General features: G+C 40.6%; 5 protein-coding genes and 1 long non-coding RNA gene across 7 annotated transcripts; 3 read left to right on the top strand and 3 right to left on the bottom strand.

Moving 5' to 3' along the window:
- Positions 1–23,405: 23,405 nt before the first annotated feature.
- On the top strand, positions 23,406–66,256 carry RNF17 (ring finger protein 17; the record flags this gene model as incomplete). Its single annotated transcript, XM_084260170.1, has 32 exons — positions 23,406–23,482; positions 24,113–24,204; positions 24,871–24,929; positions 29,592–29,672; positions 30,925–31,025; positions 31,815–31,986; positions 33,125–33,201; positions 34,873–35,156; positions 38,300–38,452; positions 39,357–39,546; positions 39,984–40,149; positions 41,553–41,743; positions 42,731–42,869; positions 43,342–43,495; positions 44,209–44,324; positions 46,315–46,435; positions 47,126–47,243; positions 49,683–49,904; positions 50,932–51,082; positions 52,027–52,145; positions 52,891–52,981; positions 53,750–53,865; positions 54,177–54,469; positions 55,657–55,820; positions 57,341–57,460; positions 58,448–58,528; positions 59,186–59,311; positions 61,112–61,222; positions 62,478–62,628; positions 63,608–63,743; positions 65,608–65,797; positions 66,158–66,256. The coding sequence occupies 32 exons, from the start codon at positions 23,406–23,408 to the stop codon at positions 66,254–66,256; spliced, it is 4,461 nt and encodes a 1,486-aa protein (XP_084116296.1).
- A 2,494-nt stretch (positions 66,257–68,750) lies between these two features.
- Positions 68,751–85,910, bottom strand: CPAP (centrosome assembly and centriole elongation protein; the record flags this gene model as incomplete). The annotated part of the gene is made up of 16 exons (XM_084279581.1): positions 68,751–69,072; positions 69,392–69,512; positions 69,611–69,695; positions 69,773–69,913; positions 70,013–70,108; positions 70,780–70,874; positions 71,793–71,892; positions 72,464–72,703; positions 74,479–74,644; positions 75,269–75,401; positions 76,706–78,323; positions 78,972–79,077; positions 81,078–81,222; positions 82,366–82,581; positions 83,387–83,510; positions 85,533–85,910. The coding sequence occupies 16 exons, from the start codon at positions 85,908–85,910 to the stop codon at positions 68,880–68,882; spliced, it is 3,957 nt and encodes a 1,318-aa protein (XP_084135707.1). The 3' UTR covers positions 68,751–68,879.
- Positions 85,911–88,125: 2,215 nt separating this feature from the next.
- On the top strand, positions 88,126–115,682 carry PARP4 (poly(ADP-ribose) polymerase family member 4; the record flags this gene model as incomplete). Its single annotated transcript, XM_084260184.1, has 20 exons — positions 88,126–88,157; positions 88,340–88,430; positions 88,853–88,945; positions 94,250–94,336; positions 94,648–94,812; positions 95,641–95,687; positions 97,814–97,895; positions 98,312–98,449; positions 100,078–100,273; positions 100,529–100,599; positions 101,852–102,039; positions 104,262–104,361; positions 105,600–105,770; positions 108,041–108,121; positions 109,941–110,021; positions 110,727–111,069; positions 111,264–111,291; positions 112,349–112,433; positions 112,904–113,005; positions 115,590–115,682. The coding sequence occupies 20 exons, from the start codon at positions 88,126–88,128 to the stop codon at positions 115,680–115,682; spliced, it is 2,274 nt and encodes a 757-aa protein (XP_084116310.1).
- A 566-nt stretch (positions 115,683–116,248) lies between these two features.
- MPHOSPH8 (M-phase phosphoprotein 8) lies at positions 116,249–143,960 on the top strand. Of its 2 annotated transcripts, none has more exons than XM_084272351.1 (13): positions 116,249–116,538; positions 122,934–123,086; positions 126,437–127,267; positions 131,110–131,206; positions 132,981–133,106; positions 133,193–133,281; positions 134,350–134,490; positions 135,268–135,354; positions 136,770–136,924; positions 140,991–141,145; positions 141,929–142,056; positions 142,752–142,835; positions 143,621–143,960. In XM_084272351.1, the coding sequence occupies exons 1-13, from the start codon at positions 116,305–116,307 to the stop codon at positions 143,660–143,662; spliced, it is 2,322 nt and encodes a 773-aa protein (XP_084128477.1). In that variant the 5' UTR covers positions 116,249–116,304; the 3' UTR covers positions 143,663–143,960. The 2 variants fall into 2 exon arrangements, with proteins under 2 accessions (XP_084128477.1, XP_084128478.1); XM_084272352.1 differs by lacking the exon at positions 143,621–143,960 and adding an exon at positions 143,294–143,314 and having other exon boundaries at positions 116,250–116,538.
- Positions 143,961–147,438: 3,478 nt separating this feature from the next.
- On the bottom strand, positions 147,439–153,966 carry LOC311200680. Its single transcript, XR_014617839.1, has 3 exons — positions 153,735–153,966; positions 148,426–148,655; positions 147,439–147,768 (listed from the first exon to the last, which is right to left on the bottom strand). It is a non-coding gene; the product is annotated as an uncharacterized lncRNA (long non-coding RNA).
- An 18,734-nt stretch (positions 153,967–172,700) lies between these two features.
- PSPC1 (paraspeckle component 1) lies at positions 172,701–210,804 on the bottom strand (the record flags this gene model as incomplete). The annotated part of the gene is made up of 9 exons (XM_084274955.1): positions 172,701–173,160; positions 176,215–176,384; positions 180,325–180,382; positions 198,031–198,139; positions 199,142–199,226; positions 204,309–204,505; positions 205,673–205,768; positions 208,252–208,553; positions 210,418–210,804. The coding sequence occupies 9 exons, from the start codon at positions 210,802–210,804 to the stop codon at positions 172,975–172,977; spliced, it is 1,590 nt and encodes a 529-aa protein (XP_084131081.1). The 3' UTR covers positions 172,701–172,974.
- Positions 210,805–247,432: the final 36,628 nt, after the last annotated feature.

The raw sequence follows: 247,432 nt of genomic DNA on the forward strand, positions 1-247,432 counted from the left end.
TGGCCAGCTGGTTTTACTGATTTCATGATCTTCTTCAGCTTTTAGACATGTCTGTCAGTCCCCTTGCAAAGAATACCTCATGGAGGGGAGGTTGCCAACTTCCATCTCAGACCCTTCAGGACTTTCTGACAGATTTCATAAAGCACAGATATGACCAAAAAGCTGCTTGCTGAAGTCTGGATGGGGGACTGTCTACCGTGGCAACTCAACCAAGTAAGAAAAAGGAAGGCAAGCACCCTATAGACTCAAAACTTAACAGGAAACAGCATCCTGAAATCTTTCCCAAGGAGCCTGGGCCTGTTCCTGGCTGCCACCGTTGCCCAGGCAATACCTGCAACATGCCAAACCCCAAAGCCCTCCCAGGACTGCATCTATGGGAAGCTGGCTTTGGAGGTATAAAATATTTGGTTTGGAGGGACTTAAATGTTTTTTTCTCAAGTATATGTCTGACTAGAGGTCTCAAAAAACCTTATTAGCTCCCTTCCCTTCAAGAACACCATGACAGGAATAATGTGAGTTCCCATCTCTTTAAGGTGTTTATCTGAAGAACACCCAGGTTGAGTTTGTTCTCCCCTTTAGCACAGAAACCCAAGTATGAAGGTACATAGATCTAGGACAGGACATTTGGGGTTTATTATTGTGACCGCTGATGAGAGGAGGTGAACTGACTTGGGAAGCCCTGAATCCTATGCTGCCCATCCCCAGGGATGACTTGTGGCAGTCTAGGGCAGGCTGTACCAAATTTATGCTGAGTCACAATGGGTGACACATCACAACGTTGTGTACACATCACAACGGGTGGTGCCAGGCTAAAGACTGGGACCTCACACTGGGCTGTGTGGCTGACACGGGGTCATGCACTATCCTTTTCTTTGGCAGCATCTGGAAATGTAGCTTGTGGAGTAGAAAAAGAGGCAGGGCAGAGCTGCAGCATGACAGTGTTCAGCCCATGGCGGGGTGTTGGAACTAGATGGTCCTTGAGGTCCCTTCCAACTCAAATCAGTCTGTGATTCTACGATTCTAATGCTTTGGGTCCAGAGGGAGACAGGTCCTCTGGCTTCTCTTCCTGGCATGGTATCTGCATGTTTGTACAAGTATCTGAGGTGAGGCTGATGCTGGTACCTCTTTGCAGTGCGTTTGCTGTCTGATGAGAAAGGGGCAAAAGACCTGAGCACACACTGATTGCAGCTACGTACAGTAGAAGCTGAAAGACCCAACTAAATACTCACAGTACTGGCAAAGGCTATCCAAACATGCTAGGACCACTCCAGGGTCTGAGCTGGCTAGTCACTAGGCACATTTGGGCCATGCAGCAACTCTACCTCAGATATCTCACCAGGGATAACTGAGCCAGGGGATGTGTCATTTGCACACAGCAGCTGATGAGTGTGTACACCATCTGCAGGGCATGCCTGGGTGCTCTGGACCTGGCATTCAAAGTAAACAGCTCAGGATGTTGTCAAACACTCCCAGAGCAAGGCCCTATGTATGCTCAGGGAATGGGGTTATAGGAGCATGTAAGCAACACAGTTATTAGAAAACAGGCTAAATCATTTTAGTATTTTTACTTTTTGGCAGTTTTACTTCCAAAAGGTACAGATTTTCAGCATTCTTAGTTCTCTCTCTCTTATAGGTAATTGAAACATGAAGCCAAATTAATAGGTGCTACTCAGAGAAATTCAGAGCAGATTCCATGCCATCTGAAATCCCTTGTGGTGTTCTTCGTCCTTTACTTTGGACCTTTTTCCTCATTACAGATTGCATTTCTGTCTTTAGAGGGTTGACAGGTAATATGCAATTTTAAAATGTGTCCATGGAGACATTTCATTCATTAAAACATACTGTATTTGCCACACTGCCAACAAATTGACAGTATCTAAACTAATTCCAAAAATAATAATTACACCTTTCCACAGTGTCAACAAATAGATGACTATCAACATCCCCAGCCTCAGATAATTATCCAATTCATTCCTTAATTTTGTTCTAAAACTAACCTCCTCCAGTAAACATTTGAGTGACTCTAAAGCTCTGTGCCACTAAAAAGTCACCAAACTAAGCGCACAGTGAAGTAAGAAATAAAGCAACTATGAGAACTGTGAACTCTCTAGCAAGAATCTCAGGCTCACATTTCAAAAACAACATCAAATGTCTTCTTACAAAAGCAGTGAGGCTGAGTTCAGCCTTCTAACACATTTATATAGTTGGAATAAACAGCCTCTTCAGTGATATACAGATTAATATTTACTTTCTTGGGCTATTTCTACAATACCAGTGGGATTTATGATGCCTCTAGTGATAGCATCATTCTCAGCTAAATAAAGGCTAATTGCATATGATGATCACAGAATGTTTTCTTCATTTACTGCCTTATGTTTTGGATCCTTCTCAAACCTTGCATAGCCCAGTGGTCCCCTCTAGATTAACTCAGTATATACAGGACTAACATACCACTAATGCTTCTAAGTCCTGCCTAAATACATACTGCCTCCCACATTCCTGTGGGAGCACATCTTACCTTTTTCTTGGAAAGCATGTCAGCACTGTTCCCAGCAGCAGAGTGGCTTCCTTGCCAGGTGAAGACAGAGACAATAATCTGGTTCTTGTTGGAAAGATTTGGTACAAATTAACAGATCATCAGTGGAACACGTCAATAAAACATAATTAATTCATGTCCTGCTCTACATGGATTTTGTTGCCAGTGACTCCTAAAACTGGAACAAACTCCATAAAACATTCTGTAAGGCATAACCCTTCATCTCACAAGAAACTGGACATCCTACTACATATATCCTAGCTGTGCTAGGCTTCAGCACATGTAGCCTCTCAAACATCAGGCCAGGTAGAAAGGTGTCTAGTATCATCTTGAAAAGTGTATTAATCTTGTATACTAATGAGGTTGGAGAGATCTGATGTATAATTCCAGTCCATGCCTTCAAGATAAATGTGTGTGAAGCGGTTCAGTCATCCAGAAGAGATGATTAAAGATACTGACTAATTCTATCTGCCTCTCACCCATCCTACCAGCCCCATTCCCATCTCTTTATTAATGAGTGAACCATTGGAAAATCCATTATCAATGTTCTTATTATGCAAAGGTCACAGACTGAATTAGCATTTGCTATACTGCAGTTTTTCTAGAGGTTATGCAAGTCAGTCACTTGCCAGACAAGCTACCATGTAAAGGACCCATCATCTTTGGCACACTCACTCCTGCCTAGGCTCGGAGCAGAATCTATCAGAAGTCAAGAATTTCATGAGCATTAGAAGTCAGTATTACCCATGTTTCTCACATCTCTCTTGTGACACCCATTTTCTACAAAACATCTGCCTACAGAGATCTGAAAAGCAGCGGAGTTGAAAATATCTAGCTGCCAGCATGTCTCAACAAGTTTCTGTTTGTTTTCAGGATGTGATTTTGTGCCTGCTGCTAAGTTCTCAACTAAATGTCAGTGCTGTTCCCAGAGCAGCAGAAACTCCATTCAGGAGACAAATGGGACAGAAAGCACAACAGCTTTTTTTTATAGTTACCAATCTTTACAGAACACTGAGGTCAAAGGATGTTGACATTCAGATCTTGATAATGAACATGACATTTTCACAGTTACATTATCTTCTCTAAATGTCAGAAGGGAGTACTCCAATCACAACACATCAGTGTACTCAGAGGTCTTCCATTCCCTTACACCAGTTTTATACCAGTTTGACTTCACTTACATTAACAGAATTGGAAAGGAAAAAGAAAAACGAATGAATAAAAAAAAAGAAGAATATAGCAGAGGGTTGTACCCAGTAATGATTCTTTGGAGAACATTTCCCTAGGTAAGGTATCTTGGCCATTGTAACAATTATAAAGATGATTATATTCCAGGAAGAAATAACTCAGCTGTTCTCTAATATTGCACATGGTACAATGTCTGGAGCTTTTCTCAGATATAAACCAAAACTGACACTCTCCCTGGTGTTTGGTACCTTTATAAATGACCCTGAAAATTTGAACTAGATGCAGAAGAACATTTACAAACTGGCAAGCAGAAAATGAAAAGACCAAACAAAAAAGAGACAATAAACCTCAAAAATATTGATGCACATTCTTCAGCACAATCAATGCAGAAACTTTAGCCTTTTTTCTCAGAATACTTGGTTGAAAATACCAGGCAGATAGGAGCACACGGACAATTAGAGGATCTGTACTGCTAGCACAATCTGTCATATCACTTTTTGTGACACATGCAAAACCTTTTAATGAAGCTAACACAATCTCTGGCTCCTTATCTCTGTCTTGGTACATCACATTACTAGATTCAGAATCTGCAGTACAAAAAGAAGGAGTAATAAGAGAGCACTTAAAATTTAGATCTCTGCTTGACTCCCCCTATACTCTCATAATGATGTTCATACTCTCAAAGTTATTTTTTTCCTTTAAGTACCTTTCAAAGATATAATAAAATACATAGATATATACACAGACACATAAATAGCTTTGACAAACTCAAGCACCTGCAACCTTGAGCGAAAAAACAAATTTATGCAGTTTGGCAGATAAGAAACTTTAGAAAGCAGAGAAAAAACCCCACAACTTTGCAGCACATTAACAGACACTATGCAGTAATCATTCAGTACATAGCATTTTGCCTGGTCCTCACGTTGCACAGGCAAAGGTACAGAAAGCTGTTCAAATGACAGGGGCACATCCAGATACAGCTTTGTTATCAAAGAATTAAAAGCATGGTCTATGCAGTCCCTCTAATGGAAGGTGAACACAGAGCTTGATCTGTGTCTAGGTATCTACACAGCAGAGAAATTTCTGAAAGTAGATGGATCATTAAGCTAGCAGGATTTAATATGTAGATGTGGAAATGGTTAACAAGGAATTTAACAATTTAAATGTAATGAGCTTCCTTTCAATTACAGCCTTTAAAGCAAAACTAGATGCAGTTCTGAAGGCTATTAACAGCTAGCACAAAAGACAATGAAGGATAGGGAGTGATATTTTTAATAACTAACTAGCTTCAGCACATTTAAATCATGACCACCATAGCCAGTAACAAGTTGCAAGACATAAAAATTATTGCAAGCCATCACCTCTCCCAAAGCCAGTGGCTTTTCACCATTCAAGGAAACTCACACACTGCAAGAGTATTTCCCACATTCATCTGCTCAAATATCTTTTCTCTGTGGATGCTAAGCACTGACAACACAAAATAAGCAGTCCCATCGTGTACAGAGAGTAAGAAGAAAATTTTCATTTTCAGATCAGGAAATGGAGCAAATAAGAAGAGGGAGAAACTTCACAGAATCATAGAATGGTCTCGGTTGGAAGGGACCCCAAGGATCATAGAGTTCCAACCCCCTGCCCTGACAGGCAGGGACACCAACCTCAGGCCTTGATCTACACAAGGTTGCCCAGGGCCCCATTCAACCTGGCCTTGAACACCTCCAGGGATGGAGCATCCACCACCTCTCTGGGCAGCCTGTTCCAGCACCTTACCACTCCCTCTGTAAAGAACCTTCCCCAACTATCTAATCTAAACCTTCCCTCCTTTAGCTTCAATCCATTCCCCCTTGTCCTGCCATTGTCTACCCTTTTAAAAAGCTGATTCCCCTCCTGTTTCTCTGCTCCCTTCAGGTACTGGAAGGCTGCAATGAGGTTCCCCTACAGCCTTCTCTTCTCCAGGCTGAACAAGCCCAGCTCCCTCAGCCTCTCCTCCTAGGGCAGGTGCTCCAGCCCTCTAATCATCTTTGTGGCCTCCTCTGAACCCTCTCCAACAGTTCCACATCTTTCTTGTATTGGGGGCCCCAGATCTGGACACAGGACTCCAGATTGGGCCTCACTAGGGCAGAGTAGAGAGGGACAATCACCTCTGTCCCTGCTGGCCACCCCTCTTCTGATGGAGCCCAGGATCCCATTGGCCTTGTGAGCTGCAAGAGCACACTGCTGGCTCACGTTAAGTTTCTCATCCACCAGAATCCCCAAGTCCTTCTCAGCAGGGTTACTCTCAAGGAGCTCTTCTCACCACCTGTATATCTATTTGGGATTTCTCCAGCCCAAGTGCAAGACCTTACACTTTTCCATGTTGAACCTCATTAGGTTCCCCCGGGCCCACCTTATCAAGCCTATCAAGATCCCTCTGGATGGCTTCCTTTCCTTCTATTGTGTCAACCACACCACTCAGCTTGGTGTCATCTGCAAACTTTCTGAGGGTGCACTAACCTTGGTCTGAGACAAAACCTCACCTATCCAAGACCTGAACACAGCTCAGCAGGATGCAGAGACACCAGAATTCAGGCATACTCACCACCAGAAAAGCAGGAACCATGGGTAGTAACTTCTTGCTTCCTTAAATAAAGTGCATTTCTCCTATACAACCAGCCTGATATGTCAGACCAGTTCTGCTTGGAGCAAATGGTAGTTCTGATAGATGAGGCCTTCTATTAGCATGACAGAAAGAAGTAAGCATTACCTGTTCAGAATCTTTGAATTTTAATATTCTTTTCTTTAAGAACCTAAAGTTACTGGTATCTGCAATTCAATCTACAGCGACGAACACAGAAATGAAACAACTGTCAAGTACAATATTTATTAAAATGCTTTAATGAATAATTCCCTAGCATATTAGCCAATTAAATCTTAATGGCATTGTTTTGAAGTGTTTGGATCACTGGCAGGTATGCATCCTCATACAGTTCCAGCCTCCTCTTAGCAAAACTTTATGGCAAAACTGTAGATCCAGTTTAGTGCTTAACCACTGCACATCCACCAGTGAGCTCTTGCTGACATGATCACATATCATTGCTTAGCTTTGTGCAGTTGTGTATGCATTCAGTAAAACTCACTTGTTAAGACTGTCTTCATTGTGGATGCTGACACTCAACCAACTCATTACCAAATGTATCATTTGTATAAAAGATTTTGTTCTAAATTCTCAAGTGTATGGGGAATGCTTTCAAAATGTTGCATATTAAGATTGCAAGAATAACAAGCCCACAGGCAGCAGCCTGCTGTGACGGTGACAGATGACATTAAGCTGGGAGGATGTGTCGATCAGATTGAGGGTATGGAGGCTCTTCAAAGGTCTGAACAGGCTGGATTGATAGGCTGAGACCAATGGGATGAGGCTCAACAAGGCTAAGTGCAGAGTCCTGCACTTGGGACAAAACAACTCCGTGCAATGCTACAGGCTCGGGGAAGAGAAGAGTGGCTAGAAAGCTGCCTGGCAGAGAAGGACCTGGGGATGATGGTTGACTGCCAAAGGCATCTTGGCTTGTATCAAAAACAGTGTGGCCAGCGGGTCCAGGGAAGTCATTGTGCCCCTGTACTCAGCCCTGATGAGGCTGCACCTTGAATACTGTGTTCAGTTTTGGGCCCCTCACTACAAGAAAGACAATGAGGTGCTGGAGCGTGTCCAGAGAAGGGCAACCAGACTGGTGAAGGGGCTGGAGAGAAACCTTACGAGGAGCGGCTGAGGGAACTGGGACTGTTTAGCCTGGAGAAGAGGAGGTTGATGGGAGACCTTATCACTGCCTACAATTACATGAAATGAGATTGCAGAGAGGTGGATGTTGGTGTCTTTGCCCAAGTGAGAGGTGATAGGACAAGGGGGAATGGACTTAAGCTGCACCAGGGCAAGTTTAGAATAGACATTAGGAAAAAGTTCTTCACCAAAAGGGTTATCAGGCATTGGAACAGGCTGCCCAGGGAGGCGGTTGAGTCACCATCCCTGGATGTATTTAAAAGAAGGGTAGATGAGGTGCTTAGGTTTAGTAGAGGACAGGTACGGTTGGACTCAGTGATCTCAAAGGTCTTTTCCAACCAAGTGGTTCTGTGGTTCTGTGATTCTGTGACTATAAGATATCTAATTATGCACACAAATCCAATGCTCCTCACAAATCTGCTGGGGACAGCTGCAGTTAAACTGCTGGAGGCAAATCCCCTGCTGGCTTTCAGAGAGGCAGCTTTACATCAGTAGATTAAGAACCTGCTCCCACTGGACTGTCTTCTGCACAGCCTTGATCTGACAGTATTTTGTATATCTTTGAGCACTGCACACTTTTCTAAAGGGCAGCTGTTTGTTCCTGAGTGGCTGGTACCCTCTGGCAGACCTGATGTTCCAAGAACTTTTTCACCTTCATACAGTAAAAGGCATGCTATCCATTTTGAATTAATTTATTTATGCTTCTGCAGTCATTACTTAATGTTGTCTGTCTGACAGTACAAGGATTTATACGGAATCTTCTCTTTATTTGCTTTTCTTCTTGCATCTTCTCTCTCTCAGCCCAGCCCAGTGTTAATTTTTTACCTTGAATTAAACAGTTTCACATGAGTTACATAAGATGACAAAAGATACCATAGAGAATAAAACATAGGAAATCTCTTAGTAGAATAAGAAAAAATAACCCAAAACTCCTTGGCAGTAACAGTGAAGACCACCTTACCCAGTCCATCCTTGCATGTTTGTTATTGTCACAGTAAAGGTAATTTTATTCTTCCTGTGAAGAAATGAAAACTCCACGTTAAAGGATTAGATTAGATTTTGCTAGCTGCTGCATTTTTGATGTATGTTTGTAAGTGAGGAAATGCATTTATATAAATACATCTCCTTGGGCACTGGTTCCCTCTCAGCTGAATGCTGTAAGTCCTCTGTCATAGTGTGCCGAAGCATAACAATGCTTAAAACAGTTCCCAGAGGAAAGGCTGCCAAAGGGGCAACTGTTCAAAAGCTTCTGACTTTTTTTTCTCCTCAGAGACATAGTGGAAGGACTTCTCTTCACAGGTTTGGGTTTTTTTTTAAATAAAGCTGTTAAAGAAAAAAAAGAAGTGGGTTAATTCTCAGTGCTAGTCCCTCCTAACATATTCTATGTCCCACATAGCCTAAAATGTCTTCTTTTCACAAGGGTCTTCTCCAGAGTTCTTAGGGTATGCAGTGCACCTTTCTGAACTACAAGACCACACTGAGGACCTCCTACGTGAACCTGTCAGCTCTGACAGAAGGTGCAAGTGTGTTGTTGGACCTGTGCATGCTCTCCCCTTCTCTCTGTCATAGCAAGCTGGTCTTTCTGCTCAGTCCAAGCAGCAAAGCTCCCACAGGAAAGGCTGTCTCAGTGGAGATGCTGAAAGATGCTTTCTGACCTTCATACAGACAGAGAAGGAGAAGTACTCCAGCCCTTCCACATCCCTTCAAGCAGTGCCATCTGCTTGAAGTCCATGACACATGGGAAAGCTATGTTCCCTGAACACTCTTCAGATTCCTAATTTATAGACTCACAAAGGGGCAGGAGGAGCAGAAAGAGGAGTGAGGAAAGGCTCTTAGTGCTCCATGACTCAGCAGTGTGTTGGGTTGCCACCTCTGCATCTGGTTTTGGCTGCTGTATGTCTACCTCACGCCTTTGTTAATGCAATGCAGGGAAAGGTTTTCACATGAAAAATTCCTAATCCCAGCTCCCCTGATTCCATAGTTTATGCAAGTTAAACCTTTTTTCTCCAAAGCTGCCTCTACTGACATTTTAATTTTGTGAGTGGACTGTGCTGATGTTGAAGCGCAGTCCTGGGAACACACTCTCCATCTTACTCTAGAGTAACTTGCTCACACCCAGGCCTTTCTGCCTGCCTTTCTGCTGGCCTCAAAGCGAGCAGAACCAGCAGTCCTGTGTGTAACAAGGAAGGAGGTGAAGCAGGTCTGGTATCACACCTCCAGCCCAACTTGTGGGAACATGAACAGCCAGCTGAGACAACCATGCGGGGAGAGGCAGGGAAACCTATGGTGTCCAGCAGATCAAAATGGCCTGAACCACACAGGCCCATGGGAGCTGTGGAAAAAGAACCGTGTCCCAGCTAAAGGCCAAATGAGGAGACTTAATTTCCACAGTCAGCCATGCACCTCCTACAGAACAAACTGAACTTATTCTGAATTGAGCCTTTCTAGCACCACTTCTCTGCCTCTACTTCACACCTTTGTTTCTGGTTTTTCTAATTTTTTTTCTAAAATGTGGGTCATTTCAAAGTTACACACAAAAAAAATCATTAAGTTAAAGACAAAACAAAATCTAGGAAACATTTGCCCCAGAGTATTCCTGAGAAATGAGATAAAATTTCTACATTTTAAGTAGTCTAACATTATACTGTTCTGAACTAGTGAAGACAAAAGCAAGAAATTTGGTTGATAACGGTAACTCAGTTTAAAAAGCCATGTGGATTACATCCAATATAACTCAAGTTAATCCTCAATCAGGTTCTTTCACACAAAAACAATCTTTACTTCAACTGGATCAGGACCAGTTACAAAACTTTGTTATTTTTGGTAGTGATAGTAGTAACCATAGCAGTAAAAAAACAGCTTTAGTCATTTAAATGGCATTTCAAGCATTTTTAAAAGCACAATTTATTTTTTAAGTTATTGAAAATTCATTAGTCATTCATTTGGTACTGCCTGAAGAAAGCTTTAAGAGTAATTTTCTATGATTGTAACTCATATGAATTAGATGGTGTTGTCAAAGCATAAACATACTCTCATATCAGCCTTTGCACTGTATCCTTTTAAGTTCACATGGCTCTAGAGAAAGGCACTGAAATGTGTGATGGCACAGTACAGCTACATAGCCATAGAGATATAGAGATCTCCAGAACTCCACCCATTACCTTTTTCAACGTGTTAGCCTCTCCCATGGCTGCAGAGACCCTTACAAGCATGAGGCAAGTTCGTCCAACATTATCTACAAAAGTACACAATCATAACTCCTCCTTCACTGGAATATCTGCTTTAAAGCACATAAAAGTCATCTGGAACAAAAACCCATCAAGAAGCAATTATATCTTTATCTTAGTGGTACAGATAGAGTTTAGATGGTGAAAATAACTGTGAGACAGAGTTGAGAGTTGCACCATGGAGGGAAATGCTGCAAAAAAAATGACAGAAGCCTTTAAAAGATGGGTAAGGGAAGGAAGGAAGGAAGGAAGGAAGGAAGGAAGGAAGGAAGGAAGGAAGGAAGGAAGGAAGGAAGGAAGGAAGGAAGGAAGGAAGGAAGGAAGGAAGGAAGGAAGGAAGGAAGGAAGGAAGGAAGGAAGGAAGGAAGGAAGGAAGGAAGGAAGGAAGGAAGGAAGGAAGGAAGGAAGGAAGGAAGGAAGGAAGGAAGGAAGGAAGGGATAAAGGTGAACAAAATACAGCAGCAGCCTAGAGTGGATCAGATTTTCTTAGTCCACTGCAAATGTAAAAAAAAAAGCACTGAATATATAGAATCACAGAATCATCATAGAATGGTTTGGGTTGGAAGGGGTCTCAAAGATCATCTAGTTCCAACCTCCCTGCCATGGGCAGGGACACCCTTACTAGACCAGGTTGCCCAAAGCCCCATCTAACCTGGCCTCCAGGGATGGGGCTTCCACAGCCTCTTTGGGCAACCTGTGCCAGTGCCTCACTGCCCTCATAGTAAAGAATTTATTCCTAATGTCTAACTAAAACCTGCCCTCTTTCAGTTTGAAGCCATTGCCCCTTGTCCTGTCACTACACCCCATGGTGAACAGTGTTTATATACCACAGAACATCACATTCTCCTTCTGATCCCCATGTAACCTTCCTACGATATCAATAGCCAAGAGTTTTCTGCTTTGGAGAATTCACTGGCCTGACTTTATAATTCTGGCCACATGAACTATGTTATGCCTAACTGAACCGTGGAATTCATTATCACAACGTACCAAAGAAATTATATGCATAAGTAGGTTTAAAATAATTAAATGGATCTATGCAGACATCTATCAATGACTACTAAACATGATTAATATTTAACCTACTGACTCCAGAAGCTAGAAGGACAAGCTAGAGAAAGGAGTAATCTGTACCTATGTCTCTCTGCATCCACTGTTCACAAATGGGTTTTGGGTATCTTCAAAGAGAAAGATTCTACAGCCACTCTAGGCAACCTTTTCCAGTGTTTGAACACCTTTACAGTAAAAAAGCTTTTTTCTTATGCTCAGAATTACCCATTTTTCCACTTGTTCACACTGCCTCTTGTCCTGTCACTGGATACCACTGAGAAACCTTTGGCTCCATCTTCTTTACTCCCTCCCATCTGGTCTTTATAAACTTTGATAAGGACCCTTGAGTCTTCTCCAGGATAAACAGTCCCAGCAATCCAAATCTCTCCTCCCATGGAAGGTGCTTCAAGCTCTTGATCCAGGCCCCCATGACCCTTCATGGACTTGTTCCAGTGTGTCCATCACATTCCTGTACCCCCCCGCTTTTGTCTTCCCAGCTTGTCTTTCCCATCCACTGCAGCTATCCTACCATGTTGCTGTGATCGCAGTGAGATCATAACACTGCAGATACATACATCTAACTCTTCCTGTTTGCTCCCCATGAGGCACACACTAGCATATAGGCACACCAAAGAAGGACTTGGTCATGCTGATTAAGTGGCTTTGTTCATTCTTTGGTCTGAGCCTGTGAAGTCATGGTTTAACCCCAGCTAGCACCACATGGCTGCTCCGTAACTCCCCTGCCAGTGGGATGGGAGAGAGAATTCAAAGGGTAAAAACTTGTGGGTTGAGATAAAGGCAGTTTAATAATTGACAAGTAATATTAATAATAAATTATAAAGAAAAGGAAAAAAAGGGAGATAAAAGGAAACCCCAAGACAAGTGATGAAAATTAAAAACAATTGATCACCATCAACTGACTGATACCCAGCCAGACCCAGTGCCCTGCCAACCACCTCCCCTAGTTTTACTGCAGAGCATGACATCATATAGTATGGGGCATCCCTTTGGTCAGTTGGGATCAGCTGTGCTACCTGTGTCCCCTCCCAACTTTTTGTGCACCCCCAGCCTACTCACTGTCTGTGAGGTGCAGAAAAGACCTTGACTCTGTGTAAGCACTGCTCAGTAATAACTAAACCAGCCCTGTGCTAGCAACTCTATTTTCAGCACAAATTCAAAACACAAGCCACTGGTGCTCTGAGTTTTTACCTTTTCAAGGTCAATTTTGTAGGTAGTTACCATAAAAATCTAAGCAAAAGATAGAGAAGGAATATTATAAGGTTATGGTCCAATGCCTTATTCTCAGCCAGGTCAAATTTTGTTTCTGAGAGATGTTTTTTGAATATATTCTTAAGATGTCCATGAGTTTCGTATATCAATTATCTCATTAAGTGCTTATCTCTCCTTAACATTTGAATGCTTTTCCATAGTATTTAACCTAACTAGTATTTGCTTCAGCTGAAGTCCAAACTTTGTTCAGCTAAAGATCTGACAGGGGATCCTGTTCCTTCTTAGTGAACATGGAAGGCAGTCTATTGATTTCTGATAACTTTTATGCATTCCAAGACAACCCATCCCACTCACGTTCCTTTCATTTTCTTTTAATTGGCTGTTCTTTCCTGTCCCCTGACAAGTTTGGCTGCTTTCTCTGGGACTCCATCCAATCAGTCCAACTTTTTCTTGATGTGCTTCCTCAATCCTGGCATAATAAAGCAGCGAGCAAGGCCTGCCAAACTTTCTCTGTGCACTAAGTATCTTTCAGGTAACGCTTGCTTTGTTCACAATAACACACCAGTATGGACTCCAATTTACTTTGTGAATTCTAAATGACATAATTTCAAAATCCTTTCATAGAACATACACAGGCCCAATTTACAGCTTAGTTCAGGACATCCACAACACAGTGGTGGAAGAAAGTGACAATGATGGTCTTAGGACGTGACCTTCCCTCCTAACAACGTCTGAAAAAGGCTGCCATTCAAAGAACAGGTGGATTGTCACAGTCACAGAGGAGATACGGCAAAGTCACGTGAAGACATTTTACTTCTATGCAGCAAAGCATTTGTCTTTCCCAGAAACCTACAGTACAATTAAGTACCCAATCCCAAAGACTTCCTGCCTTTGAAGTGAATCTCAGTGTATCACCTTGCATGACCACAGTGTATAATATCTATTACTTGCTATGTTATTAAAGATAAAGCCTGCAAGAGCCACCCCTGTAAAAAAACCCTGTATGTTCTTATGTGTTTGTCACAAATTAGAGCAAACAACTTCTCTTTATGCATAGCCTGCTTACTACATGACTCTTTATTGATGAGGCAGCTCCTCTGTCTCTTTCAAAAACAGAATGTGTCTTTCTCTGGCCCAAACTCCCACTAATCCAGACTACAAGCAATGTGAATCACAGACCCCGTGTCACAGTGGTATGCAGTGACCACATAGTTTATCAAATGAGAGAAGCCAAAGGGACCCTTTGATACAAAAGCAGGGTCACACTAGAAGCTGCATGGAAATGACACTCCTTATTTCGAGGGTTTCAAGCACACTAGCCAATTAAAAAGAAAAAAAGGATTTAACAACATTTCTTTAAAGTCTTCAGGTTGCTTTGTTTATTAAGTAGATCCAGTTTGAGATCAGAGAGCAAGATAAACTTTGTAAAGTATAAATACATATACAGCTCCATAGGACCTATCAAAAGCTTCTGTTCCCACATGCATATAGGCATAGGAATTGTTTTAGGAAAGTGCTAATGCCACTGTCTTGTTCCAGCCTTCTGGATGTGTAGCACTTCTGAAAACCAGACATGTTTAAGCTATTTTTAACACAGTAGATTAATTACATTGTTAGGTCACCTTGTCTTTTAATGATCATTTTCATTTTCTCCTTTGATGCAGCCTATAAGCCAAACTTTCCATCTGAGTGGAAGCTTAGATGAATAGCAGCATTATAGCTAGAGCAAGGATAGAAGAAATAAAGGGGAATATCAGCTATGTTTGGGTTCTGAGGGGAATTACGAATATTACCAAGATACTGTACTATTCAGGCCTGGAACCTGGAACTGAGTAGCTCTGCTCTTCCTAATGATTTGGTAGGTAACCAAGGTACGATGTTTACAAATTCAGGTGATCTTGGAGGGAAATCCTTCTAGGAAATACAGTCCTCCGTTCCCTCTATTTTACTCTTTCCAATAAGAACTATTACAGACAGCCACCTGCAGATTTTTCTGTTGTGGACAAAAGAAAACAAAAAACCACCTAATTTTAAAGTATTACAGTTGATACTTTATCCTAGGGAGAGAACAGACAACAATATCCACCAATCCTTAAATCCTCTTGTTTACTGTACCACTAGACTTTACGTAATACTGTTTTTCTTCCTGGAGTGCGCCTGCCAGTGATATGAAATGATCACAATGTAATATCCTAAATGTTTTCATCATGTGTAATTATTTATTTTCATGCCATTCTGAAATCCTAGGCAGATTGCCGACTTGATGATCATGTTTTCCCCCACAAAATACTTAATAGACAAGAGACAAAAGCCTTAGAAGGATCAGAAATAGAAATGTTTACATAACCTGCCGCTTGAATCATCAGACAGAAAATGCTATATCTTATTAGAAAAACCACAACAAGCTTTTTTTTGTCAATGGCTTTTTCTTAATTGTTTGCCATAAACCTTTATCAGTTAATTACAGTAATAATTACAAACAGAAATTACAATAAAACATAGAAACAAAGAAAATAAGTAAAAGCCAATCTGACTGAACTAATTTGTACCATCTTTGCAAAACCTGGCAAAAGACTGACATGTAATTTCAGTTAATGTTATTAATTCAATTGAATGCCTCTAGAACTGCAGTTATATTAATTCAATCCACAGTAATCTGCAAATAAATTTACAGTGTAGGCCCTAGTTTTTAAACTGGATGGAGAGAAAGCATCAATAGCATCACAATCCCCCCCCTTTTCTAAAAAGATAAGCTATTATGTTGATCTTTCAAAAAATAATGTTCAGTAAATTCTTGTACCAGGTTGACAATTCTGAAACCTGCCATCACATATAATGTGTGGATAAAAACACATGACTTCAGGAGTATGGAGATGGTCTCTTTAGTACAGCAGCATGAAAAATGCACTTCTAGCTATTCTTCTAAAAGAAAGATATCCTGCATGTGCATTCCCTGAGGTCAGTGCTCTTACCACTCTCAAAATCTGAAGACAAAACCGGAAACTTGATTTATTGGATAAAACATTACAAATAACCAAAACAGGCAAGAGGAACTTATGACCAGGTAACTAACTAGCTCAAGGTCATACAAGAAGTTAGTGAAGGATTATGGTACTAAACTGTCATCAGTTTCAGTACCCAAGCTCATAACCATCAGACAAAGCCTTACTAACCATAGGAATAATCCACACTCTGACTTCATCAATCCCCATTTTCAATGCACTATGAAGAGTTCTAACTGGTAAATCCTCTAAGTGCCTTTTTAAGAAATCAACTATCTTCTATATTTGGTTATCAAAGGCAAAGAAGTTGGTGGTTTTATCTTACAGAGAGGTCCAGTAAGGGACATCCAACCTGAGCAGCCCAGTGGGATGCTGAGAGGCTTGTATAGACTCACATAGCAAATCTTGTTTTTAGCAATCTTCTGGCAGGGGAATCTCATTGTATATTTGAATCTTGTAATGCTGAAACTTCATGTACATGCACTGAAAGAATACTGCTGATCATTTCACCTTTACCTCACATAGGTGATTCCAAAAAACACTCTAATAAATTTGGCTCCTAACAGAACAGGATGATTTCTTGGGAACTATTATTTATCCCGGACCAGACCACTGCATTTACCTCAGCATCCATAGTGCCATACATACAGTTCATGACTGCTGGCTATGAAAGACCCCAAAGGAGAACTAATGAAAGAAATGTCCTCTCTGTCCATTTCAGACAAGTTGCTCTGGCTAGCTATAGCCTTTGCATATAAAGCCTCAATGCAGGTGATGAGCCAAACCTCCCTTCAGCACATTTTTCATATATAATCTCTACAGATATGAGACCATGCCTGTTTTCCAGAGCAGTTATGCTTTTCCTAGGCCTTTGCCTCCAGTTTATGACTGGCAAATAATTTCCATCTTTGAATAATACACATACTACAGTGATGGATGTGGTTGCAATATGCATATAACTAGCTTGACTCCGGTTAGTATGGATGGCAATACATGAAAATATGACACTGCAAGCCTCAGTGTACACTGTAAAGCTTAACAGGGAGTCTGGTTGCCCAGGTTACAATGTCTTCACTCTCTTCCAAACAAACTGCATAAAATATAGCTGGAGTTGATCTTTCCATGCATGAGTAGATATATATATGGCCATCAAAACTATGTTCAGACTTTGCAGCACAGTGTATTATACTACTTTCTTCAATATTATATTCCACACACTTTGGAATCCCTATTAGCATAGTCTATCATCTCATTTGGTTTCTGAAAGCAACAGCACAGACAGCCATTCCATCTCTTTCCCAGGGAGTTTATAGCAATTCTGGAGTACACAAGCAGGTATGCACTTGACATACTTGCTTCCAAAATGCATTCCTTAGCATTTGCACTGCTGGGTTCACATTATTCAAATATTGCTATTCCTTAGGCTCTAATAAAGTCTCCTGAAGGCTCCATGTATCTTTAGTAGTTTTGAAACTGTGTTTTAAAATTGCCTAAGCAATAAAGGATAAACTTAACATCATATCATAAAGTAAAAACAAGTAACAAGCCCGCTCACCAGCACATTCTTCTCAGCTATGCATTCAAACCCAAAAAACCTAGATTTTTCCCCCCCCCCCATTGTACTAACTAAACAATAGCTTATGGTCCAAAAATCTGAACTAAAAAGGATATTCCATGAAGAATTTCATATGGAATTTTTGCTGTGAAACCAAGTATCTTAAAAATTTGGAAAACAAAAGAGAAAGCTTGATTTACCTAGAGAGAAAATTTAATCTTCAAGGAGCCTAAGAGTGGAGGATCTACAACATGCATTTCAAAAGATTTCAACATGTTTTATACATCCCTGTACACACAAAGGGAGACCCCCAAACAAGCTTCAGTGCCTACACAGAGGCACCTAGGCCAGACTCCACAGGTCTCTTGATGATACTCATTTCTGCATCGCTAAAACATAGTTTCAGATGTTGAAAGCTGAACTCAGAAAAAGGTTTTCTGCGTGTTTAACAAGTCGTTATATCCAGATCTCTCTATTTATACTACGCGGTCAAGGGACATCATAGTCTTTTCAAGTTGCCAGATTGGGCAACTGAGCACAATGGACAAGGCTAACTCACAATCCAGCCTCTGGCTTCTGTTGCCCTACATGTTAAAAAATGACAGAACTTAAACAAAAAGTACTGTTGCCATGCTCACAGTAAAGAGCTTGCAAGAGGAATTTTAAAGGATGAAAGCTTGATTCATGCATTAAAGGTGTCTTATAAAAATCAAAGTAACATTTTAAATTAAACACTTTTACATCTATGAATTTTCATGTCATGTTCTTACTATTTATATACCTAAAGACAGACTCAGAAAAGCTCTTGAACTGTGCTTCAGACAGAAAAAAGATTCTGTAGAGAAAAGAAACTAGTGTGAGTTCAACACCAGTGCCACACAAGTAGTTAGGATCAAACTGTCCATCATTATATTTACAGATAGTTTGTTGATTTTGACGAGCAAGGTGGGTAAGAAAAAGTATCTGTCTTACTTTGTAATTAATTCATTAGTAGAAAATGATATAAATAATAGCTATTGAATATAAGCACCCAACAACTGCTAGTATGAAGACATGGTCCATGTAAGAACAGTCACTGACTGCATTGTTAAATGTAATTAGTGTGAATTATGAGGGAACTTAATGGTTACTGAACAGTAGTATATACATCCAGCTCACTGTATGGCTCCAGAAACACTAGTGGCAACACAAGCGCAGGGTGAACACACACCTGGGACCAGAAAAATGCAAGACCTACTCTTTCAGCAACTGCACAGGTTTAGATCAATCTTAAACAGTCATAAAAGATCATTTCAGGTACAGTGATAAAAGCAAGATATTAACTGAAGATGAGTGAACAATAATGTTTACTTGAATGATTGTTGCCAGCTACTACTGTTGTAAAAATTAACTACTTATAATAATAGAAATTTCACTGATGAAAATACCAACAGTAGTGTTAGAGCAGAAATTATACATGTTGGCTAATTCTAGAAATCACAAATGTAGTCAGTGGCTAACAAAAAAACTGATGATATTGAACATTCTGATCCCTTTTGTAGTATAAGTAACCTAAACCCAGGGTACTTCAGAAAGATAATTATAAATATTATGGGCCAGAATGTGAGTGGAGTTGAGACGAAGTACAACAATTCCCTCAGGTATCAGTGTCTCTAGTATACCATCACAACATTTTGAGATTATTTGTCAAATCTGTGCAAACCTTAGAAACCGGATAATTCAGTGGCAAATGATATGCAGTTAGCCTTTAATTGATGAAATCATACTTCCTATACACCTACACACCCCCTACCTACAAACTTTTCTGAATCATTGCATTCAACACTGTCTGCAGTTACACAGAAGGATGTCCTTTTTTCCCTAAAGAAACACACAGCCCCTCACATAAAATTTAGGGGGAAAATATTTTTCTAATTATTGTGTAATGACATGGCCATACTATGGAAAAAAATCCAATAGCAATTACATACCAAATAGCCAAGATATATATTTGCAGAATCTATCATCTAAATAACAAAACAAAAAACCCCAACAAAAGAACAAAAACCAGTAAACACCAGCCAGTTCAAGTGCATTTGCATTTTTAAAGCAAAAATTTTTAGATCACAGAATCCCAGGCTGGTTTGGGTTGGAACGGACCTCAAGGTCCATCTAGTTCCACCCCCTAGCTATGGGCAGGGACACCCTCCACTAGATCAGGTTGCCCAAAGTCCCATCCAACCTGGCCTTGAACACTGCCAGGGAGGGGGCAGCCACAGCTTCTCTGGGCAGCCTGTGCCAATGTCTCACCACCCTCAAAGTAAAGATTTTTTTCATAATATCTAATCTAAACCTCCCCTCCTTCAGTTTAAAGCCATCATCCCCTTGTCCTGTCACTACACACCCTGATAAACAGCCCCTCTCCAGCTTTCCTTTAGGCCCCTTCAGGTACTGCAAGGCTGGTACTGGGTCTCCCAGGAACCTTCTCTTCTCCAGACTGAACAAGCCCAAGACTCTCAGCCTGTCTTCATAGCATGGGTGCTCCAGCTTTCTGATCATGTTCATGTCCTTCCCCTGGACTTGTTCCAATAGCTCCATGTCCTCCTTACATTTGGGGCCCCAGAGCTGGATGCAGTACTCTAGGTAGGGTCTCATGGGAGATGAATAGAGGAACAGAATCACCCCCCAATTCTGCTGAGAAAGGGCGAGATACAGACAACGAGACAGGAGGCTGCATTTGAACAAACACGCTCCTGGCTGGAAAGACGATCCAGACTATATATATATATATATATATGACTTTTAAACTTACATTTGGCTATGTTTTTAAAAATGAACCACACTGTTCACACCAATGACACCGTTCAGCATTATCTTTCTAGTACAGCCTACTCTCCACCACAAACGTGACTGACATCAGACTTGTGGGAGAAGTCAGCAGGACGTGTGAGTCCACCGACGGTTAACACATGCTGCCATCTTGTGGTTACCCACAGGAGAAACACTGACTTTACATTGCGTTTTAAATACTACGAGTGAAAATAATACACACTGGTAATGTTCTCTGAATAGCTAATGGCACATACAGAAAGTGATCCTTGTTTTCTGGAAAAGTTGCCTTTTCAGAAACAATAAATCAAGTTTCCGGTTTTGTCTTCAGATTTTGAGAGTGGTAAGAGCACAGAACTGAAGGGAGTGTGGTGTATGTTCTTTCTTCCATGGAGAGGCTGACAGAGCTACAAACCACAACATAACATAACATAACATAACATAACATAACATAACATAACATAACATAACATAACATAACATAACATAACATTAACATACATAACATTATAACATAACAACATAACCTGTGTATGTTTTCTAGTTCTTTGTAAGCATAGAGAACAGAATGTCCAGCTGTATTTTTATGAATTTCGACAAACGACCACGTGAGCATTTGTCACTCGTTCACTTATTTATGAAATAGAGCTACAGCTGAAATAAAAGCAAGAATGAGCTGTCCTCTCACCAAAGAGCTGGTTAGGCCTAATCAGGCTTCTCTTCAAAGAGCCAGTTGGGCTACTTTCTCAACCATTCTGCACACTGCTGGTTTTAATTGCATTCAGACCTTTAACCAAGGTCTTTCCCTTTCTCCGCTATATCCACAATGGGTCTGCCATCACCTAGCCTACATTTTTACCCCATAGTCTTTATTCATGATGTTCTTCAGTAATGTTTATAAGAGCTCATTTTTAATTTGCAAATAACATAAAATATGGAAGATAAAATAAAATTTGAGGTGCATAAGCCCTTCCTCAGTTTTGAAACAGAAGAAGCAATTTTCAAAGTTACACCAGTTGAGAGAGATCCTGACATTTAACTTCATCACAGAAACTGGTGGGACAATCTGCAAGAAAAGATGGCTGCTATTTGCAGAGCAGAAGAAGGCGAGGGGGGTTAGGTCTTACAGGACAGAAAAAGATCATTAATTGGTTACCTGTGGAGCATGGTGTAGCTAAAGACAGGAAAATGATAATGTGCCATAGAACCAGTGTCTAACTTGAGTCTAAGAAATTTAATTTCAAGGAGAAGTAAGTATTTCAGTTCCCATCCTTGTTTTTTGACAGTATTTTGTAGGACTTCATGGGAGACTGTTTCTGAAACACGCTACTGCTAATGGGAAGCTATGTTATATGAGTTCAGCCTGACACATGCTGATTTTCAGTCTCACAAACAGGTTTTCCTACAAACTTTCACCAAACAGAAGGAAACCCAGAGATTTGACATCTTCACAAGGATTTTATACAAAGCCAAGTCTAATCAGGTCCAGCTTAACCATGAGAGCTTCCGAGCGAAGTTACTTACAAGCTGAGTCAGTTTGAGGATAACTTCTGGAAAGCTCTGGCTCTCACAATCGAATCATGCACATTAAGTGTACATCAACAAAACCAATGCAAGCTTGCCTGATTTTGGTGTTTTACCAGTGAGTAAATAAGGACATAGCCCCATAGAATCACCTCATTTTTTAACTTTACTGCTTTCTTCCTGCTTTCTTGCCCATTATTCCTGAAATTCTTCTGCCCTTTCAGTACTTGTAGTTTTCTCCTTCCACTCTTTTCTCCAGAGTTATTGTTTGCCTTGGCCACATCACTTCAGATCTCCCTCTTGTTAAAAAAAAAAAACATCAAGAGACCTTTCCAACTCTGCCTGACTACCCCAGCCAAGCAAACACTTACTTAGTACTTTTAAAATTAAAAGTGTAGGGTAGAACCTAGTTTTACTGTGTGAATGGTGCAGAAATAGGACTAAGGCTTTGTTAGGAAACTTCTTGGAAAGGTAGCCATGAATTAGGGTTCATGATTTGGCAAGTGTCTGAATTACAGGGGGAAAATTCAGTGTACCTTTAATTTTAAAATTTAAATGTGTTTTAATAGAGGTGGTTTAAACAGCTACATTTATGGCAGCCAAAACGGGAGTAGTAGAACACTGCAAAACACCTCTCTTACTTTCTCTGAAACTAATGAGAACACATGTAGAATAAACTAATGCCAAGGGATAGACCGAGCGTCTCGGGGCACAGTTAACACCCTATCTTAAAACAAAAAGGGAGAGAGGAATAAGCCCGGGCGGAGCCTCCCCTCCCGCTGCAGCCGGGCAGTGCCTCAGGCAACGCCTCAGGCCGTACCGCGCTGGCGAAGGCTACGTGCGCGGGAGCGCAGCGGCCGCGGCCGCCTCCCCCTCCTTCCCTCCCGCCTCGCCGTGATTGGCTGCGGTGGGATGTTTTGGCGCGAGGTGGGTCCTGCCTGGTTGTTCTCGGCCCTTCGCGCTGAGGGGGGTTGGCTTGGGGCCTGCTCCGGCCGGGTCGGTCCCCGGCTGTCTCGGCGCGCCCCTGCTTTAGCCTGCTCATTGGCCACCTCGAGACGGCAACAGCAGCAGTAGCGGTGGTCCGGGTGCAGGCTGAGAGCCAAGAGAACCACTCCTGTGAAGTAGCAAGAAACGCAGGCCACGAGGAAAGGAGCCTTCCTCGGTAGGCATGGTGGATTGCCCAGTGTGAGCCTACAGCATTGAGGTGCTGCAGAGAAGGGCAAGTGTGTCGAGGATATATGATTAAGAGGGAGGCTTGAAGACCGGTAGGAGAGTCTTTCTGCTGTGGTAAGGTCGTCGTGAACTGGCCTATCTAGTGGAGGAGCTGGCTAGTGCAAAACAGGCCGGTGTTCTGGAACAATTAAAAGGTGCACTTTTCAAGGGAAATAGAGGTTTATGTTCTCTGTGAATTTTGGATCCGTTCATTTTACTCGTTGTCAAGTGATATAAGTAACGTGTAGTGTCAGCTCAGGTGATGAACTGCCTATGTTACGGAGAACTCATCGCTTGTTTTGTTTTTAAGCCGGACACCATCATGAGTAGAAAGAAGGAGTTACCGTTGGTGGAGAGCAGTGGTGAAGAGCTTAATAGAAGAAAAAGGGAAGCGATAAGGTACGTGAGTTTTGAGATGAGTGGCTTTAATGTTTCTATGTTCTGATAGTATTGTCAGGAAATAGTACTGAGTAAATGTGGAAAGTTATGTTTGTATTTTGTGGTGTTTCAGATGAGTCCATTTTTATGTGCTATAGATGTCTAAAACATGCTGTTTATGTCAAGTTTCAGTATTTGGAGTAGCTTCAGGAAAAAAAAAGACATTTTAAATGCATTTTTGAAGTTGTCAAATACTGAGTTACTAGGATACTCATCTCTTAGCGGTCTGTATGTGTATCTTGCAAGTAAATAACTGCTAATACATTTTTAGTTAAGTACCTGTAGAAGTGATTGAAGTTGACTATATAGCAATTTACTAATGCTATTTCTAGTTACCTTAAATGCTGTTTCTTCATACCTAAAAGCTCTAGTACCATCTTTATGGATGATGAATTCCATATAGAGGTAAAGCTCTTCTTCTCCAGTTAAAATAACGGTTTTGTGTGCATGGTGTGCGTGTTTCATTAACTGCACCCTTTTTCTGCATAATGTCATTTGGTAAGAAGTCGACGAAATTAGTTCTAAGAGAGCTGGAAATCACAATTTGTGTTTGGTTGATATCCCTAAGATCTTACACCTTTACTTCTGAAGGCAATGTCTTAGGTTCCTAGAAGAGGATTTTGCAGAACTAATTCAGAGAAAGAGTGATTTGTGCCACATACCAAGAGATACAAATGAGAAAGGTATGGCTTTTGGATCTTGTATTTCTGGAACTTTTGTGGTGGGCAGTATTCACTGTTAATTTATATTTTATGTGGTGTTTTAACAATAGGTTGGTTAGCAGGTTTGATTAATGAATTGTTTAATTACTACATTTCTAGGACTTAGAAAAAACAAGCAATGTCTTTCTCTTCCCCTCCTGTTGTTTTTAACAAAAGAAAAGTTTATTTTTAAAAAAAACCTTGGGGGTTTTTTTCTGGGATTTTCTGCAGGAGTGTCTTTTTTCCGAGAGGTGTAAAATTGTGTGTAATGCATAGTATGTATGAGTGTTTTATGAAACAGTGTTTTTCCTGTGCTATATGAAAAAATTTGAATTTGTGTTTGCCATCCTTTCATATGTTTATCCTGTTCTGAATATAGCAGCTACATAATAGAGCTAATCATGCGGATAATACCCTAATAATTAAATGCTAAAGTAAGTTTTTTGTCATTTTAAGATAACTCTCATATCTTTTTCTGGACTTGTATTGTTAGCTTTCAGATTCTGTCATCATAAAAGTCACTGTCCTGTTGAGTTGATGAGTGCTATGTAGAAGACTACTCCTGATCATGTATTCCCATTTGTCTTACTGATTAATTAAGATGCCCTGACATTCTCAGTCAGGTGTTTCCTTTGCTTGCTTTTATAGTGTTGCATGATGATGTGAAGGATGAAGACACTGATTTACTTGATTTGACTTCTACAAAAGTAAGTTGATATAAAGCTTTGTTCAGTAGTCACTGTGGTGGTCAGAAATAGCAATATTACAGGATCTTTTCCTCTTTCATTCTAAGTGATGAAAGCAAGCTTGTGTCCCTTTGGAGATAAGGGCCTGCACTTTATAACCACCTGCTCCCCAGCAAGTCTTTGTGAACATTTCTCCTTAGGGAATCTAGCTGTGCAGTGTGCATCCAATGTCCAAAGCCAAGTTTTAGGAAAGTTTAATTTACAGTTCTCATTAGTGCCCCATCTTGCAGCTCGGTTCCATCCTCTTGTCTGCACATAATGTGCAAGAAGGCGATGGGTGCATATGTACTGGTATTCAAAGCAAAATTAAATCTCTTTCCCTGTCAGCTCCCAAATAAAGGGAGTTAAAAGATTAAAAAAAAATAATAATCATTTTGCATGGTAGTGCAAAACTTAGGAATATATTCCTATTTCCTCACTTAAAAATAAATGCCCTGCTTGTGAATGTTTCCTGTTATGACATGCTAATGATGTTTTACTTCACAGAAGTCTGTATTGCAGAAGATAAGTTTATGCAAAAGATAAATGACCATTCTTGGGTTTTTTTTCCTGTTAAGAAATTCAGATTTAGCTTTTATTGCAAAATACGAGTGAGTCTTTGAATTGAGTCCTGCCATTAAATTAGTGAAAAACAGAGTTGTAATTAGGTTCTGTAATACACTATGTTAGAAGCTTGCGTAGCAGTGGGGGAAATCAGCATACCTGTTATTTGGAATGCTTTTTACTTACACTGATGGCTACAGAGCTGACTGGAAGCCATTTTCTTATAGGTCTCCATGCTCAATTCAACAGCATTTGCTTTGAAACTTGGTTTCATTGAAGGCAGGGGGGGAAATGTACTGAAGATGGAAACAGGCTTATAGAACTTTTTTTTTTTTTTACTGGCACTTGGATTTATCCCTGTATTTGACCTTGCTCTCCTTTTCCTTCTGAATTTAGACCAAAACTGATTTTAGACTTGGGCTGTGCTATGGCAACTCACAGAAACTAGCAAGGTAAACCTTTAACTCAGCTGGTTTTTATATATTTAGATACCAAAATGGCAAAGGATTTGACTGAGCAAGCATTTCCAGGTATTGGGATTTTTTTTTTAATGTGTTTTTTAAACTTCACTAATGGATTCTCAGTATGGGTGTCTAGTACTATGGGAACACAACTTGCTTGACATCTGAGTACAAATGACAGTTCATTGAAAAGCAACAGGAAACAGATTGTTTTGGCATGGAAGCATTTGGAACTGAAAGTTATAAATTCATGGTAACTCCCTGACAAGGGTTCAGAGGGAAAGCAGAGACCTAAAGGGCTGTGTTAGGAAGGACTGTGCTGTTCAAGTGCCTCCTTCCCCTCCATCCCTCTGCTGTTCTCTGCACCCTCTGCTTAGATAACCTTTGTATCTGTGACTGGTTAAGTGCCAGCAATGTTCTGTGGTGGTGTCATATCTAAATATGAAGATACGTCCTATCTCCTATGAAGACAAGCTGAGAGAGTTGGGCTTGTTCAGATCGGAGAAGGCTCCAGGGAGACCTTATTTATAGTGGCCTTCCAGTACCTGAAAGGTGCCTATAAGAAGGCTGGGGAAGAATTGATCACAAAAAGCCTGTAGCAATAGGACAAGGGGTAATGTTTTTAAAGTAGAAAAAGGGAGATTTAAGTTGGATATTAGGAAAAAATTCTTCAACATGAGGGTGGTAGATCACTGGAACAGGTTGCCCAGAAAGGTAGTGGAGGCCCCATCCCTGGAGATATTCAAGGTCCAAGATATTCCAGGCTTACTGCTGGGGTGTTGGACTAGATGACCTCTAAAGGTCCCTTCCAACCTAATGCATTCTATGATTCTGAATTACATTAACTTGCTTATTTGTCTAGCATATGTGAAATTGAAGGAAGTCTTGAAGTGGGTGTCTGCCCCCATTGCCATGGAGAGTCACATTGATACAATTGAGAATAGGCCCAGATAACTCCTAAAAATGTGTTACATAAGGAATATGTCTTACACAGATTAGTTGTGTAAGGGAGGTTGAGGAAATTAATCTTGTGAGGTTGGTGCCTGTAACATGCATTTCTAACCTTGCCCAAAGTAAAATAGAAACTGGGGATTTCATGCATGGGTGCCAGTCTGCAAGCAGCACTGTCAAAGTCTTCTCATGGTCCATCAGAAGAACAGGCTGAGCACCAGAACAGCACAGTGCTTCCTTCCTGTAATCAGGTTGGTGTATGCACACTGCTTCTGTGAGAGTCGTGACAGCTCTTTAGATCAGTTTGTACTGTGGAAGACCAGGGATGGATGAGCATGCAAGAGAATTTAAGAGCCTTCCCAGCAGATTTTCAGTAGATACAGTATAATCTGTCCTGTATTCTAAAGATTTTAATAACCTGATCAATATCTGATGGGATATCTAAAAGATAATATTTAAGCGACAAATTAAAAATCAATCCTGGAATGTTAATAGTCCGGCATTTTAGTCTGAGGATAAAAATCACTGCCACCTACTGAGGTTTTGTTCTGTCTTGCCAAAATTGTCAGATGAAAAATCATTACTGAAGATTAATTTTAAGATAATGCTAGTAGAAAGGAAACTTTCAAAAAAATCTGTAATATATCACTGTGTGAAATATACTGCCTTAAGAAAAGGGGTGTGTGTATGTATTTAATGACCGCTTTGGGAGTATTGAAATTGTGTCTGAAGTCCTTTTGGGAAGTTTGATAGTATATTTAAAATGGGAAGGTTTCTTTTTCCTTAGAGGTTTGTTTTGCAGACCCTTCAGTCACAACACTGAAAAGAAAAATGTTCACCGCTCGGTTTCTTCAAGTGATGGGCTGAGGGATAAACCAGCTCGAGCTCCATCAGCAGACATGGTGTGTTAATACGGAATTTCTTTATAGTATCACTCATAATGTTGGTATATGCATAGTTAATACTGCACTTCTAAAAACAAAACCTTGCAGTCTTAGTAGTTATGTGCTATTATTCCATCTTGTCATAGAATGATGAACAGCTACAGTGTTAATAAAGTACCGTGACAGAATGAGCACAGACAAACCCAACCAGATCATACCTGAGGAGTGCTAGTGTATTCATCTAGCTGTGAAACTATGTACTTTGAATTTACCTTTGCTTAAAAAACACCTTGGGTTTCCTAGTATTTGGGTTTGAGGCTTTTTTATTTTTTTTTAATTCCAGACATTTGCAAGGTTCACGCACTTTAAACTTGTCATTCATGGCAATAAGGTTGTTGGTCAGATGCATCTCTCCTGAAGCATTCTGTTAAGTTCTCTAACCCGATCTTTCTGAATGAGGTTTGTGAAGTTTTAGGCCAGGTGACCTAATGTGGATATTTTAAAATGACAAGAGGAAATAGCCTGAGGTTGTCTCTTAAGTGTTTTTCAGACTCCTTTATTTTGTGGTTGATGATTGCTGGATCTTTGGTAGTACCATTTCTTACATCACTGAAGGAGCATATCTGTGTCTGGAGTTTTGGAAGGATTTCTATTACTAATCATAATGAGAACCACAGAGTAGAGGGGGGGAGCAATATAATTCCATGACATTTTAACCTATTATGTCTCCTTGCATCTGTTCAAAATAGCATGGGAATAGTTGTCATAGGAGAACATTCCTAACACACATTTAGCATCCAAGTCATAATAGGAGGGGGATTTTCTTACTTTTTCTGCTCTTAGGAAGGAGATGTAATTAGTCTGAAATGTTCAGATACGTTAGTTGCAATGTTATTCTAGAGCTGAAGGTGACAACAAACATATTTGTGTGTGACTGGCAGGCCCCTCCCAACTTGAGAGCAGCATTTCCTTTCCCTTACACCAGTGTTTGGTCAGAGGCAGAACTATGTCAGGTTTTTGAACTCTAAGCTTTCATTTCTCTCTAGTTTGTACTTGTTCTCAAATCTAGTGAGGAGGCCTCTAGAAATTGGAGAGATCTGCATGTTTGTTAAATTTTATTTTGGCAAGGTTAATTGTTTGGTTAATAGTGACAGACAGCACCATACCTGACCTTTTGGGGCATCCCCAGCTGACGATGTTTTCATGTTGCTTTTTAGCAGAATACCAGTGCACTTATTAGTGTCAGTGGTGAAATAAGACATCTCTGTATGTGCACTTGCTTCTGTGCAGATTCATGTGCAAGTATTTTACTGTCTTTTCTTGCATCAGCATAACAGAGGAAGCTTATTACATATCATATTTACTTGCTTTCCCCAAATTATATTCCTAAATATCATACATTTTTCTAGGCTGCAGTATTACCAGTCTTCAATCTTACTAATACAGAGGGGAAAAAGTGTAACTTCACTATACTTTCCCTTCATCTACTACCTTTTCATATGTTTTTTGCATGTATGTGTGGATGCAAATAAATTGCCTGTGTTTAACAATCATAAAATGTAGAATCCTTGTTTCAGAAACAGTGGTGTGTAAATGTTGTCGGTGTAATTCAGGTGAGCCAAATGTTTTGGCCATGTTTGCACTATAGAGCTGCTCAGAGCCTTACACAGATAATCAGTCACCTGTATCAAGTACCTTGTTGTCAACATGGCAAACGGGTGTTGCCCATCTTGTCCTCCAGTCATACATGCAACTTTATATTCATTGGAAAAATCTTTTCCCAGGACAGCAAAACTGTTGAAGATATTGATGAAGCTTTGTGCATAGGTCTCTCTTGTCTCAGCCACTTACATGATACAGATGAGGTGAGTGTAGAGAAGTTAAATAATGAAGTATTAAATCTTGGCCTTTACTGTAAAGAGTACATGAGCCTATGGATAATTTAAAGCTGCTAGGTGAATCCATGTATTTAGCAGAAGCCAGTCTTTAAGTACAAAGCTTGTGTTTCCTTGGATCAGCATACAATTCAGCATTTGGTTTTGCTCTAGCAGCTGTGCTAACTTAATAGTTTTCACATGCTGCTTTCTGGATTTGAAGGTGGAAAATAAATTATCTAGGCAACAGAAGTAGTAATTTTAACAAACAGTATCCGAAATGTGTAAATCAGCTAATGCATCTTTACGTAAAATACATATAAGAAGAATCTTAAAATACTGGATAGATAATGCTATTAATAGGTATTAATAGTTAAAACCTATGAGTAACATGTGAACTTCATCAATGATAATTATTTTAAAACTGTAACTCCTATTAAATGTTCTGTGGAAAAGATTGCAGTTCTGTTTTCTGCCATTTGTTTACATTTTGCACGTATTCTAAGATACGAAGGCATAGAAGCATGGAATGATCAAAAGCTTCAAGCAAATTCATTCTATTAAGTGTGGCATGAAGTGTCCTTATTGATTGTTTTCCATTCTCTTTCTGGCTTGTTTTGTTGTAGTGGCTGATCGGTCAGTTAAGCAGTTATGTTAAATACCTGCTTCATATACTAATAGTATATTGTTAAAACCTACCATTTTATCTGCTCTAATATAATAATGCATGCATACAACTGTGGTCTTCCAACAGCCCTTCAACAAAAACAGAATTGCCAAAGCAATGTTGCATCACTGAAATTTTTTTTCCATAGCCTCTTCACTAACTGCAACTATAGTGACAAAACTGATGCTTAGTCAGAGGAAGAATATTTTTTTTTCTTGGTGCTCGAAATGAATTTAGAAAACCAGTAGAAATCTGTGTGTGGAACTATATTTGAATGTCAAGAAGGAAAACGAGGCAGTAAGCTCAAGACCTATGTACTTCTTGCCTCAAAGACCTGAAGGCTTCAGTTGACATGAGGATCCAGGCAGTGTGGAGCTGACTAGAAGCTAGAGAAAACAAAGGGATTAATGAGGTATAATTGGTTAAAGCGTCATTCAAGTTGTTTACCATCACTCTTTCTGCTGGAGTATTGATCAGTATCTTAGTGTTCATTGCTCATGTTCTGCATTTTTCAAAAAATGTGAGAATAATGAAATAATAAAATAATGAGTGCATGTTTGCTCCACGTTTCATTAGATGCTAGAATTCTTGGAATTGAAAGTGAAGCAGGAAGGAGACAAAGTTGCAGAAACTGCAGAGAGAACATTTGATGAGCTTATTTCTTCTCTTATCTCAAGGTAATAATTTGTTTTGTAGGATGGTGAGTGTGAGTTGTTTTTATCAAGAAGTTGTTGCTTATTTAGACAGAATATTAAATAACTTTAATTTCCCTTGTAACAGTACTTTCATAATAGCTGCTTTAATTGGTGTGCACTATTTTTGCTTTTTAATAGTGGCATTTTGGAGCTGGCTTGCGTGGTTGGAAAACACTAGTATATGCAGCCTCTGCTCTTAAACTTTGAAGAATCTTAATTATGTTAGTTTTCTGAAATAGCTCAATTATAAGGGCTTTTTGATACTGCCTTTAGTGCATGATCAGTTTACAGCAATAATGACTTTTTTTAAAATTGGCTTTCTGCAAATTCTCAAGCTGAGAGAAGCCCAAGGACACTACTACTTCATTTTTTAAAATACTCGTGTTTTCAGATTTAAGTGGGGTGAGGGTGTGTCATAGGTTAGGATTCCAGAAGAAACCCTCTGATACCTTAGTAGGCTGAATTATAAAATCCATCTGTTAGGTTTTCAGTTGGATGTGCATGGAGACATTAGGAGGCATGAATGGAAGAGCACTTTAAACTTTCATTTAAACAAAGCGGCTTCTCAGTGTGAACTCTTAACTTTTGTGGTTCCTCACATTTTTATATGGGTTTTTCATGCTTTTCCCTGTTTGAAGGAAAATTATATTTCTGTCTGAGACATATTCACGTGGTATTGTGGTGAAACTGGCAATGGTGTGTTACAGTTCAACTTTGAGTCTGTATGGCTGAGTGCTTATTGAATTCTGACAAGTAATGTTTTTGATACAGGAAAAGGAGTTTGTGTGCGGAATTAGAAAAAAGCATCAACAACTACAGTGCTGGTATTGCAAAGGCAAAGCAATTCATTGCAGAGAAGAGAAAGTGCTTGATGGGAGCCATTAGGATTGCCAGGGAATTAAAAATTACACCTTCTGTAAGAACCTATTGTGATATCACTCAGGTAGTTACATTCTTACACTGTGAAATAATTTCTTCTTGACAAATACATTCAAACTGTGATTGAAAGTTCCTGTCATCTCTCTCAGTTTTCTGACTAGAACACTGAGATTTTTGTGGTAATGTGTCATTACTCTACCTCTGCACACAGTTTATATTTGGTCTTGGTTATAAATTAGACTCTGGTGACTGATGTGAAGCAAAAAAGATTGTTCTTGCCTCAAAGAGCTTGCTACCTGAAATAACAAATGGAAAGGGAGGACAGGAAAACTGTGATGTGGTACAGACCAGTGAAAGGGCAGTGTTTTCAGCACTTTATAAGTCTCCCAAGCCTTCCCCATTCCAGACTTTCTTACTGGATGACTCAAGATTAATAACTTGTTGAAGGTTATGAAGTTTATCATCACTAGGGTACATCAGGGTCAGTATACAGAGTAAACATTACCTCGTTGTGTCATAAACTTGTGTAACACTTACTTAAATGTCTTCCTAATACTTGTGGCAGTGTGTATGCATGTCTACATGTGTACAACATGTGTGTTTGTATTTAGTGGCAGAGATCCATGTTTTTATCCTTAAAATGAGGTGCATATAAAATAGCTCCTTCTGTTACCAGCTATTTCATTTGGAGTCTTTGTAGTCCTTGTAGTGAGAAAAATTAGTAACTGGTCTCATTGTTTGTTGAAGTAGTGTGATTTTTAGATGATCATGTTCCGTTCCTCGCATCTAGTTGTAACTACACATGCCAAGAAAGGGTCTTTCTCATCTGACCCAGGAAAGAAGTCTGAAATCCTGTCTCTTTTTTTCTGACTTTTGCCTTCATCTTGTCCAGTATGACTTTCAGGAGTTAGTACCCACCACTGTACTCCTGTAGGTCTGCCTTCTTACTTAGAAGTCACCTTCACTGTAGCTATTCATACAAAGGGAAACTCTGAGGCTTGCTTCTAACATTACAAAATCCCTACCCCTTAGGTCTTAGCAATGTTGAGTATTGGCTATTGACTGTTAAATAGGAAATTCCTAGGTTTTTTCTGCAAAATTAAAAGATGTCATACTCTGGCTTTGTCATGGTGTAGGTAACAGATGCCTGTATAATCTTCTTTTTGTATAATAGAATATAAGACTGTGTTTCTTACTTTCAGATTATTTATAACTTGAAGTTGCCAATTGAGGCTGAGCTCTCAGGAATTAATATTTTGAAGGAAAAAAGATTTCCAAGGTAAATGACTGAAGTGGGAGGCATATTGGGAGGTAAATGGATGTGTTGGTTATCTTAACTACAGAAGCTATTCTTACTATGGTTAAACAGCAGAAATCTAGCTGCTTCACTTGCGTTTTACTGAAAAACTGAATTCATCACTAGCAATGCACAGTAAAGGTCATCTGAGGCAACATGGAGAAAGCACATGCAGTTTGCAGCTATGTAAACAAATGGATATGCATTTAAAAAATTCTTGACAAACTTCTACCACTTCTGAGCTTCCTTTCCACACCTTATAGCTTCCAGGTGGGGTCTCATGAAAGCAGAGCAGAGGGACAGAATCACTTCCCTTGATGTGGATAATCACACTGCTTTTGATGCAGCCCAAGGCATGGGTAGCCTTTTGTGCTGTGAGTGCACGCTGACACCTCATACTGAGCTTTTCTTCAGCCAACACCCTCAAGTACTCCCCAGGGCTCCTCTCAATCCATTCTCCACCCAGCCTGTAGTTGTTTTTGGGGTTACCCTGACCCGTGTGCAGGACCTTGCACTTGGCTTTGTTGTTCATAGAAGTGGAAGAATGAAACTGGAGTAGGTAATGAATCTCTTTTGCACCTCCATGAATATTATGCTGAAAAGTACTGTGCATCTCAAACTCAGTGACTTGGGTATTCATGTCACCTTTTGTAATGTTCCTTCTCTTCTCTTGAGATTCTTCTTGAACACTGATGAGATTACAGCTTTGTTAAAAACTCTGGGCAAGATTGAATGGGAAGCAACAGGGCAGTAAGTATTTTTAAGGATAGGTACAGTAAGTTAACCTGTTTTTTTAATGTTTAAATACTTATTAGAGATTAAGTTGTAAAATAGAAATACCTGCATATGCTTAGGGGTTTCTAAGAGTATAATGAAACAAAGCAAAATGTCAGAATCCGGTATTTCAATCAGCATTCCAATTAATCCAGTTAGTGTTTGAGTTCTGACATCCCAGTTTTTCTTGTGTTTCTCCCAACAATAGTTCACTGTTACTGTCAGTTACCAATTTATTTATTTATTTATTAATTACATGTACTTTTCAGCTTTGGCTGGCATTTAATAATAAAACCATAGAAACATTTAGTTTGGAAAAGGCGTTTAAGATCATTGAGTCTGACCATTAACCTAGCACTGCCAAGTCTACCATAAATTCATGTGGTCCCTAAGCTCCATGTCTACACATCTCAGCACACATAATAGAGAATTTTGTTTTCAGCATACAAAGATAACTTCCTATATTTCCACTCCACAGTCTAAGTGCTGATTGTATCAAATGCCAGAAAAAATTACTTTATACGAACTAGGAAAAAAAATCACTTTTGAAAAATAAAATTTCTTCATTTTATTAATCCCCTTTATTTATTTTTCCCTGCAGTCTTTGACAAAAGACCACCCCTGTGGTCTCTGGTCATTTAAGCAGGGGTAGCTCTGTGCTGACTTATGACCAAGAATATGTGTCACTTCAGTGCCAATCCTTATCAGGTTTCAGAGATCATGTTACTGTTTTCATTGTCTTGGTATTCCAAAACATAACATGGTTTATTTCAACCAGCTCTCACAAGGTGTTTGTAACATAATGTTCTTAATAAACCTTTTGCTTTGACTTGTGTGTTTTTCTGAAAACAAACTGGTTTATATTAATTTTTTTCCAAGTAACTATTACAGTGAAGGTAATGTAGAGCACAACCCAGTCCTTGATGATGCAGAAGAAATGCTGAGCTGTGATACTCAGTCATCTGTGGAGAATATATTTCCAGCACTTACCAGAGCAAGTAAAATAAAGGTTCTTGAAAACAAGCCCTCTGCTCACAAAGTGAAAAATACTGAAGTACAAGAAACAGTTTCTGTGATGTGTCATCAGAGTATTCCTGCTCTACCCACGTCTCCACCTAGCCCTGATGTCATAATAGAGGAAGTATTTGAAGAAGACCTGGAAGGTAAGTCTTTTAATACCTGGTGCTTTCAATGTTCCAATGTCCAGCATTATGTTATTGACGGGTTTTGTGTTCTGTTGTGTGTTCGTAGTTATACTTGGCTAATACTAATTCTTTAATGAAGTCTGGATTTCACTTTATCTTTCTTTGGGATGGTAAAGGATGTGTTTCTGGCAGTTCCTTTAGCCTCCTGAATCTTCTCCCAGGGCATTGTCCTGCATCAACTGGCCATAAGAACTAGGCCCTTCAGCTTGTCAGGATGTTTCCTGTACTCTATCAGAGCGTAGCCAGCAGTTCCAGGAAGTGATCCTTCCTCTCTGTGAGGCTCTTGTGAGACTGAATGTGGAGTACTCTTTCCACTTTTGGACCCTGCAGTACTGAAAGTCACTGTTACACCGGAGTGATTCCAGCAGAAATAACCAAGTTGGTGACTAGGAGGTGCTCAAGGATAGGGCTGAAAGCATTAGAAGCAAGTGGGAACATGGAAATTCCAATTAGATAATAGGGGGGAATAGACAGATGCATCCCACAGTATAACAGATCCTTAACTTCACAGGGTGACATCAGACAGGAACATTTTTGCCTTTGCATTACCCTTACAGTACATCTAAGTACTTCATTGTGTTTGCTCCATTACTACATATACATATGAATACTTTAATAACATAGTTCATTGAACTTCTCTCCTAAAACAATAGAGTCTCCCACAGAATGTCATGCTGATGAACAGAGGAAGCAACTTTTCAAGGAGGAAGCACCTTTTCAATATGAATCTGGTTAGTGGTTTTCCTATCTGGTAAATGGTTTGGCTTACTAAAAGAGACCTAGTCCTCTAAACAGTGATAGAACACACTGGAATTTGTTGTAGAGTTGGACACATGCATTAGCATTCTAGGTGGGATCATGAATGTTCTAAGAAGCAGATTGGAAGATTAGAGATGGATGTATTGGGAAACAAGGAAATTGACTTGAAGTTGGCAGAAGAAGCAGTTGTGGAAATACTGCTGCAAAAAGATTTGCCTTAATCTGGGAAACAATATTAGCAAAGAAAAAAGATTAGGGAAGTGGCTTTTCTTTGTTTGGATTTTTTGGGGGGTTGTTTTGTTTTTTTTAACCTCAGAGTCATGTAAATGCATCCTGCCCTGACAGTTTCACATCCACTAGCTTCTGAATTCACTGACCGCTCTTAATGTGACTTTACAGAGTATGTGGGAATTTGAGTGTTGTAAGTTCATAACAAATCCTGTGGAAATAAGTAGCTAGCTGAGAAATCCTTCGAGTCTATTAGGTTACAAAGGCCCTGTATTAGGTTACAAAGAGTTTGCATGGAGAGAGAAGTGCCTCACATCTGACAGTTGTGTGGTGTTTGAGCCATTGCAGACAGTCGAGCATCGCTCACATATACACTAGAACAAGCTCTTAAGACATTAAATGCTTACAATTACTTGATGTCATTCTTTCTATCAGTTATGTGCTAAAATACCTATTTTGTGCAATGCTAGATCTTTCTGGATTATGGGAAGCATAATTTGAAGTATCATGTAATGAGGTTTGTTTTCTTGCTAGTAGGGTTATTTATGAAGTGAGTATTTGATAAATTTTTCAAGTCCTTTTCAGGCAGCTGTGGTTTGTTAGGATTTTTTGTTTGCATGTAGGTTAAGGAACATTCTTAAACAGCCTAAAGACATCTCTTCTGAATCCATCTAGCTCTAGGGATCCAGAACTGGTCCAGCTCCTGTTACAGTCAAAACCAGTATCAGCCTCCACTGATCTAGTGAAGTGGCTGTTAATACATGCTTTTCCTTGTCTACTTAAAACAAGATAGCTGGCTAATCCCACATTGGAGGTGGTGACCAGGTGTGATCCAAAAGAGTTAGTGTACCTATAGCTAGAATCTTAGGCATACAGACTTCTTACGCTGATACCATCTCTTCCACTGGAAATCACAGAATGACAGGGGCTGTAAGGGGCCTCTGCAGATCCACACCCTCAGCTAGAGCTGGATCACCTAGAGCACATCGCCCAGGATTTCATACAGGGTGGTTTTGAGTATCTTCAGAGATAGAGGCTTCACAGCCTCTCTGGGCAGCCTGTTCCTGTGCCATGACACTCTTAGAGGAAAGAAGTTCCTCCTCATGTTTAGGTGGAACTTCTATATTCAAGTTTATGCCCATTGCCTCTTACGCTGTCACTGGGCACCACTGAAAAAAGACTGACCCAGTCCTCCTGAGACCCACCGCTCAAGTATTTACAAGCATTGATAAGGTTCCCCCCCCCTCAGTGGTCTCTAGGCTAAAAAGTCCCAAGTCCCTCAGCCTGTCTTTGTTCTAGTCCTCTAATGCCCAAGGGTAATCTTGCATCTATTTTGGACACTGAATTTCCTAAAGTTCCGAGCACAGTTTATGTTCAGAATGTTTCAGATGCCAAATTCTTTGTACCAGCTTTAGCCAACGATCAGTTGTAGTTCATAGATGGAGGCAGAGATGGCATCACTCTAGAATGCTGCAAAACTGTCTGTTTGTTGTGCTCTGTGTGGTCACATAGGTGGCATTGGCTCTAGATGGTGCTGTTCAATCTGATGGAAGTTTTTAGGTGTAAAATACTTTCGTAGGAACTGAGTGGCTGTGCTTCTAAAACTTTCTGACCCATCCACCACTTTGGTGAGTAGTATCAGGAAGAGAAGCCTGCATTTTGCATCCCAAATCAAGGGAGGTACCTGCAGTACAAAGAATTTGGATACTTGGTCAGAAGTACTCTTAGGGTCATCTGTTGGCAAGCTTTAGGCTGATCCTTGATCTTCATAAGTTACCCCTGAATATGTGAAGTGCATAGCATATCTGTTCTTAGAGGTCGGGGACTTAATCTTTCTTAATTTGCTTTCTAGAAGCTTCCCATTTCTCTGTTAAATGGAGGGAATACAAAATCTGAATTCAGGCAACTACTTTGGAGGCAGCCTTTTCTTTTGCAGGTAGCTCAAACAGAGCAGAAACACTCAGAAAGCAAACATGGTAATTAGAAACAAGTGTGAAAGTGTGAGCAGGCTTGTGAGATTAAAAGCTATTTGAGGGAATGTTAATTGTGATTAATGTTGGTGTCACTTGGAGGCTGTTAAATAATCTGTTTGCTGTTTTACTCTGGCTCAACAGAACTAGTGTTTGTAAGCCATGTTATAAATCCAGGCCACTTCTATATTCGGAGATACTCCCAGAAGAAAGAAGCTGTGGTTCTGGAGAAGAAACTGCAAAACTTCTGTTGTAATAAGAGCTCATATCTCTTGCCTTCAGATGTTTTGGAACTAGGTAAATTATTAATTTCCAAAGGTCTATATTAGTTTAAATACTGTCTTGCAGTATGTCTTCCTTATTATACTAATCTTTTTTTTTCTTACCTCCTTCCTCCCCCACCCTTACATAGCAAAGCATTCCATGTATGTTCTGGAATGTACAGTTAATGCTTTTTGGGAAATACTGTACATGTTTGGTAAAGTAGACTTTTATGAAAGCATAAACATGAAAATGGTAGAAGTAAACTAGAGTTCTTCTCAACCTCTGCAAATTGAGTGCTTAGAGTAACCAGCAGTTGAAACACCTGGCTGTAAGTTTAATGTTTTCCAGCATTAGGTGGCAATTGATAACTGACAGTTCTTTATCAGTATGGTGATTTCAGTGACTAACCTAGTTCTTCCTAGTTCTTCAGCAAATCAGCTTTCTCTCATACAAGCAACATTCCATTCAGGTGGACATAAGATTTTTTTTTTTTTATTAAATCACTAACTGGATGAAGCCATCCTGGAAGTAAAAATGAAATACAATAATACATTATTAAATCACTAAAATTATTTTCTAGCCCACATTTTGACAATATTACGCGCTTCTAGAAGGTGTTTAGTAAACTAAAAAGTATGTAAGAGCCCTCAAATTCAGTGGGCTTTTTTGGCAGTTTACCAACTTGTGTAGAAAGTTTGCCAGAAATTACTCCTTAATGCAACCCAATACCTCCTAGCCTTATAGACACTGTGTAAATGAATGTGGGGAGAAACTTTGGGTGGCTGTCAAGAAGAGGTTTTTCATGTCTCTGTGTCCTTATTTTAGCAGTAGTGGAAGGTAGGCAACAGTGGAATATCATGCAGAACTTTAATAATACTTCCAGTGTCAAATAGCTGCAGAACTGAATTTATTCCTTTGGTTTTTTCCTTCCATATAGGTGCTAGAACTTTGATTAAGCGTAAAGAAACTGGAATGTGGTGCCGTGGAACTATCACTAAACTAATTCCCCTAAGAAGTAAAAATGAGAGGAAGCTGTGTATTCCAACAAGATACCAAGTTTGTGATATCGCACTGCTGGAAGCATTCCTTACTGATTTTGGTTGCTCTGTAGTTCTAACTTGCTCAGGGTATGTTTACTGAGAGAGGTTTTTGTCTACAATTGTTGTCTTTGGCTGTTTTAACTCAAGAGGATCTCTGCTGAGAAACAAGTCCTCCATCAGCTTCACACAAGCAGATAACCAGATACCCAAGTGACACTAATGGTCTGTACACAAGTATTTCCCCAGGCAAAGTGGCAGTGTGTGTAGTGCACAGATGTACAAGCCTTCACACATCCAAATGTTTACCTTAGACTTGCATTGCAAAAGAGAACATGCAATTCCTCAATGTTTAACAAGAAAAAGAAACTAATTTCATTGAGGCTTTATGGGTTTTTTTCAGTGATATGATATTATGCCAATTGTTGCAATAATTATTTTAAGTCTTCGGTTTTGGGGTTATTTTGAGGGGTTTTTTGTTTTCTTTCCTTTAAAGACAGTACTGCTCTTATTCCCATTGACAACAGGTATGTTCCCACTGAAGGGCCTCAGCCTGCTGTTCAGGAAACCATTGAGTCCGATGACATTTCTTCATTTCTAAGGAAGCCTGATCAGCACATTGAGGCAGAGCTTGCAGCTGTTCCTCCTTTAGCAGTACAGTGTTCATTGAAGGATGTTGTTCCCAAAAGTGCAGTAAGTAAAAGCTATTTACACAATTTCAGGATTTTTTTTTCTTTCTAAGAAGTGTATTAAAGAACTTAAATACTTAATTTACAATGATCTTAGTCCAGTATGAACAGAAGGAAACATGCAGGCAATATTTTACTTTATTTTTTCATTTTTGTAAGAAGATGGTTTGCATTGCCTTCATTGGAAAGGAGATGAGTTTATAGCAGTCTGGCTTAAAAAGCATCAGTTTACAAATATGTATTTGAGGCTTAAATCTCATTACTCTTCCTCTAGACTTGTTCTTGTATGAAATTTTAAAACTAATTGCAGAGCTGATATTCTGACATTCTTGTTTCATGTCTGTCTTGTAACTTTATGCAAGTTGTAACTTTCAAAAAACATCCAAGCAGAGAAGAAATGGCTTCAGAATTTTTAAGAGAATATTTTGGGGGATTGTCCTTGGTTAATTTATTTTTTTTGCCGCATACTGAAAATTTTCAATTGGTCTCTTTCACTATAATAACGAACTTTTAGCCTTTACTCCATCACACAAAGGGAATATTGGAAAAAAAAATATAGCATTTTCTTCAGTATTTACTTGTATTAGGCTTGCTTTATTTTTGCCATATTCCCATGGGAATGAGCCATGTCCAATGCAGCTATGCATTCTTTTACGGTATAACTGCTACTTGGATTTGGTTGTTTGGGTTTTTTTACCAGTATGATGTTGCGTGAAGTAGCTTCAAATAGGAAAGATCTGGAACAGTTTCCACAGGTGTGGGTAAAATGCTTTCCTTCTATACGCTTGCTTCTGCTTCCCACCTCACCACCTCCACACACACCCCCCCCCCCCCCCCCCCCCCCCAAAAAAAACCCCATAAATTTACAGTATCAAATGTGAAATGCTTTAACTTGATCCAAGATAAACAAATTCAAACATGCATTTTTGAGAGAGATAAAATGTTAATAAGGATGCTGTGGAGGGGAGGAATGTGTGTGAATTGACCAAACTATCTTGTACATTTGAATAAAGACACAAGAAGATAAGAATAAACTTGCAATTAATTGGGAGAGCATAAATGTAAGTCATGAGATGAAACAGGGTATGATAATACTGGTTTATCTATCAGAATAATCAGAGGGCATGAAATCTTGAATCTTTAAAAGAAATGTGGTGGAAACTGCAGTATTTCAATCTGAGCTGTGTACGGTTAAAGCACTTAGAAATCCATCATAGAAGAATACTGTTCAGTGCTGTCCTGACTATGGAATAGACTGTCTAACAGTGTGTTCTGTATTTTTTTTGTTCAGGTGTGTCTGCGCTCCATTCCTTGTTTTGATTTTATTTTCTTTTCAATGCTACTTGTATTTTTGGTCTTAACATTCCCCGACATCTCCAGTAACTTTTTTTCTTCTCCCTGACACAGAGTAAAGTCTGGGAAGAAGAAGCAAAGACAAAATTTTTAGGAATGGTAAATAATAAAGTTGTTTTAATGATGGTATTCGGAGAAGAGGATGGTGTTCTCATTGTGGATTTAAAAAAACCTCCATTTAATAAAATAAGCAGTAACATGCCAGACTCTCTCAAGGATGCATTAGTTCTTTTAGACTTGGCAAGGTATGTGTTTTCCTTTTATTTTATGCTGTTAGGCCACAAATGATAATAGCATAAAATTTGTAAAGTAGTTTACCAAGCAGGTTGTTTTTTGCAGTGTTTGATACATTAAGGTGTGTTGTATTAATCTTCAGTAATATCTTGATGTTCCTTTTTCATTCTCAGTATCAAGCGATGTGGCATAGTAAGGGCTTTATTTAAATATGAATTTTAGTGTAGAAAATTGTAGGATTTTCATTTCTGTGCAAGTTTCAATAACAAGGGGGTGAAAGGAGAAGCCCTTAGTGTCTACCACAGACCAAAAAAATTTACAGAAATCAGCCTTGTTTCTGTTTGATTTGGCTGGTAGGTGGTGACAGGCTGGTCAGCACATCTGAACCAGCCTCGTGACATGATGCATCTAGAACAGGGAATAGGAGAAACAGGGACAGGGCATGAGGAGGAGCGTGATACTTGATTTAGGATAGAGAATTGTTTTGGAGGGACCAGTGGAAGAGGCAGGAGATGGAGAACAACAGGAGGGTTTTGGTGTTTGGATGCAGGGGTATGACATGGAAATCCATAGGAAATAGAAGTTCCTTTCGCTGCACTCTGAGATGGGCCCTCTGGTGAGAACAGTGGGAGATAATTTTTACTGCATCTGTGTTAATGAAGTAACTGACGTTTCTCATAAGTGAGAAAAAAGGGGTTGTCAATGTAGGTGATTCTAATCTCTTTTTTTAACAATTTAAATGTAAGCTACTGCATCTTTTGAGAAGCAAGCTGCCCTATGGAATTCTCATATGTTACATTTGAGGTGGTAGAAGCACCTCAAAAGGTGACTGCTTGCACCAACTGAAAGCAGGAAAGTTCAAGCTATTCATACAAACGTGAATCAAGAACATGAATGAATTTTTTTATGGAAAGCTTGACATCTGAATATAAAGGAGTTCCTTCACAGTTCATGTTGACAGAATGAATGTATTTAAAATTCCATTTTGTTCACTTTAGGTTCAAATCACAGCTTCCCAGTCAGGCAGAAAACAATACCGTCCTGCGGTACAGTCCACCTAAGATCCCACAAGAAAAAGAAGATGTCTCTGTTGTAGTTTGTCACATTAATAGTCCAAGTGATTTCTATCTCCAGTTGGTAAGTTTAGAAATAAGGTCTATTTAAAAAAAGTTGAACAAATATTTTAATGTTGAGCTACTTGTAGTTCACGTTATATAATGTACCAAATTAATTGCCATTAATGTTCTTCTCTTGCTACTAGTTTCAGGATTCCCAGAACTAATAGATATTTTTACAAATGTAAATTAATTTTGGGAAATCTCAAAGTTGCAAAGTTAACAGTGTTTTAGTCAGTTTTGTTTTATGGTTAATTCCTATGTGGGTAGGTATTGTTTTACTGTTAGAGATGTTTGAACAGGGCAATATTCAACAATTGTTCAGTTCTAATTAATTTTACATATTCATAACCACTGTTTAAGTTGGGAAGAGGAGGGAAAGACTAGGAAGTACACTACTAGAAAAAATATCCCTTAAAAGAGGAAAAAAATGCCTAACACACACAAGAAAAGCCCCCAAACATCTGGTATGTATGTACCTTTTGTTACTTTAGAAGGACAGGCTGGATTCTTCAGCACTTCCAAGGAAAATTCAGGAGGCATATGAACACAAGTATAGAAGAAACTTGGAAGTTGTCTGCCCAGTTGAAGGCCAGGCCTGTGTTGCAAAACATGAAGATGGGAATTGGTATAGAGCACAGATAATAGGTGAAGTATTGATTCTTTCACTGTAATGCTTGGTTGCAAAATCAGTCATATGCTGCTTAATATGGTAATAGTAATAAACAGCCATTGTTTTTACTGGGCATTCTTACACTAACAGGTTCATAAAGTCAGTAGTACTAATTCATGTTGTGTTCCTTTGCTGTCAGTGGACTATTTAATACATTTTAATTATTTTTTTATAAAGAGAAGCTGTATACTTGATTTTCTATATATTATGGATTTATATAATTATTTTTACTAGTGTTTCACTTACGATTACAATTTGAACTACGGATTTATTTGTCTATATATACCTTTGGGTGTAATTAGTCTGGCTTAATAGTTCACCATAGCAGTTGCAAAGGGGGTGGATGGTGTGCACTTGTGCTCACCTCTGTGTTGCTGTATATATCCCTACTGTATGGGCAGTGTAGCATGCCTGTGTGCTTACATCTTGTCTACTTGGCATAACTTAAATGTGCCAGTGTCTCATAAACAGATGAGGTAGAAGGGGACAAAGTTGCTAATTGTCATGGCAGGAGCCTGAAAGAGCTGGCTGGGTCTTAAAGAACACAGATTTTGAATTTGTTTAGAGAACACTTGAAAACGTGGTATTCTGTGATTATATGGTGTGAATGTGGATTTTGCTCTTCAATTCTGGTGCTTTAACCTCTATCAATCACTTTTGTTTTAATAACTTCTTGTTTTTCTTGAAGGGCTGCCAAGTCACCAAGAAGTTACAGTAAAATATGTTGACTTTGGTAATGTTGCTAACTTAACTCTTAAAAACATACACAAAGTAAAAAAGGAGCTTCTGAACTATCCAGAAAAGGTAAATTAGTACTTGCCTGGTTTAAATAATCAGTAAAATCTCAGTGGATGGAAGGGGAAGAGAGGGTTGCTAGCATTCTGAAGTAAATAAATGTTAAGCAAGTTACTTTTCACATGGGTTTATGATGTGACTTACCTAGTATGCTTTTAGTGAGGAAGGAAATGGCAGGGTATTTCCATCAAATAGAAAACGCACATGACTAGAAAATAATTCTTCAGCTATTTATTCAGTACTTCTGGTTGCCAACCATAATTCTGATAAATTTAAAACCTTCATATGTTGATACAGTTTTTTTTTTTTATACCAGTTGTAGGCACCAGAAGTAGTGATGGTTATAACTAAGTTTGGCCAGCATCTTTTACTGAAAATACAGTTTAATTGTTTATATTTGTGCAGAAGCTTCTATGGACAGTTTCATGCTCAAATAACTGAGCTTGTTTTGACAGCAAGGGAGAGGAAGCAATCTGAAAATGGCAAAAGGTTCTTGCAGTGGTGATGCGTTAATCTCAGATCTGAGTGGCTAATGAACAAGGGTGGTGGATTTTTGATGTGTGTTATCCCATCGTTATCCCATCATTATCCCTCAGGAAAACCTGTGACAAGTTTGTCAGCTCTTGAGCTTGTACTGCTGGGCTTCCTCTCCTTGAACATAAAGGAGAAGGGGCTAAAGAATCACAAATGCAGATGGGTGTATGATTGCTAGAGAATGGTCTAAAGAACCTGAAACCTGTCAGTTTCTCTCAAATTTCAGCACGCTTATGCTATACATAGGTTATGGTGGAAATGCTCTGGCACGGTGTTTCCTGTTAGTTTTAATGCAAGTAATAGATCAGCACACTTGAGTCTGCTTTTTTGTTGCTATGACTTCAAATATGTTCTATTAAAAGAATTACTTTTTAAGGATTTAAAATTCTTGGAAACATGAACAAACACAAGATTGCAAAAGCAAGCATGCAGGAGGTAAGAGTATCAGCAGTGAGGCTGCTTGTGCAGCTCTAGCCTGTTGCAGTACAAGCCTTGGTAATTCTTTACATGTGATCACATTGCATTGCCTCAAATGTAAGTTGCTTGAAGGCATTTGAATCAGGCTGTTATAAGAGAAGTCAGACTTTTTTCAGCCCATTAATACAGTTTGCAGCCATTTTAATGAACCAGGATAGTGCATAAATACTGGCCAAGACTGGAATGAGCAGTGCTTAATGTAGTGTTGATTTTGTTATCCACAACCCTTTCTTTTAATGGTTCTTTAACCTGTCAGTCTGTCTCATTTTCGTATTCCTGACTGTATACTAAGAATGTCTGCTTAAAATATTCTCATTTCTATTGTCTTTATTTCCTTTCTCCTCCTTTCCCTCACCTGTGTTACTCATCTCTATTTCAGTGCAGCAAGCAGGAGGAAAAAATAATAAGTGTTAATTTAAAATTGAGCCATGGTGTAGCTACCAAATCTTGCAGTACAGATGCTAAACAAAAACTTCTCTGATCAAAGTACTCCATATCCTCTCAGTCCATGTTTAATGTCTCCTAATTAATACCTTTCAAAAATCTGCCAGGAGTTTTCTGACATAGATACTGTGCTGCCTTTGTGTTTAGTCCTTCAGACTTCTGCAGTGCTATAGTCACGTTAATCTCAGATGCTTTGAGTGTGGGTTATTACACTGTAAGCAAAACAGGATGAGGGCATTCTTTTATCACCTCTCTGCAGAAATCTTTCCTGATCTCTGCAGCCAGTTCTATGCCTAACTGCAGAAGGCATCAGGGAGAAGTAAACTCTTTCTATTTCAGTGAGAATTTATCTGAACCTGAGGTTCAGTGCTCAGCAGCCAGTGGGAAGGAGGGATCATCTTAAATCAGATAGTAGCAATGTGGAATCATAAACCAAGGTCACACTGTCTTGTCCTGCATGAGCATGAAGCAAAGGCTGTGACTTGGCTGTAATGAGATGGTCTTGTTTTGTGATGATAGATAGGTAATTTGAGTTATTCTTCAGGCAATCGCATGCAGGCTGGCTTGTATTGAGCCTTATAAAGGGGCAAAGGAGTGGAACAGAGAAGCCAAGGAAAGGTTTAAAGAAATGACTGAAGATAAACTTATGCTGTGTTCAGTGGTTGGTAAGTCATCAGAAATTTATTCATTCATATTTAAATGTTACAAAATTAACTCATGTAAAAACACCTCTTTCATATTTTAAAGAGTATTCATTTGAAATGCTTATGTTAATACTTGAAATACCTAAACATGAACTAATTGGAGCAGATGTAACAGATACAGCTTCTGACAGAAGCTCTGTTTATGTCTTTTCCAACATACCATAGCAGCATTAAGTGATACAAATATCCTGGTTTATTAAGACTGGCTTGTTTCCAGAAGCACTAGTTATCCTTGACTGTCTTCACTTCCTGAGGTGTGGTAGCTTAGAGTGTGGTTGCTGCTAGGCTGAAACATTAAAAAAACCAAAAAGAATTTTTGGTAAACACATACATGCCTTAGTAGGATTTTGCTCCATATCATTTATTCTTAATACACAGCTATTTATTTTCAACACTGGTGGAGTAGTGGTTTGGAATCCAGCTAAGAAAATGCAATTTACGTGTAGCAATCCCTTTCCTTGTACAATTATATTTTGTAATTGCTGGCAAGTTAATTCTGCAGAGCTGCAGATTGCTGATGTCCAGAATCAATTATTTTATAAGTCAAATGTAACTTTACCAAATGTTACCTCTTCATACCATTTGGTGTGTCTCCAAAACTATAGTCATTATGCTGTCATTGACTGGCGCTAATTCTGTTTATGTTCACAGAAATTTTAGATGGTAACATCTTATCTGTTGAACTCTTTGACTCCTTCACTGTTCATGGAAGAAGCTGTAGTATTAACTCCCAGCTGGTTAAAGAAGACCTAGCATCCTACATACATGGGTAAATACACTGTGCATAACTTTGAAGTGTTAAGAAATACTGGATTTCTGTAACAACATTACTGGCCTTAGTATGTGACCTCCAGTGGCTGGAATTTACCACAACCATGATAAATTCATTATAAATCACATTCATCAACTGGCTTAAGTTACAGAGTGTAACTCTGCAGTTTGTCACAGCTGACTTTTCAAACTAAATCTTAACTAACATAATAGATCGCAGTGGATTCAAAAGTTGGAGTTCATGTTTGCATCATGCTTGTAATGTATGATTAGGTGCTAGATCTTTCCAAACTGGTTATCATGAAGATTTCCACTCCCTTGTAAGGCAAAAAATACAACTTCTGTGTGTTAAATCTGCACCTAAAGTTAGTCATCTCTTTGGAAGGTCCGGTGTTAGAAAACTGTCACTCAGATAACCTGCTGCAAGCGACAGAAGAGTTGGGAAGCCTGCTGGGGAAGATAGGGCTGATGAGGGGGATAACACCGTTGCATTATTTTGTTTGTTGGCTTTTTAAAAAGACAAGTCACAAGTTTTGTGAATGAAAATCAGTAATTATTCTTTTGTTCCTAGTTTTCAAACACTGATGAAAGGGCCAGCAGTTACTCAGGCTCACTGTCTCTTTTTGTCAGTGACATATACAAGAAACCAGTTCTTGTGCATTAACAGTTGGTTTTTTCAAGCTTCAGTGTCTTAACATCTCTAGTTGGCATAATTCACAAACTTGTGCTAAGCAGAGCTCAAAATACATACCAGCCAACTCTTGATTGCTGTTGGGCTTTATTTTATCTAGTTCGCACAACTTGAGTCAAGGTATTACCATGACTGTACTCATTTAGTTATGTACTTGGGGAAAGTACTAGCACCAGTTTTGTTGTGTTTGTATCCTCAGGGAGTGCTGGAAAGGTAAATGTTTAAATAATGCTAATAGTGTTAATTTCTGAAAGGAATATTTACATATAGTGATAGAGGAATGTTGAGCTTTCACTTTGAGGCAACATTGCTTTCCAGAAGCATGATATTAGTAATTTCACAGAATAACAAGGTTGGAAGAGACCGTTGAAGATCAAGTCCAACCATTCCCACCCAAAGCTAAACCATATCCCTAAGTACCTCATCTACCCTTTTTTTGAACGCATCCAGGGAAGGTGACTCAACCACCTCCCTGGGCAGCCTGTTCAACTGACAACTCTTTCAGTAAATTTTTTTTTTTCTAATGTCCAGTCTAACCCTGCCCTGGCACAGCTTCATGCCATTTCCCCTTGTCCTATCTCCTGTCACATGGCTGAAGAGACCATCGCCTCCATCTCTACAACCTCCCTTCAGGTAGTTGTAGGTGGTGATAAGGTCTCCCTTCAGCCTCCTCTTCTCCAGGCTAAACAGCCCCAGCTCCCTTAGCCGTTCCTCATATGATTTGCCCTCCAGCCCCTTCATCAGCCTGGTTGCCCTTCTCTGCACTTGCTCCAGGACCTCAATGTCCTTCTTATGGTGGGGAGCCCAGAACTGGACACAGTACTCGAGGTGTGGCCTCACCAATGCCGAGTACAGGGGCACAATCACCTCCCCAGACCTACTGGCCACACGGCTTTTGATACAAGCCAGGATGCCATTGGCTTTCTTGGCCACCTGGGCACACTGCTGGCTCATGCTCAGCTTGCAGTCAGCCAACACCCCCAGGTCCTTTTCTGCCTGACAGCTCTCCAGCCAGTCTCCCCCAAGCCTGTAGCGCTGCATGGGGTTGTTATGTGCCATGTTCAGCACTCTGCACTTGGCCTCATTAAACTTCATCCCATTGGTCTCAGCCCATCGGTCCAGTCTGTTCAGATCCCTCTGAAGAGCCTCCCTACCCTCAGGCAGATCAACACTTCCTCCCAGTTTAGTGTCATCTGCAAACTTACTGAGGGAGCATTCAATCCCTTCATCGAGGTCACTGATAAAGATGTTGAGTAAGATCTGGACTGAGCCCTGGGGGACACCACTCGTGACCGGCCTCCAGCTGGATTTGCTTCCATTCACCACCACCCTTTGGGCTTGTCCATCCAGCCAGTTTTTAACCCAGTTGAGGGTCCACTTGTCAAGGCCAGTGACAGCCAGTTTAAGTTCTTTTAAGACAGATACGAACATTAGTGTGCAGCAGACCATTTGTGTCAGGCTTGCTTTTCTCCTCGCAGCCTGTATGTGTAGTGTTTCAGCTGACAGTGGAAAGTGCAAGGATACCTTCTGAAGGAGAACAAAAATGTTACTATCATGAGCATTTCAGAAGTAGCATTTAGAAATGCTTTTGGCTTTTGTTGGGATTTTTCCTGCTTTTCTAAGTTATTCTTTAGTCACTCTTCATGTTGAATGATGCTAGACATGTTGAAATCTGGTTATTGAGCTCTTTTTCACTTTAAAATGTGTTTTAAACTTTCCATTGTAATTATTTTATGCTCTTCACAGATATGCTGAAAGTACTGCTGTGTGGCCTAATGAAATATGGGATGTTCCTCTAGAAGAAATTTCCGAACCCTCAGAAGCTTTAAATCCTGCAGACATGGAACCTGTGGATGAAGTAGACTATAGATCACTTTCTAAGAAAGAACTACAAGCAAGGATTAGTCATGTTGTGTCCCCTAGTAAAATTTTTGTACGATGGCTGTCATCAGAAACTATACTGAAAAGGTACTAAAACTCAAAGAATTTTTCTCAAGCATTCTTAGGACAAACTGATTAAGTATAGTTAGAGCAAACTCTGATTAGGGTTGTATTTGTCACTGAGTACTCTTTTTGAATGCTTTTGCTTTGTTGAGGAAAGTACAGAAACAGAAGACAGATGGGCACTAGGCTGTGGTTTATTACATATTGTGATCTCAGATTAAGTTTGTGATAACTCCTATTTCAGTTCATGTTTCAAGTAGTAAGTATTGGGGGTGTGGTAAATGCAAAACTATCTAGAAAGGATCTTTCTGTTCCCTCTTTTCTCCTCCCCATTCCTTCATTAGAAATCTTGTTAAATAATACCGGTATCCTAAGTCATAGAAGTTCAATTGAGTTATTTTTTTCAGATGATTCTAATATGCAGTTAGGCAGGCTTGAAGGCAGTTTCTAGACACAGTTTCAGTCTTCCTTTCGTTGATACTTAGGTAACATTTCGGTAATAGGGCCTGTTGTTTGAAGACAGTTAAACAGAAAAGTCATTGCTTAGTGCAAGTTGCTTTTCTTCTGCCATTTCTCCTTTCTTTCATCTTTTTACATTCTTGCAAGTAGCTACCAAGAGTATGACTGAAGTAGTCTTGACACCACGTAGTACACTCTCAAGCTGAGTTCTGGTTCTGGCCAGGACAGATTAAATTTCCCTAAACTGCCAGCATAGGTGAGCAGAGTTGCCTGGCCAGAACCAGGACAAGCTGTTAAGAGGGAAATAGCGCATCTTTCTAATAGTGCTTTGCAGAAGGGTCAGGATCACTCAATTCGTTCCATTCTTTAAGAAAACATAATAGTTTTACAGATTTTTAATCAGGTAGCATGTGTTTTGAAGCTCTATTTCGTGTATTTCTAACATATCACAAAGAAAATCTACTATACTGTGTGTCTGTTGAACAGTTACTAAAACTTCTCTGTATGCTAGTTACACAGTGAATGACTAAAATAAGCCCCTTACTCACGGTATAAAACTTTACCACTGGAAAGGTGTTTATTTGAATGCTAGTTTACAGGAGAAGATGGCTGCCAACTACAGAGAAACCCAGCCCCAGAGTGTGAAGTGGGAAAGTGGTATGCGTTGTGCTGTTCATGTACTTGATTTGAAACAATGGCAAAGAGGTCAAATAAGCAGGATTGTCTCTGAAACAAGTGTAGAGGTAAGCCTATTAATCGTAACAGGATTCATCCTTCTAGGTTTGTAAGCATTCATTGATTAAAATAATGACAAATATTTGCTGCTTGCTTTTGTGTTAATATATTCTCATTCCGCCTTTTGCTTTCATCGAGAGTTATAAGCTACATTATACATCACTGCAAAAGAAAATTATGGTCTGGTCAAAGCTCAGATGCCGTTAGCAGTGAACCTGATAGCTGAGGAGGGCTCATGAGGTTGACTTTGTGTAAATTTACACTACATTTTGCAACACAGAGCTGTTCTAAACATGCTTTTGTTGCGCTCACTGGAAAAGAATACAGGGCATTTGTGAGTAGACAACTACTTAAGCGTAAGAGTGTCTTTTTAATCGTACAAATAATCCAGGACTGACTGGATTAACACTGGTGTTCTCAACTGTCATCTGATTATGAATCAGATCATAGGCTGGTTTGGGCTGGAAGGGACCTTGAAGGTGCAGGCACTCCTTGTGGGACACCCCTCAACAGGAGCAGAAGTGGGACTTCCTATACTTCTCTTTTGCATCATCTGCTTTCTAAGGCTAAGAGCCCTGGAATAGCTATCTAACCACGTCAAAATAAAAAACAAGGAGTGGAGAGGAGCTGTTTCAGTGTTTCTAGGTTTACAAATTTAAATATACTGACATAACTGAAGAACAGGAAAAGAAATTGTCTTACTCAAGCAACAGCCTTTGTAAACTTGTTTGACCCCCTTTGAGCACACTTACGTGTTTTGTCCTCTTGGAACGCTGTGGTAGCCATTTGTGTTGTGTGTTGCAGTACTGCAGTGCAAAGACCCTTGGTTGAATCCTGGTTATGTTAGTTTGAATTGTATTTAGTTATTCAGGCACACTTTGAGTTACTGTTTGTTACAGATAACACTGATAGAGGTTTTTTAATGTTTCAATGTGTTTTTTCTTTGTAACAGGTAATACTTTATGATTCTGGAGCTGAGAAAGTAGTGGATATCAGCTGTTTAAGAAAACTTGAGGAAAATATGAAGACAGTGAAGGCATTAGCAATAGAATGTTCCTTGGCAGATATAAGGTAGCCTTTCCCTTAGAAATTTAACAATGACATAAGTTAATGTTTTCCTGTTGTTAGCACTGGTTATCTGAGATTTGGATGTAGTTTTCTTTTAGAGTAAAGAAGTAGGATGACAGCTGTGATTTGTTTTATAACACATTTTGGGGAGGGGGGTCTAAGAGTTACACTACAGACCAATAAAGCAGCAACTTTGCTACAGAAAGAAAGAATGTTTCTATGAAAAAATATATTATGCAGATGATAGAAGTTTTTCTTATTTTACGGAATACTTTTTTACATGGCTCAGAACTTGAGTTTAATCAAATCTTGTTAAAATGTATGGTAGTTTGTCTTTTCTAGACTGTATAAAAGAGAGAACTGGGGTATTCCTCCATACATTTGTTTGCATGTCTCAACTGTGAAGAAAAAATTACGACACTTGTAATACTTGTTCCCTTAATAAATACAGAAAGCCTAATTTACAGATAAAATAGGGATTTTCCTTTGTTAAGTCAGGTTTCATACTTCAAAATGATAAGGATCATGAGTTCCAGAAGTTCTAGGGTTATATTTTTGAATTCATCCTGTCATACACATCCAGAGACAAACAACTGTTTACTGCTGACTGTAATGCAGGATGTCTTTTTTTCCTGACCATTCAGGCACTTTAAAAAAGAAATACCAAAATTTCAGTGAAGGCTTGTGGTTAAGCTCAGGAGATGACAATTTCTTTTGTACTAAAGGAGATTACAATTTGTTCTGTTAGACCAACAGGTGGAAGCACACAGTGGACAGCAACAGTTTGTGAGTGTTTATCCTACTACCTAACCGGAGCGCAAGTAAAAATAATCATACAGGTCTGTAATGAAAACTGCCAGTATTTGTAAAATTTCTGTCAGGTTGTCTGTTAATTTAGCTTTTTGCAAATAGCTTCAAAATGCCCTTAGTGGAACTCACTGAGATTGCTGTTTGCTGTAGGGAAAAAGGTGATTTTTCTTTTTCCTGCATTACGGTTACTGCTGGAGCATTAGAGCACTTTGGCTGCCCTGTGTGGTAAGTACAGAGTCTGAGGTATATTTAGTTACTGAAGAGTAATATGTACATCTTTGGGATTACTGGATGCTGACAACTTTTGTGGGTGGATGCTCATGTTCTTGATGAGAATTTTCAATGACTATATTATTTTTCAAGGCTCAGAAACTGAAAGGACGAGTGTGATGCTGTATGAACTTAGTTAGTAATTGATTTCTTCCACTAGTAACTACAAGTTTTGATCTGTTTAGTGTTTGTGGGCACCTGCCAGTGAGTTTTTGCAATGTGTCTGGAAACAAAAGCACTGATGAACAAAGTTATGAGTGAGTTTCAAGCCCCTGCTGGAGAGAAACAAGTGTGTGGCAGTTTACTCTAAAACAGCTAAGGGAAGAAGCAAGATTTCATTCAGTTACTCTTTTTAATGTCATGTTTAGAACGCTTGGTAAAATTATGGGAACTGTGACATAGATTAAATAAACTTTGTGTCTCCTGATAGGTTGTTCAGTGATGTCAGTTCCAGTAAAATGAACTATAGGCCTGTAGTCCAGAGGAAATGCCTATTGTAATATGTTGTCCAACTCTCGTTTTTTCAGGACAGTGATGTGGCTTGTGCATTGCCTGTGAAAATTCTTTGCAAAGATGAAACAGGACAATTGATGGATATTTCAGAACACCTCGTTAAGAAGGGTTTGGTTTTTAGGAACAGAAGGTTTGGATGCTTTTATATTCTTTCAGACTCTATATTCACACTGTGATAAGCTAATAAGTAAACTAAAAATTTGGATTGAGTTTTATAGCATATGTAGCCACATTACTCCATCTTTACAGAACTTATCTGAGTACAAACATTATCAATTGTATCCATTGCATATTTCTGTTCTTTAAGCTGGTAGATGAGATGTTTGACAGTATTTTAACAAGCATTTGCTGTCTCTGTGTTTGATTTCTTGCTTCTATTATTTTGTTCTTTTACACTTTCCAAGTTGTTTATCAGTCAATATGTTTGATTGCATCTGCTAGAACTGATACAGCTGGTGAGGCTTGCTCAGTCTCCAAGGAACATCCAAAAGTACATTTACACCAAGAGGACACACAACTGGATGATTGCCATTCCAAAACTGCATGTGTGAGAGACAGCACTCCTCCAGAGGAAAAAAGCATCACTGTTTCCAAGGGTGCATCGAAGTCACTGCTTGCTTCAGGAACTGGTGACATATATAAATGCCCCGTTATACCTGAAGCCAAAATTTTTCAAGCTGTAGTAAGTTCTGTTGGACATGATGGAACTATCTATATAATACCAAAATCATTTGGTAAGATTACACTGAAGAATATACGTTAATGTCTATGAATCTGAAGTCTTTGATATGTCAAAATACAGCTGATCTGTGTGTTAGTGTGCGTGTTCTGTATCGGAACACCGTTCTAGAAGATTCCTGTTGGGGAGGATTGCAGCTGGGAACTCTTGGGGCCTTTGGTGTAGGGGGAAGAGGGGTGCATGGCCATACACCCCTTTCTCCACAGCAGTGGGGAGAGGTCCTGCAGCTTCTCAGTGAACAAAACAAAATCCCCAGGAGGTGTCACTGTATCCTTAAACTACCAAAATCAGCTCTCCTGTCCTTTATGCTCCCAAGAAATCAAAAACCCCAAGCGCTTGGACTGGCAGGTTACTTGCCTTTCCTCTCTAAGTAGTATGAGTAAAGCCACAAGTGCTTTATAGTGTTGAGATTGTAGTACACTTTACTATTGTGATGCTCAGAGGTTAGCCTGGTTCTCAAATATTACTAGGTTCTTTTCCTTCAGTTTAAACTCAGTATGTAGTTTCCTTGAGCTCTTTATCTGTAGTGTGATAGATTCAGTATCTCTTAATAGTTTGTACTGTTCGAAAGAGGTACATGTGCAGCTGACAAATGCAGTGTCAGTCTTCAGTGCCATGATAATGTTGTGCTTTATAGAAATGTTTACAACTGAGAACAGTCATTTTTCTTTACATTTAACTATTGGATCATATCGTAAAAATCTGAAATTCAAAGAGCAGTCACCCCACTTGCCCAAGACTATTCTTCGTGCAGATGCTGCTGTACACTGTGCACATAGTAGAAGAGGATCTTTTGGGCACCTGTTTAGTGTTATTTCATGGTGTCCTGCAACTCTCTGGGAATCTGTTTTGTCCATGGAAAGTCTCTTGCATTAGAGCTGCCACAGTCTGTTGCAGAATTTATAGACCCATCTTCTCTGAGATAGGAGTCCAAAATTACTGAATGGCTTCACAGTTGGAGATGCAGTTTATTTCTTGTTCAAGCAGTAGCTCGTTTGTGTATACTACAAGTTGAACATACATATTCTATCAGAATATATAAATTCTACCATTTTTTGGAGCAGCACATGTATTTTATGTTTATATATGTCTTCAATAGCTAATATGCAGCAGATTCAGATGAAATAGTTTGTGCTAACCTGTAACAAGACAAGTTTGAATTATTTTATATCCTCCCCCCAGAAACTGAACTAAAAAATCTAATGAGTGAAATACAAAATACCTTCAGATGCCTTGGTTGTCTGGAACCCTACCCCTGGAAAAAGGGAGAAGCTTGTGTTGTAAGAGGATCAGATACCATGTGGTATCGAGGCCAAGTTGTAGAACTTGGTTTTGGTACTGTCCAGGTAAGTTTGATTATGGGGCAAGGGGGTGGAGGGAGGGGTGTGTGTTCATGCATGAACGTGTGTACATGTGTGGAGAAGAAAAAAAAAAAGTGGGTGGGAGAGTTGGGAGAGACTGGTTGGAGAGCTGTCAGGCAGAGAAGGACCTGGGGCTGTTGGGTGACTGCAGGCTGAATATGAGCCAGCAGTGTGCCCAGGCAGCCAAGAAGGCCAATGGCATCTTGGCTTGTATCAAAACCAGCATGGCCAGTAGTTCTGGGAAGGTGATTGTGCCCCTGTACTCAGCATTGGTGAGGCCACACCTTGAGTACTGTGTCCAGTTCTGGGCTCCTCACCATAAGAAGGACGTTGAGGTCCTTGAGCAAGTGCAGAGAAGGGCAACCAGGCTGGTGAAGGGGCTGGAGGGCAAATCCTATGAGGAGCAGCTGAGGAAGCTGGGGCTGTTTAGCCTGGAGAAGAGGAGGCTGAGGGGAGACCTTGTCACCTACAACTACCTGAAGGGAGGTTGTAGAGAGGTGGACAATGGTCTCTTCAGCCAGGTGACAGGTGATAGGACAAGGGGAAATGGCATGAAGCTGTGTCAGGGCAGGTTTAGATTGGACATTAGAAAAAAAACTTTTACTGAAAGAGTTGTGAGGGCCTGGAACAGGCTGCCCAGGGAGGGGGTTGAGTCACCTTCCCTGGATGCGTTCAAAAAAAGGGTAGATGAGGTACTTAAGGATATGGTTTAGCTTAGGATGGGAATGGTTGGACTTGATGATCTTCAGAGGTCTTTCCAACCTTGTGATTCTGTGATTGTGTAATAATCTTGTAAAACAAACTTATGATCACACCTTTTTTTGTTCAGCTGACTTGACTATCCAGATACTTGTTTTGCTTAGAAGTGTGACAACTGTCCTGATTTTTTACATCGACTTTGAAGATAAATTCTATCTGCCCATTTCAGTTATTAAAATTTTTCCCATAGTTTTCTTTGTGATTATCAAATGTTCTTAAGTAAAAAGCTACCCTTGATCACCTCTGTGTAATCCCATTTAGGTTTTTTCTTCTCTTGCTGTTGTTACTGTATGTGGAATGCTTTGAAAATGCTTTCCCCTACCCTATTCCCACCCAAAAAATAGTGGCTGGCTGTTTGATTTGAATTCTTTGTGCTGCACAGCTATAGAGCTACTTTTTCTAATTAATAGTGAATCTTACCTAAACCCTGTGAGTCTCCTTCTGCTTTTTCCAAGTCTGGCCCTATCCTAATACACAATTTTTTTATTTCTTAAATTTAGAGCTGGTGTGGATTAGTACAGAAAATGTAGGCTGTCTTGCAAAGCAAGTTTAGAGACTTGAGTTCTAATCTGCCATACCAGTTTTTTTAATGCTTTCCTTCAATTTCCACTTGGTCACATCACATATTCAGAAGCAAACCATTACTGTTTCCTCCAGAAAAGGGAATGCTGAAAATGAATGCTTTCTCTTATTAAACTTAACTTTAAACCAGGAATTATTACAGGAAAGCTTTTCTTTTTATATAGGTACTATACATAGACCGTGGTTGCGTAGAGAGGATTCTTCCCTGTCATCTGTATCCAACTACACTGTATACTGGTATTCCTCCCTTTTGCATACCATGTCAGCTCTCCAAGACAGTGCCAGTGAGTAATGATAAATTTGAAGATTGAGTAGGTAGTTATTCAGTTTGATACACTGTTTAGTCAAACAAAGTTTGAGATGAGCTGCTGCTGTTTTTACCTTGTGGGTGAGGATACAGAGAATGCCTGAGGATCACTTCAGCAAGGCAGCCTTTTATCAGGAAATGCCAGATTGCTTTATGAAGTGACCATGCTTCAAAAGCAGCTGTCACTGGAACTGAATCTTTGTGAGACAGGAAACTGCCATTGTTGGCAGGATCGTACTGTGACTCATAGTGAATCCTGTAATAGCAGCAACAAGAAGTAGGGCCTGGATCTGTTGATGCACAGTGGCCAGAAAATTGTAAATCTTCAGGTCCTGTGAAAATATTTCTATTGCTCTGAACTAAGCTGTGTAGGTAACGATCTGTCATGCTGAACTGATACAAGGGAATTGTATTAGGGGGTTTTGTTAGTAACTGAGGTGTAAATAACATCTTCACATGCAAATAGTGCATTTACTAAGTGTGAGCTACTGAAATGAGGATCTTACTGTACAACTTCTAAAGAAAACTTTTTATTGCTGGAAGCAGTTCAACTGACAAAGACAGGCAGGCTTATAATCCTGTGGGTTGGGAGCAAACAGATGTTGCAGGGAATAAAAGAAGTATTTAAAATATCTTGTGTTTCTGTTGTCTGTTAGGTTATCTTTAGGTCTGATTCTGTATCTTAGGTAACTCTGCACACATAGGTTATTGGGTACATAGTAAAGGTTTGATTTGGCAAGCAGCATCTCTTTCTAAGCCACTCCAAGATCTGAACACTGCTCGTTGACTTTGCACATTCAGTGTCAGTGCACCAGATAATGTTTAAACTGTTGTAGACAAATCTAATTATGTGTTTTCAAATAGTTTTTTTCAGTCATAAGCATGTATTTTCATCTTAAGAACAGTAAGACTGTTACTTGTCAGCATCTTAATGTGTGAGTGTTTCTTGCTTTTCTCCAAACAGATTGGAAATTCTTGGCAGCAGGATGCAGTAAACTGCCTTCAAGACCTTCTTACGAATGAAGAGGTTGAAATACATGTTCAGGTAGCTTAATTTACACATCGATGTGCAATAAGTCTTACATTTTGCTTTCTTCTCTGTTTTTCTTGGCATTAAGAATAACAGGAGAAGGACTATAGCAGTACATGTATTTCATAGACAAAACAAAATCAGAAGCTAAAGTATTTATCCTATGGCTTTACTTTTATTATAGTTTTCAGGTCTTGAATGTGTCCTTTAAGATATTAATATTTGTTTTGTCTCTTTGTATTCTGTGTTCCGTTCAGACAAGCAGCCTAATTTTTTCTAAGCTGAATTTTTAAGTGATTAGACTTTTGCATACTTAATACATTAATATGTCCAAACTTGACATTATAAGGAAACTTATTATCTGTATTATCTGAAAATATGCAGCTTCAGGTAGTTTGATTCATAATGATAAATTGTGAAAGAGAAGTTTATTGTTGAGTGACCAAACGTGGGATAATGTCTTGGTGTTAGACTGAGTAGTGGCTGCAGCCATTCCATAGCTAGGTTCCTGTTCGTGTCACAGCTATTTTTAATAGCCATCCTTGCTGGTTTTGTATCTTTTGAGTGAGTATGGTACATGTAGGAATGATGGGTTTGAATTTCCTGGTAACTGTTTCTAAAACCTCAGTCACACTATTACTTTTATAATCTTACTTGGTCTTGTCTAAGTAGGAATTACCAGATAACCCATGGGGTAAATTATCCATCAACCTGTACTTTGGTGGAATGTCACTGTCTTCCTTCATGGCGTACCAGAAGTACTGTGTTACTGAAGATTCTCAGGATGTACAAGAGCTGGTGAGATTTATTTTGTATTTTTAATGTCAGAATAACAACAGAAAGAGACACACATTAAAAAAGGTTACTCAGTTGCTCGTTGTCACCTTTGATGATTTGTTAGAAGGTCAGCATAGACTCACCAAGGGTACTGGAAGGCTGCAGTAAGTCTCCCTGGAGCCTTCTCTTCTCCAGGCTGAACAAGCCCAGCCCTTTCACCCTGTCTTCATCGGAGAGGTGCTCCAGCCCTCTGATCATCTTTATAGCCTTCCTCTGGACTCCAGCAGCACCATGTCCTCCTTATGCTGGTGACCACAGAGCTGGATGCAGTACTCCAGGTGGGGTCTCACGAGAGCAGAGGGCAGAATCACTTCCTTTGACCTGCTCTGACACATAAAAACACTTCATTGCAGACTACAATTTAATTGGTTTGGATTAAAGTATATGGTATGATGTGATGTGTAATAATAGATTAATATTAGATATTAAAGATACATAATTTCAGCTGTGGCTTTACAGATGTAATAAGGAATGTAAGGCATTTTTAGATGTTTAGAGAATAGATATGACAGAAGAAAAGGCAGGACAAGTGTTTGAAATAGGGAATTCCTAAAGACGTTTTGGTAGTGTCACTGTTTACAACTGGACTGCCTGTGCCTAAGTTTGGTGGATTTAGCAGTAACCAGTTGACTGACTATGAGAAAAGACAGTTAACAACAGAAAGGTGAATGAAGGGGACACAGGGGAGCGAAGATACCCAGCTGAGCTCCGGGCAGCACTCCGTGGGAATGTGCTAGAATTCCAGTTGATTCTTTAGAGCCAGGTTTAATGAGGGGGACTCTCACAATGTTCCTGATTGTTTTGCAGAAATGTGATGTGTAGTTTGTGTGTATCTATGATACAGATCTTTACTAGTATTTCTCCAGACAGGTTGCGGGCTTTTAATCTTAGGAGTACATACTTGCAAGGAGAAAGCTGTTTTTTCCTATTTGAGTCTGAGTTGTTGGGGTTGGGTTTTTTTGTTCCATATCCTATGTCAGATCATGCAGGGGGAGGAAAGCATCAGAATTTATTTTGGTTTGCATTTATATATATGTCATTGCTTCCTCTCTTCTTCTGGGCATAAGGAAAACTGTTCATCAAGTAGATGTATATAACCAAAATACATTTTAGAGAAATTGTATGGGGGTTTATGTGTCATATTAAAGTACAAGAGAGAAGAGGAGCTTTATTCATCTATATACATCCTTACAAAGGCATAATTTGATGTCATGAACCAAATGCATTAATGACACGTGGAGCTCAGACTGTAAAATACATGGCTCTAGAAAAAGAGGTATCTGTACTGCACAGAATCCGTTAGCGTTTGAAGGACTGATTATTCTGGTGTTTAAGGAGTGAAGTTATCCTTTGCCTTTATCTTATGGATAACTGGCTCTGGCAAACCACATTAACATTGGGCATGGCATTCAGGTTAATCTGTGCCAGTTAATTGCTATTCTTTCAGGCTTTCACTCCCAGTATTATCTCTCCTTGAAGAGAACTATATATTTAATGCATTCTTTAAGTTAGGAATTCAGTATGTTAGGACCATTTCAGAGGTATCTATATTTTAGAATTTAGAAATTAACTAGTTCTTTTCTGTTAGTAAACAAAAGGTTTTGTTAAAATGTAGGAAATACTGTCAGGAAATGTTGGGGGGAGGGTGGGCATGGTTGATCAAGAACACACTGTATATTGTTAGAACCAGAAATCATACCAGAGATAGCTTGTATTTTGGTACTAAATATTGATGCTTGACTAAAGTCTGTCTTGGTTTAGGAGCTACATGAAGGAGTCTTTCCTGTTTTGTCTTCATACAAGTTGCCACTGTTACCTGTTCCAGGAGATACCTTTCCTGTCAGAGTTACCCATTTTGTGTCCCCTAAGGAGGTACGTTCTGTAAACATCTGAAATACTGCAAACAGGAAATCACAGAATGTTAGGGGTTGGAAGGGACCTTGAAAGATCATCTAGTCCAATCCCCTATGCCAAAGCAGGATCACCCAGACTAAATCAGACAGGAACACATCCAGGTGGGTTTTGAATGTGTCTACAGAAGGAGACTCCACAACCTCTCTGGGCAGCCTGTCCCAGTGCTCCATCAAACTCACAGTGGAAAAGTTCCTCCTTATATTCACATGGAACTTTCTGTGCTCCAGCTTGCACTTTAAGGACATGGTTTAGTGGTGGCCTTGGCAGTGCTAGGTTAACAGTTGGGTATGATGATCTTGGGTGTCTTCTCCAACCAAAATGATTCTGGAATGCTGTAATACACAACTGTTTTGACTAAATACAAGATGGAAATGTTTGGTATCATGGAAAAGGGCTTTTCTTAAATTGTGTATTCTGCTTCCTCTCTTACAGGAGAAGCATACTGAATATTTTTTGTTTCCTTTCATGCAATTCACTTTAATTCTTGCTTTTTTGTGAATGCTAAATCCTGCTCTGGACTCCTGTACATTTAAGTAGCCATTGCACGATGGAGTTACAGCTTAATTACGTTGTATACAGATGAGAAAATGAAAACTGATTTTCTTTCTGGCTAGTAAATTACAATGCTGACTTAAAAAATAATAAACTACTCAATTTGTTTGGACTACTAGTAGAATATTGCAATGTTCTGCAATGGCTCCCTTTTGTTGGTTGTTTTTTTTTTTTTAAAGAAGGCATTTCAGTTAGGAGCTGTTGCATAGATTTTAATTCACCTATGCAAGTTGTTTAGACTTACAGCATTAGACTGATGCTCCAGTTATAAATGAGGTGAATGGGATGTCTTTGCATAGCAAACAAAACCCCATTTCAGAATTTCTTGTTTCGTTAACTGTGGTTTGATACTACGAAGTAGCAGGAGGGAAGAATCCTAATAAGGTGCAGCTGTGAAGTCTTATCTGGGTTTATACTCTAGTATGTGCATTGCCTTCATTCTTTCTTTGCAACACTGAGATGTGTTAATGAATTACAACCCTCTTCTGCTTTTGAAAATGAAAAATTGTAAATATGAAATTACTCATAAACTGAGGAAAGAAGAAAGGGGAGCATGGAGGTGCTGAAGCTTTCTGAGATAGGAACAAGTGATCCTCTAACAATCTTTGCTCACTGATGGAATGGTGCAAAACTTGTAACATGAGACCTTTTCTTTGAGTAGTTGTACGTTTGCCTTGGTCCTTGGAAGAACCTCAGGCAGCAGTCTGCCCCTGAGGGAGGTGCCAGCTGTGACTTGGAGAGCCTGGATAAAGCCCTGAAGACATGCAATGAGAGTGTGGAGACTTTGCCTCTTCTAACACAGTTCCAAAGAGGTATATTGATGTGTGTGTTTTCCCTGTTGTTTGTATGGATGTACAAAAGCCTGAAATCCTTTTTGAACAAAAAAAAATTTCTATTTCTATGTTTCTTTAAATAAGACTTCTGTAGAGTAAGGAGTAACACTACCCTATAATTGTAGGATATGCTATAGTCGTATGGTGTTACTTTTCATGAAATTGAGACTTCTGTGTCACACTCTTCCACTGGAAGATGAGGGAAAGAACTCAGATTTCTGATGCCTGCTGAAGTGGATGAACTGAGGTTAAGCTGCATATGGCAAAAATAGAACTTTTCCCCTTAAGGTTACTGCCCCTGAAGCTGTAACTGTGAGAATCTTGTTATTAAATAATCAAAAGACAAGTTACATACAGAAAAACATGATACCAAGAGTTAAAAGTTGAAGCCTAAAGAGCATCAGTTCACTTTAATTCTGGATTTCTGGACTGTAAGTCTCTTGTCCACAGCTATTGGCCCTGAAATACTATGAACGATGTGGGTCTGGAATTTGTGAAGAAACCAGTTATTGCTGGTATTGATGTGAAGTAATTGCCAGTATTCACGGTTCTACCAACTAGTAAAATACCAGTTGACATCTGAGGCAGCATCTGCCTGGGCTCTTCCAGACTGTTGTCTGTTCTTAGAGCTCAATCTGTTCAGTAGCTGCAGTGTGCAAATGAGGTAACAGTTCAAACGTTGAACAGTCCAGATCACTGTCTGTACAAAGCAGTTCTCTGCTGATTCCTGTCATTGCCACATGTGGTAGAGAAGCTTGAGTCAAACTTCATACTAAGGACTGTGAATGGGAGGATGTGCACAGCAAAATGGTACCATGAGTTAGAGATGGAAGAAAAAACTTCACCTTGGTTAAAGAGTAAAAAGGATTTTCAAGTTCAGTTAGTTGGTACTGCACTGTGGGTGTATTTTGGACTGGTTTGTGGTGTTGGGGGTTTGTTTCTTTCTTTCCCTTTGCAGGAATGCCGTGCCTTGTAGAATACCAGGATGGCCTGTGGTATAGAGCAAAGCTCCTGTCTGTCACAGAATTTGACCCTGTTATGAGCCTGGTTCAGTTTGTTGACTACGGTAGTTTTTTAGTTGTGCCAACAAACAGGTAAATACCCAAGAGAAAAATCTGCATGTAAAATATGTGTGTGTGTGTGTATGTATTTATAAAAACTGTATTTAGCAAATAGGTGTGATTTTACATTTATTATTGTTTTGTAATATAACTACATATACATTATAATAACTTAACAGCAGATTTCAGCTGGAGAGAAAGGTTGGCTCGTTAAATAATTTCTGTCTGCAGTGTAGTGGGTTGTGCACCTGCTTCTTTTTCTCAGGTTGTTCTGAGATGCTTGTAACTATGATAGCAGATTTCTCCATCCTCAGGTTTCTTAAAACTGAGCCTACCTCACCAGTGATAGTCTGCTTTTTGCTTCCCAGAAGCTTTACAGAAAATAGGGACTGAGCCCTGCGGGTATACAGACAAAACCTTTGGTCCTGTGCAACTGCAGCATGCACAAAAACACCTGGGGAATAAGATAAGGAAGTATCTGAGGGGGACACACACCCCATTATGCTCCTGTGGGAAATAGTAATTAAAATGCTTGTTCTGTCTGGTGCTGGGCTCCTCCAGGAACTACTGCTGTGCTGGCACACAGGTGGGTGCCTCAAACACCCCAGGCTTTTAGGCTCCCCTAAGCCTGTCTGAGTTCTCTCCCTTGAAGCACTTTCACTTAAAAGATTAATTGAAAAGTCACATTGACTTGCTTGTCAGCTCTTTGGGGAATCTGCAGGTCTTGCTGAAGATGTGGGAAAATGGGGATTTGAAAAGATTTCCTACTTCATGGGCTTGTAGGGTCATGGGTGAGCACCTGTTTTACTTCAGGGTTGCACTTCCTAGTCTGCTTTCCCCACTGCCTTCCTTCTAGGATAGAAAGCTAGGAGGATGGGGACATGATCATAGGAAACCAAGATACCTATTTCCAGCAGTGTGCCTAGAGCACATCCATATGTGGAGCACCTTGGGCTGCCCACAAAGGTCTGTGTCATCTTCCAGAGGCACCAGGTGTGGAGCCTGCATCGTACTGATGTGCACTTGCATTCCTCTGTTCAAGTCTGTATTACACACTCAAGACTCCTCCCCAGTGTCGTGATGGGGAGCCAGTGTCCCTGCATGATCCCAGCCTGCTTCTCCATCAGCACTGTGCCAGAGTCCTTCCGAGGGCCCAGCCCTCCCTGATGAACTGTCCCTGGCACGTGACTGTAGAACAAGGACTCTGATCCCAGGTTCCACTCTGCAGATCTACTGCACAAACCATGAAGCTCTCCTTGTGCCCATACAGGGAGGTGATTGTCCCTCTCTACTCTGCCCTTGCAAGGCCCCATCTGGAGTACTGTGTCCAGATCTGGGGCCTGCAGTACAAGATGTGGAACTGTTGGAGAGGGTTCAGAGGAGCCACGAAGGTGACTAGAGGGCTGGAGCACCTCCCCTACGAAGAGAGGCTGGGGGAACTGGCCTTGTTCAGCCTGGAGAAGAGAAGGCTGTGGGGGGACCTCATTGCAGCCTTCCAGTCCTTGAAGGGAACATACAAACAGCAGGGGAATTAACTTTTTAAAAGGGTAGACAATGGCAGGACAAGAGGGAATGGATTGAAGCTGAAGGAGGGAAGGTTTAGATTAGATATTCAGGGGAAGTTTTTTCCAGAGAGAGTGGTGAGGTGCTGGAACAGGCTGCCCAGAGAGGTGGTGGATGCCCCATCCCTGGAGGTGTTCAAGGCCAGGTTGGATGGGGCCCTGGGCAACCTTGTCTAGATCATGGGGTTGGTGTCCCTGCCTGTCAGGGCAGGGGGCTGGAACTATGTGGTCCTTGAGATCCCTTCCAACCCAGACCATTCTGTGATTCTATGATACTGACAGGTCAGCTCAGCAAGTGGATTGTTGCAGGCAAAGGTTTTTCATTTCTCTTTCAGAATGCGTCACATCCCTTCCCACCTGCTGCAGTACCCCGTGCAGGCCGTGCGAGTGGTGTTGGCCGGATTTAAACCTGCTTCATATGACAAAAATGTGCGAAGAATCCCTTACTCCCCGGAGTGGAGTGTGGAAGCCCTGTGGGCTATGATGGAGTGTGTTGAAGGAAAACAGCTCTCCGCTTCTGTACTTGTGAGAAAAACTTGCTCTTTTTTTTTCTCCCAGTTCTTGCTCAACCTAAAGTTTTTACTGGCACTCCGAGTAGTTTCTGTTTGTTTTACTGTGAACCACCATACTTCAAAATGCAGAACCATTTGCTGTGAGGGAATGTTGCACGAAAACATGCAGCGCTGCTCTTAATCCCACAGACCAAGCTTCAGAGCATTCCTTGTACTTTAAAACTGGTTTCCTTTACTTAAACCCATAAATACTTGCTGTATGTTGACAGCTCCATTTAGGCAGTGAGTGTAGCCAGTAAAATAACTTTTACTGCTGGTTAACTTAAAATTTAAATCTGTTCCTTTCAGAGCTCTCTCTGTTTCTGGTTTTCAGACTCTTTTACCAGAAGTCACCATTTATTTGTATGACGATGACAAAAATCTAGTTCATATGAAGCTGATAGAAATGGGACTGGCAGAGTTGGATGAGTGACATGTCCCTACAGTGAGTATGACCTACAGATCCATACTGTGGCGAAGGTACGGTCCCAGCAGCTGTAAGCGAAGTTTGAACTGTCAGTAATGTTGACAACTAGAACTGATTTCTCTTTTAAAAAGTCCTTTCTACTCACACTTCAACTCTTTTAATAAAATATAAAGCAATTTTTTTTGATTGTTTTATATACATGTTACTGAAGCCCATGGTACAACTTTAAGAACTAGCAGGTACTGAAACAAAGAGCCAGCCCTAAGTACAACAGAAAAGGCTTTTGCTGCTGGCAGCTGAAGGGGGTAACTTGCTGTGTGGCAGCATACTCTGCCCACAGAACCAAAAGTAATGGGGTTCTTGTTTGTTTGTTTTCAGCATTTGAACGTCCTGTGGCAGTGGCTCTCAGACAGATCCCTAACGAACACGTGTCCATACATCTAGTCAAACAAGGACTGTTTGCTTCACAGTATGTGTTGTCTGCAGCAAATGCTGGAGACTTGGATTTCCAGATTTCTTGTCCCACTCTATGTTTAAGTAGTTGTTCTCCTTCATGTTTAACAAACACTCCTCTAATTGACACTTACAGATAATGTTCCAGACTACTCTTTACGCCTAGAGTAGTGAAGCTGTTTGGTCACAGCATTAGCTCCTGACCTTACAGCCTTAAGCATTCTTCTGTGATAGCCTTTTTGTAAGAGTAGATGGAATTAACATGCTAGATAAGAAGTTGATGCTGGGCACAATTGTTCTAGTGCCTTGTTGGAAGAATTGGAGGGAAGATGATTGTTCTGATAGTGTGATGTAACACTTGTTTGTTTCAGGCTTTTGTGTTTCAGGTAAATCTAGTAACAGACTTCTCCATGAGTCTGGAACTGGGAGTGAACAGTTGGGGAAGGGGGGGGTGTTGCTGTTTCTGTTCTGGAACATGTTTGTGTTGCTGCTGTGGGTTCTGTTTTCAGTCATGGTGAGATAGGTGTGTTTTAGGTGTCCTTGTACCTTCTTCCTACCCCTGGAACCACAGTGTTCATTTGGCAGTGTTGCAATAAACAGCAGCTTGCTCAGCCTGTCTGAATGCTAGTTTTCCTTTACTGCTATAAGGGTTCTTTGGAAGTTTCTAGTGCACTAGCACAGTACATCATTTACATCTAAAGCCCAGGCCCTGTCCGACTCCCTTGGAGAATTCAGTCTAGGTTATCAAGGAAAAAACATCCACGATGAAGACTCCAGAAGCTGTCCAGGCAGCCAGTGCCAGTACTCAGTCACCTTCACAGGGAAAGTTTCCTGATCAGCAGAAGGAAGCTGCTGTGCTGCTCTGTGTGCCCATGTTTGTGCCCCTGCCCTTCAGTATGCTTCTTCCCTCAAGGGCCCGTGACAGCACCTGTGCAGACCTTCCCTCAGCAGCAGTACTGAGGCGCACTGCGCAGGCAGCTTGCCTATCTGCACGAGCAGCAAAAGATCCTCTCACAGTTCAACACCTACTCAGCTCAGGTATTAATCAGACAAGTGCTATATGCTGTCTAAACTATCCTGTAGAGCTCTTATGTACAATCTTCAAAGTGTGTCTGTTTCCTTATTTTCATTGAAATAAAAATAAAAAAGCTACAGAAACCCTTAGTCGTCACAACCAGGACTTAGCCCTGAATTACCAAAGAGCTGCTGTTTAAGATTGTCAGGACCTGCTCTTAACCCCACCAAGCAACTTAGAGTTGTGAGTGAGCAGAGTTCCCACTACTAGATGTTGATTTACCCCTTGAGTAAACAAGGTCACAGGCCCAGTAACTATGGAGCTTGCTTTCACCCAGGAGAAAGCAGAAGGTGGGGGTGACAAGGGGAAGAAAGTCATTTCCACTGTGCCAGAGAAGGAAGCACTATTGGGCATCTGCTGGAGGGGAGGGTTACACTGCAGCAGCATCGCTCTGCTTATAGGTACTGCAGAATTTTAAATAAGACTTTCAAAGTCGAACTTAAGAATGTCTCTTGGGTGGAAGAGCTGTATGAGGTCACCTATGTTAATTCCTAGGGCTTCCTCTGACACTTCCACGTAGCCTGGAGCACTGCCTGCCCCACAGCCTCACCTCTCCTAGCCTTGGGAATACAGGAGAGCACTTCACCAAACAGACTTGGGGGGTCTGCTAATGGTGCTGCCCCCTAACTGAGATGAAGAGAAATAAGATGATGAGGGAAGGACAGCCTAAGGCTAACTGAAAAGGAATCCTGCCACTTGCCTGCTCTCTTAAGCAGTAAGTAAACCAATACCCAGGCACTGTGGTATACACCCACTTGCTGTATTTCACCACATCTGGGTTGCTAGAGCACAACTGCTTATCTTGAATAGAAGAGTCCTCCTTCTTGATGTTTAAAATAAGGTAATTTAGGGCTGTTGGAATTAAAACCCCCCTCCTTTAAACTCTATATGACAGAAGACTGAGGCAATAAACTGCTGCTTAAAAGCAAAAACAGGGAAAAACTAGAAAAAACTCTGATGTATTAACACCCTCTGAAAAATAAATTTATTTCAGGAAAACTATAAACAATATGTACACAACAGGCATAAAGGGCTGCTCTTGTTTACAGGAATGTACACTTATTGCTGGTGTGCCAGTATCTCTAGCAGTTCTGATGTTACCTACAGCTTTGTGTCCATGATAATATTCCCATCCTTGTCCTTTACCCTCACTCTCCCAGACACATACTTTGTTTCCTGCTGGCCATTCACATACACAGTCTTGACAGTGCCATCCGGATACTCCCGTCGCTTGAACTGGGATGTGTGCAGTTCTCTCTGGCCATTATTGAACTCTATAGTTTTGCTTCCATCTCTGCATTAAATAAATGCAAACAAGTGTTTAAATAAAGGAAAATCCACCATTGCAAGCGTTATATTTAGGCTTAAGCTTAATCTCAGAGCAAACATTAAACTTGCAAACCTAAATGAAGAACTTAAGAAAAAATTGCTTGTAAAAAGCCTGTTTGTTTTGTTAAGCACCAACATTTCAAACAGTAAATACATGGTCACAGTGCAGTATGTTCAAACAGAAGCTTCTAGAAATAAAGTGTCACCACATGCTGCCTCTGCCCACATGCCCTAACTGCTCCCTTCCCACCAACAGGCCAGGGAACCCCAGGGGTACAGCTTACCGCTGTGTACGAATGATGGTACCGTCTGGAAAGATACTTTCTTCTTGCCCGTCTGTAAACAAGTTTTTGATTGTTTGATCAGGGAAGGTAATTTCCTTCTTGCCATCAGGATAATGCTTCTCTGAAATGTAATTTGAGACAGTGTGCTCGTTACTTAAGTACAGGTCTGTATACATGGGCAGCAGCTGGAGAGTTTGTTGGGGTGGAGGGTTGCTTTACCTATTTGTCCATTTGAAAACTGCAAGATTTCTAAGCCATCAGAGTACGTAGTGTGTGTGGTCTTAGCATCAGCATAATAATAAACCTGCAGAAAACAGCTCAGATTTAACAGAACTAGTGAGACATTGTGTCCGTGCGTGGGCACAGATGCAGGATACGTACCACCGTTTGATCGGGCGTCACTTGCTTCACGTCCCCATTGAAGAAGGTTATAGTTACAGTCTTCCCATCAGAGCCCACTTTTTTCCGTGTCCCATTGGGGAAAAATATGAGGTGAGAGCCGTTTTTCAAAACCTTTTCAACCTAAGGACCAGAGAGCAGCAGTGAGCCACCACACTCACATACTCACTCCTCTCTCACAACTGCTGTCGTGTGGGATTTCACAGCGCCGAGCTCTCGTACCTTCCCATCGGGATAAGCGGTTTCTCTCTCTATCTCTTCACTGTCTGTGTATGCAGGTCCAGCTGGTAGTGACACCTGAGCCTCACTAGAAGTGTCCTGAAATGGCAACAATAAGCTAAGCAGCATCCCAAATCGAGCTCTATCTTTATACATGTTGGGTTTTTTCCTAGACTGACAGGTATTTTAAGAAAGGAGCATCAGGGGAGAAAGATGAGTACAGGAATGCATAAAGTATCTGGGTTTCAGGCAACTCAGTATAATTCAGGCAGGAAGACAGAATGAGACTGGGCAAGAATCGGTTGTCTCTGGTCAGCTGCAGTCTGGAGTAAAGTGGGATTCAGTGGTACATTGTAGCATAGTGCTCACCCACCTTAAATCGTATATATCAAGGTGGGAAATGACTGATGAAGTTTCATAAAGCCTGAACGCTGTCTACAGCAATTAATGTAAGAACTCATTCAACTACATACAAGACTTGTAGAACATACAAACATTGATCTTTTTCCCCTCTCCCAAAGCGAACCATCCTGCAGAATTCAAGGGAGCAGGAGATAATTATTTTATTCTCTGTCCCCAGCCAAGGAATGTTGCAACTACTGGACCCAGGTGAAACATTCTGCGTTGACTACTGCATAGCCAGTCCTGGGAGTAGTGACAATAAAAGAACCTAACAGTTGAGTCAACAGCTTCACCAATCACCCACAAGATACTTCAAGTTTTATTTAAGTTTTACCCTCCCCCCTTAAAAGTCAAGATGCAGGACTTACTACCATAGAAGTCCTGGAAGAATCATCTGTCATAGTCTCAGAGTTGCTTCTGTCATGAGCTGGTGCTGATGTGGGTGTTCTGGACAGCTTTCCTACTGGGACAGAAGTAACATGGTAACTTTGCACAGTAAAACTGCAGTTCAGTTTAAGTGTTGTACAGGAGGTCGAGTTGTGCAGGACCCCTATGTTATGCGAGCGCGGCGCAAACGGAAAGCAGCGCATTTCTGAGAAGAGGCAGTGTAAGCCAGCTCCCTTGGGTAGATTGTTGCTTCACAGGTCAGCGAGAAGCTACAACCGAAGAATCCCTGCAACAGGCATAATACTTGCACTTTCTTGTTTCCTCTCTAGATTTACAAAGGATTGCCCCCCTCAGGGATCTCAGGCATCATTTTTACTTGTGCCTTGTAGTGAAAAAAAGAAAACTAATAAAACCTTTAACAGGAACTGACTGACAGACTTTCCCCATGTGTTTCCTAGCACACCAGAGAGATTATCAAACCCAGCAAAGGCTTCAATTCCAAACGTACTCCTCTAGCAGACTGCACAATGGGTGGTTGAGCTGTCAGGAAGTACCCTCCAGTTGCTTTCCCATATGCGATTATTTGCTAGGAAGGGGTGTAGCTGCATTTGCTCCTAACTGTGAAGGAATACCCACTACACTGGTGCCCACATGATCACAGATCCTGGTAACAGAAGGTTCTGAAGTGACACAGCAGTTCCATTGCTATCAACAGTCATCAACATCCGTGGCTTGGACAACATCAATAATAAAAGCCTTTTTTGGATTGATGAACAGAGCTTCCAGTATGTCCCAGACCACCAAACATGACCACAAGACCGGAATGGTCTCACAGCTTTCTCCAGAATCTTACCCTGGGAGGTATCTATCCATCTGCCCAAGTCCACTACCACTGTATCTCCCTGTGAGGCATGCTTTTTAATAAGAGCAGAAATCCAAGTTAGTTTTATTTTCAAGAGGCAACAGAATGCTCTGATGACATAAATGTTTGTACCTTTTGCCTGTGAGTAACTTTTGCCACTGATCTTGCTGCTCTTCTGTACTGGAAGAAGTGGAGCAGCAGTGTCACTTTTTGGGCCTCTATTCGGTGGACACTACAAGAGAGGAAGTCATTGGTGGGTTACAGGACATCAGTTCATACAGCAGCAACAAAACTTATATGCCACACAGCATGACATCCACTGGAAGCTTTCTTCACAAACTCTTCAGTCAGCAGAAGTTTGTGTGATACAGCCCAAGGAGCTCTTCATCTCTCTGCCAGCTCAATACCGACAACTGCAGAACGTGACTGTGGGCAAGCAACCTGAAGATACAGTTCTGAAACGAAACAGAACTGCTTTAGACAACAGGGAGCTGCCTGGGCTGCCTGGTTGATCCTTAAGGTGCAGAGGTTCACAGGTTAGATCCCATCTGGGATTCTTCTAATTCCAGCCTTTGGAATGGCTAAGGCGAGTTCCTTGGCAGAATGGATGCTGCACATTGTGAACATTCACATTTGGAGAGAATGTGACCTTCACAAAATTCTGTGCCTGTCACCACTGTGGGAGTTTCAAGATCAGCAAATTAAGAGCAAACATCTAGGCTGTAGCTACTGGATTCTATGTTTATGATCCAAGCCTGAGTGTTTACACATAGGAAATTAAACCCCCAGGATTGACAACTTACAAATTCTGCTCTTTTTAGAGCCATCCCAGAGTTTTCTATTTTCCTCTTGCTTCCAGCAGCTTCTACTTTCTTCCAGGCTTCCAGACGAAACCTCTCCATAATTTTGACTTCCTCTTTTAGCTCCATATTCTCGTTTGCTAAAGCTTCTAATTGATCCTTCAGGCGTCGATGGGTGGTTGACCATTTTGCCTCTTTTCGTTTTAAATCTTCCTGTAACTCTGTGATCTGCTGTTTTAAAGCCTTAGAAAAACACATCTTTGTAAATCAGAGCTTTCATTTTTAAGTAGATTTAATGTTCAAATAGAAATACAAGCAAAGAAAAAAAAACCCAGCCCCACATAAGTGTGCCAAAATAAATAAGACCAGCTTAATGGGGCAGAGTGAAAGGTGGGAGTTTCCTTCCTTGAAAGACGTATTACTTGCTTTACCAACTTTATATGCTCAGATTCCCTCACAGGAAGCGTCTTTATGGCCCTCTTGGCATCCTTTATGCTTCACAGATTGGCCAGCACAAATCCACTCAAGACAGAAACATGACATCTTTAACCTGAGTGGGCCCTTCAGAAACCTTGGTGCAGGAGACAGGGAGGACATAATGAAACCACATGTGAATCTGTCCAACCAGATCAGCAAATGGTACTTCAATCTCTTGGAGTTATGTAAGGAAAATTTGTAGTGAAGGAAGAGGGAAATCCACGTGTGACATGTAACAGGACCTGTCTGTACATCTCCTGCACCATACTCCAGGCAATGAAGGAATGAACAGATCACAGAATGTTAGGGGTTGAAAGGGACCTCAAAAGATCATCTAGTCCAACCCCCCTGCCAGAGCAGGACCACCCAGACTAAATCACACAGGAACACAGCCAGGTGGGTTTTGCATGTCTCCAGAGAAGGAGACTCCACAACCCCCCTGGGCAGCCTGTTCCAGTGCTGTCACCCTCACAGTGAAAAAGTTTCTCCTTGTGTTCACATGGAACCTCCCATGCTCCAGCTTGCACCCACTGCCCCTTGTCCTCCTGGCTCTTTAAACATTAACAAAGTCACCTCAGTCTCCAAGCTAAAGAGGCCCAGCTCCCTCAGCCTGTCCTCACAAGGAAGATGTTCCACTCCCTAATCATTTTAGTGGCCCTGCGCTGGACTCTTTCAAGGAGTTCTATGTCCTTCTTGAACTAAAGGGCCCAGAACTGGACACAATATTCCAGGTGTGGTCTCACCAGGGCAGAGTAGAGGGAGAGAAGGACCTCTCTTGACCTACTAACCACACCCTTTCTAATACACCCCAGGATGCCATTGGCCTTCTTGGCCATGAGGGCACATTGCTGGCTCATGGTCATCCTGCTGTCCACCAGGACCCCCAGCTCCCTCTCACCTACACTGCTCTCCAACACGCCATTTCCCAACCTATACTGGTACCTGGGGTTGTTCTTCCCCAGATGCAAGACCCTACACTTGCCCTTGTTCTACTTCATTAAATTTCTCCCCACCCAACTCTCCAGCCTGTCCTGATCCTGCTGAATGGCAGCAGAAGCCTTCTGGTGTGCCAGGCACCTCTCCCAGTTCTGTGCTGTCAAGAGCAATGATGTTTCTTACATCTCCAATACATTTTGTTTAGGAAACTGAATGTTGTAGAAGATGACTACATTTACTGTACAACAGTTACAGACAGGATACAACTCGAGTCCAGTTGTAGCCTGCACTTCAACCCACTATCATGGGCAAAACCTCATAACTTAATATTAACCATGGTAACTTTGTATCAAAGTTGAAGATCAGGATACATCGTCATCAGTTCTTAGTGTGGAAACGTCACAAAAAGATCAGCCCATCAGGAATTTTCACCTTAAAACCATCAAAAACCATCATTAAGACCATAGGTCCTTCCTCAATTAAGCCACGTCTACTAACAGTTCCCATCTTGAAATCACCTGCAACCTTTCAGTCAAGTTAGAATTGGGTTCTTGACTGCCTGTAAATGGATTTACGTGAACCAGAAGAATAAGGGATTTTTATACCTGAATTTCATCCCGTTCCTTTTTATCTGGAATGGCTCTAGCTTCTGTGGTATACTTTTCAAAAACTTTACGCTCCTTTTGCAGTTTTTTCATTTCCTTTTTTTTATATTCTTCTATTTCAGCCAGTTCTTGGGCTTTCCGCTGTTGAAAGTCTGCAATTTCTTTCCTATAATTATGAAGCAAAATTGTTGTTTTAGCACAATACTACTTTAAATCTAGATTTTAGGGAAGAAAAGGAAGACTGAATTTCACAGTTGTTGATTCCAGTCCAGCACTCATTACCCACAGGAAGGTTTACCTATAAGTGGTATTACAGGCTGCTGTTTCCAAACAAACCAGAACTGACTTTGTTAGGAATAGGTGTGCTGTGTTTAAGTCACCTGAGGAAAACTGTCTGCTCTATACATCACTTCTAAGTCGCCCACTTCAAATGAAAGTATTCCCCAATCCAAAGGAAGAGCAATCAATCGTGGTAGCATGAAGATCATTTTTGCAAGACCAATTTAGGACTGTGTTACCACTCAGAAGTACACAGATTCTCCCAAGAACAGCCTTTAGGGTTGTCACATGAAACTAGAAGTGGCTCTTAGTATTATAATTTGAGAGTAATAGTTATGGGTTTTTCCATGTATATATATACACATATATAATACACACCCCCCAACGGCAACAACCAGTTTCTTGACCTCTGTCTCCAATGATTTACTTGCACTGTTGGCAACTGGATAACCCAACAGCCTGGAACATACTACATAAGTGAACCCACCAAAAGGTTTCCATTCCAAGCTACCTGATGCTGGCCAAGGCACGCTCTCGCTCTTCACGGAGTTTAGTCAGAGTTGTGTTCTCAGCTCGGAATCGCTCTATTTCCATTTCCAATTCGATGATTCTCTCCCTCAGTAACTGGGATGTTACAGTGCTCCCTGTTGAAGAACAGAAGATGCAAGTTATCTAAGCAGCTTCCATGAGACTGAAGTAAACAATTATCACACAACGGTTTAAAACAAGCAATGAAGTGATACGATTTTAGAGACAGCAGTAATACTGTAAAAATGCTACTAGTCAGATAAGACAGAAGTGATACTTGAAAGCACTCTGCACTATTTACTGGAGTATCCCAAACACTGTATGTTGTGGTTTTAGCCCCAGCCAACAGCCAAGCACCATGCACCTGGAGTACTGCATCCAGCTCTAGGGTGCCCAGTACAAAGACAGGCATGGAGCTGTTGGAGCAGGTCCAGAGGACGGTCATGAAGGTGATCAGAGGGCTGGAGCACCTCTACTATGAAGACTTGTTCAGCCTGAAAAAGGCTCTAGGGAGACCTTAAAGCAGTCTTTCAGCATGTAAAAGGGCCTACAGGAAAGCTGAAGAGGGGCTGTTTATCTGGGAGTATAGTGGCAGAACAAGGGGTGATGGGTTTAAGCTGAAAGAGGGGAGATTTACAGTAGATGTAAGGAAGAAATTCTTCCCTATGAGGACGGTGATGCCCTGGCACAGGCTGCCCAGAGAAGCTGTGGCTGCCCCCTCCCTGACAGTGTTCAAGGCCAGGTCAGATGGGGCTTTGAGCAGCCTGGTCTAGGGGAGGGGGTCCCTGCCCATGGCAGGGGCGGTTGGAACTAGATATTTAAGGTCTCTTCCAACCCAAACCAGTCTGGGAGTCTATGATCTCACATAAACACAACACCATATGGTCAAAATCAATTTGGGTAAAGCAGAAAAATTAATCCATGTTTCCCATATCCCATGGGAATTCTCTAGATGCTGTACTACTGTCAGAAATCAGACAGGGCTGCCACCTCCTTTTATTTTTTCAGGGGAACAAGCTAACCTAACCATGCACAGCATTACCCTACTGTAGTATGAACACACACTGTCGCTAGAAGGGGGAGGTACCACTTTGTTTTCAGGATGCTTTTGACACTTCATTTGGAAACAGTGATCAAGCAGCTCCAGATCAAGTTAGTTCAAGGAGCTGGTCTGACACAAAACTAGCCTGCAGGAAAAATAAAATTAAAAAAGCTTTCCCTGGTCTTACTCATCCTTCACGCTGCATAACTGTTGGGTGTGACACCAAGCATGTGACAGGGAGCAGAGGAAAGGTGAGAACAGGGCCATTCCCTGCGGCAGAAGTCTGTACTCACACCCTCTGGTGTAATGTCAGGTTGCAGCTTAAGCATTAGAAGGAAAAACTTCTTCAACATTTCTTACCAGCTGCTGTTCTCTCACCTCCTGGCTCCTCTTCCACGTTGGATTTGATCTCACGCTCTGCAGGACAGCCTTTCTTCTGTTTCGCTTTCAGTGAAGGAAATAGTTTCAGCATCAGGTTTGAGACAGGAGGCCCATTTGAGTGACTGTCCACTGCAGAGTCTTTGGACATTTCATCTTCCCTCTTTAAGGCAACTTTTCTCTTTATTAATTTATCTGGGACAGCTGTATCATTACTACTGTAAAAGCCTGTCTGTAAAGGTATTTTAGTAGATTTTTCAGGTAGAACACTGTTAACATAATTTTCTTCAAGATCACTCCATGTTCTTTCATCATCAAACTCAAACTTACTCCTGCTTATACAAGACATGCTTCTCCGATGGTCTGAAGCTTTGCTGATCTTTTGCTTTGACACTGCACTGCAATCTTTGTCTGCCAAGCCAAGGTCAGCATCTCCATCTTTGCTTTCTTTGCTGATGTCTGTAACAGAACCTCCACAATCAAAAGATTCTGGATCACTTTCCCCGTGGCTCGTAAAAGATGTCTTGGCATCGCCACTTTCATGCTTTAATGTGGTCTCAAATTCACTCTCAGAATCTGTAGTCCTATCACTAGTGTCCTCACCTTCACTTACAGCCCAGTGATTACCTTTTAAAGCAGGAACTGCTGTCATGGAAGAAGCTGGAAATACTGCACTATCTGCTTTATTCAATGGATCCTTCATTCTACAAGCTCCTCCTGAATTTGAGACTAGAGGCAGAAGCACTCTATCATTCATATTTCCTTGTGTCACACAGTCTGTCTTTTTATTTTTCATATTTAGAAGTTCAACAGCCAGAGCCTTTACTTGCTGCTCTTTTGCCTTGACAGGGGTAGAAGACATTCTACGGCCTTTTAAAATTTGCTGATCTTGATCTAAGATCCTCAGCACAAAGGAGGAATTACTTGAGAACGATATTTCATCTGCAGCTTGTTCTAGAAACAAAAATTCATCTAGTTCTAGATTCTCTTTTTCTTTTTCCTTTTCCCAGTTTTCCAGCTTATTCTGAAATGAAACTTCAAAAGACAGTTCTGGATCCTTCGTGGAGTGACCTGCAGGACATTTAGAATTAGAAAAGGCACCAGCCAGCTCATGAGACAACTGAGGCTTCTCTGTGCCAGGTAATTTGTTTTCAAACTTGCCAATGTTGGGCTTGGCAAATTCTACAGTGTTCTCTTTATTTTCTATTTTGTTGTTAATTTCTGATGGGACACAATCCCTCACCTGTCCATCATGATTTTTTCCTGGTTGCATTCTTGTTTCTAATGGTGAGATATTTTTTCCATTGTGATTCCCAAGTACCAGGGTCTTCTGAACAGGACAATGTTTAACTTTATCAGGGTGGTTGTATTTTTTATGTGGTACAAAAGGGTTCTCAGGAACAAGCTCTTTGCCAGGAGTCACAGTTTTCTTCTGTATTCGCAGTCTCTCTACTTTCATAATGTTTCTGTCATCTGAAGCCCTTTGTTGAAGTTTCGGGGTGTTTTCTCCAAGTTTTGTAATTTTAGATTTGGCATTGGTAAATCTTGTTAAGCCTTCTCCTCTCTTTAAGAAGGGTCGCTTGATCACTGGTTTTTGAACAGCTGATCCACTTGTATCCTGAAAGGGGGCAAGGAAAAGTAAAACACAAAGTGTTAAAAAGCCTCTTACACAGTTTAAAAATTTCTTCAGATAACCCCCACGTACAAACAGGAATCTATATAGTACATTTCTACTGGATTTCTAAAGACACAGAATCATAGAATCATAGGGGTTAGAAGGGACCTCGAGAGATCATCGGGTCCAACCCCCCTGCCAGAGCAGCTCCCCAGCTCATATTGCACAGACAGGTGTCCAGACAGTTCTTGAATATCTCCAGAGAAGGAGACTCCACCACCTCCCTGGGCAGCCTGTCCCAGGGCTCTGTCACCCTCACTGGGTAAAAGTTCTTCCGCATGTTGGTGCGGAACTTCCTGTGCTCCAACTTGCAGCCATTGCCCCTTGTCCTATCCCCACAGAGCACTGAAAAGGGGCTGCCCATTTCCCCCTGCATCCCCATACTTAAAATATTCATAAACATTAATAAAACATTAACATCTTAAGCAAGTGAAGTATTTGGGGCTTATTGTTTTATTTTGGAGAATGTGCATGTTGCATTCAGTGTCAGCTTTTGATGCTAAATCTTCCTTGTAAGCTTCCTTAAAGCACCTATCGCATCGTGGCACAATATCAAAAGAACAAAAAGGGTTAAAAAAAAAAAACCCAAACCTGTAGCTTCTGGGTTTGCTCCAGACGCTGCTCTTCTAGTTGTAGCTGTTCTTCCAGGAATTCTTCAAACGTCTGTTTCTTCTCCTGAATCGCAGTTTTGATAGGTCTATTGTAATTAAAAAAACCCCAAAAATCAAGTCTTATTTCTGTGTACAATAACTGTGTTTACATCGTTGCTATTCAAAGACCGACGTAATTACACAGAAAATGAAAAATTATGAGGTACATTGGTCAAAGTTAATCTGAGAAATGCATTGTAACACTGTTTCTTTTGAGAAATGATTTCTCATATCCCCACTACAGTTAATAAAGAATCATCACATCATCAAGGTTGGAAAAGACCATCAAGATCATCAAAAGCCCAACCATCAGCCCTATACCACCATAACCACTAAACCATCTCCCAAAGCACCACATCTACCCGTTTTTTGTGAACTGCCATGGGGACAGCAACTCTACCACCTCCCTGGGCAGGCTGTTCCAACGCTTCACCACTCTTTCAGTGATTAAATTTTTCCTAACTTTCAATCTGAACCTCCCCTAGCACAACCTGAGACCATATACATATCTAAAAGCTTATGCAGGTTTTGCCATTTCTTCTTTCACTACTTTTCTCAATGAGCCTTTCTTCTGCCCAGAGCACCAAATTTTCACTCATGTTTTAGTCACACTGCCAATTTCTCCAGTGTCACCTTCCAACTCAGTAAAGCTACTGAGATCACATTCCTTATCTCCCCCTTTGATACTCTTCCTCCTCCACAGCCTGGTACTGGGTCTGGCTGGGATGAAGTGAGCTTTCTTCATAGCAGTCCACATGGTGCTGGGTCCTGGATTTGTGACTACAACAGTGTTGCTAACACACCAATGTTTTACCTATTACCAAATGCTACTTGCACAGCATCAAAGCTTTCTTGGGCTTTTCAATTAATAAGGCTGAGGGTGGGCAAGAGGCAAAGAGGTGACACAGCCAGAACAGATGACCCAAACTGGCCAAAGGGACGTTCCATGCAATGTAACATCATGTTCAGCAGTAAAACCTGGGGGCTTGGTTTTCCACAAACCAGAAAGCAGGTGAGTATCGGTCTGCTTGTGGGAGGTGGAAAGTGACAGCCTTTGCATCACTTGTGGTTTTTCCCCTCTTTCTTTTCCTTATTAAACTGCTTTTATCTCAACTCACAAGTTCAAGTTTGCTCCTGTGATACCCTTTCCCATTCTGCTCTAGGGGCCAGAGTGAGCTCAGCAATTGGGTGGGTGCATTGCTGGCTCGGCTCAACTCACTGCAGCCTGGAACAAGCATTTCTTGGTTTTGTGATTACCCCACAGGCAAGGCAGAAAGAAAAAAAGGCAACCACTACTTTTATTCTATCAACTCCATAAATAAAGCTTTCACTACACATGAGAAGGCTTCTGCCACAACTACTATCCTTACTTTTAGCTATATACAGATGTTTAGACAAACATAACTCCTGGTAATAATGTGACCTTACAAGCTACATTGCTACTATTGCCATGTAACAGTGGATAGGAGGTTGTGAAAAATCAAGTTTGGCGCAGTAACTATAACCACTTCTATACCAAGCCTACACTAAACAATCACTTAGTGATCTGGTGACAGGATAGGACAAGGGGAAATGGCACAAAGCTGCCCCAGGGCAAGTTCAGATTAGATGTTAGGAAAAACAATTTTCACTGAAAGAGTTGTCAGGGCCTGGAACAGGCTCCCAGGAAGGGGGTTGAGTCACCATCCCTGGATGTGTTTGAAAAAAGGGTTGATGAGGTACTTAGGGATATGGTTTAGCTTAGGATGGGAATGGTTGGACTTGATGATCTTAAACCTCTTTTTCCATCCTTGTGATTCTGTGATTACCCCAGGTTTTGTACCTCTTTGGCCAATACACCACATCTTTCCCAGCATGAGCAATTTCAAGCCAGACCTTCTTCCCACAGGTCTCTAGTATCTAATAAAATGGAATCCTTGGCTGAGAAAGCTGTACAAATTGAGAACCTTAGAGTTTTTCAACCAGGACTCAGAATTCAACTGAACTTGTGTTATCTATTTGATAAAAAAAAAAAAAAAGAAAAGAGTATAATAATGGTCTGAATTACCTTTCTTCTGTCTTAGTCCACAAATGTTTTCCTCCAGTGGACTTTTCAGAGAGATCTGCACTTTCCGTGCATAAAGGATCAGTGTGAAGATCTTCACTCTCTCTTAATATTTCTGGCTTTTGTTCTGGACACCACATGTGTTTTCCTATGAAATTAGAAATTTTAATTGGTTCCCCCCCCAACAACAAATCAATTTTCAGCTCATACTTTGAGAAGCATTCAGGGCAGATTAAAACCAGAAGGGAGCTTTGTGATAATGTAGTCTGAATTCCTACATGAAGTAGTCCTAAGATTTCCACAAATTAATTCTTATTTGAATATGAGCTTTCTTTTTAAAGCAACATCCAATTATGCATTAAAATTTTTCCATAGGGCTTAAATAACTCATTTTGCTATCGTTAATTTAGGGCTTAAAAATAAAATAACTGAACAAAACTGGACATTTTCTGTACTGAGGAACTCTCTTACCAAGCTTCTGTTTCCCATGTATATATACATATAAATGAACATCAATTCAACCTTTCACATCCTCTAAGACCAAACTGTCTGATTAAGAGCTTTAAAGCTGGTATGAAGGATGATGAAATGCAATCTCAAACCTTTCCCTAAAACCTCTACAGGTTTTCAGCAACCTTAAATTGCTATCCAGTCATAGTGGCACAGCAGTGATGCTGGTGCCAGCGATAAGACTGAGAAGAGGAGGAAGGATGAAGAACTCGAGTGCACTGCTTCTGATTTACGAACAATTTTTAGTCATATGGTGGGATCTATTTGTCACACAATCTTGATTCCCAACTCCAGTTCAGTTGCTAATCCTCACAATAGAGCAGGTCTGAAAGCATTCTGTATCCCTGGACAGATTGTTATTTGCCACGTGAAAATAGCTGAATTGTTTGGGCTGAACTGTACCACTATCCAATATCTGTCATTATTAGTCCTTTTCTCAGTCTTTATCATATATAAACAGTGATATTTATTTCCCTAAACAGACAAGCATATGATAGAGACAGAAGAGACTGACATTTTCCTTTTGCTGCTTTTAACAACACTCCCTATGGACAGGAACACTCTGAGGTCTGTATGCTGTCAGTAAAGCAAACAAAAAATTAAGTAAATCAAGACTTGTATAAAACCTTCACAATAAGTAGCAGAAAATTCAGCTTGGTAACTATAAGGGGAAAAAAAACCCACCATACACCAAGTTATCTTTCTACAAGTGACTAACCAGTAATGTCTTTGTCTTCCTTGTTTTTCAAACCGTTCTGCATTTTCAGAGGCACACCCAGACCTTGTCTCTCACAGGGAGACACTTCTGGGATACTGTTCATCAAGGGTGAGGTGCCTTCTTTATTGCTTAGCTTCTGTAAAAAATCCTTGTCTTGGTCTTGCGTATGTGGAGAAACAATCGCAGCACAAGCTCCATCTTCAAAGTGATTCTGATAGCCAGAGGATGGCAATTGGTGCCCAGGCCTCAGCTTTTGACTTTCAGCCACTGGTGAATAGCCTTGAAATGAAATGAGAAGAAAAAATGGCTTTTGTTATATTATATTTGTATTGCAACATCACTATTCCACAGGAGAAAAGAAATGGAACATAATGGCAAGATGGATCACCCAGCCTTCAGCCCTATGTTACTGATCAAGAATAACTTATTAGACAATCTGGATTTTATTCTCCTAATGCTAAGCCCTAAATTCATTATCTCAGATAGGCAAAGTGAAAGAAAGATTCTTAAGTCAGGTTGGACTGATACTGACGACACACAAACATAGCCCTGCTGATCCGTAAAAGCTTTTTCCAGCCCAGCACTGTCCCCTCCCCTTGCACACAGCAAATGAGACTGGAAAAGTGATACCAGTTACAAGTGTTTGTTTTCCAGTACAGATCAGCTTCCCAGGCCAGTTCATCACCTGAACAAATCTGTGCTACACGAACACGAAGAAGGAAGAACCACTTCATTTGGATACAGGGACACAAAGCAATCAAAAGTACTGCAAGATACAGCTAATCAGAAAGGAAAGCAACTGCTTGTTTTTAACTTTTATACTTAAAATACATTCTTCAAAACAAGGGCTGCCATCACAACACATACTGAGTAAGTTACAATGACAGTTGGCATTTTATAAAAATTCCTTCCAGAGTAGCAGTCAACTTTCCAGCACTTAAACAATGCAGCATTTATCTTTGACTAATCAAGTAGCCTTAAGATGAAGAATACTGAATACAGTTCCAGATTTTAACTGGAAAATGAGATTAAATTCTTCAGTTTAATCAAAGTACATCATCATATGCTTGTTTTCTCAACTTACCAAGAACTGCTGTCTGGGCAGATACCATGCTAAGTAGCTTCTGCTGCTCTTCCATTAGCCTTTGCAGCTGCTCCATCTGTTGTTTCTTTAGCTGTTCCTGTTTCTGTTGTTGCAATTCCTTCAGCTTTTTTAAAGAAAAACCCAAATGCATTAGAGGCTAGGTTTACTTAGAACATACCACAGGATTAGTGTCATCAAGGCAACAGGTGTTTCAGCTAATGGAACATCTTTAAAATAAAAAGTGTAGCACAAAGGAACTTTGCTAAATAACATTTTCAGGTGTTTCTGTCTATGAATGCAGATGCTATTTTCCATTTTTCCCAATTAACAGTTCCACTCTTATTCTTAAATTGACTAATCTGCAAACAGTAGGAATCAGAACATTCATTTGTACTGCATGGGAAAACCATTCAATTCTGCTCTTTTCACATTAACGTCTAATATGCCATATTTTTAATAAAATGTTAAATACTTTATAATATTTACAGCTTTAGAAAAAGCGTGGGTTGTTTGGGTTTTTTTCTCCCCAAGATCTCACATTTAAATAGTACTAATATAAAGGACCATAAGAGGAGGAAAACAAAATCAGAGTACTTAAAGCTCCTGAAGTGGCCTCTCATGTAGTATAGAATGGTTTGGGTTGGAAGGGACCTTAAACATCATCAAGTTCCAACCCCCTGCCGTGGGCAGAGACACCTCTCACTAGACCATCCAACCTGGCCTTGAACACCTCCAGGGAGGGGACCTCCACCATTTCCCTGGGCAAGCTGTTCCACTGCCTCAGCACCCTCATGGTGAAGAATTTTTTTTCTAATATCCAGTCTAAATCTTCCCCCTTCCAATTTAAAACCATTGCCCCTCATCCTATCTTATGATCTTCTTATCACAATAAAAAAGCTGCCAAAAAAAAAAAAAAAGATACTGATTAAATTCATTTATCCAGCCTTCATTTTCTTGTGTAGCAGCAGTCCTTGGCCCTCAAGACCAGCCTTGTGCCCTACCAAACTACAGCAATGATGATGGGCCTCCATGCCCACCTCTGTCTCCAACATATGCGCGTGTACTAGTTCCAGCTCCACCCAAGGAAAGACAGGAGACCTGACGAAATCCTTCCATAGATCAACAATTGAACCACACCTGTCATCCAACAGGAAAGAGTAACTTCCCTTGAATTCTTCTGGTAGTCCCTTAGAATTCCAGTGAAAACACAAGTAAGGCATTAATGCAAGAAGGCACTTCACTTGATTTATTAAAGCAATCATACCTCTACTTGTTCTGATAACATCCTCAGAAAACAAACCTGAAAAACATCTCATACACACAAAACTACATTCGCTACTACAAGCATCAGATTTATTTTTATATATTAGATTGTCAATAACTTTCCAAGGCAGATTTAACAATTCCTTTTCAGATACCATTAATACAAGCTGATATCTGTCAGCCACAGTTTGATACCGCTGATGATACTGAAACAGTTGAACAGACATAGGTATTTGTGCTACCAGAGCAGACAAGGAGGTGAGTTCTCAAGGATTAAGAGCAAGATTTAGTAAAGTGCATCTGAAAAGTACAATTTCAGCTAATACAATTTATATCTAGTAACTGGGAAGAGCATTGGAACAAAGCAATAACATCACAGCACTGTAATTACAGGCCCTTTTGTCCCAGTATCCCAGACATTTCATCACTTTCAGAGCCAGGTATATGAGTTCACACGCCTACACTGAGAACAGAAGACGTTGCTATAGATACAACATACAACTGCACAATGTTGTGAGTGTGGTGAAGTATTACCACTGTAATGACCAGTACCCCATTTCAACAGCTTCAAGTGAAGAAAAAAAGGAACACTAAAACTGCATGCACCTTTCCAAGGAAAGGGATTCTGAGAATGTAAGTTCATTTTCAACCTGAAACTGTGCCAGCTGGAATCAACTCAAGTTGGACTCTTAATAACACATCATGAGGACACCAATTTTTATGCACACATAACTGTGGCTTAGCACTTGCTCTTTAAGCTTGCTCTGCAAGACAAGCAGACAGTTTGCTTACTTTCAGGTACAACAAATCATATGCAGGAACAAAAGAAAAAACAAACCCACAACCTTAAATGCTGTACGTAAAGGAACTCTAGAACTTTTACCTGTTCAAGCTTTTGTAGGAGTGGATCGCTGTGATCAGATTTATTCCGACGATCTACTTCACCATGAGCAAAGTCTGTCTTGGAGGCTTCTACATTACATGCAGCCACTGGAAAGGATGTTTCAGTGGTATATTGCTGAAGTGTAAAAGAGCTGCCAGACCCTTCTTCACACAAGGAGTCATCACTTATGGAACAGCTGTCTGAAAGATATACTTCAGCAGGGAAAGCTCTGACGTTTTCAGGTCCAGAAAACAAGTTCTCTTTGGTGATTCTCAAACCAGTAAAACTAGGATCTAATAAGACTCCAGCACGGGAACTATCTGACATCCAATGTGCAATGAAGTTTTGTTCACTGCTCAAATCTTCAACAGTCGGCATCTTGTGTATTGTATCCAATTTATTTGCTGATGTAGCATTAGCACAGCAATATTATGTTATGCAGCGTTAGGATAGTAAAACTTTCAAAGTTCCAGGTATTTAATGTGGATGGTTAACTACTTTTAGCACCTAGAAATTAAGCACAAAAACAAAATAAGAAATCTACAGCAATGGACTCCTAATAAAAGAAAGTTATTCTCCTATAAAAAAACCTAGTGTATTTATAAAAATAAGTCACATTCTACCTTTCCCTAGGCAGTACAATGTGGACAACTAATAACAAACACTTCCTGTGCAGGAAGTTAACATAATCCAACTTTTAATCTTCATACTTGAGTGCAGCTAGCATTATCTCAAACTTCATAAGAGCTGTGTATAATATTCCCCTTGGGATACAGAGAAAGAGATTCAGTTTTTTAAAGTGCCTGTAACAGAAGAAAAGAGGTGATTCAAGTAGCTGGAAGTGACTTCCCTCACAGGACCTTCACAAATTAATGCAAAGTTTCAAATATATCCATTTAAATAGAAGCATTTTACTGGACATATTTCTATGCTGCACTTGTTATTTTCATGTCTTCCTTAGCCATGCTGGCTGTCGATTCTTCCTCCCAACCAGCTTCTTGTCTTTAAAAATCCATTAAAAAAATTAAAAAAAAAAATTGATGACTCAAGCATCATAAAACACGAATGAATTCAGGTGATTTCCTCATTTAGGAAGGAAAAGAGACAGAGCTGCTGCTGATGTGGCAAGCAAGACCTGACCATTCAGGCACAATACCTCACACTGGTCCCACGCAATTAACTCTCTGCTCACACATGTGGCATCATGGGAAACACAGGGGAAAGAAGGGGCCTGGGGACACAGGTCAGACAACCAGAGCAGCCCAGGCACAACAGGCTGGCCGATCAGGAAGCAGCCGCTTACATCTCCCTCATGCCCAAGAGATCCGCTTGTGCCAGCTCTCGCCAGAGTAGAAGGGCTTATGCTTTCAACCAAAGTCTGACACTTTGGCTAGGAAAACTGCCTACCTCCCTTAGAAAAATTGTCGTTGAGGCACCACTGGAAGCTTCCCAGCGAGGCAGAGATCCCTGCATGGGCGAATTCAAGCAGGATTCACATACTACATCTCTAGCCGTGTTTTGAAGACCCTTTCGTAGAATTTTAAAGCCTCCCCTAAAGCCTAAGGGCAGCAGCACCTTCGTGCCAACGGAAAGAGCTGGCAGGGCTGAAGCCTCGGGAAGTCGAGGAAGGACGGAGGGATCCCCCCCCCCCAAAGTCGCCCGTGGGGAGACCGGCACAGGCACACTCCTCAGGCGAGCCGAGAGGCCAGGCCCGGCCCGGCGCCTCCCTTCCCCCACGGACACTGCCCCAGCCCGCGGCTCCACGAAGCCTCACAGAGGCTCCAGCCCGCAGCCGGCCCCCGCCTCTCCCCCGCCCCTAAGGCGCTCGAACCGCGACAGCTCCGACCCACGGTCCCTGACAGATACCGGAGCGGCAGCGCCAACACCGCTACTCACGCCACTTCCACAACAACACCCCACTCTGCCCGCCACCCCTCTCCTTCTATTACAAACCTGCCGCCATCGCGGAGCCTCCGGGCGCCTTAGGCAGATCACCGCCCCAGCGCCGAGCCTGCTGGGAAGCGTAGTCGCGAGACGCTGCCTTCCCCGCCCAGCTGCGAGGCTTCGCTTCGGCGCTCGAACTACAACTCCCAAGAGCCTCAGCGGCGAAGAGTCCGTTGACGGGCATCAACAGGGAAGTGGTGCGCCCACACCCGCCGTTGCCGCGGTTCCTACGCGGTGCTGCCAGGGGCGGGAAGAAGTGGCGGGGATCCTCTCAGGTACCCGGGCTTGCCCCGCGCTCCTGAGGACAGGTAGAGGCGGCTCCCGGGTCCGCCCCGCGTCGCCGCTGGTGGCCCTTTTGGGGGACGGAGTTTCTGGCCGGGCAGCGCCTCTCCTCAGGGGCCGGAAGACCGTGCCCGCGCTGTCGCGACACGGCAAGTGGGGAGAGCTGAGCTGTCCGCGGGCCATTCCGCAAGCTGAGGCTTTGGACTTCTAGTGTGCTGGGAAGATAAAGGGGCAAAAAACATCCCCTGGCTGTCTGATGTTTCGTGCTTTAGGCGTGCCCTGCCTTCCCGAGCGAGATTAGGGTTCTTTCCTCTAATCTCCGGCAAGTGGCAGAGCATCACACCGCAGGAACTTGTGGTAAGTCACGATGTCGCCTGTTTTTGCAGCTGTTGTGGGCAGGTACAGAGCGGAGCTCTAGGCTGTGCAAACCCAGGACATACATCCCCTTCAGTTGCCTGCTGATCCTTTCAGTTGCTGCCGTTGTGCTCTGTAGCTCCACAGGGCTCCCTCCTCTAAACTTCCCATCATCTTTCTTGCACCTTCATTTTGCCAGTTACGTTGTCGACAAAACTGTTCCTCAGACCGGGCTCTGCCTTAACACCGATCAGCTGCTGTGCCAGAGAACACGAGGGTTTGCCCTTGGGCTTTGTTAAAGCACAGCCTGCTGGGGAGGTTTGTTGTCTGTCTACCTGCATGCTGAAGGCCTTATGGGGCTATAGGTTATCCTGTGTTGTTGGACAATCATTTTGGCTAACTCTGTGCTGAAAATAGAAGCCGTTGCTAACAGTGGTGTGAGTTTGTGGTCTGATCGTGAATGCAGCCTTGTGTGAAATCCTTTGGAGGCTACTGGGGCCTCACAGATCTCCACCAACAGAAGTTAAAATTGTAAGGGTTCAACCAGTGATGATTGTCAGCAGGTCGGCTTTGTGTAACGATCTTATCTGGTGCTGCAGTAACACAGTATTCCAGTATTAAAAGCATTTAATTAATTCTCGACACACAGACTAAATGCAATAGTTTTCCAAAATTCAAAATCAGAATAGTAAGTTTTGACATTCAAAAAGTAAAGCTAACCGCTGATAAAATTCTTTAAGAAGTTTTATTCTCTGGAGAAAGAGGAGGAGAGAGGCTACTATTCAGTGGTGGTATTTTTCAATAATGAAAGAGAACGGACTCTTCACTCAAGGGTAAGAAGAACTTCTGGGAACAGACTTTGAACAGGCTTAAACTCAGTTTCTTGCTCTCTGTCAGGTATCCCAAAGTTCACTTGTGCTTTAACAGTGGCATTTCCTCCTTCCAAGTGCATTGAGGGTTACTGTCTCTTATTGGGCAATAGACTGCATCTTGTTTGTTATTTATTTCTTTGACTGGGTTGCTGTCCTGTCTGGCATTTTACAGAGAGGTGTGCAGGTGTCATAGCCTTTCCTACCTACAGCGCCCATGCTTTCCAGTTGTGTCGCACATTGTTGGGGAAGCAGGAAGGTCCCTCACAGAGGGCAGTGGCCTGAGCAAGTGGGTGTAGATGGTTTGTCACCTTCCAAATCTAAAGAGAGGAGCAGGATCAGGGCATTTTAATACCTCTTGTGCTGGGAACAGAGAAGGAAAGGTTTTTTTGCAGACTGACTTGGGGGAAATGGATCCCTCAGGTGTACGCATTCCTTTCTGCTTACTGACTGACCTACAGTTTATTTACAGATCAGTTCTCACAATAGTTCTTTTCTGTTAGTTCTTAGCAGCCTGATTTTCATAAGCAAATGTAATATAAAATAATTTTGTGGAGTTTTGCACCACATAGCTACTAATTTCAGTTGCTTCTGTTGTTTTCTAGTTAAGATACGGGTGTATAGGCAGAGCCAATGCTTATAATTGGTTCTATGTTTTTTTCTGCCTTCTAATAATTTTTTGGTTTGGCTGTGCAAAAGGAGCTCATTAGTTTCTGAGGAGACAGCTTCTGGTGATACTTCAGCAGAATCCAGAATCTGCTTTAGAGAATATATTGGGAAATCTAGTGCTCACAGAGCTCTAGTGAAGAGGGGGCAGTGCACAGATCTGTGCTATTGTTACTAAAGCCTTTGACAGTGGCACGTTTGCCCTTATATATGCCTCAGTTTATCTTGTTTGTGACAAGATTCAACACAAAGTTTATTAAAGAAGCTTTATATAAGCCTTTATACCACAAAGTAGTGCTGCTTAAAAGTATGGTTTCCCACAGACCCAAGTTATAACAAGGCTGCTTCATAAAAGATTTGTTCCTCACCTCAGATAACGTTGTATCTTATGAAAACCTCTTAGTTAAAACGTGTGAGGTGGTTCTTCTGTGTGAGCAGAGAGTACTTCCATTAGCGTTGCTGATGCCATAAAAACCCAAAACAAGCCAAAAAACGTAGGTATATAATGATGTCAGGCACCCTTTGATCTGCTGTCTGCCTATCCTGAACACATATATTACTATTACAGAATTGCCAGTTCTGTCAGGTGTACAGTGCAGTACATGATTTTGGCTCTTCTATAGATTACTATTCTGAGATAAAATTATACAGACATGTATAAGATTGTGCCTGATAGTGTTGTTTGTCTGAGTTTTCATGAAATCCCAAATTCAAATGAATTATGTTGATCTCTCCTTGACTACTACTTACTTTTTAGCTAATAATTTAAATTATTCCACAGTAGGTGGCCATGTGATGCCTTTTTAACTGCACTGAAGCACAACTTTACTTGCATACATTGAAAATCAAATAGGTGATAGAGAAAGAACATAAATTCTTTAAATGTAGTAGAAATCTCACCCTAAAATTGCCTCAGGTTAATGTGGTTTTATTGGGTTTTTATCTGAAACCTTATCCCAATCATTGCTAAAGACTTGTCTCCCTGATAAATGAATCAAACTATATCTTATATTAGCTTGTGAAGTGCTGTTGTCAGTGCTGTTTAAGAGTTTCCTCTGCATTTTTACTGTCTCTTTGTTTATTCTCTCTCCACCCATGATCTATTGGGTAATTAAATTCTTTGGGTTTAGTCCTGCAAAACTAGTCAAGAAACTGTTCTGATGTTTCCTTGTTTGCTCACACATATTGCCAAAAAAAAAAAAAAAAAGGAATTGCTGAATGAACACAAGTAGTTGAAACAGCATCTGCTTTCCTTTTTGCAGCCTTTGATGTAGGTGGAGTTTCTGTACAGAAATAGGAGGACACTTTAATCTGAATATTTAGTCAGTGTGGGAGCTCTCGTTAAGTTGGAGGAAGGCCACTTTTGCTCTAAATATTCTCCCCAAGTGAGAGGACACTTAATATCAGAATTTTTGCCTAATGCAAGAACTGCTTTCCTTCCCCAGTATTTTTAAACAAGTAATTTCTTACTTGTTCTGCCTCATCTTCAGAGTCCAGGATGAATTTGGGCGGGGGCAAGTATTGTAGAGTGTTGGCTTTGTCCAGTTATCTGACAAATAAACTTAATTGGCCTTGAGCCACTATGGAAAATTAACATCATAAAGCAGCTTTTCCAGAAATACGAATGGACTAAAACCAAAATCCTTACCTGTGGCACTGATACTAACCCTCCAGATGAGATGGGGACATGGTGTACTGGGATCCAGAGAGTCAGAGGTAAAATTAATTCATGACTGAATATTTTGTTTCACAAGCATATGTTGTCCTTGTGCCAGTCCCTGTGGTGTAAGCAGTGTGGCTGCCTTAGCAGTTTGGCTTGGAGCAGCAGTGCGATTTTAAGCCAAATCATCTGGTTGTCAAGAGCTGCCTTATGTCAAGTTCTCAAAGTGGTTTTGAGGAGTAAGTACCCTCTGAATGCCTTTCAGAGAAATCTAAATTGGGTGCAGTGCTTCAGATTAGCTTAGTGGGGGGCATTGGTTTTGGATTCTGAACCCACACAGGTTTAGATTAGATATTAAGGGGAAGTTTTTTACAGAGTAGTGAGGGGCTGGAACAGGCTGCCCAGAGAGGTAGTGGATTCCCCGTCCCTGGAGGTGTTCAAGGCCAGGTTGGATGGGGCCCTGGGCAGCCTTGTGTAGATCCAGGCCTGGAGGTTGGTGTCCCTGCCTGTGGCAGGGGGGGTGGAGCTCTATGATCCTTGGGGCCCCTTCCAACCCAGACCATTCTATGATTCTATGATTCTTAAGGTCCTCTAGCTCACACTGAACACTTACCACTGAAGGGCTGTGAAATCTTAGAAAGCCTGTGACATGCTGAGGAGGAGCTCATTCATATGTGATAGGAAGAGCTCAGTGCACTGTATAGTGTCCTCACACTGAAATTGTCATCCTCATCAGGTTTTAAAATAACCTTACACTCCTAGGCACCCAGGAAAACCAATATACGTTGACAATCACTTTTTCAGTTCCACCTTCTAAAAGCACAGGAACAGGCAATTCCAGAATGTCAGAAATCAAGCAGGCAGGGCAGGAGGCTGGCTTGGCTGAACAGAGACCTTCTCCTAGAGCTTAGATGGGGAAAAAAAAAAAAGGTCAGGCAGTGTGGAAGGATTACAGGGATGCTGATCATCTTTGTAGGGAGAAAATCTGTGCAGCCAAAGCTCAGGTAGAGCTGAGGCTGGCCAGTACTGTGGCAGACAATTAAAAGGGGTTTTTCAAATACATTAACAACAAAAAGAGGACCAGAGAGAACATTGGTCCCTTACTCAATGAGAGTACTTACTAACAGGTACATAGACAAAGCAGAGACGTTTAATGCCTTCTTTGCCCCAACACAGCCAATGGGCTCTGGGACTCCACATTTCTCAAGTTGGAGGACCTTCCAACCCATGCCATTCTATGATTCTATGATTTATAGCACTTTTCCATAACTCAGACCCCCAAAAATTGTCCATTTGTTAAATTGTGTTTTAGTCAAAATGCTATTTAGTGTATAGTTAATTGGAAAAAAAAAGGCAATTCAATCTTAAATGAAGAAAAGTCCTGAAACTGAGTGGAAACAGTTATTTTTAGAGATGTGTAGTCAAACAAATGTCAAAATCTCTTTGGTCAGTGCAAAGCTTTGGTTTATTTCTAAATCTGTTTTCTGCCTATGTGTAATCAAATTGCCACTGTAGAGAAATTTTCTGCAGCACTGTACACATTCTGTTCACTTTAAAAGACCTTCTTGGTGATCTCTTTGCCAGATGAATTATAAGGCAGTGAGGAATACCTAGGAAGATTAAAGGTCTTTGGAAGTGTATTTGTTTTGGTGTTGACCTTAGTTAGACAACATAAATTAGCTGTCACCAGTATCAATCAATACAGTAGAACTTGGCATTCTGTCTGAAAATTAACTAATAAAAGGTAGTCAACCAGGCTAAAATAAGGGCCCACCATGTTTTTTAGTACATGTAATCTTAGAACACATTCTGTCAAATCACAGGTCTTCCCCAATCCTGGGATGTAATCCCCCTTCAACTGCATCCTGTCCGGAGCAGTCTTGCCCATGGCTTTACTGGGTTTTGTCACGTGTCTGTCTCTGCATGAGATTTATATTCAGGGGTTTCCAGTGCCAAAGTAGCTTCATAAAAATCAATAATGGTTTTCATATGTGTTTGCTAAAGCCTTAGAAAAGAAAGCAGGGGAAAACAGGAGAGAAAAGCAGTTTAAAGAATTGTCTGCAAATGAGTTTGTGCTTAAACTATTTGGACACCACTATTGCTGTCTGATTCTTTTGAACAACTTTTCCTCTCATGAGGAATTGTTGGGGATTTTTTGTTTGCTTTTCAGTGTTTGGATGGTTTTGTTTGTTTGTTTGTTTTATTTTTGTCTGGTTTCCTATTGAAAGAATTACTCTCCAGTGGCATCTGCTCTGTGACCTAGTCCATCAAAGCAGAGAACAGAGGTACAGAGCATAAACGAGAAATGATCAGATGACAAGGGACAGTAAGAATGACAGCAAAGAGGAATGAGGAATTGCTGGAGTTTTGTTATGACATGTGGGAAGTAAACAGAAAAGGAGATGTGAGAAAGTCAGATGTGATCTGCCACCTCGGAGACAAATTCTGTCAGTAGAAAATGGATACTATACAAATAGAAGTAACATAGGCTTTTCCAAACACCCCTTTCATATAAATAGACTTCTTTTTCTTTTTGTTCTGTATTTCCTTCTTGTTTAGTCCTTACTGGCTTGAAACTAATACAATAGACCTATTGCAGTGGTGACTTCTATTGTAGGCAGTGCAAAAGCGCGGAGCTTGACAGTTCCAGCTCTGCAAAGATATCAGATAAACTTTAGGTCATGGTTTGCTCTTCCAAAATACAGGGTAGCTATCCTGCTTTTTGGCTTGCTTCTTCCACCCAGGATCTTGAACTCTATCATTTCATGGTCGCTTTGTCCTTAGCTGCCCCCGACCTTCACCTCCCTAACGAGCCCGTCCTTGTTAGTGAGAACAAGGTCCAGCACCTGCCTTTTCAAGGAAGTCATGCCATTTAAAAGAACAATGGTTATGTTTTCTGTCTATAGAGATGAAATGACTGATTTTGGAACATTCTTTCATAGGTTAAAGAGAAGAAACAAGCACGTAGGGAGTATCGGAAAGCTATCAGTCAGGGTCATGGAGCTTATCTAATGGACCAGGATGCACTGGTATGTGGAATATCGTGGTTGAGAATTTTGCAGATGTTCAGTTACAAATTCTTTGATGAATCATGTCTTTGTTGGGAAGCTTTTTTTATGACAACTTATTTGGACCCTACATTTGATAATTTTTTTAAAACAATTATTGCTTCTTTAAATATGCACCAGGGTTTACATAAACCAGGTATTTCTCTTTCAGGTAGTTTCTCTTACACTTCACCAAAACCAAATAGTAATTTCTGTTACCAATAAAATTACTGTTTTGGAAAACAATAATTAATGATATCATTAAAGCTAGTTTTGTTTGGGGTTTTTTTTAGGATATCTTTGTAATAAGTGTTGGAAACTTACCTCCAAATTCTACAGTTGTGATCAAAATGACCTATATCACTGAACTGAATTTTCAGCATGGTTGTATCACCTTTCATCTGCCTGCTTCTGTGTCACCATGGCAACAGGACAAAGCATTAAATGAAAACATGCAGGTTTGTCAAAATAGAACCTTAAAATAGCATCTTCTTGTTTTGAAGCAAAAGTTCTGTGCCTAGGGGACTGGAGTTACACAAGAGGCTTCTGTAAGTTCATGATTGTTTTCTTTTCTTGTATTGCAAGATAATTGTTTGTAACCATTCTTGTCATAAAGCAAATTGAACACAAACTTAGGAATGCTGTGATTGGCAGAAAGCCTCTAACTGTCTCTGAGGATGCATTTGCTTCTGCAGGACTTAGAAAGTTGACATGAGTTGGCACGTGTTGGATCTCATATTTTGAGTTACCTGCTGTTTCTGTCCTGCTGCTCCTCCTTTGGCTTGCAAAGACATTGTATTATCTCCATCATGAAACAGCAACTGAGCATCTGCTGAACTCTCTGCTGTTATCCTTCTCTGCTTCAGGGACAAGGTTGCTCATCCGTTTCTTTGGCATTTCTTCATGCCCTTGATGGCTCCTGAATTCTCTAGGTGGGAGGGGAGGTCATCTCCATGTTTAAATGTTGGCAAAGAGCCTGAGATGGTCCTTATGGTCGCAGTCCCTGTGAGATTATATAGCTGTATCATGTCTTACTGTTCAGCAATCGTGCCTTCTGCTTCACAGCTGAGTTATACTGAGTTCTGAAGTTCTCTGTGTCCTTGGGAGAGACATGCACAGGTTCATCTGAATTTTAGCTGCTGTGATGCTCAGATAATGATTAAAAGAAGTAAAGAGGGTTCCAAGCAATCCCAACACAGTGATAAGAGAAAGGTGCTCCAGCGCAGTAAGTGTCAGGAATGACATAAAAATACTTCATAACTGGCTGTTTTTCTTTTTCATTGTAGGATACATTAAAAAAGGTTTGCGTTAAACAAGTACAACCACAGAAAAAGTAAGTCACTTTCATTATATATTATTTGCTTTATTTTATCAAGATGTGAAATGATTAAGTTAAAATTTCTATTTCTATGGAATATTTGTTGGTAAATTACGTTATCAGAAAACCAACTTAATTTCACTCTTCACTATAATCTGTTGTTATGCTTAAATAGATATATATCATAGGGGAATAACTTCTAATTATTACACTTCACTAAATGCTTGGTTTTGTTTGAGAAACATATCTTTTATTAAGGGTTATATATAAATTCCCAATTCACAAAATTTAATGGGACCATGATCTTCATCTTTTTCACTTAATCTTTTAGCCTGTCTTTTCATTTGCATTTTAAATAAAAGTTTATAGTTAGCTGAAACTATGAAATTGCTGGTAAAGTAAGACTTGTTGGAAACTGAGTATTATAGCTATATTCCCAGTATTTCTGCATTCTCAACCAGGGTAGGTAAAGCAGGTAGTAGTAGCAGTGAAGGTGTCAAAACTTAATGCTATGCATATCTCCATATTAAACCCATGAAAAGTGCTCTTCATGACCATGTGCTAGGTTCTTCTGTGCAGGCAGAACCCCTCATGTGTTATAATTTTCTAAAGTTATATTTAACTTGAAATAGTGTTTCGTATTATTAATTTTTTGTTCAGTACAATTCCTACTGCTTAGTGGCAATATTGTACTGATCAGCTAAAGAGCTGATGCCATATATCTCCCATATATCACAAATAAATTAACATCCAGTTGTGGAAAAGGTATTTAAAATGATAACACAATTTAATTTTTAATGTTAAGGGAACCTAGAAAATATTAATAAGAATTGGGAAACACTTAAGAATAGTTATTGTGTGATGATGGAGATCGTGTATCTCTCACTCTTTGCAGCTTCACGTTCTAGAGAGAGCAGCACAAAGATGTCCAAGTTAGCTGAAAACTCGTTAGTATTATATTAATAACACAATATGTTTTTCTGGCAGGAGACTGGTTCTCTCTGCAGATACTTTAGGGCTGTGCATATGTACTGCATGTTTTATCCACAAGCCTCTTAAGGATAATGGGGATGTGGCTGCAAATAGAAGTGATTGTTCTTATGATATGCAGTAAATACACAGATTCATGGTACATGAAAAACAATTGAGGTTAGGACTCACAGTAGTCAAGAATATGTGTTAAAGTGGGCCCATGTAACAAAAATGCTGCAAGACTGACAAATCCAAGGCTTACATGTAGGTGAAATGATTGCAGCCCTACACATATACGTCTTGGGAGGTTAAATCCTGGAATATCACAACTGCCAGTAACTCAGGTTATTACTCACCTAGTGAGTCAACAACCTGGAATAAACATCCATTGTGGCAAGAACAGCTGATGCAGTCCCAAAATATGCAAACCAAGAAGCAGTGAAGTGAGAAGATCATTTTACTTTGTCACGGCAAGACAGACTGAAATTGGCAAAATGCCCATCAGAAGACCTTAAAAAATAGAAAGCAAACCAAAATATAGAATACACAAAACCTAACACCACCATCACCACCCCAGCCTGAAATCCACTCACATTGACCTGCATCTGCAATGTGATTCCATGACATTATAAAGTATATTTTATGTATCTTGTGTGATAGCACTTGCCAACTTGCTTTTTAGTGTCATTACAGACCGAAACGAAGAAGCAAAGTCTGGAAATTAAGGCTGAACTTAAGAAAAACAGACATGCAGTTTTAGCAGTGAGGTTTGGAACAATTAAGACAGGGAAAACTATGAACTTTTCTTCTCTGAAATCCAGTTTGTCTCTCTATTATGAAGCATTGTTTTAGAAATTAAACATTAGGTTAAATGAAGTGATAATTGGCTAAAATATTATGTAATATGTTATAGAGGAGATCATGTCAAATGACCTCTTGATCACTTCTAACCTTTTACACAGTGAATACCCATAGTGAATCAGCAGGGTTATTCCTTGGGCACCCTAGGGACAGGACTTGTCTCACTAGTTCACTATTCTCCACTTTCATTCAAAGAAATAAAACAAACAGGAAACATAGTTCCTTCTCATGGAGATGTGATGGCATGGGCAATAAAAATCACCTTTGCTGGCCTGCCACTCAGTTGTTTTTTTCTTTTCTTTATTTAGTGAGGTTTCTGTGACTATGTCTATTGAGATGCCATCAAGTATTGAACACATACATAGTTGCACACATGAACTTAAAATGAAGGTAAATGAATTGCATTGTAACTGTGCCTTTGCCCTGGCAGTTCTGCTGTGTATTTGCAATGAAACTTTTCTCCTAGGAAACACTTGTGCCAGATCTGTCTGACTTTCTGCCCTGCTCATTCTGCAAATAACTTGGTCCTCTGTTTCCCTCAGATCAAAAATTCTGTTGTGCCTGAAGCCCTTCTGGTGTGGTTGTCTTCTTATGTAAAAATACATTCAGAAAAGTGCATGATGTTTTAAGGAATGTATGTAAATAGAGCCTGTGTATTGTTAACTTTCTGTGACCTTTTTGGCAAAAGCCTTTGGGACTACCCCTATTAAATACACTGTCGTCATTCCCTATCCTCACAAAGCAAATAATATTCACTGTATTGTTATTAAATAAATATTTAAATGCCTATTTCCCCCCTTTCCTAGAAAACAGACTGCAAGGCTGTAATTCAGACCATGGAGAACAGCTGCTTGGACGTTAGTGGCTTTGTTCTAGATATCTGGATTTCTCAGGTCTACCTACCTCGAATGTGGGTAGAGAAACATCCCAACAAAATGAGTGAGGTACTGCATAACTTGTACTGTTCATGAGGTAATACTGAATATTCTAAAACATAATAAACAGAAACAGCTTTGTTTTGATGGGTGAAAAATGGAGAATAATTTCACGTCGTGACAGTAGTAATTTGATCTGGTTTATTAAGCTGGGTATTCTCCAAGAAATGAGTTTTGTTTTCAGCTGTACAGAATCTTGTTGCTTTTGTTTTATCCTCTGCCTTGTAAAATGTTTCAACACAGTGTCCAGTGATGTCTGTTAAAACACTTTTTTTCCATCTGTTGTGACACTGTAATATGACTACAGTATTTAGTACAGATGTTGCATTTGCTGCAGTGGAAGTGACCAAGTAAATCACGGGTGAGGCTGGAACTAAGTAGCTTCAGAGTCATGCAATCGCTGTTCTAATTAAAAAGAAATACATTTTTAGGGCTGTGTTCACAACTTACACACAAATGTCCATAGAATCTGTCAGTGGTTTATTTTAAGGCATTTGGCCTTCCTAGAAGATTTTGCATTCTGATGTAGTTATTACTGCTGCTGTGGTTATTCCCAAAGGCATTAGAACCTTTCTTTTTTTTTTTTTTTTTCACTAATAAGTGAAAAAGGCGTAGCCAGCACTTCTAGCAGTCTGGATCAGAAACAGAGTCCAGCTGTGGTGATGTCACAGATGAGCACATTATCAACACTGGAAAACATTAATAAAAGGTTTGGTAGGAAAGGAAGGGTCAATTCAACCATTTTACCTTCATGCACAGTAACTCCTTGTCTGAGAAAAAAATTTAAAACTAAGTCTATTTTAAAACACGTGATTCTTGGTTATTAGAAGCTGTTTCATTCTCCCATATTTTTTGTGAAGTCCTTGGCACTTTCAGTTATTTTCAGCTCCTTTTTTATAATTCTTTTTTCAATAAGATAAAATGCTGCAGAGATGAAACGTGAAGTCTTGGTGTTTTAATCTGTCAATCCAATGTTGAAATTGATTAAAGACAAATGGCAGACAAGATTGTTTTCCTTCCTACAATGATGTCTTTTATTGTTCTTCCTTTTAATCAGAGTTGTTAGTTTAAATGTATTCTTTTAGGGATTTCTTTCTGTATTCTCCCAAGGAAAGGTGAAAGAGATTCCTATTTGTGTTCCAAATAGCAAGCCTTTTCTTCCTTATTGGAAGCACTTTCATACCTTCAAATTCTTCTACTTTTGAAAGCCTTTGGTTTTTATAGCACCTCTGTTCATGGCAAGGACAGGATGCACTTCTGGTTTACATATTTTTTTATTTTGGTACTTCTCACAAATGGATGGTTGCAGTAATGATTATACTTTTTTTTTTTCCTTTTTCCTTTTTTTTTTTTAACTTCTTGAAGAGAATCCAATGCTGTTTGCAGAACAATGAACTACACAGGAATATGAAACCACAAAATTCCATTTTCAGTTTTTCATGTCAGACCTGGCATATAGGTAAAGGACAGGGAAGTTGGACTTCTGGGGCATTAAATGATGAACATTTGTTAGAACTTTGTAATATGGCTGTGCCTGCTTATTCTGTAATAAGAAAAATTAAGATGCTTGGGTACACTTCTAATGAAACAGTATTTATCCACTGCATGTACTGATTATTTTGTTTCTCCCTTTATAGGCTTGCATGCTTGTATTCCAACCAGAGTTTGAAACAGCATTTGAAGAACAGCAGCTGGCCAATGAAATCATTATTTTATTAGACTGCTCCAATTCTATGGAAGGTTCAGCCCTACACCAAGCAAAGCAGATTGCTTTATGTGCTTTGGAACTACTTTGGGTTCGACAAAGAGTGAACGTAGTCAAATTTGGCACAAGTGAGTTTCTCTATTTCCATTTGACCTGAGAGTCACCTTATACTCCCTTGTCATGGATGAATTTCATGCATTTCATTATCAAACCAATGTAATACACTGAACTGCAACCAGAAATATGTGGCAGTATGGAGTACTTCTGCTTTGATAATCCAGACAAAACAAGTGTTTCCATATTGTTACTACATTCTTAATATATTAATGCTTTGTAATATCAAACTTTATTCACAGAATGCTAATATGAATCTTTATTGCCAGATTTCACAGAATTGTCTTCTTTTTCAATTAACATGGTAAATGATTTGGCATCACTGAAGGAGTTTATTGCAGTAAGTAATAATGTTGAATCCTTACACAGTAATCTCTTTTCCAGGATAAACAGAGGAAAAGGGGGATACTTACTTGCTGTTTCTTACCTCTTAAGGGTCACAGGACACTCAGCAAAATGAACAGTCAGCAGATTTAAAACAAAAATCAAACAGTCCTTTTCATGCATAATAAATAGCAGAACTTGTTTTCATGCTTGATGTAGAGGCTAAACTGTAATTCAGTTCAGAAAGTGGGTCAGGCAGATTAAAAGGTGGAAGTATCTTTTAGATCTAGCAGTCTAGATGAAAAACCCAAACCTCCGATTCTATGAAAGCTCTGAAAATAATGTAGAAGTTTACCGTTTTTTCTTGTCTGTTTTGCCTACGCCTTTTGCCTGAGCCAAAAGATACAGGATTAGATGGATCTTAAGCCCTATCTTTAATAGTAGTTATAGAAGAATAAGAGGAAATAAAACTTGAGAAGCAATCATTTATATTTGAAAATGAGGAGTCATGTACAATGAAACAAATATTAAATTATACATTATTATGTCGTTGATGACAGGTTGGCCATGAGCCAGCAGTGTGCACTGGTGGCTAAGAGAGCCAATGGGATCCTGGGATGCATCAGGAAGAGTGTGGCCAGCAGGTTGAAGGAAGTGATCCTCCCCCTCTACTCTGCGTTGGTCAGGCCCCACCTGGAGTATTGTGTCCAGTTCTGGGCTCCCTGGTATAAAAAAAAAAACAGGGACCTTCTGGAGAGAGTCCAGAGGAGGCTACGAAGATGATTAAGGGCCTGGAACATCTCCCCTATGAGGAAAGGCTGAGTGAGCTGGGTCTGTTCAGCCTGGAGAAAAGAAGGCTTAGGGGGGACCTAATTAGTGTTTATAAATATCTTAGACTTGGGATGCAGGGGGAAATGGCCAGCCCCTTTTCAGTGGTCTGTGGGGACAGAACAAGGGGCAATGGCTGTAAGCTGGAGCATAGGAAGTTCCGCACCAACATGCGGAAGAACTTTTACCCACTGAGGGTGACAAAGCCCTGGGACAGGCTGCCCAGGGAGGTGGTTGAGTCTCCTTCTCTGGAGATATTCAAGTCTCGTCTGGATGCCTATCTGTGTAATGTGAGATAGGGAGCCTGCTTTGGCAGGGGGGTTGGACCCGATGATCTCTTGAGGTCCCTTCCAACCCCTACAGTTCTGTGATTCTGTGATTATTATGTTATTTAAAGAAAAAACAAATTCAACTTAAAATTTTAATATTTAACTTTTCAGTCTGCTACTGCAACATTTGGAAGCACTGATTTATGGAAGACCTTACATTACTTAAGCCTGCTATTTCCTTCTCAAGGACACCGTAACATTCTTCTTATATCAGATGGACACATTCAGAATGAGGGTGTGACCTTCCAGATTGTGAAAAACAATGTCCATCATACAAGGTTATTCACATGTGGTGTTGGGTAAGTACAAAGTTAACTGGCAATTGCACTTGTTTAAAATCATATATTCAAAGTGTTAATGAGCTGAGAACTGTCAGATTTTTGAGTGCACTGTGTAAAAGATATATATGTATGTTTAGAGTAAATGTAGAAATGTTTATGTGCCTTTAATAATGGAATGGAGATTATGTAAGAATTTTCAATGGTCAGATACCTACAGTAACATTAATTCCATGTCCAGGTGGTCATACCTATTCATACCTTTCCTCATGATGACAGCTTTACTATTTAAGAGTTTAATTGGGAAGTACAAGAGTTAGAGTTTCAAAACTTTGTATTTCATGTTTTGCTATAGTCTCATTTTAATAGTGCAATTTGAATGCAGTGTTAATAGCTGTATAATTTTATTTTTTAATTGCCATTTTGTTTGTAAGGTACTTACACAAAGTAAGTGCTAGAGGAACAAGCCAGACCTCACTGAAATGCACTGTAGTGCGCAATCCATTGTTTGACTGTTTTCAATAACAACAAACTGGAAGGACATGCACATGACTGAACTTTAAAAAACGCTAACCTGGGTCACACTTACATATTGTAAGTTGTGAGGCATAAATGGGAAAGGGCCAGGGAGGTCCTGCCCATATCCTGGGAGGGTTGGCAAGGATACATCAAAATAAAGAACAGCGGTGAGGATTGTGTTGCTGTGGTTTAGTCCCATTCAGCAGCTGAGCACCTCACAGCCACACACTCGCTTCTCCCCCAGGGTGGGGGTACAGAATTGAAGCAAGGGAGTGTGGTGGTTCAGCCCTGAGCAGTGGGCTCCCAGCCTCCTGGGTGCTGGGTGTCCCTGCTTTCTCATTAACAGGGCAATATGAGAAGCTGAAAAGTCATCGGCTGCTTGGCAACAACTAAAACATCAGTGTGTTATCAGCACTGCTCTCATCCTAAATCTCAAACACAGCACTACAGCAGCTGCTAGAAAGAAAATTAACTCTATCCTAGCTGAACCCAGGCCATTATTGTACAAGGACGATGTGGGGTTTTTAATTACACCTTCACTATAGCTCCTGTGACACGGTACGCGTCCATTGGCAGCACACTGTCACTATTTCCAACATATTTACATTCCTGTTTGGCATATTTACCATCTTTGATTTGGTTATTAATAGGATGGAACTATGCATGGCAGTGGCTTACCACAGTGCTGGCAGTCAGACAGGGCACAACGTTAATGGTTCCTCCTGACGACTAACATTAATGTGCCACTGTGCAACAGCCTGCTTTCAGTAGGCAGGATCTGCATTTAACATGTTACATTGGTAAAGTAAAAGAGAAGTTCACTGTGGTTCATGCTCTTGTGCAGACAGAGTTTTCTAGAAGGCTGAATTAATAGAGAATACTACATCTGTTTTGTCTCTGTTACTTCTCTGCAGGTAAATGAAAAAAATAGTGTAAGGTTTGTACTTTACAGAGTTGTACAAGGCAGCAAAAATCTGTAAAAAGACTTTAAAAAGAGCTGTAAACATTATACCCCAGATGTTACGTGCTCTTAGCACAGATACAATTGTACTATTTCATTTCACCTTGAGGAGTTTTTGGTGAGGATTCATTAGGTCACTAAGGCGTATGGTCCTGCTGAGGAATGAGTCTACTTCCTGTCTGACAAGGATTTGAGACATACTGGTCTGCTTCTTGCCCAGAAGAATTCTCATCTGCTTAAATTTTCTCCTTTAATGCTCTATGGGGCTCTCATTTCTATATATATGTATGAAATAGTTTCACAGCAGCCAGACTGTAGGTGAGCAGAGCCTGCTGTTCTATCAGGCTGACAAGTGTATCCATGGGGTAGAGATGGTAACGTTCCCTTGCTGACACCAGATTTGGCTGGTAAGATGCTTGTGTCCATGGTAAATAGCTCTGCTGAGATTGAGGTTAAATATTTCAAGATCATTTTAACGCAGTCTTACTGGTGTTTGAAACTGAGTGAAGTTCTCTGCCCAGCTCTGCACAGTGACATGTAAAAACTTGTGTACCATGTAATTTCTCCTCATGTTGTTAGGAAATCTGTAATACAACAGCACATGAAGTGGCTCAGTTGCTTGCAGTTGGTCTGTCCCCTGAAAAAGGGATAGAATTTAAAAATACAGATTCAATAAGCTTGCAGTGTTAATTAAAAAAAATGATTAGAAATTGTATCAGGTGAACAATTTAATTCAATAATTGCATAAAGGGTTTTTTGTTAGTTCCACAGCAAATCGACACATGCTGAGATCTTTATCTCAATATGGTGCTGGAGCATTTGAATACTTTGACCCAAAATCAAAGTATAACTGGGAGACAAAGGTACATTTATAAATTTTTATCATATTCAGTATGTGATCTGTCTGATATATCAATTTCTTATGCTGTGGATCTTCAGTATCTCCCAGTGGGAACTGCTGCTTTTCACGGGATCGCATATCTTTGCTATCACAATAAAACAGTTCAAGAAACATTTGATAGAAGGTGGAAGGAGAGATACTTGTGCATGAAACCTTATTTTATTTTAAATATGAATTGATAGTAAATGAGACAGAGTAGTATTTAATTTGAACATTATAAAGTTGCCTTATTTTCAATAGGAACACATGTGCTATAGGAAGGGGTATAAGAGCTGTAGAGACCCCTTAGTTCTTTACTAAGTTCTCTGCCATTTCTCACTGCAGTTGCCCTACCTTCTCATTCACATTGGTCTCTGCATGTGTAAAAAAAAAAAAGCAAGCCATGACTTATTTTATTTTTCTATTCTTTTTGAGATACCTCCTGTACTTTTCTTTCTAAGTGCAATACCACCAACTTGGAAGAAGTTTAAAAAATGTCAAGCTATATAAGTAATTGTCTCTGAATGGAAAAATATGGCTTTACTTCTGTCATATGTTACAGTCAATCCACGTTGTTCATGTATCCTGACCAACTGTGTCCTGTAACATTTTGACTGTTGGTGCATTGAGGAGTTTCAGGCAATCCAGTCTCCCTCTATAGTTATGTGTCATAGCTCTGTCCTATGCCTTAAATCTGGTCCCTTCTGGAACAGTAACAGTACAGAAAGTGCTGCAGTGGGGCAAGAATCTGACATGTTTGCCTGGAGGAATGAATGAAAGCACAGATTCCTCCTCTTCTGGCAGTCATGTGAGGGATACATGCAGAACTATCCAGAGCAGGCCATGGAGATGTACAGAACTCTTCAGGTATCTCAGAGTTCACATGTAGGAGATGGTGCTAAGTATAGCAGGCCATGCTCCCCAGGCTGTTTGGCAACCCTGATGAATAGAAACTTTAGTCTCAAATTTCAGCTTTTATTTAAAAGAAGTCTCATTATTCCAGAAGCCAGTACAACCATGGCTGAGTGGTGCTCCTTATTACCTCCAAACATTAGACTAATTTTTATGAGTAATAGTATGCAGTTTGTTCTAGTTGGTTTAAAAAAAAAAAAAAAGGAAAAAATTAGTTCTGTGCACATGGGAGTTTTCTATTGATAGATTATGTTTTCTTTTAAAAACCTACTAACAAACAGGGGTAATTTATTTTGTTTCCTTGCACAGATACAGAGCCAAGTATCTAGAATATTTTCTCCAGGATGCAGTTCAGTCTCTATTAAATGGCAACAGTTTAATACAGGTGCACCAGAGCCCATGCAAGATCCTGCCCAAATACAGTCTTTATTTAACAATGAAAGACTTCTTGTCTATGGATTCATCCCTCACTGTACTCAGGTAAGACTGGAATAAAACATGCACTACTGGATAGAAGTTCACACATAAACCAATGACAAAAGAAACGTTATATTGTATTATATATCCTCTACGCTGCATGTACTTGGCTTCTTTTTCATTGCTAAACATAAGTTGCTATTTAATGGTCATTATTTGATTTTCCTCTATTAGGTTGTTGCATTAAAGGGCAGAGAAGTTTGACAGAAAATAAACCCCCTTGCTTTCCAGATTGTTCTCAGATATCAGAGGGGCTGTGGAAGCTGGATTTCGGGTGATACCCAAGTTGGCACTATAAGTTCAGTTGCATTCAGTATGTTGAAGTGTCATGATAAGAGGCACTAATCATAGAATCATAGAATAGTTACAGTTGGAAAAGACCTTTAGGAGCATCGAGTCCAACCATCTATCCAGCCCTACTAGAGCCAATACTAGACCATGTCAGCAAGTACATCATCTACTTTTCTTTTAAACACCTCCAGGGATGGTGATTCATCTACCTCCCTGGACAGGCTGTTCCAATATCTAACAACCCTTTCAGTAAAGAAATTTTGTCCTAATATCCAACCTAAACTTCCCCTGATGCAATTTAAGACCATTTCCCCTTGTCCTGTCACTACCAGGGTGAAGAGACCAACCCCCACCTCACTTCAACCACCTCTTAGGTAGTTCTAGAGAGCAATGAGGTCTTCCCTCAGTCTCCTTTTCTCTAGAATAAACAATTCCAGCTCTCTCAGCCACTCCTCGTAAGATTTGTCTTCTAAACCTTTCACCAGCTTCATTCCCCTTCTCTGGATGTGCTCAAGCATCTTGATGTCCTTCTTGTAGTGAGGGACCCAAGACTGAACACAGTACTCCATGTGCGGCCTCACCAGCGCTGAGTACAGAGGAAGGATCACTTCCCTACTCCTGGCCACACTGCTCCTGATGCAGGCCAGGATGCCATCGGCCTCCTTGGCCACCTGGGCACACACCTGGCTGTTGATAAACACCCCTAGGTCTCTCTCCTCCAGACAGCTCTCAAGCCACTCCTCTCCAAGCCTATCCCTTGTTGAATCTCAAGTACAAGGTACAAGGGAGGCCCCTTCAATCTAGTCAGGGTCAGTGGACTAACAGCCATACTTAAAGAATTTGATTGCATCCAATGAGAACTCTTTGTGGCTAAATTAATGAATGGTGCAGTTAACTGAAGCAACAGAAGTCCAGATTCTTTTGGATTGCTGGTAATAAATACACTGTCTGCAAAGTACATGCAAGCACCAAGAATATGAATAGTGTCACCAACTGCAGATGTATTACATTAGGAAGCAACTCCATGAGAGATTTCCAGGTTTCCCAGGGAGGCACTTGGTATAGCCAAGTGTTTGAATCTCACCCAATAGGCATCCCTGTAGGGGGAAGAGAGGTTCAGCCTGTCAACTGATCCCAGAAGTCAGCAATGTCCTCCCAACTTGTCTGCAATGGTATCTTCCCTAATATCCCTCTCAAGCCATTTTTAGACTTACTGTTAGGTGGAACTTGAGTGACTCTAGGCATACATACCTTTGCTATGATTGGTGTAAGATTTTCTTTCTTTGCTTTTAAAGGTAAAGGCTTAAAGAAATTCAGAGCACATGCTCAGTGAGGAGTGATTGTACCTTGGGGGTGGGTAGCCTTTGGGAATGGAGGCATATTTGGGTAGTATTATGAGATTATAATGAGCAAGGTTCAACCAAAGGACATGATTTCAACCAAAAAAATGAGAAACTGCTGGCTCATGGTAATAACTATGCAGTTTATCAGTTCCAAAGTATCATCAGTACCATCAGGTTCCCGTCTCTGTGGTGTTATCACAGAGCCTGACTGTGGTATCTCCACTCCACCCTCTGTGCTGCTTTCTCTTGGAGTTAGCACACCAAGCTCCCCCGGTGTTGCCAACATCTAAGGTTGCAGGTTATGTTGTGTATGAAACAGACTCCTTGCATATCAACCACATTCCACCCTGAAAGTTTTCCTAACACTGTACATTCTCTTCAGTAAACTACCTCCAGTAATTATCCCACAAAAGCAGAGAGGAAAAAGTTACCTGATTTACTGTTCCTTGCACTGTGCTTTGCTAAATACAGGATTCCTTCACTTGGACTGTCCCCTTGTTTTAAGGGGAAATAGTTATAATCCAAGACATGCAGAGACTATGTTTTTGAGTCATATTTGGGAGACAGAACAGCATGCATGTGTGCTGGTAACATAGCATGAGAAAGAAGGAAACAGTACTATTTTTTTTTTCCTTTTAGGCCACCCTGGGAGCAGTAATAAACAAACATGAATTAGAGACCGTGGTTTCAACTACTGAACTACAGAAGACAACAGGAACAGTGAGTTCCCACATTATTTCTACATGTGATAGTGAGACCAGCTGCTTTAAACATGCTCCTTCATGCTCTTTTGAAGGAGTTGAACCCCCTGTTTTCAGCAGCTCTTGCACTTTTATTATTGCTTCTGGTGTTTTAACACAGATTTTCAGTTTTCAGACTTTTAAAGGAAAGCTGTTTTATGTAGATGTTTAACATAGAAGGCACCATTCTCTGTGCTTTCTTGCACAAAACTTAAGGTTCTTAGAATAGGCAGAGCTGCTGCTTCATTTGGCATCCTGTTTGGGCTCTAGCTTTATCCTTGGATTGGCTGTTCTTCAGGCAACCTCTCTGAAGAAGCTGCTACAGCATTCTCTGCCATGTAAATTGATGCTGTGTGGAAGATCTCATCATTGCTAGTCTGTCTTCTCTTGAAATGTATGGAAGAAGAGACAGTAAAGTGTTACTAGCCTTCCCCCTGCTTCAGTAACAATGACATGAAGGCATCTCTATGCAGAAGAAAGCACAAGACCCATTTTGAAAAGGAAAGCAAGCTAAAAAAGAACCATTTAGTAAATCTTAACAGGTATCATCCTTCAATAATAACTCTGATACAACTGTCACCCCTTCCCCGCTGCGAGGAATGATTTTGTTCCCTATTTAGTGTAATCTGCTTTGAAAGCTGCTGTTGTGGGCTGGTTTCCAAGGACATGTCGGTCATGTTGGTTTCCATAAGGACAGTTGCTTCCCAGGGACGTGCCCTACTACTGGCAAATAAAATCAGCAAACAGAAGCAATGTACTCACTTGCCATAGTGAATTTTTGCTTTTATAAAAATGACTGTACTACAAATTCCAGGTGCAGTTAAAAAGAAAAAAAAAAGTAAGTTGTGAATGGTGTAAACCAAAATGGCAAAATGATTAAAACAGGATCAAAATTAGAAACAAATTAGTTATTCTTGATGCGTTATATGAACTCTGAGGATTCCTACCTGTTTCTTTTACCAATTTACCTTAGCGCAAAAAGTAACTATTTACCTAAGAGGGTTTTTACCTTCAGAAATGACTGTCTTTGGCATCTATCATATTCTTCCAAAAATGAGCCAGTGGGAATATTTTGGAAATTGGAACTGGAACACAGCTGAACTTTACCATATTACCCCCACAAAGCCCCCTCTCTTTGTTAGCTTTAACATATTGAAGAGACCAAAATTGGTTTTTTTCTTTTCCATGAAAGACTGGTTTAGATCATAAAAGTAATATCTGGTTAGTACAGTTTATTTCCATTTTCTTTGTACAATCCCTCAGATCAAAAATTACTTGGCTATGGTAGACCTAATGGGTTTTTTTAGAGTTGAACACTCTAGACCAACAGGATTAATGTACTTCACCTGTACAGATGTTGGTTTTAAATTTGAAGCAGCTGTCCAGTCTCTGTTTACTGCCACTGGAGAAAAATATGTACACCCAGAAGGGGCATTCTTCCTACCTGTTTTAGTTGGCTCTTTCAAGCTGAGAAAAATGGCTTGGTGGGATTTTTCTGTTTTTCACAGGTTTGATTTACTTTCTTATTTCCTCACCCTCAACTCTAGAGACAATATGTGCAACAAGTAAAAACCTGTTTGTTTTTTAATTTTCTGAAATTAAGTGAAATAAAAGTGTACTTTGGGTGCAGGTTGTGATTGCTTTTCAAATGGAAAATCAGCTTGACCCTGCCTTAGAAAATGGGATTCTGTATAATTATGGAAGCTAACTGCCTGAAGCTCGACCTCATGAATGAAGAATATACATGTATTTTTAAAAAGTTGCTACTCTTTTTTTCATCAATTTTGTTTTCCTTCTAGGTGCTGCACAAACTTACAGCAAGAGCTTTCATTAGTGACTATGAAGATGGGATTCTTCATGAGAATGAAACAGAACATGAGGTTTGATAATCAGAAATAAAAAGTATATCTTTAAAATGCCAAATAGAAAATATTTCAGTGTAATAGAGAAGATTTTCTTGCTTTGTTGAACACAACTAGCAGGCTGCAATCATAAAATTTTAAGGTTAAAATCACAATATCTTAATAATCTCCCAGATAAGATTTTGAAATATTTTGGGACAGTCTTTTGTCCTTCCCCATTAAAAGAATATCATCTGTTGTCATAATGTGTGCCCATTTTTCCTAATCTGTACCCTGTTATTGGAGGCCATTGATGATTCCTCTTTTCCTGTGACATTTAGCCTTTTAGTTTAATGAATTTCTATGCATATCAGTCCATGGCTTTGTATAGGTTTATTTTGGTTTAATAATATCAAATACCTCTCTGGACACATTTCTCACAGACAAATTTAACTCTCAGCTTCTGCAGTGTAAGGTAAGAAAATTTTCATTTCACTAATATATTACATTCATTTTGAGCATATGAATAACAGGATAATGATAATGCACAAAATACAGTAAGAAATAGTGTTTTGATTAAAAATAAAAAAGTTATCGTACTAATTCTGGAATTATTTTATTTCCTTGTGATTTAACTCTACAGGTGTGCCCCCAGCACCAGGTGGTTCTTATTCAGCTGCTTGCCTGAGTGAGAAACCTGGACCTGAAAGCTTCCAATGTCAATCTGAAGTTCCTGTCTTTCAGAACAGGACCTCACCGAAAGCCATGGCAGAGGGCTTGGCGGATGTTTCTGGACTTGAACAGAGCACTTGCAGTCTCAAATCAAGTTCTGGTTTTGGTAGTAGTGTCCCCATGAAGAGATGCTCTGGAACAGGGTCACCTGCACCATATGACTTTCAGGTGCTGAGAATGGGTGAACCTTCCTCGTTACAGGGTTTTAAACCTAAGCCAGGAGGAGGACTTGATCTGACTCAACAAAATTCACTTCAGGTGCCTGCACTTAAAAAGTCAGATGCTTGGGCGGATGTTCCTGAGACTTCTCTTCCACTTCCTATTCCTCCTTCTCTCCCTCCCCGGCTTTTTGGAGGCACAAAACCTGCTGTTTCCTGATGTTGCACCAGTGCAGGGCTTAGGATTTCTTGGTTCACCTGCCACGTGTGCAATATCCAAAATGACTACGGTTGAAACACAAGTTACTCCAAAATCTTGTGATGCACTGCAACAGGTGGAGTGTGAGAAAAAGGCAGCACCTCAGCATGATAATGTGGTTCTTTTTAAAAGGAGTCCTAGTAAGAAGTTTATGGCCACGGTAAGTCTTCTATCAGTAGTCTTTTATATACCAGGTGCTACACGTCATGTTGGAATCCAGGCTGCATTCAGCTAATACAATACAAGAGGGATGTGGAACTGTTGGAGAGGGTTCAGAGGAGGGCCACAAGGATGATTAGAGGGCTGGAGCACCTGCCCTACAAAGAGAGGCTGAGGGAACTGGGCTTGTTCAGCCTGGAGAAGAGAAGGCTGTGGGGGGACCTCATTGCAGCCTTCCAGTACCTGAAGGGAGCTTATAGGCAGGAGGGGATTTGACTTTTTAAAAGAGCAGATAATGGCAGGACAAGGGGGAATGGACTAAAGCTAAAGGAGGGAAGGTTTAGATTAGATAGTTGGGGAAGGTTCTTTACAGAGGGAGTTGTAAGGTGCTGGAACAAGCTGCCCAGAGAGGTGGTGGATGCTCCATCCCTGGAGGTGTTCAAGGCCAGGTTGGATGGGGCCTTGGGCAGCCTTGTGTAGATCCAGGCCTGGAGGTTGGTGTCCCTGCCTGTGGCAGGGGGGTTAGAGCTCTATGATCCTTGGGGTCCCTTCCAACCCAGACCATTCTATGATTCTAATGAAAGATGCCTTTAACGCTCGTGTTTCAAGGGTCTTGGATGTCCAGCCAAAAGAGATCGTGATAAGGCTGGTATTGGGGCTGCTTCCCATTCAAGATATTGGAACCTGAAACACAGAAAGCATTCTTCTTCTTTGGTTGTTCTTAAGGTTATGCTTTTTCAAAGCAAGAAAGCTTACACTGAATTCTGACCCTTGTTCCTCACTAGTCTTTTACATGGAATTACTTTGTATCATGAAGCAGTAGTGGTATGGGTCAGGGTGGAAGAAAATCACTGGAACAGGTTGCCTAGAGAGGTAGTGGAGGCCCATGGTGATACTCAAGGTCAGGCTTGATGGGGCTGTGAGTGGCATTATCTAGTGAAGATGTCCCAACTTATTCCAAGGGGGGTTGGACTAGATGATGTTGAAAGGTCCCTTCCCACCTAATACAATCTGTGATTCTCTGAATATTCTTAAGGAACATAAGTTTATCTGTTCAGGAACAGTCTTTCTGTCTTACGACAACACAGAAGATTCAGAAAGACTTTGGTAATGAGGAGTAAAATTCTTGAACTCCAAAATCAGGTGTGGTATTTAAGGTAAGGTATGATTAGAAGGAAAAGCTATCTTCAATCCTCCCCTGAGCTGAATGTTTTGTAAATAATTATGTTGTCTTTGATTTAGGAATTGTTCCCTTTTGTTCCTTTCATGAGCAATCCATTATGCTTAAGAAACAGTGTAAAAATCAAAGCCAACAAGTGGTGATAACATCTCCAGAGTCAAATTTAGCTCTGGATTAAAAAGAGGAAAAAATGGCTAACTCTGAATTACATTCCTTGTAATGCTCCTAAACAGGAGCTTTCTCCAGCTTTAGTGCACGTTTGTGGAAATACTTTTACTAAGTGAGAGAGAATGAAACTTTTTCAACATGAAAAAGAGGTTTCTGTTTAAAAAGAGGATGTTTTTAAACTTTTAAATGTAATTACTTTCTATCATGATGTAGTAGCTGCATGGGCAGTGTTTGTAAGATTCTTAGTGAACATTATCCTCTCCAGGAACAATCAAGGTCCTTCAGAACAACAGAAAAAGAAAAGATTCAGCAGAGAATTGATACATCTTCTGCTAACTGGAAGGAAATGTTTGCACTCCAAAATCAGGTACAGTACCCATAGTATATTTGTGCATTACTTAAAACTGAAATATAGGTAGAAGAAAAAAATATTTTTAGTTTAATCCTGTCCTGAGAGAAGGTAAAATACATTTATAAAATGTTTATAGACAGGTTTTATAACTGTATGCTGACAGCAGTCATGCTATATTTTATTGCTTTCATGGGGAAATCCAGCAATGAATATATAAGGAACAGCATAAAATCAGGGCCAGCAGGTAGTAAGTAATACGCCTCCAGAACCTTTTTACAGCCTCCATCAATTTGCAGCTTGGGGGCTTACTGGGACAAGTATAAAAACACACAGGGAAAACTCAGTGCAAGAAGTAGATGGAAGTAATGCACGTTATGCAAGAAAATTAAAATTAGTTGGGTTTTAGAGAATTGGACTGAGAGATGTTGCAGCAGGATCTTCCCCTGGACAGTCAGACCAATTGCTAGGGAAACTAAACGAAACTGTAATGGCCAAGAATCCTGCAGGAAGGAGTCAGAGCAGGTGCTGCTTAGTTCTGTTGTTTTTGGTGTGTCTCCTGTGGTGGGAGAAGTCCCTGTTCTGCATAACCTATCTCTAGTTTGGTAAGCTTTCCAACTTCAGTGGTGAGGTTGTGATCAACAGTCAGATTGGTGCTCAACACAGTATCTGTAAGCAATAAACAGAAGCAAGTTTTCAAGAGTTTTACATGATTCAAGTGAAGAAGCCACCATGGGATGCCCTCAGAGGAGATTCCCCTTGTTCCTTGGCAGAGATTGGTGGTTCAGTATGGGATACACTGAATCTTCTTTTGGTGGGAGTACGCTCTGTACACTATGCTCAGTGAGTCTTGAGCTGCCCCAGCTTCATGTTCCTTTGGGCAGCAGAGTCCACCCACTTCAAGTCTCTTTCTACTTGAAATATTTAATCACGTCATACTTAAATAGCAGAGTTACCTTTCCTTGCACTTTTGCATAAAATCTTTAAATTGAGGACACATCTTACATTATTCTAATTCTGATAGTCACACACTTTATGGAAATAATTGGTCTTAGAGTGCCTTGACTTTACATGTATCTAATATTTTACTTACCTGTCACTTAAAATTACTTTAATTTCAATTTTTTACATGAATCTCTTTGGCTTGTTGCATACTCTAAAAGGTCTTTTATAATATCCTTGATTTGATTTATTCTAAAATCTTATGTGCTTCTTTAATGGCACAGTAAAGAAAGCATATTGTGGTAATTGAGTTAAATATGGCATGAAAGATTTTAACAGATACAAGAATGTGATAAATAAAAAATTAATAAATATCTTCATAACGTGTTTTCAATTGGCTAGTTTTGTAATTCCTACAGTGCACCTTGAAATGCTAACAGCAGAGTAGTTATTTCTCTCCTGCACTGCTTTTCTTATCAGTCTCAGCTTGATCTGTGAACATATAGGTCAGTTTTGTTAGGAGGAATGAATTACTCTTTTTTTTTTTTTTCCTGCTGTTATCTGTATTATGATTTTATTCTGACAAAACCCCCTAACTGATTAGTTTTATTTTATACTGGACCAAACACTGAAGCCTAATAACAAAATAATAACTAAAAATGATTTAATTTAATGGGCTTTTTTACAGGTGTGTTTGAATGAACACATTCTCTTTTCTAAATTAAGGGGTTTCATGTAATCACACTTTGTCATCTGAGGAAGTGCAGTTAAGAGACTGGGTACAATTGCTCCCACCGAGGCAGAATGGAGTTTTGTACCAATCATTCTCTATGTGTGTTTGTCCAACCACTGAAAATATTCAGCAGCAGGAGATTCCACAGCCGCCACAGGTAACATGTTCCACTCCCCGAGCAAACAGAGGGTGCTCCCTAGCAGTAATAGAGAGGGGTGTAAGTTTTTCCTGAGAATTTAAGCAAACATCTGCCAGGGATGGAGTAGATACACTCGCAGAGGAGGTTACGAAGAGGGATTGTGGAGGTGCTCTGAATCCCTTCTCACATGTGTACTGGCTCTTTGTAGGAAGTAATACAAAGGAAATAATACAAAGGGAAAAGTTATTCTACGCTTTCTATTTAGAAGAGCTAGGGGGTACAAGTTTCCTAAGAACAAGGAAGATTCTTTAACGTAGACCATGATAAACTAGCTTCTAAAGCTGCTCTTACATCTTTGTATGGTCAATTGCTGCATTACTGAAATTACCTTTGAAAGTAACTACTGGGAAAATATGAATGAAAAATTATGCGTAGTTCTTTCCAGCGTGGCACGGTGCATACCCCGCAGGGGTGTGTACAAAGAGCACACTCTCAGCCTGAAGCCCGCGATTTCTTTGAGCGACGCGTGTTCCTCACGCTGTGGCTCCAGCAAAGGCAGCTCCCTACGCAAACAGGGCGTGGTTTATTTGCTTTTCCTTACACCATTGTCTTTTTCCCTCCTGCACTTACGTAAGGAAGGTGTGCTTGCCCGCGGGCAGTCATTTTGGCGTACAAAGTAGTGTGAAACGTAGGATTTAACCTGCTTTGGCAGGGCGGGTGGACCCGATAATCTCTTGAGGTCCCTCCCTTCCAAGCCCTAAGACTCTGTGATGATTTTTTCCCAGCAGGACCCCCACTCCCCGGCAGGACCCCCACTCCCCGAGGTGACTGTGTCCATCCCCACAACGCGTGTCCCCAGACCCTCATCCACCTCGAAGTGACTTAACACCGGGACATCCCTCACGCTTTTATTTGGGCCCGCCCGGCCGCCGCATCTCCTGGCAGAGTTCCGCAGCGTGACGGCGCCTTCCAGTGCGGCCGGTAACCGCGCCTCTGCTCCGGGGAAGGGCCGCTGCGCCAGGCAGCGAAACCTCAGGGGAGCCGAGGGGGAGCTCGGTCACGATTTCCAGGAAGAGGTGGCCGGGCCAGCGGGCAGCTCCCGCGCTCACCCTACGCTCGCCCCTCGCCGAGATGACCGGGGTCTCCTGGCAGCCGCAGGGCCGGGACCCACGACAGGCGCCCGGCGGGCGGCTGGAGCGTAACGGCACCGAGCTCTACGCTCCCCGGCAGCCACGAGGCCCGCGCCGCGGCGAGCAAGCCAGCCGCCCGCCCAGCGCGGACCCGGCGGGAAGCGGCGTCCCCTCCGGGCCCTACTAAGGCCCCCCACTGCCACCCCCACCCATTGACTGCTGCGCTGAGAGCACGAAGGCCTCGAGGCCCCGCCCCACTGCGTCATGGCTTGGCGAGGCGCCGATTGGCTGCCGACGCTGCCTCACTCCCTCCTCGCCCGGCGGTGGATGTCGCAGCCGCTTTTTTCCGTTGTCGTTTGAAATTCGGCCCAAAATGGCGGCGGCGGCCGGGAGCGGGGCTGAGGCAGCGGCGGTTAGGGTGGAGGGGGCGGAGGAAGAGGAGGAGACGGCGGCTGCGGCGGAGGAGGACGAGGAGGACGTGGACGTGGAGGAGGACGGCGGCGGGGCTGGTAAGGCGGAGAGCGCGGTGACTGCGGGCGGCGGCGAGAGCGAGGAGGACGAGGACGTCTTCGAGGTGGAGAAGATCCTTGACGTGAAGACCGAGGGGGTGAGTGAGCAGCGCCACCGCCGCCTGTCAGCCCGGCGCTCCCAGCCAGCCTCCGGGGGGGCGCCGCGGGACCCCGGGCGGCGCGGCGTTTGCGAGCGCCCATGAGGGGAGCCTGCCGCGCCGTGCGGTGGCCAGGCTGGCCGGCAGCCCGGCCGCCCCCAGACTAGGGCCGGCGGTTGCCTTAGGGTCGGGTTTCGCCCTGCTCCACGAGGAGGTCGGCGGCAGCTCGGGAGTCGAGAGGGGGGTGTGCCGAGCGACCCGAGCCCTGCTCTTCCCGCGCAGGTTTCCTGCTCCATCCCGCTGGACTTGAGCGAGAGCCACGCGAAAGCAGTCGGTCCGTCAGAGCCGCAGTTAGAGCCTGCTGGGCGTAATTCTGCGAGCAGGCCTTCTGCATCCTGCGGCTTTGAATAAAGGGACCTCCAGGCCTGGAGGTTGGTGTCCCTGCCTGTGGCGGGGGGGTTGGAGCTCTATGATCCTTGGGGTCCCTTCCAACCCAGCCCATTCTGTGATTCTATGACTAAACCTGGAGTATCTTCCCTAAGTTATTGTTACGGTCGGCGTTGCCAGGCTGTTTGTTCTCACGGCTGAGCTGCGGTAGTGTTCTGTTGTAAAGTGTTTGAGCGCAGAAATAGGCAGCGTAGGGGTACAGTGGAGAGCTTGGAGGTGGTTTCAAGGCGTGTTTACCGAGACTGTGCTTACTGGCTTATAAAATGTGTTCGTGAAGTTCTCCTAAAGTAAGGGAGGCCTGATTAAAATCAATAGCTGTATTGATCTCTGCTTTTTTTTAGACAGAAATATCATACCTTCTTTCTTTGAAAGCAGTCTAGACTGGTTTACAGTCTTCTAAAATACTCTAAACCTGAAACAAAATGAAGAAATTAACACAGCTTTTAAAAATAATAATAATTTTGTGTTTTAAAATTGTTTAATGCATGGGTCTTATTTTAGGCTTCGGTCAGGGATGCAATGGTATAGAATTCTGCCTGTTCAGTGCAGAACATCTGGGGTTTGAAATCCTTAGGTTGGATAATCTTCAGATCCATAATTTCTTATGTGTTTGTGGTGCTCTATCATGATTAGGCTGTCTTTTGGCTGAAATGTATTGATGACTTAAGAGTGTTAGGCTCTCGAGGTAATACAGTATTTATAGCTTTGTGTGTATGAAGTGTTGGTCAGAATACTAGGACTTAAAAACAAGAGGACCCTTTGTTGTTGTTGTTGTCTTGCCCCACTCCACAATACTGGCATACTGCACACTTCATATAAAATGCACCAGAATACATAGAGTACTGTCTCCTAAAAATGTCATTGGCATGTGCTGATAAAATGTGTGTTAGACCTTCTCTTCCTTACAGCCTTCTCCAAGCAGCCCATTCTGTGGCAGGTTCTGAGCTCTGTTTCCAGCCTGGGTCAGTGTGGGTAGTATAACATGTGCCTTTACCCAGTGTAGGTAGTATAACATGTGCCTTTACCCAGTGTATGCTGGTTTTAGCTTTCTAGCACAGGCTCTGGGTGCAGCAGGCCATCTTTCCATTGCTCTTCAATGGAGGCCATGCTCCTGTGCTACAGGAATACAGGGCAAGACAGATACTTACACCCAACTCTAACTTCTGAAATGGCTGGGAAAAGCTGTGTGTTGCATGCAGTGGAGTACATTTTATGTAGTCCACTTTGGACTAGTTACCAACCTGCAGATTCCCAAATCAGATAGAAAGTCCAGGCAGATTCACCAAGCTGGCTGCTATTCAGCACAGCATCAGACCAGTCGGCATGTTCCCTTGTCACAGTTGCAGAAGTGGGAGAACTGGAGAGCACCACACAGAGAAGCTCCTTTCATTTGCTTCCCTGATGATGCCAGAGCTGGTAGTAGTAGTAGTAGCAGCATGGGAGACAGCACTCCTGGGTTGGGATTTGGTTGGAGAGTCAGGTCTGCTGATAAAATTGTGGAAAAATCTGTGTCTAAAAATGCTTCACACTGCACTATCATGAGGCTGAAACAGCAGGCTCCAATGCAAGTTGTGATGTCAGCCAGCAGAGGTGGGTAGCCTTAACTGCTCTTAGTGACTTGGTGACCCACCCCCCTTTCCATAGGAGTTTGTTCTGGCCCATTACTAGTTCTTTCAGAAGCTACAGTAGCGTAAAGATGCATGGAAGTGTTCTGTTATTTGTAAGTGATAGGAAAGAAATAACCAAATTGAGGAAAATGAATGCAAGGCTGTGTATTTATCTTTAGTAAGATGATCAATCTCCTGTCTTCACTTAAGCTGCAGTTTTGTGTCCGTCCCCATGTACTGGATGTGCAGTCACTCAACAGCCAAATTGTCTCGCGTTTGCATTAGACTTTATCCTGCTTTCTCGATTCATAAAGAAGGATTTCTAGCATATTTTGTACCTGAGCTACAACAGTGTAACAGTAACTCTGCAGTTAGTCCTGCATCTGAAATGGCATGACCCTGTACCACCAGACAGAATCAGAATTGATGATCTTTTCCAACCAAAAAAAGCCCAACTGTTAACTTAGCATTGCCAAGGCCACCACTAAACCAGGTCTCTTAAGTACCACATCCACATGTATTTTGAATACCTCCAGGGATGGTGACTTAGTCATTTCCCTGGGCAGCCTGTTTTTGTGCTTGACAGCCCTTTGGGTGAAGAAAATTTTCCAGATATCCATCTAAACATCCCAGCTGGCTAGGAAGCAGATTTGTGGGAAAGGAGCTGGGAGTCCCCATGGATGAGTAAATTGATCAAGAGTCAGCAGTTCTTGCAATAAAGAAGGCTAAGATATCCCAGAGTGTAGCCAGCAGATAAAGATGCTTCTTCCTCTCTTCTGAGCACTACTGAAATGCACCTGGAGTAGTACTGTGTCAACTTCGGAGCTCACCAGGACAGAAAGGGTATGAAAACAGTTTAGGGAGCAGGAGCCCAGGAGGCTGAGAGCTGGATTTGTTCTGCCGTAAGAAGAGAAGAATCAGGCACGATCATATTGATACCTGTATCTGCTTAACGGGAGGATGTAGAGAGGACAGTGTTAGATCCTTCTCAAAGGGGCACAGGGAAAGGATGAGAAAGTGCGGACACAAGCCGAAACATGGAAAACTGGACAGATATGTTTGGGTGGATTTCTGAGTAGCCTGATCTAGTTGGTTCTGCTTTGAGTATGGCATTTTACTTGTTAGTTCTGGAGATCCCTTATAAGCTAAATTATTTTGTGACTGTGATAGGAAAGTTACTAGTCATTTATTTCATGTCTAACACAGAATCACAGAATTGTAGGGGCTGGAAGGGACCTCGAGAGATCATCAGGTCCAACCCCCCTGCCAAAGCAGCTCCCCAGCTCATATTGCACAGACAGGCGTCCAGACGCGTCTTGAAAATCTCCAGAGATGGAGACTCCACCACCTCCCTGGGCAGCCTGTCCCAGGGCTCTGGCACCCTCACTGGGAAAAAGTTCTTCCACATGCTGGTGTGGAACTTCCTGTGCTCCAACTTGCAGTCATTGCCCCTTGTCCTGTCTCCACAGACCACTGAAAAGGGGCTGGCCAGTTGCCCCTACATCCCATACTTAAGATATTTATAAACATTAATAAGGTCCCCCCTTAGTCTTCTTTTCTCCAGGCTGAACAGTCCCAGCTCACTCAGCCTTTCCTCATAGGGGAGATGTTCCAGGCCCTTAATCATCTTCGTAGCCCTTCTCTGGACTCTCTCAAGGAGGTCCCTGTGTTTTTTTTATACCAGGGAGCCCAGAACTGGACACAATACTCCAGGTGGGACCTGACCAGGGCAGAGTAGAGGGGGAGGATCACCTCCATTGACCTGCTGGCCACACTCTTCCTGATGCATCCCAGGATCCCATTGGAGTGCACACTGCTGGCTCATAGCCAGCCTGTCATCAACCAGGACTCCCAGGTCCTTTTCCACAGAGCTCTTCTCCAGCAGGTCATCCCCCAGCCTGTACTGATACAGACAGTTATTTCTTGCCAGGTGCAAGACTTTACACTTGCTTTTGTTGAATTTCATTAGGTTTTTTCCCTGCCCAGCTCTCCAGTCTGTCCAGGTCTCTCTGGATGGCAGCACAGTGTTCCTGTATGTCAGTCACTCCTCCCAGCTTTGTATCATTGGGTACTTGCTGAGGGTGGATGCTATTCCCTCATCAAGGTCGTCAATGAAGATATTAAACAGGACTGGACCCAGCACCGAGCCCTGGGGAACACCGCTAGTCACAGGTCTCCAGTCAGACTCTGCTGCACTGATCACCACCCTCTGAGCCCGGTCCGACAGCCAGTTCTCAACCCACCTCACTGGTGGGTTGAGACTGGTGGGTTGAGACCAGGGAACATGATTTTGAAAACTGATAAACTCTGATAAATCAAGACAGTATGTTTAAGCTAAACTGTAAGATGATAGGTATGACACTAACGTATCTGAATACAGGCTACTTTTAATATGTCGCTGAGGCAAAATGCCCAATATTGTAAATGAAATTGACTGCTGAAGTTTAATGGCATAGATAGGCATTTGGTCAAAGGTTAATGGTGCTCAGGCAGAAATGTAAATTTATAGATAGAAGTACATTCAGTAGCATCAGTGATTCTTTTGAAGCTTTCCTTCTCTGGGCTTGATGGGCAGTGGAGGGCATTTCAGATTCTTTTTATGTGCATGTTTACATTTAAAGTTTTTAGAAAATAAGTTCAGGAATGGCTGTGTTGCCTCGTTGTCGTTATTAGTTATTTTTATATGGGCAGTGGATTTTCTTATGTTTGGTTCTAGCTTTTGCCATGCCTCTGTTTAAAGTGACTGCAGGTTTAATCAATAAAGGTGACCGCATTGATTTCTTAGGCTGTGTCTCTGCTTTTCAGTTAAGCTGGGTGCAGGAGGCCGACCTGCCACTTGTCTGGCTGTGTCAGCAACATGCTGAGTCCAAGCTAATAAGCTCTGCCTCTCAACAAGAAAAGGAGTCCATCTTGAGAAACATTAGGATTTGGACTACTTACTTTATTTAGGAGAAAGGCAGGACATAATTTTCTGGAAAACTTTCTTTTTTAATAGTAAAAAAATTTTCTAATCTAGTGAAAACCAAGATGGACACTAAAAGGTGCAATTTCATCTCACGGTGAAGTTACACAGTTGAAACAATTCATCTAGGGGGTTGTATGTAATCCTTTACTAAGATCTTAGTAACTAATTCCACTAAGATACACACATTCAGGTTTTTGTCTAGGTTTAAGTTAATCTCATTGCCAGGGGTGTTTTTTGCTAATTGTTGGTATTTCAGGTTATCAAAAGCGGCATTGGTTGCAATTCTAACGTAAGCTATAAATTCCCAATTTAAAACTAGGTTAATGATGCTGATGTATTATAGATCTTAGGATTTTATATCAACCTCTTCAGCAAAGAGAAGCGATTCAAACTTGACATTTTTTATAGAAGAAATACTGAAACTTGAGAAAGAACTAGGTTTTCTGACAGTTGCTGTCTATTTCAGTAAAAGGTCTAGGAATTTGATTTGTGTGTTGTAGTTCTGAATATGTCTTAGATGTTACAAATATTTTGGATAAAACTACTCCAACTATTGAAACATTTTACAACCTAGTTAGTTTAGTGTGTGATGCAGATGGAAATAACTCTGGGAATTCTTATGTCAATATTTGGGTTGAATTGCCATTTCATTCATTTCTGTATACACAAAATCCTATATCCACTGAGATCATAGAATCACAGAATCATAGGGGTTGGAAGGGACCTTGAGAGATCACCGGGTCCAACCCCCCTGCCAAAGCAGCTCCCTAGGACATATCACTCAGATAGGCGTCCAGACGGGTCTTGAGTATCTCCAGACATGGAGACTCCACCACCTCCCTGGGCAGCCTGTCCCGGGGCTCTGGCACCCTCACTGGGGAAAAGTTCTTCCCCATGTTGGTGTGGAACTTCCTGTGCTCCAACTTGAAACCACTGCCCCTTGTCCTGTCTCCACAGACCACTGAAAAGGGGCTGGCCAATTCCCCCTGTGTACCATACTTAAGATATTTATAAACATTAATAAGGTCCCCCCTCAGTCTTCTTTTCTCCAGGCTGAACAGTCCCAGCTCACTCAGCCTTTCCTCATAGGGGAGATGTTCCAGGCCCTTCATCACCTTGTAGCCCTTCTCTGGACTCTCTCCAGGAGATCCCTGTCTTTTTTATACCAGGGAGCCCAGAACTGGACACAATACTCCAGGTGGGGCCTGACCAGGGCAGAGTAGAGGGGGAGGATCACCTCCTTTGACCTGCTGGCCACACTCCTCTTGACGTACCCCAGGATCCCATTGGGGATCCCATTTGGGATTGCCAAAGAACTGAGTGGATGATGCAGTACAAAGCTGTATTCGATTAAATGTTGAAGTGTTTTCTTACAGGGTACAGTTCTCTACAAAGTACGGTGGAAAGGATATACCTCTGATGATGATACCTGGGAACCAGAAATTCATTTGGAAGACTGCAAAGAAGTGCTGCTTGAATTCAGAAAAAAAATTGCAGACAGTAAGCCTAAACCTGTTAAAGACATACATGTAAGTTTCACCTTCCAGTATCTTAAAATGAAACGTTATTCCTTATCTAGGTTCTGTTGATGGGGGTGGGGAGAGGAAGGAAAGGCATTTGGGATATGGAATTAAGACAACTTAAAGAATCTCTTTACGTTTCTAAAAGTGTTTTTGTTTCATGTGAAACAATATTGTTGCTGCTCTCTGGCTAGGGACTTTTTTGTTGACTGACAAACTTACTTGTAGAGTCTAAATCCATTTCAGTTGTTAATGGAAATATACAAATGGTGTGTGGCCATTTTAATCTGGTTTTGACAACATAAACAACTGTCTTTGTCTACCCTCATGCCTATTGTCTTGTCTGAAGCTGGGCAATGCTCAATCCACCCTCCTGCTGTATGTTGCAGATTGAATTTTTTGCTTGTTAATCATTCAATTTGGTAAGACAGATATGCAAAGAAATTAGCTGCAAGAAGGCAGCATAAGACTTTTCTTTTTGAACTGCTCAGTCAGTTTGAAAATTCAGTGTAAGAATCTTTGAGAACTGGTACCCTGCTTGTAGAAAACCTGTAGGTCACCTTCATCAGTGGCCCAACTGAACTGCCTCTATGCAAACACAGGTAGCATGGGGAATAAACGAGGTGTTGAAGAAGTGCACCTGCCTGCAGGGCTGTGATCTTACTGGCATCATGGAGATGGGATGGGATGGCTCCTGTGACTGGAGTGTTGGGATGGAAGGATACAGGCTCTTTAGAAGGCAGGGGAGATGAGGAGAGGGTGTCACTGTCAGTGACTGTCAGTGACCAGCTGGAGTGCATGGAGCTCCACATGGGGATGGAAGAGGAGCCAACTGAGAGTTTATGGGTCAGGATTAACGGAAGCACAGAGACAGGACATGTTATAGATGCCCCTTCACCCAAACAGGAAGACTGAGCAGATGAGGCCCTCTATAACAGGAGCAGCCTCACATTCACAAGCGCTGGTCTTCATGTGGGACACCCTGACAGCTGTTGGAGGAACACCTTCCTTATGAGGACAGGCTGAGGGAGCTGGGCCTCTTTAGCCTGGAGGAGACCGAGGGGTGGCCTTATTAATGTTTATAAATATGTAAAGTTGAGTGTCAGGAGGACGGTGCCAGTCTCTTAATGATGGCCAGACCAAGGGGCAGTGGATGCAAGCTGGAGCATAGGAAGTTCCATGTGAGTATAAGGGGAAACTTCTTCACTGTGAGGGTGACGGAGCACTAGAACAAACTGCCTGGAGAGGTTGTGGAGTCTCCTTCTCTGGAGACATTCAAAACCCACCTGAATGTGTTCCTGTGTGATTTAGTCTGGGTGATCCTGCTCTGGCAGGGGGGTTGGACTAGATGATCTTTCAAGGTCCCTTTCAATCCCTGACATTCTGTGATTCTGTGATTGCTCACAGAATCATAGACTGTCTGGGTTGAAGGGGGGACCCCAAGGATCATAGAGCTCCAACCCCCCTGCCACAGGCAGGCACATCAACCTCCAGCATGCATCTGTACAAGGTTGCCCAGGGACCCATCCAACCTGGCCTTGAACACCTCCAGGGATGGGGCGTCCACCACTGGCAGCCTGTTCCAGCACCTCACCACTCTCTCTGGAAAAAACGTCCCCCTAATATTGTAGGGTATTTCCCTACAATCTCGTAGAATTTCAGCATCCCCAAGCCCTTCTCTATCTCATTGAGTTTCACCCTCTTCATCCTTTTAATCTAGTATAAAGTTAGAGGCTACTTGCTCTACCCTAGCAAGCCTCACTATATCCCTTCCCCCCTTCCTAACTAGTTTAAAGCCCTGTCAGTAAGGCCTGCCAGCTCTTGAGCAAGGGTTCTTTTCCCTTTTGGAGGCAGGTGTCACCCATCTGCTGCTCTCAGGCCAGGTGCTGAGTAAACAACCCTGTGATTGAAAAACCCAAAGTTCCTAAGGTGGCACCAGCCCCTCAACCACTTATTCAACACCTCTCCTTTCTTAGCCCGCTTCATCTTCTTTGCTGCCCCAAATGGGATAGAATAAAACACCACTTGCACTCCCCCTCCCTCAATCAGCCTCCCTAAACCCCTGAAGTCTCTTTTGATACTTCTCAGACTTCTTTGAGAGATTTCATCACTGCCTGCCTGAACAATGAGTAATGGGTAGTAATCAGAGGGGTGAACCAGATCCAGGAGTTTTCTAGTTATGTCCTTGATCTGCACCCCAGGGAGGCAGCACACTTCCCTACGGGTAGGGTCTGGCCTGCATATGGGGCCCTCTGTTCCCTTGAGAAGGGAATCCCCAACTAAAATCACCTTTGTCTTTCCTGATAGAGGCAGTCCTGAGGCATGGAGGTAACTTCCTCACTCTTGGCCTCCTATTAGGGGGATTGCCCCCCACATTCCCATTTGCCTCTTCAACTCCCAGCACCTCAAACCTATTGCTTAGGGGGACCTGGGGAACCAAGGTAGGCAGGGAGGAGTCCTGGCGCCGAGCCAGGACTATCTTCCAACCCTCTCTGTCTTTGTGGTCACCCACTTCTCCCCGTTCTGCCTGATAGGGCTGGGGATCCATCATTTTGGGGGGAAAAGTTCCCTGGTGACTTTTTTCCTCTGGCATGCCAGCGAGTTGCTCCACCAATCAGTCTCCCTCACACTCCCTAATGCTCCTCAGTCTCTCCACCTCTTCTCTGAGCTCTGCCCCCATGCTGAGCAGATCTTCCACCTGCGCACACCTCACACAGGTGGAATTGCCACTGCCATCCGCCAGCAGGAGCAGGCTCAGGCACTCCCTGCAGCCAGAGACTTGCACAGCCTCACTCCTGGGCAGGCCCCCGGACTGGGTCCCCATGCTCTTAATGGGGCGAGCCCTCTGCCTGCTGGAGGCCGTGTTAATCTGTGGTCTCAGAGACTGGCAGTAGGTGAGACAGTTCCCTGGGTGTTGAGAGTCAGAACTTACCTGACTGTCCACACGAGCTACAGGGTCAGCACTGCACACATGCTGATCTCCCCTCTGTGAGTCAGGTGACTCAACCTCTCTGAGGCTTTATCAAGGTGATGGGCGGTGCTGGAGCGGCTGTTGCCCTGGCAATGCCTACGCCACATCAGCCTCTCTCACTAGAGAGCTACCGCCTGCTGTCTGGTGTCTCTGCTTCACAGGGGCTTCTCCTGGCAGGGCAATCACTCCAAACACTCTTGCTGTTCACGATCTATCGCTACAGCTCTGGCTGTGCTGGTTCCGAGCAGTCAACCGCGTGGGCTTGATGTCCACGTGGCATTGCTGTTCAAAACCTTACTTGTCCCGTGCATTAGCACTACTGTCTCTGTGTCGTTTACACTAAACTGATGCAGTTTAATGGAGAATAACATTTTTTCCTATCTTACAGACACTATCTCTAAATGATGATGTATTTGAAGCAGAATCTGACAGTGACTGGCAAAGTGAAACAAAAGCTGATGTTTCACCAAAGAAGAAAAAGAAAAAGTCGAAGGATGGTGAGGATAGAAGTCCAGATGATGCGAAGAAGAAAAAGTCTAAGTCTGCAAAACCAAAAGAAAAACCCAAAACAGAATGTGAAAATTCCTCAGATAGTTTGGTTTCAGATTCAAAACCAAAAAAAAGGACTTCAGATAGCAAGGAGGATTCAAAGGACCCAAAGAAGCAAAGGAAAGAAGATAGTAAAGAAACAAAGAAAAAGAAAGGAGACGTTAAAGATGTAAAAACAAAGTCTAAAGAAGATAAAAAGTCACGGAAAGAAAAGCATGGAGATGTTCTGTTTGACTCAGAATCAAGTACTCTGGATAATGTATTTTCTGAAGGAACTGACAATGAAAATTCTGAAATAAATTCTGAAAATAAAAATGAGAAGCAAAAGGGTGGAGAAGAGAGGTTGGAACCAGAAATTGCTGAAAAAGATTCCGTTGCTGATAGGTGTCTCGATGGATCAGCAAGTAATGAAGATGATAGCATTGATGCTAAGGTTAAAAGAAAGAAGAAAAAATTTCAGAAAGCCGAAGATTATAAAGAGTCAGGCAGAAAAGTGGAAACTCAAGATTTAGAGAAGAAAGGCATGCTGAAAAAGCAGAAAGGTCAAGAAAAAGTAACAACGGCCATGGGAGAGTTGGAGAAAGTGTCAGCCGCTCCTTCACCAGTGCAGAAGACTTTGAAATTGAGTGCTGATGAAAGAGGGTGCAAGTCCATTGATTCAGTGGGGGAGGTAAGCAATGTTAAGGCATTGGAGTGGGGGCTGGGGATTACATCACACATCTTTGTGGTACAGATATCTTAAAAGGCTACTGTTGATGAGAGCAAAGAGAAGACTACAAATGGGAAAGTTTGAGCTGGATGAAACTAAAGAAAGCCCCACTGCACAATTTATAGGGGAGACTGAAACATTTATGGATTTTGAGCACTGTAAAGGAGGGAACACTGCAGGACAGCAGGTTGTCTTCAAATGTGGAAATGTGAATGTCTTCTGTTTGTTTATGTGTACTTAGAATGAAATGTGCTGTTCCTCCAGAGCATGCTGTCATTTTTAGCTTTGCTCCCCACACCTTCAATAGTTGCCTGAGTTTGCCTTTTTTTCTACCTTCAGTCTTGAGCAGCTATCCATCCAGCACTGCATGATGAAGTGCACTTTTGAGCTAAAACACGTACTTGATCTCTAAAGCTTTATGTGTGTGAGCATCTGCCTGACAACTGGAATGCTGAAATTGCTTGTAAACCCAAGTCTCCTGGATAACTGTGTGACTGGCTTGTCTTGTTAGAATTCCTGGGGTGATTACAGAAAATGCTTTGTCTCATATTAATTACAAATGTTATACTGGTTCTAAGGAGTGAGCTAAGCAAATACTGGAGTGTTACTATTATTGCATACAGTATGTGTTAAGAAAAGGAAAAAAAATGGGAAAAAACCCCAGTATTTCTGGAATGTTTCTGAGAATACCCTTTCCTTCAGCTGTTTCAGACCATTCTAGTACAGTGTACAGCTCAGAGGAACCGCTCTCTGATTTGTTACAGGATTGGAGCCAAAACACATTGATATTTACTGGATTATGTCCCCCTTCTGAGGCCATAATTCTGTGGCGACAAGTTTCTCCTGTAGGTTCAGCTGTGTGTTCTCCCTCTCACGGTTGTTGTATATATGGAGTAGGCCACTTTAAACAAGGAAGTTGATTTTTGGGATAATTACATGGCATAATCTCAGAGTAGAACCACACAAAGCAGTGTGTTTGCAGGAGCTTAATGGTGAAAGCCCTTGTAAACAAGGTTAAGCAATTACTGTGTGGCATAGCCCCATTCCAAAAGTTACTTAACTAACCAAAATGATAGGGCCCTTTAATTACTCAGGTGGGGTTTTTTTGGTAGTTTGAGGCTATAGCATTCATAAGAGACATCAGTAGTGGTATTAGATAATCTTTGGATCTCTGTTTTATTAACCAGTAGTATAAAAATCCTGTCATCCCAAACATGGAGACATCAACAGCAGATGAAAGTTGGTTTGCTTATGGGTTTTCAGCCACCACTGTCACTAAGCTGTCTGTATGCCTTTCTTGTGGTTGTGCTCCATGGAAGGTCATGCTCTGAGGTACCAAGGAAGCAAGGCAGGCATTCTGCTCTTCACTTCTTGTTTTTTCCTTCCTTAGTTTGGGAGGCTTAAACAATGTTCTCTGTAAATGGTTATTCTCCAGAGCAGCTGTGGACTAATTACATGGGTGGGTTTGGTAGGGAGTTCTGGAGGTTTTTGGCTACGTTAAACTGCTGGCCCAAGCAGGTTATTCCTCCCCAATAAAACCATTGTGTGTTTCAGCTACCTGTCTGTCTTTATATAGCTCTGATTACATAACACTCTGTATAATACAGCAGCCTCTGTTCGGGGTCAGTCTGCATGCTGAACCATTCTTTCCATTTGATTTACCTCCAAAAATAAATGTGCCTTGTGCATCTGATTGGTATTGGATGTCTGGAGTAGAAATCAGGATTACTGATTTTAACAGCCTCTCAGTTGTAGCAAATACCTGGTAAATCCTTCAGTAAGTTGCCCATCTCCTCCTAAATCCTGGGCATCTGCTGGGATTAACAGCTGTATGTGCTACCAGTTAACCCTGTCAGTGATCAAAAGCTGAGGTTTTTTTGGAGAGGTGGGAGGGGGTGAGAAGATTAAATCTCAGCTCTGCTAACACGTTTTTATACAACAAGTTAATCTATTTTAATTGAAGTGAGTGGAGTTAAATCCAGATGGCAGCAGATCCCAAGTGGTGTTCCCCCAGGGCTCAGTACTGGGATCAGTCTCTTGAATATCTTTATCAGTCAGTGGTCTGGATGGGGAGATCAAGTGCACCTTCAGTAAGTTTGTAGATGACACCAAGTTGGATAGGTATGTTGATCTCCCTGAGGGTAGGAAGGCTTTTACAGAAAGGCCTGGACAGGCTGGATTAATGGTCTCAACCTGCATGAAGTTCAACAAGGCTCAGTGCTGGGTCCTACAGTTGGATCACAACAACCCCATGCAGTGTTACAGGTTTGGGGCAGAGCTGCTGGAAAGCTGGCTGACTGAAAAGGACCTGGGGGTGTTGGTCAACAGCCAGCTGAATATGAGCCAGCAGTGTGCTCAGGCAGCCAAAGAAGCCAGCAGCATCCTGGCTGGTATCAGAAACAGTGTGGCCAGGAGGACTAGGGAAGTGGTTGTGCCCCTGCACTCGGCACTGGTGAGGTCTCACCTTCAGTACTGTGTTCAGTGTTGGGCTCCTCACTAAAAGGAGGACATTGAGGTGCTAGAATGTGACCCAAGAAGGGCAACACATCTGGCAAAGGGTCTAGAGCACAAGTCTTACGAGAAGTGGCTGGGGGAACTGGGGTTGTTTAGGCTGGAGTAAAGGAGGTTGAGGGGAGACCTTATTGCTCTCTACAACTACCTGAAAGGAGGTTGTAGTGAGGTGTAAGTGGTCTCTTCTCCCAAGTAACAAGTGGACAAGAGGAAGTGGCTTCGAGTTGTGCCAGGGAAGGTTTAGAGTGAATATGAGGAAAATACTTTTCACTAAAAGGGCTGTCAGTCACTGGAACAGGCTGCCCAGGGAAGTGGTGGAGTCACCATCCCTGGAGGTATTTAAAAGATGTGTAGATGGTACATTTTAGGACATGGCTTAGTGGTCACCTTGGCAGTGCTAGGGTAACAACTGGATGTAATGATCTCAGAGGTCTTTTCCAACCAAAATGATTTTATAGTTTAGTGATAAATTCAGTCTGTAGTTCTTGTGGGTACTACTTCTGGGGCAGCTTTTCAGAAAGCCAGTGCTATCCGTGTACCAGGTTAGTGCCAGGGGCTGGTACAAAGCTGTGCTAAGCCTTGTCCCACTGTGCAGTGTGGGATTTCCTGGTTGAAAGGAGAGGGAGGTTTAGGAGGAGAAAGGCAACCTTTGGTGGAGGCAGGTGAATGTTATTTTGGTGAATTTGATGATATAAGCATTCACCATATTTCTTCTGTGATACTGAATTATTGCTAAACTCAGTCTTCTGTGTGGATACAGCAGGTTTGGGTGGGTTTTCTGAGAGTCTCTTTTTCCACCAATGACCATTACACATAAAGAACATTATGGCATATTGGAAAACTTGGAACCTTCTGTATGCAGATGTCAAGTTTTCTCAGTTAAGGTTCAAATCAGTGCTGCCATAACTGTGTGGAATATGGTGCTGCAAAGGTGGTAAATACTTTGAAACAATCCCATTCTATTCAGGTTCAGTATTTGGAACAAAAGAAAAGCTCAGAGTTTTTAATTTCCTCAAAATGCTGTTTTTGGCATATCTGCACCTCATGCATGGCTGGGATGAAGTAAATATGAGTTGAAGTTGGTTTATTTTGGAAATAAATCTCTCCTCTTAACACAAGAAGCCCTTGCAGACTTAATTCCTGACTCACCTGTTTCATTCTTTTCTTAGGAACGTCCACAAGTCTGTTACATGCAAGTTTCAGTAGTATAAAACTAATACTGGACAGGTGAAAGGACTTATTTTCTATTCTTTTCTCAACCATTTTAATCTGTTCTTTGCTGTCAATACCAGGAGAAAGAAATAAAGAAAACTGAAACAAAAGAGAAATCTCAAAAAAAAGAGCCTGAAAAAGAAGACAGGAGCAGAAAAGAACAAAAGGGCCTAAAAAGTAAGTGCTCATTGCTTAAAAGAGGGGAAGGAGCAACCCTTCAGGGGATACTTCTATTCACATCTGGAAACTACATAGCTTTGTAACACAAGAATTTTATACTTTTATTTTAGGAAGCGAAAGTCTGCTGTTTAATGGCTTTGTTGTTACTTGCTTCATGAGAGTGGTGTCTGTACTTTCATGTATGAAGCATGGGAGCATGTAGAAAGACAAGGGAAGGTTTTGCCCTTTTCCATTTACTATTATCAACTATGCTTCTGTGTGGCAGGTAGAAGTCATCTTTTTTAAGAGGAATTCCTCCAGCTGCTGGTCATTTCCAAATGTGTGCTGATGCTATGAGTATACACTTTGTATGATTAGAAAAACTAGTAGAGGTTCCCCTCAGACAAACTTCTTGCCTCTTCATTAGCCACAGTGACAAGCTGTATTACATAACCCTTTGGATATCACCAGAACTGGATGGTTTCCTAGATGGAAAAGATGTCTAGGTTTTATTTCTGTATTCTGGAGTATTAATGTTGCTACTCTTCTTCTCAGTAAAATTCAGGGTGATTTTATTCAGGATAAATTTCCTCACTACTCTGATGAGGATGAACTGAGGTTAACTAGGTAATTTCACCTTTGATAATCAAGAATCAAGGAGGAACTGTGATGCTTTAGGTAGCTGTTGCTAGAGACACTTCTTTCACTGGGAGTAGCATAAATGCTTATAATGCTTAAGAAAAGTAACAAAATTCTTGATTTTCTTTACACAGCATGTGTCCTTCGTCTGTTCATCACAGATACTGAACCTTATTTACCAAGTAGTAATTTACACATCACTCAACACTCCATTTCTTAATAAGATGGTATCATGTTGAAAGCAATCAGGACTCAGACTTGCCAGGATAGTTGGAGGTGAACTAGCTCACTCCAGTTGTCGGCTGATGTTGAGTGTGCTCCTGTGCTTCAACAGTGATTAACTTACGGAAAGAGATGAGAGATCTCCTAAATGGACTCTGGTCACTCACTTAAGATTTGTGATGTAACAGCTTTTAGCAGCTGAAGTAGTTGCTGTTGGTAACTGCCTTAATATTACAGGCTTTAAGGACATCAAAAGTACATTTGACTTGGTTAATGTAACTTCAAAAGGAACAAATAAATATTCTGATAATAACTCTGTAAGAGAAGAATCTTTTCTAGAATATAAATTCATAGAACAATTAAAATGAAAAGACAGCAGGGTATACAAGGAAAGGAGGAATTTAGGAGATGAAACAGACACGTGGACTTCCATTGCTGCAGAAGGTGATTGAGAATTAGTGGGTGTGTGTCAGATGGGGAACTGCTGAGCAGTAGAAACAAGTGCAGCGAAAAGCTGAGCACTTTAAATGAGTTAACATTTTCTCCATTCCTGCTTGTATCTTTTAATGCTGCAGTTCTTGTCTTCCCAGGAGGCTAAAACAATGTTTTCTTCTGAAACTTACTGATAAATTCTCAGTGTGCTTCCAGCATCTTTCAGTAATGGAGCGTGCACCATCTCTTACCGCTTCAGCCTAAGTTATTACAAGAAATACACAGCTTGTTTCAAGTAAAAGCATTTTATGTCTGCTTGTAATGTAGCCTTCATTCTTTGGAAGCATTCCATGCTGACTTGCAGAGTTCATTTGAATGAAAAGTAGTCATATTTTAAGCTACTGATCATTGAAGCAGTGGCAAGCAGTGAATGGTTTGGAAACTTACTTATTGCTTTCTTTTTTTTTTTTTTTCTCCCATAAAATCACATATACAACAGATGGCAAGCAGCAAGTCTTGAGTTTGGGTATGGACATGCAGTTAGAGTGGCTGACACTAGAAGATTTTCAGAAGCATCTTGATGGAGAAGATGAGAATCACATCTTAAGAGAGCCAATATCAAGTAGTGAGTAGTTGCTTTGAGAAAGGGACATTTCTTACCTGGTCTGTCAAAGTGAAATAGCCAATAACTGCATTAAATTTATTTTCTAGCTCTCCTGAGGGATGCTGTTAAAAGTGGGGATTATATGACAGTAAAGATGGCACTTTCTTCAAACGAGGAATATAATCTGGATCAAGAGGTAATTTTTCTGCAGTGGAACCGTTGGAGGGGTGTGGTGGGGGAGAAAGTACAAATTTGGATTATTTGAAAAGTCTTCTCTTACACTAGTAAGTAGAAGATTTCTGTTTCAACTTAAAAAAAAGGCACAAGGTGAGAAAAGGGAGTATAAAATACTCAATATTTGTTATCAATTTCTTCCAAAATGAAAACAAGTTTGGTAAAGTTTGATGGAAGCATTCCAGTAGCTGGGCTTGCAGCAGAGTTCCCCCTGGGTATAACCAAGTATCAGAAGCTTAAATGCTGTAAGGAACAATCAGAGCCATTGGCTCAAGTGGCCACACTATGTAACACACCTGTACATTAAAAGCCAAAAAAATTTTATTTTCTGTTTGACAGACTGGGACCACTTCATGAATAACTTGTTCTCTGCCAGTTCTTCATCAGCTGTGTTTTTTCCTTACAAGGATCTATTTCCCTGTGAAAGAGACTGTAGTTCCGTTTGTGAGGACTGAAATCTCTGACACCAGTATTTTCACTGGTGATCTTGTGTAGTTGTGTTACATAGCATTTTCAGAACTACACCTCATGCTAAGACTTCTGATGCCAGATGAACTACTAGGGCAAGCATGTGGTCTCTGAACTGTGTCTGGTGGAAAACACAAGAGCAAGTGAGGAGCCTGCCTGCTCACAGAAGGCTTTTCATACACTGAAAAAATCTAAAAGCAGCCATGTGGTGGCAGCTGACAAGCCACTGTGGTTTTCCTCTGGTGGCAGATGATTTCTTTTTCCAATGTTTTGCAGTATTCCCCGCTACCAAATACCTTGTTGCCTTTTGTTTCTGGCTCGTTCTGGTTTTCTGCCTCCTTGCTCTGGCCCTCAGAATGTTATGGGGTTTGCACACTGTGGAGCTCAGAATGTGAAGCCTGTGGACTAGAGCAGTGGGAGGTGATAACTTGTTGGTATCTGGCAACCATGTATGTGTGAATCCTTCTGCCAAGGAGGGCAGACTTTGTGAAACCTGTTGACACACTTGCAATTTGTGTCTTGTGGCTTTATCTTTTTTAAATGACAGTGATTCTTGTTGCAGGACTCCAGTGGAATGACCCTACTAATGCATGCTGCTGCTGGTGGGCACGATGATCTTCTCCGGGTCCTACTCAGGAAAGGAGCTAAAGTTAATGGTAGACAGAAAAATGGAACAACTGCATTGATACATGCAGCTGAAAAGGTTGGCTTGGTTATTGTCATATTTGTGGTTCTTGGTTCTTTTATTTACCTTTTAAAATGGTACACAATTCTTTTCCTTTGGGCAGTGCTTAAAATAGTTAGCAGGATATAACAGGGTGACCCTAACAGCCTAATTCCATCAGCTGAAATCACTGTATTGCAAATACTGATTTATAAACTCTGATTCCAAACCCTAGCCCAACTAGAGAGTATTGTAGGGCTACCTAGGGGAAAAGTGGAGGCAAATGTTACCTCCTAGTTTGTCTGTCGTTGGGGGCTGAAGTTCTTGTTATGCTTGTTATGATCTCTGGCTGCACAGGATCCAAACTTGAGAAACTCTGAGAGCAAGTGTCTGATTAAGCAGAGTTTGAGAGCTGGAAGATGGAGATAGTGGCAAGCTCTTCTCTAACTAAAGCCAACTGGACTTGTAAGTTAGAGGGTGTTTCTTGGGTTCAAGTTAAAGTGTTTTCCCATGTACAGTAGATACAGGGCCAAAAGAGAGTATGATTCCAGTTTGGTGATAGGTGTAATCATACAGTTTTCTTCCTGTGGTGTTAACTGCTGCAACACAGAGGGGAAAAAAATTGCAAATGCTTGTTGCAATCTACTTGGCTGACTCTGAATTGTTCTTTATCAGCAGTGGCTGAGAGTGATGGTAACTGTGTCATGCCTCATGCTTTGGATTTTACTGATGGATTTTAAATAAACCTCACTTTGTATTCTGAAACAAAACCATAATCCTTCCTCCTTAGATGTTTTGTGGCTTTGATTTTTTCAGAACTTTCTAACGACAGTAGCAATTCTTCTGGAAGCTGGGGCGTATGTGAACGTGCAGCAGAGCAGTGGTGAGACCGCTTTAATGAAGGTAAATTTACTGTATGTCCTGACACAGTTTAACAGTGAATTATTTTGGCAAACTAGTAAAACTGAGAAGCATACTTGTAGAGTTGATTTAGGGAACATGTACTGTACTTGAAATAGTTACCACTCTCAGTTACTCTAGGCAGTGGTTTAACAGTGGGTTTTTTAATGTCCTTATCAAGTGGGGGGGGTTCACGTCTTCTGTAAAGAAAATGGTAACACACTTGTGATTTCCTCAATCACTTCAATCCCAAACCTCTTCATAATTTGGCTATCTCCACGAGCCTCAGGTTTGACCTTTGTTGTTTTTAAAGATTTTTTTAATATTTGATGCACAGCTGTACATTCTTTCTGGTTGGCAGCCTACAGTGACTTATTCTGGGTATTTGCTCTGCAGATAGAAAGAACAGTAACTTACTGGAAAAAAGCTCAGCCACACATGGATAAACACACAAGTGTGTTTATCAGGTCACTCCTTTTTAACCTTAGGAGTTGGATCATACTTTTTAAGGCGGGGGGTGGAAACCAGTGTCTTGGCACTTTATTCCTTTCTCTTAGGCAGCGTGTGTGTGTTGTGGATATTTGGGGGAGGGGGGCAGGTGGCTTTGGGTTTTTTTAATGGAAGATTATGGATTGAAAGCACAGATGAAAGTTCAGACCTGAGGCACATTTCACAAGTTAACTTCTGAGATGCCTCATGAAGATAGAAGTTTATTTCTTGTGCCTTTCCCTGATTTTCCTGAATGAAGCCTTTGAAAACAAATGACCAAGGGTATGTGTTTGACTTCTTCAAAGCAAAACTTTCTTTAGTTTTGTTTCTTGTACTTTTGTCAAGTCTTTGCTTGACATGCCCTGAAATTTGTTGTAAGTAACACTGATCAACCTTGGACACTTAGGCAGTTGATAACTATGACTGTCTAGCATAGCTGCATGACATTTTGGGGGAAATTGTATTAATTTGCTGCACACTGAAGGACCATTTGAACCCCAGCTTCCTAGAACCGGACACTTGGCAGCCTTACTGCAGTCATTCTGAACTTCTGCAGAAATCCGTTTATTTGGGTAAATTACAAGGATACAGTTACTGAACTCCAGCAGATCAGACACTTTCACAGAACTTCTGGGGGTTTTTTTCATCTTCCCCTCCCTGCCCACCAATTAAGTCCACTTGGTAATCCTGAGAGCTGCAGCTTCTGTGAGATCAGCTCTGCAGTGTTGCCTGGGTAAAGCTAAAATTCGGATTGTGATGCTGAGCTTTGAGTTGTATTAGCATTTGCAGAGCAAATACCTAAACTCACTTTCCTGAGTTGTAACCAGTGTTGGATTTTATTTCTGCAGTTGTGCTTACTCCTGTATTGTGCTCTGTTCTGATGGGGGATTGTCATTGTCCATCCTTCCATCTTCTCCCTTTCTTCACAGGCGTGTAAGAGAGGGAATTCTGACATAGTGAGGCTTATGATTGAAAGTGGAGCAGACTGCAACCTTTTGTCCAAGCACCAGAACAGCGCGCTGCATTTTGCTAAGCAGTGTAATAACATCCTGGTGTATGAGCAGCTCAAGAGTCATTTGGAAACGTGAGTAAACTGTACTTTGAAGTTTGTTCTGGTGAAGTTTGTAATACTGGGATGTCAGTTTCGGTTTCAGTGAAGGGGAAGGGGGGCAGATTGCAGGGAAGAGAACAGATCTGATTAGGGAGAAAGCTAACTAGTAAGTGAAACTAAAAGAATGTGAGCTAACAGAATTAGCAGGCACTTTCTTAAACACTTTTAAAAATGCGGAAAGGAGGAAAAGGGAATTCCTAGAAGTGAAAGATTCTTAAACTAGAAGTAACAGCAGTTGGGAAAACTAAAATGTGTATAAGCACTGGAAAATTGAATGTAAACTCTTACTAGTGTATGCCAAATAAAACAGACCTAAAAAGCATAAAGTTAGAAACCAACAGGAACACCAAACAAAAACACCACAAAAAGTCAGTGCTGGTAGTTAAGGTGTTGTTGGACACTTTAAATGTGAGCTGAGAGTGCTGGAGTAAAAGCTTTCCTGCTGGTGGATGATGAAAATAAAAATCTTCTTCATGCAACAAAACTGAAGAAAGAGCAGTACAGTGTGTGTGGTGTGTGAAACATTCACATCATATGGTCATGTAAAAATGCCATCCATATTCATCAGCTCAGTATAAAGGGAGACAAAGAGGAAGAGTAAGCTCTTTAATAGTAATTTGGAGGAATACTGGTGGCTTAAATATCAGGGCAGAAAATTATAACCAGTAAACTTGGAGAAGAGTCAAGGAGGGTCTCGAGCTGCTGCAGCGGGTGAAATTTTGCCATGAATGCATAGTTAGTGGTAGAAGAAAACTGTATCAGTTCAAGATCCTTATAGTTATTTCATCCTAATGATTTATCTATTTAATTTAAGACAGTGTACCAAGTAGTTTGTAGTCCAAGCTCATTCTCTTCTAATTTAGTGTTTAGAAAGCCCTGGCTGTTTTCTGTCTCAGTGTCCCTGATCTCTTGTATTTCCCGTCAGCTAATACCCTAAATCTAACTTGACAGGACCTGTCTTGTAATGCTTACTGGTATGTGCTGTAGTACTACCAAAATTCTTACTCTAATAGCTGTTAGTGCTCTTTTCTTTAGAACCTTATTAAATACTAAATTTAAGTATATTAAGTCTCAAAAATAAGTTATATTGAAAAACCATTATCATTGCAGTGGTGGTCACAGTGGAGGTTAGGGAGCCCTTCTAACTAAGACAGACAGAGAAATTTGTGGAACACTTTCAAAGTGAAATGTCAGGTAAATGCATTTTAGTGCAAATGTCAGGTAAATGACAAAAAACACATCTCCAGGGTGAGGTTGTGTTGGCCTGTGCATTTGAAAGGAACTCAGTTATGAAGTTACAGAATCACAGACACAGAATGGATGAGGTTGGAAGGGACCTCTGCACGTCATCTTGTCCAGCTCCCCTCCTCAAGCAGGGTCACGTAGAGCTGTCTGCCTAGGACCCTGTCCAGATGGCTTTTGAGTATCTCCAGTGATGGAGACCTCAAAGTCTCTCAGGGCATCTCTTTCCCCCCTCTTTTCAGGTGTGCACTCTCAGAGGTGATCCCTCTGAGCCTTCTCTACTCCAGGCTGAACAGTCCTAGCTCCCTTAGCCTGTCATCTCAGGAGAGGTGCTCCAGCCCTCTAAACATCTTTGTGGTCCTCCTCTGGATTCACTCCAGTATCTCTATGTCTCTCTTGTAGTGAGGTCCCTGAACTGGACATGGCACTCCAACTGTGGTCTCACCAGTCATGACTAGATGGGGACGATCCCCTCCTTTAACTTGCTGGCAATGCATTGGCTAATGCAGCTTAGGATATGGTAGCCACCTGTGCAGCAAGGCTGGTTGATCTTCAACCTGGTGTACACCAGGTCCTATTCTGCCAAGCAGCTTCCCAGCTGGGTGGCTCCCAGCATGTCCTGGTGCCTGGGGTTGTTCCTCCCCAGACACAGGACTTTGCACTTCTTTTTGTTGAACTTTGTGAGGTTCCTGTTGGCCTGTTTATTCAGCCTGTTGAGATCCCTCTGCATGGCAGCACAATCATCTAGTTACTAGCTAGTCCTCCCACTTCTGTCTCATCTGCAAGCTTCCTGAGGGTATGTTCTGTCCCATCTTCCAGGATGAAAATGTTCAGTAGGACCAGACCCGAGGTTGACCATGGGAGTACACCAGTAGTGACTGGCTTCCAGCCAGACTTTGTGCTACTCATCTTTGCTGAACTAATATGTTCTGATCCAGTTCTGTACTGGGAGGAAAGTATTGTGATGGCAGTAGTTTTGATGCACTGTAAAGCTTGTCTGAGATACTGTAGGTCACAGCATCGAACCTCTGTCCTGACCAGATGGAAGCCAGAAGGAATGTTTTCTTATACCAGGCTAGATGGGGAAACAAAAGTGCTAAAAGCATAAAAACCAATAAATAAATTTTCAGACATAGAAAACCTTCTGAAGTGAGCCAGGGCAGATGAAGTAGGTAAATTGAGTATGCTGGTTCTTCCCCAGGGAAGGAAATCATGACTTTGAAGGCAGCAGCAAGCCTGCAGATACAAGTGGTCTGACACCTGCTGCTCAGCACATTGAAACTCGTGTTGCTCGTTCACTGTTTGGTGCCTTTTCCAGTTCGTTTCCTGTTTAAAATCTGCCACCTTCAGTTTTGGCCACTCTGAGCAGTGGGGTTGGGAAGCCCTCGAACGTGTAGTTTTGCCAGTGAAAGGAAACTGAATTTAAGTCAAAAAGGAAAATAATACAGTTGTAGTGGAGCTGAAAGTGAGATGTAAATCCACAGTGTCTGAATGCATTAAATAGTAGCATGTCCCTTTCTAGTTGCCTTGTTTTGAAAGCAGATGAAGCAAAAGGAAAAGTAGAGATGATCCAACATGCAGAGCAGCTCCTCTGAGGCAGGCTGAAGGAGGTGATGCATGTTACCTTGGGACAAGTTAACAGGTCAAAACTTAAAAGTAAAATCAGAAAACAGCAAATAGCCTAAAGCCATGGGGCAGGTTCTGCAGGTGATCCTGTGGAAGGATTCTGTGAGAGGAATGCTTTTGCACAGACAAGTGGAATCACGAGTCTCATTGCCGCAGAACGCTGCGGCCACAAACGCGTGGGATTTTAGAAGGGATTAAGTGGATCTAAGGAGAGGTGCAATTTGACTGCAGTCTTTAGTTTTGATGCTTCTAAACACAGGAAACTAGGACAGTGTACAAAAAAAAAACCCATTTAATTTCCTGGATTTAATACAGCTTTGTCCAGCATCTGGAAACCGGGATAGATGGGTTTCCAGGCTTGCTTGGCAGTGTGGCAGTGCTTGTGTTTCTGATCAAACACTGAACTTTAGCAGCTAGCAGGAGGGTGGGTGAGCCCAAATAACCTCTGGAAGAGCTGTAAAGCTGCATGCCAGGACCTTTGCCTTGCAGAAGCTTTTAAAGCCCATTTGTGTCAGAACAGCATGTGAAGAGGAGAGGATTGGTTAGTAACCTGCTTGTAGTGGTGTCGGTACTGTTGGTTAGTGTGGTCTCTCAAAGGTTAGGCTGCTCACTTAAATTAAACCCCACCCCTCTTCCCCAACCCCCAAAAAAACCAAACAAAACCCACAATTGGGCTATTTAACAGGAGCATCACTGCTTTTTCACTGCATTATTAGTAGAGTTTAACTGGGAACTCTGTTTTTCCTATAGTATCACCAGTAAAATTATTCAGTGGTTTACTTACTTGTACATGGTAAATAAGGTGGTGGGTCTGGTTTTGTTTGGCCATGAGGTACACATTGATGTTCTGGGGACATCTTTCTACATAAAGAACCTTCAAAATACATGGATAGTTGGGGGGTTTTTAATTTGCTGCAGTGCATGTGTCTTGACTTCTTTATTTTTGTGGATGAATTTCACAAACAGATTGCTGATAAAAAGGTTTATTAATGAAGTATTGGGACCTGGGGTTCATCTGTGTATGTGCTAGTGGTGAAGGCGTTCACTCCTGAAAATGGGGAATCCAAAAAGGTGATCTGAAATCCTTTTTTACATCAGCTTTCAGTAGATCTATGTCTGCTAAAGCAGTTTTACTATGTGAAGCACAGGCCTCCCTTGTTTGGTCTTTCAGGCTGACGAGAGTAGCAGAAGATACCATCAGGGAGTACTTTGAAACTCGTCTGGCTTTGCTGGAGCCAGTCTTCCCAATTGCGTGTCACCGTCTCTGTGAAGGGCCAGACTTCTCTATGGATTTTAACTACAAACCCCCACAAAATGTGCCAGAAGGTAGGGGGTTCATTGTTGGGGTGGGTTTTTTGTTTGTTAAAAAAACAAAAAAAAACAAAAAGGGGGGGAGCGAGGACAACAGTACATTAAGAAACTGCCTTTAAGTGTGTCTTGAAGTATCTGCTGTGCTGCAGAATGATTTCTGTATGACATTGCATTAAGGATGCTCCAACTGTGGGGCATAGGGAGAGCAACACTATGTGGATGCATCATGGGTGGGGTTTGATAGGATCCCAGACGGGGTTGGGTTGGAAGGGACCTCGAAGACCAGCTAGCTCCAACCATGTAGTGGGAGAAACGTTCCGATTAGGAGACCTTCTATAACTGTTTGTATTAAAATGAGGCATTTGTACCCACAGATACCTGTTACTGAATTTCAGTGTAGTTCATAAAGATGTATAATTGACTGGGCTCATTAGTCCTTACCAAGAGAATAGAAACCCACATAAATTTAGACTCCCTGATTCTGTTTAGGTAAACCTAGAGCCGCGGAGGTGAACTCTACTGAGGGTGGCTGTAGCCATTTTGCTTTCCTTTTTTAACAGCCCCATATTTCTGCTGCTGAAAGGCATTAACACAGTGCCCAAGTGAGTTGAGTTCTGTGCTGGGCTCTGTGGACTGGATTTTTGCATGTTGCTTTGGTACTCCATTGGGGTTTAATATATCCTGTGTAATATTTACATCTGGTTGTACCTGACTGTCTTCAAAGGTTCAGTGCATGCAGTTGTTCCAAATAATGGTTCTTATTTCAAACTCCTGTAACTGAGTTGCCTTCCCTTTCAGGATCTGGAATTCTTCTCTTTGTTTTCCATTCAAATTTCTCTGGTAAAGATGTCGTTGCTCGGCTCTGTGGACCATGTAGTGTACAAGCTGTGGTTTTAAACGACAAGTTCCAGTTCCCTGTATTTTTGGTAAATATTTTCACCTAATTGACTGTAAAACAACTTTAGGAAATCTATATGGAGCAGCCTGAGAAATCTTGGTGCCTTAACTTGCATTTCGTGTATTGTGATAAAGCTTTCTTCTTCCCAATCGTGATAGCGCTCTCTAAAGTTAAAATTAATTATTTCTTGTATATGGAGAGAGCTACAAACTCTGTGTGTGCTACACCCTGTAGTAATTAGTGACTTAAAAGGCAGATGTGTAGTGCTGGACAATGTGCACCTGAGTGGCCCTGCTCGGGCAGGGGGTTGAACCTTGCGGCCTTGAGAGGTCCCCTCCAGCCTCAACCCTCCTGTGATTTGGTGACTTCAGAACGGAGGGTTTGAGCAGGCAGGTGAGAACTTAAAGCTCTTTCACTTGTTGCCTTCACCTGGCCTTCCAAATTTTTAACCCAAGTAAGTTCTTACATGCTGGTTTTAACAACCTGCCTCATTTCTAATGATTATTTTCTTTATTAATATTTTTTTAATCTATTGAATGCATCACTCTGCACAATTTTCAAGTCCTCTTCTTTTCTCTATGGCTGCACCAAAGGTTCTTTACAGTATACACAACTTTCTTCCCAAAAAATGCATAATGAAAATGTCCTGTTGTGTCTCTCCACTTGCAGTGTGCTCCCAGCCAGACCCTACCATTAATTGTCTTGTTTTCTTTTTCCTTTTAGGATAGTCACTTTATTTATTCCTTCAACCCTACTGCAGGCCTTAACAAGCTTTTTATACGGTTGGCAGACGCTCCTACTGCCAAGGTACAGATGTTCTCATAACTCTGCTAATTTGCTGTCCAGTAACTCTTGCATAGTCAAAGGGGTCTGTTGCAAATGTAAAACTAAGGACTTCCCACCAGTGCAGTTCCATCCTGTGACGTCACCAGAACTCAGGAAGCTGCCCTGGGTGTTAGTTCTGTCACAACTGATTTTGTGCTGCTGTCAGACTAATTCATGCACCAGGATAAAGTAACGTCACAGCTAAACATCTTCCCCTGGGTAACAGCTAGTGGGTACATTGAGGCCCAGTTGGTTTTTGCATACAGATGTTTCTGCTTGTGTGTTTAGAAGTTGAAAGCATTTACTGTGATTTGCAGTCTGCTTTTAAACAGCCTGCGTAGCCTGTTGTATTTTGCAGGTGCTGTGGGCAGTAATCCCACTACAGGTTGCAAGATGAGTAACAGGTTCTGTTCTCATAGTATTTATTTTATCCTTGGAAGACATGAGACATCCCAGAAAAATTTCTAGGTAATCAGATATAAAACTTACACTCCTAAATGTTTTATTGTGCATTTCCCTCTCTTCTTTAAGGGGAAAAATAAAGACCCTGTATTCAGGTGGGAGTTACGTGTAGGTCTGCTTCAGACTTGGGGTTAACTTGTTCAGTAGTGTTCTTCTCATGGCCTTTTAGAAGCTGTTTGTATTTCAGTAGGGCTGTTCCAGACTGATTGTACTGAACACAGGCTGTGACTGCCTTTCTCCTCCTCCTCTTCTCTCGCGGTCACCACTAGCCTTTGCTCCTGTGTGAAACCTGTTTGCTTTTACAGGTAAAGCTGCTAATAGGAGCCTACCGAGTGCAGCTGCAGTGACCTCACAGCTGCAATCGTGTGGAGCGGACTGAGGCTCTTTTTTTTGGCTATACTTCTGATTCCTCTGAGAGACTGAGAAAGCAGTTTGGAACTTCCTGGCACCACACTCTGCAGACCGAGTTCCCGTCTCGCTGTCACTCGCTGCCCGTCCTGTCCCGTTGCGCAGGAAGGCGTGTGCTGGGAGCGGCTCAGCGCGCTGCACTGGTGGGACAGGGCTGTCAGCTTTTTTACTTTGTACAGATGTAGATGTAAGTATTTGTGCCAATACATACCATTCTGTCTGTTTACCTGTGGAGTCCAGACTGCGTATTTCAGCTTTTCCACAATGTGGAACGGTGCATATAAGAACTATTTAAGATAACTACATGAAATGTCTTTTTTAACAGAAAGATCTTTTCCATTTTTTAAACTAATCTTTTACTTACTCTTAACTGTAACGTTTCTATGTAAACTGCAGAACTGTTGTGTTCTTGGAGCTGTGGGCAGGCGTTACACTTGGAAGTCACCACGTTAGATTTAACTTTGAACTGCTGAGGGCTGTGTTCTGGTCTGAAACTCCCCCTGCTGCTGTCTCCTGGCAGGAAAGCAGTTACGCTTCAAGGGGGAGATTCCCTCTGAACACACACGGTGCAGTCTGCAGGTATGAACCAAGACAGCTGAACAGGCTCTGCTCACAGAGGGGTCACAGTCAGGTTCTTAGTTACATGTGGTGGTTTAAAACTACTTGTGGAGTAGAGAAGCAACTGATAGTTTACAGACATCTTAGCTGAGTTCTTAGCCAAGCGATAGAGGGGAAACACATACAAGGTGAAAACAGCAAACCAGAAGACTTGTAACGACCTGAAGTGTGCAGGCAATGCTTTCTGTAGACAAGATTGATAGAGGATTTCAGATGTGACTGCTGAGAAGATACGTTGTCCTGTAATTCAGTTCCTCAGTGCAAAGAGCTGCTATCTTTTTTCTATTCTTATTTTATTTTTATTTAAATGACCCATTTTATCAGATGACAGCAGTTCTGTAATGGTCCTGTGCTATACAATACAAATGTAATACTTCTGCAGGAAGTAGAAAGTATTTTTCTTTGTAAATTAACCAACATCTTGTGGGGGGGGGGGGGGGTGGGGAGAGGAGAAAAAAAACAACCTCCAAACCTCCAGATTGTGCCTTTGCTGTTCTGGTTGCCACGTGTAGTTTACATGCCACTATGTGCCTGGATAATTAGCAAAACTATTGTGGATAAATTCCTATGTATTGGAGTGCTCACCATCAAAATGGTGCAGCTGTATTAAGTATACATGTAAGAACTGTGACTTTTTAATATAAAGTTCAATTAACCAGTTTCTGCTTTCTGATTCTTGAAAGTTTAAAACTTTTTATATTTAAGAGATGCCAAATGAGTAGCAGAAGCACACGACTTCAGCTTTGTGGAATGTCACATTAAGCTGTGTATGACTAGAACAGCAACATGACTTAGTACTCCTTTCTCTTGACGTAGAGTAGTTGCCTGTCTTTTGCAAGCAAACAGTATTACCGGGATGTGGACAGGCCTGGGTTCCAACAGGCTTGTTCCCTACACCTCTCCGAAACACAGTGTTAGATACCTCATTTTGCAGAGTATGCACACCTGAAACGCATGAGAAGCACTGCCTGAGGATCAGGTACGTCACTACTGGCACTTGGGACTTTGTGTAGCTGTGTTGTTGAGTCACTGTGCATACCCATGGAGGATGAATTGCTAAGGGGATATTGGTAAGCGTTGCCTCATGTCAGAGCCATAGTTTCCGTGTCCGTGGCCACCGCGTCCTCAGCCACCCCTGCGCTGTACGTGTCCCGGTGTCGCGTTGTGCGACACACGGGCACAGCACCTGCATGTCGGTGCTCAGTGTTTGAGCGGCTCGAGGTGGGGCCAAAAGGCTTTTGAACAAATGTCTGTGTAATATAGATGCTGTTTAGAAACTGTTGTACAGTCTTGCCTAAAAATGTCTAGTAATGCTCCAAGAGTTGACATCGCAAGTAGTTTGTCAAAGGCTGTTCGTTTGAGGGGTTGTTTTGTTTGGGGTTTCAGTTGTTCATTTTCTTTCAGGCATTTGGGAGAGGGAAGTTTTAGAGAACCTGGGAATAAAATTTTGGTTCATGATGTTTTTATTAAGGGATGGATTTTGCAGCCATCTTTCTCTTTTAGTTGGTGAACCCAAAACCCCTATGAAGATGCATAAAAGGCATATGAAAAGATGTTTGAAGCTGGTTTTTGTCTGATTTTATTCTGTGGGTTTTATTCAGTTGCAAAGAAAAACGTTGAAGAGTCCATAGTTACAATAAAAAGCACTTGTTGAGGCCTGGTGGAGAAATCCCATTGGAAGTACTGGCTCAGTTTCTGGGAGCAGCTGGGGTTACCCCCTTCTCCTCCAAGCTTGGATTCATTGGCGTGCTGCTACAGTATCAGCTCTGGTGGTCCTCCCTGAGGGGTGGTGGGTGATGCAGTTGGCATTATCACAGGTCCCTGTGCTTTCGAGCAGGGGGTGCAGAAAGTAAGAGGTTTTATTATCAGTCTGGCTGAAGAAAGCTATTTCAATGTATTTAAGAGACTAGAGTGCAGCTGCCACCCTGGCCAGCAAGGGTCACTCCCCATGCCTGAGGGCTGTTCTAAAACACCATCTGTACCCACTATACTTTTGCTACCACCATTTGCCAGCCTGTGTTAAAACCTTTTGTGCCAGTCTTTCAGAGCAGTGGCAGTCTGGTGGCATGGGAGTCTATCAGACAAGGTCTTCAGCTTTGCTGTCATTTGCATGTCACTGCAGGCCTGTTGCTTTCGAAGTCTTCAGCTTGTCTGTGTCCCATGTACAGGGGAAAATGTTTTCAGATTCCAAAATGTTTGAGTGAAAGAGGAAAAAAGAAAAAAACAAACCCAGACACAAGGGCTGGGGAGTAGCAGAGCTCCAGCTTGGTGTCTGTTCCCAAGCCTTTCTGTAATACTTCCTCCATGGCTTGCAGTGTGAGGAGCTCCAGGGTTTAGTCTCTGCTGGCACTGACTCAGTTACTGGCACTGGGCCAGCCCTTACTGGTGCCCAGCTCCTCTCAAAAGGATGCTGGGCCCAGCACTGTGCTTAAGCCAACCAAAAGATGTGTGTGGGAACTGGAGCCACAAGTCACCAGACTGGGGCCTGCTCCAGAGCAGGATTCATTGCAACTGTGGGCATGTGCCAGCAGCACAAGTGTTCTCAAGCCAGAGCATTACCCATGTGGTGACATCTCAGTCCTGTGTCACAAACACTGTTTCTGACCTCTTGTTCCCTGAAGCTGTTGTGCTCAGTGCCCACAGCCAAGGGGAGGGAATGTGAATTTTGGGAAGAAAAGCCCAGGTAGGGCTGCACACTACAGCAGTTGCACATGATCATCATCTTACAGGGGAAAGCTGCTCTCCCTGCCCCATGCTTGTGCACACACCTCTCACTTTCAAAAGGCTTTAGCAAGCTGACTGAGACATCCTGGCTGGAAAGGCTGGCACGAGAGAAGTTTCTTTTCCTTTCCAGGAGCTGTCAGCTCTGCTCTCTTGATACTGGAAGAGTTGATATTTCTCTGAGCAGCAGGGAACATGACCCCAGACAGGGCCCCTGCATTCACCGGTCCTGGAACAGAAGGGGCACCAGGAACTCCTGGCTCTACAGTGTGGGGAGGCCAGTACAACAAGATGCTGTCAGGCACCACTCTTTATTAGCAGTATGATGTAACACTGACACACACTGGAAATTACAGGACGCCTCATTTCTGTGCAGTGCTAAGGTGAGCCTTGGCTCCATCTTTTCTCCACCCTTCCATTACACGAAGGACCTGACAATTCCTACCCCTGAGCTGTTTTCCAGACTAAGCAACCCTGCTGCCTGTCCTGGCCCGATGGCTGCTGAGCTCCAACCTCCTCAGTGTTTTGGTGGCCTCTACTTGACTTGTTCCCATGTACATCTGGTCTCCAGGAGCCCGGGATCTGTCACAGTGCTGCAGCTGCACAGCGGCGTCCAGGCATTCGGATCCACTGTAGGACTTTGCCTTGACTGAACTCAGTGAGGTTCCTGTCAGGCCCCTGGGTCACGTTTGCTGCCTTGCTGATTCTGGGAAACAGAAAACAAGCATCCTGTTACTCACAGAGCAGTGTGGAACAGTTCTGTAATAGTTACAGAAACCCTGAAAACTGATGCTGCCAGTTCTACAGTGCAATGTCACAATGGCAGTTTGTTTTCATTATTTCATTCATGGGGCTTTTTTAATCCTTTCACTGGACTACACTAGGCCAGCAGGTGCCTCTGCTGGAACTTCCAACTCAAACTGCGCTGCCCAGACAGTAAAATCCTCCTGCAGCTCCCATCTCCCTGCTGGTTACCATTTCCTTCCAGTCTCATACAGCTTCCTCTAGGTAACTGGGACTTCTGTGCTCTTTCACACTCTACTGCAACTTAAGCACAAGCCCCACGGTTGTGGGTTTTTTTTAATATAAAATGGCCACTTTGCTGTCTTGTGTCACCTATTTTAGTGTTGTAAATAGTAAGGCAGTTTTAGTCCCAAGCCAATCGTTTAGCCAAGGAGCAGTCTTCGTCTATCTTTAATTCTGACTCCTCCTATAGCATGTGCAAATTTTAATCCCTTTATCAAGGTCACTTCCCAGAACCCCACCACTGGAGATGTGGAAAGAAAAATCTCCTGGTACAGTCTAGATCAAGAGGGAGTCACAGCCTCAGTTACACACTGAAGTTGGCCAACATCAGCCTTACTCTGAAATGCTGGGCTTTGCTTAATGGTGGGAGCCACGTCCTCTGCAGCAGGCTGAAGAGCACAACGTCACAGAAGCTGCAACTCATCTTGTACAGGAAAAGGCACCTTGGACACGGCGAGCAGACATGGCATTCAGATTCCTGGGGTTGTCTTTTCCAGTCCAGGGCACTGGTGCCCTTCCCATGGCATCCAACAGCCCTATTCCCTCTGGCCTCCAGGGCAGACCTGGCTACAAGCAGAAAGAATACAGCTTAATTCATCCCTGCCCTTAGGTTTGGTCACAGCATTATTCCTGTGCCTGAGGGCACAGACAGCAAGGAAGAAAAATCCCACCAGGTGTTAAGGACAGAGATAATACAGAGACTGGCAATCAAGCACCCAAAGGGAGCACCTAATCACAGAAGTCACTACCGCTGTAAGTGCTGTAATGACTGACACACCTTGTCTCCTCACCCTGATGGTCTCTGGAATTGAACTTGAATAGCAGCATTTTGTGCATGATGACACTATAGCAGAAAGCCATCACCTGAGGGCCCACAGCCACCAACACCTGACACTGAGAATGTTCTCAGGAGTTGGTACAATACGTGCTCAGGAGTTACAAGAGACACTTGAGAGAGCACTGCCTGAACACCTGCTTTTGTAATCAGAGTACAGCAAACAAGGATCAAACAGCCAAGTACAGAGCAACGTGTTGCAAGTAAAGGTGGATAAAGAACTGGGAAAAGCCACCACTTTCCTAGATTGCCCTTCCTTCCAGGAGGTCACCCAGAGTCCTGCACTGCACAGGAACCCCTGTAGCAGGCAGCCTGAAAGGACGTTTTGACCTCACTACAAATTGAGTGTGTTTTCTGGTGTGACACAGTTGCAGGCACAGTGACAGGCCAGGGCCAGTTCTGATCTCTACAAACCCTGCTGAGCACCGAGTATCAAGGAAGATCAAACCCAGGAGGTGAAACTTTTGTGTGCCTGGCTGGAGTGACTTTGTTCCCCCCCTCCCCCCCAGTCTTTTGCAACTCTTTCACAGTCTGCAGTCCATTCACTCGTTTATCTAATCTCCCCCACCAGGTTTCAAAGCCGTTTAATTAGGCTGTTAGGCTCTGCCAGTCAGGTTCCCACTGTCAGCCTGGAGTGCACACACACACAGATGAATGATGGGGAAAGAGAAAGGAAGGGTTCTATCACCCCGCTGAGACAAGGAGTCATTCTTCAGGCAGTCAAAGAAACACTTGTATCTCCAAGGAACCTCGTCCATCCGCTCTTCCCTTCACAGGAAGGAAACTGTAAGTTGAGGACAGGAGGATCCTGAGACACCCAGGGAACCCAGCCAAGCGTGGGGGTTCCCAAACGGCTCTTTGGCACAGGGGCAGCTGGTGCGTCAGGGCAGGCGAGAGCCAGTTCCCAGTGGCTACCTACACGGTGAAGACAGAATGTCAGCTGCAGAGAGAAACCTCTCCTGAGTCGAATATCAGGAAGAGCTGGGTTTGTGTTCCTCTTCTGGCAGTTTCAGGTGTATTGCCCTTTTTCAATTTTATAAGTAAATGCTTGTCGCTTGCTCGTGTCCATGGCTGGGTGCTTATGACACGCTGTTGTGTGACTGTTGCGGGGTGAGAGGTGATTATGTGATTATTTCTATTACAATTTTACTGTGGTTTTACTACAACTAGAAGGTAACAGGGCAAGGCAGAACCACAGAGCACTGGGCCTGTCAGTTGTCCCACATCCTGAGCACCCACCAGTATCAAACAGATAACAGGGTCCAGCTGAGGGACCACTGAAATTGGGCACAAGTTGCTTGCGTTGGGCCTGATGGAAGGCAGCCAGGAGCACACAGGAGCTGGCTGCTGGCACCACAGGGCCACATGCTCTGGATGAAAAGACATGGCAGCTGGGAGAAGCATGCAGTGACTGGGGGGAAGCAGGCATCACCCCCATCTTCGAGAAGGGCAAGAAGGAGCACCTGGGGAACTACAGGCACCAGGAAAGTGATGGACCAACTACTCCTGGAAACCATTTACAGACCAAGAAGGACAAAAAGGAAAGCAGCAGTAGTCAACATGGGTTTGCAATGCAATCGCTTGCAAATCACTCAAGATCCACTCACCTGATACCCTCTGTGGTGACCAAGTCAGTGGATCTGGGGACAGCAGTGGATGTTGTCTACCTTTGACTTCAGGAAGGCTTTTGACACTGTCTGCCATGGCATCTCCACTGAGCAGCAGATAAAGTTCAGGGTACATAAGCAGCCGATGCGGGGTGCTGAAGCCTGCCTAAAGAGCTGGGCAGGCTGTGAGGAGGGTGTGCTCAACAGTGTGAGGTCCAACTGGAGGCCAGTAAGGAGCAGAGTACCCCAGGAATCAGTGCTGGGGCCTGACCTTTTCAACATCTTCATTTACACCTGGTTGGTGGCACAGAGCACACCCCCAGCAAGTCTGCAGGTGATGCAGAGCTGAGAGGAGTGGTTGATATGCCAGAGGGTCAATGATGCTATCCAGAGGGACCGCCACAGGCTGGAGAAACAGGCCCATGGGATCTCATGAAGTTCAGCAGAGGGAAATGCCAAATTCTGCACCTGGGGAGGAACAGTCTCAGGCACCAGGATGGGCTGGAGGCCAACAGTGGAAAGCAGCTCTTTACATGCCAGAGGGACAGGATACTATGCAGAGGGATCTAGACAAGCAGAAGTGGACCCACGTAAACCTCATGAGGTTCAACAAAGCCAAGTGCTTCACCTGGATCCATACAGGTTAGGAGCCTATGTGCTTGAACGCAGCCCTGATGAAAAGGACCTGGGAGTACTTGTGGATGAGAAGCTGGACATGAGCCACCAATGTGCATCTGCAGCCCAGAAGGCCAACTGCATCAGAAGAAGTGTGGCCAGCAGATCAAGAGAGGCGGTTCTGCCCCTCGGTTCAGATGAGACCTCACCTGAGTAATGCGTTCAGCTTTGGAGCCCTCAACACAAGAAGGACATGGACCTGTTGGAGTGTGTCCAGAGGAGGCCACAAAAATGATCCTATGAAGGACATGTCTCCTATGAAGACAGGCTGAGAGAGTTGGGCTTGTTCAGTTTGGAGAAGGCTCTGGGGACCTTCCGGTGCCTATAAGAAATCTGGGGAAGAACTGCTCACGAGGACAAGGAGTAATGGTTTTAAACTTGAAAAGGGAAGATTTTGGTTGGATATTAGAAAATAATTCTTTAATGTGAGGGTGATGGATCACTGGAACAGGTTGTCCAGAGAGGCAGTGGAGGCCCCACCCTTGGAGATATTCAAAGTCAGGCTTGATGGGGCTCTGAGTGACCTGGTCTAGTTAAAGGTTTCCCTGCTTACTGCAGGGGGGTGGGACTGGATGATCTGTAGAAGTCCCTTCCAACCGAATGCATTCTATGACTCTACACGAGAACCTGGGGGTCCTGATGAACGCCAAGTCCAAGAATCACCACAAAAAGAGCATGACCTGGCCACAAAGGTAGCCAACAGCATCCTGCACTGCACGAAGCTGCCAGCAGATGGAGAGGGATGATCCTTCCCCTCAGTACTGCTGAGACATCTGAAGTGTTGTGTATGTCCTGTGTTGGGCTCCCCAGTACAAGAGACATGGACACACTGTATTGAGTCCAGCAAATGAAAAATGAAGGACTGCAGCCTCATTCACGTCACAAAAGGCTGAAAGAGCAGGGACTGTTCAGCCTGGAGATAGTGGGACAAAATCTTACAAATAAACATTTATAAACATCTAATGCAATGGTGCACAGAGGATGGAGCCAGGCTCTTTTCAGTGCTGCCCTGGGACAGGACCAGAGGCACCGGGCACCGACACAGGATGTTCCCTTGGAACATCAGGAAACACATTATCACTCTGAGGGTGACTGAGCACTGGCACAGGCTGCCCAGGGAGGCTGTGGAGTTTTATCCTTGGAGACCAAACCCAGACAGACACAGTAGTGGGCAACCTGCTCTGCCTGACATGCTGCTCTGAGCAGGGGGCTGGATCGTGCTGTCCCCACAGCACCCTTCCAACCTCTGATGCTCTGCGATGCTGTGAAGAGGCTGCCTCGAGTTCCTCTGCAGAGGAGAGATGGGAGTTCCCACTGCAGGGCTCAGGAAGAGGAGTCCTGAACCAAAGGTAACTAGCGAACAGGGCACCTTACTGGGGGGCCCTGGACACTTGGGACAGGAGCTTGGTTCCAGCTCTTTCTCTGAAGCATGCACAAGAGTAATTTTTTTCCAAAGAAAAGACTCTTCTACAAAGCAGCACTAAGTTAAAGACACAAGACATAGTGGGTAAAGGAGAGAAAAAAAAGAGAGCACTTCTGTGAAGAGCTTAATCGGATTCTGCCAGTCTTGGGTAGAAATTCTGAACTGTTTCAGTGCTGGGAATCAATCAAAGACCACACAAGCAATTCCTTGGTGTTAGCTGCTGCCCACAGGACAGGCTGAGCTGTGTTACTGCAGAAAGACTTCTCTGGCTTTGCCCTTCCCACGCTTTTGACAGAAGGACAAAGGGCCCTGTTGTGTCTGTACTTCCTATGCATCTCTCTGAAGTGTCACTGCTTACTTCCCATACTTAACTTACCATCTGACTTGGATTTATGTAAAAGGACCACTCTAATTAGCAATAAATCACACAGACCACTACTGTAGAATCTCAGAATGGTTTGGGGCGGAAGGGACCTTTGAATATCAACTAGTCGTACCCCCTGCCATAGCAGGGACATCTTTCACATGTCATTAATAAACAGCTCAATATATCTTGTGCTTTGTGTATCTACTTCTCTGTTAACACAACAACTGCACAGACAGCTCTCAGTACATTACCAAGGTAAAAACCACTCACACAGCTAACCCAGGTTCCTCTTGCTTTAGCAGTAGAACCTGCACACCTCAGTCAAATCCCATCAGCAATTACCATTATTTTTTGCTTTATAAAAGAACTGGCTATTTGGGAATTTCAAAACTACTGACCCAAGCTGCACCAACCTCCCCTTAAAACCTTCCTGTCAGTCTTGCAGGGACGTGGCTCAGACATGACATCGTATCAACGTGGCATTATGGTTCTGGATGTCAGACACCTCAGGGCTCACCAGGTTTTGTGCTGCCTGTGGGAGGCTGTGTACAAGTATTCCAAGTCCTTTAAAACCACATTAAGATATGACAGGAATTATGCAAAGAGTCCCATTATCTGAAAGCAAGTATCAGCTGAAGTGCAGAAGCAGATTTGCTCTCCATCACATCACAAATGTGAACAAAAAGAGGGCTCCTAATTTCAGTAAGTGCTGCATAAAGCCAAATATCCTAATACATACCTCGGACTAACACCTGGTTTAGGATTCCCTGCTGTATGCAAAAGATAGCAGAAGGATTCTGCACAAGCCAGTCTTCATCTGCATTCTAAGATTTTAATAGTAACCTAAAAAAGTAAAGAGAAAGTAAATAACTGTGACATGTCAAACAAACCAGAGATTTCAAATACCCATAAGCATAATGTGGAAATAAAACATCATAAAAGTTCACATTACCAGAAAAAAAACAACCCATTTATTCTCTACCCATTCTTACCACTTAGTTGTTACTACACAGATTTCTCTTTCAGTTTTGAATTTAATTTTACTACCTCAGCAGTTAAAAAACAGCTGTCCCAGGAACAGCAACAATTTCCTAATTGTTCTACTGCCTGATACTTCTGCTTGGAATAGATTAAGTGCAGTTCTGCTCCAAAGAGCCCCAAGTCATTTTTCTTTGGAGGGTTTTCAAAACACACTACCAAACACAACACTGTCTTCATCAGGGTCTGCCAATGCACATGGCAAAGTGACCTTTCATCCTTCTATTATTGCCACCACCACAATTAGGATCCCTGCACACAATGCAGAGCTGTTGATGAAACCTGAGGACTGCAGTTGTAGGGCGGGTATGGGAGCAGAAACAGCCTCCTTCCCACCCCAGCCTGCTGCAGTACAGACACTGAACCAGTACTTAAAAGGGGCAAAGTATGACTGAAGTGTTGCCCTACCTCATACCAACACCTCAGAACTGCATACAAGCCTCATTAAAATAACACATTACTAAAGTGTTAAAAACTGATGAAAAAGTTTAAGGTATTTGTCATTTTAAAACTTCTGCAATAGATCTGTTTGCATTTGCAGCTGGGAGAACAGCCAGTCAGAACGTAATCTTACTCCTATTACATTAATTCATCATTACTGTAATTATATTGAAAAAGGCCTAAATAACAACTGAATGTGTAAATAAGGGTATCCCTCCCAAACTCTGCATGTCTCCTCCCAGAGTCCACATGCAAAACAGTTATCCAGAGCGTTTAAAACTGAACAGCTCCCTGTCCCTTGGAGCCACACACACACTCCCTCTCACACACAAACACACACTCTCTCTCTCTCCCCCTCCTCCCCTGCCCCCAACCAACAGCACCTCCACAAACCCCTCTCATTTGACTGCAATGTTTCATTGGTTTAACATAATCCACTACTGGGAAAGGAGACACAGAAACACAGTGGAGCCCTAAGGAAATCTCCTCTGTGAAGACTGCCTAGAAAGCCCTGGATCACAGCAGCACAAGGGGCTGAGGAGCTCTGTATGCTCTCAGCTAAAGACTTCTTAAAACAGTTTACCAGCATCTTGATCAAAAACCTCAGCACACCCTGTAAGTCACTGCTACAGGAAGAATTCCTCTGGAAAGCCAGTAGCTTTCAGGCTAGCTTTGCTTCAGGAACAGCCCCACGAAGCCATTCAGTGGTGATGTCTGTGCAAACTACAACACACAACCACCACTATTTCCAAGAAAGGCAACATTTACTGTGCCAGGTACGGCTGAGAAGTGGCTGAGGCCAATAGCTCAATAAACATGATTTCAAAACTGGGACAATTTAATGTCAGAGTCCTATTCAAAGTGCTGGTAATTCATCAATGTTCCCATTTCCTTCCATCTTTCCTCTCCCTGTGTAGCTTGCTCTATGTCTGGTTTCAGAAGTTCTGGTATCTATTCCCTAACAAGATGGATCCTTTCTTCCTAAAGCAGATATAGAACCACAGAATCATTTAGGTTGATGACCTTAAATATCAAGCCCAATAGTTAGCCTAGTGCTACCAAGGCCACCATTAAACCATGTCCCCATGCACCACATCTATACATCTTTTAAATACCTCCAGGGACGGTGACAGCCTGTTCCAGTGACTGACAACCCTTTCAGTGAAGAAATTTTTTCCTAATATCCACATAGGACTGAGCACAGCCCATTAACCCTTTCTATAGAGCTCTAACTCTGCAAGTACTACTAATAAAGTCATTTAGCAGATCAAATACAATAATGGCTGCAGCGATGACTGATGGCCTTACAACAAACAGCACAACAATTAGGCTTTTCTTCCTTTCCCCTGCCATCCCTCCCCTAAGGGAGGTTTCCTTAGCAGCCAGTGTACGTTACCTTCTCTCTCTTGGCCACTCTGAATCATCACAGAGAAAGCAGTGAGCCAGATTCCTTCCAACTAGTATTCCAGCGACAAAACCGCAGCCAAATAAATCTGGTGTGATTTCAAAGACAACCCCTGAAACCAGCCAGGAAGACCATATGGTAGTATTACAAATTAATTATTTGCTGTATCTTAAAGTGATAAGATGGGGGAGGGTGTTTAAACAGGATGTCTCTGCACCTGCACTATTTCCTCAGGGTTCTCTCTTTACAGGAAGTCAAGATTATTCCAACACCTGAACCCTACTGTTTATGATTAACAGCAATTAATTTGTTAGACTTGAACGTATCCTAGCAGTCTGTGCTGGAAAAGGGGATTTGTAAGAGTGAGCAGGAACATGGCAATTAGTTAATTTCAAAGTAACTCTTCAAATCATCTTCCTTCACATGATACAGCTTTTCTTTAAGGCTCAAAGTAGGCATGGTGCCAACCTAAACGAATCCAAATTATTCCACAAGACAAACAGCACGATGCACATGCCTATTCTGAAGAGAACAAATGGACCACGCACAAACTAATACTGAGCATGTATCACCCCGTTATTGAGGAAAACTGAAACCCAGCTCCTCAGCACGCTGTATCTGACATAACACACATGCAGCTGAACCCGGCACTCGCCACTACTGCTGTCCCAATACAGAGCTGCTATGTGAGACAAGCTCCAAACTGCCACAGCCACCACAACCTACAATGCTGAGGAACGCCACACGTTCACCTTGCACACCAACGCCACGCAGCTCCGCAGGCTTGACCGACCGGACAGGTTGTTGCTGGTTGGGTTTTTTTAAGCAGGATTTTTGGTGACTTCTGTAACAAAGAGCTTCCCCTCCCCCACATTTCCCTCCATTTCTCCATTTATTTTATGTCTACTTTAAAAATTACCTAGCAACCCAGACAGCAGCCTGGGTTAATTCTGCCTTCCACTGAAGCGGCCCGTGCGGCAGTGTGAGCTGCAGGAGCAGGGATCGTACCCAGAGTAGCAGAGCCACTATCTGTCACCCAGAAAGGAAGAGCTCCAGTGCCGAGCTGTTCTCAGGAAAACACACAATCCCTTGGGGCCATTTATTTGGGGTTTCCAAAGGGAACCCAAGGTGATCCACAGAGCTGTGTTCATGTCTGCATTTTTTCAGGTTCTCCTAACAAAAGGCAACAGTGCAAGACATTTTTACATGGTCAAGCAACCTCCCCCCCGCCCCCCTCTCCCTTCTTCTCTTAGTTATTACTCAGGTTTGGGCAAACCTGCTCATCTTAATCATGAGCAGCCCCCGCTGAAGACCAAACTGTGTATTTGCAGTAATGAAACCATCAGGAAGTGAAATCGTCACCAGGGCATCACCACACGGCTGCCAGGGACTACAGCACACTGCTACCCCCTTTCCCAATCTCATGCTCCCTAAATTTTCTCAACAGGACCAGATACGTGCAGACAGCTAGAAGCAAGTATGGAAGGGAAACAGTGAATGTTATCAAATTAAGGCTCAAAAGGAAAATTTAAGTTCCTAGAAGCAAAAGGGCAAGTAGTGCTTGACCTGAGCCAGCAAGGCGTTCCATTTCCTTGAGAAGACTATTAACAACTATTAACAACATCTTACATCTATTTCATGATCTTCTGCATGTAAGGTTAGCATCTCACACAGAATGAGGAATGCAAATGTAGCAGCATTCCTCTTCCACAATCAGATTTCAAGAGAGAAAAACAGTGCCTATCATTAGTGGCTGGGTAATAAACCCACTGACCATCAAGGGACATGAATTTTTCTGGTTTGCCTGGATTGCAAAACTTCATGGGTATTAAAACTACTTCTTCAGTATTTGAGGAATGATGAGCACCAGGTGCAAAACCATGCATTTAATAGGAGAGGAGGATTCTTCCCCCCCTCTTCCCCAAGAAAAGATGCACTAATTTCACAGAGGTTGGGATTTGAGCAGCAGACGGAAGGGACATCTTTTAACTTCTCAGCACTCAGGCTTTTATCGCACCATACAACTTGTATTTTTTAACATATCTCATACATAAATACATTGCATTTTTGCAAACTCTGTGAAGCTGTAGCTGAAGTTATTCAAATAATCCTATGTGAAAGAACTACACCATCCCATATTTTTTAATATGTCCCCTCCTGACTACCATTCCCATATCAAGGTGAGGAATGGGCAGCACCAGAGTAGCTGCATAATCAGTGATTTTTTTTTTAATTATCCATGTTGTCATTACTGCAGCAGAAATGTCTTCAGATTTCTACTTTATGTGACTGTGTTCACCCTGAGCAGCTTGTAGAAACACTTGAGTAACAGATACCACTTCTCCATTCAGGGCTGGCATGCCCTGCTACACAGCCACAGAGCTCCTGGGCATTTCATGACACTTCATCTGGGCACCCACAGCTAAGCAGTACAAAGCTGTGGAAGGAGCAAGGCAATAGCCTTTAACCCTCTTCTCTTTCCCCTACAAATGCTGATGCATAGATGTGACTTCAGCAATTACTGAAGAAAACTTAGAAACCTGACAGATCTAAAGTATCTGAAACCATTGCATCACTCAGCCCTGGCAGTTTAAGTTTCACGAGCTTGTTTTATGCCAGGTTCTAGACATTTTCTGAGGTCACCTACCACAGACACTTACAGCTTGTTTATGTAGAGTTTGGAACACATTTAGGGAAGTCTGCTGTACCAGATGTGGTAAAACTAGCACAGTTGGGTAGGATGGGTATTGCTCTGCTGCTACAGCACAAGTGAGGACACTGTGCTGCAGACCAAGCAGACACGGTTCCAGTTCTCCCACTGGAGATGAGACCACCACTAAGGAAATTCTGGACACATTTAAATAGCCAGTTTTAGTCAGACTTTGATTTCAAAATAATTTTTTAAATTGTTTTAAAGTAGCCAAAATGTGTATATGCAAAACCTGGAAGTTTTTAAGACTACAGAAAATCAGCATGAATTTTGTATTATGAACACACATATATAGGGTTCTGATGCGTTCAAACTTCTCCAGTTTGAACACATTTTGGGTCTAGTTTCAAGGGAAATTTCCTAGATTGTGCATAATCTAATTTTCTCTTTTCCAACACTCAGCATTCCCGAGGGACTGTGACACTCGCCCATCCAGAGCACATTTATTCCTGACACAGCAGCAACACTGCCGCACCCAACTTCACACAACACCCCCCGTTGCCCTCCTGAAGGATCCTTACCTGTCATTTCTGCAGCAGGTGCCAAGTTAGGGCAGTGTCCTAACCTCCTCTTCCAAATTAATGACAGCTGAATTGATTATCTTTGTGGGGCTAAAATCTCTGAAGGCGTTCAGACCACGCTGGGGAAAGGGCAGGGCAAGCTCTGGTCACATGGGCCTTATAAAAAGCAACAACTCAAGATTCACTCAAAGAGCTTTCATCTTTGAAATGAAACCTGGTCAGGAAGGACCCAAATACCTAAGCATGTAAGCAGCTTTTCATGCTAGTAATATGAAGTTGAATGAAGTCAAAGCTTTATTTAGATGACAGGATCACAAAAGGATTAATGTTGGAAGGGACCTCTGCAGCTCATATGGTCCAACCCCCCCCTCAAGCACAACCACCCAGAGCTGGCTGCAGGTGGCACTGGGTATCTCCAAGGATGGAGCCTTCACCACCTCCATGGGGAACCTGTGCCAGAGCCCAGTCACCCTCACATTAAATGTGTTTCCTCATGTTCAAAGTGTTTTAAGATTGGGTCCACTGCCACCAGTCTGGTCAAGATTCGGCAATTCATTGTGCAATTAATTTCCTTTCTATGCTAACTCTGCTGGGTGGCAATTTTTATCTCTGGTAAATTCATGACAAATACACAATGCCAACTTCTAGCTTCCACCATGATAAAGCCGCATTTGCTAGGAAAAAAAACCCAAACCCTTACATTAAATACACCAGACATGGAATTTGTATTTCAAGACACCACCAGCAGAACAGCATTCATATGCAGCAGGGCACCCTGTTAATGCTTTAGCACATACTGCTCTGCTATATTGACTTTAAAGACTGACTTACCTGTTTCCAAAAAAACATGTGCAATATAGGTACCATTTCTCATGAAACTTGTGTTTTGTAGAGATTAAGGAGTTTACAGATCTGTTTCAGTAAGACATGAACTAGCCCTTGCAACAAACGAAGCCTGCACTTGCTCAGTCTAGGCAGATGACTCTTCAGACTTGAGCTTACAGTTGTGCCTACCACCACCAAGGAAGCTGTGAACGCTTTCAAGGCAGAATACACAGTGAACTCAACCACATGGAACTGAAGAGCAGAGATCCTCTACTTGCTGATGTTGTACAGTCTTCACCATCTGGCAAGCTGTGACTCAAACTTGGCTTTTTGTCCTTTACTTGCACAACTGGACAGATTACTGATGCTGCACTAAGACTTCCCTCAACTTTCTATTACCACTTTATTTTCCTCGGTTTAGTAGAGGTGGTTACTGCCTGTGAGATAGTTACTGTTCCTATGCAAAGTGAGAGAACTGGTTATCAAGCATTAAACCAGCATCAGGCCTCAGCTCACCTATGTGCAGAGGTAAGTAAGCACCCACTACCATGTAATGAAGATGAAAAGCATGACATGAGGAATTTCAACTCTGAATTGCCTCAGGGTGTGTTAGGAATACCATTAAAATTAACCCTTCCACAATGTTACCCCCCCCCCAAAGACACTTAGTTGGCTACAACTTTCTTCACTTGAAAACCAAGTACAAATGCCTTAATGATAAAACCATGTTCACACAGGACTAAGGCAAGACCACATGGTAAGTAATGGGGAAGCTCCTTTTGGCATCATCTGATGTACAAAGGCAGTCACAGTTGGCCCTGTATTTGAGACTAAAGTATCACACATCAAAGAGACTGTTTGCACTGTTTTTCATCATGGGTCACACAGATTTCAAGATGTGACCTCATTCTCACATTAAACTTCTTTTTAAATATATTTTATCAAAATCATGTCAGGTGACAAATTTGTAAAGATCAGCACATTAATGAGAAAATGATTATGAATGCAGACCAGAACGTAGTAACTTCAGTTACCTGTGACTTTTGGTTTACACAGAAAAGTCCATTCCCACACACTGCAAACATCATTTGCTACAGAAATTCCACACAAGCAAGCAGCAGCTTCTCCACTGAAGTCCACATGGAAGTGAAGTTGTCTACTGGCACATCAATTTCTTGGAAAGGTTAACAGAACATTTACCTGTGATCAGATTCTTCCACTACTTTTTACGGACCATCTTCCAAGAGCTCGACGATTCTCTAATTCTTACTCTGCTCAACCTTGTTCTTGGCTTCTTGTAACTTTATTTCCATCTTACTTAAGAAACCTATTTTGGTCAATTTACTTTCATTCTCTGCTCTGCAAAATCTCACATCTGATCAGCATTGGATTGCTAAGCATGCTCTGACAGGGCACGCTTGTGCAGACATTCTGAGCAATTCTAGGTTACACCACACTAAAAAACACAGATATCCAAATAAAGATGAACCTCAGCAGCTGGAAGCAGACCAGGTTTTTGCATCTTTATTACAAGATCAGAAGGAATAATCCAATAGATTAATGTTCCATAAGTGCACCCTGAGTTACCAAAGGAATTTGCTGGTGATAGTACAAGTGTAACAGGTTTGTATTTTTTGGAAATTTGTATCTAAGTCTCTACTCAAGGTTGCTCAAACCAATTCCTTACTGAGAATGCCACACTCCTAAGTCATCAAAGGTAGCATCTGGAAGGCAATGACTGAAAAGGTGTCAAATAGGATGACTAGAGCTGGCAAGAGCACATGCTTACTGAAGTACTCCATGCCTATACCACCCTCAACTCCCAACTGGGGGAGGTGCTACTGTGCAGACAAAATTTCCGAAGAAGAGCTGAAGACTTTGAAAAGCATTTGCATAGCCATAAAGGAACTTCATTAACTGAGGCAGGTGAGGCAACTGCTGAAACAACTGAAGGCACTACCAAAGTCCTGTGCAGGTTACAACAGCTGTGCAGCTCTACACGTACCCAAACAGCAGACAAGCTACCTCAGGTACCAACTCTGCAGCTACTCAGGTTTATAACTTTGGCAAGGTAACTGTTCTTCCTAAACTGAAATCCCAACAGTCTTACTCTGGTTTTGTCACAATCACAGCAATGATGACATTTTCATACAAAAAAAGCAGGACAAGATTTGGGCAGCCTTTGATTTCAAGCAGGAGCTCTCGACACCCGTGACAAGTCCTCTATTGGAAGCATCAGGACACTAAGTTACACAAATCCAAACTTCAGACATTTCCCTGCACAATTTTGTCTTGCATATTTAGCCTTTCCCTGTATGTCATTAATAAAGTTCCACCTTTGTTCCTTTAAGGTTATGTAGGCAAAAACTGAAATTCGGAGAAAATATAGCCCACTCCCCAGTAAGATTACTCTTCTCCATACCTGAATGAAACACAGGCTTTCAGATTTATCTTGTCCATTATAGAATATATTTTAACTGCATGTTTACACTGAACTAGTTTCATTTATAGCAGAACTCTGAAACAAAATTAAAGAACTTTAGATCAAGTTTATCAAGTAATATCTGGGGGGTGTTAATGCTATGTAGCGTGGTAGCATCCACGTTTTTAGAAGGAACAAATTGAAAGGTCAAACTGCATCTTCATGCTTTTCCATATCACTATCTCCCCCATCTGTAAATCCATGAAGAACATTTACCCACTTTACCTTTTCCATGTTAGTATTTTTGCACGCCTCTGAGGCGAGACAGGATACCTTTTTAAGTTCTCATATATTGTCACTTAATTATTGTGTATTAGTTTACAGAAAGAGAAACTTTAAAATTGAATTAATCCAGAACAAAGTCTTTCCCCACCAGAAGAGTTGTAAACCCTTTTTAAAACCACAACAGGTTAAGAATACATACACGATATTCATATTCCAAAGTACATATGAACAGGTAGGTGATGACTTGCCAGCTCACATCAAGAACTGGTTTTGTTGTGCATCTGAGCTGACTCTTTCCTTTAACCCATTTCCACCAAGTTCAGTATTACAATACAAAGATGAAGTTTTATACAGCTCATATCTTCCACATTCTCAGGAAAAGTTAAAGCCTTTCACAAAGAAAACCTGGAATACAGAATAGGAAACAAATCCCTACATGGAATGGATACAAGCACCCACAGCAGACCAGTGACTGTCTTCAAAGATGATGATTTGCCCCAATCCCACAGTCAGTGTGCCACACTATGAGCTCACATCCTTTCTAAAGCTTTGCAGAAGCTTGTTAAGTTTTCACCATAACACTAAGAGAAGGTTAGTGTTGAGCCACAATGTCCTCCATCTCAGAGCAGTGAAAGATTTAGAGCTCAAACACTTAAAAAATATGTAAGATCTCCAATAAAACAAAGTTTTCCCATCTTCTTTAAAGATACATCATTCAGTTTTCTTGGGTTTGTTGGGGTGGTTTTTACAATATGAGGAAGATTCTACATTACCATTTTTCTCACCTGAGGCCTCAAGAATTAAGCAACACACAATAATCAAGCCCTTACCCTCCCCACCAAAACTAGATGAAAGCTTTCAAAACTGTGAGTACTTCTGTGACTACTCCAGCAATAAAGCTGAAAGCCAAACGTAGTGTCAAGGTTCTGGGCACAGAGTTTTATAATCCGTATTTATTTTGCCAAAAATGTAAGACAACTGGAAAATTCAGGTTTATGGTTAACAGGAACAGGAAAAAGATACATAGAGAATTCATTTCAAAGGTAGTAGCTCAAGATCAGTTTTTATACAACTAGGCTTAGAGGCACAACACATCAGTCTTTCCGTAACGACCGCCACTTGAATTAGCCCGTTTCTGATACTCACACTACACTCCATCTCCAGTAAAGTACATGCGCCCAGTTCTATTTTTAAGATGCTAACAATGAATTAAAAGTTATAGCTGGATAACATCAAATTGTATTTCCTAAATCTTTGTAGCAGACTTTTACACAATGGTCCAAATTAAGTGAGTGGGAAAAAAAAAAGAATGCCCAGTAACATAATGAAACTCCAAAGAGCACGATTTCTCCACAGATTTTACCCCACTCCCAGTGTACTGGCTTCCCACTCAACACAATTTTTAAAGTTTTACTCTTAAAATGATGAAACTCAAACTAATTTTTAAATATATATTTAATACAACTTGGGGAGGTACAATACTATTCAGAGCAAACATGAAGTCATTTGGGGTTAATTTACTGTCTTGTACACATACCTGTGATCAAAATGAGATAATCTGTGGCAACTCAGAATTTTATCATCTTTAACACTAGTACTGAACTGAGATGTAAGAAGGAAAACAATATTGATGTAATCATGCATGAAAGCATACCAAGTGATTTTATTCCTGAGCCAGCTGTAACTTTAGAAGCAGTAAGAGGCATCCAGGACTTGTTGTCTTCCCTAAGAAACACGTTTTTACGGCTTCCTGTTTTTTCCCCATATGCAACAGAAAAAGTGTATTTTGCACAAAACATGCAGAGTGAACACAAAACAGAAAGCAAGCTGAGCAATGGAAAACCCTCCTGAACAGCTTATATAATACTAAAACAAATGTTCTAGTACTCCCTTCTACATCCACACTCAGCAGTGTGGATGAAATACAAAACTCTACACAATTGTGATGGAAGAACGATGCTGAACATGCATTAAGTGGTATTACAAAAACTACACAAAGCATAACATAGCAGTGATAAACTGGCACATACACCAAAATGGTTCTAAAAGCATCCCCACTGCCAAGTTCACATCATCTTCACTTTTAAACCAGTAATTCAATATATGACAATTATTTCATACATTCTTTCAAAACTGTGAACATTCAGTTTTTGAAATGTCAAGACTGCATTCTTCACACACCACAGCAGAAACTTTATTTGTATTGCTTGGCACACCTCTGGTTCTGAAAATGTCACATGCACAACTGCTACTGATACAATGCTGGAAGTTCTAGAAGCACAACGCTCCCCACTGCAACAGAGCTGAAGAGAAACTACTGTTTTGTTATTAAAGTTTTCCTTCTGTGCCTCCTGGCTTTTAACTTGAAGCAGAAAACTGGAGCTGCAGCTTACCTTTCATATGCTCCATCCCTTAAAAGTGGAAGGTAACATACAGAACAATGAAGTGCTATTGTATCAAAGAATGAAGAACGTTAGCATTTTAAAATGCAGTATTTCCCATCTTTGTAACTGCACTTTACATGCATAGTCTTGCTTCTTTAAAGCAACTCTGCTTTAGAGGAATAATCTTTCCTGGAGAAACCACGAAGAAACATTTTTAAAACTTCCATATTTTACTGGCTTGCATGTAACCTTCTTGGAAACTGCAGAAAGTGAACAGACAGGACAAGCTCACATAGAATTTGGCTCAACACATCAGCGTACATTTTTTTCTTCATTGCTTCAAATACTTGCCCTCTTGAGCCAACTATCACTAAGAATGTAAAATATAACCACACTGTTCAGACATCTAAAGCCCTCAATGTATTTCTTACCTATTCGGTCTAAGCTATATATTTCTTATAAGTACTGAAGAGTCATCCAAACTCACTTAATGAGAATGCATGTATAAGAACTACATTGTCTATGTGGCATGTAGACACAGTGCAAGTTAACCTATGTCTGCAGTTATGAGGAGTCCCGCTCTGCTGCCCTCCCCTTCCTGTTCTCTCCTTCCCCACAGAAATAAGCAGAACTGGCATTTTCACTGGGTCTCCTTTACTTTGCTCACTGCATGGGCACAAGACATGCAGGAAGGGCACAAAGCAAGGAGGAAATGGGACCAAGCAGCAAGGTGGCCAAAGGGCTATTCCCACCAGCAGCAATACGTGTAGCGAATTATCACTGCAAATATACAAAGATTTTACATTTCCCACTAGCATACAAAGACACAAACCATTTGTAAGCAGCCTGAAAGACCGCTTCCAGCTGGCAGCCTGCACTCTACACTACTGCTGGGCTTTTCCTGCAGTTTTTCACTAGATAAAGATATTTAAAGCTCAGTAATAGCACTGCAGAATGATACCTTTAATGAGCAGTAATGGAGCTTTTCAAAAAGCAGCACATTAAAACGCCCAAAACAACAAGAGCAAACAGCTGCAAAGAGAATTGCAGTAAGCCCTTGGGGGTTTTACATCTTTTCAGGTTTATCACACCTCCTCTTCCAACCTGCTGAAGCATATGTGGTTTTCCACCTTAAGGATACCTGGTTATTTAAAGAGGGAAAACCTGTTTTGCTTCGGGTAGGGTGAGGCATTGCAGTGTTACAGGTTGGGGTTTTTTTTGAAGGATGCTTTGGTTTAGTGAGGTTTTTTCTCTTTAACATTCTCTGAGAATAAAAATACTTTCCCTTAGGTAAAAACCTAATGACAATCTTAACCCTATTCCATAATTACTTATAGTCACTATTTCATTTTGCTTTACACCACTTTGTTTCATGCTTTTGTGGCTACAAGTAGGTGCAAGACTACGTTATCACTGGTTTAATAAGAGGAAAATAATCTTGAAGTCAGCTGTTTCATACTTACAAGGTGTAAACGCTATATAGAGCTGCTATATTCAGCCACAAAAATCAAATCCTACTGAACAATTTTGTAACGCAGAAGAGACATTTCCAACTGCAGTGACCACACCTTACTTCCCCTGAATATTAAAACTTTTTAAGAACACTGATTCATTTCAGTTTTTCTGATATTCCTTAGCCATCTGCACAAACATTAAATTTAAAAAATCAAAGACATTAATGGAACTGGTATTTCCATCTTTTCCATTAAAAATTAATTAGCTTGTAGTTTTCACATTTAACTAGCTTTGAAGTTATTTCTGAGAATCTGCTGCAGATATAAAATTAAACCACATTTCTCCCATTTTTATAATGTTACTTTATTCCCCCTTCTCCACATCTTTTTTCAATTTACATACAGGACTCTTCACACTTATTCTTGAGCAAGGTTCTATGCAATTTTTTTTACTGAGAAGTTAAAGGCAAGAACAACATCTTTATTCTCACTGCACTTCTTTTAAGTCAAGCACTTAATGTCCCGCATACAGATAGCATGTAAACTCAATTTACACAGCTATGCTTTACTCTACAAAAATAAAGACAGAAAAGCACACTAGTAAAACTAGGAACAACAGAAGCTCTAGACAAACCATTTACCATAACAAATGGAAAAATCTTATCAACATGTGTAATAACACAGAAGAGTTCCTTTTGAATCTCATACCTCTTAATATGAGCACTGTCCCCTATTCGAAGGGCTACAAACAAATCAGTACCTTCGACCCATATCTACAAAGGTTTTTCTTCTTTTAATGTAATTTGGGTATAAAATAATCAACATGTGACAGCAGTTTTAAAAACAGTTTTAGCTGTAAGTATGCTATGTTTATCTCTGAATTTAAAACCAAGGTTTTTTTCTGAGTAGTTCCTTCAAGTAGAAAAAAAACGGCCACTGTTCCATACTGCTCTGCTGAGGAAACCCATCTCTTACTGCTTCCAGAAGTCAGGCTGAGGTCACTAATACCACCAAACTGTAATGATATTAATTTTCATAGTCACTTATGGAAGTTCAAGATGGAAAAGACCTATTAAATCTATCCCACTGAAAATGAACACATCAAAGGCTTGTTTCCATGCATTTAAAATCATCAAAAGTATTGCTTTCATTTAGGGGAAAACCCCTAAACTGTTAACAAACCAGATTTCTTCATAAGAGCAAAACACTAAATTGGTGAGACCATATACTAGGTATATTTTTGCAGTATAACCCAAAAGGCAACAAAAAGCCAAACCAATGGGGAAAAAATTATACTTGATATTAAGTTTTGCAAGTTTTTAGCCAATCCATTCATTTAACTAATTTTCAAGAAAACAAATGTTTTGGGGGTAATATAATCCATCATTTGCCACTAAACTAGCACTGAACAGCCAGTACACTAAAGGAATAGTGTCCAAACCAGTATTTCCTTTAGGCCACCCTCACTATTCAAGAGTAAGTTAAGTTGTCGCATGACAGAGTATCAGTCCAATATGAGCGATAAGCTCAAGGAAAACACTTAATCCCAAGACAGTTCTGCATCTAAATGACAGCACAATGCCCACATTGATAAATTCAGGCCTTCTTAGAAAACAACTAAATTACATCTGAAATATGTGCTCTCTCAAGACCCCAGTCTTGGTCCCAAGCAAAAGCCAACAACAGATGCTGGATGTGGACTCTGTAAAACCATTCGTATTTGTGGTTCAGTCTTCTTGCCATCTATAAACTAAACTATCTATTAACTAAATAAGTCTCCAGCTGATCATATCTTTGTGTACAAATGGATAAAATAGATGTGCACAATAAAGAAAACAACTTCGGGTTAGTAATTTTCTCTATAGACAATCCTTAGTAATATGCAGGTATCTCCTAGGAAAAAGTTAAGTACACCTGAATTGCAACAAAGTTTCCCAAGACAATGTGCTTTATCTAATGCGCACATTAGACAAAGCTACAAAGAAATTAACTCAACTGAAAATAATTTTTATGGTTTTACAGAATCACAATCATAGCATCACAAGGTTGGAAAAGACCTTTAAGATCATCCAGTCCAACCATTCCCAACCCTAAGATAAACCATATCCCTAAGTACCTCATCTACCCTTTTTTTAACACATCCAAGGAAGGTGACTCAACCACATATCCCTGAGCAGCCTGTTCCAGGCCCTGATGACTCTCAGTAAAATAGTTTTTTCTAATAGCTAATTTAAACCTGCCCTGGCACAGCTTCATGCCATTTCCCCTTGTCCTATCTCCTGTCACCTGGCTGAAGAGACCATTGTCCACATCTCTATAACCTCCCTGCAGGTAGTTGTAGGTGGTGAGTAGGTCTCCCCTCAGTCTCCTCTTCTCCAGGCTAAACAGCCCCAGCTCCCTCAGCCACTCCTCATATGATTTGCCCTCCAGCCCCTTCACCAGCCTGGTTGCCCTTCTCTGCACTTGCTCAAGGACCTCAATGTCCTTATGGTGAGAAGCCCAGAACTGCACACAGTACTCAAGGTGTGGCCTCACCAATGCCCAGTACAGGGGCACAATCACTTCCATAGACCTACTGGCCACACTGTTTTTGATACAAGCCAAGATGCCATTGGCCTTCTTGGCTGCCAGGGCACACTGCTGGCTCATATTCAGCCTGCAGTCAACCAACACCCCCAGGTCCTTCTCTGCCTGACAGCTCTCCAGCCAGCCTCCCCCAAGCCTGTAGCACTGCAGGGGGGTGTTATGTCCCATGTTCAGCACTCTACACTTGGCCTTGTTAAACTTCATCCCGTTGGTCTCAGCCTATTGGTCCAGTCTGTTCAGATCCCTCTGAAGAGCCTCCCTACCCTCAGGCAGATCAACACTTCCTCCCAGCTTAGTGTCACCCCTCATACTGAGGGAGCATTCAATCCCTTCATCGAGGTCACTGATAAAGATGTTGAACAAGACTGGACCCAGGACTGAGCCCTGGGGGACGCCACTCGTGACAGGCCTCCAGCTGGATCTGGTTCCATTCACCACCACCCTTTGGACCCGGCCATCCAGCCAGTTTTTAACCCAGCTGAGGGTCCACCTGTCAAGGCCAGTGGCAGCCAGTTTCTCAGTCAGAATGCTGTGAGAAACTGTGTCAAAGGCTTTACTGAAGTCCAGGTAGACACATCCACAGCCTTTCCCTTGTCCATTAAGCAGGTCACCTTGTCATAGAAGGTGATCAGGTTAGTTTGACAGGATCTACCTTTTGTAAACCCATGCTGACTAGGCCTGATCCCCTGGCCATCACGCATGTGCTGCACGATAGCTCCCAAGATGACCCTCTCCATGATCTTCCCTGGGACTAAGGCCAGACTGACACGCCTGTAGTTCCCCAGATCCTCCTTCCTGCCGTTCTTATATATGGGTGTCACATCTGCCAGCCTCCCGTTGAGTGGAACTTCCCCAGTCTGCCAGGATTGCTGGTAGATGATGGAAAGGGGTTTGGCAAGCACATCTGACAGCTCTCTCAGCACCCTTGGGTGAATCCCATCTGGCCCCACTGACTTGTGGGTATCTAACTGGCCAAGTAGGTCACTAATCAATTCCTCCTGAACCATGGGAGCTTTATTATTCTTCCTCTCCCTGTCAGCCAGTTCCTGAAGATGAGTACACAGAGAGTATCCATCTTTACTATTATAGACTGAGGTAAAGAAGAAATTAAGGACCTCAGGCTTGTCTTCATCTCTTGTCACTAATGTTCCCTCTGTATCCAATAAGGGCTGGAGATTCTCCTTGACCCTCCTCTTACTGTTAATATACCTATAGAAGGACTTTTTATTATCTTTTACAGAACTGGACAGTCTGAGTTCCAGTTCAGCTTTAGCCCTTCTTTCTCCTGACACGATCTCACTAAATTCCTATATTTGTCCCAAGACACCTGCCCCTTCTTCCAAAGCTCGTATTTTTCCCTCTTTTCCCAAAGATCTTCCTGGATCTCTGTATTCAGCCAAGCTGGCTTCCTTCCTCGCCGACTCCTCTTCCAACAGACTGGGACAGCCTGTTCTTGTGCCACCAAGATTTCCTTCTTGAGGAGCAACCAACCCTCTTGGGCTCCTTTGCCCTCAAGGGCTGCCTCCAAAGGAATCTTATTGAGCAGCTTTCTGAATTTCAATTAAATATTTTAAGTGTACCAAATTCAATTTTTCAGTATTTTTTAGGACTTAAAAGGCTTGATTCATTGATACTTAAAAAGATTAGCTGATTTTCTGCAATAAGGACAGCAGACAAATCAACTACTACCATGCAGCAGAGCCATCCAAGTGAGCTTTACAGGAAAGGTAGCTCACAACTGTGGAATGAGATATGCCAGTATTAAAATCTACAAAACATTCTAGTGGATATATACCTCTGCTTGCCAGCAGAAAAGCAGTGCAAACAACATGCATTTAAACCAGCACGAGGATGGCAAAGAACGAACAGTTTCTTCAGATTTGGTATGTTTAATGCATTTCCAAAACATACATAATTACACCTTCACCCTTGTGGTTATCTACCTGAAAATGACACAGCCTTTTTCTTTGGAAAACTGAACAAACCTCTTGATCCTAGATCAAAGTTTTATTTAACATGTGTTCCCCTTACACCTGTACAGTTCAGAATTACAAATTCATACTAGTACTTTCTCAATCCCCATAAACAGTGCCATATACAAGGGCAGAAAAGACAAAATTAATCTAGAATTTAAACACCAATGCAAACTACATTTTAATCTGGATGCAGTACGTAAAAGCAGGGGCCTTAAGTAGCTGCTATAAGGAAACACTAGTTTACACCTAGTGAAAAAACCGCAATCTTCCCAAATGTTTTGTTACAGGAATAGTGTGCTAAGTAAAACCAGTTGCAGGGGTTTTTTTTGAAGAATGAGTACTGTAACTTGATATAGCTACCAAGAGGATGAAATAGTATCTCAAGCTTTAAACCTAACTTACTACTGCATTACAAACTATGAAGCATGTGGCATGTATCTCAAGTCAATCAAAAAGGGCAACATTCAAGACAGTTTAAAGGAAAATGCTCAGTAATTACAGATGTCATGAGGACCTACACGTGGTAACTCCTGTAGTGATGAAAATTCTTAAAATCTCTATCTTAAGGCATGTAACACTAGCAATTTAAGTAACAGTGTACTTCCAAAATGCCATCACCGCTGCTACTTTTCTATTACCCATCTGTCTCAAAGCAATTTATAATCATTTTAGCAACAATATTCATCCAGCTTAATTTCAGTTATTTCTATTTCTGAAAACATGAGTGAACTGATGAAAACAGAACACTAATATTTTACAAGTATTTTGCACAGGAAAAAAGCAATAGTAGCCCAAAATCCCACTACTTTCTTGCCATCACAGGAATAAAACCAATAGGCCTTTTCCATCATCTTCCACAACTGACTAAATCCGAATCATAAGCTACGCAATAGTTTTATCATCAGTTTTATCTTAAGACCCAATCAAACATAGCCTGAGCTATCTTGGAAATGGGCATTTTTAAAATTCAGCCTTCTGTAATACATTTCTCAAGACTACTTATGTGCAACAATTCTAAATGTATATTACTCCACTATAAATCAACAATTTTAACACATATTTGTCTGAAACAGTTCGTAATTGGAAACAGACTTGTTTCTATTCAAAACAAGCATTGGGGGAAGTATACTTAAAATGATGCATTACACAGTGGAAGGCTTTAAACCAGCTTGCACGAATGTCTCCTTCCTTGCAAGATACACAGATGTCAAAAAACAATTTTTCTTCTGTAAAGGTATGGTCTAGGTAAATTCATTCATACTGTTACGAAGCATACATACAGATTGCTTTTCAAAGTTGTTCTTTTTCCCCAAATTAAATTTTCCAGTAATTTGTAATGGATACACTGTGTTGATAAGCCTATTGTGACTAGAGTTTGCAAAGGGAGACTGAGATGCAAGTACATGGTATCCTCGAGAACACTTTGTATAAAATCTGACGCTCTTCAAAAGTAAAAAAACAACAAAAGCAGTTATAAATCATTCATAGTATGTACTGCAACATGCAGTTTAGCTAAACAGATTCACTATTAAGAATGAACTTTCCTGACACATAGTAGAAAACGTAAAAATGAAAATGATGCCATTTATAATTAAGCATAAAATTATTCTCACCCAGTATTAGTAATAACATTTCCAAGATCCTTTCAAGTGTTTGTTGTATTTTATTTTAATCAGATAACCGCATGTTTTACAGCATAGTCACACATTGTATTTTGCTAGTCACAAACACATTGCCTTACATAATGATCCGCATCATTTCTGCTCTATGCTACAAAGCCTATGACTGAATACAAAAAAAGTTTTACAAAAGAAACTGTTTTAAAGACTACAATAACAATAAAACCGTTTCCAGATAACAGCTAAAATTATAAAGGCATATCACCGTATAGTTTCACTGGAATTTCTAAACAGTAAGGAATGAAGTTAAGTTTTAGTATCTGCGACGCTTGTTAGGTCCTTCAAAGTTGCCCCCTGGGTTTCCTCTACCAAAGCCACCAGGTCCACCACTCACGGCACCTACACCACTCATTGGCGGCTGCGGAGTTTCAGAGCCCGTTCTACTAACCAGAGGCGAACCCATCTGTGATGGGCCTCCTTGAGGGAATCTCTCATTATGCTAATACAAGTCCATTTGGAACGTGCCAAATGTGAGTTACAACAAAAACAAGTGATGTTGTCATGAAGTTCAGCAGATAGTCCAGCAGAATCAGGATCACACATAGAGGGAAGAAAGGAGCAATTCAATTAGTTATTATGGAAAAAGAGCTGGAAATTAAAGAGTGCTAATGTTACGCTCCAATTTTGTAAAGTGAATACAAAATTTAGAACTTAAGACCAACTCTGGTGCTGAATGTAAATTCATCCTTTCAAGCACATCTGAAGCAATACATGTTTTCTATGTAACAGAAGAGAAAGAATAATTTTATACCTGAGCCCTCTTCTGCCTTACATACCAACTACAAAGATTCTTCTTTAATTAAATTAAAACACAGAAACATTGACAAACTAGAAAAAAAAAAAAAAATCAGCTTTTCTATCTCTAGAGACTGCAGGTTTATTCTAGCCTGAAGACCTGTATACCCACTTCCATACCTGTAGATAGTTTAGTTCGTATTACCCAGTCAGCATTTTATATGGCCCTTCAGAAACCTTTAATTACACTTTGAAAACCCAGTCCAAAACCTGGCACAAGGTGACAAAACGTGTAACTGAACTACGCTTAGCTAAAAAATAACCCCAACAACTTAGTATGTTATCTGAAGCTTAACCTGAAATATCAATATAAGATGAAGACCCAGTTAATGTTCCATTTATTGGCCCTAGTTCTGTGCTAGTATTAATAAAAGTATAAGCTCTTACACAGATTAATCTGGCTATTGCAGTTAATACCTGAAACAGAAAACCTGCATCTGAGCACTTGTACTTCAGTATTTAAGCAAATGTTCAAAAACAAAACCCCACATGTTGAAACCTAAAGCATTAACTCATCATAACAAACCATTAAAAGCATTGCTACATGGTACTGTCAAACCTTTAAACTCATTTAACTGTTGAGAACAGTTACACTTTCAGAAGAAATTTCTTCTGTACAGAGACCTGCATTAACCACCCAGATATTCAGAGTTCAACAACAGTTGAGATAGATACCCAAATCAGACAAGAATTCTTCTGAAAGTCTAACTCCAGTAATAGTAGTGGAGCTCAACAGTTCTGAAGTCTGCTAATTCACATATTATGCTAAAGCAGCATTGTAACTATATAAAAATATATGCAACTTAGATCACAGTTGTATATATATATGTGCATCATCAAAATTTGACATGGAATAAGAAAAAAGTTGCTGCAACAGCTGCATAAAGATCTACTACTGCCCTGAAGTACCTTAAAATCTGCAGCATGGATTAAAAATTGTTTTTTAATTGTCTAATTTAAAAAATGAAAACTGTCTGTAAAGAGGTATTTCCATTTCCCTCCATGGAAATTGAAATTAAGTCTTACAGTGTTTTAGTAGTGAGTCCTCCTTTAAAGTGTCTTTTCAACAACAGGAAAAATATAGTAAGGTTATGCCTTTCTGGAGGGGCCTGTCTCCCAAATTAAAAACCTTAGAAGTTAAAAAAAGCATCTAATTTGTCCTTCAGTATCATGCAGAAAAAACAGGAGTTAAAAAAATTAAAACATGCATCTTTTGATATGTCAGTATATATTCCCTGTATTTCCAAACCTGGAATGACTTTTTGTAGAAAAACAACAGTTTAGGATCAATACCATTATTTACAATACCATGTTCTTTTCCTTACACCTCTTTATCAGTGTCTATATAATCAAAAGAGAATGGAGACATTCAAGGTCAGGCTTCATGAAGCTCTGAGTGATGTGATATAGTTAAAGGTGTCCCTGCTTATTGCAGGGGGATGGACTAGATGACCTTTAAAGATCCCTTCCAGCCTAACTCATTCTACGATTCTATGAATGTTCCAGAGGTGACCAGTAACAGAGTGGTCTCCAGGAAAAGCATCTCTGAAAACAGTACTTTGTGAAAAGCCCCCTGCTCACCTTGTGAGAAATGATACAAGTGGTAAAATGAGCCAGATCCTATAATGTAAAGCAAGATCCTTTCCTTCAACTGGTAAAAACCAGATTTTTGGCTAATCTAATTTTCCTCTAAGGAACAAAGGATTTTGTCCAAACTCCATTACAGATTGCTCAATCGCAGGCAGATACTTTGTAGAGGGCATATATAAAACAATACAGCTAGAAAATGCTTCTACATTCCAGTACTACTGTAATGGAGTCATTGTTTAAATTATCTTGTCCTCTGTATCACACCACCACTACAACATCCCAAAGACTGAGATTGAGAAATGTGTAAAAATGATATAGTTGTTTCTCTACATAAGACATTACAGCTAGGAAAAGTGACTGGCTATGAGAACAGAGCAAAAATGGCTTGTGCTTTAACTGCATCCCAATGGATATCTTGCTCCTAATAAAAACATTCCAGATGTATACAAGTCATTCCCTACTACCACCCTCGGCAGCTGGGCAATCCTATTTTTCTTCTATTGATGAGATAGTTATCCCTAACAGCTGTTGGCATATTTTCCAGGTGATGTAACTAGTGTCATAACCTCATGCTTTCAACAGTGTTAGAAAGGAAATTCAAAAAACCCACTAAAGTCACGTTAAAAAATTGTTTACACAAAGATATCTTCACACTACATGGCTTCCAACATTTAGCTGTTCACCAAAAACCCCAACAAGGTAATACATCAGCTTTAGTCTTGCAAAGAAGAAACAGCAAATGCGTAAATTTACAAATTATGCCTGTCTGTTGCTGTATGTGATTTCCTTCTATCAGTGGATTCTTTGTGACAGGTCATACATGCAAAGTTTTACCACAAGTGCTGTACATTCTAACCTCAATTTGAATTCTTGTTACTGATGAAAGAACTCACCCTTTTCCTAAAGGAAGTAGGATTTTCATAGTAATACCAAATAAAGATTTCCCTTCTGTGCTGTAAATTATTTGCATGAACAAGCTTTAGAAATTACTTTTAGTAGATCCAAAACCTGTAACATTTGATTACTCAGTGTGAAAATATCTTTGGTAACAAATATGGGCCATAAGACATGACAGCTATTCAAAGTAATTAAATTTGTGATACATTACCACTGTTCCATTATCTGGCATCATTGGTGTTCCCATATTTGCAGCTCCTTCTGGTCCCATGGAAGGACCAGGACCCATTGCAGGGCCAGGTAAAGTTCCTCTGTTGTTCATATTCATACCCATCATTGGAGGAGGGCCTTGGTTACCAGCAGGTGCTGGGCTAAACGCATCTATGCAAAACAATCTATACTTAGAGCTGTCCTATCTGAATTTTACAAGAATAAACAAACAACTTACAGTATTTTAAAAGCCAAATGTACAAGACTTCCAATGCTTGAAATAAAAAAAAAAATATACATTCTTTGAGACTGTACATTTACCTCAATCATCTGCTTTTAAACAGATTTAGATATTAATTTGCAGTAGTTAATCTGCCTTGTGTAGTTAAAAATCTTGAACTATGTATTTAAACATAGCTATACAGTTTCTATCCAGGAATTTAAGTGTTTATATAGCACACACACACATATATATGGGCAGTATATCCACCACAAATTACCAAAAATGTCAAGTGATTTTGCAGTAATTGGCAGTTGTAAGGCAACTTGGATCTTTTGGGATCATAACATATTAAATCTACATTTGCAAGAACTGTTCTACCAGCATTATGTTAACTATATATCCTTTTACAGTATATTCATCTAACATCAAAAAGCAGTAACAAAAATGGTACACAACTTCAAAATCAATCATCTGTAATTCAGCATAAGTAGAATTTAACATTTAAATGCTATTTAGTATAGTGAAAGTACCAGAAAACTACAGGAAGTTTTGTTAGAACTGGAGGAGACTGTTCTGCCACTTTCAAAATTCTGATGCATTGTAAGATGTAGAAGAAAAGCTTAAAAACCTTATTTGAGGAGATCACTTAGCTGTAATATTGCATTAGGAAACACCATTCTGCCTGTAGCCACTAATATACATAACAGGTAGATAAAACTGCCTTCAGAACATTTTCTCATGTTATTAGAAAGAAGTCTGATTATATAGAACATTTACATCTGCTATTATAAAATACTGTCAACTTTAAGACTGGTGGTGATGCATTACCTCCCCCATCCCCAACAATGACGCAACCTTTTCAACCAAAAGCACACATCCAAAATTTGACACTGGAAAGAGATATGCCTTTGGAATCTAGCCTACGTTTTAAGTCATGACAACATACAAGACTATTGAGGTACCTGACGTTGCTAGACTTAATAAGCTTGGTATTTTTACTTTAAAAATCAATTCTCACCACAGCAGTAACTTTAATAATGAATATATAAATGTACATCATTGTAAGCAGGCCACTTAGCACAGATACAGGACTGTGACTATCTGTAGGAAAGCAAAACGCAATCTTTATTACTTGCTCCGTACCCATAGCACAGCAGTCAGTGAAACCACTGCATCCAAGATACTGCTGCTGAAACTGTAGAATCTGGACTTGATCTTGTTCTAATCTTGGATTAGGCCAACTGCAAGCTGTTTAGCAAAAAACAACCCATGCAACACAGTAGCACGTGTAAAGTTCTAAACATGGGGGGTTTTTTTTGACAAAAATCCTGTAATTTTGAAAAGCAGAAGTTATTCGATCTTAGTAACTGGAAACTCCAGGACCTACTGGTAAGACACTAAGCAAAAGCAAAGGTATGCTCAAGTCAGATCCTTCTTACCTACCCATGAGCATGATCCATTCATCAGCAGGTAGACTGTGCTACAATTCAAGAGAATTACAGTTGAATATGCTCTAAAGCTGGTTTTCTGTGTCATCCATTCAGTGACCAAGTATGGAAGGAAGGAAAGGTCTAAATTGCCAATATAAGGAGAAACCTTTCTTTTCAGAGCCTCCAAGTACTCTGGAGGACTATCATGCTGGCAGCACTAAGTGCTGGGTGGTAGTGCCATTAACTAAAAGCAGTCAGTGCTTAATTATTGTAACTGGCTCACCAGTCTAATTAAACTTAGCCAGCTGGCCACACACATCTAGTGTTCACTTAGACTGTAACAAAGTTTTTATCCCGTGTCATACAAATGCACCGTATCGTTTCCATGGTGACATACAGCAATCTATACTATAAAACCCCTGTATGTATGAAGCCAGCTTCAGGCAGTCAGGTCTGGCAGGAGGACAGCTAGGTAGTTAAGTACAAGGGAAGAGTGGGGTCTTGCACTGTTTCAGCAAAAGGCCACTCTGGGAGGTTAGCTATCCATCAGAGGTGCTTCTAGCTCCAAAGCAGCCCCACCCCCCCCCCCCCAAGAGCTAACCACCTGACCACCTTTTCTTTTTGGTGAGACACTGATGTTAGCAGTTAATTCACTGGACCAGCTTCAACAACAGGCAGAAAGCAGTCATCAGTGTTCATGCCACAATTCACCAACATTTAATTTTTACTTTTTTTTTTAGAAGTCTTTTTCTGAGATCTGGAGGGCTGAAAAAGTATACTCTAAGTGTCCAAACTGTACTGTCTGGTATGGCCATAGTTAATAATCCTCATCAATACAGAAACAGGATTTCCCCCCATATTGAAAGGTTTATCGGCTTCACTCAGCATTACAGATCTAGTTAAGCACTATTATGAGGCATACAGATTCTCTCAGAATTTGCTTGCCACAGAAAACACAATAATGAGCAGTGCTGCACAAATCAGCTCAACACCAATTAAATCCATCGCAGAGGTACCTTATCTTGCTTTCTAATAGCACTACCATACAGGTTATCTCCATTACAGATGATACTCCAGATCCCCACGTCCCACACTATCTATTGCTATAGATATTTTTTCCTTTTTAAAAATAGTTCACTCTTCCTAGAACTTTTTCTTTCTTTCTAAAAGCATTTGTTTCAAATTCAAAATCAAGTCATGGCACAAAGCTTATAAAGCAAGACTATGATGAAGATCACTGTTGAACATTAAAACCTGAGAAGAAAGGGGCGGTGCTGTAAGTAGTCATGTAAAATTTGAACATAAAAAGTGTATCTTGTGGATTTGGACAACCGGCACAGTATCAGTATATACAAAGTTTCCCAATTAAATGAAATTTTCAATCAGATTACAATCATATGTAAAAGTACCACTACAAAATACTAATAAATCTATTCACAATTTATGCTTCAGCTTATTATTTGGTTATAACTTCAGAATTAGATTTTTAGAGCTTTAGATTTTTAAAGCTCTTCTTTACTTAAAGAAAAAGCATGTTTCCATTTTGCGGCTCTAAATCTGTCTCAGTAAATGCAAGGAAGAGGTGGAAAATGTATTTTAAAATCTGGACCAAGCAGATTCATTAGTCTATAAATTCAGATTACTCAAAAAGGTCAAGTAACACTGTCTACTGAGTTTATGTTCTCTTAAAATACACAAAAATAGTATTAATTTTACTTTAAACTATCATCCCAGTCTATTTTAAATGAACATCAGGAAGTTTCCAACAGATACGACAGTTAATACAATTTACTAAAATTCAGTTTTTTAAATAAAAATTTTAGTCTTGTTTAAAAGCAGATATTCTGGATAAGCAAGGTTCCAAACTCTTTCAAGTCTGGATATAAAGAGTAAGGCCTGATTATGAAGGAACAGTTTTTAGCAGTGACAATACTTTAAAAATCTCAAAAATGAACTGAGAACATTTGCAAATACAGATTTGCAATAAATTAGTTAGAATATTATTCATTAACCCTCTGTCAGGTATGTCAAGAAGAATTTACCAATTTAAAGCTCAACCTCTTTTCACTGCCTGCAGTGAAATAGTCTCAAATACTCTGAATAGGTAAATCCCTCCAAAAGAATGCCAAATAGCTCCCAAACAGAAAATTCCTCTTTTGTATGAATTTCTAAAGCATCACCTTTCCCTGCCTTTTTGTTTCTCTTGTCTTGCACATCATCTCCCACAGGTCGTCAAAACAATAAAGACACACCAGGGTAGGGGAGCTGAGAGACTACACTGTTTGGAAGCAAACAGGAGGGTTTATTTCCTAATACGGGTTACTCCTTTTTACAGTAGTTGTCACTAATTAATGTACATGTACATTATGTGCAACATATGTAACATATGGGTAACATGTACAGTCCCAAAGAACAATACATTTTACATTATAGAAGCCTTTTTCCTTCAGATCCCTACCTCCCATGTTTATTGCTCCACGAGGACCCATATCACCCATTCTCATTTCCTGTTCTCTCTGAAAGTAAACATAGTTTTCATGGTCAACCTATCATTCTTAGAACTCAAAAACATTCCCATTTACTCCATGAAAATAAAAATTTTCAAGTTTTAGATGTTTTCACTGATTACAAAATATAAAAGGAATAAAGTTAAGTTAAACTATACTTCCCTGTACTTATAAAATCAAATGTAACAGTAAGTTCAATATTACAATGCTGAACGTTTCTGCATAATGCTAAAGGTTAAATATCACAAGTTTTTCTCATCAGATGCAGCAATCAAAAGCTCCCAAACAGTTACATGATCAACTGCAAATAAATCTGTCTTCACAGTCACATACATAAATTAGTATATTTATATTTATCTGCACAAGAAGAGGTCTTATTACTGTATTGCCTAAAGGCCGTGGTTCAATAATACAGTCAATCTGGCTTAACAACTCAAAAATGCTTGTGTTGATTGGAAACCGAGTTCTCACATGTTACATTATGGTTTCTAAACTCAATCTGCCAGTTCATCTTTGTTCAAATAGTTATGACTTAATTCAGTGATAAGTACTTTTTTGATAAATTATATCATGCTATTGATGCATTAATTCAGATACTGACAATCCTTCTGAAACCGTAATAAAAATGTAGGATCAACAGAAACTATACAACATGCATTTATACTGAGCAGACAGACAACACACCAAACAGATCCAACTGCAAGAGTTCTGACATTACTGATCATGAACCACGGCCTGCTATGAAACAATACCCAAGAGGTGCCCAGTGGCAACCATCATCACTTAAGGGAAAACAAAGTACACCTATCACAGATAATTCCGAGACATTTTAGTATTACTGTTTGCATCAAAAGGATGAAATAGAAACAAATTCACATTTTAAAATGAAAACTAATGAAAAATAAATACATTCTCATGACTTGTCTGCAAGAATGTTAACCTATACGCCACTCTTAGTGAACACACCTGCTGAGACAAGCATATAAAAAAAAATGTTTACCTGATTCTGAAAATCATTCCACTTATTATTTAAGAGTATAAGTTCAGATGCACTTTGAAAACAATTCCATATACCAGGCAACTGAATCAGTCTTGCTAAAAGCAATCTTTAAATGAAAATATTAATCACGTTGCAACACTTTCATAGTATTTTTACTGTTTAACAAAACTCCTTTTCATTCATTCATGTTTCAGATGTCAAATGAGTCATCACCTTCAGAGACAAAGCAGCAGACACCAATACTGAACAGTTAATAGCTTTGTAAAAATAGGCTGGTATGGGAAATTGTCCTAAGATACATGACAAATGGCCCTCAAGTCAAGTTTTTGATATATCATATTTACCTAGCAAATTTACTTAGCATCAGCAGATTATACACCAATTTTGAAAAAAATATGGAGAGGAAAAGTAAGGCCTCATAACAGACACGGGCAGGTTTTAAGGTCCAGCCCTGAAAAGCCATTGATGAATATTAAGGACCAAGAACTCACATTAAAACTTTGTAACAGAACATGCACCTGCTCTTTCTGTCAGACATTTCACAATAAAGTCAACTGACATTTTAAATCAAATCAGCAGCCCTATTAGAATTACCCATACCCGCAAATCAATACCAGTGAGTTAATTACAAAATCAGCATACAACCTTATTGATATTAGTCGTCTTTCACAGCTCAGCCCTGACACAAAGCAGCAAGGTATATCATCCCTAACGTCAACCCCCACCACTATCACAGGACACCACGGTGACTATCAGTTTATGTTAAGCAGACTGCGCATACGTGCATGCGTGCATGTCCTGCTTCCACACATGCACATGCCACACACAGCTGAGACAGATACTCTTTAGCTGTGAGGGAAAGTACCAGATTTTGAATTACTGCACATAACTAATTTGATGCATCACAGCTGTAACTGTAAGGGTTTTTTAATGTGAGATGTACCACATAAGGCAAGGCAGAGTACAGTACCATCTAGATACAAATGTTAAGTACAGAGCAATAAAGCTCTGAAAGTTACTAGAATGTAACTTTAATTTGCAAAGGACAGAAGCATTGGCATGCTACAATGCACGCTCTTTTAAAATCATATGACACTTCTGAGCAATAAACTGTTTTTTTCTCAGCTTGAAATGCTTAAGTACAACAAAAGAGAGGTGTAGAACTTACACTTTAGTCTAATCTAACTTCCGTAACGAAAAACACTCAGTAGTTATTTGCCATTTTGTAGCTTTAAATTTTGTGTTCAATTATCTCCCTATAAAAATATTTTAGCTATAGACTCAAGATCCATAAATGCACCCTATGATCTCTGCTACCTGTTTATCTGTCAACATGCCTACAAGAATTATTATTACTCCTATCGGTGCATATTAACAACTTATCGCATGCTTTTGGATTTTCAGCATGGGGAAATCCTTCTATACTGTTAACACAGAATTAGCAAGTTTAAAACAAATTCTCTGTGAAAGAAAATACTCAATTTCAAACATTAACAGACAGCATATATCATTAATGTAAGTGAATGCTTGACATACTAAATATAAAAACATTTACTGGGAGAATATGCCAAAACCTGTAGTTGCAGCAGTCCAAATGGTAACAAAAATCCAGTCCTATGCCATACAAACCATGTCCCAGATAGCTACTTACTATGTGAGCACAAACAAGTTACTGCAGGTAAGTCAGGTCAACTATTCAGTGGGGCTTGCCCAAAATATAACAGAAGGGAATACCAACACACAGTTATGAGAGCAGGTGAACCAGGGCTGGCTGATATTCCAGCCCACCAGAGGGCTTTGCTCTTGGCTGCTCAAGCCCTTTGCAGAACACAAGGACAGCCTTATCTTCTCAGAGCTTCTTTTCCTCACTACGCAACTGCGCATTCTTCTGTTGAGTAGCAGACTGCTTCAGCCCCTTCCCTGAAGCCACCCATAACTACCAGTAACAGGGAGTTAAAATTGAGCAGCCAGAGAGAAGGGCTAGTTTTTTACTAGGTAAGTATGCAGGGAGGCGATTAAGAACCTCTGAAGTCACCCGGTACCTGGGAAAACAACTTAAACTGGAAGAGAACATGAAAAACGGATGATATGCAGTAATAGGGGAAAAGAAAGACATAAGACAAAGGACGTATAGTAAAGTGTCATTTAACCTTTGGGAAGGTAAAAAAAATACAAAAGGAAGCAAACATAGAGTAATATCCTATTGTAAGAGAGTAATTGTTTACACAACCCAAAAGAAAGCTTTCTAAATTACTTCTATGGCAGGATTCTTGCAAAATACTTCAGAGCTCACTAATCCAAACAAACCTCAAGAAGGTCCAATTTATCTGATGAATATGATTCATCATTTGTTTTTAGAAAAAACCTGCTATGATGGTAAGTACTGCATTATTCTTGCTAACTGTTTTAGATATGAGCATGACTTTAACATCAGCTGTTAAAAGGAGATCTACACAAAAATAATGTATATGCTGCATATTCAAATTACATACACATTGGCCATTTAATATAGTACGGATTCTCCTCTTCTCACACGTATCAGAACCAAGAATTCTTGGTCGATTCAGGTACACAATGCATGATGTTCTTGCACTTCAATTACCACTGATACCAGCAGTCTAAGCATGCAGAAAACTGCCATGCTGATTATTCTAGGTTTGATTTTTATATTCACTCTATAAAACCGTGAAACTGACTGTTTTGAAAAGACACCTAAGAATCGATACGGGAGAATATATCTGATGCAATTTCCTTCTTACACTGAAAATAAAAATACAAGCAGTTATAAAAACTGGGTTTTTTAACTTACAAACAAATACTACTTTTTTCCTCAGAAAGAGGCCTGGTAGTTGCAGCAGCCCAAGGAAAATTAAAAATGTCACCAAAATGATGCAATGTTCATGGTAACAAAAGTGTCAAAAAAATTATAGTATGGAATAAATAGAGTATTTTAAAACAGCAAAAAGCAATGTATCAACAGAGAATATTAAGACAGATCATACAGTTGCCCTCAAGTGTTTGTGGCCAGGAGATGCACTTCCCAATTAACATCGGACTATTCATTGCTCTTTCAGCTAACGAATAGTGACCAATATACTGCTAAGACATAGCATCAAAAAAAGCCTTTAAAAAACCCCCTAATACTTATCCCATAAACATTAAACATGCACATCAAAATGTAACTTAATTAGCACTTTACCTAGGTTGCGTGTGTAGAGCAAAATGTAATCCCAGTGCTGTTGATTCTAACCTTTCATTAACATGGAAACTGAATTATATTCTCTAAAGAGACTTAATATTTGTCAAAATACATTTGATACTTCTGTACCTCTTTCTAGAATTCGTTTCTCCCTTCTAGAGTAGTTTGTTTCATTAAGTTATTTCTAGAAAATAAAAATTTCCAAAGGCCTCTCCAGGAGGGTTAAAACCCTTCAATCTTATACAGAGTTGTAATTTACTCCTGTATTTTTAAGACATAAATCATACAAGTGGTTAAAACTGCTAGTTTGGCAATCAAAAGTAGAATTTGGGGGACAGTTCTGATTGTGCATTATTTGCCTTTTCCTCACAATATTCTATTAGTTCACAACTAGCTCACTGGAAGTTAAAACTACCTCTTCCACCAGCCCTTCTTGTCACCTTTTCCTTTTTGGTTACCCAACAAGTAAGAACTATATATAATATCCAAAAGTTACAACATTGCAAAATAGTTCATTTTATTCCATCACATGCAGCAGTAATAAATATTAGTAGCAAAAAATACTGATATTTCAAAATACCAAGATTTCTTTGTGCTCCTGAGCACTGCAACCTAAATCCAGAGCTAATTCCTCCTCTGAGCTGGGCGTCATACTAGATGATTCCAGAGATCTCTTCCAGCTTCAACTACTCAAGAACTCTATGAACTTAATAAGAGCTCCCACTCAGTGGTTTGAAAAAAATAAAGTTCTTTTCTCTCACACAAAATTACACATGAAAGTGCATTAAATTAGTTAACTAATGTAGCTATAAAGCACGTAGCATACAGAAAACTACACAGGCCTATTTTTAAATCAGAACTCTAATGAAAAGAATTTTCATTCAGTTTAATAGCTGCCAGCAGGAAATGGTCTTTGAGAAAAACATTCTAACAGGGCTAAAGCAGATAAAGCAAATTTCCTCCTTGGTGACTCAAGAGTTGATGAGGATGACTCACTAAATCACATCATTAAAAAAACCCTAACCGTTGCAACACTTATCATATCAGTTAAAACAGGAATAAGCATTGCATTAATATATGCAGATACATATATTCCAATATATGCTGCAAGTTGGGAAGAGATTCCTAGTGGTAGTAACAGAGATAATTATAGCTGTTGAAAAAAAAATAATCCCAGTTTTCCTTATGGAAAAAAAGATTTGTAGTCTAATGCTTTTCTTAAACTTTTCCATCGTTTCAGTAAGACTGTAAAAGTAGTATCAATGTTATTAAAATAGGGGAATTTATTTTAAAACTATTTAACAGGAGAAGCATAGGAATGTATTTGGGAATTTGTTTTGAGTTTTTAAAAAAAATCTGTATTTGCGTTTTGTTTTGCAACAAGAAAGGTCTTGACTTCTCTAAAGTCCTTCTCTCATTTCCCTTAACACTGGAAAAAGATTGCAGTTTTACATGAGAGAAGGACACACACAGCCTCAACACTTCCACCCTACAGAATTAGAAGAAACTTTCCAAAAGGAAGTTGCATTTTCTCTCAAAGCCACTTTTATTTTAATACCAGCCATTTCTGGTCTTTATAAGATGGAATACAATTTAAGATCCTTGCTTTGGTAAAACTAGCTTCTACTTTCCAAAAACCTGCAAGTTGTTAGGTATTTTTGGGAGACTGTGGTGTTACCTAACTTTGTTTCTCACACCATCCTCCTACAGCTGCATGCAAAACGCAACCTGAAGAAGAGGTGACTTCCTTTCAATAATACATATGATGTTTAAGTCAGGTCTACACTGACAGTTTCTGGAAGAGAAAGCAGTTCAACTGCACTAACGTTACTCACATTATAAAGACATTTAGGAGACAGCTCACTAACCAGCAACATTTAATAATGCCCTGAAAGAAAATATTCTTTAATACAGAAGAGACAGCTGCTAGATTAATCTAAAAAAGGTAAGCCCACAGACCACCTGTAGGCTCCTCAAATTTCTAAGCATCAAGGAGACTGAAAGATCCTAGAAAGCACAACACATTTCTACTTAAGACTATAATGTAAATCTCACCATCTTTGAGTGCTAACATGCAGTGTCATCTACAGCAGCTGCAGCTCTTAGTAACGTAATCTGATTTACAAGTATTGACAATGCTCAAGAATAATCATTACATTATTATTATTCTCAAAAGATAGTGCTACAAGTAATCTTTTTGTCTTAAGACTAGTTTCAACATGACTTGCAAGATTTTAAGCTTTTATCAAAACCTGTTATCTACCAACAGCAGAGTAGATTAATTACTTGCTGTTGTAGCAATGGTCTGGAAAAATCGCATCTCATATTTCCAAATATGACTGCTGTTTGTAAAAGACAGCAGACCACATGTTCTTTCCTTTGAAATGCAACAGAACCATTATCTACCCGACTGATAGACCTGGCTGAAGTTCTTTCGAGGAAAAAGTTAACTCAAAATGCTTAATAACTTAAGAGTAAAACCTGTCTGCAGTATAATCTTAGTCTCAGTAAATTGTTAAAATACTGTGAAAAACTGGGGTTTTTTCCTCAAACTACACTTGGGGTAGAAAGTAAACTAGATTAGGAAAACAGTCTAAAATACTTGCAACAACTGTTATACAATGGAGACTTTTTTTTCACTCCTATGTCATGAAAAGTAGGAAGTATCGACTGCTCTGAACTACAGGAGTAAGACAAACTAGAAAAGACAAATTCAAATTTATGTGAAAAAAGTGTGAATACTCATTATTAGTTTTCATCTCATATCAAGTGAATAAAAGAATACTTACTGTCTGAGACAGAAAAGGCGGTAGTGTAATCCTTGGTGAAACGACACTTTATCAGTCACTTATTTAGATGCAGATATTCACCCACCTCCAATATTAAAAACTGACCAATGCTACTACAGAAGTTGTCTACATGCCTATAGAGATTTTCTCTGAATTTATATAGTGATCTTAAGACACTCAACTTGAGAACTGCAATAATTACAGAAAATATCCAGAAGTTAGTACCTTCAATGAAAGCATAAATAAAAAAATTTCATTAAAAAGCTTATGTGCTTTTTCAAGACCTTTTAACACAACTTCTGCAGCTTCACTTTACACAGAACTCATACTTTAGCAATGCTGTATTACAGGACAAAATTTCAAATATCAATCTAACCTAACAAAAAAAGATAATAAATTAAGCCAACATTTACCACAGAACCTACTCTGTCGATTCTGAACTTTGCTTCATATTGAGATTTAGGTCTTTTCTGCTTCATTATTTTGTCTTGTAGTTACTTACTGCTTCTTAGAATTTTAATTCTGTATTTAAGACACACTAATACGTCATTATTTCTGAGGCTTCTTCCCCACCTCTCCCATTTCCATTTGTTATAATACAGTAAAATATTATATATACACAACATCTACTGTATGACTAAAAAGGTTCCTCATTTTCTCACAACCTGTAGAAAACATTATTCACCAGCCAAAGAATTAAGGTACACAAAAGGGACAAATTGCACATAACAGCAACCAGGAATAAAATTAAAATACTTTAGTTCCATGCCTCTACTCAATCATCTTTACATCATTTCAGGTAAAGGAAGAGCCTACCATGTCCCTTCACTGTCTATGGCTCTACAGATGAAGCACTCACAGTATAGCTTTTTTTTTTTTTCAAGTGACATCATTGTTATTCCTGTTTGCTCTCAAATAATCAGAGGTACTCTGTCAAATTTCGATCTAACACTAACACTGTAAAGGAAGGTAAAACTCTTATTCTCAAATACGTTAAGGTAGAACTAAAAAATTCACCTGATAAAGGTGTTTAGAGAAGATAACCACTGGAAGTCCTTTAGAAACACAGGAAGATTATCTGAATACCAACTCTTCTAATAGTAACTTCTAATAGTCACTTAATGTAGTTCCACTGGAGTTGAGACACTTTAGATCCATGGAACTAATACATAGAAACACTTCTCCCATTGCCTACATTTTTTGAATGACTTGATGAAATTAAAAACAAATACGGTTCAACAGCTGAACATACTGCAATTTTTTTCATCTGTAATCAATTTAAGGCATTAACCTGTTAACTTACCTGCAAAACTGTTTTCTGAAAGTAATATCCACCATATCACTAAGTTTACAATGGATACATGTAATATCCACAATATATTAACATCTTTAGAGGCCTAATAGGAAATTTTATGCTGCATCTTAGAATACTCTGGATTTATTTTAGCTAAAGAAATGTAATCAGTGGGAGCATGGAGAATACCTTACTTTCAAAGAACACATTGCAATTTATTTAAATTAAGATGTACTCCCACAATTCACTTGGTGGGTGTGGAGTTCAAGGGCTGTTTAACCAGTAACAAAGGCTGGGCTAACTGTAATTGAGTGTTATAAAATAATGCTGCATTTTATATTTCCCAAATATTTTCTTTGCAAAGGAAACAAATCCAGGCATTAAAACAATGTAAACACTGAACGGATTCAAAACAATCTTCCCCAACTGCAAGATCAAGAATGAGATGAAGTGAAAGTCATCAATGTTTACTTCAAAGAAAAATTAACAACCCAGTCCTTTATCACCAAGTGCTTCCTAAATTGGAATATCAAAAATAACAGCACTAGTTATAGCCACAGCACACAAAATATCACTCTTTTCCGGACTTCTGTATTAAGAATTTTTCCTCACCGTGTAGATATTTTATATGTAGAATGAACTGCAATTGGGGGGCGGAAATAGTAACTGTAGTTGCTATCTTATAATCTGAGTTACCAAGTGATTGGAATATGCAAGTATTTGCCAAAAGGAAGCTGAAAGCCAAAGTCTTCCTTGCTACACAGAGGTCCTCCAGGAGAAACTTCTAACAAATGTAAGTCTTTTACACATGTTATAAAAGCTGCGTACAATCAGAATAGTACAAAGTCAATAGTTTAAGATTTCCCCAACAAAGTTCTGGCCTGTCCACACATACAGCACTTAAATTTACAAAACATGAAGAAAGAGCTGTTAATGAAACTTCCTGGCATGAAACCAGGCTCCATAGTTTTTCAGTTTTTTACAGTTTTCCAGTTAGTACTTTTATACAACCTGGAGGCCATTTACAGTTGAACAGGAGCAAGATGAAGTAGACTTCAAGTCACTTATTTGAATAAATGGAGTTCTAGGAGAACCATATACACTGTACCTAGCAATTCTAGTATTTTAATAAAAAAATTATCAACTGAACGAATCAAAATGATTAAGAAAAATTGCTTTCTAATTCAAGCTTTTGACCTAAGTCCACTCAGAGTAACTCTTATGCTACAGTGACTGCTTTCATCAAAAGATAATCTAACAAAAATTATTTTTTTAAAAGTCATAATCATGTTAGGAACATAATGGGCATGACACTGCATAGAGACATACAAGAATAGCTGGTTCTTACCTGAAGAACACTAGTTCCTCTATAGATACATTTGTATGTTAAACAAATGTTTAATAATTCAGAAAGGACAGGGAGAACAAGCACAAAGATTCTTTGAGTAAATATAAAATGCTTAAAAGATTATAAAACCCTGCACTATATACTGAAGAGAAATAATGCCTTAAGAACCTAATTTTGATGTATTGTCTTTTTCAAGACAATTCACTGCCACAAACTGCATTCAGCAATGCTAATGAAAGCCTCATGTCATGTACGAAACAGAACTAATACAAATACTCTGTCATCCTACACAATACAGAGCCTGTGTTAGTGAGCCATTGACTACTTTAAGAAATCTTCACAGGGACAGACTTTTTAGTAGGGCCTGTCGTGACAGGGCAAGGGGCAAGTAGTTTAAACTAAAAGTGGTGATTCAGACTAGATACAAGGTGAAAAAAAATTTCAAGGGTGGTGAAATGCTGAAACAGGTTGCTCAGAGAGCCGGTAAATACTCCATCCGTGTAAATGCTCGAGGCCAGATTGGACGAGGCGTTGAGCAACCTCATCTAGTTAAAGATGTCTTTGCTCACAAACAGCTTTTTGTTACTAAATGACCTTGAAAGGTCCCTTCCAACCCAAAATATTCTATAATATTTGGGAAAAAAAATCTTTAAGTATATTTGACTCCTTAAATGTTAATTTCTCTTAACCAAGATATTAAACTCCCAATACTTTGTAAACAATTACAAAACAGCTCTAGAGAAACCAAAAATGCTAATTCATCTATTGAGAACACCTAATATCTGGCAAATCAAAGCAGAACCTAAAGGAAGACTTGATGGAAGACAGAAATATCAGACTTAAATTCAATATTCCCCATGGAAGACTTAACAACCCCTAACAAGCCTTAGGTCTTGAAATGAGATAAATCAATGTGGTGCCTACGCTACAGAAACGTAGTTTAAAAAAAGGGTAGATAAGGTACTTAGAGACATGGTTTAGCACAGGACAGGAACGGTTGGACTCAATGATCTTAAAGGTCTTTTCCAACCTGTGAAATGATTCTTACAAATTATTCATGAGAAAATCCCTAAGCATTTTAATTTAAAAACATCATTTAGGCTGGTATCAAAAGACCAGCAATCTCACCAAGACAAGTTAATTTCTGTGGCTTGGTTTACTGTGTGACTACTATTAAAATTTTCCACTCAGTGACAATTACTGAAATAAAAGGTCAGAGACTTACTGTTTGTGCTAAGAAAAAGACTACTTCTCTTCAAAAGAAACCAGATCTATAAATACACCTTCCTTACACTGAGGAACAGCTTCATTAACAGGTTTCCTCCTATCAAAAATTGTTATTTCTACAGAAATTTCACTTACTGCTTCTTGGGTGTTTTACACTTTCTTTAAACAGAGACCCTTTAAATAACAACAAACTTTTCTAAGTAGAGGAATTCATTTTGGCTGCAAGTCTCAATGCTACCAATTAAGATCTCAGTATTTTGACAAACAGATGAGTCCAAAATTGGTCCCAAGTAGACAACTGAAACTGAGAGTTAGTTTCTTCTTAGTCTGGATAAATACATGTACATACTCCAAGTCAAACTTAAACTCCAGTAGCTGAGGAAATAAAAAATGAAAGTTATTAAGGCAAACATTAATTTTAGCTTCTTCAAGATACATAGGGCATTTATCAAACACATACATTATCACAGGGTTTTTCTAAATTATTTATAAAAGCCTCATTCGTATTTGTCAAAAGATGAAAAACTAAAGAACTCAGTTTTTGGTAAAGTCAGGTAAGTATATTATTTTTGTTAACTTGTGAACAGTAAGAATTTTGAGAAATTGTATTAGAAGTACTGAATACAGACTTAGAGTAGATTTTTCATTTTTATCTGTAAAACCTATTAAATAGGAGAAGCTATGTATGCAAATTGAGCATTCTATAAACAAGCACACCAGGAGCATTTCAAGTCTTTCCATTAACAATTGGAACAAAAATGGCATCTGCTAAATCTGAGGCCTCATGAAACAGAGTGACAAAAGACTGATATTGTGACATTTCATATCAAGCATCTGGAAAGTATTCTTTCAGTTTCTTGATCCATCAGACTTACTGAAAGAAAATTAAGTTATAAACAAACCCAGATGATCTGAAGAACAGAGACAAACAGAACCCTTAGCAATTACTGGAGAATAAACCTGGGAATGCTTACAAGCAGTCCAACCACACCACCTAAATTCATACTGGAAATCTATGCACATTTGATAACGCATTAAAGGACAAAAATTACTTCTGAATGTCATTTGTTCTGTTTGTAAGTTCACATGAAGTAAATAATAGTATATTCTAAAGCATTTTGTCCAAATATTAGGTGATGGCAACAGAGTAAAAGGTTTTAGTCTCCTAAATATCTGCAAAAGTTATCACATTATATATTCCAAGTTCACATACACAGAAATAAGTTATAAATTATAGTAACATCGTAATGAATATTTGTTCCATTATTGGAAGTTACCTAAAGTACCATCCCTGATACACATAAAAACAATCTAGAAAGTCAATTATGAACCATACTAAAATAGTCATGAAATACTTACACCAGAAAAATATGTTCTACAAATAGCTTTGATTTGTGCATACAGACACATAATACGCTACAGAGAGAGGATTTAAATTCTGCATTGGTTTTTATGCAATGTCTTTTCATAGGAAGAGCAAATAGGACACTTAAAATAGTTTTTATACCTGGCTATATAATTAAAGCCTGAAATATATAGTTTCTGAAAAGAATGTATTTTATGGCTTGTTAAGGAATTATTGTTTTGCCTAAAGCACCAAATTTAGTATCTGAAACACTGAGAAACACAGGAAAAGCAAGATTTAAGTATCTGTCTATTACCATGTATCACTGCAATCCTGCAAAAATAACAAAAAATTTAGCAGTACTGGAAAACTAAGACCACCCACAAAACCACAAACTACCTATTTATAAACTGCTTGCTGACAGGACTAGCTTATGTTGCCTTATACAGAGGAAGAAACCTGATCACTGAAGTAAAACCACTGCCAAGAGAGCACAAATGTTTTGTCAGGTTGGGTTTGACTTTTTTTCCATTCTATTTAGCAATCAGCCTTTCTCCAAGCTAGTTTTACCTTATAAGGCTTTTAAGGTGTCAAATGCACTACTTCTTTCACAAGTACCTACGCCAAGCTGCAAGGAGACAATTCATTTTCCAAAGAGCCTTTATGAACTCCTATAAAGCTAAGCTGCTTGAAGAAACAGAGATTTTATTCACACAAAGCTTCACTGCTATCAGCTACCTCAAGGCTAGCAAGACACCCACGAATTTTTACTAGGACACAGATCAGATTTGAAAATGTTTTGGAGATTTTTATTCATTTATGTATTATTGGCAATCTGCCTTAGCATAGTTTAGTCTTTAGTAAGATAGGAAACAATTCTGCATTCAGTGAAAATTCAAACTGGAGTTTTTTAGCATAATGGAACCAGAAGACAAAAAAAAAGTGAAGTTATATTCACTTAAGAGCCAAGTTCTGAATTGCAGAAGTGTAAGGAAATCTGATGTCTATTTAACTTGTGAGTGGATTTAGAAGTTGAGGCATAAGATACACCTCAGTAGGCTCAAAACAACGAACAAATAGGAAGCTACATTTATAAAGTGCTCCAAACAACAACAAATTTCTTAGAACAAAGACTAAATATATGGGACTTTTTTAAAAATTAAATTTCTGGCATTCCTGAAGCTATGAATTTTGTTGCTATTTTGGGATGTGCTTTTTTTTACTCCTGTATTCTCATCTGCCAGAGTTTTTCAACTTAAGGCCACTACAATCTCTGCCGCTGAAGCAATCTTCACTACTTTAGTGGCTGCCACTCAATGCTGATACTTACACAGCACAGTTGAGTTGCAGTGCTTCTGCGTAAGAAAAATTAAAGGAAAGCAAAGTAACATCCAGAAGTAATTCTTGGAAAGACTGAGATATAAAAAGTTTAAGTACTTCATATACAGTCTTACATGAAAGAACAGTAAGCATTCAGAAACTGAAACAGATGAACTCAAAAGAAAGAGTTTTAGGTATGCAAGTTACACTTGGAAAAGGGAGAGATTCCTTGAAAGTAAGAGGATGAAGACATCCAAAATTCTCAACTTCCTCTTTAAACCATCAGTAAGAAGAGCTGTAAGCTGTAGGCCAGCATCACAGCTATTGTTTCATAAAGTACAAGAACACCTGACACTATTTTGCAGTGTTACTACAGAATTAGATACAAGCACTGTAAAACTAAGACTACAATGCCGAAGTACTTTGGTCTCCTTTGTAGACACAGGAAAACTATTTCAATAAAGTCAAAGCAAATCATACTCTTTTCACTCTTCCAAGTTGGCAGCATCAATAAAAGTAGTTCTTAAAACTGGAATTATTTGGTAAAAAGGCTCTGGTTGAGATTTGACAATGTAAATCTATGTAAGGCATTAACTGGATAGTAACCATTGCACAGTAATTAATGTGCTACTAGCATTTAAATATTGTATTTTTAAAAAAATTATGAGGCTGAAAAATAAAATACTGCTTCCAATCACCATCAGCAAGCTCCTCTTGCTGAAAGAAACAGGTATGCAAAATAAAAGTCAATAAAATATTACAGGAAAACAAGTTTCCTGATCAAGCTACTGTGAAATTGGAATGCATATATATTGAGCCCTAACAGCAGATTTCAATTAACCCTATTTTACAAAGCAAGTAACCAACACAGAAGTGTTTATCAATAACTTATCTATTAAAAATCACACAACTCGATTGATAAATTGTTTAGGCATCCCTAGGCTGCCCATTAGATTAACAATCAATTTTTTAATATACAATGCACCACAAACAAGAATGGTTCAGGAAGAGAAATATTCACACAGAAAACATTTTTATCATCTGTCACTGAACCAAGTAACTAATAGCTGCATTAAACTTGATTACGAGATGTTTTTGAAAAGCATTGTATGGAAAACTCAAAGTTTAACAAGTTAGCGAAATGTTACAGAAAGAAACTTCAAACCAGAAAGCCTAATACTGCAGCTTAGTATGAAAAGTTCCAATTCTGGTAGTCATTGCACTTACCATTTATGTCCTCCTTTTATACTGAACAGTAAAAAGGGGTAGGATATAAGTGAAGGAAGCTTACTTTTCAAAGCTTTTAAGAAACAAGAACAAGGATTAGAAACAATTATTATTTTCCTTCTAAATACATGGTTCGCAGAAGACTTTAGTATGTTACAAGGTTTATGCCAAAAGAGTTTATCAAGACCTGATATAGTAAAAACTATTCACCAGTATCATGAAATTTTCACCAAGAGGCAACTTTAAAACTCTTAAAGCAGAGAATAACTTTTTTCAGATTACATACAAGGCAATCTGATAACAAATTACCAGATTCTACTCACAGAGAACAAGTATTACTAAGAATAAATAAAAAATTGTGTTGTATAAGAAATTCTATTTCTTAAAAACAAAAAGGTTTGATGTATCATTTTGCAACCTCCAGAAATGCTTTACAGTTCTTCTCTACTAGAAGTTGCAACGGCTTTTCCAATTCCCCTTCACACTATACAACTTAAGCACAGTTAACTGAAGACATATTACAATCAACACCTATGAAGTTACAGGCCACACTTAGTTACATAGCTGCTCTGATCAGAAATACTTGCTAAAGAAAGTAAAATACAACACTTCCAATTTTGTTACAACTCCTCCCTTTAAAGTTCAAAGGACATGAGAAGTAAAGCATAAGCAAACCAGTGACCAGACTATTAAAGCCTAGCCTGAAGAATAGAGAAAACATTTTTTATATTGTTGAATATGACACTGCAACTTCAAGACATTAAGACACCAACTTTCATGTATATTCCTTTATATAACTTGTAACATTTTTGGTAGGGTTGTCACTGCACATGTACATCTATATATTCTTGCAGTGTGTTAATTAGTTCCAGAGGAACATACAATACCAGTAATGCACCTCAATGGGAAAGCTACACTCTACCAAAGCATTCGCCCATCTTTACCTTTCCTCAAAAATCAATTCTCTGCATAAAAGCCACAATAATTATGCATAGTGATTGAAATGCTGTCCATATGAACCATTCCTCTTCCTCTCTTATGCTACCTTTTTGCTATGTCCAGTACACAAATTTGAAGTTACTACTCACACAGAGATTAAGCATGAGGATGGCCAAACTCTGGCAAGCAGTTCAAGCACAGAGGCTAAGTAACATTATCTCAAGAAAGCTGCAAGAAGAAAACCAGTAAAGGTTGCTGTGGACAACATTATCTAGCTTTCTTCAGCATCCCAAAGCTGAAGGATAGAGGCCACAATCTTCTAACAGCAATGTAATCTGAAAGATCTACTGTCATATCAAGCCTGTGGTTTGGCTCCCCAGCTTCCCATTCCTTATAGCAAGCAGCATGGGTCAGCCACACAAGGATCTGGACAGATCGTTTATAGGGTCAGTCAGGCCACCCCAAAATATACGTGAGGATACTAAGGTAAAATGAAATTTCTTATTTGGCACCTACGGAAGTCACAATCAGCAAATGTGATTTCTAAATAACATGACAATTTCTTAAATGCTATTTCATAACGTACGCTTAGTAATACACGGGAACGCAAGAAAGGACTTAAGTTTTGAATTCTTAATCTTCATCACCCCAAAGAAAAGATATGTTGAAAGCAGGTTTGCATTACAATGTGAGCACATATGGAAATAAATTATTGTTTTCTGCTGCATGTTTCTCAAAACACAATCAAGGAAAGTCAACTGATAACTGTTAGTAACATCAAATGAACGATTTTGCTTCCTCCCCATATTTACTAAAAGCACTAAGGGGCAGAGGAGGCGAATAAAGATGTCCTACTGAGAACAGGAAATCTTTTGTAACTTCTCTTAGGATGTCTCAGAACATACATAATATATTCTTCTCAATCCTACAGAAAATGTTATGAAATAGAACATAAAATAGGTATCTCTCTCACCAAACCAACATCAGAAAGTAGCTGAGAAACCAGCAGTTTACTTTTGACTTACGCATCAAGTTGTACCTGTGAAGAGGAGCGAAATTCCCTCCTACAGACTACAGCTGCCATGATAATGTAAAAGAGCATTTTTTTTGATTATTCATTACTTCCTCGTTAAGAATAGCTGTAACAGTAAAAGGTATCCCTCTCATGTGAAACTAAAGCATTCACAACACAAGTTGCATTCACTAACTGCTTTGGTCGTAGTGAAAGAAAAAAAACAAATTATCATACCCTTGACCAAAACAGGTCATCCTAAAAGTTTAGAAGCTGACTCCTCTGATACCACCATTTGCTAGTCCTGCATGATGAGTCTTCTGAAGGAGAGTACATCTAAATTACTAATTTAAGTAACATAAAAATTACAGCGAAGGGCAATTTTTATTTTTACCTGTATTATTTTTTGGTCTCCTTTACTAAGAATGTTAAGGTTTTCCTCATCTACTTTTATAACAGGGTCAAAGGGGAAAGTGATTTTAGGCCCCATAAGAAGTTAACACTGCCCAATTTGTTTCTGAAGTATTTTTAATAAGTTAACGCATAAACCAAACCAAGATATTAAAAACAAGCTGAACAGCCTGAACTGGTTTAAGATTTAAATCTTCAATCAAACTAGGACACCTCCACACAGAAACACCATTTATTCCCATGACCTCGCACTTCAAAAATAGTTATTTTGTAGAAAAAATAATTTTCTGAATTAAAAAAAGCAACAATAACTTCTCAGGCAACCTCACTTAACTGAAGTGTTGCATTACCAGCTTGTAGGAAAAGTAATAGTGATGCCATCATACAAGACAATAATTACACTACTAAATCTGTACCACTCATGAGAATGATGCAATGGCTGAAGGAAAAACTGTAAACAGGAAGGCAGCAGCTCAATCCTTAGTATATAAAAATATTTTAAAAATTCTTTTACAATTTTAACTTTTGATATGAAATTGTACTTACATTGTCCATGAAATTTGGCTTAAATCCTCCCTCCTGTTGTCGTCGTAATTCCTCCTGTTCCCTCTGGCGCAGCATCTCTTCTTCACGACGTCGATGCTCTTCTTCATGTCTGGAACATTTTTCAAAAACTGTGTCAACTTAAGACTCCTGACCTGTTCAGTCCTGTATTCCATCTCAGGAGATAAGCCCAAGGATATGGACAACAAAAGAATATTTTGTTTTATTTTTTAAACAGCGTAAGGGGGTTGAATATTGCTGAAGGTTTGTTTGGGGTTTTTTTGTTGTTTTGATGCAGGTTGGGTTGGGTTGGTTGGTTGGGGGTTTGTTTGGGTTTGTTGTTGTTGGGGTTTTTTTTAATTAGAATACAGGTAGTTAGAATAGCAGTAGATTCCATACCTGTTCTGCCAGCTATAAATTGGTAAGCAGGTTAAAATACTCCAGGCTTTTAACAAGTCACTATGGGTTAGAACGTTTCAATAGTGCCAATGTCACATTTTTAACTCAACAAGACGTTTGCTCTTTTTTCTTATCTACATTACTTGTGATATTTAACATTAAGAGTGTGAACTCAATCAACTATTGTCTATCTTACATTTCAGCAGAGGCATAAAAACAAGCATTCGTATGAATCTGATCTTAAACAATGTTTGCAACATACCAGAAGATCAAGTAAAAATGGCCTGAATAACCTCATGTCAGACCATAAATTTACAATGCTACTATTCCACATGCAGTTCAGGAGCCCATAAATCTTAGAAGCACGCTCATATCTACTACGGTTCTACTACAGTCATGCTTCAGTCACAAGGCTGAAATAAACAATATGGAAGAACTTAAAATATTTCTACACTACTTAGGAAGCTCCAAAATTTCCAACAAAACTAGTGGAGCTGAAATAAATGAACAAATTCAATACATACATAAAAGTATTACTTTGTATTTGCGTAAGTGATCACTTTTCTGTTCAAAACATGAACAGAAACATCTCACAGCATGCTTTGAAAAGCAGCTCTTTAGCAGCAGAAACTTTATTTGATACCAAAAGCAAGCACTACATTCACAGAGGCCTGCAGCTGCGTGCCACACCTTTGGAGAGTAGAAGACAAAATACCTCAATTGTATCTGCTTGCGTTTTTGAAGTTCTTGATTTCGGAGTTCTTCCAAACGCCTCAACTCTTCTTGACGCCGCATGAGATCTAACAGGATTAAAAACGTATTTAAGATTAAAACTGTCAATCAACAATGTGGCAACACAAAAAATTGCTATTAATGTCAGATTAGAGTTCTAACATTCCATTTTAAAAGAAATTTCTCAACACGTTTCATTAGCTTCTTCCCACAAAGTCCGGTTTAGTTTATGTAAAAACACACTGGATCCATAGCTCTCAAACATGGAAAAGTACAGGAGTGGCAAAGCCTCAAAAGCAGGCTACAGAAACAGAAGTCTGAAGTCCCCAAACAAAGGAGGAAAAGCTCTTAGTCTCCTAAATCACATCCTGGTTTTACATCAATTTTATCACAACGCAGTGTGCTGAAGTCACACTAGCATAGAACTAGTACAATGTATACAGGCTTATACCTGACCTCCTGCAGACCACTGCATGGCACAGATCAGAATGAAGTAAATTTCAGGTGCATTGAGTATGATTTACCGTGACTCTTACAGCAACTTACAAATGGCAAACCTTTCAATGCTACCAGCAAGGAACAGCTAGATCCTCTTAAAAAGCAGGACACAACTAATAGCAACTACTTTTGCTGTACTAATTTTTTACTAGTCACATTATTGATTTCTGCATGGAAATTTATGTTTTCTTCAACTAATTTTAATTCTACCTTTTTTAAGAAAGCAGTTGTTTGCCTTCTCTGTCTTCACAGGATATACACCCCATGACATTATGTATATACACCAGGACAGACATCCCAGTGTATCAACTACGCCATTCTTTTGATGCTTCTGTTAACTGCGCCACACATTTCTCTATGCATTTCGTTATACCAATTAAAGCACCATTTTATCTATGCAAATCACTTTCCTCAAACTTGTATCAGCATATATTACTGCAACTTAACCTTCTACTTTAATACCCAAAAATAACTAGAATCACCACTTCACCAAAATATCACCTATTTATTTTCTTTTCTTACACAGAAGATTATCAGATTTTTACTCTCACGGCATCTTTATTGACATTAGAAGTCCTTTCTCAAGCATATTTTGGAGGCTCAATTTTTCCATCTCTTCTGCAAAATTAACAAATTTCACACATCAAAGGAACATGATTACACTGACAATCCACTAAAATCTAAGTCTGAGGGCTGCTTCTTTCCAAGCATGCTCCGATAGAAGGCTTGGCCACTATAACCCTGATACTCAGGAAGGACCACAAGCACAGTTTACTTTTTTAAATAACCTTTAGATTATTTCAGAGTACAAGTGCACATTTTTCTTTTAAAATTAACTTTTAAGTTGTTTCAGGAGATAAGGTTCCATTCTATGCTCAATGTTGTCCACTGTGGGAAGAGATGTTTCCTTTTCAGTTCTTCGTTCTTTGAAAATTAGGTAACATTCCCTTCTTTTAATACACTGATACAGAATCTCCTCCTTTCTCACTAATTGCTAAAATTTGTCATTTACTCCCCTTTATTCTTAAAGTGACAGTCCTATATTTTCCAGTGTCCTTTTTTTCTCCCCCACAACATAGTTCTGATTAAAATACTTAAAGAAAGGTAATAAAGTTCACCATACCAATTTATAATCCAATACCATTTGTCCATGGAAGAATCTTGGCACAAAAGCTCTATTAGCCAGATGAAAATACAGATCTACAAGTTTGGGCTGTGCACAGAGCTATCCATATTAAAAGACTGCCAGTTCTGGATTGGTATATATTGCCACACAGGCCCTTTCCCTGAATAAAGCCACAATAAAGCAGCTGTGAAAAAAACAGAAAGCCTTATTAGGTTCAGCACTTTCTTGTGCTTTAAAAAAAGGGCAAGGTCTTAATTTTACCGTCAACCTTCTGCAGGGCAGAGGGGTAGAAGGTGAAAATGTATTTTCACCTCAGGTATTAATCCTACAAACAGGAATACCAAGTCCAGAGAGATTTTAAAGTTGGTTTATCTGCTGATTTTTCAGGTTCTAAAAACAGAAAACACATGTTCATCTTACATATAACTGATAAAGAATGGAAGCTTCTGGTTAATTTTAGCCATACTTTCCAGCATCCTCATAAATTCCTTAACCACCATCATGATATAATATTTACATAAGTCTGATGCACACCACCAATAGGTAGATCAGAAACTGCCAATTTACTTACACACAGAAACACATATTCTGCTTTACAAATTACTTTTGATTCAATCTGTCAAAACATGACACTTTGAAGTGAAAAATTACACATATCAAAAGAATGAAGTCTACCTTCAGTATTAATATCACAACACAAAAGCCTGAGTACCTAAACTAACACGTCCTACTTAAAGTCCTATTAACTCACACAGCAATTTCTGTAAAACCTTCACCTGCAGGAATATGGACTCTGGTAAAATTACCCTTGTCATCATCTTTTTAGTTCCTGACAATGTATTGCATTTCATATTTTAAGAATAAATTCAATACACCTTTAAATCTGTAGTTTGGGTACCAGGTATACAGAAATACGGATTCTAAGTTCTGATACCTCTGAAGTTTAATTGCATCTTTCTTAAAAACCCAGTGATGCAATCTCATTAATAAAAATTAATATGCTTGGCATGATGCCAACTTATACCCAGAGACACTATTCAGACTAGCATGATTTTGAATCAGCTAATATCTGAAAATAAATCCAACAGGAAAAGAACCACCTTATTTTCATACACCCTAAAGCTGGAGAATCTGCAAGATTAAAATAAGAGTGTTTACTAACCCTCAGAGTTTGGGAAATTAAACATCTGCAGGTGAATAAGCAGAAATCTAATTATCTGGTCAAAATTCCAAGTTACTTGGTACCAAACGGGGAAGGAAAAAACCTCTCCCTCCCACACTAAAAGCCTGTTTTCTCACCAGAATATCAGCACCAAAAGCATTCATATTCTGGAGGCTCTTTAATGGAGTAATGCTCTTCATTTTCCATATAAAAGTGGAGCTCAGTAGATATTGTAAAGGATTTTTTTTCCTTCAATTTCCTTACAAGAAGCCCTTATACTCACAAAATTTACCTAAGCTGTTCTCCTATGTTTTACCATCAAGACTTTTTCTATACTAATTAACAGGCCACTGTCATCCTGTCTCATTTTCAAACATGATGAAAGCAGGGTAATTCAAGAAAAGGTGATCTCTAAACTTCCCATCAAGTACAGGAAACAGGCAGATGAACTCTAAAATAAATTAAAGAGCCTAAGTTATAGAACTGGATCATAAGCACTGTCATATATTAACAATTAGTTAAGTCAATGGTAATTGATCCAACCTGTATTTCCAGCACTGAACCATCTTTACCAGTATCAATCACACATATACATCAAATGAAAAATGTGTGTCTAACTGAATAGGAGGAGCTGTACTGTCTATTATAGGCATTGTTCTTCTATCACACTAACATTCACAGTCTTCACCTGTAAGGTATACATGCAAACCAAATGCTTTAACATTAAACCAAGAAACAACTTGAGTTGTAATTTCAAATGCTGCAGTAACTATTTGACATCTCAAAACAGCTTTTTTTTTTGTTACACTATTTCAGTACAAGAGCTTACATAAACAGTATGGTTTCACACCAACAGCAACCATGCCTATTTAGAAGAAACAGGCTAAGTAAACTGTTTCCTAATGCCAATTTGTTGCAGCAGATTTAAGAATACCATATAAAAAATAAGCTTCTCCTAATCTCTTTTTCAGTTATGAAAATGTTTTAAACATATTTTAAAAGACTACGTGTCTACCTTCAAGATATTCAAGCACCGGGTGCTTTAATTCCACTAACCAAGCGAATACTCTAATCCAGCTCTTACAGATTTTTTTAACATGTTCAAGTCAGTAGGAAAGATTAAGATAAACCAGTCTCATTCTAGAAAGTTGCATTACCAAGAAAAACGTCCTTTCTTAAACACAAGCATTAAGTAAAGCCAAGTAATTGAAGCAGACGACTATGTGTTACTTGAGTTTAAGTTTTGAAATGTATATCCACTAATACTTAAAATCTCAAGTAGTCCAAATATGTTCAAAATTACAAGGCACTCATTCTGCCTATAAAACTAGTTATTGTACTATCTTTTGATCTAACACTCTTAAAGATAAGAATTTTTTTAGGTAGCCATGACCTTCCTCCTTGAAGTAAGATGTAAAAAAATACTTTTGTGTTTCACTCATGCAACAAACCTCGAGATTCTTTCTAACCGATATGCAATATATTTAAATTTTACCCACTCAAGACCTGCTTGCAATTTAGCAGTCATACAGAGGGAACTAAAATCAAGTACTGTTCAATAGTTCTGACCTGGAAAGCAGTGATTACATGTCCCCAGCATTTTGAGAAAAGCCTGTTTTGGGAAGAATGCCATCAAGCAGAAATTGCCAGACACTCACCCTCCCACTGTCCTCACTGCCCAAGAAACACAAGCTCTACCCAGCTCCATTCCTAAAGACCATGCTTGAAAACAACTGCTAGAGGACTCTTTTTCCCCACAAGACCAGTTGTCCAAACAATTACAAAAGAAGGATATACAAGATCTTAAACATTCAAGAACGACTGAAATTCATAGCAACTGTCAGTTATTTTAAGTTGTTACATACATGTAACACTATGTACAGGTCATACTTCTCAGCTGGGTTTCAAAAGAGAAAAAAGTAACATCATCTACTGGAACATTTAAATTCATACTAGAGGTGCACAGAACAGCCTTAAGTACAAACTGTTCTGTACTTTATTATTTCTCCCTGCACGTGGTCCACAAAGAGTAGTTAGTCTTATCTAGTTAATATCTTAAGCAACGCCAAAAATGCAAATAGTTTTACTGATGAGTGTGAAGCTACTATTCAGTTTCTTTAGATGTACTACTTACACAAGATAAATTTAAGTGAAGGAAATAAAACCAAAAAATCACCTCTTTCTGTTTCTTAATCCATCTCCACAAATTATCAAGGAATACATGGTAGAAAAAACAGTATTTCCTTTTTCTCAGTTTAATGTACTTAATTAAGTATCTCACAAAATTTCTAACACACAGCTCAAACTACACAAAGAAAATCTGTGACAAAACAAATTTAATACTAGTAGATTATCTCATTTTACCTTGCCTCATCAGCATTAGCTGATGCTCATGTCTAGCTGCTTCCATTTCTGCCTCTAGTTTCTCTTTGGCTTCTCTAATGTTCCTGTCAACCTGTTCACGCTGTTGCTTTTCCATTTCATCAAGAGCCTTCCACCGTGAAGCATACTCAAACTCAAATGTTCCAGGCTGAGCAAAACGTGGAGGCTGTTCTCTTTCCCTAATAAAAATTTTGCAGTTAAAATGTACAGAAGGACACATTTAGATCAACAGCTGTAATAGCCAAAGAATTTATACACAATCAGTCAAGTTTGATCTGACTTTAAATCAACCTGTCTCATAACTACATTCTAAACCAAAGAATTCAGCTGTTAAGACAAGTAATACGATCAGAGAAATCACACAAAGATCTGTTCAACTTAAATATTTAGAATAAAAATTCCTATTTACATTGGTATAAAATACTAAGCTGCAACACTGGATTAACTGTGTTCAGCCTTCTGAAGCAAATAACCTATTTTATTAATGGACTGCTTTAATAAATACCAAAGCTTACTAGGCAGCTGCAAGCATTAGCCATAATCTCTTAAGCATGAAAAAGGTGCTAACATTTTTTTTCATATTTTAAGACTAATATTGTAACTACCACCAAACCATTTTAAAAAAGTGGTACTCTACAGCCGCATCAGAATAAGCATTTTAGCTTTAAGCAGTAGTATTTCTAAATGGCAAACAAATTTCAATATTAAAGATTACCAAATATTACAAATTAGTATGATTGGGTTAGGTGACTTCTCTTCCACCTCATGACATGCTCAAAGTTTTATCTGAATCGTGGAAGCTGCAAAGATTGACACTCCCCTGACTTCTGCCCAGAGAAGCTGTGGCTGCCCCCTCCCTGGCAGTGTTCAAGGCCAGGTTGGATGGGGCTTTGGGCAACCTGGGCTAGTGTAGGGTGTTCCTGGCCATGGCAGGGGGGTGGAACTAGATGGGCTTTGAGGTCCCTTCCAACCCAAACCAGTTTGGGAGTCTATGACTTCACAGGTATGGAGCTATTCAGAGAACACTAGAAATCTCTGCGGGATTAGAACACACCCCCAATCCATGAAATACTATAGGTTGGTTGCCAACAAGCTCCAACTGATTTCAGTGTAGACCAGGAATCTATCCCCTTTAGTAAATGCACACAATAAAACAAGGAATTCTGAGTTTTACTATGACTAGGAAATCTCAGCAATGTCCTCTTTTAATCCTTTGACACAAAACAGCACAACATACAATACACTACTTCCTGTCACAAACTCAAAACCTAAAAATCAGCATGTATTTACCAAACTAACTAGGTACATAAGTTGTGTTTTATAAAATAAAGTTAAACACAACCTACTTGTGATACTGTTGTGTTTTTTGCATTAGCTTCTCTGGGAGCCCATCTTCATCATCAAATTGCTCCATTGGTTCTACAACAACAGGTCGAGGTGTTCTGGAAGACAATTTCAATTTAATAACTGAATCAAATTAAGCTGTTAGAAGTATTTTAGCATTTTGAGGAAACACCCCAGAAAGCTAACATGTTATCTTTAATTCTTGTCTCTCACAAATTCTTCTTAAATCATAAAATTCCAATGAAACCTGTACTGGAAAATTATCTTTGAGAATTTTTTCTATACCCAAATCCAGCTATTCTGTCAATAAAACACAACGTGGTACACTTATGTTTACTATGAAGTAAAAAAGTTTAAAAAAAACCCTCAAAACCACCTACAATTACAAAGTATTTAGCAAGGAACTACTTTTTTATTTTCACCAGTGAGGCAACACCAGGGCCGTGCTTATATTGGGAAAGCATCAAACAAACCCAAATCAGAGCAACACAACCTACTTATATTCCCAGAGAATATTAACAGCTACTTTTGAAAATTACAATTGAAAACATCTTGCTAATTTGGCATTTGTATTCCAGTGATAATTAAAAAAACATTTAAAACCCATGCTTTGAACAACTATAGTCCCACAAATCAGAATGGTGTTTTATCTTTGAAAATACCTTCCTTGAATTTTCATTATCTGTAGCAATCAGAGGCAAGTACTAGACAGTACTGCCAAGGTTAGCAGTATGAAGATCCCGAATTGTGTAAAATGTTCTGCATCAGTCTTGGGAGCACAGCCTACAAACACACCTTAAAGCAGTAAGAGAAGAGCTAGAGAGACTATTTTAAAGATGTCAGCCCTTATTTATTGTGTTCCACAACTTTATTTCTCTCTGTAGATATTTTCACAGAAAAAAAAGTTAACACCATCTACACCTAAAAAAGAAAACTCTGGATGTCAAGGGCAGATTAATAAATGAAGTCTGGAATCACAGAACAACACAGCAACTGTTTCTTCTGATGGTATTCTGCATGGCAGTTGCTGATAATTCTGTTACTTGAATACATCCTAACTCTGGTGTTAACAAGTTCTGACTTAATGAAGTTTTAAAGATTTTACATCTCTAGAGTTTAAAATGCCTAGTTTCTATGTACTTAGACCATGAAATTAAAGATTTTCTTCTGATCGGGCAGAGTTTTCAGTTAAAAGCATAAAATTTATGATTCTAATGCAAAACATCAAAGTATTCATGCTAATTATCTTTGCAACTGGGCATCAGGGAACATGTCAGCCACCTAAGCAAGACAGAGACCAAGTGCTTTTTATTTACTCAGGCCCCAAGTAGATGGTCAATTCAATCCAACTCATCTATCCAGCTGGTAAAACAAGAATACCCTCCCTCATATCTTAGCTTCTGTTTCCCTGCCATAACCCTCATGCCAAAAATAGCACTGATGTAACACTGAACTAGATTAGTCGTTTGGCTCACTGTACTTCCATTCAAATACTAATGCCAAGAAAACTCAGGGGATAAGAATAAATTGCTGGCACCTAGAGGTAACACTATAAAGATGTATTCAGACTCAGTTTACTTCACAGCCACCAGATCATTTCAGATTTATGAGACTATCACAAGAAAGGACAAACTCCTGACCCTTCCCCCACCCACATTCTCCTGGCTACATTTTTTCCTTCCTCATCCTCTGCTGGACTTCATGGTCACAGCCAGCACATTAGGAAGCACCTTCACATGCTGAAAGAGCCAGAAATGAACCCAACAAAAGCAGGTGAATACTCTTCTGTTTCAGCAAGATTTATGAGAAAGTTCTCAAGCAGACAAAAGATCAACAGCACACCCAGGACAGGAAAAGAACTGTAACTTCCCCAATTTGATGGCAATCAAAATCCACAATACCTACTGTACCACAGTCTTTAAGAAAGTGTTCAAAAACATGGCTAGCAAGTGTGGTAAATGCAAAGCAGTTAAGTCTCTTCAGCAAGTACAGCACTGAGATATGCAAGAAAGAAGAGCTGTTATTTGCAAGTTTGCTTGCCCTTGAAATGTTTTCCAGAGATCAATGCCATTAACTTCTGCAGAATCACAACCTTCAGTCAAGGAAAAAAAAAAGTACTTCTGGCCTTCCAAGACATAAATAACACTTGAGACAGAAATAAATACAGGAACACTTTCCCAAGTTTACAGGGGTGTCAGTAATGTAGTACATTGTTCTGCTGATAAACAGATGAGTATTGTTTTGTTATTCTCTTACTGGGATCAAAAAGAGTGCAGTCAACAAAAGTAAGTCTCACTAGAAAAGCAATATTGCATATAGACAAGGAAAAGCAAAATGTTGCTATCAGACTCTCCCATGCTAATTACAGGTCTTATGAACAGCAAGCAGAGAGATCCTTTTCCTCAAAAAAACCCCAACATCAGCAATATTTGGGGTATTAATGTAAACCACCTTAAACTTCTCACCTCCCAGCTTTCGTAATTTGAAAATAAAATAAGAACTAGGGAACACCTATGAATGCAGTTCTCTTTTACATCAGGAATATATACACACAAATTCAAATGAAAGCCTGTGAACTTACGTTGTTAGCAAGAATGCCCCATCACTGCATCTTTCTAGAGCTTTCCGTGCTGGAGGTTTTGCTGCAAACTCTACAAAACCTTTTCCTGTAGCTCTGCCACGGTCATCTACTACAACAACAGCTCTTTCCACAGGCCCAAATTGAGAGAATGCTTGTTCCAGCAGCTCATTAGAAACAACAGGTGAAAGATTCTTGACTGTAAGGGCAGCTCCATGGGTAGCAAATCGAATTCGAAGTGGCCTGCTCTTCAAAATAGTACCATCAAGTTCTGCCTTTGCTATTTCAGCCAGTGTCCTAGATTCCTTTTTCAAGATAAAAATATTTTATATATTTTATTTTCAAAGACAACACACATAATTTTTTTGTTTCCCCCCCACCTCCCCACCAAAAATGTAACTTTTCATTCCTTATTTATTTATTTATTAACTTGAGGACATTAGCATTAGGGTCATTCAGCTTTGTTTTCCCCTCAAAAAAACCCACCGAAGCTCTTGTCCAGTGACTGAAGGGGGGGAGGGGGGAAACAGCAAGCACTCATCATCCCTTATGATTTGTTCTAACACACAACATAAACATATATTTCTGTTGCACATTAGATTTAACAAATTCACATAATGATGGATACATTTGTGCTGCTCTGTAAAGGCTTTCAGTAGAGTTGAAAACTTGATACTTTTTTAAATTTATTTACTCAGATGTTTGTATTCTACATCCCTACCTCTATATAGTAGGAAATAGTTTTCTCCAAGATCACAACATAGGATCTAAGGTGCATGGGGTTTCAGTTTGTTAAGTAAATGAAAATAGCACATTTGCTCATAAGGACTGTTAAATGAACTCTCAATTGATGTCCAATTTGAATTTCATCAACAAACGATGAAATTACCTTCTTTGCACATGTATTTGTTCTGCTCACATTTTGGGGCTCTCTACACCCATATTCATGACACATGCTGTACCAATAACTTTCTTCCCTCGCTTCAGAGCTGTTCACTGAATTAGATACCTGCAACCCCTTACATTTAAAGAAACAGTTCTTTAGATCATAGCCATTTTCTCCACAGTTTGACTAGGTAAATTGACCATACTGAAAAGCGAATTTCAAATAAAAACTATATCTAATCTGTATGACATTCAAAACTGAGTAATGACATGTAAATACAACCCATTTCCTCCAGAAAAGTGCTTTTTCGGGCTGGGGGATTCTCAGGGTAAAACATGTATGCCACAAGCACTTTAGGATGACAACCAAAAAGAAAAAAAAAATCCTAACCAGTAAAATCTATGGAAAAATCCCAACTAGAAACAACCCAAATCACTCTAAAGCTAGTCTCAGAATCACTCAAAAGCTGTTCTACATCCCAGAGATAAATCAGTGCATTCCAGACATGGCAGGCATGAAAACTAATCCTGCACATTAAATTGGTATTTAAATTCAGTATCATAAGCTTTTCAGACGATTCCTTTCTTGCATGTTCAACTTGAGCGTATTTAATCAAATACTGTATTATCACTGAAAATCTAGTCTTGACTGGAAACAAGTAATTTAAAGCCAAGATCCCATTTCTTTGCAATTCCGGGATCACGTTCCGTTTTCACGATGTGAGAGCGGTGGTTATTCAGAACAATCCAGTCGAGTCTCTTAAATTTTAACTCTGCTTTCATAGATAAAACCTATATTCGTCATGTACAGGCTGAAATTTGCGTCAGCACAAAAAAGGACTTGCCTTTATTCGTAAAGTAAGATAAATTTTCCCAGTTAGTAAGTCTTTATACAGGTATTACACGAACAAAACAGATCGCGCAATCACATCTTCCATTCACTGAAAAATCACAGTGGAGGGGGCATGAAATCAGCGGAGTACAGCGTAGTGTGGAGGGAACGTAAAACGTTAGGGGCTGTGAAAGCGGCTCACAATGCAGCCTTGGATGTACAGAGGCAAAAAGGGGGGGGGGGGGGGAAGGGAAGGGAGGGAGGGAGGAGAGGGAAGAGGAAGCAGAGGAAACAGCGCTAGCGGCAAGGGCAGAGAAAGAAAGAAAGAACGAGGGGCCCCTGCTGTCTTTTTACACCCACCCGACAAGGAAAGGCGAGGGACCGAAGTCTCCCGCTCGCAAAAGCAGCCCCTGCGTTACGAGGCAGCCAGAGAAGCTCGCGCGAATGCTCACCAGGCGAATGAAGCCAAAGCCACGGTCCCGATTGATGAAGACCTCGCTAGGCTCCCCGTAGCGCTCGAAGAGACGCTTGAAATCTTCCTCGGTGATATCAGTTGGCAGATTCCCCACGAACAGCCGGCAGCGCTGCGTGTAACTCTTCTCACCGGGTTTAAGAAAGCTTTTGATATCGATGGTGAATCCAACCTCCTGTTCTTCATCTCCACCTTCTTTGCTCGGCACCAGCGCCATGGCCGCCGCTGCCTCATTCTCCGTTTCTAGGCCCCGCAACCCTTTCAGGTTGCCGCCGCCGCCGCCGCCGCCACCCCCCACCATGCCCAGCGGCGCCGCCGGGGAGCTGTTCTCGATCCGCACTTGCTTCAAGTTCCTATTCGCTGCCATGTTCAGACCTCGCTCCTTTCTCTCTAGAGAAGGAGCCCGCTTCGGCAACCACCGCTTCCGACCCTCAGCTAATTCAAAATGGCGCCGCCGCCAACCTCGACGAGTTGTAACGTCCCTGAGGAAAGCCCCGCCCACCACCGCCCGCGCTGCCTTCCCCGCCCACCACCGCCCGCGCTGCCTTCCCCGCCACTGCTCCTGCTCGTTGTTGGCTGTTGGGAGGGGTTCGCGCCTGCGCCGCTCTGCGCGGTCGAGGGGGCGCCCTGTCTGGTTATGGTGCCACGGCCCTGGCCGCTCCTTTTCGGCGCCGGCGTACGGCCGGGCTTGGTGCGCCTGGTGAGAGGTCGGTCTCCGCGTCTATGCAGACGAATGTGTACCGGCGGCGGCATCGTCTGAGAGGGTGACCCACCCAGAAGCTGGATAGTCCAACTATATTGTGTTAGAGTACTGGCCTCGGGAGCGTTTGGGTCCTGTGGGCTCCGGGACAGGCTGTCCCCGGGCAGAGGAATCCCTTGCTGGGGTCTCCCATGAGGGAAACAGGCAGGCAGGCAGGCGGGGAGCCCTGCAGCGGAAGGGTGAGGCAGGCATAACCTGAGGGATGCTGAGGGTCACAGCCTGGCGAAAGGAGCGCCTGAGGGCTGTGGGAGATGGGCGGGAGATCCCCGACAGCACGGGAGAAGCGTTCACTGAGTTAGATGTTGGAGACAAATCTGAGCGGAGTGAGGCCTTGTTATATCTGCTGCACACTACGCGATTCCTCACAGAGCAACAGCCTTCGTTATAAAGGTGACTTTTATCTCAGAGCTGCGAAGTCAGACATTGCCTTCCTTGGGCACTCTTCTACTTGGGCAACATGTCTCACCCACAGCACAAGACTACACTTTTCTCTCCTCCTTGCCTGCTAGGTGCTCAGTTGCTTTGTTTCACCTCTGTGCTTTGGTGTGTGGATTCTCAAAGAACCCATTGGTCTGCCAGAGGCCTCACAGAAAGCCTGGTAATCGGTTCTTGGCTCTTATGCTGTAGTAGACTGCATGCTTCAGGTGCCTGTGCAGCTTTGCATCATACAGGGGAAACTCCAGAACAACAGAGCAAGACTTCAGGAGAAAATTACTGCACTCTTTGTTGTATTAATACAACTATAGCACTGAAGAGCTCCAGATAATCCCCTGTGGTTAATAGTTACTGGAGCTAGAACACTGCAGGTACAGTTCTCTTGAGAAATCAGCATCAAGCATGATATTAAAGTTAATTCTGTAACAGGCCTAAATCCATGGTATTTCCTTGTCCATCGAGGAATTTTTTTAGTTCCTCTGCCTTGTTATTCCATTTGAGGCACAAGACACTTCTCAGTCCTTTTCTTCTTATCTCTGAGCGTGTAACAGGATCTGGAGAAAACAAGCTCCCAGACAGCACGTGTTACTTTATCAGCCCACCTGCTCCTGAAACAGAACTGTGGGTGTACAACATCGATCTGAACCCAGATTTAAACCTTTGAAAATCAGAGAATACAGATAGCAGAGGAAGCAAAGACACGAAGTCAGGCGGTGGCGGAACATGAGGGAGGTAGTAAGAGTTACGGTTTAGGACCTCTAAAGCTTAATCACCTTGACTGTCCAAAGAGCTATGCTTTGTAGTGTATTTAGGATTCAATATCAAGTCTAGACAAAAAAAAAAAGGGACAACTGAAGAGCAAACCAATATTTTTTTAAAACTGGAAGGCATGTAAAGGAAGTGAAGTATGTGTTAGAAATTATGTGACTATTGTAGAGAGTGAGAGTGCAGTAGATGGGAAAAGGGAGATGAGTAGTAGTCACGTTATTGTAAATGCTGTGTAATAAAATTGCTATTGTTTCAGGCAGAGCTTTCCAAGCCAGGTTAGTAATAAAACCTACAACCAATCAAAGACAGAACCACAACTTCCTCTGTACTATAAAAAAGTTAATAGGAGGAGCAAAGAGTATTTGCGAATTCCATACTATTCTTGTATTTCCGTGGCTGTAGCTAAAAATAGTAAATGAAAGTCCAGTAAAATAGATAAAATTCTGACTTCTGGAAAGAAGAAAATGATACATGTATCTGAAAAGAAAAAAAAAAGATAAACGGGTATTTAAAATGCTCATGCATCCATAGCTTGCCATCATTAGTCAGACTCACAGTATAGCCATAATGTGTATACTCGCACTGGTTTTAGACTTTGTTGAGCTGTCAAACATCTTAGGGTGATGTACAAATGAACCTGATGTCCACTCAATCACTTCCTCGCATTCGTTGACATTATATTATTTCATGTTTTTCTCATTCATCAGGACAACCCCAGAGAGTTACTCTCCTAGCTAACTGCCCAGAGTCTTTGTGACTCAATGATTGCTACACCATGCCAGTGATACCAGTTAACAAAAAGACACTTTAAAGCAGACAAAATGGATCCCCTGAAGTTCCTCTTCCAGTGCCTTCCGTGTGGTGGTTTGACCCTGGCTGGAGGCCAGATGCCCACTAAAGCCACTCTATCACTACCCTTTTCAGCTGGACAGGAGAAAATAGATATTAGGAGGCTTAGAAGTCTAGATAAGGACAGGGAGAGATCATTCTGCAATTAGCGTCACAGGTAAAATAGACTCAACATGAAATAAAGAAACTATCTAATTTATTAGAATACACTACAGACCCAGTGACACCAGAGTAGGATAATAAGAAGTATACACTAGATCTTAAAACACCTCCCCTCATGCCTCCCTTCTTCACTGGATCATTTTAGGGTTTCTCTTCCTTCACCCTCCAGGTGTTACAGGGAGGGGACAGGGAATGGGGGTTTTGATCAGTTTCTCATGAGTTTTTTCCCTCCTTGGGTCATTTTCCTCCCACCCTTCCCCTGCTGCAGCGTGGGGTCCCACCCACGGCAGACAGTCCTCCGTGAACTTCTCCAACATGAGTCCTTTCCCATGGGGCTTCAGATCCTCACCAGCTGCCCCAGTGTGGGTCACTTCTATGGGGCGTAGGCAGAAATTATAGAATGTCTCTCATTGTCAGTCCCAGCCTGGATCCCCACAGAGTCACAAGTTCCCCCAGCAAACCTGCACTGGCGAGGCCCCTTTCTCCATGCGCTGCAGGTCCTGCCAGGGGCTTGCTCCAGCATAGGTCACAGTGTCTTCCATATGTCTCCACCTGCTCCAGCAGGGGCCTCCACAGGCTTTAGGTGGGGGTCTCTGCTCCCTGTCATTGTCCATGGGCTGCAAGGGGACAAACTGCTCCACCACAGTCTTCTTCACTGGCTTCAGCAGACTCTCTCTGGCACCTGGAGTGCCTTTCCCCCCGTTCTTCACTGACCTTGGTGTCTGCAGAGTTTCTTACATCTCACTCCCTTCTCTGGTGGCAAAAAGCAGCTGCTTGGAATTTTTTTTCCTTCTTAACTATGTTAACACATAGGTGCTATGACTCGCTGTGGTTTGGCCTTCGTCAGCAGCAATTCCAGCCTTGAACTGGCTGGTATTTACTCTGTTTGTCCTAGGGGAAGCTTTTAGCTGCTTCTTGCAGAAGCCACCCCTGCAGCTTCCCCTCCCCCCGCCCCCCACACCCTCCCTCCCCACTCCCCCACCCCAGCCATGCAAAACCACAACATTATGTTATAAACATCCACTTAATTTTTGATTATTTACTAATTGCAACACCTGGGTTTATTCAACTTGGCATTCAAAAGGTCACAACAGACAACCCTAATTTTGTACTAACAAAGTTTCTTTTGGCCTGGAATTTATTTTAAGACCTTAAAAAGGTCACGACTTCTTGTATTAGTAATATACTACCTTTACGTGTACTAGCAGACTCTTTTCTGACTCCTGCATAGCCTAGGATCTTGCAAATGGTTGTGTATCTAAATTTATTAGCATGGATACAATATTCTGCATATGCACAACTGTCTATAGTACAGTCGCCATTCCCCTAAGGTCAAAAACATTTTAGTGGCAGAAAACAGGAACAGAATTGTGAAAATCACTGATATGTTTAATTTTGTGTGTTACAGAGAAAGGTTCTGTTTGGTGGTATATGCTAACACCATCAAAAGATTTGGGTGTATTTCCAAAACACACACTATCCAGCAATGTGCCACGTAAGACGCAGTCAGAAGCAACTGTTGTAGCTTTTAATTGTCTGTATTGCAGCATTATTTCCCTATCAAATACCAGGATCCTGCTGAAAATCAGTGTGGCATCAGACCTCTAGAAGAAAGTCATGAGAGGTTTTTGTGCTGCAAACTTGTAAATGCTACACATCTTGATCTACAAATGAAAATCCCAAACTATTGGATTGAACAGCTTCTCAACAGAGGCAATCATGGCTTATGGCACAACATTTCTCTAGCCTCCCAGGTTGATTTCTTCTTACTTCCTAGAATCTGCAGCAAGTCATGGTTAGGATTGGTACTGTTACCTCAAGCCACAGTGGTAGATCATGACAGAATATATCAGGGCGCTCTAGAACTGAGAGATAAATTAGGGCATAGAGGGGGTTGTTCCGTTTGGGAGGAGGAGAGAAACAAGGGAAAGCATGAAATTCTGCACTGAAAGTAGGGATTGCAGTAGGCAGTGGATGATTGCCTGAGGTGGGATCCCATTCAGAAGTGCAGGGGCAGGGAACTGAGGCACACCTCTTTGCATGACCTGATACGGGTGGGAAATGCTGCTGCTCTTCATCTCTTGTCACTGAAGATGCGTTTGCCCACAGAAGTACTCATAGCAGTATCTGGACAAATTAAGATTAAGTAAGGTTTTTGTCTCACAGTTGAATTGGCTATGAGTAATAAAAAATCCTAGCTGTCGTTGCTCTGCCAGCAAGCCTGGTGGCATAAACATAATGGTGTAGAGAAAGACGTGCTTAATGCAATCTGCAGAAGTGATGCCTATTTCGTAATGATCCGAGGATGACCTCATTATGCTACTACCCAGGCATTAAGAGTATGCACGTCATTGCACTGCCATCTGGTGACAAATATTGGAATTATACGTAGAACCTTTAATAGAATTAACTCAAGTGAAAATAAAGATTAAAAACCTACAATAAAATATTATCTCCGGTCCCAGATGAACAGGATGACTTGGATTTTCTATTTTTAAACCTTGTGGGCAGGCCTTCTTTCTCTGTTCTCAATATTATCACAATTCAACAAGATATATTCATTGTTTTTACATGGAGAGAAATGTATATGAATCACATTATAAAATAATCTGTAAAACCTAGCCTAATACGGTTAGTAGTCACATATGTGCATGCCATATTAATAGAATTTTTTTTGCATGAATGAACACCACTATTACAGAATTATCCAAGTATGAGAAATCAGTATTAGTCAGAGAATCAGAGAATGGTGTGGATTGCAAGGAACCATAAAGATCATCTAGTTGCAACCCTGCCCTGCTATGGGCAGGGCCACTCTCCACTAGATCAGGCTGCCCAAAGCCCCACCCAGCATGGCCTTGAACACTGCCAGGGAGGGGGCAGCCACAGCTTCTCTGGGCAGCCGGTGCCAGGGCCTCACCACCCTCACAGGGAAGAGTTTCTTCCTAATGTCTAATCTAAATCTCCTCTCTTTCGGTTTAAAGCCATCACATCTTGTCCTGTCACTACATTCCCTGATAAACAGTCCCTCTCCAGCTTTCCTGTAGGCCTCTTCAGGTACTGGAAGGCTACAATGAGGTCTCCCCGGAGCCTTCTCTTCTCCGGGCTGAACAAGCCAACCCTCTCAGCTTGTCTTCACAGGAGAGGTATTTTAGCCATCTGATCATCTTCATGGTCCTCCCCTAGACTTGCTCCAACAGCACTACATCCTTCTTATGTTGGGGACCCCATAGCTGGACACAGTACTCCAGGTGGGGTCTCAAAGAAGTGGAGTATAGGGGCAGAACCACCTCCCTTGACCTACTGGCCATGCTGTTCTTTATGCGGCCCAGGATATGGTTGGCTTTCAGGGCTGCAAGCACACATTGCCAGGTCATGTTGAGCTTCTTGTTTATTTAAAACACTGCTCTCATGGAAACAAGGACTGCAGTTAGATGAAAATATATTTGTCTGTGAAAATGTCCTTTGTCAGATGGACATTTAGGCTCAACAAAGTTACCTAACTTTTCCAAAGCTGCTTTCCTCCCTAGTAACACCAATGCATATAGTACACTTAATTTTTAATATTTTCAGTAGACTCTCTTTGCTTATTCTTTAGAAGAGTGACAATTGACTACTAAGGCAAGCAGGAAGTTAAAGTCGTAAGGAAGCATTTCCCAAATATCTTCATGCACTTATCTCTAAACAACCACTCTGTGTGCTGTCAGCACATCAGGCAGTAGAGCTTCCTGACGGGCTAGAATTAGGTTAGAAGAAGGAGCAGTTTGTGTGGAACAGTTAAAGTGACTGGGAGACACCCAAAAGGGCTGAGCTCCTAGCCCTGGAAGAAAGCAGTGCCACAAATGTGTGTTACTCAGGCCATTTTCTTCCAAGCCATTTAACACAAACTCGGGCAGTTGCAATTTACCACCAAGCTGGGCAATTAGCCCAACCAGAACAACCCACAGGGCCCAGAGAGCTTCCCCTTCACACTTCCCACTGGGTGTATTTGTCTTTCTCTGGCCTCAGGAAGTCTCTCTCTTCCTCTGAAGTCCTACCACAACACATGGTGTGCAGGCAAAATTGAACCACTCTCTGACACTTTAAGCCTGGTATGAGCAGATGAAAACTGCTCTGACAAATCACAAAATGACCTGCTATTCTTCATCCCATACTGTGTGCACCATGGAAAGGGTCCACCACCAGTCTGTCTGTGGTTATGCCTCTACACAGCAGCTACCACCCAAATAACTACATGCTAAGGTCATGGAAACAATCTTTGCTGAACAATCAAAGCGAAATGTACAGATACTTTTAAAATACCTTCTCATTCAACCACTGTGGAACTGATGAAAGAATTTACCCATGCCACAAAAGGCTTTTAACAGGATAAAGTCTAAAAAGCCAGTAACACTAACAACTACGTGGCTGTAAAGATTTCTTTTCATTCACAGAATCACAGAATCTTTAGGGTTGGATGGGACCTCTAGAGATCATCTAGTCCACGCTCCATGCCCAGCAGGTTCACCTAGGGAACAAGGTGACAATTCCAGGTGACAAATTCAAGGGACAATTCACTTGATGTCCAGTAGGATGTGGTAGATGGCAAATGATTGGTTGTCTTTTTATTCCAAATCATCTCTTACAATCTGTAGGAAAATGTATTTCTTGCATTTGGTTATTTGTATCTTCTCTAACTAAACTAATCTCTTCTGTAAATTTTTTTACATGATTCATAATTTCTTTTGATTTTCCTTTCAAATTGGGGCAGAAGAATATTTCTCTGTGAATTGACTTACTTATTTTTCCACAGTACCACTGGGGCTGAAAATGTTCTGTAATCTGAACAATCTAAGAACTCTTGCAATAGATTGTGACTATGATCTGGAAAAGTATGAGACTGAATTAGAAACTTGTAAACTGAATTTTCAGTACAATCTAATACTTTTACCTAAACCTCTTTAATTTCAGTCGTATCTGTCAATCACCCTTACAGCTAGACAAGAAATTGTCTTTACAATGGTTGAGCATTTTCTACAGGTCAAAATATTTTGCCACCCTGAGAATTCAGTAACTTAAACATTTTATCTAATCAAGGTTATGAAACAATGAACAAATTAGGTGAATTGAGATATTGTTTTGAAATACTTTAAAAAAGATTTTATTTCAGTTTTATGTTATTTAATTCTTTTTAAGGTAGCATGTGGTTTGTCTCCAGTGTAGTTCATGGAAATTCAGGAGCTGCCATAATAGAGAAGCCCTAAAGCCCATCCTAGTTCATCATGCTACCTTTGACAGGTAGCTGATGCCAAATGTATAGGAGAAAAATGAAGACCTGTCTAGGAAGTAGATGCAGGTAGCAAATGTACAGTTTTATCATAAACTAAAAAAAACAAAAAAATTAAAAAATAATGCAAGATGTGCAATCTCAAAGCAGCTAAATTAAAATTTGTCAGAAAATAATTTCGTTTCATGTTGGGCAATGTGGTATTAAACTGGTTTCAACTTGTTATAGTTTGTATTCAATATTTGTTAACTCAGCTGTTTGTCTAAAATCACGCCACACATAGATTTTAAAACATGTATTTTTATTATTTTTGCAAAGCTCGAGTCTTGCGAGCATGGCTGTGCCCAGCAGCGCCGCCGACACTGCTCTGCAGAGCCTCTGCTCCTTGTTTTCCCCTGACTTTTCTTACTGTCCCTGTCTTAGTTCTTTAGCCTACAGGGCTGGTTTTTTTAACACGCTGCTCAGCTGCTTGTACAGCTGCATGTGAACGGGATGGGGGAACTGATCCAGCTAAAAGAATAAACGGAGGGAGAAGAGAAGCAAGTGAAGGGTTGTTTAAGCCAGTGTTGATAGCAAATAAATGTAGAACTACATTTCATCCTAGTCTCAAACAGCATCTGTTAGAGCTTTCAGCTTCCCTGAGGCAAGGGAAGAAACACTCCTTAAAGTACAATCTCCTCAGATATCCAGAATTTGGAGGTATCCACCTGTGTGAGCATGACAAAGAGTCTGTCCCTTAACAGCTACAATTTGGGGATTTGAGGAGGAAGCCTAGCAGATCCTGCTGCATATAAAGCTTTCCTATCCCTATGTCAGCCCTCTCTCTTGAATGAAGTCTTGCCAGCTTCCTGGTACACTGCTCATCGAAGTGGCCTTGATGTAGAACAGCAGGCTGAACTGGAGCAAATGAGACATAAGCATGTTTCTTGTTCCCCGCTCTTCTTGAGATTAAGGTGAAGTTATCTTGGCAAGGAGGATGCTCAGCTAGAATGCAGGCATCTGAGAAATGTAACACATTGATTTGTGATGGTAAAAAATAACTATAAACTTTTAGCCTAGTCAAAACATTAAATGCAGACCCACTTTTTTCCTCCAAAGTTAGTCTATGTAATAGTCCAATATAGTCCATTTTCTCTCTCCAGACTTAAATAAAGAAGGACACAGGCTCCCCAGTTAATCTCTCAAACAAGCTTTAATCCCAAAATATATGAAAGGGTGGTGTAGCTCATTCAGCAAACAAATACAACAAACTGTTGTGCATACCTGCAGGTCAGGCAGCCTCACAGCTACAGCCTGGTCTCAGAGAAAACCTTTTGCACTTGAAGACAACCTCCCTGTATATAGCCAGCTCCTACTTCTGCTGGGATCCCATTTCAGCAGAGAATTGTTGCCCCAAGGGCTTCGCCACACGATGGAGTGACTAGTTACTAGGCAGAATAAGCTGCTCCCACAGGCCCTCATGGTGCTATTTACACCCTGTAAGAGTTACTGCAAGTCACTGATTAAACCTGTAGCATGGCAAGATTGCTCCGTTGCCCAGCGATGGAGAAATCTGTTAGGAATGGTACTGCCTCATATAGATATTTAAGGCATAACATTGTATTTTGCCAGTTTCTAGATAAGACTACATGTATGAGCTCTTTTTTGTTGTTGATTTTTTGTTGATTTGTGGGGGTTTGGTGAGGTTTTTTCCTAGTATTAAAGACTGTAAAGGGAGCTAAAATAGAGTTTCTGTTTGAATGTCAGACCAAGCAAAGGTAGATTCTTCCTGTGAACACATTAAACACATGATTCTGTGACCCAAGGCAATATTTAAGCCAGTATCTTCAAAAGCAGGTGACAAAAGCCAGAGGCTAAAATCAGCAGAAGCCATCAGTACTTACCATCTTCAAAAATAAGCCCATTTTTATCTTATTTTTATATAGGTATCTATGGAATGTAGAGTCTACAATGTCTTGATCTTCTTAATATCTCATTTTCGCACTTGGGGAAATGTTTACTTGCTTCACAAAGGTAATGTAATGTGAATTAACTTTTAAGCACTCTGAATCCTCAAGTGGAAGGAACTCTTCAAATACAAATTCCCAATATGAATAGTGTATTATCACACACAGAATCTCAGTTACCCTATGGCAGAAATCCATGTGAGCAGGACAAATCCCCAAAGCAAGTGATGCTCATTAGGTGTTCCAATTCTGAGAAAAATTGGGACACCATGGTCATTTTTTTAGTCAGGCAAAGGACTGAATGTACTTCCTGTAGGAACAGGACTGGAAAGAATAATAATTTAAAAAAAGAAAGCCAGATACCCCTACTACAACTCTGCAGATCAGCTCATGTGATCACCTGAAGTCTTACAAAGAGGAATCCCAAATGCAACCTACATTGCTGTGTGCCATGTACAAAGCAGCCCCCATAGAAAGCCAACAAACATTTGCACACTGGGATGGACGCATATGTGCCTGAGCCTATCTGGGGATAACTCATGTAGTGTGTTTGAGAAATACTAGAAAATAAATATACACTTTGAAAAAAAGTCATGATCCAGAAGCACCTCTGCAGCCCAGTGGCATTCCAGGGCCTTGTGCTGTCCAATAGTCTGTGTCCAATTCCTTCACAGTGAAACCAAACTAGGACTGTATGGTCAAAAAAGTCACTAACTCAGCTTTTTGCAGATGAACTTATTTGGTGGCTACTCAAGAAAGAACTGTGACCAGAACACCGAAGAAACTTTTTGTCAAACTAGCCCAATCCTGACACACTATGCTGAGCATGATGGGGTGCAGAACCCTGAGGAGAGCGTCCTCAGACATGTGCACACACTCTGAAGACATGTCAGGCTTATGTGAAGCCTTAAACAGAGATGCCAACTCAGTTGGTGGGGAGGGAGCATAGACTGGCTGGGGTATAGCTGTTAAGGGATACCGCTATCTCTGAGCCTGCGTATGGAAAATAGGTCTGGTGAGAGAATAATTTTGGCTGAAAAAGGCCTTTAAGATTATCATGTCCAACTGTTAACCTAACACTGCAAAGGCCACCACTAAACCACACCCCTAAGCACCACATCGATGAGTACCTGCAGGTATTTATTTGTCTACCAATAACTTGATGAATTTTGCCTGAGCCCTCTGTGTCAAAGATGTTTTCTTTCTCAGTCTATCTCATAGCTAAAAAAAAAATTAAGAAAGAATTATCTATTTGTGTTGATTTCTACTTGCTTTCTCACATGACATGAATCTTTATGTGATCCGGTCCTGGACCAGGTCACCTCTACCTGGTTGGCATCAACCTTCAGGCAAGGTATTACTATGCATTGTAGCAGAATTTAAATGGTTTTCAACTTAACAGAATTTAAGCACAGGCAAAACTAGTTATAAAGACAACTGCAAGACTTACTGTCAAAAGCTAAGTAGAGAACTGAAGCAATTTTTAACCATCAAGATGCATCCTTTCACGGACTAAATATTAGCTTTGACTTGGTAATCTATGGACTGATCAGAGGACAGCAAAAGAACCATGATGAGTATGTCTGAATTAAAAGAAGATAAGGCAAAGGAGACACACTGCTATAATCAGAAACAAATACCGTATGTTACTACACACAGTCAAGTTTGGTGAGCCCAGACATCAGTTTGTTACGTTGTGTGGCAAAAGGTATCTTTCCAAACTGCGTTGCCATATGAATCATAAGAGGAAGTTATAGATACAGGTCAATAATAGGCACAAAATGGAAAATAAATGGGGAATGGTGGCATTCAGGTCACATAAGAAGACAGGTAAGGCCAAGTCTAGAACATGGATGATAGAGAGCCAAATGCAACATCATCTGTCCTGATGTGGAAGGAAAGAGGAAAGCGTGTGTGACCAATGCAAGGAACCAGCATGTGTCAACCTGGAGAGCAAGTGCACTGAAAGGATCAGACCTTCATCTATCAGCATGGCAATACCACCCTCTCTTTAACTTTGTGTTTCTGCTGGTGGTGGGAGATGCACAAGCCTAAGTGCTACGAGGTTGAAGAGACAGTTGGTCAAAACACCAATGCACATTGCAGGCTGCAGCTATTAGCTCTGGCACAAGCTATGCACAGTACCCCCCACCACAGAAAGCAGTGGGTGACGGAAGCTTTAAGAGTGTTAGAAGGAAAATACGTTGCAATCAGCACAAAACTTTGAGGTATTAGAGTAGGCAGTGCTTGGTGAAGTAAAAATGACCACGGAGAAGGAGCTGGTCGATGCAAACAGCGAGTGGCCAGTTTTGTTTCTGAAGTGTGACTTGCTTTCATGAAGTTACTCTGTGTACGCTGCAACACACACATTTTTGTTATGTATACGGTAATTCCCTCCATTATTCTGTATACATAGAGCCTTGCTCAGCATCACACATTTCTTATTCTAATGTCTCACCATCTTTTTAGCAAATGTGCTTCCATAGGTTGTCTTTTAAAATACTTATTTAGAACTGATGGTCTAATTCCTTTTTAATTATTACCCTTTTTTTCCTTTTAACTGGAGGCTTATCTGTCAGCAGAGGCTGGTGTGTGCATCGCCTGAGAGGAACCTCATGAATAATTGATCCCTTCCACAATAACAGCGCCTCCCATTCTTCCCAACGGGGCCCAGATCACACGCTGAGGTGCTTTTTTTCCCCATATATTTTTTTTTCCCTTGCCATTATTCAGCCCCGGGCCATTGTTCGCACCGCCCGACTGCCCGGGCTGCAGCCGCCCCGAGAGGCCCAGCCCACCCGCCGGCCGACAAGCCGCCGCAGCCGCCGCTCTTAAAATGGAGGCCCGAGGGCGATGGAGGCTTCACTCCCATTGAGAACTATGAGATGTGGCCGCCATTTTTAAGGAGGGCGCTCGTCGCGCCGTGCCCTGCGGCGCCGGCCTCGGAGGGGGTGAAGGAGAGAGGGTGAGAGACCAAGGACAGCCCGAGGGCAATGCTGGCGGGGCGCGGGGCGGAGGCCCCGGGGTTTTCAGTAGTGCGGGAGTGCGAAAGATCCACCCTGTTTCTGTACTGGGACAAAATTTAGTTGTGTAAGCCCACACACAATCTGGAAAACTTCAGATGCCATCAGTTTTAACATGTAGGCTAAGTCATTCATTTATACAGCCCTGTAATGGACTCTGTAGTCAAGAAGAGGGCACTGGTATCGTCAGAAGGATATATTCTGTTTGTTAAATGCACTCAGGAAGTTGACGCTATGCGGACAGGTCTGTTCATGCCCGGAAAAGTCAGGGCTGAGCTGCCTCCCAAGACAGGATCCTCTCTGCCTGTGGGATGGAGCATCACTTACCTTGATGGTGGCTTGGCTGGGATTCACCAGTGCGCATTTATTCTTACAAGATACATTCAAAACATAATAATCCAATTTACTGCTTCCTTTTCCATGTAAACTTTCCTAAGGAGAACATTGACCTTATATTCACATGGAACTTTCTATGCTCCAGCTTGCACCCATTGCCCTTTGTCCTATCACTGGCCATCACTGAGAAGAGCCTGGCTCCATCCTCCTGACACTCACCCTTTACATATTTATAGACATTAATAAGGTCACCCCTCAGTCTCCTCCAAGCAAAAGAGGTCCAGCTCCCTCAGCCTTTCCTCATAAGGAAGGTGTCCCATTTCCTTAGCCATCTTGGTGGCCCTGCCCTGGACTCTTTCAAGGAGTTCTATGCCCTTCTTGAACTGAGGGGCCCAGAACTGGACACAATATTCCAGATGCGGTATCACCAGGACAGAGTAGAGGGAGAGAAGGACCTCTCTTGTCCTCCTAACCACATCCCCAGGATGCCATTGGCCTTCGTGGCCATGAGGGCACATTGCTGGGTCATGGTCATCCTGCTGTCCACCCCAGGTCCCTCTCACCTACACTGCTCTCCAACAGGCCAGACCCCAACCTATAGTGGTACCTGGGGTTGTTCTTCCCCAGATGCAAGACCCTACACTTGCCCTTGTTAAATCTCATTAAATTTCTCCCTTCCCAACTATCCCTGGTTTTATTCATTTAAGAATACCTCTTGTATGTTCACTGTTTTTTTGAAGTGCAACTCAACAAAACAACTTTTAAAGCATTATCAAGCTTTAAGAAATAAAGACATTTGCAATCTGGACCTTAAACTGCTACAGTTTTTGGGTTCAACTGACTAACCTCACCCAACAGAAGGACTTGTCTTTGTAGTCTTACTTGTCAAAATACTTGCATAAATTGTACAGTGATTTTAAACGTAGAAGATAATAGAAGCTATTAAATTTTCTGAGGTTTCAAAGGCAATATAAATTCTAATGTGCTAGATGTTTACTATTTAATTATTTTTTTGCTAATGAGACTATTTATGGTGATGTTTTGAAGTAAGGGATGGATTAAAAAATATTAGCTATCTTTGAAAAAATAGCACAAACTCATTTTTTAAAAGTCTGATAAAGAAATATACTAAATGTTCCTTGGAAATATTTATCCAAATAGCTAATGGGAACTTCATGCTATTCTTTTTCTTTTGAGATTGCCTCAAGCTAATTGTGAAAGTGGAGGAGAAAAGCAATGTGTATGTTGGGGAAGTGAAATGGAACATTTTGGGTTGAGAGAGATATATATATCCTCAACTAATTGCTTCTTTCTGAAGTCTGAGTCAGACTATACATACTTTCTTTCATACAATTTATATAATTTGATTTCATTTAAAACTGTAATTGCAACATATTTCACAGCAGATATTGATTCATGTCATTGAAGCCCAATATGAATTAGTACATTAAGAAAGTGTAAAGTTAAACTGAACCTGCTTAAGATGTATGTACTTAGAACAGGTGTTAAGATGTTTCTAAAGTCATTAACAGAGTGGGACTAAGTGATGCTCTGAAGTGATACTGCAGTGTAAAACATTACATTAAGTGTATCATTATACCATTGGGATTATCTGTTACAAGTACTGAAGATTGCATTGTAAGACCTTATAACTTCCTAACCAAAATTTTATACTTCCAAATGCAGAAGGATGAGCATTCACTTCACCCTCTTACACTGCTACACATAACACTGGCTAGAAATGGCTACTTTTTAGTAAGACAGCAGTTGTGAGGATGTAGGCTGAAAAATGCTGGATTTAATTTAAAATTTTATTGCCACATTTCACACTTTATACTTAGCAAGAACTGTTTCTTGCCAAGTGAACTTTCAGAAGACCATACTGTGCAAAATGGGTGATACTGTATTTGAAAAATACACATAAATCTGTGAACACAGACTGCAGTCCATCCAGACAGTGTGAATGTTTAACCTAGAGAAGAGCTGCCTGCGAGAAGCACTGTATTTACTGTTATAAAACATTCTTTCTGTGTTCCAAAATCACTTCAGAGAAGCCTAGCCCAGTATCCTTAGATGCAAATCGTTTTCAGTGTGATGAAAGTTTTGGTTGATCACAAATTAAAAATATATATTCCACATTCTGGTATAAATCTCTTTTCCCAGTAGAAATGTTTGAGGATCAGAGGAGCAGACAGTATGAGGAGGAAAGCCGAGCACATTGTAGAAGTGTGGAAAGGGCTTACATCACACAGAGGAGTGCAGTAAGGCCATCAAAGGCAACTTATACTCTTTTTCTAAACTTGTGGAAAAAGAGAACTGCAAAATTTGCTCTCCAGGTAGTTTAAAAATGAATGGATGAATGGCACAGAGAGATCCAGCTTGAAGGAAGTCTTAGTGAAGAAGTGCCTTCACAGATAACATACATCATCTTGATATGCAAAATTATTTTAGGTAGAAGGACAGGAATTACAGTGAAAAGTGGTTCAGAGATCATCACTACGCAGTCAGCTAGTTGTGCTACACAGTGAAATAATGATGAAGGAAGAACATCTATCAGCCCACTTAGCTGCTGCTCTTGGAGACCAGAGCTGCTGCCAGTTGATGGTTATAAGAGTATGTGTTCTGCCTTTGCATTTGTCTCCATTTGGCAGGTTTGAAGACCTATGTGGATCTGTTTGGGAACTGGTCACAAAACTATCTGCCGGCAAAGACACTCTGGTGTACTTCCCTAGTATCCCAAATGCTGGGCGTTCCAGACCCTGTGGTTTTTACAGCTACACGTTTCTTCTTAGTTACAACTACAAATCCATCTCTACTCACCTCCCAGAGATTAACTGGGAGTAAATGTAAAGTCAAAAGAAACTGTGGTTACTTTATTGAGCATTAAGTGGCAGAATATTAAATCTCCGTTTATTCAGCTGATGCTGGGACATTTGTCCCAATTTCCTCATTATTTCAGTAGAATATACAATTTTTTGCTGTAGTTAAATATGCAACTCAGCTCAATCTCACCTGTAGAAACTGTACTGCTACAGTTGTAGGACTGTTGTCAGCACAATTAGGCTTCCATCTAAATTGTCTTTAGTCCTGTATGGCTTTATTTTACTAAATTTGTAAATTCTATTTCTACCTTACCTTGCTTTCCACTCTTAAAACTCATGGAAAAATAATTTTTGGGATGCTTTACTTGAACAGAGGTGGTAATTAAGTAAAACAATATCTAACTGTGATGAATACAATAATCATCCTGGTCATTTACTGGAGTACTTCTGATCAGAAGCATCAGGACCTGGCTCCAAAACTTGTACATGCTGGTTCAACTTTCAGTACAGATTTAATCTAGACCAAGCATGAATACAGCACCGCAGTCCCATCACACTGCTAGAGCACTAGATACAGTGTTTATGACTCTTTCATAGTGGCTATCCTTTTTCTTACTACATATAGGAGGACAAAAGATGCTTGATCCAGCAGGAAGTCAGAAGCAGATTGGTGAGATAATACCCGATTTTCTATGACAGAGTTAACCTTCACATTCTTACATCAGCTTGAAGTTGCATGGTGAGTTTGTATGAGCTCAGGACGTTGTACCATGTGGCTGCAATATTTTTGCTCCTATACTACTAGATTTCCTAAAAGAGCTTGTGAAGGCCTTGTGGAACTATGGCCTTATGGTCCATCAATCAAGCAGAGGAAGCAGTCTTCAGAAACCAACTACAGGATTTTTAAATTTTTTCTTTTTTTATTAAAGCATCAGAGGAACAATTTCAGCTGCATTGCATGAAAGATTAGTAACGAGAATGATTCTGAACCTGTGCACTGTGAAAGTTACTAAATTAGGGACATTTTCAAATAAATTTTCATTCTCACAATCAAATGTGTCACATGGAAAGCCCACTGATTAATCTCAGGATGCAGGTGAAGTTTTTTGATGTGCTGTAAACTGACTGTACAGTTACATTACAGATCCTTAAAAATGTGACCGTTTTCTAATGAAAATCTAAAATTAGTTTCTTCTGTCCATATTACATTTTCTAAATACATAGTTTTATTTTGAGCAATAGTAATCAACAGCTACCAGTAAATTCATTAACTATCAGGTGTCACTTTTGAAAATACAGTTGCTTATTCAATGCCTCTCCTACTATCTTATTCTTAGCCTACCAAATTAACACGATAGAAAAATCTATCTGATCTGAATAATGCATTTTTCTAGGACCTTGAGAGCTAATTTTATCTAGGGTAGGATTAAAGCGTAGATATTACATCGCAGTGCCTGCCTCCTGGAACAATGCACTGAAATCAAAAAACCTCTTGACTTAGATTTAAACCTTAAAAATCAAATTTCCAGTGTTGTGGTTGTGAAGGAAATACCGCAATTATAAATTAGATATGACTGATTGGGGGTGTTTAATCTCCTAGCCTAAATAAGACGTGTGAGCGGCAACTACCACTTAGTGAAAGAACTCTGTGAGCAGACAAAGGAAGTCACAGATGGCTTCTTTCACACATGACACATGCTACAGAGAAGTACTATCTATGCATACCTCTCTCTTCCTGCTCCTGCTGCTTCTCTGAAGGGAGACCTGCGTTCCTGTAGTCACTTCATTGTTCCTGAGAAGAGCCATGCCCTGGGCCCTGTCTGGGAGCAGATAGCAGTAGATAGGTCTGTGACACAACTCCTGCCACCACTGCTGCAGTGGAATGGTCACAGCACAGCTAATGGGAACCCCCATGTCGTGATAAACCCGAGTCTATAGACTACTTCAAGGACAAGAAGATGCCCCAAAAATGTATGGATAGTACACTGGGATTTGTCAGGTAGATCTTTGTGGTGGTTCAGTGGACAGTCTTTTAGTCTGATCTCCACTGTAGAATAAAAAGTAGTATGTCTTTGCAGTGTAAAAACGTACAGGATGATGAGGATATCTTAAAATAACCAGAAGCCCTGAGCCTTTGCGGTCAGTACAAGCAGTAATGAATCTTCAGTCTTCACCTGATGCTTAGAAAATGAGCATCCCCTTCCCTCACCCCTCTGGTTAGATACAAGTGTTCTAAATGACCGTGTTTAAAGATGTGTAAGTCTTAATATATGATTTGAGTTATGGTCCAATTGGTGTAACAGATTATATTATTTGTTCAGGGAACTAGAATAGTAATGGGGTAAAACCTGTTGGAGAAGGACAGACGAGGAAGTAAGCAAAGAGATGTCTTTGCTGTGAGCTGCAGATGGTAGAGGGATGTTGCAGAATGGCTTGAGAAGCAAGGTCATGAGCCTATGGAGCAGCTGCTCAAGCAGTCGCCTGTGTAGTCTAGTGAGATTAGGCCCCACGCCGTCTTGGCGAGAACAGAAAGGTCAACAATCGATCAGCGTGTTCTTGTGTATCACGCAGCAAGGCCACAAGATGTGGGAGCAGGAGGTGTGATAAGGATTCAGCGCTCCTGGGACTGAGAAGGAGACATGATTCCCAGGCTGCAAGATGGGTGGAGTATGTAAATGTAACCTTTAGTTAAGAGCCAATTAAAATACGGTAAGTATAACACGTGGTAGGAATAGTATAAAACGAAGTGTGTGCTTGCAATAAAGTTGAAGTGCTTTATCAACCACATTGATTGGCAGCATTCTTCCCTCTCATCACGGCAGAGGGACATCTGCTGAAGATCTTTGGACAAAGAATAAAGGAAATGTGTATGGGTGTCATCACTGTGGGAACCTGTTACATATCAGCAAACCAAAAGTTGTAAGTACTTGTGGGCAAGTAGACAAATGATCCAGAGCAAATATGTGATAGTGATTTAGATTATTAATTAGGCTTATTAGTTATTGGTAAAAGAATACAGTGGAACATGGACTGCCCAGTAAGGTCCTACAGTGCTCTGATGAAAACTTTTTGATGCAGCAGGAGAAAGCTTCTACAAAGTATGTTTTTAACCAGATGAGGAACTGGTTGAAAATGGGAAGTTAGGAGAACATCTAGGAAGGCAACTAGGAAACAGGAGATCAAGATCTCTAGCAAAATAAGAGCAAGCAGAAATCTGATACAAACTGCCAGTTCCTGAAAGAAATAATATCTGTATAGAAATGTGAATTATTACATTGTGTAGGAAAGAGAGCAAATGCACAAAGAAACCAGCCTGGTTATACCCTAAGTTTTTAGTTCTTCTTACACAACAAGGAAACAAAGAGAAAGTACAAAATAGGTCAGATTGCCAAGGTATAAGTAAAAATATATAGCATAAGTATAAAGGTACAAAAATCAAAGAGAACAAGACACACGAAAAATAGAAACAAAAGGACAGTAAACTAAGAACATAAAGGAATAATCATAGGATCATAGAATGCTTTGGGTTGGAAGGGACCTCAAATATCACAGACTGTGAGATCTTACCAGGCACAGAGGTGAGACTGACCGGTCTGTAGTTCCCTGGGTCTTCCTTTTCCCCCTTTCTAAAAACGGGGGTTCTATTTTCCCTTTTCCAGTCAGTGGGGACTTCACCAGACCGCCAGGAACTTTCAAATACAATGCAGAGTGGCTTGGCCACTTCATATGCCAGTTCCTCCAGGACATGTGGATGTACCACATCAGGTCCCATGAATTTCTGCACCTTCAGGTTCCTTAGGTGTTCTCGACCCTGCTCTTCTCCTACAGTGGGCAGTTCCTCATACTCCCAGTCCCTGCCTTCGCCCTCCATGACTTGGAGTGGTGTGGCTAGAGCTCTTGCCAGTGAAGACTGAGGCAAAATAGTCATTAAGTACGTCAGCCTTCTCCACATCCCAGGTAACAAGGTCTTCTGTTGCATTCTGGAGAGAGCCCACATTTTCCCTCATCATCCCTGTCTCGTTGATATACCTGTAAAAACTTTTCTTGTTGCCCTTTACATCCCTGTCCAGATTAATTTCTAAAAAGGCTTTAGCTTTTCTAACCTGAATATAAAATATAAGTATAAATATATATGTATATATTTAAATACATTACCAAAAACATAAATATTAAGAAAAGCATAAGCCCACTGATCAATGCATAAGCAAATACTCTCAGACTGTCTGAGCCTGAGGAACCTCAGACCAAGATACTTAAAGCACTGGGTGAAGTAGTTAGCAGCTGTCTTTGATAAATTGTGAAAAGTCATGAGAGTTTAGAAAAGGAAAAACATTATAGTTACATTTAAAAGGCGGGGGGGGGGGGGGGAGGGGGGGAGAAATCACAGAATTCTAAGCCAATCAGCCTAATGCCTTTCCTGTCAAATGTTGCAACAAACTACTCATGAGAATCAGAAAGAAGTTACAGCCAGCATAAAGCAAATCATAGCAACCTAATTTAATTGTTTTCTGACAGTTTAATGGGTCTTATAGATGAAGAACCAGTCAGTGTTTTGCATACTGACTTTAGTAATGGTTTTGACATTCCTCTATGTGAAAGTCTAATAAAAACCTGTAGAAACAGGAGCCAGATGAAATGACTGTAATGCAAAACTGTACTAATAGAGTTGTTATTGATTGTTCTCTGTCCAAGTGGAAGAGGAGGCTGTCTTTACTGCCTGGGGCCGTGTATTGACTGTAGGGACAGGTCCAGTCCAGTTCACTATTTCAAAAGGTAAGTAGAAAATCCAACTTTCCTGATGACACAAAAATGGGAGAGATTTTAACTATGTGTAGTCAGGATTAAAATTCACAGATTTGTAGAATCACAGAATCACAGAATAGCAGGGCTTGGCAGGGACCTCTGGAAATCATCTAGTCCATCCCCTGCTAAAGCAAGATCACCTAGAACAGGTGACACAGCAATGTGTCCAGGCACATCTTGAATGTCTCCAGAGAAGGAGACTCCACAGCCTCTCTGCAGGGCTCTGTCATCCTCACAGTAAAAAAGTTTTTTCTCATGTTCAGAATCTCCTGTGCTCCAGTTTTTGCCAGTTGCCCTTTGTCCCACTGCTGGGCACCTGTTGAAAAGAGTCTGTCCCCTTCCACCAGACATCCACCATCTAGATATTTATAAGCATTGATCAGATCCCCTCTCAATCGTCTCCAGACTAAACAGACCCAGCTCTCTCAGCCTCTCCTCATATGAGAGATGCTCCAGACTCCTCATCATCTTTGTAGTCCTCTGCTGGAATCTCTCCAGTAGCTCCCTGTCTTGAACTGGAGAGCCCAGAACTGGACACAGAACTCCAGATGTGGCCTCACCACGTCAGAGCAGAGGGGAAGGAAAACCTCCCTCGACCTGCTGACCATATTCTTCTTAATGCACTCCAGGTACCATTGGCCTTCTTGGCCATGAGGGCACTTTGCTGTTCACATGGATAGAATGTTATTCACTGGGACACCCAGGCCCTTCTCTGCAGCTCTACTTCCCAGCAAATCAACCCCTAATGTGTTCTTGGGATTATTCCTCCCTAGGTGCAGGACCTACACTTGCCCTTGTTGAACTTCATTTGGTTCCCCTTTGCCCAACTCTGTGGTCTGTCCAAACCAAAACAAGTGCAAGATGGAGAACAATGAAGTGCTCAGATAATTGTTCTACAAAGATGGATGTGGGACTCCTGGTATATTGCCAGCATATAATGGTGTCACAAAAAAACCCACCAATAGTTTGGTGTGTAAACAGGGATACAGTCCACGAGACACATTATAAGCCACTGAAGACTCTTCAGCTGTAATACTGTCTTCAGTTCTGGGCACTCAACAAAGACATATATCAACTAGCAAGTATCCAGAGAAAACCAAAAGAATAACTACAACTGTAGAAAATACAGATTGATAGAAATAAGGAATTTATTTAGGGTATATTTGTTCTGAAAAAAGCAATAAATATTCAAATTGGATGCTAGGGAGAACTTCAGAATGTTCAGGGTGTTGAAGAGTTGGAAAAAAATAATGAGGTTGTATAGGCTGTTTAAAATCAAGCAAACTAATTTTAAAGAGCAGGTCAGGAATTATAAAGATATAATTAATTTTGCATTGGGCTAAAACAATGGGCAACACAACCCTGAGAGATTCCTTTCAGCCTTAGCATTCCATGTCTTCTCCACAACCTAATTAGTTCTATGAGATTTCAGCCTAGTGAAGCAGAGGAACGGTCTCTGTCCTAATTATTCCGCCTTTCCAAGTTGTCTCAGAAATATATATGCATTTAACATGAAAAATGCTTGCTCATATGTTTTTAAGCTGTGACTATTCAATCATAATATTTATTTTCAGTGACCTTCTGTAGATTAAGGATAAGGACATCCTGGTGAGGTCTTAAGTCCTATAAACAATAGTGCTAGAGTGTGTTTCCACGGACAGAAGATTATTGTGCTAACTAGCTTGAGCTAGCTAAATACCATGCAGGAACGGAGCACAGATTGCTCTCTCAAATGGCTGAATGAATCATTCCACTAATCCATTCATGGCAGGAGGGTAAGAGGCTGATGTGTCACTTTGACACCATTTCATCAAAAAGCAGCTGGAACTCTTCATATGTGAACGGAGCCGTTGTCACTTACGGGCTGTCCAGGGAATTCTTGTTCATGGCCCTTCTTGCTTTCACCACTTCCAGTTCTTTGCACAGAATGGTTAAGACTATTTTAGACACCTTTGGCACCTAAAGGTAGAGCACAGTAGTTGAGATAGAATTAATTATTCATTCTCTAATCAGTATCTGGAAAGTGCCAGGATATGTCTTTGATGTTCTAAAAAGAGCCGGTATGGCGTACTGTCTGTCACATGCTGACCCCTTCTGATCACTTGGTGTGCACAGACTGCTACGGAGTAATTAGATGTTCCCAAAGGTGCAAGACAGTTCCATTTGCATGTGTTGTGGTTGTCACTCTCCTTGACTTTGTCATTTCATCTAATTTGTGGAAGATACTACACGACGTCTGTAAAGAGGACTAATTTTTACCACCCCCAGTGGTAAGTTTTCCAGGAATGAAGTACATTTCCCAGGAATAAAGTAAGTTTCCCAGGAATAACTGTTCTGCTTTACACTGTCTGGTATATTCTAAACTGTAATTCTAAGCAGATGAAGTAAGTTGCTCCCTTACGCAAGTCCTTTTTCTCCACGTGTCAGCCAGCACCAGCAGTTTTGGTTTCATGTTGCGTGTTTTTTGTTTCCACAGGATTCAGTTTGTGCCACAGCCAACAGATGAGCTGCTTCTAGTTCTGTGTCTTGATAGTCTCACTTGCCATCACTGGTGGCAAATGTGAGAAGTCCATTACTTTTTATCACTATTATCTTTATCATCAACATGTCAAACCATTTGTTTCTCTAACTGAACGTCTGCCATTCCAGGTATTCCTTTTCCTGCTTACAAATCAGGGTAGGAGGTCCAAGTGACATCCCTACTAGATTCCCTCCCAGTCCCAGATTAGCACACCTGCTGAAGTGCACTCTTTCTATCATGTGGTGAATAAAAGAAGCCACCTGGATCCAGCTACCTCTCAAAATAGGAGTTGTGTCCAACCTTGAAAACTAAAATTTGTAGATGTTACCCATAGGTGAAGTAACTTGCTTTCCATATCAATACTGGTGATATTTTTCCTGCTCTCAGAACTTACCAATGCAAACATGGTTGTGTTCTACAGAGGTAAGAGGCTTAGAGTTAAAACCCAAGGGAATGGTATGAAGCTGCAAGAGGGGAGGTTTAGGCTGGGTATTAGGAAGAAGCTCTTTACTGAGAGGGTGGTTGGGCACTGGAACAGGCTCCCCAGGGAAGTGGTCACAGCACTGAGCTTGACTGAGGTCAGGAAGTGTCTGGACGATGCCCTCAGCCCCATGCTCTGACTTGTCTAGCCCTGTGTGGAGCCAGGAGTTGGACTCGACAATCCTTATGGGTCCCTTCCAACCCAGGAGATTCTATGATTCTATGAAATATAAATGCCTTCAGTATCGTCTTAAGGCATTTAAAAATACAGCTTGTCTCTAGAGGAGGATGAGAAGTTATATGTAAATCTGTACTAGAATAGGAAAGAACATTTCAGATTACAAAAATTTACTGACAACTGGAAACTTCGGTCAGCTGAGACCAACTCAATTTCTCTCCATGTATCATGTTTCATCTGAATGTGGCTGTAGCTGTTCTGTCCCACTATTAGGTAACAGAACTTCTGCAATGACTGAAATTGCCAGAAACAAACCTAAACAAGTATATAGTTCAAAATGTCTAAAAACCACTTTTCATTGATGGAATTAATCTTTATCAGTGCCACAGTCCCCAGTGGAACTTCTACTTTCTTGGGTTCTTTTAAACCCTTTACTCTGTTTGTTCTAAGACCATACTCAGCTGCAAGCTATGTTTTGGTGCTGAGAGATGCTGTTTCTCCCTCCTGGCTCTGAGAAATCCAAGTAGCATCAATGTGCTAAGGATTGCACCCTGCTGTGTCCTGCAGTCAGATGGCACCGGGAGTCACTTCCTGGGCTAACAGCTCTGTAGCTGATGTCAGGAAGTCTTGACAAGAGGACAAGCTAGAAGCTGACCCCAGAGCTTTGCCCCCTGTATTCAAAGGAGATCTACACCATACATTTCACATGTGTTGGAATTCTTCACTGTTCTTTGCATTTGAGTTGTAATGATGCTCCTGACTTTTGAGTCCTTACTGATACTTCTGAGATCTGCTTGCCGGTCCTGTATTGTTTCCCCTCACATCCCAGCAGTGGCACTTTTTTTTCAGCCAGATCACCCTAGCCCTCTGCATACACTAGAGCTTTGTCAATGGACATACTCCTGACTGATTACTTAATCTGACAATTCCGTCTTCCTGAGATCAGCATCTTCTTTGTTTACAATGCAAACCTGTGGGGTTTGCTGTGGTCCATTTGCACGGCCTGTTGCTTCTTGAGAAACAGTAGTTGCAAATACTCTTGGCTACTTATACATATATGGTTCTAAGTGTTTTAATTTCAAAATGCTACTTCTAAACAGCTCCAGTATCCATTGGCTTGGGCTAGGCTCATCTTGGAATAACACTTGGCAACAGATAATAAGGAAAATACATGCAGCATTTTAGTCAAAGAGTGTTGATCTCAAGACAATATTATTAACCTTGCATATAAAATGGGAACTCTCAAAGTGCTTAACTTTTATGTGTTTTTCTCTGTAATGCAAAATATACTGGATTAGGTCTGCTCCATATTCAAGCAATATTGCATTCCTGTGTTTTTAAAAGTCCTATGCCATGCAGAAAAACCCACAGCATTTTTTTTGTCTTAAAGTTTAGCTAATTCTGTTTTTCTCTCAAGTCTTTTTTTAAAATTATGAACATAGTGGAATATTCCTCTATCACTGACTATCAAATAGTACTCGATTCCTTCATTTCATAGCAAAGAAGTGTAATTATGGTTCCCTGTGCCAAATATACAAGACAAACACTACCTCAGGTGGTATATAGCTGGGAATATTCAATACATTAACTTCTACATGACACCTTGGAAGTGAGAATGCTAAAACAAGAAAAGGCTGCAGCATCTCTATGATGTTTTTAGTTACATAACTCAGATTTAGTCTGAAATTTAAACGCAATCAATGCACAAGAAATACCTGCTTCAGAGTTTCTAGAAATGAGGGAACTGGGAAATGTAGGAATTCTGTGAAAGTTTGGAAACCTGCTCTGAGAAAGTGAAAGCAAGAAAATTAAAACACTTATGATGAACTTATGCTGAGTAAAGTGATAAATGTTTGCTACAAAAGTGCACAAGTTACAACATATAAATGCAGGTTTTACTTTTAATTTCATTTGTACCACCCAAACTCCTGTTTATCTCACCATTTCTACTCCAGTAAAATAGTTTCTTTTTAATTCTGAAAGCATCATATTGGATTTATTGTGATGATGATATTCCCAGCAGTGACAGACTCAATATGGAAAACAACAAATTCTGAATCCACACAAAATTACATGAATCAGAGTTTTTTCTCTAGCAAATATAGAAGCTGACAACAATGTAATTATTCATTTAAAATACCTACCCATGTTTGCATCTAGGTAAATGTGAAGAAAATTAAGCCCCTTGCTGCTTGTTGATAGAGGAAAATCAAAATTAAAAATGCAACCCAATTCAGGAAAAATAACTGGTCAACTATTATTAACTGCTTTTTGTAAATAAAACACAGATTTTTCCTGTTATGCTTACTTTAGAATTTCATCACCCTTGAAAAGATCTCTTACCAAAATGAGTAGTTGCTGCAAACAAGAAAGCCGATAGCAAACAACAAAAAGCTCTTTAGTGGAAAATACCTCTGTTGAGCTTTAGTGGCTTTCCCAACAACTTTGGGTGTTGATTTGTTTCCTCAAGAAGAAAAACTAATAACAAAGTCTTGATACAATCCCACTTATTTCCAAAGAAAGAAAAGTATACATATTCTGAGGAATATGCAATTTTATCATTCTTTTACTGCAGAAGAACAAAAAAGTTATGGTAACTCTTCTCTAGCAATTCTACATTCTGAATGTCTTTCCAGTTGCTTGATGTGCCATCTACTTATGTATAATCACACCTAAATAAACAGTAACCTGTGACTCATCAGTCTTCTTATGACAAAACAATTAGATCACATGCAGTTTAATGTCACAGGATATTTTCCCATTTTTATTCCTAATTGTTGATTCTAGCTAAGCTACCTGGGTCCTATTATTGACAAAAGGAGATCCAGGATGGCTTCACTGCCATGAAAGGCTGTTGTGTCCCCCTCTCCTGACTGATTCTAGACTAGACCCCTGGCTGCCAAATCCACATAGAACAAAAAACTTGGTAAGTAGTTCCAGAGCAGTCTGTGTCTTTTTTTTTGTTCTATTACATCTGACTTCAACATCTAAGCAACAAACAAGAAGCTCCAGTACTACCAAACATAAGTTTCTCATGGGAGACATCTTAAATAAAGTTAGGATTTGTACAAAGCTTAGTTCACCTGAGCTACTCAGTGCAAAGGTGTCTCTTACTACAGATTGGCTTTGTTCTCTTCAGACATCAACAAGCTGAGCATTTAGAATAAGTAAGCATCAAGGCTATCCTAGACAGTCAATGGTGTGAGTAAAGCACATGCAGAAATACTGTACTATATAGAGAGTAGTGCAGTTTTGTGAGATGAAAATCACATTGCAAGTCCATTTTTTTCACTCTCATAGTTATTCTCCATAATCTTCTCATTTGTTTTGTCTATTTTTTTCATGTTTGGGACCATGTACTTCACCACTGGTCCACAACTTTGCTAAGTACAGTTGAAATACAGCTTCCCAACAACCTATTAATTCTTTGTTCTTTATACATTTAAAGACCTGTCCTCTTGCCTACAAGATAGTGGTGAAAGATCACAATTCGTTGTTCCCAGTAACAACAGCTAGGATAGAGCACCTGGACTCAAAGATGGTAAAATTTCTTCCCAACTGATAAGCTTGCATGTAGAAATATTAAAATGCCTATTTCTTCCTTGCATTCTCCTACTACGCTATTGTATCATACAATCACAGAATGGTTAGGGTTGGATAAGACCTCAAAGACCATCCAGTTCCAAGCCCCCTGCCATGGGCAGAGACACCCTCCACTAGCCCCAGTTGCCCAAAGCCCCATCCAACCTGAACTTAAACACTGCCAGGGAGGGGCAGCTACAGCTTCTCTAGAAAACCTGTACCTCACCACCCTTATTGATAAGATTTTTTTTTCTTAATGTATGACCTAAATCTACCCTCTTGTCCTATCAAAACACTCTCTGATAAACCATTCCTCTCCATCAGAAGCCAAACCACCAGTCAAAAGCTACTCATTCATTTCCATATATGTGGCATCACTGATTTATGCAGGCTCTCAGTGCAGTGTCACAAATGGGATATACCTTGTTCTCCTGTTATCTGGAACTATCACTCATCTGATTGCACGTGCAGCAATTATCAATGTGTTGGTCCAACTGAAAATTGGCCCACTTATTGCACTTGTCCTTGTTGAACTTCATGCAGTTCACATGGGCCCATCTCCCAAGCTTGTCAAGGTGAGGATCATTGAGTCCAACTCCTGACTTCACACAGGGCAACCTAAATGTTAAACTATATATCCATGTTGTCCAAGTGCTTCTTGAACACCAACAGTTTTGAGGTCATGAACACTTCCCTGGGGAACTTGTTCCAGCACTTGACCAAACTCTCGGTGAAGAACTTCTTCCTAATATCCAATCTGAACTTACTCTCATGCAGCTTTAAGCCATATTCTCACATCCCACCACCAGACATGAGAGAGAACAGCACGGCCCTCTCCACTCCCCCGTAAAACAGAAGTTGTAAGTGACCCCTCAGTCTCCTCTTGTCTAACCTACACAAACCTAGTATCCTCAGACACTCCTTCCAAGTCATGCCCTCTAGTCCCTTCACCATTTTTGTTGCCATCCTTTGAACATATGCTAACATTTTAATATCCTTCTTATATTGTGGAGCCCAAATAGGCACACAGTGCTCTGGGTGAGACCACACCAATTCTAACTATAGTGGGACAATCACTCCTCTTGACCAGTTAGCTATATACTGTGCCTAATGTGCCCCAAGATATGGCTGGTGCTTTTGGCTGAGAGGGCACATTATTGACTCATATTGAGTTTACCATCCACCAAAACCCTCATATCCCTCCCCACAGGGCTGTCCTTATGCTCCAGAGTCTTGTTCTCTAGCATGTGCACACTTCCAAGACTATACTATCCCAAGGAAAATTATTTAGAGCATGGAATGGTGACTCTTGAAAGAAAGCCTCAACTGAATACCTTAACATGAGGATAAAGGAAAATGTTGAAGGGTCATTCATCTTAATTGCTGAATGAGACAGGGGTGCTATGAAGAATAAGTGCCAGTGCAATTTGGGAAAATGATATAATGCATATGCTGATATGTGCATGCCAATTAATAGCTAGTTCAAAGGGTGGAAAGCACAGGAGCAGGTCTGAAGGTAGGATCACCGGGTGGGGATTTTTTACTCTGACTCAGTATAAGCTGAGAACATGGGAGAAGGAGTTGCCTGTTGAGCTGAACATCAGCAGCAAGACTCAAAGATAGAAGACAGCAGCTCCAGGGAGTGGAGAGTATGGGAGGCATTTCTCAAAAGCCATGCCATGAATCGGCTGTGATTTTCATAGTTGGCTTTTTAGAACTGAAGTTGCATGGGCACGGAGGGACCGTTGCATTTCCTAACCTATAAGCATTTGACTTTGCAAACATACTATTGCTTCTATTACTTTTTCATGTACAGTCTTTATTTATAGTGGAGAGCACAAGAATGTTTTAGAACAAAATTGAGAAATGTTTGTGAAAGAAGATTATAGTTGTAGAGCAGGAGCAAGAGATTGAAGGGAAGGTTCCTTAAGACTCCAGAAAGTTAAAAGGGACCTTTGGAGGACCATATTAGTAAAGAGAAGACCACAACAGATTCAGAATCGGGGGTGGAAGTGCACCAGTGAGGGGCCTGAATTTCAGCATCAAGCAATGGTTAATGTAATAAAGAAGGAAGAAAAAAAATTGGCTATGAGGAAAAGAGGCTGCAATAGCATGGCAGATCTTTAAACAAGAATTTTAGTTTGCTGGAAACAAGTGAAAGTCTCATTTTTCTGTCATTCTAAGGAAGAAATGGTAAGGTCAGTTGAGGAGATCAGCAATGAGCAGCACACAATTCAATATGAATTAAGGTGAAGCTGTTTATTGAGAAAAAGCACAGATTTTATACACTTGGTACTACAAATGTAGCAATTAGATGACTGCTAATTGGCTACATACACTGATCACACTAAGTTGATTGGTTAGTAAATATAACAGGTTCTGATAAGCACATCCTATACCTAAGCATTATTAGTTTCTCTTTTATGTCTAAAACTATCTACACACCTGCTGTGCTAACCATTTATCATGGCTGGCACCTGACATGTTGTTGACTTACTCCCAAATCCATTCCCACAACTCCTCCTTGGTTTAGGGCAGGCCTTCAAGGCCGTCGTGTTTTGTGAATGTGATTACAAAACCCTGCAGCTGAGTAACTTTCCCGTCTCACGGGAATGCCAAGATATTGTCAAGGCCAATCCCTTCAGGGATGGGAGTCAGGTTGCCCGGCAGGACCGCTGCCTTCCCTGACAGTCAGTAAGGAGTCTTATGAGAGTCATCACAGAATCTTGTCTGCGTGGGAGGTAGGGTTGGATCATTCCCATTTGCAGGGCTCTGTGTGGCAGATAGTTTGTGTCTCATGGCAAGGGAGCCAGCTGTGCTGTTTAGCATACTCTCACATCTACCTAACATCTACCTCCCATCTCCCATCTACCCTAAGCCCCAGTGAAAAGATCCTGCAGTAAATTTCCTTACTGTGTCCTACCTTAACTCATTTTTGCAAATGGCCTTTTAGCTTATAAACCAGCAATGCATTAATCTAGTCTGAAGGTACAGATGGCCATGGCATGGTCCTCATCCAAATGGAAAGGACAAGTTATCTAAAAAGGCAACTTTGTTCACTGCTAGAACAGGTTCAGACATGTTGAATGAAAGTGAAGGAAAATGGCTTTGCTTTGAAAATTAACAATTTGGAAAAAATTACCCTTTTTTCCAGTTTTTATCTATGAAGTATGTGTCAAAATATTGTCAAAACTATCATCACTGTGATTTGCAGTAAGAGAGTCTTCTTATAATTTTTAGTAATTTGATTTTTAAATTAAATTTCCTACAAGCAATTTCTTAAAGAATGTTTTAAAAACTGGCCAATTTTAAGCCTTATGAAATAGAATTCACTTCACAATTGAATATTTTGTTTCTCAGACAGCTCTAAATAATGCTAATAACGAACCAAAAATACATTGTGGATCTTAGAATCATACAGTCACAGAATCCCAGACTGGTTTGGGTTGGATAATACCTCAAAGACCATCCAGTTCCAAGCCCCCTACCATGGGCAGGGACACCCTCCACTAACCCAGGTTGCCCAAAGCCCCATCCAACCTGAACTTAAACACTGCCAAGGAGGGAGCAGCCACAGCTTCTCTAGAAAACCTGTGCCTCACCACCCTTATTTGTAAGATTTTTTTTTCTTAATATATGACCTAAATCTACCGTTTTTTAGTTTCAACCCATTATCCCTTGTCCTATCAAAACACTCTCTGATAAACCATTCCTCTCCATCACAAGCCAAACCACCAATCAAAAGCTATTCATTCATTTCCACAAATGGGATATACCTTGTTCTCCTGTTATCTGGAACTATCACTCATCTGATTGCACGTGCAGCAACATCAATGTGTTGGTCCAACTGAAAATTGGCCCACTTTTAGTCACATGAATGCTTATGTCAGCATAGAGAGGTGACAGAAGTGTACAGCCAGTCATCGAGAAGAGGACAGGACCACTACTTTTGGCAAGAGTTTTATCATGCACCAACTTGCTTGCGGTGAAACCACAGAAAACTGCATGGAGTCTGATCTTACTCAAGCTCCTCAGTATGGGAACTACCAGGAAAATAAAGGAATACCATATGTCAGATTTAATGGAACAAAAGAGTTTGAAGGCTCCAGTATACTGAAGCTCTTTCAATATTGTTCTTATAGACCCCACAGGAGATCTTCAACCTTTAAGTAGGATGATCATGTTTAGGAGGAGGTTAGAAAAGTTTTGATTTACCAAATCCAGTACTTGACTAATATATGTGATCAAATACCTTCTGAAATCCACTAATGTATACCTAAATAGGAATGGGATTCAGAAAGAATAAGAAATTTTCTTTATATGTATGAATACATCCACAAATGCTGCTCCAGAGACAGGTTATGGTGAGATGAGAAGCTGGGTTCATGCAACAACTCCCTCCTGCTGAAATGGAGTCATTCCATCCTCCTTCAGGCTGCACACTTCTCTGCATTGCCTTTGTGGGGGCTTCAGTACCTACCTGATACGTAAGTCACTTCAACTCACTAACATGGCAAAAATCTATTTGCTTTTTTTTTTTTCCTTAATTGGTTTAGTAGGTTGGAGAACAAATGTTATTAATGGTGGCAGGGCCCCAAATATAGCTGAATGTCATAGCTGACAGTGTTCTCAGCAAAATGTCACTAAACCAACATGAAGTGATGCTATTTTAGATTTGGACTTAGAATTTGAAGACAGTATGGGAAAGCTAGTTGTAGAAAATTATCCTGAAGTTGACTTGGTGTAAACTGCATGGAAAGTAAAAGCCAAAAAAAAAAAAAAAAAGCAGGTCCACATCTACACATCTTGATTTCTTAAGGCAAATTTTGGTAAACTAAGGGACCTAGTGAATTAAGTCAACTGAACTGTGGAGGTCAGGAGTTTGAAATGAAAATTATTTGCTGGTCTTTTCAAGGGACAGGTGCTAACACAGTGGATAAAAAGGATAATTTAGAGTATGTAGGGAGATTTCAGGGAAAGAGGGACTGACTAACAAAAAAGGCTTTGCTAAACATCAAGAAAAACAGGATAATATGGTATTTTAAGAGCAGAACAAGGGAAATCGCAGCAGGTAGTACCAAAAAGGAGAGTGTCAAATTGGAGAATGTCTGCTGGTAGATGTTTTTGGGAGTTATTCTTGGGATTGATCTTACTGTTTGGCAAAGAAGAGAAAATAAGCTTATTGGATTTGCTAGTTTCACAAAATTAGGCAGCATCATCAACACAGTTGCAGTGGGATGTCATATGGAAAAACAAGGAATGACCTTGGTGATTGAACTAATGGAAACAAAACAAACTGCTATAATGCAGACAGCAAGGCCATGCATCTGGAAGCCACTACAGATTTTTGCATTTGGTATTACAGCAGCTTGTTCTGTTTCCAACTGAAGAACTTTCCCAATAAAGGGGTGGTGAAAATAGCATTAGGTACTACTAGAATAGATGGTGGCTATCTAATGTCATTGTGCAAAAAGGCAACTGCACACCCAAGACCACAGTATTTCATGGGGATATGGAAATGTGAATGTACAGCACGGTGTAGTAATTCAATTTAAAATGGAACATCATGGGAACTTGAGCCCACGTTCAAGACAGATGAGTTCAGATTGGGACAGGTGGCAATAAAGGCTAGTAGAACGACCCGCAGAATGAGGATCTGTTTAGCGACCAGCAGAATGAGGATCTGTTTAGCAAGAGGAGCTGAAAAGATCTTTGTTTAGTCTAGCAAAAGGAAGGCTGAGAGGGAATACGATTACTGTCTATAAATATATCAGGGGTAAACACCAGATAGGGAGAAGAGCTATTTAAGCCAAAGGAGGACTACTGGTACAAAAGCAAATGGATTTTTGAGTAAATTTAGCCTGGAAATTAGAAGAAGCTTACTAACCACCAAAACAACAAAGTTCTGGAACAGATTTGCAACAGGAGTAGGGGGCAAACATATCAAACTACTATTAAGATGGAGCTTGAAAAAGTTTCTGTAAGGGATTATATGACAGTTTCCTGTAATAGCAAGAAACTGGATTCAGTGACCGCGGGAGCCTCTTCCAGTCTTAAGGTCCTATATTCTGTTTCACACTGTCATTTGTTCTCCATAAAAACAGGACATTTATCCATATAAAACCCTCAAATGTGTAAAAAATAATAAAAATATTTTGCAAGTAAAAAATATGTTGATTGTTGTAAACTTACTGCAAGTGATTTCAGAGTAACACTTTATTGGGTATTATACTCTTTACCACACTGGAATGTCTTCGGCAGGGAGGTTGCCCAGTTCAGAACATAAGTTATTCTTTACTTTTTCAAAACTGAAATATGGGATGTGGCACAAAGTACTTTGAAGACATATCATGCAATGGATAGTAATTTTATAGGATAATATATATTATCTTACTATTTGACCTTTTGAAAGACCACTTTTGGTTAAATAAACTGCAAATTAAACAGCTGAATGCAATTTATTTATAGATACATATTGATTTTTAAAATAAATATTACAAAAAGTATATGTAGTTCAACAACCATAATGAAAACCACGGGTAATGCTTTGTAGAAAGCAAATTGAAAAAAAAATAATTATAGTATGGGTTCTGTTATGTACAGTACAAACATACACACATGAATGGTATCTTTTCATTAAGAGCTTTAGTCTATAAAGAATAGCTGCAACACCTAAAGAAACTCAAAAGTCAGAACACCAATTGAGGGAATATTGTATAATAAAATCAAAATTATCAAATATTACTGATCACAGGTGTTTTAAAAATCGGGGTTTGTTTGGGTTTTATTTTTTAATTGTTTTCCTTCCACTACTATTTCTTGAAGTTCTGTTGAGCATCCACTTCACAGACCAGAATTCATTTATGCCATGACCATGAAAACATGAGAGGTTCCATCAAACAATACAGTTTGTCCACATCTGTCTTCTTTGTCCAAGGGGTATTGAGGCTAAATAGACAAAGAAGTGAGATTAAGGTCAGGAAGAGAAATATTGGCAGAAATGATAGGGGATGAAAGTAGAGAAAATAAACATGAACAAGAGGATAAATAGAACTGTGTTAGACAGAGGTCACAAGGTTTGTGGGGTAGGGATGTATAAAGCCAATGAAGACATGAAATAAGTTTTGGTGTCTCTTACTTTACAATGAATTACACTCCATTTTCACTTCCATGGGTGGTGGAAACTCAACAGACATTTCTGTAAACATCTGCTTTCCAAGCACTTTTCTTTTTTCTCAAGCCAATCTACAAATCAGTTGTAATAAACTGTGTTCTGAAGGGTGTAATGAATGTCTACTTTCCAAGGGTTACATATATGAAGTAGTGACAGACATCTTGTTCAAGTATTTCCTCTTCATTCCTCAGGACTCTATTCTAGACACCTAGACAATTAGATTGACGTAAACCGGAACGGTTTTCAGGCTGAAGTCCTTCAGTCAAATGAATATTTTTCCTTCTAATTCTGGAACAAAGGGCACCATTATTTATCATAGATAAATAAACATCAATGATAGCAGGAAGTAGCTTTATACTGTGCTCATTCTGCTTCTACAACATATTATGTATCCCTTGATGACTGGCACGGTAGTGTTCTTAAGATTCCTGCTCAAAAATAAGCTCTTTAAAATATATCAGATTACTCCTCCTTAGTTCAAATACAGTTGACTGCTTTTTGAGACAATTCTACTCCATGACAGATAGAAGGATGCCAGGTTTCTTGTAAGTCATTGAGCATACTGTTAGTTCAGCTTTGTCATCTACCGTCAGTCAATACATTTGGCTTTTTTTTTTTGGTGAAGTTGCTGACATTAGGCCTGTGGATGAAAGCAGTGGTGTGGAGCTTATATATATATATATCTGTTTCAGATCTCTGGTGTTCATGAAGAGATTTTACTGCTTAGTGTTTGAGCTAATGCTAACTCTTTCAAACCATACAAAGAATTACTCAATCTGGATTATTCTTAAAAATAATCCTAATTATACACGGTTTTATAGATGAATAGGAATTTACACAGGTGTCTGAACATTTTCCTCCTTTTCTCCTAATGTCAGTTGAAAAAATAGTGGGAAAACCATGGTGTAATGCATTCTTTTTTTCTACATTTGAACATATGAATTCAAAATCAGGTTTACATGTCTACAGGAGGACAAGGGTTTCCTGAAGTTATAGACTTTTATATATAAATACATTTCAGTACAATTCCATAATTGCCAGCAAAACCATTAAAATTTCTGCTTGAACTGTATAATCTAAACCATGAATGAAAATGGTCTGTTGCTACATTGCTACATAAAAGCCCTAGATAACATCATTAGGTAATGTCTATTGCTGGGGCAGTGGTAAGAGGAAAATCCTCTCTGGTTACCTTTTTAATGACTATTAAGACTGATATGTTTCATGTAGCATGTGCTAAATCAGAAAACGGCTAATACTGTACCATCCATTTCTGGATGCATCAAAGCTCTCAAAAAATAGTGCTCTATTCCTCTTGAATTTCTTTCTGAGCTTCATTGGAACTTAAAATGTTAATGGAGAAGTACTGCTGTAGAACAAAAGACATCTTCCCAAGACATGCAACTGGAAAGACTGGAAAACATGTAGTGTGCAGGATGACTTAAGGTTGTTTTGACTTTTACCAACCTAGAAGATGTTCAACGCTAATAATGGCAATGGTCATGAGACAACTGACTTGATGGAAGTGTGAAAGATTCAACACTGCAATTTCAACATCTGTCTGGTTACCATGAATGTAACTAGCTGGATGGTGTGATGCTGTAGAACAAAGTTGATGAGGAAACCTTCAAAACAGGCAGTGATTCCTCTCCATGGCCAATTTCTTCCTTGGCACTTGTTAAAGCTGTTTAGCCATCAGCTCACGTCTTGCTTTCAGGCAGCAGCAATGGCGCTGCAAGCTGCCACCAGCCCTGAGGTAACTCCCTCCACCGCAAGTAGCCCTCCCAAGCTTCATCTGATGGCTGGGGTGGCGTGAAGAAGACTCATTCGTTCCCATCAACATCGCACAGCAACAGCATTGGACAAGCTTTTGGCTTGAGCTGTTGACTG

The sequence above is a fragment of the Gallinula chloropus genome (genome assembly GCF_964237585.1).
Source record: "Gallinula chloropus genome assembly, chromosome: 1".
Lineage (NCBI taxonomy): Eukaryota > Metazoa > Chordata > Aves > Gruiformes > Rallidae > Gallinula > Gallinula chloropus.

Excerpts from the sequence above, each read along its gene's own strand:
- MPHOSPH8 (XM_084272351.1), top strand. The coding sequence starts at position 116,305 with ATGGCGGCGGCGGCCGGGAGCGGGGCTGAGGCAGCGGCGGTTAGGGTG. Across the intron at positions 136,925-140,990 it reads CTCAAGAGTCATTTGGAAAC|GCTGACGAGAGTAGCAGAAG; the intron begins GTGAGTAAACTG and ends TTGGTCTTTCAG. Across the intron at positions 142,057-142,751 it reads TCCAGTTCCCTGTATTTTTG|GATAGTCACTTTATTTATTC; the intron begins GTAAATATTTTC and ends TTTTCCTTTTAG.